This window comes from Aricia agestis, chromosome 10 (genome assembly GCF_905147365.1).
Source record: "Aricia agestis chromosome 10, ilAriAges1.1, whole genome shotgun sequence".
NCBI classification, from domain to species: domain Eukaryota; kingdom Metazoa; phylum Arthropoda; class Insecta; order Lepidoptera; family Lycaenidae; genus Aricia; species Aricia agestis.
Genome location: NC_056415.1, coordinates 15,408,757 through 15,662,463, shown reverse-complemented (window position 1 = coordinate 15,662,463; position 253,707 = coordinate 15,408,757). Strand labels below are relative to the sequence as shown.

Sequence of the window (253,707 nt, the reverse complement as noted above, 5' to 3'; positions counted from 1 at the left end):
ATATGGCGAGACGAATTCCAGAAATTTCCCGATTCACGTAAACAAGTAAACAACCGTGGGAAATTTCTAGGCGGCTCGGGCATGTACCACAATAAAACTGCCGTCCTTGCGATAAGTGCAGTAAGTTGAATTTAATTTAGACCTTATGGATTCAGTCATAAGGTCTAAATTCAAACACGCTAACAAATAAAGGGTAAACACGTAAACAAACATTGGACCTTTTTAGAAGGTTCGAGTATGTACTTGCGCACCACGTGTCCGTATACCATGTACCGTAACATTATTATAGAAGTTTATTCATGTATATTTTTGTAATAGCTAGGTAGTACTCTACCTACTGGGTGCCATGACAAAAGATTGACTAGTAAACTGTGCGCCACAGGCTGAAAAAGACTGGGAACCCCTGGTATAAAAGTTTGTACTGCTACCGCTATTGGCAACCTAATATGAAAGCACCCTAAAGAAGTATTAAGTTTGTTATTGTCCTTTCACTTGGCTTAACTTGTCTTGGTGGGGGCATTACTGTACCCATTTTCTAGGATGTCTTATTTTGTATTTAACTTTTTTAGTTACTTACTTACCAGTATGATATTAAAGTGTAAATAAGTACATAGGTAATGTAAATATTCATATGATACAGCTTATCAAAAAGAGTGTGGTACGGTCTATGATGGTGATAGCTAGAACTAAAGAATATTTTCTTTTATATTATTATTTATGTAAAATAAAGAGTAACTAATATTATGTAAAAAGTTTTTAATCTTAGAATTAAAGATAGCACAATCAAATACGTTTTTAGTTCCAGCTGTTACAGACTAACTACACCATATTGGTTTATTTACCAAAGTCTAATATTTGTCAAGCACTAAAACATTATTTTTCAATACTAGAAGCTGGAATACTTATCAAAGTAGCTTAAGAAGTAATATGGAATAATGTAAAGCAAAGTAATACAACTTATTATTGAGTTCAGGATAGTGAAGCACCACAGATTACCAGAGCAAGTTTTTGTACATGTAAATGTGGAGATTTAAAAATTTAATTGTACATGAAATGTACCCACTTTAAAACAATGTTAAAACAGGTAACACAAGCAATAAAATATTATACTCTAACGAGTAATACAATATTTTAATACTCACTCTTCGTCCACGTTTAAAAGTGAGTAACCATAGTCATAAGTCTTCTTCATCTTCAAATATTTGCTTCAATAACTTAAATACTGGATAACATATTTAAAATATGCTATTTTTAGGGTTTATTAACTTTCAAAATACAATTTTTAAATGTTTATTTACAATTCACAAAAACCGCGTTCGATTGACATTTTGACGAATACAAAATTTGACACTTGACAGTTAACAGTTGACAGAGCCACAAAAATGTTTTTTTTTCTTATGGCGCTCGGCTTTTTAACCATGACCAGTGTCAAGTAAAATAATTATGGCGGGGAAAAAAAATTCGTAAAAAGTTTACAAAAGTTAATGTCGTTTTACCAGATTATCGTCAAGTCGAAAGTCTTGTTAAAGTATAAAAAAGTAGTCAGTAAAGTCAACGAGTCAAGTCAGTTGTTTTAGTAAAGACGTGGTAGACCCTTTACTTAAACTTTCGATAGAGTTTTGGAGGTAACACAAAATGGCACGTTTCTTGAAGTTGTACGTCTTATCACTTGCCCACACTTGTGCACGACATCGAATATTTAATGGTTAATATTCTACCAACATTGAATTGACATATTCGACCAAATAACGTTGGCACGTTGGTCTGTCAATTGCATAGGAATCAACGTCCTCGATGGTACATTAAAAACCGAAATAACACAATTTTAGGAAAATTATTCTACGTGAAACAAAACTTTTGATTCATACAAAATATAAAAACAACATTATAGCTATTAGCTAGAGATGTGCCGACTAGTGCCGACTAGTCGGTAAAGCCGACTATGTTAAATTAGTTATAGTGACATTTGACATTTGTCCCTTTGTTGTATTAATACTCTATGTAGTGTCTGACGGAAGGTCTAATTTTGGCCGAAGCCGAAGCCGATTAATCGGCAATCGGCACAACCTTCGGCCGAAGCCGACGCCGAAGGTTTATAATCTTAATCTCGACTCTCAGTAATTAATTTTGTTCAAAATTTTCTATAAGCTACAATGAATATTAAAATTATTTCAAAACTTCAATATTGACAATATTGGTTTACTTACCTCCATCTTGACTGTTTCATATAGAAGTTGATTTGGAGATAGTAATAAAAGCTTGCGATTTTGTGATTTATTTATTAATTATTTGTAGTCGTTGAGTGCGTGAGCGGGAACCTAAGCGATTTCTACTGGAACTTATTCAGGGTGCTTAGGGACAAAACATACCAAAGGTCCTGACGTCTAGGAGGTGAGCCGGAGGGAAGGGAGGGTGACAAAAGTCTCAATTTTTAGTTTTTGGCTAATACCTTAAAAACGATGCGTTGTGGCAATAAAGTTCTATAACGAAATAAAAGCTTATTCAATTATCTATAACTATGATTCTATATAGTTTTTCCAAATTCTCATCCGTTTTTTTAACTACACGCGCTGGATGTTTCGGAATTGCTCTCAGGCATCTACATTAGCCGCTGCTACAATCCCTGGTACAGTGACAAAATATATTATTGTTTTAGTGAAGCCTCAGGCGCTGGTAAGTCGCCTATTGTCCTTGGCGTCAAGAAATTACCTACATTTTCCACCCCCACTCTTGAGGGGTCAGCCCATTCCCGAATGTTTTTTTATACATTTAACTAAGCAGGCTAACAATTAGTGTATGTTCCAACGGATGGAAGTTGGATACCGTAATGCCTTGCGTCGTCTACAACACCAGGGGTGCTACTGGTGCGTTGCCGCGTCAAGGGGTGTAATTTTTTTTAATGAAATAAGGGGGCAAACGAGCAAACTGGTCACTTGATGGAAAGCAACTTCCGTTGCCCATGGACACTCGCAGCAACAGAAGAGCTGCAAGTGCGGTGCCGGCCTTTTAAGAGGAATATGGTAGTAGGAGAGGGTGGGGATGGGAATGGAAGGGAATAGGGGAGTACAGGGAAGCGAATAGGGTAGGGGATTGGGCCTCCGGTAAACTCACTCACTCGGCGAAACACAGCGCAAGCACTGTTTCACGCCGGTTTTCTGTGAGAACGTGGTGTTTCTCCGGTCGAGCCGGCCCATTCGTGCCGAAGCATGGCACGATTGTATTTTCTTAAATAATTGTTCCTTAATAAAAAAGGAGTGAGCTTCTCTCAGCTTTCACTGGCAGCCATCAAAGTAGCTCTGCAGCTCTCAGGGAGAGGGTATTTAAATAACAGGTGTTATAAATTCCTAATAATATGTCTCACTAGTGACTGGATGTCCCGGTGAACTTCGTGTCACTTATAAACTATCCCTGGACTTCCAGGGATATTTTAAGACTAAAATTAGCCACATAGGTTGAACCGTTTAATCGAGTTATTACATTTTATATAGTCCATCAAGAAAGTGAAGAAATTAAAAAGTGGAAACATCGTAATGTCATCCCTTTTATCTTAGATTGATTTGAAAGGGATGACACTACGACTTCACATTCTTGACAGAGACAGACTATGACATATACAAAGATTATAATACTTTACATAGATTAGATTGTTTCTTGTAATGTCGTAAATTAAACACACTATAACTACATCATAATTATTTAAAATTTTCTTAACTACATAATTTAAAGAAACCATAATAATATTTACATGTTTTTTACACTGTACTTAATATAAAGTATCAAAATCTTTTATAGTGACTGGATACAGTGTGGCCATAAGAGGCCACACCGGAAACAAGTGGCGACTCTATTAATGTCGTGACTTTTTTGACGGGCTATACTCGCGAATCAGCAGTAAAAAAAAGCGTTACGGAAACTTCCGAAACCATGATCGGTTGGCCTCTATAAAAGTCAATGCGGTTGGCCGACTAATCGGCTAGTCGGCCAAAGTCATGATCGGCACATCTCTAATTATTATAGCATTAATAATATGTTACGCGCTGCGCTTTTGATAGGTAATTTAAAAACTATTATACTCGATCCTCGATACCATATTATACGAGATCCTCAATTCTCAAACAAATTAATATCATAGTATTGTAAGGCGCATTCAGAGTCATTTAATGACGAATTAACTGCCACATTAATCATTTATGCTTTTTGCACAATGTTGGTACTTGGTACATAGTTTAATCGGACTTAATGCCATTCTCTAAGTACCAGTGAACCTTTAGGTGTCCAGAAACAAAACAACAGATAAATATTATGTAGGTAGTACCTAGGTACAGTTTTACAGTTATGTAATTACCATTTATGTAGTGAGTGCGGCAGTTAGTATATAATGTGTTTTTAGTACAACGGAACGTAATATTATTTATTTTTAGTGCCAGCATTTAAAATTTTAATTATAGCAATAATTGCAAACCCAGTTTTGCTATATTTTTCATTTCGTGTTGTAAGAAATAATAACTTAATATTATCTCAGATACTGTACTACTTAAAATATTATAGCAATATCAAAGCCGTAGTGAGACATGACTGCAAATATACAATAATAAGTTAATTGAGGCAGCGTTCAACCTAGCTTTTTAGCCAAAGGCAAATATTATTTTCACCGCCTTTTACATACAGAAAACTTTATAAGTAATGACTACTTATAAAGTTTTCTGCTGGTTTTTTTAGGAGATGATGAGAGGATTGAGGAATATTTAAGTCAACTACTTTATATTAGAAATATTTGTCAATTTTGCCGCCCCTCCTTTTTGCCGCTCTGGGCAAATGTCCGGCTCGCCCTCCCTTGATCGGGCCCTGAATTAAGATATCTATATATTAATACGTGAAAGAAAAACTTTGTAACCCTTTTTACGAAAAATGGGGAAACGTAGGTGCATGAAATTTCGCGCAGTTATAGTTTATATGGTGAAGGAGTGCATCGAACTAATATTATTTTGAAATTATATTTTTATTATATATATTTTTAACAAATAAAACGTTACACACACTACGACACTACTACTAGGACAAAAGACAGATTTTTGAGTGACAAGCCTATACACACGAATTATACTCTTTTATTTATGGTTGAAGTCTGCTGATAACAAGTTGACAAATTGAAAATGGATTATTGTTTTTATTTTTTTAAATTTTAGATACAAGACAATGCTTAAACGGCTAGTCTGAGATCAGCTGAGTCCCAGAGACAAGAATTGAAAAAAACTATGATGAAGTCAATATTTTTTACAAAATATAGGTTTAATGTCATTGCAAGTAAAGTCGAATTTCGACCATTGGGCGATCTCTAGTTATTTTTATTATGCAGACGTGTCAGTTGTAAATTTTAATTTTCCGCAGATGACTATCACCTAAACTTGACAAGAATAGGCTCTTTGATTCCTCTTTCTATCCTTTCTAGGCAATCAGCCTGCCTAGCATACGCCAAAGAGATATCGCACTCTCGAGTCTCGAGATAATTAAAAACTATCTGTCTCGTCTCATAATGTCAAAATCTCGACATTATCTCGACAAAACTCTATAAAAATGTGTTATTTCGATGATAGATCTACGCGAGAAAGCACCTTCGCAGATTCTTCGACAAACATTTAGGCAGTTTGAATTAAAATGCGTCATGGTACACTTAACAGGCTCCCTCGGGCTCCCCTAATGTTGACCTCTGTATGACCCCTTTTTCCCCTCAGAGTGATTCAGACATAAAGATGAGAGGCCGCGGCCTAGTTGTCCAGCAGGACATAGAGGAGAGAGAGGCAGAAGGTGAACTGCAGATTAAGATTTATATGCGGCAGCGCGAGCGCGCGGTTTAGCGGGTACACGGTACACCGTGAGATGACAACTGTACTAGTCGTATATAAATGACCGTACCGCTATTGTCACAATAGACATAACTACCAGTAGTTCGACTGCAAAGAAACGGACAGGTTTCAATATCTGTCAAATTCGTCGGGTTTCACTAGGATTATGAACGGAATGTGCCTCGCGCTGGCTGATATAATTTATTTTTAAATATTTGAAATAAAGATTTCAAATTTGGATTCTGTCAATTTGAATCGCATGTGCCAAAACACAAACAACAATACGACCAAAGAGGAACACGTCCATCGAATATGTCATATTTTTAAATTCGTAGGTAACAAGTTAACAACCCTTGCGACGATTTTCGTCATAATGCGTCAAATTTAAAAATTTCAACATCAGTTCTAAGTCGGCATACTCTATCATTCTGTCTACTCTGCTATTGTCATCGTACATACATACGTCATTATAATTACATCGTTCGGGCAGGCGCTCGCTTCGCTAATTGCTTACCTATATATAATTCATCTCTTGCAATTTTTTAGACCTTTTAAACTTCCCCAGTTAGGACTTAGTTACTATTTTTGAAAACCTAAGTAACTAAGTACCTATATTTTTTGTCTAATGTCACGTTATATTGTGTGGGGATGCAACTTAGGAGAGTGTCGAGACGTCGAGTCTCACGATATGATTGAAGAAGGAATTTAAAACTACTGAATTATTTTATTTGCACTTTGGTATTTTAATAATCTTGTTTTGTCTCGTCAAAATGTGTGATAAAAACGTATTTGCGGGCAACATCCAGCAGCTCCATAAACCATTGAGAAATATACAGGGTGTAACAAAACTAATTACTTAGTGATAATACTTTAGGGTGTATATCTGGTAATCTATATAGAGTTCGCTGTGAAAGTAGCAGCTCTGAAACAGTTACTTTTTTTTCATCTTTGTATGGAAAAATTCATACCACGCGGCGCTTGCAAATACTTATCACAAAAAAAAAGCTCTTTCAGCGCTACCACAGAATAGAATATAATAGTACGCTACTACTTTCACAGTGAACTCTATTATAAGGAACACAACATGCACAACATGCACAACCTAAAGCGTTATCACTTAGTTTTGTTACACCTTGTATGTATACCTAATACCTTGCCTTTTGCCTTTGTTTATTCTGTGCCACATCTTAGTTACTGCTTGCAATAATTGACTCGCCGATTAGCAAGTGTATTCTAACTGTAGTAAAGTTGATCTTAAGAGTTAAGGCATATAATTAGGGTCCCAATTCTCATACCTCGAATGCTACTTCGATCATTCGTCGTGTATCTCTCGCACACATGCTGGCGAGTGAGATGTCTAGTGATCGAATCAACATTCGATTTGTAAGAATCGGACCGCTGTTTGTCATGGAAAGTTTATAGCAAATAAACTGGCAGATTAATTAGTGATAACAAAATCTCAGAGTTGTGGTTTTCATAGCTGAATGTTCTTGTGAGTTGTGCTGAATGGTAAAGGTATCTTATAAGCTAAGGGTTGGTTGCACTAGAGGCGTGGTTATAGTTACAGCTATGGTCAAAGTTATAGATACTAACTTTAACTTTAACCTTAACTTTGACCGGAGAAATTGACAGATGGCAGCTGGTCCAACAAGGTTATAAATGAACGTGGGCGGGGGCGCTGCTGGCGATGACAACGTTAGTTCCTTTTTTGCCACGTTTATTTAAAGCCTTGTCGAGCTCAAGGTTATCGTTAAAAATGGCGTCCGTTATTGTCTTTAACCAAAGATTTGACATTTTGCATTGTAGTTAAAGTTATAGTTAAAGTTACAGTTAAGTATACTTAAAATAAGTTGGTGCAACCCACCCTAAGTTTGCAGGGATTCATGCAAATGACAATTTGTCTTGAATTTTTTATTCCTTTACGTTTTAGAGCGTTTTAGCCATAGACTTAATGGCCCCAAACAACACCAAAGTGTGGCAATTTTACCATGATTTTGCTACGATATATTATCATGTCTTAATATCTTTATGGCTTCTTTCAAAGCGAAGATTAAATTAATATAGTTACTTAGTACTTAAAAAATTATTAAGTATCGTTTATTTGGTGTTTATTTATTTGAAAAAAATTCCAGCACTCTTTGGGTCTCTAGAAGCTTCTTGCAAGTTGCAATGTTTTCGTATGAGGTCAAAGAAATAGGTTAAATACTCCAACCATGGAAGTTTCCTGGCAATACTTTTTCATTTTCAGCTATATTGTCAACAGTAGGCTTAGAACTATAATAAGGATAAAGCCACATACAAGGCTTATGGCGTGCTTCCCGGAGTTTGCGTTTTACGCTGTTTTATTTACGGCAATTGTTTTATACTGCCCTGGAAGTTGACATAAACCAAAGGTCCTTAAACTTTTTTGATGGCGGAACCCTTTTAAGAACTAACATTTTGAAGGACCCCCAAAAAAGAATGTTTTGTCTTTGAATGAAGTGTCTCTATGCTGGTGTCTGATGAGTGTTGACATATTATTTTCTAAAAAGAATTGCACACTTTGGGAATGCCTGATATAAACAAACGTTTTTGGAAAGAGCTTGCAAGCTAACAAATGCTGTTAGCTCAAATAAAAAATCGGCCAAGTGCGAATCGGACTCGCGCACGATTCACGAAGGGTTCCGTACCGTTATGGAGCGAAAAAATAGTGTTTTTGTATGGGACTTACTTGTTTATTTTATTTTTATTAGTACGAATGCAATTAAGAATTTACGTTTCTTGTATGGGAGCCCCCTTAAATATTAATTTTATTTTGTTTTTAGGGTTCCGTAGTCAACAAGGAATCCTTATAGTTTCGGTCTGCCCGTTCTTCTGTCTGTCTGTCTGTCCGTCTGTTTGTCCGTCTGTCTGTCTGTCAGTCTGTCTGTCCGTGGTTGTGCTCAGAGCCTATAGGACCTACAAAGCTGTAATTACTAATTTGGCATGAATGCACAAAATATTAATGATGCCGACAAAATGGTACATGAAATCTTTAAAAAAAATATATGGTACCTGGTGGAATGAATTTTTTTTTCGCGTCTACACCATTGTGTGGGATGCCGTTGGATAGGTTTTTTTAAGATATTATGAGTATTCATAGATCATTTTCTGATTTAGGGATCCGTTTGTAAAATATTAAGTTTTAAAGTGGAAAAAATCGTTATAGTATTTTTTAATTTTACATTTTTCCTACTCCAGTGAATTTTTTCACATTTCCAGAAGCAACCGTTTAGCTGGTAGAAGGGGGGGACCCTTCTACCAGCTAAACGTTTGCTTCTGGAAATGTGAAAAAATTCACGGGAAATATGTTAAATTAAAAAAGAAAACTATCACGGCTAAGAAGATTTCATAAGTTATTGAGTAATAGTCGATCAACTAAAAAAATGTAATCGGCGAAATATAAAGGAAATTTTCGTTCAAATTCCTTTGAACGTAACTGAGATGTTGTTGTTAGTAGTGTGAAACACGTTATAAATGTACATTCATTGACCATACAAAAATTTAAAAAAACTAGCGGTACTACGGAACCCTATATTGCGCGTGGTCCGAGACGCACTTGGTCGGTTTTTTATATTATTTTTTAAAACAACTCTATCAAAATCGGTTAATCCTTTAGGGACCTACGTATAAATTATAATATATAATTATCTACCACTATACAGTCATAGTCACGTTTAACCTGACTCTCAGTTATGTTGGGATTATAATATAGTCGTTGTACAGCAAACAGAATATTGTAGTCAGTACTTAGAGCAAACGTAGGTAGTGGAGTGAATGAGCTGAAGTTCCTGGGTACTTAGTCGAATAGGTATGATGATTGATGACTATTTTTTTTGTTGACAAGTTACTTTTCCAATAGGCCAGACAGAGAAAGGCAGATCTTTAGTTATTCGTTGTATTTTTATAAAGGCAAAAATTTTTACTACATTACGCCTAAGTATAGAAAGGGGCTTAAAGCTAAATATTAACCCTCAAATAGATTATAGTCGAGGAGCCGAAAGATTGTAGTCCAGGAGCCGACAGATTCTAGTCGAGGAGCCGACAGCGGTTATTTGTAATTTAATCAGTATCTGACTTTTCCGTGCCGAGATTTATAAGGGTTGGTGTTGATAACCAATCGGTGGCGTTCTCTGACATAAATCCTTGTAAGTCTCTCCAAAAATCTGTGAATCGCCATTAGGTTTGAAATATAACCGTTTCCGCCATTTCGTTTTTTAGGACCGTTAAGCATGTGGAGCAAAGGAAGCTTGTGTAGGGACTAGATAACGGAAATACTAATATTTCATATTAATAATAATTTTTATTTTATGGACGCTTCACACCACGTCAGTCTGGCCCCGTGCTAAGTACCTAAAGGACTTGTGTTACGGGTACCAGACAACGGAAATATATTTAATACTTTTATACTATACATATTATATTTAAGATTTTTATTATATCATACACATATTTAATACACATCCAGACCCGGGAACATTGAAAACTTTTTGTTCCGTCGGCGGGATTCGAACCCGCGACCCCCGGCTTGAGCTACCAACGCGCTCACCACTGAGCCACAGAGGTCGTCTATATATTATTAACATTATAGCTTCAATAAGTTATAGGAAGGGAATTTATCACGTTTTTAGTTGACCAGTCCAAGTAGACAAGTGGCAAGCGATTATCGTAAACGCTAACAAAATGTATGCGATTTGATATAAGTCATCGCTTCGCTAGCGAATACTAATGTCAAATCCCATACATTTTGTGGCGTTGGCGACTAGCGTTTACGATAATCGCTTGCCGCTTGTCTAGGCCCTCTGAGGAACTCCGTATCACTTCCCTCTTTCGTGTTTTCTCATCGTATAACCTTCCCTGGTCTTCCACGAATATTTCAAGAGTACAATTAAAATTAAAGCAAAAATAAAACAACTTATACTTGAGTATATTCGTATGTGTACTAACTATTTTGCAAAATCCTCAAAATGAATTTTTATATGCTATTGATTGTACTGTCGGTTCTTGGTGGAAATTCATGTCGGAAACTGATAAAACTCAATAGTTTTTCCACTATATTAAGAAATTACAGTAATTCAGCCATGCTTGTCGATTTAAGGTAGGCGCACAGTTAGTGCCTTATCACACTGGCGATTAGCGAGCGATTTGAAAGCGACGCGACTGCGCAGCACATACGCCGCGATTGCGATGCGTGCACGTCGCGACAGCGCAGCGTCGTCGCGGCGTGCGTGGCGTGAACGCCATTTAGTGCACTCGTCTACACAGATTATTATTATACAGTGTGTAACAAAAATAAGTGACTGCTACTTTCACAGTGAACTCTCTACAAGGTATATGTTTACACCCTAAAGTATTATCACTTATTTTTGTTACACCCTGTATATAGTAGACTCGGCTAGGGAGTGACGTCAGAATCCATTTTGCTGCTGAGTGTCCAAAACGCCGAAGGCAAGCTGCGTGCACGCCGCGCAATCGCGGCGTCATCGCGGCGTGTGCGCTGCGCAGTCGCGTCGCTTTCAAATCGCTCGCGAATCGCCAGTGTGATAAGGCCCTTAAGGCAAGCGCGGCGGAAAATTATTGAATAAAGTATCCCCTAATTAGCGTTTAAGGCGTTTTTAATTTAAAAGTATATTTAATACATCAATCTTATGGTCTTGTGACGTCAGTATATTATTAATTTATACTGAATCTTGCGAGTCATGTAGTATTATTGATGATTATTTGGTTTTGATAAAATATGTCTTGTGAAACGAATGTTTATATTTAAAAGTTTGTTCTGACTTTAATTTAAAGGGGAAAATTCTACAACAAAGACCAGCTGGTATAAAATTATTAAAATTAATTACGCTTTAAAAACACTTTATCTTTTCAATTGAGTTCAGTCTATTAAAGTTTTAAATTATTAAAAGGTGTAGATAATCAAAATATTATATTATGTGTTTTCACATAAACACAGCGTCGATATGAAGATTGCGCGTGTAAGCTCACCTTTATCTGTTTATATCACCAACCTCTTGACTCTGCTAATAAATGTTTGGCAACACTAGATTCCTTCAAAGTCATCTCGTTTTGTAAACTCGAAATATCAACCGCCAAATATTTTCTTATCTGAAAATTAAGTATATTTTTGTGTTTAAATTCACTTAAAGTAGTGAATATAACTCAATTTCGAGTTTTAGTACACGTAGTGATATTATTCTCCTTGTTTTAGTCCTTCAATCGCGGATTTTTTGAGGTCTTTTGTTCTCGCGGGCCGCGGCCGCATGTGGCCGCTTCGGTTTTGAAGCGTTGGTGCAGTGTATTTAGTGTAGTGGCACAATAGACATTGCATTGTGCTGTAAGTTGTCAATCGAGCAACGTAGTCGCTGCGTAGCAGGTAGCTTCAGAATTCCTCTAGCTCTGAAATCTGAATCCTCGGATTTGGAGTCCGACTTCCAAACTAGATAGACTATACATAATACCTTTATTAATACTTTAATACATAGGCAGTTTAGTGACAGAAATATTAATTAAGTATTTCTTTGTAAGTAGTTTGTAAACGAACTTTTGGGCAATAACTTACTAATATATAGCTACCTATAGGTTATAGTTTACAAAATATTATAATGACGATTTTATCTATATACTTATAATAAAATCATAGAGGTAAAATTTTTGTACATTGAAAATAAACTTGAAAAAACGAGTCAGGGGCATAGTAGAAGAGTAATAGAACACATTTTAACTGTTTTTGTAATTTTTGTTTCTCTGTCTGTTTGTACAGGCTAATCTCTGAATCCGCTGGACCAATTTCAATGAAATTTGGCAGGAGGATACCTTACCTCCCTGGTCAACATCTTAGATACTTTTTTTTAAGCGACTTTCAAAAAAAGGAGGAGTTAATGTTCACTTTGCTGTTTGTGGTCAGAATTTCAAAATTCTTTTTTTGTTGTATAGATTGCCCGAATTTGATACCATATTTACAATAAAATCAGCCAAGTGCGAGTCGGACTCGCGCACGAAGGGTTCCGTACCGTTATAGAGAAAAAATAGGCCAAAAGTTGTGTTTTTGTATGGGAGCTCCCCTTAAATTTTATTTATATTCTAATTTTATTATTAATTATTAAAATAAACATATAATTAAGGATTCTGTGAAAATTTCAACTCCCTGCCTGTTGTCATTATTGATATCGAGCAAAAAGGGCCAAAAAAATCATGTTTGTTGTATGGGAGCCCCCTTAAATATTGATTTTATTTTGTTTTCAGTATTTGTTGTTATATCGGCAACAGATATACATAATCTGTAAAAAAATCTGAACTTTAGCTATAACGGTTCTTGAGATTTAGCCTGGAGACAGACAGACAGACAGACAACGAAGTCTTAGTAATAAGGTCCCGGTCGTTTTTACCCTTTGGGTACAGAACCCTAAAAACGGTGACTTGATAAGTAATGGAATTGTAGAAACTCCTCGAAATTGTGGTTTAATTGTAGATTATGAATCTGAGAATAAGAGGTAGGTTAAAGAGGGATAGATGCCTACATTAAATCCCGCCTTCTATAGTCTATCATCTTATCTCCGTCACATGTTCCTTTCCCCTGTCCTGTGGCTCCATCCCCTATCTACGCCAAGCGCTCTTCTAAGAAAGGATTTTTCAAAACGATAACTATCTGAGGTTCAAGTTCCCTGGGTATTTTTTCGTGTGTAATATATATCCAAATAAAATAGTCGTAGATTGGTGTTCAATTTTCTAAATCTCGATTTTAATAACATACATTCACGCGGACGAAGTTGCGGGCAACAGCTAGTAGATAATAGTACAAGTAATTATACATACGAAAGTGTGTCTGTCTGTCTGTTTGTCTGTTACCTCTTCACGCCCAAACCGCTGAACCGATTTTGCTGAAATTTGGCATGGAGATACTTTGAGACCCGGGAATGGACATACTTATTTAGGATACTTTTTGTCCCGGGAAAATGTACGGTTCCCGCACGATATACTCATTTTGGCGCAACGGAGTTGCGGGCGTCATCTGATTTATAATCACGGACATAATATTTTTTTTACGTCCGTGTTTATAATATTAGTGTGATAGCAGGTATTGTTTGAATACAGTACAAAAGAGACAATCTTGTATTATTATGTATCTATTTAAATATTATTTTACAATTCAGAACAAATAGGCACCAGAAGAACATACCGGTATAAAATTTGTACTTAATAAGTAAAGCAGCAGGCGAAAAAATATCATAGACATTTCGACGCAACGATTTGAGTATAAATTACTAAAGTGGGGGTAGTACGTGGGTAGAAACATAAACAGACGATGAAAGGGGACCATCCAATTCGGTATTTACTTTTTAACCGACGGTTGGGTCCTAATATTATTATGAATGATTGTGATTCGTAAAAAGTCACTGAGAGATTTTGTTGAACCAGTACAAAGTGGGATCATAGACCTAGTATAACTGATATGTGGTATATATATAATATATATATATATATATATTTATATATATATATATATATATATATATATATATATATATACATATATATATATATATATATATATATATATATATATATATATATATATATATATATATATATATATATATATATATATATATATATATATATATATATATATATATATATATATATATATATATATATATATTATATATATCTTATATATTTTGATTGAGAGCCTTATTGGTTGCGAGGTATGCTTGGGTAAGTGGTTATCATCTGAAATGAAACATTTATAAATACTAGAGATCGCCCGATGGTCGAAATTCGACCTTAGTTTCAGCGACATTAGGACTACTACCTATATATTTTTGTAAAAAATATTGAATTTATCATTGTCTCTGGGACTTTGCTGATCTCAGACTGGCCGTGTAAGCATTGTCTAATAGTATCTAAGATTCAATATAAAAAACTATAATCCATTTTCAATTTGTCACCTTGTCAACAGACTTCAACCATAAATAAAAGAGTATAATTCGTATGTATTGGCTTGTCACTCAAAAATATGTCATTTCTCATGTGTGTGTGTTGTAGTGTGTAATGTTTTATTTGTTAAAAAAATGTACGATAAAAGCATAATTTAAATAAACTATAACTGTGCAAAATTTCATGCACCTACGTTTCCCCATTTTTCGTAAAAAGGGTTACAAAGTTTTTCGTTCACGTATTAATATTATGATAACACTGATACCTATTTATAACCAACAAAATTTATTGTTTGAAATGTACGTTCGTTGCTCTCTATCGACTATCGAGCCATATTTTATAAAAGCATATTTTCACGATTTATTGCCAAATGTATTAGCTCTAACCAATAACCACTTTTATTTGGAGAAACTTTTAAGTCTGGCTGGGTACCAAAATGTGTCCAAATAGTATCGAACATTAGATGCAGTTGGTGAAGTGCCAATAATATTAATTCTCCCTTGTTTGATAACTATTAGACAATTATTTATATCGACAAACCATGTATAACCATGTATAGGCCTAGTTAGGAGACAAGTCACAACAATAAAAATTAAATTCTTATCTATACTAATATTATAAAGCGGAAGAGTTTGTTTGTTTGTTTGAACGCGCTAATCTCAGGAACAACTGGTCCGATTTGAAAAATTCTTTCAGAGTTAGATAGCCTATTTATCGAGGAAGGCTATAGGCTATATTTTATTACGCTAAGACTAATAGGAGCGAAGAAATAGAGGAAAGTGTGGAAAAAACGGGGAGAAATTATTTGAAAAGGCTTATTTGAACGCGCTATTCTCAGGAACTACTGGTCCGATTTGAAAAATTCTTTCAGATTTGATAAATTCCATTTATCGAAAAAGGCTATAGGCTATATTTTATTACGCTAAGACTAATAGGAGCGAAGAAATAGAGGAAAATGTGGAAGAAACGGGGGAAATTATATGAAATTGCTTATTATATCTTAAGAACTACTGAAGCAATTTTTATGTTATTTGGCAAACATGAAGAATAGACCACGTGAAGGGACATAGGCTATTTTTTTGTGGAAAAATATACGGTTGCGTGAAATTCCTAAATTACGCGGGCGAAGCCGCGCGGAACATCTAAATATAATAAAATCGTAGGAAGGTCAATTCTGTACATTGAATATTTTTGTACAATAATACTTGGAACGTGGTCTACTATGCTAACGCGGACGAAGTCGCGGGCAACAGCTAGTATTATATAAAATTCTCGTGTCGCGGTGTTTGTCGCCCATTTCCTCTTAAACGGCAAAACCTAACCAGTTTTGTTAAATTTTTGTGTGTCCTGCTCTCCAGCCGGTCTGAGAATTGGTCAACATAATTTTTTATACCATAATACGTTGAGACTTGAGGCAAACGGCATATTATCGAAGTTAGAGAATAGAGCTGCTGAAATGGATTTTTCTTATAATGTCTATAATTATAAATATATTTATAAATATATATATTATTTAAACCCTAGGAAGGTCAGGCCACCTTTGCACTTTAAAGATGCTTGGAGATCTAAATTAAAATACTTTAGAAATAGACACTACCAAAGGTCATTTTAACATCCCCTTATTCTTTTATTGGGGATTATGGTTAATTTAGTGGAATGATCAGTGAATTAGCGATTACGCTTGACTGATTCATTAATATCATTATTCATTAATGATTTAAATTATTTGTTACTAGACGTTAGTCGTTACTGTAACTCTGTTCCGCTTAAATTGGTTTATAGCGCGGAAACCGCACGTTTTCGGGAATAAAAAGTTTTCGATGTCCGTGTAAACGTGTTTTTCATCATTATTTGAAAATATCCATAGTTCCATAATATCCGTGCTAATATTATTACTGTCTGTCTGTCTGGTTGTTTGTTGTTTTTTTTTTAACATAAGGTAATCTGATCTTATTAAATGATAAAAATTTTGCTTTATTTTTATTTATATACTTAATTTAAATATAATACTACTAGTTGATGCCCGCAACTGCGTTGCGCCAGACATACAGTAATAATATTAGTACGTATAGTATGGAATTATGGATATTTTATAAATAATAATGATAAACACGATAAGCAGTGATTTAGTAAAAGAAAAAATATTTTGTAGTACGCGTGGTAATTTAAATATTATCTTCCATACCTATGGACGATTAATCAATCAAGAACAAATCAAGAAAAACGAATAGTATATCAGCCACAACACGAATTTCGGCTTATGGTCTTTTTGTGATTGCCAAAACGCGTCGTGGCCGTTTTCATTAGAGCCACAACGCGAATTTCGCGTCGTGGCTGTTTCACTGTGACCACAACGCGTTGTGAGCCATTTTTTCGCTCATTGAGCGATTTCGGTCTTTGAGCGTAACTTATATAAAATTCTCGTGTCACAATGTTAGGCCGTCTGTCTGTCTGTCTGTTACCTCTTCACGCTCGAACCGCTGAACTGATTTTGCTGAAATTTGGCATGGAGATACTTTGAGTCTCGAGAAAGGACATAGGATAGTTTTTATTCCGAAAAAATGTACGGTTCCCGCGAGATAAACAAATTTTGGCGCAACGGAGTTGCGGGTGTCATCTAGTTTCTAATAATAACGAGAATTATTACACATGAATTGGTTCTTCTTGAACGTTTTCCTAATACAATTTTATTTAAAACTAGCTGTCCCGGTGAACTTCGTGTCACTTAAAAACCTTCCCTGGACTTCTACGAATATTTTAAGACGATAATCAGCTCAATCCGTTCAGCCGTTCTCGAGTTTTGCGCTTAGCAACACATTCAGCGACTCATTTTTATATTATAGACATAGACATAAATATTTATAGATGTATCGTTCACAGAATATCTATATTCTGTGAACGATACATTATTTAAAACTTAAATTGTCTTTACCTACTGAGTCGGCTAACGCCTTACGAGTTACGCCTCAAGAGTCAAACCCCAAGCGGTCACCACTCACCACTCACCAGCGACCGCGATAACAATTGAATAGCATTGTGTCTGGTTTTCCCACGATCGAGATAATAAAGAAGAAGAAGGAGAAAGTTTTATTCTCAAGGGACATTTAGACCCACAACTCACAAGCGATGAAAGTTCGAAAAAATAATGAGAACTTTCAGGTTAAAAATATGAAAAAGACAAAAACTCGTATAGACCTGTTGTAAATGATGAACAGAATATTATGTTGATTGTTAAGAAATTATACGATACGGGCTACGGCTAATCCCTCATGGAACTTTCGAATCATGGTAGCGTTGTTTGTGAATCTGTGGGATACTAATGGCATGACTTTCAACTCTGACGTAGTACGTAAACATTATGTTTGTTACGTCACGACTCACGAACAACTAAGATAAAATTCGACGATTATTCGACGCTTCTCTTTAGCGTCTGCCCGAACGCGCGGTTTGGAGACTACACAGCGATCGGGCGGCCACATATTTAATATAAATCCAGGCTATACCTGAATGAATAAAAACAATATGCTAAAATCACTTCAACATTCCGTATGAAACCCTTCAGGGTCGTGCAGACCCCATGATACCAGTTATGCGTCTCAAAAATACATAGTATTATAAAAAAAAAGGTTGAAATTCACCAGTATAAATCATAACTTTTGCCTTAACACTACCAAATCCGCTTAAAATTTACCACAAGCTTTTAGCACGATGCAAAGCTAAGCCAGCTAAGTTTTAAGCCATGAACCTAGCCAGGTGACAGGTCATTTAGGTATGACCTAGGCATGTAGCGGATTAGTTTATTACTGCACCTAATGGGTCGCAAACAAAATAATTAGGATGAATGAATACAATAACTGTGGAGTATGTCTGGTAATGCATTTGACCTCTTAATTAACTTTACAATAAAAATGTCTGAGAAGGCGAGAAACACAGAATTACTGTTAAAATGAAAAACTTCAAATATAGAACGCGTAGGGCTTTTATCTTCTTATAAATAAGATATATGGTGTGGTAAGGTTAAAGTTAGGGTCAAAACAGACTGCAACGCGACGTTGGTAGATCCATTTTTTTGTACTGAATTGACAAATTTCAATTACCTGAGACGTCTTGCAAGTCTGTCAAATCCATACAGAAATGCATTTACGCGTCGCGTTGCGGTCTGAAGTGATCTTTAATCGTCAATCAAATATTATCATATTATTATCTGTTTTTCATATTTTTATAATAGAGGAATAATAATTCAGGCTGATTACTTATTGTCTTTTTTTTTTATGAAATAAGGGGGCAAACGAGCAAACGGGTCACCTGATGGAAAGCAACTTCCGTCGCCCATGGACAATCGCAGCATCAGAAGAGCTGCAAGTGCGTTGCCGGCCTTTTAAGAGGAAATAGGTTAATATAGTAAGGAAGGGAAGGGAATAGGGGAGGGAAGAGAGGGGAATAGGGTAGGGGATTGGGCCTCCGGTAAACTCACTCACTCGACGAAACACAGCGCAAGTGCTGTTTCACGCCGGTTTTCTGTGAGAACGTGGTATTTCTCCGGTCGAGCCGGCCCATTCGTGCCGAAGCATGGCTCTCCCACGTATTGTCTGACGGAAGAAGATCCATGCGTCGAATACACGACATGACTATTGGGCGCATGGATCATCATTCGAAACAAAAAACGATCCTGCACCTTCGCCAGTTGTGTCGGTCATCCGTCCCTTTGAATAAGAAAGTAAAGTAAAGAAAGAGACAGTGATCTTGTGTACTCAGTGCTCACACACTTGGACACTATAATTTATTAATTATACGTGCCCCGGTTTCAATGAAACCGGCCGCCGTCACCGAAACCTTTATGTGAGGTATGCCGTATAATCGCAATCCATACCAGTGTGCTAGTATTATAAATGCGAAAGTCTATCTGCCTGTCTGTCTGTTTGGCTTTCACGCCAAAACTACTAAACCGATTTTAATGACATTTTATAGGTTTTACGAAGCTTTGAAATTTGTCGTCAATTTTGTGTATTAGATGGATTTTGAGGAAACTTAGCAGTAATGTGGGCAAAATTTTATCCCGGCATTCCCAAGCAAAACGGTAACCTCCGCGCGCTGTAAGCTGAAGTCCACGCTGACGGAGTCGCGGGCAACGGCTAGTTGTTTAAGGCCATCCCCTGACCATACATTTGCCGCGTTGCGGAGATCACACCAAAATCCATTTTTTTACTTACTTGCCATAAAAAAATCAATCGGCGAATATGACTGTTAATGAAATTGTCGATCTATAATTGGCGTGTGTTTCAAATAAACGTAATTTGTTAATACTAGGGAGATAAACAAAAATAGGAAATGAATAACAGAAAAAATAATGTTCATATGCTGAAGATTATTGCTATATTTATATTATAATTTTGTAGCTTTCGATTTATGAATTAATAATAGGTACTCTAAAAACGGTAAATTGCGGCATCTCCGTAGAGGGAGCGTCCGTCCGCAATATCAAACGCATACAATATACGGACGCGACGGAACGCGACGGCATAGTGTGTCATCGCCTATCGTTAATATAAAAGACATTGTGGGCGTAATCTTGCGGAATTTACGCCGTGTAACTTCGGCCTAGTGTGTTTAGACACTTAAGGATCAAGAATACGCTAGTAATAGCGCAAACAGAATTTCCGAGTTCTCATTCTATTAATACCGCTACATTCGCAATACTGTATCAATTCATAAGATTAATGCACTCGAGTATTTACTAGGGTTGTCAACGTTTGGGTTTTTGGGAATATTGAAAAGATTTTAAAATATCTTACATAATATTCTATACTTAAGTCTTTCGATATTTATTTAAGTATATTATAAAACAATGTTAAAGTGTCCGTTTGTTAGTCTTTTAGCTTTTCACTCTCAAAATCTTACAATAATATTATATTATACCTAGGTCTTTTGATTTTTTTAATATTATAAAATAATGTTAAAGTGTCAGTCACTTTTTTATCCCGTCACTCTCAAACGATGAACCGATTCAGATGGAAATGCAGACAATTTAAGTTTAGGGATCGGGAAAAATATGTTATTTTCGTCACAGAGCACTTCTTTTTTGCTATGGTGTTGCTAGCACTATCTAGTTTAATCATTTTTAAAGGTCTCGACTTTTTGATCAATGAATAATTTAATATGCTGAAAAATAATAGGTGACAACCCTACAAATTGCAATGTTCCGTGCCCAGTGGCCACTTAACTTCGTCGGATTATATCCAATCGTTCATAAATGGGGCTTTTATTGTATTTTTAGTGCTACTATAGAGCCGTAAATCTATATAAAATGAGCCAGCTATGCCAGTTTTAGAAAATACATCCGCGAAGAAAGATTAAGAGCATAAGGCTGCGTTTCCACCAGAGCTGAGCGGAGCTGTGTTGCGAGGAATGTGTTTTTGAAAACCAATAGCATCGACGCGCTGAGCGATGTCACGGCAAAGTCATGATTCTATTGGTTTTCAAAAACACATTCCTCGCAACACAGCTCCGCTCAGCTCTGGTGGAAACGCAGCCTAAAGGACTCTGAGTACACTGAGACAGGCCGTGCCGGGGCTCAGCGTGCCGGGGCGCATCGCAAAAATCCCCCTCCATACAATTTGTATGGAAGCGGATGCGCGTATCGCACACTGTGCCGGGGCGGTGCAGACTTTTGCTCGACGGATTTCCGTCAATGCGACACGGCCCGACAAGTCCCGCTGCGCTCCGGCAACTGTGTGCTATAGCAAGCGGCCCGCGGATGTGATGCGATGCGGCCCGGCAAGCCTCAGCTCAAAATCCGTCAATGCATTGCGCACCGACCCGCCCCGGCACGCCCCGGCACGCGCCGACAAAGTGTGCGCGTACCTTAAGTCCTATGTTTCTGTGTGGTAACGATATTGTTTACAATAATATTGTAGAGGCAAAAATTTGGAAGTAAGAGGTACTCCTGTACAATGTATCAAGTAGACACATCATACTGGCCAGCGGGGCTAAAATAGTCACATATTTTAACAATTCCTCTCAAATCTCAATCAATTCAGCAAATGAATCGTCAAAAAAGTCAAACTGACGAATGTCAAATTAGTACTAATTAGTAATTACTACATGTCCTCATGGGTCGCAGTGACGTCAGGGCTACAGCGACCTGCCTTCTTTTAAAAAAAATATTACTACATGAATTGCAAGCAGAGTGACCATTTTGCAATTGTAACAAAACTAAGTGATAATACTTTAGGGTGTGTGTGTGTGCTCCTGACATAGAGTTTACTGTAGAAGTAGCAGCTCTGAAAGAGCAAACTTTTTCTGATTTGTATCATATGGGCAAGCGCCCCAGCGTCATGAATATTTCCATACAAAATGGAAAAAAAGTTACTCTTTCAGCGCCGCCACTTTCACAGTGAAATCAATGTCAGGAACATACACCCCCTAAAGTGCCACTTAGTTTTGTTACAACTTGTATAATAGTGGGTTACTCTTGAACTCCGATATCCAATGCATCTTGAGTCTTGACTAAGCGATTGCTGTCCTTTATAAATAGACCCTGTCCATTCCAGTCCGATGCATCTTATGTAAACATGTTTATCCGACACCTGATAGTACCTTGAACATTTCAGTAAGCGTTGTATAACAGTATTTACTCGAACACGACACATAATGTCAAGAATGTAAGGCCGAAGGACAAACAACGTATTACTTTCACTTTGCTGGGAATATTATGCACTTAAGATTATTACTCGATTCTATTTAATCTATTTACAATAATACACCTTTATTAAGGTTTAGTTGCAGTCGTCGATATTCGTCGTTAATAGTCATTACCACAACATTATGGTATTCCCATGGAATATCAGACCTGCAAAGTCAGACGCGTTTTGTTTAATCAAAACTACAAAAATCGGTCGTTTAAATTTGTTTGATTCCATCCATTAGATTCAGACTAGATCGAAGATAAGTCATTTTAGTGTAAACTGAACCTAAATCTTAAAATAATAAGATCCCAAAAAAACGTAATTCATGATACCGTTCATCGATAGTGATTCGCTAAGTAGATAGGATATTTCAATACGAAATACATGAAGGTGAGCTAGAGAACTATGTTTTTTTTTCTGGAACCCCACCACCCATCAATTTTTAGGAATGTTTTACAAACTCGCAGGCCGCGACTGCGAGCTTCTAAGGCCCATTACAAAAATATTTTTATTAACATCATAAAAATATAACATTGATATTTTTACGATGTAAGAAATATCACATAGGAAATTGAAGTCCCTAAATACTTTGCCCTTTCGTGACCTTGAGCTCGCACATAAATTTCACCAGCTGCTGCGGACGATAAAAACGTGATTCGTCCTAATGTTCGACCTGGGTTAAGGTCAGATCACATATTTTGCAATCATCATCATCGTGATCAAATCTTATTTAGAAAGCCTTATGGTGACTTTTCGATCTTTACCGCAAGCGACCGCGATCGACAAATATTCAAATTAAAATATGATTCTAAATAAAACTTTATGACCTAGGCAGGTAGGCTACCGACATTGGTCTAGCGTCCCATGCCGCCGCTGGTTTGGTAATGGCATTTTCTCTACATCGGTAGCTTATTTTGTACTACGCCACTACAGCAAGGAGCAAGGAATTAAGTTTCTTATTTTGTCATATATGTATTTCCATGCACCTAATGCAAGCTCCAGTCGCCAACTCGAGAAAAATTCATCTCTTCTTATCTCTTTTTACATCCGTACCAATTCAATATTTTTGTGCACGTGTGAAGAGGACCAAATTTCAATGACCAAATTGTTCTCTATCTGGTGACCAGACTTTATAGAGAACTTAAATATCATCCCAGTAATAGTCGGTCAAATAGTTTTAATCACAGACATAGATCAAGATAGATACCATTGTCGCTCCATTTGTATGAAAACGGGCGTGCCACTTTTTCATAGCTACTGTGTCGTACCGATGATAAGAAAAGTGCCCATTATCTAGGCCAACGTTTCTATTTTATATTTCTATAGCTCAATACGGCACTTTAGGCATTTAGGCATTTTTAAAATTCCGATTGACGTCCGATTCAGATAGCAGACTGCAGAACAGACTTTCGAATGACGAGCATTGCTCGTCGTTTGGGAGCGCGATATGGCACGCGAAGTACTACCAGAGAAGTTGATTCCTATGCAAATCGGGGAGCTAAGTAATTTGGTTGCGTTACGTCAAACCCAGCTGACAGATTACAGTTAAAATTGAATTGACATATTGGACCAAATAACGTTGGTCTGTCAATTGCATAGGAATCAACTTCCTCGATGGTACATACACATGCGGTATCTATCATGGTCTATGTCTGTGGTTTTAATATTGTCATGAGATAGCGGCTTTGAGGCATCCATTTTTCGGTTCAGAGTAATTACGTTACCGCTCAAGGACCTAAACCCAACGATATAAGGATCCCTTTGTACAAACTCCGAGTAAAGTAACTCTGAACGGAGTAAACGTGCTTGGACTGCAAGGAGATGTGAGTGCAAGCTATTTTTAGATGAATGCTGTAAATCAAGCTGAAGCTAATGCTTACAGCTTATAGCTGCAATGTGTTATGGCTACGCTGTAATGACGTGGGAAATTACAGAAAAGTCAGTTCCTCTCTCTCTTCATTGTCGCATTTTTTAACGAAAGAATAGAGTTCTTAGAGCGCTTACAGACGAACGGCACGTGTCGGCGGCACGCGTCGGCGGCAGTCGACGGCAGGCGACGGCAGGCGACGGCACGTGTAAGCGGCAGTCGACTGCATGACGTGTTCGCGGCAGTCGAAGGCAATGGACGGCAGCCGTCGATAGTGTACCACGCTTGCAGTTGTGACATACCGCGCAAAGGTAAGCGTACGCAACGGACGTCTCGCATCAAACTGATATTTTTTTCACAGTACGTCCACTGTATCGGCAACGTACGGATTACCGACTAGCCAGTATGTTTATCTCCTAATTAATTTAAACAAAGTTCCTAAGGATAAATTTCTGCTTTCGACTTTTCCATCCACACCCCCCTTTTGCTAGTCAGTAATCCGTACGCTGTCGATACAGTGGACGTTACAAGTACAAGAAGTAAATCGGTTTTTATCCGTAGAGCTCGACGGATAAAAACCGTGTACTTCTTTTAATTGAGAACTTACTTTATTAATAAAATAAATAAGAACTTCCCAGTTTCAACTTTTTAACTTCATCGCAAAAATGGAAAAGATGACGTTTAAATTAAACTTTTTCAAACTTCCATTGAAGCACTTAAGTTAAACTCGAGAACGGACAAGGTAATTTATATTTTTACAGCAAATTTTGCAGTTGGCAATACTTTTTTCTACAGCTCTTAAATTTTAGCAGTCTCATAAAGTTGACAATAGTTGTTAAAATAAGTTAATGTCCTATCTAATCTAATATATAAAAATAAGTCGGGTTTTCCTTCCAGACGCTATAACTCCAGAACGCACGAACCGATTTCCACGGTTTTGCATTAGTTGGAAAGGTCTCGGGCTCCGTGAGGTCTATAGAAAAATATCAGAAAAAACTTCAAGAGAAAAGCAGGCAAACAGGGAAAATCATTTTATGGCAAAACAACGTTTGCCGGGATAGCTAGTTCTTAATATTTACTTTCCAAATATAAAGTAGCTAAATTAGCTGCGGTTCAACTCCAAAGTTGCGGGCTTTTAAAACCGATCGTCTGCGTCGGACAGGTTATTATAAGTTCATTTTCTCGCCCCACAAAGTCGCAGGTAAGTAGCCGTTGTAATTACCACCTATGGAGTTCATCCATACTAATATTATAAATGCGAAAGTATCTCTGTCTGCCTGTCTGTCTGTCTCGCTTTCACGCCAAAACTACTGAACCGATTGCAATGAAATTTTGTACACAGTTATTCTAGAGTCTGAGAAAGGACATAGGCTATATTTTGATGTGGGAAAATATCTTATTTCCATGAAAATATCGATGAAAATGAATTCGCATTGCGCGTGGCCAGCGCTCATCCCGGGGGTCCTGGGTTCGAGTCCCGCAGGCGGAACAAAAAGTTTTCAATGTTCCTGGGTCTTGGAAATGTATTAAAATAAAATTTCAAAAATCTTAAATATATTTTATGTATAATATTATAAAAAATCCAGAAATATATCGATGCAATGAACATGATGGCGTTTTATTATATACTTCATTGTAACATAGAGCTAATCATACTTATTAGTTATTATGTTTTTGTTTATAGTTTTTAATACGTTAGAATATTATGTTTAATAATATTATCACTTGGTATAATAATAATCAATCTATCTTATCTTATAGAACTCCTACTGCATTTCTAATATACTTATGTGACAAGTTGACAACAGAAGGCGCTCTAAAATAAACAAGTGTACCGTGTTGGGCTATATTCCATCCAGAAAATATATCAATGCAATCAACATTTTAATTCTAATATATGAAAACAGATGGCGTTTTAATTTTTACTTAAATATATTTTATGTATAATATTATAAAAAATCCAGAAATATATCGATGCAATGAACATTTTAGTTCTAATACGATTCGACAGATGGCGTTTTATTTTATACTTCATTGTAACTTAGAACTAATCATACTTATTAGTTACTAGCTGTTGCCCGCGACTTCGTCCGCGTGGACTTCAGTTTATAAAGCGCGATGTCAACAAAATTGGTGTCAAAAGCTTTTATAAAAAAACCCTGGTACCCCTTAAATCAATACAGCTGTGCAGTGTGCACACAATAAGTATTTCATTTTTTTATATTAAACTTTATATTTTATGCCCAATTTTAAAGCTTGTTTAGCCCCCCAATTCCACAACTTTACCCATAAACTATTTATCATTGATAGGTTTGAGGTTACGTCACTGCACAGATAAAGTACTGAGTTATTTAATATCGTAGAATAGATATAACAATCGAAAAAAATCGAAACTTAAATGTAAGATGATACCACCTCTTATAGAAAGACTTTTGAGCAAGCGTCAGCGATGTAGAAGACGCACGGCGCCATCTATTATGAATTTTTGGAACTAACTTAATTTGAACAAATTTACGCATTTTCACCCCCTGACAACCCTTTTTTCCAGTAAAAAAGTAGCCTATGCCCTTTCTCAGGCTTTAGACTATCTGTATACAAAATTTCATTACAATCGTTCGGTAGTTTTGGCGTTTGGCGTGAAAGCGAGACTGACAGACAGACAGACAGACAGAGATACTTTCGCATTTATAATATTAGTATAGATTATGTGCACACTGCACAGCTGTTTTTGGGTATTTTGATTAATAAAGGGCCGCGCTACACCAGGGTTTTTAAAAGTTTTTAAATTTGACACAAATTTTGTTGACACCGCGCGCTATAAACTAAAGTCCACGCGGACGAAGTCGCGGGCAACAGCTAGTAATTTAAATAAAAGACAGCTACGAGCGGCCGGGCGGAGTGTATTGACAGGTATGAAATAATAAAGTAATAATTTTCTTTGTTTACATGATATACCTGTTTGGTCACTATTTAAATCGTTGACAGCTTTGAGGTTTTTCGGGATCATATTTTGATATTTTGGTTTTTACCTACTAGTTTTTATTATTCGTAGTACTTAACCAACTAAAGCGTTACCTTTCTTTGCAACCGATTTTTCTATCAAATATACGCAAAGAATATATATAAGTATCTATATATAAATACGTGAGCCAAAAACTTTGTACCCCTTTTGACGAAAAATGGGGAAACGTAGGTGAATGAAATTTTGCACAATGATAATTCATATGGCCAAGGAGTGCATCGAGCTAATATTACTTTGAAATTATTCTTTCATCATAATTTTTTTTAACAAATAAAACATTACACACACTATAACACACACTAGGAAAAATGACAGATTTTTGAGTGACAAGCCTATACAATATACATACATAGTACCTTCATAGTACGAATCATACTCTTTTATTTATGATTGAAGTCTGTTGACAAAGGTGACAAATTGAAAATGGATTACAGTTTTTTTTATTGAATCATAGATACTATTAGACAATGCTCACACGGCCAGTCTGAGATCAGCTGAGTCCCAGAGACAAGAGTTGAAAATAATATTATGAAAGTCAATATATTTTTTACAGAATATAGGTAGTAGTCCTAATGTCATTGAAACTAAGGTCGAATTTCGACCATTGGACGATCTCTAGTAAGTTTTAAAAGCTTAGAACGGATTTGCGAACTGGATTCATCCGTGCATTAATATTCGCGTTTACAATAATATTATATAGTAGAGGTGTTCTAGGAACTAGAAAATCAATACGAGTATTGCATCCTTTTGTAGAGGGCTTGCCGTGCTTGAATATTCAAGTCCAAAATTATATTTTCACTTGAATTAGTACATTAAATTTGTTATAGTATTGAACCCTATTTAAAAGAGTATAATAAATGTAAATTCATATTTCTGACCAAGTGGTATCAATTTTATAGTTTCCGGCCGAAAAAAGTAGCATAATAATATTATATGGGTGTCTCAAAAGTAAGTTCACATTTGCTTATCTTATTACGCGAAAGCAACTATTCTGAGGGGCGCGGGGGGTATGTCAGTCGGTAGTCTGGCTCTTGGGAATTTAGTCGCTATGGAGCGTTTCTCTGGTGCGGACCGTGCGTTGTGCGTACGTGAGTTTTACAAAAACGGTAATTCGGCGACTGTAGCGCGTAGAAAATTCTGCAGTATTCGACATATTCGTCACTTAAATGATGAGCCTAGCACTCGACTCATTGCAAAATGGGTTGAGAAGTTTGAAGAGACTGGGTCAACTCTGGAGAAACCAAAATCTGGGCGGCCAAGAACATCAAGAACAGCCGAAAACGTGGACAGTGTTACTCAGTCTATTCGAGATGATCCAAACCTCTCGATTCGGAAGCGTGCTGTTGCTTTAAATGTGCACAGATCTTCATTATGCCGCATTTTACACAAAGATTTAAAGCTGCACCCGTACAAAATTCAGTTAGTGCAAGAACTGAAGCCTCAAGATGCTGGTCAGAGGCTTGCCTTTGTAAATCAGATGATTGAGCGCTTTCCAACGTTCACCAACATCTTGTTTTCCGATGAAGCCCATTTTCACCTGAATGGGCATGTAAACAAGCAAAATTGTCGTTACTGGAGTGCAACCAACCCAAAACAAAAACATCAGAAACCGCTACATTCACCCAAAGTCACCGTATGGGCAGCGATGTCGGCGCGAGGAACCTGCCGAGCTGTCATAGGCAATTTTAGTGCCCGACTAAATGAATGCCGAGAGCGCAACGGTTTACATTTGGACGATGTTATTTTTAAAAAATAAATTCCCAAACAGTGTACTTCAATATAAAATAAACATTTTTTCAATAAAGCTAAGACTTTTCTTTTAAAAAAAGATTTAAATGTGAACTTTCTTTTGAGACACCTTGTACTTTTGGTCTAATCTTATCTATGTCTGTAAAAAAATGTGTAGGAAAAATGGTTAAGTCTAGTAATTTTATTTTTTGACGACCTCTATGACACAGTTGGTTAGCGGCAGAGGGCCGCGGGTTCGAATTCCGCTGAGGTGAAAAAAAGTTTTCAATCTTTCTGGGTCATGAATGTGTATAATAAAAAAAATATTGTATATGGAAAATATATAGATCTATATTTGTAATATATAGATTTATATTTGTAATGTATGTTGCTTGATACCCAAAATCTGGTAACACAAATTCATCGAGAACTTAGCACGGCGCCAGACTGACGTGGTGTGAAGATATTAGTATTGATTTAATTTTTGAAACAAACTAATCTTTTGTTTACAAAACTAGTAAAAATAAAATATTCAGCTTGAAACAAACCTTAAACCGTCATGAGTTTCAAATGTACCCAAAGGCGTGCGGTGTGTGACAGTTATGAGGCGGAATTAGATGTAGTTTTGATCTTGATGGATCGGACATGACTTAACTTACGTCTTGTCTCCAGAGGCCGTGGGACCATGAAACCAGAATAGTTTTCATGTTTTGTCTAGCCTATATAATATCATTTTTAGGGTTCCGTAGTCAACTTATAGTTTCGGTCTGTCCGTCCGTCTGTCTGTCTGTCTGTCCGTCTGTCTGTCCACTGTTTTTCTCAGAGACAACAGAGACAACATCTTAATGACGCCGACAAAATGGTATATAAAATCTTTTAAAAATATATTTTTATGGTACCTCACACGTACCTCCCATACACATCAAGTGGGGGTGATTTATTTTTTCCGCGTCCACCCCACCGTGTGGGGTGTCGTTGGATAGGTTTTTTAAGAATATTACGAGTATTCGAAGATCATTTTCCGATTCAGGCATCCGTTTGTGTATTATGAAGTTATAAAGTGGCCTTTTACCAGCTAAACGGTTGCTTCTGGAAATGTGAAAAAATTCACGGGGGTAGGACATATGCTGAATTTAAAAGGAAAACTATCACTGCTAATAAGACTTCATAAGTTTTTGAGTTATAGTCGATCAACTAAAAAAAATATTCGGTGAGGTTTATTAGACGTTTCTCAACTTCGTCCAGGAAAAAAATAAGTATTTTTTGCCTGAACGATTGTCGCGTGGAAATCGATGTTTTCCTATTTAATTTTCCGAGAGACATTTCGATCCAAATTGCATCAAAGTCCAATTAGTGGTTTAAACGCTAGGAAAGGATCCTATCACACGAACGGCAAGTCGACAAGACGTGCCGTTCGTCCGTGAGCGCTCTAACATACAATAATTTTTCTTGATATTTGCTTGGAAATAAATGAAACTTCGGAGAAAATGCAACGATTTATTTATTTATTATTATAGTGTATATCATGCTCCGCCTCGCCGTAGTCGCGCAAATACACATTGTTTATTCAAATTCTTTGAACTATATCGATGACAAACAGACATACATGACACACCATCTGTCGCCGCTCACCTCCGTCAACCCTCCCCTCCCTTCCTACCGCATGTCACCCTCTTTTCACCCCCTTTTATCCAATCTAGCATCTTCAACCTACCAGACCTTATCCTGACAAATTGTTCTATATTCAAATGTTTTGGTTTATGGTTTTCTTCATGTTGGAGTTGTTTACATTCGAACTCATGTAAGGGTCAGATTATACTGCAACACGAGACGTTGCAATGTTTCATTTAGCCATAAATATTTAGAACAGGTAGGCCACAGGTACAATAATATTTTAAAAAGATAAAACGGACTTTAAAATTGTACGTAATTGAGAATTAAAATTGCCTTATCTCAAAAACTACTGAACCGATTTTGATGAAACTCGTAGTGTTCCCTAAGTTGAACAACATCTAGTACAAAAAAAAGAATTACTGTAGTTCCGGAGACATGCGAACACAAACATAAGAACATACATACAACATACATACATACACTTTTGAAATTTGGTACATTTGTGAAAGACCGACATATACAAAAACTGGGCAGTTCTGGAAATATATATACGCGTGGAATTGATAACCTCTTTTTTTTGAAGTCGGTTAAAAATGCGTCGGAATAAGCCATTCCGACGCATTTTTAACCGACGTTGGAACGAGACGCTCGGAAGGCATTGACGCATGACGCATTTTTTTGTGGTTGTTTGTTTCATCTTTGGAACGTTGGGACTGTCCTAAACTGGAAAAAATTACCGGCAAATTCATTTCAAGCTTAAAAACTGACCAAGTGCGAGTCTGACTCTCCGAAGGGTTCCGTGATAAATGTTCGTTGTAGGGGAGGTAAAAAGTAGCAATAGAAATAATATTATGTACGTTGTATAATATCATCAGCTGTAATTTTAACTATCATGGGTCACGAGAAATGACCTGGATCAGGCAGTATGTAGAATAGAATGTGGGGAGTATTATTATAATACTCCCCACACCGGTTTCGGTGACGGTGACTAGTTTCATTGAAACCAGGCCAGCTACGCAAGAGTAGTTTTATAGTGCCCAAGTGTGTGCACAGTACACAAGAGCACTCTCTCTTCCTTTCACTCTCATAACCCAGTGGGACGGAAGACCGACATGACCGGCGAGAGATCAGGCGCAGGACCGACTTTTTACATGCCCATCCGACGCATGGATCATCTTACTTGTCAGACAATCAGGTGATCAGCCTACATTGTCCTAATCAAACTCGGAAATAACATGTTTCCAACGCGGGATTCAAACCCACGACCTCCGGAGTCGAGAGCAGCGCTCTAACCACTAGATAACGGAGGCGTTAAAAAAAAACGTATGTAGAATGATTACCTATCGTCGTCTAATTGTCAGAATGTCTGTCACCACTTCACCAGACAACGGGCAGTTTGGTCTTTAAAATAGTTTCCTTTACTCTTCGAGTAGGAAATTCAGAATCCCAAAACTATTTAAGCAAACACCACATTAGAGTAGTAAACCAACATTATTTAAAGTGAGTCGTTAATTTTGATTAGTAAAAACTGCACCCTTATAATATGTCATGTCGGAATAACGACTGGGGCCCAAGGGTGAATACGCCCCTGCAAGTAATGAGCTTTAACGCATTCACATTAGGAAGGGATCGAGGCATGAAGTCTACATTATAATAGAAAGGCATTATTATGAAATAGTTACTAGATGACGCCCGCAAATCGGATCGGAATCGGTTATCGCGCGGAAACCGTGCATTTTCCCGGGTTAAAAATATCCTATGTCCTATATGGGACTCAAAGTATCTCCATACCAAATTTCAGCAAAATCAGTTCTGCGGTTTGGGCGTGAAGTGTTAACAGACAGAAATAAATACTTTCGCATTTATAATATTGTTGTGAATGCGTCAAAATAGTGAATTAAATTAATGAAAAAATCAATAAAAAGTTCAGTTTTATATTATTGATAACTAGATGACCCGGTGAACTTCGTATCACTATCCTACCATGAATATTCCAAGACTAAAATTAGCCAAATCGGTTTAGCCGTTCTCGAGTTTTGCGAGACTAACAAAATTAAGAATTCATTTTTATTTAGGTATACAGACTACACAGTTAATTCCATGTTACGTGTAATTAGGATTATAAAGTTTCATTTTTAGCTCCTGCTTAATAATATGTACCCGATATAGTCATTACAATCAGCAAATATCTTATTGCTGATCATTCTTAAAGGCAAATAAATAACACGGCAACTAATATCTTTTTTAGGCGACTTTCTATTAAGTCACAAAAAACTAACTTTGCAGTGATTAAATATCTTAGCATCTATTAAACTATACAAGCAACAAAAGGCTAGGATCAAAAAAACTAAAAAACGGCTGCTACTGTAAGGTATCAAATATATCAAGCGGGATCAGTGTAAAACTGGTTAAGGTATTATAAAACCTAATGTGGCGACTAACTTTTCCGAGGGGATATCAAACATTCTTCACTGGCAACTATTGGCTTTCATTATAAAAATACACATTTGGCAGCGACTGTTAGGTAGCTTTAAAACTGAAAATGGGTATTATAATAATGTATTCGGATATTAGAATATTGTTTGCAGATTTGTAAATTCTTGAAAAAGGCGGCAAATGCGCTCGTGTGTCTGAGCAGTGCGAGGACTGCGGAGCGGGGGGTTGAGCGCGTTTCAAGCGGCGGACGAATGCAACGGAATGGACACGGAAGTGGGGGGCTCGGGGGGCGCAGCCCCCCTAAAAAACAACGACCGATACAAAGTAAAAGGGGGGCTCCAAAACAAACACAATCCAGAAAGTCCAAAATTTGGTTAGGTTAGAACTGTGACTGTGCTGCGGCAGCAGGCGGCGAACGTCACAAAACACGTTGTAGGTTGGGTTAAAGGCGTTAAAAAGTAAGTTACTTAAAGTAAGTAGGTTAATTTAATCCTAAGATTCCCAAGAGGTGCAAGTGCACCACCTGGCACCGCCCTGCCGACGCCTATGATTAATTCAAAACTAATTAAATTAATCGATTTTGATTGACATAGATTAGTTTTCCGTTTGATAGATAATTTTTTCACTCCCTTTTGTTACACTTAAGATAGTCAAGAAAAAATTAAATAGACCAAGAATAGTTTTTTTGCATGTCACAATTTGGTTTATATAGATCCCTAAAATTGTAGCCAAAATAAGTTTTTATGAGATCTTGTTTGTATTTATTTCAGACCTTGGTCAAGTTTATAGACAACCCCATTTTAGAATTTATGGAAGCCTATTTTAACTTTTTTATCCGCCAATAATTTGTCGCCTTAGAAGAAATTCAGTTGCCACAAAAGAAAATCACTGCCAGATAAAATTTAAATAAAACCTCAGAACTCATTAAAAAGCCGCCGCTTTCTAGTTCAAATGCTACCTCAAATTAGTCGCCAAAGTAGTTTATTTACTATCCATTTTCATGGATAGTAAATAAACTACTTTGGCCCGAGAAAAAGACCCGGAATGGTAACAATTTGTCGCCGCGTTAAATACATGCCATTCTTAAATTAACCCGTAGATCGTGGGAAAACGGGACACAATAGATATTCTATTGTGTTTCAACATATTTTTTACAAAATACTAACCATATTCGTAGCGCCTACCGTAGAAGTAACTAACAGCTTACGTAGCGCCTACCGTAGACGTTACTTACAGTTTACGTAGCGCCAACCGTAGATGGTACCTACAGCTTACGTAGTGCCTACCGTAGACTGTACTTACAGTTTACGTAGCGCCTACCGTAGACGTTACTTACAGCTTATGAAGCGCCTACCGTAGACGGTACTTACAGCTTACGTAGCGCCTACTGTATACGGTACTTACAACTTACAGAGCGCCTACCGTAGACGGTACTAATAGCCTACGTAGCGCATACAGTAGACGGTACTTACAGCTTACGTAGCGCCTACCGTAGACGGTACTTACAACTTACAGAGCGCCTACCGTAGACGGTACTAATAGCTTACGTGGCGCATACCGTAGACGGTACTTACAGCTTACGTAGCGCCTACCGTAGACGGTACTTACAACTTACAGAGCGCCTACCGTAGACGGTACTAATAGCTTACGTGGCGCATACCGTAGACGGTACTTACAGCTTACGTAGCGCCTACCGTAGACGGTACTTACAACTTACAGAGCGCCTACCGTAGATGATACTAATAGCTTACGTAGCGCATACCGTAGACGTTACTTACAGTTTATGAAGCGCCTACCGTAGAAGCGTAGCATTGGTTTTATAATTGTATTTGTTATTCCTTAACTCAGGATTCAAAGTACTTCACTACTTTAAATCCTATTTATGTCCTGAAACAATTTATATCATTAATAACGTCTAAAGTTATTATTTTATCAAATAAGGTTTAAAATGTGTGTTCAGGATAGCGAATTGCCTCATCTCTCTCAATATCGAGATTATAGTCCGTATAATATTCCAGTGAGTTTAAGCAAATTGCAGACTCAAGCGGATTTCGCATAGCTGAGTTAGTACGCGACGCGGACATGGAGTTAAGACTGAGCGTTAAAAAAGTATCAGGTAATTTAGAAACTAATATTTTCACCGAGATAGCCTGCGACACGTCCTATCATAGCACAAAACATGAGTGGCACGATCCCATCCTACTTTGAAATAACTTTACGGTACTTTCAGCAAAATTTGTTCGTTAACTCTAAATATAGGGCAAATATGGACGTTATTAATATTTTTATTAAAATAGGAGATTTTTATTAAATTAATCAAGATAGAGCAGACGGACTATTTGAGATCCGTAACATTAAAGAAATTGCGATTTACCGACGAACCCATTCGACGGTTTTAACGACGAACAAATGTTTGTGGGATACGTTCCGTTCTTAAAATTTCCACATTCCTATTTACTTTCGTAGCGTCAATTCTAAACAAAAATTGATCACTTTACTCTCTATATCCATGGCACAGCCCGGCGTATTCTTCAAGCAAATATCCATTGTGTTTTAATATAAAATACAATATATTCTGGTATCATTTCTGCAAGACGTTCTTAATCCTTACATAATATTCATTGTACATATTAAGTTGAAGAAGTAGATAGATAGATAGATAGATAGATTCTTTATTGCTCACATTAACTATTAGTAATAAAATGAAAACACTTTATTTTAATTATATAAAAAAACTTGAGAGGTGTCTTGGGACACCCGAATGGAACGAAGTTATTTCTTATGTTCAAAAAACCTCAAACCTCAAAAATATTTAAAAAACGCCATCTATTGACGCCCAGGAATACTAACAATGCGTCGCTGTTTATTTTAAATACTATCAACGCCCTCTGCCCCTAACATGCAGGTACTAATAAAAAAGTGTCGGGGTCAAATCAAGGTCAAATATCGGCCTGTCTAGCCTTCAGATTTACGCCGAACGCTCGATAAGGAACTTCATTCCAATATTATTATCTGGTCGCCGGATAAAGAGACATTTTGAGAAATGCCGTACAACTAACTACACACATAAACACCTAGCGCACCTTTATAAAATTTAACCGTGTTTTGTGACCTAATCGTTTTTACAAAACATTGTAATTCTGACTGGTTAGTTCCCTAACCGGTTAGGTAATTAGTTTATTAACTTTTCTAGGACTAACCTTTTTTAATTTGTATTAGGTGTTTTAGCAATCTTAAATAATAAATTATTAATTAAAGCTTCTATAAAATTATTTATGTCTATTTTCAATTGTTATTAAAATATATTAATATTGTCTATTTTATATTGTTATTTAAATATATTTTAATTTGTAAATTGTCTTTTTGTTTCTTAACTAATGTTAACAGTTAATTATTCTAAGAACTGTTAGTTTGTACTGCTTAGTATGCGCTTGCAAGATATTCTAACATTCGTGCCAAGGAGCTCTTGTTTCACTATAGTCCGTAAGTAGTTTCCGTGACATCGAAGTCAATGACCGCGATCCTCCACTAAGCGCATCGCATTTTTCCCATGTAAACAACGAGTATAGACATTAGACATCGTTACAATTTTGTTCGCTTATTTGGAAAGCACTCCGCGCGTAGACTGTTGTCTGGGCCTGTTACTTAGTTTCGCTCTTTGTATAGCGAGAGTATTAAGGAGTGAGCACACTGAGACGGGCCGTGCCGGGGCTCATCGCAAAAATCCGCCTCCATACAATTCGTATGGAAGCGGATGCGCGTATCGCACACTGTGTCGGGGCGAAGTGGATTTCCGTTTCCATACAAATTTTGTGGAGGCGGATTTTTGCGACGAGACCCGGCACGCTGAGCCCCGGCACGGCCCATCTCAGTGTGCTCACTCCTTTAATAGTATGTCCAAAACAATACTACCGACATAAACCTCGACCTCTCGACGACCCCTGTGGCTCAGTTGGTAGGTTGTTGGTAGCTCAAGCCGGGGGTCGCGGGCTCGAATCCCGCCGACGGAACAAAAAGTTTTCAAAGTGCAGGGGTCATGGCTGTGTATTAAATATCTTAAATAAAATTATGTATAGTAGGTAAAAGTATTAAATATATTCCCGTTGTCTGGTACCCGTAACACAAGTCCTTCAGGTACTTACCATGGGGCCAGACTGACGTGGAAAAAACAAACTATTCTCTAAGCCCAACTCTACTTGGGCGGTTGTTTTTAAGGGTGAATCACACCCAAAATAGACGAGACTTTTAAGCGTAATGATGCGACTAGTTTCGTTTCTGTCTGAGACCGATGACCCTAGTAATAGGACGTTAATTATTGTTGTGCAAATTTTGCAATCTCGTTAACAATCATGGTTAACTATCGTGATTGGCTCAACGTGGCCTTATAGTAACGGCGTAGTTCATAAAGTTATTATACCTAGCGGAATAGAGCAACAATCTCGAGCTGTCAAACGAAACCGAAATTGGTTTCATCTGTGTGTAAAAATATGTGTACGTATACACTTACACAAGCATGATTGAACATGATTTCTATGAGATTAAATCGTCAACGTGCGGCACGTGCCGACTGGACGTCAATGCTGCTGTCATGTCTCACACGTCTCTTTTTACCACGCAGTGTTACTGATAGTGACATCTCTCTTGCTCAGGCCTTTGTTTCTCTATTCCGCTAGGTGTATTAACTTTATTGCGTAGTTACATGTAATTGCATACGTCTGACGTAAATCCAGTCGATCAGACATAAGACCACTCGATTCGCTGAGCCAAATGATTGATCCTGAGCACGTTTTGAGGTAACTCCCCCCCCCATTTCCGGCGTGGGAGGCTCAACCGGATGTGGGCTACGCACGGGTACTTACTATATATTTTATTACTATTTTATATATTATTTTATTACTTACTGTTAAGCTGAGCCTGTAGCCGAGACGTTTTCTTTATCGCTTCTTTATAGAATCGCCAATCAACCAATCAAAATGTAGCAATAACGAAAAGGTCTTGGCTAAATACACTGATCGCATTTTTGTCAGCACCGCATAGTACACGAAACACGGCGCGTACGGTGCGGACGAATGTACGAGGTGTCACATCATTTCACACAACGTCTTCTGAAATGCGACGCGTTCGGCGCGTGCGTGCTGATAAATGTGCGATCACCTTTACCCGCAATTTGAATCGTTTATCGCTCAGGAGCTGTACGTTTTCCGGAATAAAAGCTATCCTAGTTGAAGTGTCCCCGGACTTTAAGTATTCTTCATACTTAGTTTTATCAAATCCGTCAATTTCGCATTTGTAATACCATGTATTATTATTATTATCAGCCTACAGTGTCCCACTGCTGGGCAAAGGCCTCCCCTCTTTCCTTCCAAAGTTCACGATCCTGTGATGTTGTTGGCCACTCTTTATCAAACGCATCTAGTTCGTCGCGCCACCTTTTCTTGGGTATGACTCTATTACGCTGACCGGTCGGTAGCCACTCCGAAACTAGACGCGCCCACCTGTCCGGGTGCATACGGGAGACCACGTCTTATTCGATAAAAAAGCTATCCTGTATTATGTCCATCCCCGGGCATAAAAGTATAGAGTCCATATCAACTTCAAAATTGGTTAAGCGTGGAGAGCTTTTACATATGATTTTACAATTTATTTTCTTGTTCTTTAGATCATAAAGAACAAGACTACATACATAATTCAACGAAAAAAAAACATTCTAGGTTGATACACTATATTAATTATTAATGTTTAACAGCGACCATTGATTGTAATAATTATTGCAGTAAACGTTTTAGTAAATAATAAAATATATTATTTAGCAATATACTTTAAATATATTACTTTCAGACTTATAAAATATCATTATTCGTTACTTTAAAATTTAAAATGTAAATTACAGGACTGGTACAAAATAAAACAGTCACGTCTTTCGATTATGATACAAATGAATTGCCTTAGGGGCTTCCATGAATTACGTCAGTCATTTAAGATGTCCAGCAGGATCGCAACAAACTAGTCTGCTATTAAAATATTAAACACTAATAAAACATTCACACACAATCATTTACGTGCAAATTTTTTCCATGCTATTTGATAATTTTTATCATTTTATTTTACTTTTGCAAAATTGATAAGAATTAGATACATAAAGTAGAAAAAGTGACAGTATTGAATCATGTCATTGTGCTTTTGACAATCATAACTTCATTAATATGACGGACGACGCGTACACGACGGTATTTTGAGAAATTCCGAAAATTTGAAAATTTGTTCGGAATCGGAAGGTCGGCCGCATACACACGTATTCGGTATGCGATTTCCAATTTTCCGTATTCGGAAAACCGAATGCATAGTATCAGTAGAAAATAGCTTAACTGCCACACACGTTCGTTTTTCTCCGTACGGAACGAATAATTCCACACGTACGTTTGCGCTAGTTTCGCGGAATTCTGAATATGGAAAAGTAATTCGGAAATCGAATACAGAAAACGCGCATATATGCGGCCAGCCTAAATGCGTGGCAGTGATTTTGTCAAAGACGCGTATCAGAAGTCATAAAATCTCGAAAAAGTCTTATGTAATTTATGGACACCCCCAAATTAAGCGTGGGCAATTATAGCGAAAATGGCCGAATTTCTCTGATAAGCATCTTAAATGTTTAAGCTGTGTACACTGAGTGACAAATGGGTTTACGTTTTGTATAAATTCACGATCACCAACAAGGTGACGTGCTTAATTTTCATCGGAATGTAAACAGTGCATTCAAAGTTGGGGGCATAGACATAATATTATATTATGTCTATGGTTGGGGGTATTTTCGCAGTGTGAGGATAAAGGTACAAGCTGGAAGCCGGCTAAATGAAGCGGCAGCAGACGACATGTCGTCGCGACACTGCTAACTAGTTTCTATGTATTTCTATGAATAAGACGTGTCGCTAGCTTCGTGTCGCTAACTGCAGTGGGAACACCCTCCGCAGCTGGTTTCAATGTATTTCTATGAAACATCATAGAAATACATTGAAACCTGCCCTCTTAGACAAAGTATCTTTCGTTAAAAACGATGACGAAATTCGTTATCAATGTATGCGGTTTGACATAAGTCATCGCTAAATGACATTTCGCTTTCGAAGACTAATGTCAAATACATTTTGATCATTAAAGGGATTGTGGCTACGGCCCAGTAGTGTCGCGACGACACGAGACACGTCGTCTGCAGTTGTCGCGTGTCGCTCGGTTCCAACTTGTACCTTTAGGGTGTACTCGTCTTTAACTAAGATGCTGTGTTAATTATTTTAGTAGTATTATTATATAATATGCGAAAACAATTAATACAAAAAACACATATTTTGCCTATTTTTGGTCTGAACCCTTGTGTGCTATTCCAACTAGAACTTAGCCGATTCTTTATTACTTATTTAAAAATTAAAAGAGATGTACGGTTTCAGGGATCCTTATTTGAGCGAGAAGACTGTAACATTATTATTAGGTAATTAATGAAGGGTTATAAAAAAACATTGTATTCAGAAAATAATAAAATTACGAAATTTTAAGAAAATAATGAAATTTCTACGAAGGTAATCTTGATTGCAATAATTTTCTCAGAATAATCCCAGACTTCATATTCGGCGTGTTTCTAGGAATTACATTCCTTTACAATATTATCAGGACAGTTGGATCATCATCATCACTTCGACTCCAACACCCGCGTGGGTTATAAAGCCCAGCATACAGTCAGATGCGAAAGTGTGTCTGTCTGTCTGTCACCTCTTCACGCTCAAACCGCTGAACCAATTTTGCTGAAATTTGCTATGTAAGTACTTTTGAGTTCCGGGACATAGGATAATTTTTATCCCAGAAAAATGTACGGTTCCCACGCGATAAATGAATTTTGGCGCAACGGAGTTGCAGGCGTCATCTATTAAGCTAAGTACTCACATACGGTTTTGCTCGATCGAGCCATAACGTCGAGCAAAACCCGCGGCTCGGGCTTTCGTCCACACATTCAGCACATTCAGCATTGCTCGATAGTTTTATTCTAAACTAGCTGTTGCCCGCGACTTCATCCGCGTTAACATAGTATAATAACAAAGATGGATAGTTTTCTCCTTTTTGTTTTTGTGGTTCCTTATACAAAGGGTAAAAACGGACCCTATTTTAGCAAACGTCAAACGCAAAAGTCAATAAATTTTCATGTTTCTAACTCAAGAAATGACGGACTTTCCCCAATTTCACCCCCTTGGGGTAGAATTACCAAAAACACTTAAATACGTATCCATTCATTTTTAATCAGTAGCACAAAAATAAAGTTTCATGTTTCTAACTCAAGAAATGACGGACTTTCATTCAAACTTTCAACTCCAATTTCACCCCATTGGGGGTAGAATTTCTAAAAACGCTTAAATACCTATCCATTCATTTTTAATCAGCAGTCCAAAAATAAACTTTCATGTTTCTAACTTAAGAAATGACGGACTTTTATTTAAACTTTCAACCCCTATTTCTCCCCCTTGGGGGTAGTATTTTCAGAAACGCTTAAACACGTATCCAATCATTTTTAATCAGTAACCCAAACATAAAATTTCATGTTTCTAACTCAAGAAATAACGGATTTTCATTCAAACTTTTAACCCCAATTTCATCCCCTTGGGGGTAGAATTTCCAAAAACGCTTAAATACGTATCCATTCATTTTTAATCAGTAACCCAAAAATAAAGTTTCATGTTTCTAACTCAAGAAATGACGGACTTTCATTAAAACTTTCAACCCTTATTTCACCCCCTTCGGGGTAAAATTTTCAAAATTCCTTCCTTAGTGGGTGTTTACTTAATAAAACAACCCTACTCACCAAATTTCGTGGCTGTAACTTTTACAGTTTTTGCTCAGCGATGATGAATCAGTCAGTCAGTCAGTCAGTCAGGACATATAATTTTATAAGTATAGAAGATCGACGACGATTTATTTCATTCCATCAAACCGGCTCGATGCGAGCCTTCGAGCTGTCAGTTTTGCGGTCCACACAGTAATTATTCTCGATTTGGAGTAAAACTATCGAGCAAAACCGCATGTCAGTACTTAGTATTAATAGTCTCCTATACAATTTTTGACCTTTTGACGATCTCTATGGCTCAGTGGTTATAAAATAGCCAGCGTGCCTAGCTTTTCAATTCAAATTATATTTCGTCGATGTCAAACGTTAAATATTTTCCGAGAAGATGATCTTAGAATATGCGCCAATTTGGTGACCTATACAGTAGTACACGTGTGTGAAGTTCCCAGTACAATCAATGTTAACGGTTATTTTGAGAGTTCCTGTTACATTGACATACCATTATCGTATATTTATTAACACTTTATAGTTTATACCAATCGTATTGGTTAACCGTGACAATCGTGTGTAATAATGAATTCTATACGAGTAGAGCTTTTACCCGTGGCTTGTCTGGTGTACCAATTTCTATTAAATAATTATACACTTTCCTTGCACTTATTCCACTTTATTTTAATAGATTTATTACAAAATTATTATATGCACGAGCGGTTTCGAAAAAATCATCATCGATGTACTTTTTTCGAAACCGGTCGTGTACATAATAATTTTGTAAGATGAAGCTTATTGAAGCCACCCGAGACCCCAAGAGCCGGGAGCTAACCTGGCACAGCGGATAGGAATTGCCATTCAACGTGGCAATGCTGTCAGCTTGCTAGGCAGTAGGCACTCTGCCAGGTGGGGACGACCTGGGAAAGTTTTTATAGCTTTATACTTTAAGTTTGTATATATTTGTATATTTTAGATTGTATTTTTTAGTGATTAGATGGTTCTGTATCTTTGTTTAGCTCAACTTTATTTGTTGCAAACTCATTTTGTAATAAATCTATTAAAATAAATTAATGGAATAAGTGCAAGGAAAGTGTATAATTATTTAATTGAACATGAATTTCCACCAAGAAGTGACAGTACCAATACATTGGTACATATTATGTTATTGATATCATATGTACCAAATTCTACAGTAATAAAATAAAATTTTGGACTATTCCAGAGCCTAGCTCACTTTACGCATAACTCTGTCCGCTTTCACCAATTTACACTCACACTGCCGCTGCCGCTCCCGCTCCCGCTCCCTCTCCCTCTCCCGCTCCCGCTCCCGCTCCCGCTCCCTCTCCCGCTCCCGCTCCCTCTCCCGCTCCCGCTCCCGCTCCCGCTCCCTCTCCCGCTCCCGCTCCCTCTCCCGCTCCCGCTCCCGCTCCCGCTCCCTCTCCCGCTCCCGCTCCCTCTCCCGCTCCCGCTCCCTCTCCCGCTCCCGCTCCCGTTGTCCGAATCTTACTTTCCTTTTCTTATAAACATGTTTCTTTTTTACATGACTCTATTTTACATGTTTTGGACCCAACCGTTTAATTATATAGAAGAAAGATTTGACATATTGTGCACTGTGCAGTGAATATTCACTCAAGATCAATGAGGATATTCTCCCTCACTATATGACTGACTTAGTTCATAGTTGAAACATCAAGTTAGTTAAAGCTATCATTATTATTATCATACATATTACATAGTTTCCATAGAGTAGGGGAAGGACATACAGATCGTTGTAAAATATCAACATCTAATAATAGTTCGCGAAAAATTCGCTACCACAGACATAGATCAAGATAGATACCGCATGTCCCTCCATTTGTATGAAAACGAGCGTGCCACTTTTTTCCTACTTTCTGTGACGTACTGATGATAAGAAACGTGTCCATTATCTAGACCAACGTTTCTATTCGAATTTCTACAGCTCAATACGGCACAATTAGGCATTTAGGCATTTTTAAAATTCCGATTGACGTCCGATTCCGATTGCAGACTAAGAGCGACCGCAGACTTACAATTTCAAGTTGACAAACTAAATCGTATAGTATACTGTTAACTATGGCGGCTTATGAGAGCTCACACATTGCATCCAACTAAAAGTTGTACAATTTAGGGCGGATTCGACCAAACTGGAGTAAAATTTTACTCGAGTATAATTACTGTCTCCTAATCTAAGAGTAAGCTGGTTTTGCGTTTTTCCAACTTCTAATCCAAGAATGAGGTAATTACACGGGAGTAAATATTTACACGGGCTATTTTGGTGGAGTAAATATTAAACTGAGAATAGTTGCACAACAGGGTTCAACTGTCACGGTCGGTGTCATTGTGAACTATAATTGACATTTTATTTCATACTCTTTGAGTAACTTGGTAAAATGCAAACGATAATACCCTAGAGTAAATTAAAGGAGTAAAATTATTCTCATGATAGTTATACTCGTGTAACTTCAAGTTTGGTCGAATCGGGCCTAAGTCGGTCAACTTATAATAATTGTAAGTCTGCGGGGTAAGTGCAACTGTAAGTCCCTTTAGAGGATTCCACACCGCCGTTTTTCCATACAAACGTTGTCCCCTGTTTCCTCCCTGGATAATGCCGGTAGAGTTATGATTTTTTTCCTGAATATCTATGGCCACTATTAGCATGTCCCTATGTTTTCCTTTTTTTCATAATTTTATTATTAAAAAAGATAAGAACGTCCAATAACACAAAAAAATGGCCAGATTTTCCTCTGTGTTCAAACACCCAGAAAATAAAACTGGCTAAAATATACAAAAAAAATAAAACATAGGAACACAGCTCAAGCCTTCCTTTAATTCTTAATGAAAAAAGTACTTAAATCGGTTAAGTTTTGGAGAAGGAATCAGCGGACAACGAATCGAAGATTTTCTGTTCTTTTATTAGAACTTTTGTCGTGTTGTCTCTATCGCGCTCTGCGGTGGGAGACTTGAGATTGGTGAGACAGCAATACATTTTCAAATACCTATTTTCAATTTCTCTCGCCCCTAGTGTATCCTCTTAAGAACAAACTTTCGAAAGACGAGCATTGCTCGTCGTTTGCGAACGCGATACGGCACGCGAAGTACATACACATGCGGTATCTATCTTGATTTATTACCTGTGTTCGCTACACATAAAAACAAGTGCTGACGGATCTGAAATGACGTACTATCATCTGAATGATGAACTGCAAGTTTTTCTGCAGAGTGAAAAGGTTTAAGCAGTTAGACTATTTTGGGAGCCATAATAATTGTAATGGTGTATTCACATGCTTTCCATTTGCAAGAAATATAACTTTTTTTGTATCTCTTTACGATTCAAATAATATTAAGATGACGCCTTAATAATTTGGCTGCAGCGATATCGATTTTTCTCAACAATGACTATACAAGCTAAGAAATTAAAGTTCATTATCATTATTCATCATGTCTTTATCTTTAAATTACACATAGCATAACACGATAAGTCAACTTTTATAACACAGAATAATTAATCAAAAATAACTCTATAAAAACAGGGATTCTAATTTTGCCAACAGAGGAGATTTAGCTTCCAAAATTTGTACATAGAAGTTCAAGCATACACTATAATTTTCCCATAGCTTATATGAAATATATTTATGGTTTTTAAATTATGCGACAAAAACCATTTCGTCGCTCCCTTTCCATTTCTTGTTTTTGAAAACAAGCGGTCTAAAACATAATATATCCAAAACAATTTTTTACTTCAACGCGGCGTCACCTTTACGCTACAATCGCTAAGGCGATTCAAATGAAACTTAGTAATTATAATATTGCTTTGAGTTATGCGAAAGTATTTATAATACAATATTGAATATACATAGCATTATACAATATACATAGCATATATAGTCAGGGATCCCGAGAACAATTTTTTTTCATTACTATCAACAATGAAGCTAATAAAATATCAAACTAGATTAATTTTGATAGTTACTCTTAAATTATAAAACAAAAATAATAATACTCTAGAATTACATAACTATTGACCTATCAATATACAAAATTCAGCTTGTTAGAGTTCCGTTTTAGGGTTCTGATCCCGGACTAATAGTATTTTTATCAACCAAAAAAATACTTTGCACAAACCAATTTATGCTCTTAGAATTTACGGAAAACATTGGCTATTATTAACTTTTGTATTTATTATATTCAATTAATTTAATTTAAAATTCAGTAGCATTATCCTATCTCGTATCGTAGTTAAAATCTTGAACACGTTAAAAATAGCTTTTATAATGAAATATACTATCTAGTAAGTATTAACTTTTGAAAAACCTCAACGAGTTTAAAAATAACATTTTACGAATTAAGATAATAATTAAGTGCTAAATGTAAATTTGTAAAATTATATTCTTGTTTACCGTCTGATGATTTGATTATCACATTATTACACGTATGTTTTATTTCTTTTCTTATTGAGTTCTTGTCTGCTTTTTAAGGGTCAGTTGACACGTTTGTATTTCAACAAGGATATCTATCTTGGACCTTGATGCAATGCTAATTCAATGACACAGCTGTCACATTAATATTTTATTATTATTCAGTACCTTATAGCTGCTTATCAAACTAACGCGTGCATTTAACTGTAATTGTGCTTTAACGGTTTAAATCAGCCTTTCCCAAAGTGGGCGATAACGCCCCGCTGTGGGCGCTGACGGCTGAAGGTCTAAAGGGGGGCGGTGTGGGACCCAGAAAAAAAATGAGGGCGTTGTGTAGAGCCTTGGGGGGGGGGGGGGGGTGATTTTTTCATCTGTTTGCATTTTAAATTGAAACAACGGGGGCGGTAAAACATAATTAAATTATTTTCTAAGTGGGCAGTAGACAAAATAAGTTTGGGAACCTCTGGTTTAAATATTTATTGGCTTAATGCTTTCACTCCTGTAACTTTAATAAAATATTTTGTGTCGTACGAACTATACTTTTCAGGGCAGATTATAAAAGCGGCCTATAAATAAATGCTAAAGTCAAAGGGTTAACAGAAAGTTAACCATGCATGCTTCCCAGTGAACTTTACTCGAAAGCAACAGGTGGTTTATACAGAGGCGTCGGTATGGATCTCACGTACGGTTCATATCTCATGTCTCACAGATATTGCACCGCTGTATGTACTTTTTCTTGAATGGAATACGTAATACCGGAAAACCCCCTTTTCATGTGGAAATGGCAATTCCCTTTGTTGTATAATTTTATAATTTGTAATGTTAATGTACTGTTGGAGATATTGATTCAAAGGCAGACGGAGGACCAACGTTATTTAGTCGTTTAAATGCCAAGGGGCCATCCATAAAGTATATCACTCCTAAAGGTCGACGAAGTGTGACATGGTGTGACAAGGAGAGGGGAGGGGTCATTAGTTTTGTGATATCACATTTGTAATATATTGAATAGCAAAATTTTTGAGTTGGTTTTAATTTTGAGAGCTAAAATTGTTTTGTGTCTGATAATAATTTAAAGCAGCCTATTTTATGTTACATCTTTCCATGATATTATTGATTCACTCTCAGACCTAGCAACGATATTCTCATAAAATGTCTCAACAACGTATCATAATATTATTATTGTTTGTTCAGCTATTTGATAGGAAATGAAGCTGCATTATTAATAAAAAAATAGTTGTGTCTTTCGTGATTCGTCCCATAAATGTTCGTCCTAGTGGGACGAATAGCACTTTTTATTCAACTTTTCGTTCCAACTTTCTATGACTTTTAACTTTTAAGTAAAAATCTGTAGGATGTCGGTACGGAAGGTTCATTATGAAAAATAAAAGATTATCATGGCTTACCTGAAATCCCCATTTCGTCAGTAGCAGTCTTTTATTATGTTTTTATATAGGGTTCCACTCTATTAGAATACCAATATGTATATTTATGCATGACCCAAAAAAATAGAATATTTTGTTGTTCTGTTAGAGCCACTGACTCGTAAACCATAATGTAATTTAATAATCATTTTTATGATGCGAAACTGTATACCTTCTGTTTATGTTAAACGATATTGTGGAAGATTTTTGCTAGTCAAATATTCTGTTTTTATTTTTGTATTTAAATGATCTAAACCTTTATATTTAATTATCTACTACATAAAAAGTTCTCTAACTCTAATATCATTGATTATATTTTGTTTTAACTACCTACTCTAACTACATCCAATGATGATTTATTTCGAAACTATTTTATAAATATTGTTATGTATTAAAATTCTTAATAGTTGAAAAAGTGCATGAAAAATTGTTTTACTAGTGTTTTAATATCATTATCTACATTCTACACTACATATTAAGAGCTAAAAAAAGTACTCGGCTTTGCCAAAAACATTATAATATATTATATAGGTACCTATATTTATTTCAACACAATAAGAGAGTTCTTTATTATTTTGTTGAGGCAAGAGTAGTTGGCAGTTGATGTTCATAATAGAAAATAATACCCACAGCCAAACATAGAAGCTCCTCCTTTTCTGGAAGTCGATTTATTAATCCCAATAAGATAAATAAAAGTTATACAGTGTTTTGTTCCTGTCACACAAGTGACATTTTTAATTGGATTGAAGAAGACCAAACACTGTATAACTATTCAAAGCTTATACAGCATTTATTAGTAAGGGGGCCAATCATTAAATTAAGGCACATAAATATATCATATCTATACATTATGTACAATAGATATAACTACTTTATTATGACGCCTGCAATTCCGTTGTTTCAAAATTCAAACTGAAACGTATATTTTTTCGGGACCAAAAGTATCCTTTTTATCCCGGAAACTGAAATCCAAGTATCTCCGTACCAAATTTCAGCATAATCGGTTCAGCGGTTTAGGAAGAGATCGTAAACCGAGTAAAAACAGCGGAAGAGGTAACAGACAGACAGATAGACACAATTTGGCATTTATAATATTATTTAATATTAGTATGGATAATATAGATATTGGGATTAATGAACCGACTGTTGGGAATGCTAGTATAATGGCGAGAAACACAATTTGGCACAAAAGAGAGCAAAAAGAAATAGGTTAATGGTCAAACCCGATCAGCCCGGGGGCAAATTCGTGACGATTTTTAAAAATAAATCGTTTAATTGACCGGATACGAGCTTGTCAGTGTTATCGATCATTTCGGATTTCTACAATTCCGTAATTGAGCCTGTTCCGACGATCTGTGACAGAAATGCTTAATTCGAAATAAGGCTTCAGTCTCCAAACAAGCGGGCAGTGGGGCGGGAGCGGCGCGGCGGTGGCGTATTCCAATGTAGTTATTAGTTATACATTATACAATATATTACATACAGTTTGACAAGGCTGTTTATGAACGATCATACAAAAACGTCATTTTTGACAGTTCCCCTTTACCAGCAGCGCCCATTGACACATTCATTTAGAGCCTTGGAATATTGTGCGTCATACATGTATAAAAGTTACATTGTGACGTGCCGCCACCGCTCCCGCCTCGCTGCCCGCTGATTTTGAGGCTGAAGCTGAAGCCTTACTTAGAGCGTTGTAGTAGCAGAATGTTGTAGAATTTTAGGAATATAATGTATTATGGTATTTATTTATATAATGTATTATTGTATTCTATTATTCTGTTATCTGTGACTATGTCGTAATAAATAAAATAATGGTAAAATCTGGAGACTCTACTAAAAACAAAAAATCTTGTAATTTTCGCCCCCATACCCTAAAATGGTGGGGGGGGGGGGGGGGGGGGGAAGTTGACCCTCAATGAATTGGTTTCCGATGTACCTTATTAAACATACAAAGTCTCAATTGAATAGCTCTAATACTTTAGATTTAATTGATATCCAAAAACGCCGAAATTTGGTTATACGCCGTAAAATCAAAGAATTCTATTTAATAAATAGAAGCTTTTGCGTAAAATAAGTTTAGTAGGGGAATGAGGTAATGGAAGTTTAAATGAGACTTTCACCAATTTTATGAATTAGGACATGTAAGTTTACACGGGATGGACATTAACTAAAAACCTCTTAATAAAAAAATAAAAAAAAATCGTTAAAAAGACTGCCTAGCAAGTAGCAACTTATAAAAAGGACTGAAATCCCACCAAAAACATATCATGTAAAATGTAACCTCGACGACCACAAAAGGTTTGCCCTGTGAAAAAGACATCAGATCTAATGTAGAGACAAGCTTCTAAATCTACGCGGCCAAACTCTATAAACCCTAACTCCAACAAATTTTACATATCAGTAAGTATGTATGGCTTGGCTGTTTTGTTACTTACTTCAGATCAGAAACTTAATATGCGCCTCACCTCCACGACGGTAGCGAAACAGCGAAGCCATACATACTTACTGATATGTAGAATTTGTTGGAGTTAGGGTTTATAGAGTTTGGCCGCGCGATACGTCCATACTATTTTCCGGCTTAAATCTCTTCCGAACAATTTTCAAATTCAAAATTGCAAACATTGACACATTTGACAGATACCTAAGTGAAACAAAAGATATGAAAAACCATTTACATAAAAGAGACATTTCTATTTTTAAACGTCGAATCGTATCGCTGTGTCTTTCTTCGCCTGAGCTATGACGAAAATTCGTTTTTTTCCAGATTGTTCGAAAAAAAAATTGAAAATGTAAATAATCGAGGTATTTATTGCAATCAAGACATGTGGTAAGAGATTCCATGTGTTTAATTTACTTTCGAGTCATAATTGGTACATTTTCGAAACACGCACGACGTCATTTTCAATTTATTTAGGTAAAACAAGATGCGACACGTTCGTGACTGCGCTCGATGCAGACTAAACAACAGACGGCCCAATTGGGCCGTATTTGAATCTTCACAACGCACGCGGTAGTAACATATCTGTTTTGAGTTTTTCATCATTGTCATAACATAATAATACATTATTGTTTTAAATACTTATTAAATTTTAGGGTATTCTGCAATTATTATTAATGTTTACCTAATAATAGAGCCCTAGAACTTTTTTTTTGTGATTACTAACAAGCAAATTTTTTGTGAGTAGCTACATTTTGATAAGACAAACAACATTTTTATTTTTGAAAAATCTCGAAAGTGGTAGCTAACTAGCTAACAGAGATAGAAAGGATTTCATACTTTGACTTGATGGTCCTAAAATATGGATTATTTTATTTGTAGGACAAGGTTAATTTTAAATTATACAGGGTGTAACAAAAATAAGTGATAATACTTTAGTATGTACTTATACTAAAGTATTATCACTTATTAATATATATAGTAATACTTCACTTATTTTTGTTACACCCTGTATAACTATTAACCTACCAATATACAAAAAATCAGCTAGTTAGGGTTCCGTTTTAGGGTTCTGTAATCAACAAAACTTGGTTGATTACAGAACCTTATAAAACCCTAATATGAAAAGCATATTGAAATTAGCCTAACAATTTTTTTGTTTAGCAATGAAATGAGTCCCAAACATCGCGAATTCTCGGGATGAACGGAAGTATTTCCGACAGAGCGCGGGAACGCGCCATTTGACAGCGGACGTCGAAGCGCGCGCCTGTCTGACAAAAACGCTCGTTCGAAATTCGAAAAGTTTGCGAGCGCGAAAAATGAATAATAGTGACGTGACTTAATTTAAATTCTGTGAGTGATAAGTGAAAAGGGGCCGAATTCAAGGAGATAAAAAGTTGTAAGTAATTTATATTATTATCTTTTAAAAATAATTATTGCGTATGTAGAACTCCTTGAATATGTAACTATTACGATTATCGTGTAGTGATCGTAATTATAACATGAGACATAATTGCATACTAAGGTTCTATTATACTTTACAGTTTACACTATGCTATTATGTTAATTGATAAGCGATTATAATTTATACTAAAACACCGACTAAAAACAACTTGTACCTATTATACATTTTATTTATTATAATGATTTTAAAATCCCTAACAAATAAAAATATCTACAGTGATTACTGATTACTCAGAAGCTTATTCTAAGCAGATATTAGTTCAAATTCTTCCTTTTAAAACTGATAAATAATTAAATACTGCCTCTATGTCAATTTAATTTAATATTCTTTTTTGTATATGTAGCTCATCTTATTTTTATACTACAAGTGGCAATATCATATTGTATCTGTTCGCTCCAGTGGGTTTTTTTAGTATTCTCCTTAATAACTAATAAGTAAATTATAATAATTAATCAACATTGTTATAGTCTACGTCGTCAGTAAATAATATAACTTTTGTAGTTGAATTTTTTATGGTCTTTACTTAATTGTGTTTTTAAGAAGTTAATTGGTTTAAAAAATATATTAAACTTTTATTTTTTGTTTTTAAATATTGTCGAGAAATTAGTCTAGACTATTACGACTCTTTTAAATATTTGATACTAAATACTTATAGTTGGGGAGGGGAAGAGGGGATTTCGGGAGTAGCTCCAGCGTGTCAAAGCTTGTATAGCTTGTATAGCTTCCGACATGACGTGTCTAGTTATCATGGTATAGAAATCAGATTTCTCATGTGGTGGGTTAATTATTTTTTTTACATTGAAATGTCATCGGATCTGTCAGATTAAGATACTGGATGTTTAGTAAACCCCAAAAAAGCTTCCATATAAAGCACTGACGATTCAAATGTTTGGCAAGCCTGTAGGTACATTTTAAAATATAATAAAGCTTCATAATATTTTCCTAACTAAGCTTCGCAGATATTTTATTTTGCACTTTGTCCTTGCTGTCTAAAATATATTTATAACTGACTTAAATAAGCAATTTTCTGAATTAAATTTTCTTTTTCAAAACTTTAAAATGGCTGCAGTTTCTGAACCCACCACTAAAATAAAAAACGCTCTTATTATTTTTTAATCAGTTTTATCTAATGTACAAAACTTACTAAGTCTTCATGACGCTCGAGTGACTACAAAAATAGCACCCTCCCCTCCTCTATCATTAACACAAAAAAAAAAAAATTGGGCCAAGTGCGTGTTGAGCGCAATATAGGGTTCCGTAGTAACTAGTACCGCGAGATTTCGATAATTTTTGTATCCTTAATGAACGTATTTTTATGAAGTGTTTTTCATCTCAGTTTCGTTTTGAACAAAACTGAGATGATGGTGTTAGTGGTGGTGGATTTGAACGAAAAGTATTAACTAAAAAATGTATTCGTCGAAGTATAAAGGATTATTATACTTCGACTATTACTCAATAACTTATAAAGTCTTCTTAGCCGTGATAGTTTTTCTTTTAAATTCATCATATTTCCTACTCCCGTGATTTTTTTCACATTTTCAGAAGCAACCGTTTAGCTGGTAGAAGGGGGACAATGGGCTCTACCGATTTTTTCCATTTCAAAACTTAATATTTCACAAAATATGGATAAGTACCTAAATTGGAAAATGATCTTTGAATACTCATAATATTTAAAAAAAAACCTATCCACCGACACCTAATACGATGGGGTGGACGCGAAAAAAAATCCCCGCTTGATGTGTAGGGGAGGTACCATAAAAAAATTAAAGATTTTATGTACCATTTTGTCGGCATCATTAATATATTGTGCATTCATGCCGAATTACATCATTACATTACTATAGTCACTGAGCAAAACCGCGGATAGACAGACGGACAGACAGACAGACAGACGGACAGATAGACGGACAGACGGACACACGGATGGACAGAGCCTGTAAGGGTTCCTTGTTGACTATGGAACTCTAAAAAGAACCCAAGTAAACACGTACATAAAATCTATTAATGTAGGATATAAGTTTACAAGATAATTTTTATTGTACCTAGCCTCTAGTCGGTATGATAAATGATAATATTATTATAATAGTTATTTTTTAATGACTTCTGTAATGGAACTTCCATAAATTGCATTTTTTTTATGAAATAAGGGGGCAAACGAGCAAACGGGTCATCTGATGGAAAGCAACTTCCGTCGCCCATGGACACTAGCAGCATCAGAAGAGCTGCAAGCGCGTTGCCGGCCTTTTAAGAGGGAATAGGGTAATAGGGAAGGGTAGGGAAGGGAAGGGAAGGGAATAGTTGAGGGTAGGAAAGGAAATAGGGTAGGGGTTAAGGGATTGGGCCCCCGGTAAACTCACTCACTCGGCGAAACACAGCGCAAGCGCTATTTCACGCCGTTTTTCTGTGAGAACGTGGTATTTATCCGGTCGAGCCGGCCCATTCGTGCCGAAGCATGGCTCTCCCACGTATCTGATGAATTTAAGACGATTTTTTAAATCTCACTTTGGAGAAACTCACGATATCTTCCCTTACCCAAAGTGAGCGATAACGCCCCCTTGTGGGCGCTGAAGGTCTAAAGTGTGGGAGTGTGGGTTCGGTATGTTCCTGAAGTGTTTGTCTTCCTACTACCATTGCAAATGGAAAGGCGATTTTAACGCAGAGGTAATAAACAGCTGTAAGCATAAGCATCTGCTGTATAACAGCAGATGCTTATACACAGAAAGATGGTACAAGTAATACTTTTACATTTACAATACGTGGGAGAGCCATGCTTCGGCACGAATGGGCCTGCTCGACCGGAGAAATACCACGTTCTCACAGAAAACCGGCGTGAAACAGCGCTTGCGCTGTGTTTCGCCGAGTGAGTGAGTTTACCGGAGGCCCAATCCCCTACCCTATTTCCTTCCCTACCCTCCCCTATTCCCTCCCCTTCCCATCCCTACCCTTCCCCTATTACCCTATTCCCTCTTAAAAGGCCGGCAACGCACCCGCAGCTCTTCTGATGCTGCGAGTGTCCATGGGCGACGGAAGTTGCTTTCCATCAGGTGACCCGTTTGCTCGTTTGCCCCCTTATTTCATAAAAAAAAATATATATAAATAGTTTATAGTATAGGTACAATTCAAAGGCGACATTTTACGTTATTGTCTAGACGTCTTATTTGACCTGCAGTTAATAAATTTTTATTACTTGTTGTCAATTAAAGTTCCAAATGAAAAGGTACGCTCGAAAAAATTACTACACTTTTTCTGACATGCATGCCTTCTTCTCCTCATTTGGTGAGATTTGTACTTCTACAAAAAGAAAGAAAATTGAAATCGCTAACTATAATAATACTTAATTAGAAGTCATAGGGTACTTTTTATCCCGGAAAAATGTACGGTTCTCGAACGATAACGAATTTTGGCGCAACGGAGTTGCGGGCGTCATCTAGTAATAACAATAATTATCTGTTTGTTGTAAAACATTAAATCTGACCTAGTACTGAGTACTGACTACTTAGTTAAGTGGTTTTGTATGTCTTATTGTCCTTAATCAAAGTGTTTGTGAACTTTAAAAGTTAAGGACTGTATTGTGTAAGGGACAAATACACCGGAAGTATTCTCCTTTTCCTTTTACAGATAGAACCACACAGAAGTTGAATCCGAAAGATTCAACTTCTGATTTTGAGGTATTTTTTTAAAGTGTTTCAGTCAGAAGTCCAATTACTTTTACAGATATTAAGAACCACATAGAAGTTGAATCTGAAAGATTCAACTTCTGATTTTGAGGTATTTTTTTGAAGTGTTTCAGTCAGAAGGTACATACATGGTGGCTATTCGATGATCCGTTAACTTTGTATCACTTAACTTCTAAATTTTCTCACTTCCACGAATATTCAAGACTTCAATTAGCAAAATCGGTTCAGCCGCTATCTGGCTTTTAGCGATATAACTATCAAAATTTAAGATTGTTTTTATTTAAATCTAATATACTTACTGTAATCGGCGAAACGAGGCGGTAGCGGTCATTGACCTGTTAAGTCTAGGCGCTAAATTAAAAATGCTCGCACTGTATTTAGAATATATTATAAGGAAAAAATTTACCTCTTATAACGACACAGATTATAACAGATTCATCGGAAAACCTCTTGGTAACTCATATTATGCTAAGAACTCACATACGGTTTTGCTCGATAGTTTTACTCTAAATCGAGCAATAACCACCGTGTGGACCACAAAACTGACAGCTCGAAGGCTCGCTTCGAGCCGGCTCGATGGAATTAAATATGTCAAATATGTCGTTTCCTTCGATTCGGAGTAAAACTATCGAGCAAAACCGTATGTGAGTACTTAGCTTTAGAATAATAATCTCCAACTTAATTTTATGACTTCGAAGTGATATGCTTCATAACTATTTAGTTTACATCGAATATGCAAAATACGATATCGCCCTTAGACTAGGAACATCTGACACTTCATTGTCATTCGCGATTTATATAGAAAATTACTACGAATAAAGGAAAAGTAACTCTGTCAAAAAACATGCTCCACAATACTTGTCAAAAAAGTGTACCTTAGGTACACATTTCAATACATTTGCAATATTTAGGTGACCTTGAGCGGTACTAGGCTGACGTTACATGACAGATCAAAAGGAACCAAATTTAAAACGGCAATAGTATGGGAGTTACGATTCCTTAGTTTTTATTATTCGTAGGAAAATTACAAGTTTTAATTTGACAGGGAGTCAATGACCGCGACTGTCTCGATTCCCCGAGTGCACCTTACATAATATTATTATACTAGCCGTCTCAGCAAATGTTGTTGAGCCGTTTAAGAAATACTATTTTATGCATTTATTAAATGCGTATAAGGACCCTATGCTGTCCCACTGCTGGGCAAAAGCCTCCCCCAAAGTCTTCCAGTTCTCTCGATCCATCGCAGCCGTAGGCTCCTAAAAAATGCGTATAATATACCTCTGTCTTGAATCCCAGCTCTACTTACCAAAAACGCAACAGGGGCCGTACCACGAAATCGTTTTGAGACTCAAACAATTGTAAGAGAATGCCGCGTCCTTCTCTAACAAACGAGAAATTACGTTGTTAGAGCGGGACGCGGCATTCTCAGCCTTGTTTGAGTCTCAAAACGGTTTCGTAGTAGGCCTATAGAGCTCCTAGAAAACACGCGCGTTTTCTTTATCGCTTCTTTGTAGAGTTGACGATCAAAAATGTATGGAATTGACTTCGTTAATATGAAGTCGACATTTCACTCATGTCATGTCAATTCCATACATTTTCATCGGCAATTCTCTAAAGAAGAAGAAAACTCGTTGGCTAGGGACAGAGTCTAAAAGGAGCAAGCTTTCTGGAGATATAAGCGTACCTATTAATTAGTACAGCAGGGCCAAAATGGTCGCTTTGAAGAATCATAAGAATCATAATATTATGATTCATTTTTTTTAAATCGCAAAACGGTCACGCTGCTTGCAATTCATATCTAGTAATTCGTACTAATTTTACTTTTTTTTTATGAAATAAGGGGGCAAACGAGGAAACGGGTCACCTGATGGAAAGCAACTTCCGTCGCCCATGGACACTCGCAGCATCAGAAGAGCTGTAAGTGCGTTGCCGGCCTTTTAAGAGGGAATAGGGTAATAGGGGAGGGTAGGGAAGGGAAGGGAAGGGAATAGTTGAGGGTAGGGAAGGGAATAGGGTAGGGGTTAGGGGATTGGGCCTCCGGTAAACTCACTCACTCGGCGAAACACAGCGCAAGCGCTGTTTCACGCCGGTTTTCTGTGAGAACGTGGTATTTATCCGGTCGAGCCGGCCCATTGGTGCCGAAGCATGGCTCTCCCACGTTTAAAACTTCATTTATTTTGATTCATTTGCTGAATTGATTGAGAGGAATTTCTAAATGTGACCATTTTAGCCCCGCAGTCCACAGACAGAGGGAAAAACTTTTTTATACCTACTATGTTGATTGTATGGAAGCGTGAAAAGGAATTTGAAGTGGATTTTTAGATTTTCTAACACAAAGAGAAAAACTTTAAACAAGCCACCTGCTCGACAAATAAACCCACGGAGTTGTGCGAAACTCGAAAAGATTTGTCATACTATTTTATTCGAAAATACTCTTTGTCGCATTTTTATAACAAGTGGAGTATTAACTGGAATCAAAAGTACTCCAATTTATGTTATTACTAAACGTTTCGCGCGGCGCATAAATTAGGAATTTTACGGAAACCGTACATTTTCCGCCAAAAATAGCCTACGTCCCTTCACTTGGTCTACTCTACATCTGTGCCAAGTAACTTAAAAATTCATCCAGTAGTTCGGCTTCAAATAATTTTCCCTGTTTTTCCTTCATTTTCCTCTGTATTTTTGCTTATTATATTGGTCTTAGAGTGATAATTTAGCCGATAGCCTTCCTCGATAAATGGACTATCTAACGCTGAAAGAATTTTTCAAATCAGACCAGTAGTTCCTGAGATTAGCGCGTTTATAATATAATCGGCCAAGTGCGAGTTGGACTCGCGCACCTAGGGTTCCGTAGCATTATAGAGCAAAATTAGGCCAAACATTGTGTTTTTTGTATGGGAGCCCCCCGTAATTTTTTATTTCATTTTAATATTATTATTAAATACACACTAGCTATATGACCGAGCTTTGCTCGGTATTCGATAAAACACGAATAAAATGATTCCTAGCTAGATCGATTTATCGCCCCCGAAACCCCCTATATACTAAATTTCATGAAAATCGTTGGAGCCGACTCCGAGATTCCAATTAAATATATACAAGAATTGCTCGTTTAAATATATCTCTATATATAAAAATGGATTTTCAATTTTGTTAGTAACGCTAAAACTCGAAAACCGCTGAACGGATTGGGGTAATTTTAAAGTCTTAAAATATTCGTAGAAGTCCAGGGAAGGTTTTAAAGTGACACGAAGTTCACCGGGACAGCTAGTAAGATATAATTAAGGACTATGAGAAAAATTCAAGTACCTACCTGTTCTGTGGCAAAAAAAAAATCACGTTTGTTGTATGGGAGCCCCCCTTAAATATTAATTTTATTTTGTTTTTAGTATTTGTTGTTATAGCGGCAACAGATATACACATTAGACAATCCATGAAATTTCATACCGTTCTTGAGTTACAGCCTGGAGACATACAGGCGGACAGATGGACAGACAACAAGTCTTAGTAATAGGGTCCCGTTTTTACCCTTTGGGTACGGAACCCTAATTATCTAGTATCTAAGATACTCGTATTATTTTCTCAGTAGTTTCGTTTCGACGAAAAATTGCTCGAGAGCCGTCAAATTTTTCCGGGATTTACATTAATCTACTTATTTTGCGAAGAGGAAATTATAAAAAATCTTATTAATTCTGTGTGTCTGAATTCTACAACGGCAATACAGACTTCACAAAACCACAGCAGAAAGGCGTAGGCAAAAAATACTGACAGAGTTTCTCTGTTAAATGTAACAAAATTCGTCTACCAGTGAGGTCGGTCTGCGATCAGTCCGAACGGTGCCAGTGAATGGAGGGCTTAAGCGTAATGTAGCAGGCAAAAATATCAACGACAAAAAGTACGTTAGCGCACAATTTAATTCGTATTACCGCGTTCCAAATTTGGCACTCGTACGCAACGGTCCAAAAAACGTGACAGGCTTTATCTCTATAGTATTTATTGTACTTTTCGTTTATAAAAATAAACGATAAGGCGTATTCACCTACATTACCTGCTGGCGTGATGAATATAGGTTACAGTTCCATATAAGGCGTACAATGGAAAGCGATATTTTAATTTTTGATTAAATGTCGTTTAAGGGCGGCCGTACGTTCATTTGCGATCGATACTGCGATCCATCACAATTCACGATTGACTGGTACAGTACCCCGATTCACCTATTTAAGGCGACGCCTTGATAATTTGGCTGTAGCGATATCGATTTTTCTCAGCAATGACTAAAGCTAATAAATTAAAGTTCATTGTCAGTATTTATCATGGCTTTGTCCTTGAATTACCCATAGAAAGTTTGGTCAACTTTTATAACACAGAATAATCAATCAAAAAGACCTTTGTAAAAAAAAAACGGATTCCTATTCTGCCAACAGAGGAGAGTGATTTAAGCTTCCAAAATTTGTATATCAATTGGTTCAAGCATACACTTGAATTAAAAATAAAAAGCTTAGATGAAACGTATTTATGGTTTTTAAATTACGCGACAAAAACCATTTTGTCGCTTACGCCCTTTCCATTTTTTGCTGTTCCATTGTTGTTCCATTTGTAGAATCTTCATATTTTAGAGTATTTCTGTGGTATTTGTACATAAAATAGGATATATTGGTACAATGTTTACACGCTACACTGTTCGGTGCACCACCAGCTAGCACAGACAGTAAACAAAAAGTTTTGTTCGATGTTTGAAAACGTTTCTGTCAATATTTTGATATACCAAAACGATCAAAACGCTCAAAATGCACGCATTTTGAGCGTTTTGATAGTTTTTAACGCTAAATGGAACGCGGGGAATAACAACTATGATAAATACACAACACTATTATTAGTTGTGTCGGTCTTCTGCTCGGTCATTTTCGTTTCAGGTCACGTTTTGTTTATATTATAAAAATTTCAGTTGTCAAATTGTATAATTTTATTTGAGTTTTTTTTATTGAAGATATGGGTGGATGAACCGGGCAACTAACATTTTACAATAATTTTACAATAATATAAGAGCAATAATTACTGATTTTCCCCTTATAATTTGAATAAACCTTGTAATTTACCTACTTCATCGCCTGGCTAGTATCTACCTAGCTAGATACTTACATAGAATGTGTTCAATTATAAATTATAATTATTGCAACTATGGGTAATGGGTATACGGTAGTCATTGTGTAATCTGCATTCACTAATATCTATAACCTTATGCCGCAAGTCTGATTTTAGTTATTCCAGACAATTTATTATAAAATATTCAAAATTGCTTTGTATACTTACTACAAATAGTACATAATTGGATGTAATTATATTTTTGTAGTTCTGTTGTTTATGAATGAATATGAAATTAATTATTATCTAATGACCTAAAATGGAGCTCTAGAAAATGTTAAAGACTAAAATGAAAACGTTACATTTTATTCTTTTCTAGAAGTTTTAGGATATAATATTTAATTCTAGACGATACCCGCAATCCCGTTCCGCCAAAAGTTTATCACGCGGGAACCGTACATTTTTCTAGGATAAAAAGTATCCAATGTCCTTTCCCGGGACTCATAATTCCATACATACCAAATTTCAGCAAAACCGGTTCAGCAGTTTGAGCGCAAAGAGGAGAACATACAGACAGACAGACACATTTTAGCATTTATGATTTTTTTTTATGAAATAAGGGGGAAAACGAGCAAACGAGTCACCTGATGGAAAGCAACTTCCGTTGCCCATGCACACTCGGCGCATCAGAAGAGCTGCAGGTGCGTTGCCGGCCTTTTAAGAGTGCAGAATAAGATAATAGGGTAGGGGAGGGTAGTGAAGAGAATAGGGGAGGGTAGGGAAGAGAATATTGTAGGGGATTGGGCCTCCCGCCTCCGGTAAGCTCTGAATGAGCTTACCGGAGGCGGGAGGCGAAACACAGCGCAGGCGCTGTTTCGCGCCAGTTTTCTGTGAGCCCGTGGCATTTCTCGGGTCGAGCCGGCCCATTTGTGCCGAAGCATGGCTCTTCCACGTTAATATTATAGTATGATATTGGTATAGTATAGTATCGACTTGGTATATGGACTAGAGTCCAGACGACCTGGTGAACTTCATAACACCTTCCCTGGACTAAAATGCCAGCAAAATTAGTTTAGCTGTTCTTAAGTTTAAGCGAGACCGACAACATTTTTTATTAAATTTATTTTTATTTTAAAATTAGACTTACCTATTCAAGAAATTTTGTTCTCCATCAAAGATGATCTCATTAATTTAATCAAAACCAATTTCATTGTTTTGTAATCCACGGTAATAATGAATAATTAATGTTTAGAATTGAATGATTATTATTGATAAATAATTTATAAGCATGTTGCCTTGACCGTGTATTACGGTCAACGACCGAATGGCGAATAAAAATCAAACAATCCTAATTTAATATTTTAATTGACGTCCTCTGTATCTCTGTGGCACAGTGGTCGCGGGCTTGAATCCCGCTACAGAACAATCATTTTCATGTGCCCGGGCAATGATATTCTATGTTACCTACTAACGTAACTAGATTGGAAGTTTACGGTAGCAACGCGTTGCCACTTCGAAGATGCCTGCAGGCATATCTCACATACATAATGACATAACGAATATATGACTTGACATTGTCTTTTGAACAAAAAAGTGGTTACGCATTTCTGAGAATCTTTTGTAAGACATTGCTACTCTAGTATTTTAGAAACTCATTGTGCCCGGGTCATGGATCTGTAAACAAAGTTTTGTTTGACGATTGACAACGTTTCTGTCATTTATTATTTATTTATTCTGATTTTCGGCTTTTGATCGGATATTACTGTACCTATGTGCTAGTAGCGCATCTGCCATAGTAAAGGGAGAGGAAGTAAGTTATCTTCATACAAGGGCACCGCGCGCGGCTTGTATGTGTGCGCCACAGTATCAATGCGTCGCCACGTACGGCACACAACAAAAAAGTATGAAATAAAATTAAATTAAGAAATTAAAAAAAAACCCCCGTTAAAACAACTTTAAAAAGTAATGTCCATAATTGTTGTTAAGGTGTGTCGGGGGACCGCCAAGTAAACTACAACCTACAACCGCCAAGTCGCTGGTTACCTATCTCGATTCAGAATGAATGATCGCGATGATGCTGTGAATTGATCCTTAAACTTGTTATGTGAAATCAAACATCTACATTAGCGGTCCCCCGACACACCTTAACATCAATTATGGACTAAAATATTACTTTACACAAGTTAGGAATTATTTGAACTTAAAGGCAGTAAATATTATTTCATTACTTTTTAAAGTTGTTTTGGCGGGGGTTTTTTTTAAATTTTTTAAATTTTATTTCATACTTTTTAAACTTGTGTTGGTTATAGTGCAGAATAATTCCTGTCAACAGAATCATATTCTCATGATTACCATCTATCAATGTCCTTTTCGATGAGGCCGTTAATATGAGCCCAAACATAAAACCTCCACTTTGGGTTCATACGAAGCTCGGTTCCTATAGAATCCAGGTGATGCTGCAGCAGCAACATGTAAATATTTACTGTTTATACTTTATCTACTTCTTACTGGTTGTCGCAATTAAAATGAGCCCAAACACGAAACCTCTGCTCTAAGTTGGCAAGGAATTGGATATCCTATTGATTACCAGGTGATGCTGCAGCACCAGGTCAAATTTCCATTATTATGTGTATACTTACTAGAATGAAATATAAAACCCATCACACGACTGCAAGTTGCTAACGGCCTTTCATGAACCAGATAAACCCTGATTGTCCAGCACTGAGGAGGCTGATGATGATGAATAATAGAACACTCTCGATCATGTCAGCTTTCAAACAAAAAAAACTAGATCAAAATCGGTCCACCTGTTTGGATGCTACGATGCCACGGACAGATACACACACAGACAAACAGACAGACAGACAGACACGTCAAACTTATAACACCCCTCTTTTTTGTCGGGGGTTAAAAATCTCGGCCAGTTTTACTAGGCTGGTACCGCCGAGATTTTGTTGTGTGCCGTACGTGGCGACGCATTGATACATACAAACCGCGCGCGGTGCCTTTGTATGAAGATAACTTACTTCCCCTCCTTTTACTATGCCTCTGCTCCGACCTTTGCGTAATATTCTCTCTGTTCGAACGCCTACGATTACTAAATAGCAACATGATAAATTTACAACCACCGGCACGCTAACATTTCTATCTACCGACAAGCTTATATTTCATCTATCTAACGAATTGTTAATATTTTCGTATTTGCTTCGTCATTTCGTCATTCACTTTTCCATTCTCTTTGTTCGCACAAGCAAGTTACAATAAACTATTTTTTGTCAAGTCTATCTTTAATTAACCAAACATACAACTCAGAACACTCTCTTATGAACGTGTAGAGGGCATATTATTCGTTTATCATATCCAAATAGCTATGTCCACACTGTGCACTTTCATCTTCAATATTCGTCATCTTCTTTCATTGAATTTTTGTTTTGGCGCATTCAATAATTGAATGCGTCAACGCGGAAAAATGTACGGTTTCCATGAAATTCCTTAATTACGCGGGCGAAGCCGCGTTGAACATCTAGTAATTTATATACAGGTTGTAACAAAAATAAGTGATAATACTTTAGGGTGTGTATGTGTTCCTTGTAGAGAGTTCACTGTGAAAGTAGCAGCGCTGAAAGACCAAACATTTTTTTCACTTTTGTATGGGCAAGGGCCCGAGCGTCACGAGTTTTCCCATACAAAAGTGAAAAAAAAATTTGGTCTTTTAGCGCTGCTACTTTCACAGTGAACTCTGTACAAGGAACACGTACACACCCTAAAGTTTATCACTTATTTTTGTTACACCCTGTATAAGCTATAACTCTAATTGTAATTAACTATTGTTCTTTGTTAGAGGTAACTGTACAATGTGTGTAACATTAAAGTCATCCCTTATAAGAAAAATACTATAGACATTAGTTACTCGTCCTAAAGTTGGGCTTATTAATTAAATTGACAATTTGACACAGTTATAGTGGACGCCAGTATCACTGGATTTTGTGGCGCTTAGGCCATTTGGGGGCTTTTTTTAAAGTTAATGTTTTCATTTAATAAATACGTGACTAGTAAAAAAGAAGTAGGTAAGCTCTAATCTTCTTCAATCAATACTTTTAAAATCAATACTTTTGTATGAAACAGCCTACCTAAATGGTTAAGGCACTGTGATGTTTTGCTGGCATTTCAAGCTTGCTGCAACGTTGTGTGAGAGTTGCTTCTTTTCATTTTTTTTTCAATGAAATAAGGGGCAAACGAGCAAACGGGTCACCTGATGGAAAGCAACTTCCGTCGCCCATGGGCACTCGCAGCATCAGAAGAGCTGCAGGTGCGTTGCCGGCCTTTTAAGAGGGAATAGGGTAATAGGGGAGGGTAGGGAAGGGAATAGTTGAGGGTAGGGAAGGGAATAGGGTAGGGGTTAGGGGATTGGGCCTCCGGTAAACTCACTCACTCGGCGAAACACAGCGCAAGCGGTGTTTTACGCCGGTTTTCTGTGAGAACGTGGTATTTATCCGGTCGAGCCGGCCCATTCGTGCCGAAGCATGGCTCTCCCACGTATAAATGAGTATAATTCACCCTGTATAGTAATAATATTGTTACGGATACGGACACACAGTGCCATCTAGCGTCAACCGGTGAAACCACTCGGGAAACACAGACAACATAAATCCTCTACTCGATGCTAGATAGCGTTAGGTGTACGATTACATGCGCATATTTTCTAGAAACGTTCAACCCATGTTTACGTGAGTCAGGTACTTTCTAGAAACGAACTCTCTTGAACATTCTGGGATTCCCCTCGGCACATATAAATAGTCGTAGGAAGACGGGCCAGTGAATCATGTTAGTTTGAGCTATCTTCGAGACGACTTCGGAGTGGTGAAAACAAGTGATCAAGAGTGATACCAGTGAAACCCACGACTTAGCTACGACCTAGGACAGTGATAGTGCTCAGTGTTTTAGACCTAGTGTGTTAGACCTAGTTCTAGTGATTAAAGTCTTCATAAGAGCCAGCAGGTCTCTCTCTCCAAATTCTTCGAACTCTATAAGCACGTAACAATATTGTATACAACGTAGCTACAAGCGCCAGCGACATAATATAATAGCGTCTCCAGTAATCATTACTGGAGACGCTATATATCTCAGGCTTGCATAATTATTATGCGAGCCTGAGATAAGGAAACTGAATTAAACCAGACGTAGTTTATAATATTACCATTTCGGCGCACTTGCGCTTGTCAAGATTATTATTTATAATATATCAAAATGTTATAATGTAGATCCCTTTCATATGGAGAATTAGAGACTTGTGTTATATCTCTAATTCTTTGTGTGAAAAGCAACAGGGCCGTTGTCACTTAGCCACTGTCTACTCCTGACGCTGCCAAAAATGTTTTCCTTAATACTTCTGCTGCAGTATAGACGCGACTGACACGAGTGACTGTTTACAATAACCACTCCACATACTTGCTGTATCGGGAAGCGGCAGCGGCATGGCGAATGGCAGCGCGAGTGACATATTTACATTCTCTCACTGCCCACTTCCCTGCCCGACAGAACTGAGTGTAAATGTCGTATAACAAGTGGATCTTTAGATAGTTTAAAAACACGCTTTTAAGATAACAAAAATATTAGACGGATGACCTGATAGCCGTCCATTGACGGTTTTATGTAGGGAATTAACACTACATAAAGGAGTTTATGTTGTGTTGTAAGATGCGTTTCTTGTCCTTAATTACATCTTCACTTACCTTACTCGGCGAAACACAAAATATAAGCTACAGCAGACGACGCTGTACTAGAAGACGCCGTTGCGTCTAAAATCGTTTATCGCATAGGAACCATACATTTTTCCGGGATAAAAATTATCCTTTGTCCTTCTCCGGGACTTAAATTATCTCCATACCTTTCAGCAAAACCGGTTCAGGTGTTTTAGCGCGAATAGGCAACAGACACACAGACAAACATCCTTTCGCATTTATACAGTGCGAAAGGATGTTTGTCTGTGTGTCTTGTTGATATGTCTTGGGATTTTTCAATAAATTTTTCTGCCAGTCCATAGTACTGATCCGGTCAAGTCGATTCATTTGTGCCGAGGCATATCTCTCTCGTATTTAATTGGTAAACCTAATCACTGGCATCATATAATTAAGCTCTATACTTCCTATCGATGTAATCGTCTCTTAATGGCCAACGTGGCTTTGGAACTTCTGTTATGGCTCTACGTGTATAGATGTATCAAAATAGTTATCATTCGATAGTGCCTTTGCACTAAATATGTGTCGCCTAGATTGAATTCATAAGTTTGTAAAAAACTGTTTGTTTGGTTAAACAAAATGTTAAAGCTGGTGCTAGGACATGTCTTCAGACACCATCATGAAGACAAGTCATTCAAACACACATTTTTAGGGTTCCGTACCTCAAAAGGAAAAAACGGAACCCTTATAGGATCACTTTGTTGTCCGTCTGTCCGTCCGTCCGTCTGTCAAGACCCTTTTTCTCAGGAACGCGTGGAGGTATGAAGCTGAAATTTATATCAATTACTCAGGTCTACTGTCCCTTGAAGCTGTGAAAAAATCAAACTTCTAAGCCAACGCAATCAAAAGATACAGCCGTTTATGCCGCAAATTTTCGACACTTGCAAGGGAATCAAAACCTACAGGGTGCTTCCCGTGAACTCAGAATCTTGAAATTTGGTACGAAGCAACGTCTTATAGCATAGATAAAGGAAAAATTACGAAAACCATAAATTTTTAGTTACATCACATAATATATTTTTTTTTAATAATTTTAAACTTACTACCCATTTCCTCATAAACGCGTAGAGGTATTAAATTGAAATTCATACCAAATACTCAGGTCTATAATACCTTTAAGCTGTAACAAAATCAATTTTCTATGTCAACGCAATCAAAAGAAACAGCAATTTAAGCTGCATATTTTGAAACTCGCAAGTACTCGCAAGGGAATCAAAACCTAAAGGGTACTTCCAGTCGACCTAGAATCTTGAAATTTGGCATGAAGCAACGTTTTATAGCACACATAAAGGAAAAATTCCGAAAACCTTAAATTTTTAGTTACATTACAAAATATATATTTTTAGGGTTCCGTACCTCAAAAGGAAAAAACGGAACCCTTATAGGATCACTTTGTTGTCCGTCTGTCCGTCTGTCAAGACCCTTTTTCTCGGGAACGCGTGGAGGTATGAAGCTGAAATTTATATCAATTACTCAAGTCTACTGTCCCTTGAAGCTGTGAAAAAATCAAACTTCTAAGCCAACGCAATCAAAAGATACAGCCGTTTATGCCGCAAATTTTCGACACTTGCAAGGGAATCAAAACCTACAGGGTGCTTCCCGTGAACTCAGAATCTTGAAATTTGGTACGAAGCAACGTCTTATAGCATAGATAAAGGAAAAATTACGAAAACCATAAATTTTTAGTTACATCACATAATATATATTTTTTTAATAATTTTAAACTTACTACCCATTTCCTCATAAACGCGTAGAGGTATTTGCAATAAAAATACCATAGTTATGACTCGATTGTCGTAATGAACGAACTTTGTAAACCTTGCAGGTTTGTACGGAACCCTCGGTGCGCGAGTCCGACTCGCACTTGGCCGGTTTTTTAATAAATATAAACTTATTACTTTTTTCCTCATGAACGCGTAGAGCTATCAAGTTGAAATATGAATTTCATTTTGCAATAAAAATACCATAGTTATGACTCGATTGTCGTAATGAACGAACTTTGTAAACCTTGCAGGTTTGTACGGAACCCTCGGTGCGCGAGTCCGACTCGCACTTGGCCGGTTTTTTTTGAGGGTCCGTCATAAATGGCACTCCTCAAAAGGGTTTGAGACCAAAACAGTTTGAGAGCCACTGATTTAGAGGCATGTATTATAGGGGCTTCTGGTTTCTCCGCAGTTGAGTTTTAAGTGACACCCACTTAGAATCAGTAATAATGACCAAATATGTAAAATAATTACCGTGTCATTACAGAAATGACGCGTCTTGTAATTACACACGTATCATGCGCAATAAACATTACTTTTTACTCCCGAAACGAGTTTTCGTGGAAGTTTGCAATTTATGGCCGTTAATGGCCTTAAAAGTATATTAAGCTTCGAGATAAAGCTCGAATAGACTGTCGAGAAAACTGTGCGGAGATATAGCGGTGCCCGGTGGGAATGTGTGGTGGGCCAAAGCCCGATAAAAAATTACTGTGGGGTGAGCCGCATGAGTTCTGCCGTCTGGACTCTGCACAATCCTAATGTTGTCCCCTAGAAGATCAGTTTTATTGTGCAATATCATTGAACAATATAATTGAACAATTTATTAGACAAATTAAGATTGAAACTCGGGCGTGTTCAATATTTACACTAGGGGGCCGCTAAGGGCTGGATGGGGATGGTTGTAGAATGACTTGGTTCTATATTCGCGGTTATACATATTCTTAGGGTTCCGTAGCCCTAAAAATATGTATAACTGAATATTAATTTACTTAATAAAACAATAATTTGAAATGTTTTATCTTTGAGTAAGATTCAAACCTTCAATTATTCAAATTAATTTATTTTTGAGACATGCGGTACTATTTTCTTGATAATGATACTTAATTATTCAACAAATTTTCCACAATTTAACCGTGATAATAATCATAAAATATATCATGTCACTGATGTAATGTAAAGAAGTGAATAATGCAATAAAACTTGTAAAATATTCAACGACAGAAAACGAAGATTTAAGTTTGTTTTTCCCTTTATCGTCACCATTTTATTTTGTTTTTATTACCTTCATGGCAAGTATTACGTAAACATATTATGTACTGAGTACCGACAAAAATATTAAAATTATTCGTGTTTTACGACTGAGTCTATTTCACATACTGTATGTACGACGTAGGTACGTACTGTATTATTATAACTTAAGAGGTACCTCAAGATTCTTCCTTGTTTTTTTTTTTATAAAATAAGAGGACAAACGAGCAAACGGGTCACCTGATGGAAATCAACTACCGTCGCCCATGGACACTCGCAACATCAGAAGAGCTGCAGGTGCGTTGCCAGCCTATTATTTGGCCGGTTGTTTAGCCGGATAACGTATATTTGGCTAGTGTTTCAGACGTTTTCGTGTCGGATATCTAGCAGATAATTAGTGTCAAAGTTGCTATAAAGAGACAATCAGGAATACCGGACACAAATAATATTATCTCTAGTAATTATGTACTAGAGATATGTGTCTCCTGTACTTCTGATTGTGAGAGACAGTCAGAAATACCGGACACAAATAATATTATCTCTAGTAATTATGTACTAGAGATATGTGTCTCCGGTACTTCGGATTGTGTCTATGCACACTACAAAAGAGTTACATCTACACCAGCTATCCCCGACCCGCGGATCCGCGGGTCGCATGCAGCCCCGAGCCCGCCGGGACTTTATTTGTGGCCCGCAGACAGTGTAGGCTCCTGCGTAACAGGACTGGATTCAATGAAACCGACCACCGTCACCGAAACCGGTGTAGGAGTTTCATGAAATTAGGTGCGGAGATAATTTGAGTTCTGGCAAAGGACACAGGATAGGTTTCATCCCGAAAAAACACCCTTTCCGCAATATTATGAATAAATGGTGTCAAAAGTTGCGCCTTGTAGATATTAATATATACTTACAAAAATAATAATTATTACATTACCTTTTTTCCTGTTTTTTTTGTCTATTTCCCTGTAGTCTGAAATATTCAACATACAATCATAAGACAAGGAAAAACAAAGTAGGTAAATCACTCAACGATAATAAATTATTATTAAAATTAATATTTCAAAGGGATTTTCTTGTACTTAAATTGTTTTTTTATCCACTTTATATTATTCCTCTTCATTTAACACAAAGGGTTTTGAAGGCTGGTCACAATTTTGCTTCCTGAAACAATATAAAAAATAGGGTCTTTGTCAAATCTTTGATGAGAAAAGTTGTGCTTAGAGGGAGAGACCTTTTGACCCTCTATTAAAGTAGCCCTTTAATAGAGGGTCAAAAGGTAAGGCTATTACTAGGAAGTCAAATTTTCAAAGTTTTACGGCCGTTCCCAATATTTGATCTATCTCTGGTTTTGCCCTACTAGAGATAGGAATAGCTCAGATTAGACATTAGAGACATATATTTTATGTCAATTGTGAGCTATTCCTATCTCTAGTAGGGCAAAACCAGGGATAGATCAAATATTGGGAATGGCCGTTAGAGGACCAATGTGTAACAGAAGTCAGGGCACACAACGACATTTTACTTGAAGAAGTAAAAATTAATCAGTCTCCTTATTATAAGTTGGAACCTATAATAAGGAGACTGATTAATTTTTACTTCTTTAATATAAGCAAGTCTAAAATAAGCCATTTTGATTTTTCCATAATTTTTAAAACAGTTAAGAAATACGGTAACATACTGTATTTCTTAAGGGGGCGACTTACCCTAAAGTGTCAATTTTATAATTCATTTTTATAGTTGAAAATAAGCCCCGAATTGTTTCATTTTCTAAAATTAGAATAGTATCTAATATAAGATATCTAAGTAGTATCAGTAAATCAGAAACAGTACTACTGTTTCTGATTTACTGATGTAATAATGAATATACATAACAGTCCTGGAGAACTAAAAAGCTCGACCCTTGAACTAGAATTCACGAAAAATATATAAACTTTCAAACGATTGTCCGGGTCAAAATTACTTCACACGAGTTCTTTTCTCATTACAAACAGTTCAATGTTTGCTGGGTCCAGTTAATGAAAAGTTGAATCAAGTTGCGACAGTCCTTGGCCGTCCAATGGAAACTCAGTTCAAACACTGAACATGTCATTGCAATATAATGTAACTCTTTTACTAATTAAAAATGTTTCAATCTAGAAAATGTTTGCTTGCCTGAGTCTGCTGCCTTGAAAAAGTTGTACAGCAGATAAAGATAACGAACATTGAATAGTTATACGTTGTATGATTTTATTTATGAAATAAGGGGGCAAACGAGCAAACGGGTCACCTGATGGAAAGCAACTTCCGTCGCCTATGGACACTCGCAGCATTAGAAAAGCTGCAGGTGCATTGCCGGCCTTTTAAGAGGGAATAGGGTAATAGGGGAGGGTAGGGATAGGTAGGGAAGGGAATAGGATAGAGGATTGGGCCTCCGGTAAACTCACTCACTCGGCGAAACACAGCGCAAGCGCTGTTTCACGCCGGTTTTCTGTGAGAACGTGGTATTACTCCGGTCGAGCCGGCCTATTCGTTCCCACGTCATGTTTCCCACGTCATGATGTATCCATGACTTGATAAATCAGCTCAGCAACACTTTCCCATGTATGATAATATTATAAGTAGATATGGATTATTCGCTTTGAAGCGTAACATAGTTGGTTACGAATTTACATTAGATCAATTAACGCTTTACATAATACTAGCTGTTGCCCGCGACTTCGTCCGCGTGGACTTCAGTTTATAGCGCGCGATGTCAACAATATTGGTGTCAAAAGCTTTTATTAAAAAAAACCCTGGTACCCCTTAAATCAAAACAGCTGTGCAGTGTGCACACAATAAGTATTTCATTTTTTTATATTAAACTTCATCTTTTATGCCAAATCTTAAAGCTTATTTAGCCCAGCAATAACTTTACCCATAAACTATTTATCGTTGATAGTAAAACGTAGTGATTATGTTCTCTTTGATTGATAGATTTAAGGTTACGTCACTGCATAGATAAAGTACTGAGTTTTAATAACGTAGAACAGATAGAACAATCGAAAAAAATCGAAACTTACATGTTAGATGATACCACCTCTTATAGAAAGACTTTTGAGCAAGCGTCAGCGCGATGTAGAAGACGCACGGTGCCATCTATTATGACTTTTGGAACTAACTTAATTTGAACAAATTTACGCATTTTCACCCCCTTACAACCCTTTTCTCCAGTAAAAAAGTAGCCTATGTCCTTTCTCAGGCTTTAGACTATCTGTATACAAAATTTCATTACAATGAGGTCGGTAGTTTTGGCGTTTGGCGTGAAAGCGAGACAAACAGACAGACAGAGATACTTTATTTTCATTAGTATAGATTAGGTGCATACTGCACCGCTGTTTTTGGGTATTTTGATTAATTAAGGGCCGCGCTCACGCCGCGCTACACCTGAATGGCAGCGGCGAAGCGAGCACTTTCAGCGCTGCCATTCCGGTGTAGCGCGGCCCTAGGGGTACCACTAACAAGGGTTTTAAAACGTTTTTAAATTTGATACAAATTTTGTTGACACCGCGCGCTATAAACTAAAGTCCACGTGGATGAAGTCGCGGGCAACAGGTAGTTATGAATAAAAACAATATAATAAAGTAGGTATGATTAGTTCTGTAATCTGTTACAATGAAGTAAAATATAAAACGCCATCTGTTTTTGTTCATTGCATTGATATATTTTCTGGACGGAATATAGGCCAACACGGTACACTCAAACTCCTTTATTTTAGAGCGCCTTCTGTTGTCAACTTGTCACATAATTAGAAATGCAGTAGGAATTCTATAAGATAAGATAGATTGATTATTATCATACCAAGTGATAATATTCTTAAACATAATATTCTAACGTATGAAAAACTATAAACAAAAACATAATAAGTATGATTAGTTCTATGTTACAATGAAGTAAAAAATAAAACGCCATCTTTGTCATATATTAGAACTAAAAATATGTCCATTGCATCGATATATTTCCGGATTTTTTACAACATTATACATAAAATAAATTTAAGATTTTTGAAATATTATTATGATATTTAATACACATCCAAGACCCAGAAACATTGAAAACTTTTTGTTCCGCCTGCGGGACTCGAACCCAGGACATCCCGGAAGAGCGCTGACCACGCGCTTAACCACATGAGCTACGGAGCCACGGAGCCATCGGCAATAAAAACGACATCTGCTGTCACATGTAAGAACTACAATGAGAATTAATTTTCATCGATATTTTCATGGAAATAAGATATTTTCCCACATCAAAATGTAGCCTATGTCCTTTCTCAGGCTCTAGAATAGCTGTGTACAAAATTTCATTGCAATCGGTTCAGTAGTTTTGGCGTGAAAGCGAGACATACAGACAGACAGACAGACGGAGATACTTTCGCATTTATAATATTAGTATAGATAGATAGTATAGATTAAGCAGATTATCTTGCTTAGTAATTATTATAATGTATCTCCTTGTAGATCGTAGGTTCTGTCTCGATCAGAAACAAACGTATAAAACACTAAAAAGTTAAAAGTAACAAAAGTTCGCATTATGCATGTACTTGCAATAGAATACATTATGGCAGCGCCAGCATAGGCAGTAAAAAAAAATTTAGTTTGACGTTTGATATTTACTGTATGGATAAGTCTGTATGTACTAGTAGCATCTTCTGCTCCGACTTTGCAAAATATTCCTTATTAAAAAGAAACGTCATAATAATATTTTATTCAAGAAACCAAAAATACTTGTCTTATAAGTACATTTTAGTAGCAATAAACTTCATATTATTATGAATTTAAGCATCTATGTTCAAAGTAAATGTAAAATAAAACACTTAAGAAGTAGTTTTGCTTGTTTTTATGCTATTAAAAAACACGAGTTTAATATTTTAATAGCCACGATTAGGCAAAATATTAATGAAAATCTTCATAATATTGTATCTTTAATTTTGTATTACAAAAACATGAGTTTAATATTTTAATGGCCACAATTAGGCAAAACAATTAAAAAGCTTCATAATATCACAATAGACATAACGACCAGTAGTTCGACTACAAAGAAACGGACAGGTTTCAATATCTGTCAAATTCGTCGGGTTTCACTAGGATTATGAACGGAATGTGCCTCGCGCTGGCTGATATGATTTATTTTTAAATATTTAAAATAAAGATTTCAAAATTGGATTCTGACAATTTTAATCGCATGTGCCAAAACACACAACAATACGACCAAAGAGGAACACGTCCATCGAATATGTCATATTTTTAAATTCGTAGGTAACAAGATAACAACCCTAGCGACGATTTTCGTCTTAATACGTCAAATTTAAAAATTTCAACATCAGTTCTAAGTCGGCATACTCTATCATTCTGTCTACTCTGATAATATTGTATCTTTAATTTCTATATTTGATAATATTATCTAGTACTTACGTATTTTAATAGAATTGCAACTATATATTTATTTAATTAAAATTGGTTGTTTTTTGAGTAAAGAGTTAACAGACATTCACATTGACTGCCGGGCTCAGAGAAGAATCTGCAATTGAATAAAGATTTGGCATAAGCGCCATATATTATCTGTCAAACTTTTCATTAAATTGAAGTTTAATCATAATCATCATTTTTGATTGCGGCCGGTAAACATTTGTCCAACATGAAACATCCAGTAGTTGGCACCAACAGCTACTGTAAACATGTCGCGCACTGTAACGGTGGCCATGCACCATCCTTCCTATCCCATGAGTCATGCCAATCCACTCCCACACACTGTCAGTTCTAACTGATCCAATCGGTAGCGTCATGCCGATTGGACGATAGAAAGGATGGTGTATGGCCACCATTAAACTCTGGAACGAACTGTCACCAGCAGGCAGCAGTATCTCCGGAGTCCGGACCTATACGATCTGCAAACCTTCAAGAAGAGAGAGTGTTCCCTCATAAAAGGCCGGCCACGCACCTGCAACTCTTCCGACGGTAGTTACTTTCTATCAGGTGACCCGTTTGCTCGTTTGCCCCCTTACTTAAAAAAAAAAACATTTGTCCTGTAGCTGGCGCTAGCAGCTACTGTAAACCAGATTTACGTCAGAGCCACGTTTTGATTGATGGTAAACAATTTTTCGCCGAAAAACGACGCAACATCACTAATTGAGATTGGGTTTCATTCGCGTCGTCATAGGACATGAACTTTTGCATTCAAGCCTCTCTCCACGTTGGCAGATGTTGAACAACCATGATTTCCTTCTTCGCTTTGATCGTAACTGTCTTATGAGTTACGAGCGCAAAATGATAATGATGAATGATGAATAATATGATTGAAATCAAACGAAACCGCTACCGGGAACTAGGGACTATTTTCTGGTGCGTTTCATGAAAGACATTTGCTCATAATTGCCACGCAAAGCACGCGCTTCACTAACCGTTGATGGTTTTACCGCCATCCTTCGGTTGACTAACTGCGCTTGATGTTAGATCTATCCCACACTAATTATTGTGAGATAGAATTACTATCGTCAGGCGGGCGGTGGGGTCGTCACATCTCTACGGCTATCATCATCATAATTAATATTAATACGCGAACGAAAAACTTTGTAACCCTTTTTACGAAAAATGGGGAAACGTAGGTGAATGAAATTTTGCACAGTTATAGTTTATATTATGGTGAAGGAGTGCATCAAGCTAATATTATTTTGAAATTATGCTTTTATCATACATTTTTTTAACAAATAAAACCAAACACACACTGCAACACACACACTTGAAAGATGACAGATTTTTGAGTGACAAGCCTATACATACGAATTGTACTCTTTTATTTCTGGTTGAAGTCTGTTGACAACAAGTTGACAACAAGTTGACAAATTGAAAATGGTTTATAGTTTTTTTATTGAATCTGAGATATTATTAGTGCTTAAACACGGCCAGTCTGAGATCAGCTGAGTCCCAGAGACAAGAGTTGAAAAAAATATGATAAAGTCAATTTTTTTTACAAAATATAGGTAGTAGTCCTAATGTCGTTGAAATTAAGGTCGAATTTTGACCATCGGGCGATCTCTAGTTGATTGAAAACTGTGTGTTAACTAATGTTATACAGCTGAAGAGTTTTTTTCAATGCGCTAATCTTAGACACTACTGGATCAAATTGATAAAATATTTTTGCGCTAGGACTACACGTAACTACCGGTTTATTAAGGAAGACCTTTATCAGTTTAGGAGTAACATCACGCTGCGATATTAGTCGCATAGGAGCGAAGAATCAGTGGGAGGAAGAAGAAATTATTCAATAATTATTATCATTGTTTATTATGTGTTTGCAAGGACGAAGTCGGGGCAAACAGTTAATATATAGGCAACTAATAAGAAATAATACTTTAAAATACCACCTATAATTAATAAAAATAATTTTAAATATAAAAAGTTTTTATTCTGGGGATTTATTTCATGCAAGCGAAGCCGCGGAATAAAGTTAGTTCTATGATTCCTTGGAGCTCGCACAGATAATGCAATAAGCTACCACTACTAATAAAATTATACTACGTATAGGGCATCAAGGGATTTATCAGGGCATCAGACCCTAACATTAGCATACGAAGCCCTAATTTGGGCTTTAAATAAAGTCCTATAAACCTGGGACAAAATTAAGCAAACGGTTATTTAAGGTAATGAAAAAGTCAGCTCAAAATTACTTTTGGAGGAAAGTATTCATTTACTGTGTATGTCTAGTAGAATAAGGCTATTTTGAACCCTCTTCTTTGAAAAAAAATATATCTGCGGGCATGGTTGTGCCCCAGCCAAGTATCTTGAGCAAAGGCACGGCCGCGCCGTACCGTTTATCTGAAAATTACATTACCATGTATATGTTAACATAGTATGATGGTTAAGTTTTTTGTGCATACTATAAAATTTTAATCATAAGCAAAAAAAATTCTAAAAGAGACCAAAAAAGGATATTGGCGAACAGTCCATAGTCGATCCATATCCCATTTTAAACAATATCAATAATAATTACCGCCTTGGAACACTGTCTTCAGTATTTAATATGCATATAACAATAATAACTGTATTTTGTTTGTACTTCAAAGCATAATATTATTTAAAATAGAAAACCATACATAAAAAATACTATGTTATATCTATTTAATTAGAATTATTATTATTTTAACGCCTCCATGGTCCAGTGGTTGAGGCCACACTCTCTAGGTCGGTTAGATTCCCAATTTGTTGTTTTGCAAAAATATGTTGTCTCCAGAGTCCAGTATGATCTAATAACATGTCAAGAGAAAAAATCCATGAATCGTTAAAAAGTCGATCTTGTGTCTGATATTCTTGTGAACTGCGCATACATTTCGGCACTTTAAAATCACTTACCACTAAATCATGTTAGTTTATTTCCTTTACACAAAATTTATGAAAACTTGGAAAATTCAACGTTTACTTACAAACGTATCCTAATATAAAATTCTAGAAAGTTCTTGAATAAATTATTAAGAAAGTAATAGTCTCAAGAGTGTATTTATAAAGCTCCAGCCATTTAATCAAAACAAAAACTTTATTTTACCACAAAAACCTTACGAAATCAACAGTTTGTTTTGCTGAAATGACTGAAACTTGTGAAAAACTTTTCGATTTTTTTATCCTCGGGCACAGAATACATATTAGTTTTTTTTTATGAAATAAGGGGGCAAAGTAGCAAACGGGTCACCTGATGGAAAGCAACTTCCGTCGCCCATGGACACTCGCAGCATCAGAAGAGCCTCAGGTGGGTTGCCGGCCTTTTAAGAGGGAATAGGCTAATAGGGGAGGATAGGGAAGGGAAGGGAAGGGAAGGGAATAGGGTAGTGGATTGGGCCTCCAGTAAACTCACTCACTCGGCGAAACACAGGGCAACCGCTGTTTCACACCGGTTTTCTGTGAGAACGTGGTATTTCTCCGGTCGAGCCGGCCCATTCGTGCCGAAGCATGGTTCTCCCACGTATAAAATTAGTACAAGTACCTCGGGTGAAAATTGGTGCTGAAAATCTAAAGTACCTTCTACCAGGCAGATAGGAATTTGGATATTCCAGAGTAGATCATCCACACAAATCCATACTAATATTATAAATGCGAAAGTGTGTCTGTCTGTACTCTGTTACCTCTTTAAGCCCAAACCGGCGTGAAGCAGCGCTTGCGCTGTGTTTCGCCGAGTGAGTGAGTTTACCGTAGACCCAATGCCCTACCCTTTTCCCTTCCCTACCCTCCCCTATTACCCTATTCCCTCTTTAAAGGCCGGCAACGCACCTGCAGCTCTACTGATGCTGCGGGTGTCCATGGGCGACTGAAGTTGCTTTCTATCAGGTGACCCGTTTGCTCGTTTGCCTCATATTTCATAAAAAAAAACCACTGAACTGATTTTGATGAAATTTGTTATGAAGATAATTTGATACCCGGGAAAGAACATAGGATACTTTTTATCTCGGAAAAATGAATGAAAACTTAACTCACGGGCGTCATCTAGTTTATATAAATCGTAGTAGAGGTAAGTAGATAATAATATTATATAATATTATGGTGCAGGTTTTATGATTGATTAATGTATGGTAAAATAATCATAAAAAATCTAAGAAATAAACTAATTTTGGGATAAAATAAAAGAAAATTTTTCCTTGCTCAATTTTTAAGGGTCCCACACATTAACAGTCCGCCTGCAGGCTCTGGTCGGCAGGCTGATAGTCATGGACCGTCGATACAAAATCGTCAGGGGATCACAGTTCCCCTGTCTGGTCTTGGGTCTTTTCGGATTAACTGCCAGGCGACGGCCTGCCGGCGAACTGTTAATGTGACCCTTTAGAATACTTCCTATGATTTCATTTCTGCCGTGGTATGACTATAATGCCGTTAACTACCAAAACCTACTTTTGAGTTATGAGCAAAAAACGCGGTAAAAATTTAAACCTATGTAACTCCTCAATGACAAAACCGATTTGAGATCGAAAAGCACCAGAACATACATAAAAGAGATACTTATTATCTATTAATATGTGATCTTCTAGAATTTCTTTATGAATAATAAAAAAAACCCGTTTTTCGTTTTAGTTCATCATTAATGTTTCTTTCTTTCATCTATAATTTGACTTAAATGCCGTTACGTATACCTTAACGGCATTTTAGTGTTTCTATTCCTAATAAAAACGTTGTCTATTAAAACACTACAAACATTTTCTCATAGGTTTAGTTAAAATGTCGTTATAGTACATAACCCTGATTTAGTTTAATATCAAGTAATACAGAACCAACTTATGTTAGTCTTTAGTGCTGTTATTGGTATTTTACCGCATTTAAGTCTAGTAAGCTACAATATGTATATGAATAACTCCACTCATTGTTCCGCTAAAACGCCGTTACACTATTTACTTTTTACGTTAACGGCGTTATAGCGATACAAAGCGAAAAATATTGCATTGTGATATTTAACTATACGGAGTTAAAGTATTAAATAGGGATCTTATTTTGTAATAAATTAAAACCCAAGTTAGTAAATCACAATATTTATTATGTACTTTATTGAGCATCTTAGATAGCTCTATAGTATATCTGGGAGCACAGCAGTGCTCCAGCCAAGCTTTTTAGCAAAGGCACGGCCGTACCATACTTTTCTCGAAGCGGTTCGCGGCTTTTTCACACCCTATTTATCTTCGATGTTTACAAAGCTAGGAATTTAGAATTTCGGTGACTAGGAGTAAGTATTAAAACTAGCATAACCTCAAAATTACATAACATTTCGATAAATAGTTTAATAGTTACGGATGATCAAAGTAACTACATTTTGTCACTCACTGACTGACAGATCATCAAAATTCTAAGGTACTTCTAGCAGACTTAGAACCTTGAAATTTGCCAACAAGGTAGGTCGTTATCCACAATGAAAGGAAATATTATGAAACTGGCCAAGTGCGAGTCGAACTGGCGTACATAGGGTTCCGTACCGTAAATTTGTATGGGAGCCCCCCTTAAATCACAAGTTTATGTACTTTTTATTACTTATTATTAAAGTGGAAATACAATTAAGTATTTTCTGAAATTTTCAAAAACCTCACTTTTACCATTATGGATATAGGGCAAAAAAGGGCAAAAAAACGTGTTTGTTGTATGAGACCCCCCATTAATCATTCATTTTATTTTAGTTGGACTATTAGCTTTTATAGCGACAGTAAAAGTACATAATATGTAAAAAAAATAAAATATCTAGCTATTGCGGTTCTCGAGATCTAGCCTCGTGACACACTGACGGACGACAGACAGACAGCGAAATCTAGACTCATTAGGAATAGGCTCCCGTTTTCATCCTTTGGGCAAGGAAGCCTAAAAACTGAAAAGTATAATATAACTTTATTAAATAAAAGAAAAGAATTTTATTGTTTGTGGCTTTGCAAGAACTTTAAAAATGAGTTTTGACTTCATAATAATTATTTTACGTACAAAAGGAAAAATAGTGAACAAAGTTAACAATGAAACTATGATAATTAAATTAGATTAAATCTTAAATCAGAACTGCGAATTACGATGTACACTCCATACTCGCTCGATAGATGGTGTAGCACTCCCTTTATATCGCGGTATCGCTTGTTTGCGGAGTATAATTATTATGGTTTGAAAAAAATCCGGAATAGGTCGTAATACTCAATCGAAAGTAACATCGATGCACGAATAACCTCTTGATAGTTCAAAAGTTATCCTGAAATTCTAGGCTATCGTCATAGAATTTGTACTTTGTAGAAGTACCTACCTGTTATTATCAATTAATTTTACGACATAGAATATATACCTAGAGATAGAGAATGTGTGCTAAGCTAAGTACAGAAACGTTTTAACGTGACCTGAAAAGAAAGGAAACCTTAAAAAAAGAAATAAAATCCCACCAAAACATTAAATGTTAAAAGGAGCCAAGCAAAATATTGCATAATATTGCATAGCCATGCAATATATCTATCGTAAAAAGTTTTCAGATCACATTCAAGCCAAGCCTTCAGCTTAATTAATTTATAATTCATATTGTGTATGTATTTTGGTGTGCAATAAAGAGTTTTATTATAATTATTATTTTGTAATTTAAATCAACATTCAGTGAATTTATATATATAGTTTTCTTTATTTTATAATTATTATAGTGGCTTGGCAATGAGCACTAGAGAAATAATCAGCGACTGATTGGGTATTTATTGGGTACAATCGTCGACATGCGTCATTACATACGGTACTAAAAAACACTTTACGCTTGCCGTTTGTGTAAATATGAACTACCCTAAATATGAAGTTTTATATTTGTTTTTCTTGTGCTCGTTGCCGAGCCACTATAATAATATATAAAATAAAGAAAACTATTGATAAATTCACTTAATGTTGATTTAAATTACAAAATAAGATGAAGGCTTGGCTTGAATGTGATCTGAAAACTTTTTACGATAGATATATTGCATGGCTATGCAATATTTTGCTTGGCTCCTTTTTACATTTAATGTTTTGGTGGGATTATACTTACAACTAATTTGTATGGACGCTTAGCTCTTTACTTAATACAAATATCACATTAATTGGGTGGCTAAGAGGCACGATAACATTTCTACATAATAATATTATAATTATAGCATGCTCTTAAGACGGCCGTTTTTAAGTCTTTCTGTCTCAAATAAAAACAACACAACTAAATAAAATAAAACTTACTGAAACTACAAAATACAAATCAAGTCAAAATTATCAATTCGACGTGTACATGTATGTAATATTTCCAGAACTGTTGTATAATATTATATCAATATATGACAGCTTCTGAACAAATGTGGCAAATTTCAAAAGTGTATGTATGTATATGTATGTATGTTTTGTGCACGCATATCTCCGGAACCACAAGTCCGATTTTAGTGATTATTTTTTATTGTAGTAGGTATTGTTCAACTTAGTTTATTATTATTATTAGGAATACTGCAAGTTTGTTTTTTGAGATAGGGAATTTTAATTCTTAATTACGTAAGCGCATTCGGTAAGCGCCTGCGACGCACTGAATACTCCTGACCTCTGACCGCGAAACTAGGATGTCACCGGGTGAGATTATTTAACGGCATTATAGCGTATTATTGTGAGATAGCGACATTTAAATCTAATATTTAATTTAAAATATGTTTTATTTCACTTTATAAATGCCGTTACTGGCTCGTAGCGTTCATTGAGTAAAAATATAAATGTACTAAATGCTAAGCTATAATGCCGTTAAGACTCGTTAGTCACATTTAAGTCTAATTTTTTCACTTTACGGCATTATTGTTTAGCAAACATAAAGTCCTGCATTAAAAAAGAGTTACAATAAAATAGTTAAAGTACTTTAATCACTTTACAGTGTACAAAATACCGTATAACGGCAATCTAGTGAAACAATCACAAGAAAAAAGTATAATAAAAATACAAGTTAATGAACATTAGCGGCTATATTGACTCCCAATATGACTTAACGTCATTTAAGCGTATTACATGCACAAAAAAGGGTAATATAACGGCATTTTCATTATTATTATTTCCGAAACTATTCAACTTATCAGAAAACCGCTTATATAGGTCGATAGAGAATTTTTTTCTTATTCATGTACAATCAAAACCTGAAAATCGACCAAATGTCACTTAACGGCATTTTTGTTATACCACGGCAGATTTGGTAGCTGGCTTTATTATAGTATGTACGATATAAGTTAAGAGGATTCCACACCGCCCTTTTTTCCATACAAACGTTGTCCCCTGTTTCCTCCCTGGATAATGCTAGTAGAGTTATAATTTTTTTCCTGAATATCTACGACCACTAATACAATGTCCCTATGTTTTCTTTTTTTTCATAATTGAATTATTAAATAAGATATGAACGTTCAAAAACCCAAAAACATGGCCAGATTTTCCACTGTGTTCAAACGTCCAGAAAACAGATTTGGCTAGATTATACAAAAAAAGCAAAACATAGGAACACAGCTCAAGCCTTTTTTTAATCTTTAATGAAAAAAATACTTAAATCGGTTAAGTTTTGGAGAAGGAATCAGGGGACAACGAATCGTTGATTTTCTGGATTTTCTGCAGTTGTCTCTATCGCGTTCTGCGGTATAGGCTTGAGGTAAGGGAGACAGCTATAGATATTACACGTACTTTTTTTTCATTTCTCAAGCCGCTGTTGTATCCTCTTAAATGACGCCCGAAGCTCCATTGCGCCAAAATTCGTTAATCACGCGGAAACCGTACATTTTTCCGAGATAAATAGTGTTATATGTCCTTTCCCGGGACTCAAAGTAACGCCATGTCAAATTTCACCAAAATCGGTTCAGCGGTTTGGCGTGAAAAGGTAACAAACAAACGGATTTTCCCCTTTATAATAGAATTAGTATGATGCTTTAGATAATAAAATTTTAAATTTTATTAAGTCTGCATTTTTTTTCAATTAACCATAGAGTTAAAATCACAAAATAAAACGTAAAATTAAAAAAAAAAGACATAATTTATTTTTATAATTTTATTGTAACAAATTTTTTTGACTTTTTTGTTGTAAATATAATTTATTATGAACGCGCTTTAAACCATAAGATTCTATTAATATAATATATTACACACATTTTAATATAGGTACACAAAAAACTAGGAAAGGTGTTATGATTATAACACCTTTCCAAGTTTTTCGTTCACGTATTAATATACTTATAGAAAAACTGAAGTTTCACTTACATAAAATTTCGTATGCCATGGATGGATTCAAAATAGAAAACGTTCATAATTATTACTAAAAGGTAGTTAAAAGGATAATTAATATTCAATTTAAATACATACTTAAATAATTAGCTGCAAAATAAACTTTTATGGAACTTGCTCTAACATTTTATGTCATAAAAAATGAGTTATAAACTACGAATAATAAATAGTTTTTATTATTCGTAGGTTGTAAATTACAAAATTATTAGCTTCCATAAAATTGTAATATTATAATCGCGATAAAATAGCAAAAATACCGCGTCAGGGGCATTTACATTTTTAATTTCTTAATTAGATGTAGAAAAAATATTTACCTATTAATATAATAAACTTGCTAACCCGGTAGGTGTTGTTTTACCATCTACGAAAATAAGATATTTTGCTTGAGTATTTAAAGTTAAGAATTAACTGGGATAATTTCGTTTTTGTTTTGACAAAGTGTTTTACTTAGAGAGCTCATCACTTCACACATGTGTCACACACATATACACAATATCTGTCAATTAAGATGATCCACGGATCATCTTACTCAAGATAGACTTACGGACTTACCGGACAGACTTTTTAGTCTAAAAAAAGTCTGTCCTGCGCCTGATCTCTCGTCAGTCGTGTCGGGTTTCGGTCCCACTGGGTAATGAGAGTAAAGGAATACAGAATTCTCTCGTGTACTGCGCACACACTTGGGCACTATAAAAATATTCCTGCATAACTGGCTTGGTCAATGATCAGAGTCACTCACTGGCAATGTAAGTACATAATAAAACACAACTATCCTTATCTATAAATATACAAAAAGTTATCAATGGACATAAATTGTGAATGTTATTTTTAGCACCCATGTTACGAAAACTAAAAATATTATATTTTATTGCGTTCCGGCTAACAAAATTCAGTTGAAAGTACCTTTAGTATAAGTGTTGTGTTCCGGAGAGTTTGGAAATATGGGAGCACGGCAGTGCTCTAGTTTTTTAGCAAAGGCACGGCCGTAGCATACTTTTCTCGAAGCGGTTCGCGGCTTTTTCACATCCCCTTTATCTTCGATGTTAACAAAGCTAGGGATTTAGAATTTCGGTGACTAGGAGCAAGTATTAAAACTAGCGTAACCTGCAAATTACATAACATTTCGATAAATAGTTAAATAGTTACGGATGATCAAAGTTACTACATTTTGTGACTCACTGACTGACAATTTGGAAACAAGGTAGGTCCACAATGATTCACTTAATGTTGATTTAAATTACAAAATAAGTTGAAGGCTTGGCTTGAATGTGATCTGAAAACTTTTTACGATAAATATATTGTATGGCTATGCAATATTTTGCTTGGCTCCTTTTTACATTTAATGTTTTGGTGGGATATTAATAAACACGAATTGTGCGTAGGTACAAAGGAATGTGAAATTAGTAAGTAGTTGAAAGGCGAGGACTAGAAAATATGCTTTATTTTTCAAAATACTGTTGAGAAGTATAAGCGTTAATGCACATTGTTGTAGTTTTCGTAAAAAAAAATTGGGTTTAATACAATAGCTGACAATAGGACAGAGTAACTGCAATGTTTTTACGCTATAGGCAGCAGTCAGCACCAATATAGACATTAGACCACAGACGTAGATCAGGATAGATACCGCATGTGTATGTACCGCGCGTTCCATATCGCGTTCCCAAACGACGAGCAATCTATCTTGTCCTACATATTGTCTGTACATTACATATTAAACAGAAAGTTTTGTTCAAAGTTTTACGTGTCTGTCTATGTTCTAATATTATGACGTGTGCAAAATGTCGGATTTACTGTATGTGTCAGTAGCGACCCCTGCCCATAAAGCTTACCTAGCGGAATAGAGCAACAATCTCGAGCTGTCAAACGAAACCGAAATTGGTTTTCATCTGTGTGTAAAAATTGTGTACGTATATACTATAAACTTACAAAAGCATGATTGAACACATAAAGTTAATATACCTAGCGGAATAGAGCAACAATCTCGAGCTGTCAAACGAAACCTAAATTGGTTTTCATCTATGTGAAAAATATGTGTACGTATACACTTACACAAGCATAATTGAACATGAATTCTATGAGACTAAATTGTCAACGTGCGGCCCGTGCCGACTGGACGTCAAAAAAAGAGTGCTGCTATCATGTATCACACGTCTCTTTTTACTACGTAGTGTTACTGATAGTAACATCCCTCTTGCTCAGGCCTTTATATTAAGTAATGGTACTTTAGGCTTGATTGTAAATTTATATTTAAGTATTTTTGTTGGCTGTGTGTTACCTAAATAAAATAAAATAAAATAAAAATAAAAAATAAAATGTAGCACACGTCTCTTTTTAACACGCAGGTTTACTTCGGGGCTAAAATGGTCACATTTAGCAATTCCTCTCAATCAATTCAGCTAATGAATTGTCATAACTGTCAAACTGACAAATGTCAAATTAGTACAAAGTAAGACATGAATTGCAAGCAAGACCATATTTTTAGCCCCGCTCGGGTCGCTGATAGTGACATCTCGCTTGCTCAGGCCTTTGTTTCTCTATTCCACTAGGTATATTAATTTTATTTATGCCCCTGCCACGACCTTTCGTAATATTCCCTATTTATAAAACAAACATTTACTTATAAGCCAAGGGCATAATGGGAATGGATTTTTTGATTAAATCGAATGTTCAATACCAAATATTTACTATTGGCAAAAATATGAAACTACTATATTTGTGTTTATTATTTAATATTGCTCGCGAAGGTCCATGTAATATTTTGTTTTTCTTTTGACCCTACGCATCGGACTGTCAGGGCTGCAGGGGTGGGATATGTTTGACAGTTGACGTGTTATTTAATTGAATTGACAGCCAATTCTGGCGGCAAAAAGGCTCTTTGGTCTTCAATAAGTATATATTTTGTTTTAACTTTGAAGATATTGTGAGACATAAGGTAAGTACGTGTAAGTACTTATTTTTTTTTATGAAATAAGGGGGCAAACGAGCAAACGGGTCACCTGATGGAAAGCAACTTTCGTCGCCCATGGACACTCGCAACATCAGAAGAGCTGCAGGTGCGTTGCCGGCCTTTTAAGAGGGAAAAGGGGAGGGTAAGGAAGGGAATAGGGAAGGGTACGGAAGGGAAGGGTAGGGGGTTGGGCCTCCGGTAAACTCACTCACTCAGCGAAACAGCGCAAGCGCTGTTTCACGCTGCTTTCTTTTTGAGCCCGTGGTATTTCTTCGGTCGAGCCGGCTCATTCGTGCCGAAGCATGGCTCAACCACTTGAAAATATATAGTAAGACATAAAATGCCGAAGTCTGGCAACGCCGCACCGACCACAGTGGCACACCGCCGCGCTGTGCCGATTGGAGTGGGGGTGCGTTAGGTTTTTTCGTTACGAAATTTCTTGAATCAGTCGCCGCGCTTAAGAGGATACACCAGGGGCTAGAGAAATGAAAAAAAGTACGTGTAATATCTATAGCTGTCTCCCTCACCTCAAGCCTATATCGCAGAACGCGATAGAGACAACTGCAGAAAATCAACGATTCGTCGTCCCCTGATTCCTTCTGCAAAACTTGCCCGATTTAAGTACTTTCTTCATTAAAGATTAAAGAAAGGCTTGAGCTGTGTCCCTATGTTTTATTTTTTTTTGTATCATCTAGCCAAATCTGTTTTCTGGATGTTTGAACACAGCGGAAAATCTGGCCATTTTTTGGGTTTTTGAACGTTCATATCTTATTTAATAATTAAATAAGAAAACATAGGGACATTGTATTAGTGGCCGTAGATATTCAGGAAAAAAATTATAACTCTACTAGCATCATACAGGGAGGAAACAGGGGATAATGTTTGTATGGAAAAAAGGGCGGTGTGGACTCCTCTTAAAACCCGCGATAAAAGCTATTGAATAACTTGCTGCTTGCCGCAACTGATTGCATAGTAGAAACGGCTCGCAGCGCAGTAAAAAAAAATACTAAATTACTTCTCAGTCTTTCAAGTTATTTTTTACAGAACTGATTTTTTATACTGTTACTCTACAAAAATTGTGTTCTATATAATCTAATAAATATATAAAACCCAAAGGTGACTGACTGATTGACATAGTGATCTATCAACGCACAACCCAAACCACTAGACGGATCGGGCTGAAATTTGGTATGCAGGCAGATGTTATGACGTAGGCATCCGCTAAGAAAGGATTTTGATAAATTCCAACCCCAAGGGGTTCAAATAGGGGATGAAAGTTTGTATATAATAATACTTCTTAACGCGAGCGAAGCCACGGGCAAAAGCTCGTAACAAATAAAGTTTCACTCGGTTGAAGCAGATTTCCTACTAATTTTCAAACTAGTATTATGTATTATTAATTCAACGAACCTAAGCGAACTATAGAAATAATATCCTGACTATTAATACCTATTTCGGAGTATGAATGTCTGCGGCATCTGACTGATGCCAGCTTGAAACAAACAGATTAGAGAAATGTTATTGTTCTGTATAATTGTTTCGGAATGAAGACATGACTGGATGAAGTGGGTAACTAACATTTTATAATATAAACGTGCTCAGAAAATTATAGATTCTTCTTTGAGCATTACATTACGCTGCGTTTCCATGCTTGCCAGGGCTGGGTAAGCATCTACAAGGCACAAGCGTCCACAAATCTCGCTTGGCATTTGGAAGCCGTTTACACGCTTGTGAAAGCGTCAGTGTATTACGTACATACAAGCATGGCGGACACCAAACTTGTGTCGGCCATTAGGTTTGGTTTGACCTTTCACAGCGGCTACTAAGCGGCCTAAGCGCGCGCCAACGTGTAAACGCGTCGCAAGCGCTTGCTGCAAGCGCCCTTTGATCTGTGTCCAAAAATCGACACTACACCGGATCCGATACAAGCGTCCACAAGCTCACAAAAGCCAAGCTAGATACTCTCTTCACACGCTTGTTCTTGTGGACGCTGGTCAAGCCTTGGCAAGCATGGAAACGCAGCATTACAATACTACCTCACTGACCGACGAGCATTCGCGTGTAATATAACATTATAGATTCGAATTTGAGCATTCTATAGCAAGTTGACTTCACTGTCACGTAGCAATGATGATACAAGTTGTATATCAAGATACTACATATTATCATTACAAGGTGCGCATTGTAATGCTCGGTTCTCCTCCCTAACTGATGTTAATGCTTGACTCTGTAACGTTACATTACAAGCGAATGCTCCCGGTGAGCACTTCATTTTTTCACTTGTAATTAGAACAAACCTCGTATGACTTGTACTTCATCATCTGGCTATACACAAAATCCACATTTTTTTAATTAAAAATATTTTTATGGTCCTAAAAGCTTTCATTTATGCAAAAATACAAAGATTTTCAAATTGTTAGTTACCCATTTAATTCGCTCACGTCTTCAACTGTTTTCAGGAATGTACAATATTTAGGGTGAATGTATTTAGCAATATGTTTAGTATTATAAGAATGACATAGTATAATAGGTATAAAGGTTATTAAAAATGAGTACTTAGATAACTTACATTAACCCATCAATGTTTTTTTTTTTTTTTTGTAGTGATCAGGATAGTAAGTGTAGTTTTTGTAGATAACCTTAAGTCATGGTGCAACAAGTTAATTCCCTTGACTCTTCATCTAATCTCATATCCTACAGCTACTTACTTTGACAATTGGGTGCTAAAACACAAAGTAAAAATTAGAATAAGACTCTAGTAAGACCCTCAATTAGAAAGAAGGTTTCTATAACATTATGTACTAACCGTATGTGTGTGCACCTGAGGAGTCAGGGTAGCGAAGTATTGCTGGATAAGACATCACAACTTGTAACACAGCATAATATTATAATTATAGACTGCTGTCTGTAAAGTGTAATTCCATGTTAAACGCCACGTGGCTGGTAGATGATATTGCAGATTTGATGAAAACCTTAAGTCATGGGCCATGGCGAACAAATTGAATTATTTGACACTATTTTGGTTGACACTCATATTAATATTATTTAACTAGTTTTTTTTCTCTGGATCAATTATTACTAATAATTATTGTGCGGCTTATCTTCTTTCAGGCAAATAATATAGAAAATTTATAATCACTGTAATAAGTAGGTATTATTGTATTAAATTTTGCATGCTTCTAAAGCAGAATGTTTGATACTGTATACGAGTAACATAACTAAGATCTTTGTAAACAACATTCTTTGCAAATAAATGATAATTATGATTATGTATATCCAATATACTCGATAGGGACGTAAAGCCCAGCGGCTAGCTTATTAGTTTTGAATATTATAATATTCCCTTGATGTGGGTAGACTTAGTATTTAACATACTTAGGGCTGTTAAATACTAAGTCTTTACTGCTTGTCTTAAGATTTTTTAACATGTTTTAACTTTTCTCCGTAGTTTTTAACACTATTCTTCCAATACAATGTGTTATTTTCTAGTTAAAGTAAGATTCTAAGGGACTGTTTCACCACTTCCTGATAAGTCCCGGATAAGTTATCCACAACTTATCTGAAAGAGTATACTCCATACTCTATCTGTCAGATAAATTGTGGATAGCCTATCCGGCACTTTTCAGGAAGTGGTGATACAGGTCCTTAGCATGTAAATAGTATTCTTAAATTTCATTGGTTGGCTGCAACTCGTTGCGCCGCGCCGCTATAGAATATAGTGTTTCGCTGAATATAGCGTTAAAAATTTATAGAAGAGACTCATTTTCCATAGTAAACGTCTACAGTCTACAGTTCTACACACTGATTATTAGACTCTACTTCACATTGTAGACAAACTGCGAAATACCGCTGTGTCTCTCTGTCTCTCGTTACAACAATTTAACATTACCAAAATATTTAATTCGCGCTAAATTTCAACCTTATAACTATGGCAACAACGCCCACAAGTGGCAGCACTTAGACTCCACATACTTTAAACATGATATATTTTGTAACCTTATACATTTTAGTGATAAAATTTTACTACTCCCAAAAAGAATTTATACCAGCATAAAAATGATAAGAAATATTATATTACAGATTTGAACCTACAAAGTCCTATGAGAGCGTTTATGTATTAACGAGTTTTTGCCCGCGGCTTCGCTCGCGTTAAAAAGTATTATTATATAAAAACTTTCATCCCCTATTTGAACCCCTTGGGGTTGGAATTTATCAAAATCCTTTCTTAGCGGATGCCTACATCATAACATCTACCTGCATGCTAAATTTCAGCCCGATCCATCCAGTGGTTTGGGCTGTGCGTTGATAGATCACTATGTCAATCAGTCAGTCACCTTTGAGTTTTATACATATACTAGATGTCCCGCGCGGCTTCGCCCGCGTAAATTAGAAATTTTACAGAATCCGTAGGTACATTTTCCCATAAAAATATTTCCCCCGTTTTTCCCACATTTTCCTGAGTTTCTTCTGTCGTATTAGTCTTAGAGTAATAATATAATATAACCTTCTCGATAAATGATGAGTCTTACTCGATAAATGATCTATCTAACACTGAGATAAGTTTTTAAATCGGACCTGTAGTTTCTGAGATTGACGCGTTCAAGCAAACATACTCTTCAGGTTTATAATATTAGGTAGATATAGATTTTTTTTAATTATCGCTTGACAAACTCGAGTCTCGATCTAAAAGACTATGAAATGGTATAATATGGTAGTGATGATGATGATGATGATGATGAAGAATGTAATTTGCATAGTAGCATATGCTTTCTGTTCTAAAACAACGCCGAAACTCCCAAACTTGTATCTATAAAGAATCAGGAATTCTCTCAGCACCTTCCGAACCACGGTATACCAGGTATATCTCGGTGCAAAATCTTACTTGTTGGTAGTATATGCTTAGAATACTTCTCACGAAACCGAAGTCACCATATGTTTCCCTATAAGTTTTGAGGAGTTCCCTCGATTACTTATGGATCCTTCATCAGATCACCACTTTTCTGAATATAATACCAAATTGGGATGATACCCTATATACCAAAAAGAAAAAATTTTGAAAATCGGTTAACAAACGGCGGGGTAATCGTTGAATATAAGAAAACGAACATAACACCTCCCCCATTTTGAAAGTCGGTTAAAATTGTAGCCTATGTGTTATTTATTTAATATTTTAATCAGCACATGAATTGAATAACAAAATTTTTTTCAAATTAATCGTAGCACCATCTGTCAGGACAAACTAAAATTGAAATAGAATAATATTGAATGCGATGATAGCGCCGTCCGCCGGATCTAATGTAAAACATTCCAAAATCAACAACTCCTAATAAATAAGAAATTAATTGAAAAAACATTTTCCAGTAGACCAAACTGTAAATCTAAACCATTCTCGAATCTCCACGAACACACACAAAAAATTTCATCAAAATTGGTCCAGTCGTTTAGGAGGAGTTCAGTCACATACACACGCACACAAGAAATATATATATTAAGATATAGATATTTTGGGTGCGAGTTTTGGCATTTATTTTTATCGTTGAAATAGTTGCGAGGGTTAAAGACATCCATATTATCTACTAATAATATAAAATGCTAAATAAATGTCGGTCTATCTGTCTGCTCACGCACAAAGTTCTAAACCAACTTTGCTTTGCAAGTACCTATGCAGCTTTGGAGATAGGTACTTTGAGCCCGGGAAAGGAAGAAGGATACTTTTTATCCCGAAAAAATGAACAGTTCCCGCGCGATATACGAATTTTGGCGCATTGGCGGGTTACGGGCGTCATATGCTTAGAAACTTCTTCATTGTAACTTTTTTTTTCGAAAATAAATCTTTGTAAAATGTTTGTAGACGAAGTTTATCAATTTGTTTGTCCACTTAAAAGTGTCTGTCTAAAGATGAATTTGGCATTGTAACGATATTCCCGAAATCCAGACATTATTGTCTTGTCAAATTTAAGTCGTTTATCATTGCTTGAAGACAAAATAAATTTGAATCCCACTCAAATTCGGACCCAGCTCAGAGTAATAATAATATCTATGGACGCTTCACACCTCGTCAGTCTGGCCCCGTGCTAAGTACCTGAAGGACTTGTGTTACAGGTACCAGACAACGGAAATATATTTAATACTTTTATACTATACATAATATATTTAAGATTTTTATTATATGATACACATATTTAATACACATCCATGACCCAGGAACTTTGAAAACTTTTTGTTCCGTCGGCGGGATTCGAACCCGCGACCCCCGGCTTGAGCTACCAACGCGCTCACCACTGAGCCACAGAGGTCGTCGAAAGAGTGAAAAATTAGTTCCAATTTCAGAAGACATCTTATTCACTTAGGTCTATAAAATTAAAGATAATATTAAGAAACCTCAATGTCCTCTTTGATATCTTTGTTTTAGCTTTTTGCAACGATTAGAAAAATATCATAACATAGAGCATCATACATATACACGTTATATCTAACGTGATTATTATTTTTTTTTGACAGAGCGGGACATCTGCAAAATACATCAAATAAAAAAGTCGGCCAAGTGTGAGTAGGACTCGCAAACGAAGGTTCCGTGTTTTTTGTAAGGAGAACCCCCCCCCCCCCCCCACCCTAAATTGTTATTAATTTTCATTTTCTTATTAATTCAATAATTTATATACAATATTTGAGTGTTTTGTGAATATTTCAAGTGCATATCTATTGATTTGTCATTATTGAATCGAGCAAAATATGGCAGACATACCACGTTTGTTGTGTGGGAGTGCGTGACTTCTAGACTCCAGTTCCAGGCATTTCGAATTAAAAAAAAAAATACTTTTTAAATATCGTTTGGTCTGTTTGCAAAAGTGGGACAATGTCGGCCTCGCGGACGACACCGGGACAGGCTGCCTGAAAGCGGGACGTATGGTCACGTTCGTTATATCCCACTGGAATCATGTTTTCTCCGCGATAAAAAGTAGCTTCTGCCTACCCTAATTTCCGGTGTTACTATGTAAGTTTCATTAAAATCAGTCAAGCCGTTACGCGTGATTCCTTGACCAATGGAATAAGGGTTTCATATTATTTTAATATTTTATATTAGAATTAAGAACTAAATAAAACATAACAAAAATATTAGAAGTAAGTAAAATAAAACAAAAATATGGGGTTCCTGTTATAATATCACTAATTATAATAATTATTGCTTTTCTTAACTTTCTACATGATATTAAAGTTAAGAACATTCTTTCACGAATTTAGGAATAGTCACGAATACCTACACGAAAGTTGACTTTAAATCTATAAATATACACTTTGGTATGATTTGGCAATGAAGTTACCCATACAATAATAAAAAAGAAACCTTTTCAGAGCTGTTATTTTACAGCGAACTCTATGAAAGGGAAATAATATTATAATATTATATGTCACACGTTGCATAGTCAATTTTCACACGATAACCCAAGAGGCCATCGATAGACAGATTTTCGTAATTTTATAAAAGCTGATAGTTTGCCTGGTATGCATGTATATGGCTCCGGGTATAAAAGTAAGAACGGAGCTTCGGTAGCGGTTACTTTAGGAGGTATCGGTATAAATAATATAATAAAGGTTGTTAGGGTGAACACCGTTATCCTTAAAACCATCAAATGAGTCCGTCAAAAAGAACAACTTTTTCTATGAGAACAAAACTAAAAAAAAAATGTCGTCTTCACACCCATACGGATGCCCGGATCGGCAATTTGTATGGGTATGACGACGGATTTTTTGAGTTCCCAGCATTGTTCTCATAGAAAAAGTTGTTTATTGGTAATAACCGTTCTTGAGATACAGCCTGGAGCCCGACAGACGGACAGAGTGAACATACGGACAGACGGCCAGACAATGAAGTCTTAGTAATAGGGTCCCGTTTTTACCCTTTGGGTACGGAACCCTAAAAATGGTATTGGTTTTAGCATGAGTAATCGCTGTAAGGCTGAAGGAAGAAGGTCGTAGTATGCGTGCGGCATGCAACAGGAAACTACAGTGTAAGCGTAGCCCTCAGCCTTGTTAACTTATATTGATGATGTAAAGGTGTTAAAATAATGATGAAATCATAAAGACTGCCTGCTTTTTATAATTTTGTTTTATCATTAGATATAAGATTTTTTTTTTAAACTTTTTGATTAAATGTAGGCTTGTAATAATAGTTGTATGGCGCTATGTAGCCGGTAGGTCTATCGTGTCAATTGTCGTGTCAAACAGCTGTCATATGTCACGAAATAGCTTCTACATATCACGATATAGCTGTCTTATATCTGTCTGATACGACTTTTGACACGATAGATCTGACGCCTACATAGCACCATACAACCTTCATTACAACATGCCCTGATCCATACTTCCATACTAATAATATAATAAATGCGAAAGTGTGTCTGTCTGCCTCTTCACGCTAAAACTGCTGAACAAATTTTGCTTGGCATTAAGAAACTTTGAGTCCCGGGAAAGGACATAATATGATACTTTTGTCCCGGAAAAATGTATGGTTTCTGCTCGATAAATGCATTTTGACACTACTGTCATCATTTGGTCATCAAGTGTTATATAAATTTCAATAAAGAGATTGAAAATAAAACTTTGCTTACCACAAAACATAATACGGTTAAATCAATGCACCTATATCCGGTTTGTAAAGTTCTTTGACTGAAGTTTATCTATTTAGCCCGCCAGCACATTGTCCGAAATTTCTGATACGAAACATTTGAACGTCGGCCGGACCGCCACGACACCGCATACTATCCGAAATTTTCTTCCGGCGAGTTCGAGCTCACTCGGCTCAGTACAAAATGTAAGAGAGAGCGCGATCCGTCAGAAACATTTGAACTGCCATCCGATAGACGGCATCTGACAACTCATCCGGACCGGACGTCAGACACAAAATATATGAGCAGAGTGCGTTCCGGCAGGCATCTGATATTATGTGTCAGCGTCGATCGGATGAGTACTCTGGTGTTTCGTCCCAAGGTTTTTAGGCCCAGTGGGCCCAATGACCAGATATGAATTTTTAACATTTTATTATCTGGAGATTGGTTCCACTTTTATGATTAATTGTTTTCTGGCAAGAAATTTTGAAGTAGGGTTGGCACAAAAATAATCAGTTATAACCATAATATTGTTTTGTAAATTTAAAAAATATCTAACATAATATTATAGGTCACGTATTGGATATACGAGTTTTCATTTTACTAATTATTGCAACACCTCATTAACAGGAAATATTTAATATTCAAAATAATAATAATTAATTACATAAATAATACCTTATTTCATATTTATTTAAGTCAGATATAATAATTGTTAGAAGAGACTATGCCGATTAAGCCCAGCCGCACATTGTCCGAAACTTCTGATCCGAAACATATCTAACACTAATAAAATATATCTAACACCTTAAAACTTATATTATTATTATTATTATTATTATTATTAATACCTAAACATACTGCGTCAAATCAAGTTTTTAAAAAATACCTGTTCTAATAGATACTGCGTGAAATTTTAATGGTTGTTTTCCCACAGTAAAATGATTCTTTCTTAGTTGTACGATAGACTTTTTTTTTTTAACGGGCAAAAGGCCCACCACACATTCCCACCACTGCAACTCCTGTATCGCCAGGATCAACAGTGGTAACCAACCACGAAAACCCTTTGATATGATCTCAGGGATGCCCGAGGGACAAGCTAAATCTGTCTTGGGACCCGCAACGAAATTAATCAGAAGAAATGTAGGAGGAGTAGGAGATACCAATTTCCCTCCCCAAGCAAAGCGGGAGACAGCCAAATTGTAATGACATTGATGTCCGAACAAAGGGGGAAGCACCACGGGAAAAAAATTTGGTTATACTTAATACAATATGCCTACTTCATAAAAAAAATAATTACATTTATTTATAATGGCAAACTTGTGTTCGGTTGTTTCCAATACACGATAGACTTGGGAAGTTTTTTTTTGTATTCAAATCATAAATAAAATTCAGCCGGGCTATAGCCGCTCGCGCCTATCGGCATAAAGTCGCCATAGCACCTACGTGATACAAAAAATTTTTCATTTTCAAATTCAAATGTATTTATTGCCAGAATGTTGTTGATATAAAGGTTTTATTAAATACTTATAGTTTTAACATTCTGCCACAACAATGGCGCGTAATTGAATTAAACTTACTTAAATATATAAAATTAATTAATTAAAATAATTAGTCGTTCTCTTACAAAAAAAATTATATACCTATAATTTACCAATTAAAGAAATAAATTTTAAACTGAAATAACTATACAATAATAATATAATTAGATTATTTAGAAAATAGGTATTTTTGTTATTATTTATGTCATAAGAGATTTTAATATAATATACACGTCCATTGTATTATTTTTCTTTAAATATCATATTATATTCATTCAGTGTGTAATAAATGCTTTCATACAAAGCAATTATTTTGTTTTTATTCAAATCTACAACTTTTTTGGTAGCCCCTACGGACATAAGCCCAAAAGTCTTAAAAAATAATTACTTAGGAAAAAGATGTAAAAAGATGTTAAAAATTCATATCTGGTGATTGGGGCCACTGGGCCCAAAAACCTTGGTTGGGACGAAACACCAGAGTACTCGATCGGATGGCAGTTCAGATGTTTCTGATTAGAAATTTCGGACAATTTGCGGCCGGCCTTAGTAGCGCGTTTGATTGGCTTACGTCAAAATAATATTAACTCGTAGATTAAGAGGGATCCACACCGCCGTTTTTCCATACAAACGTTGTCCGCTGGATAATACCGGTAGAGTTATAATTTTTTTCCTGAATATCTATGGCCACTAATACAATGTCCCTATGTTTTCTTTTTTTTTCATAATTTAATTATTAAAAAAGATATGAACGTTCAAAAAACCAAAAAAATGGCCAGATTTTTCTCTGTGTTCAAACACCCATAAAACAAAACTGGCTGGAATATACCAAAAAAGTAAAACATAGGAACACAGCTCAAGCCTTGCTTTCATTGTTAATGAAAAAAGTACTTAAATCGGTTAAGTTTTGGAGAAGGAATCAGAGGACAACGAATCGATGATTTTCTTTTATTTTATTAGAACTTTTGTCTTGTTGTCTCTATCGCGCTCTGCGGTGGGAGACTTGAGATTGGTGAGACAGCAATTCATTTTCAAAATACCTATTTCCAATGATATTCTATGTTACTAACGCCTATTTCGATTTTCTCTCGCTCCTGGTGTATCCTTTTAACTCTGACCGCTGTGGCTCAATAGTAAAGCGTGTGGCGGCTCAAGCCGGGGTACGCGGATTCGAATCCCGCTGACGGAACAAAAGTTTTCTATGTTCCTGGGTCAATTAAAAATATTAAATAATACATTATGTATAGTATTGAGGCGGTACCGCCAGAGTATAAAAGTTTTAAATATATTTCCGTTTTCTGATACCCAGAAATATATGATATAAGACCCACAAGTCCTTCGAGTACTTACTATGGGATCAGGCTGACGTGGTGTAAAACAACTTTAAGATTGAATGTATAAATCCCATGTGATAAGACCTCAGAAATACTAAACTGGCTCAAACGCGTTTAATATAAAATATCGTCGATTCCATAGATTCTATTATTCTTCTAAAATCTCGGTGCAATTTCTTTCGCTTGCTCTAGTGGTTGTAAGCTGCATTCGCACTTAACTGTTTGAATAAATAATTGGTTTCATGCTGGCTGGAATCTCAACGGAATTTTATTGAATATGGTACCCGTTTTCATACTGTGAATAGCATGGATGGTTTCCATAATTGAAATCAGGTATTCCTGATTATAGTTTTTGTGAAAGCTATTTTCTGATACTATGAATGTAGAGTCTGCCACGTAGTAGAAAAAGGAGAATATTACCTCCCCTTTTGCGCCGCCTCGGCGGTAAACTCTACCTCCATGTTAGGAATTTTTAATCATGTCCCGAGTTTAATATTTTTTACCCATTAAAAAGTACACAATACAAAAGAGTTGGTTGTAAAATTGTAATACGCTGCCCGACGCAGTCCGCCTAATGAATAATGGCTTAATATCCGAATGTTTTGTCTCTGTCGAACAGGATGATGTTAGAAGCGACAGAGCTTTTTCATTATTTATTATGCAATTGTAAAACTGACGTGGCGTGTCGTGACTTGACGTGACGTGTCGTAACGTGTCGTGTCGTAATTTGACGTGACGTGTCGTGTCGTATCGTGTCGTGTCGTGTCGTGTCGTATGGTGTCGTATCGTGTCATGTCATGTTCAGGCGCAATTAATAAAGAATTTGAAAATTATACATTTCACCGAGTAGGTACATAAAAAGGATGAAAATTGCTATGCAGAGATATGACTTGAGAAAGAAAATATGATAGTTTTTATCTCGAAAAAATGTACGGTTTTCGCGAGATACACACTTGAATGAATGAATCACGCTTAAACCGCTGAACCGATTTGGATTAAATTTTGTATGCAGAGTCGTTGAGTCCAGAGAAAGGTAAAATAGTAGTTTTATCTCGGAAAATGTACTGATCCCGAGCGATAAAAGAATTTCGACGCAGCGAAGTTGCAGGCGTCATTTAGTAAATAATATTTATGTTGTGTATCTCCATTCCATAAGTATAATTATTGTTACATAGCAATTATCTTTCTTAAGACTATCGTGTCAAGTGAGCGGTAGTCGCAAACGATTTTGCATACATTAGCAAAATGTTTAAGAATGTCCTATGAATGTTACAGTTTATTAGAATCGCCATAAAGTGGGCGATAAAAAGACAATTTTTTGATCCCCTCTGATGATCGTAGCGATTTATCGAGCGGAGTTATAGGGACCTCTATTAAATTTGACCTTCGCAAGATTTGGGCACAGGGCAAATGTAGGCGCGTTTTTACTAACTCTTCAGGATATTTAAGAATTTAATAATTATTATTAAGTCCTCGAATGCCTTCCTGTGATAAAAATAATTATTTCATACTAGATGTTGCCCTAACTTTGTTTCAAATTAATGCATGTCGCTTACAGTAAGAAACTATTTTTTATACTTGCCCGTGTCACAAAGTACCACACATACAAATCTGTTTCAGCGGTTTAAGAGTTCGTAGGTCACACAAACACATTTTCGCACATGACGCCCGCAACTCCGTTGCGCCAAAATTCGGTTATCGCCCGGGAACCGTTCATTTTCCCAGGATATAATATGTCCTTTCCCGGAAAATAAAGTTTCAATAGGCCAAATCGGTTTAGTGGTTTGGGCGTGAAGAGGTAACAGACAGACAGACACATTTTCGCATCTAGGATATGGATATTAGTAGGTATGCATGAATTATTACGATTTGACAGTACGATTATTCTATCCAACAAAGCCCGAAACCATAATTCTTCGAGTAAAAGGTTTTATAACCATGTGATTTAATTTGGAACGGAGTTACAAATATGATCCACCAGCACCAGCCATGATATTGGTGAATGTTACTTTTATTCATTTATGGAATCAAGTACTTAATAAAATCAGTACTTGGGATTCTATTTACGTCTCAGACTCATTAAAAAGGTAGAGATTTTGTGAACCACAGCCTGACTTCTAGCCAAAACTAAAGGACAGAACGCTAACACTGTTTTTTCATACAAATGTATTCCCCAATTTACTCCCTGGACAATGCGACTAAACGAATGATTTTTTTGTATAATATTGGGATCTGTTAAAGCTATATTGCCTCTACATTTGATTTTTTCTAAAACTAAGAAATAAAAAAAATATGACCCTTCAAAAATCTCAAAAAATGAATGCCCCGTACCCCACCAATCCACCGACCATAAAACAAATTTGAAAGATATTTAAGATAAAATAAAAACGTAGAAACATAAACTAACTCCTACTGAAGATATTTATATAAATAATAATTAGATAGGCTATATTTTAAAGGAGGAATCAGAGGAAAACCTTGATTTACTGTATCTGTCTCTATCACAATACACGTGACGGTGCAGCTCAGGGTAAAGCGTGATGGCAATAGTTTCTTCGTTTAAGAGCTCTCCTGACTCTAAAAATCAAACATCGTCCTTCTCTCTTTACACTCACGCCCGTCTTTCATATGCCAGGTGAAAAAGGACGGCGCGGAATCATCGCCGAGTTAGTTTTACTTGAATAAAAGACGAACTATAATGATGAAAAAAGTGTTTTGAGCAAATTTAGGTTTTATCAATACCTTTTTAGATATTAAAAATATTAAAGAAAACACATCAAACTTCGAAGATCCAAGCAAAAATGTGTCTAAAACAAGGTTTTTTGTAAAAAAGAAACCAGTGAGCATTTTTTGAGTAAGCGTTTCGTCTTGAGCATTTCATATTTATGAACTGAAGTTACTTGTGTCAAAAAATCAGTTTTCTAGACCTTACAGATTTTGAGATCTAGGTTAAAGTATGTAGTCGAGTTAGGGTCATATGTGCTCTTAAATTCTAAACTGTACCCGGGTTCCCTCTTAACATTTACCATTGGATAAAAATGCGATGACTTTTAGCCTCATACTGTGGTTCACATTAAGCCTGTCTGTAGTTTTTTTATAGCTTAGAGCTACATAACATAGAGTATAAAATTATTTTAGGTACATTTTGTTTTATAATATTACGTTAAAAGCCATGAAAATTTGAATTTATCTTGAATCACGAAGACAAATTACCAAATTGTTTCCAAACTTGGTTCACTGATACGCTATCAATAATGATTATATAACGCCTCTCCTAAAGTGTACAAAGTTTCAACGAGCGGTGAATTCAACTGATCAAAGTCGCTCGGGCCTCGTAACAGAGTAATGTCGGGCTGGGAGTCCTTACCCTCGAGATAAAATGGCTGTTCACTTTATGTAGATAAACCGAATAACATATTATTTTTAAAAGCTTTTATTTAACTTGCTCTGTATGTATGTAAGTATGTATGTTCGGGTGAAATTTTGGAACTCAATTTTGAAGTAGATATATTTTACCCATCGAGCTGACATACATCTAGGGTATGTTATTCGAATATTCGAATATTCATTTTATTCGAATATTCGACGATTTTATTATTCGAATATTCGCCAAATTATTTTTCGAATAATTCGAATACTAAAAATATTTTTTATTTTTGTTGAAAATGCTATTAAACATAAAATTTATATGGAATAAGAACATAGTTAAGTTTATTTTAGAAAAATAATATTACGAATATTCTACATCTTTAATGATATATACAAATCTGTTTTTAGTCTAACAAATGAGTATACGACCATTCATCATCGCCGTTGACCATGTTTTAGACGTTATTTTACCTAAAGACATGCAAATGAAGATTGATATAAACTCCTTTCAGTCATAATATCATTCAGTATTACGCCATAAGGGTGTATATAAAACAAACTCGTTTTATAAGAAGGTAATAGATGTAAGTGCATTGCAATGTTGAGAGTTTTAAAATATGTAGTTAAATAAAAACTTCTGGCTTAAAGCTCACGATATGTGATCTATGATTCGACAAGTTGATAAAAATTTGCTATTCAATAGCTTTAATGCAGCAGTCCTCGACTGATAATTGAAACAGTTAGTACAGTATCAAAAAATGTCGATGGCTCCTTAATGAGTGATTCTCCGAGGCCCCTCAAAATGTGGTCACACGCTCTTTACTACTACCCTAATAAACAAGCCTTAGGACCAAACACACGTTATTCCTCATTTATTTAAGTATCTGATTTCAATAAAAAACATCTATAATTATTTATAGTTTTTGTTTAATGGTTAATTCAATGTCGGAATCGGGGGCAAAATCGGTGTTCTCCGCGTGTCACACTCTGTTCGCGCTTACGGAAAGCTTTAATAACTTTTGTATTCTATTCATTAGCATAGAGTATGATACATCAAAATAATGTAGATTAACTGGGCTACCTAATTCCTAAAATAAAATAATGTTATACCTTAAGTTAAAAAAAGTTAATAGGCATAACGTCTGTGTCACACGATTTTGCTAGTTTCACGAGCGCGACGCCGTTCCGACGTTCCAAACGCGACGATTTGTGGTTACACGTTTTAGCTGCACCAACGTTCAGTGTCTTTCCAGCATCAGTACAGGGGACTCAAACCCTCGTTGCTTCAAAACAAAGAGAATATAAGATAAGATATTCCTTAAAAATTATGTGGTCGCTGTAGTCACGTAACTTTTGCGAGCATGTTTTGAATAATAATAATTTATAATTATGACACTCATATCAAATTAAGGAATAAAGTATATGATCGAGATTATTTCCTAGTACTTTGTTTGTTTATTTACCTATTACTTTAATCATGGCACAATTTTCGTGGATTTTCACCAATGAAAGTTACCTAGTGACCTACGAAAGCTACGTAGGCTGTTTTGTACACCATTTACCTATGTGAATTGGCTATAGTATAGTATTTCCAGCTATGGTTTTGGTACCCAGAACGAATTTTTCACTCTAAAAGCTTTTTTTGAAAAACAAAACATATGTGGCTTTATACATCAATCTACCTTCTGATATTTTCCCCAAATATCGAATCTGCTTCTAATCTAGTGGATTTACCTGAATATCAGTATTTTACATGACCAACTGATATTACATCCTCAATCCGAATGCAATGCGATACGATACTCAGAAAAAGATTTCAATCCATATTTTGTTCCTAGAAAATTCAATCGTAACTTTCGTGGAGTTTGTCGCAACTTTCGTGGGGACCGAAATTTCAAATTTGATTATCTCAGTAGTTTATGGACCGATTAACATGCCTTTAAGATCGTATTTATTACCTTTAGAGCACCTTAAAGGTATTTGCATTTATTTAAAGATAACTCGAAAATAAAAAAATCCCACGAAAGTGACGCGGAGAATCATTTTTGAAGAATCACTCTAATATTATCATGTTATTAGTGTTACCAAACTTCAAGTTACTAAAGTCACCAGCTTTAGGATTGTTTCACCCTCCCCCAGGGCTTCGTTGCAATTTTTTTCTTGGTTGTGGTGTTTGTTTTCTAGCGGCCCTTTTTTATAATTTCGAACCACGTTGACACAAATGAAGCCAACTAGGTGAACGTAGATCGAAAATATAAAAAGAGACGGGTGAGCTGGCTTAGTGTTAAGGAATAGATATCATAACGTCGAATATAATATTATTATTAAATCTCAACTGCTTAAGAGTTAAGAGTTAAGGCTAAACATAATCACATGAGAAAAGTAAAAAGCGCTACGATCGAAAACGATTTACACTTTACAGCCTTTCTTTTATTGCCCAGCTGTAACCTTAAAATATACATTTTTAAAGTGTTTAACAATAAAAACTAACTATGTAAGTTTTTTACACAGATTTATGTTGATAAAAGTAAAAATAAGAATTGCTCACTTCATAGTATTAACAAAATAGGTTGTACATGGTTGTAGGAAGCTTCTTGTTACTTTTCGAAGGAGTTTTCAGCATTTTTCAAAATTTTTGAATTATTCGAATAATATTCGAATTATTCGAAAACTTTTGTAAAATATTCGAATTATTCGAATAGTAAATTTGTCGAATAATAACATTCCCTACATACATCCAATATGGCGGCTGATCTAAGATAGAGGTATAGTTATTTTTAATGCACTTCTGCAATATGGGTATCAAATAAAAGGGCTCATTGAGAGTAACTCGGAAACGAACGTAATGTCATTCTACATCCAATATGGCGTCTCATTCAAGTTAGGGGAATATAGTTATTTTTAATGCACTTCTGCAATATGGGTATCAAATGAAAGGGCTCATTGAGAGTAACTCGTGGAATTTAATGTCGTGTCATGTCGTGTCATGTCGTGTCATGTCGTGTCATGTCGTGTCGTGTCGTGTCGTGTCATGTCGTGTCATGTCGTGTCGTGTCGTGTCGTGTCGTGTCGTGTCGTGTCGTGTCGTGTCGTGTCGTGTCGTGTCGTGTCGTGTCGTGTCGTGTCGTGTCGTGTCGTGTCGTGTCGTGTCGTGTCGTGTCGTGTCGTGTCGTGTCGTGTCGTGTCGTGTCGTGTCGTGTCGTGTCGTGTCGTGTCGTGTCGTGTCGTGTCGTGTCGTGTCGTGTCGTGTCGTGTCGTGTCGTGTCGTGTCGTGTCGTGTCGTGTCGTGTCGTGTCGTGTCGCGTCGCGTCGCGTCGCGTGGCGTGGCGTCGCGTCGCGTCGCGTCGTGTCGTGTCGTGTCGTGCCGTGCCGTGCCGTGCCATGTCGTGTCATGTCGTGTCGTGTCTTGTTATGTCAAGTGAAAACCATTTTTAGGATTCCGTAGCCAAATGGCAAAAAACGGAACCCTTATAGATTCGTCATGTCTGTCTGTCCGTCCGTATGTCACAGCTACTTTTCTCCGAAACTATAAGAGCTATACTATTGAAACTTGGTAAGTAGATGTAGTCTGTAAACCGCTTTAAGATTTTGATACAAAATTGGAAAAATTATTGAAATTTAGTTTGTTATTAAGTATTTTTAGCAATATTCCGCGAAATTGCTAAAAATAATAACAAACTAAATTTAAGCTATGGATTTCCGCAAAGTAACGCCTGATTCCATTAACTATGGAATTTTTTTTGAAATCATATTAAGGTTTCTCATATCATTTTTTTATAACTTGAATAGTTTGCGAGAGACACTCTTCCAAAGTGGAAAAATGTGTGCGCCCCCCCCCCCCTCTAACTTCTAAAGTAGGGGCGTGATTAGTCTAAAAAATATATATGATGTACATTACTATAAAAACTACCAACGATAATTGGTTCGAACGAGATCTAGCCAGTAGTTTTTTTATACGTCATAAATGGTAAACCTTAATTTAACTTTCATTAAATCAACTGAAATATGAAAATAAATCAAAAATCTCTTAATTTCATAAAAATAAACCTTATTGCTGCTGCGGAACCCTTCATGGGCGAGTGCATCTCGCACTTGGCCGGTTTTTTAGTCGTAAAATTAAGTACGATTTCTTGAAGACTTAAATTAAGTTAATCAGATTTTAACAAATTCTACAAACAAAAGCAAACTTTCAATCAAGCAGACTTAAGAGATTTAGTCAGACATTTAACTAAAAAACAAAAAATAAATTATAAGCAAAAAACTTTTTGAAAAAAAGCTTTTATTTAAATACTCTAAAAAGAAAAAAATATATTTCCCCTTAAAATTCTAACTATTAAGTTATAACCTTAATCTAACTATTAAGTTATAATATTATACAATTTGCATGATAATAAAAGCTAATCGCGTGATTTGTTAATAATAAACTAGTAAGTGCCAATTTTACTGAGTAATATTGGTATACACATACCACTAACACTATTAAAATATTATGAGAAATAGAAAAATAATTTAGCAGCTTTTAGCAGTCTATAGTGGGTAATTGTCATACTCGTAATATACACACAAATTGGACATCTAATTTTGTGCGCTATTAGAAAACAAGACATAGATCTGAAAGACTAACTAATGAATATCGAATTTTATATAGCGTGTAAACTAAATAACTAATAGCAGCTAATAGCACAGTGGAAAAATTTATGTTCTAATGACAATTTAATTTTGATAACAATTTGTCGCGAAGTTGTCGTGTTAATGGATTTGAGAACACCTGATTACTATCTGGGTCACTGCCATGTTGAATAAAAATAAAAAGCGGCCTCGCGTCACGACTAGACGAAACGTCAAATGACGAATGGGTATTTTGACGTAGCGTAGTAGTGGTATTTTGCTAAGGTTTACTCGGCGTAACTGGGCGGTAGCGGTCATTGACTCCCTGCCAAAAACTTGTCATTTTCTATACACAGTTAATGCCGAGTGAACCTTAGTAGTAGTTCGTCTCGCCTCATCATGTTGCGATCTGAATTGACCCTTAGCAGAAAAGATTATAGCTACGTTTATTCGTTATATCATTGTAAATGTATTAAAAATATGATAGTGCCTACATTATTTGAAAAAAAACGACTAATTACGAATCCGTAGCTGTAAATTGCTAAGCTGCTGCTGCTAAGCCCACTGTGAGACAATAGTTACGATTCCCGAAAGTTACTTGTTGAAAATTGGGACTACGTCATGTAGCGACGTTAGAAGGGGGTTGGGCGACCGCCCAGGGCACCGCATAAAAAGGGGCGTCGGAGGTAAACCAAAATGGGCGCAGCAGGCACCCCCTTTTAGCACTACCAGCACCCTGGTCGCCGAAGAAATCTCGCCCGTGCTAAAACCGGCACTGGCAACATGTACACTCTTTACAGCATACTACAGTATGCTGTAAAGAGCTAAGCTTTTAAATTATATAGCAATCACTGTTTACAATATTTTCAGAATACTGTTACGACTAAAAAAATATTTCCTAACCTAAAAACACAATCAAAAGAAATCCCTTGTTTATAGAATCACTTCAGTTTTGTAAAAATAGAAATAGACTTGGCGTTGAATAAGCTCGTGATGAAATCTCTAACGTGAAAGTTTTGTATTGTAATTTATTATTGTTGATTTATTTATAGGGAAGAGCGAGTATTATGAGATTTCTTTAATATTCTATCTCCAAAATCGTGAAAACTTATTATTCATTTCAGAAGTAATTAAAGGCATGAGTGGATGAAGTGGGTATAGGTCTACCAGGATCTGATGGCAAATTTTGATGGCAGATTTTAAAAAAATATCCTTGATCATTGGATAAATTTTTATATTTGCACGTTTCACACACAGAATCAGCCGCTATAAGGAAAAAAAGGATCAAAATATTTTATTCCAATTACCTCAAAAATTCATACGTGGGAGAGCCATGCTTCGGCAGAAATGGGCCGGCTCGACCGGAGAAATACCACGTTCTCACAGAAAACCGGCGTGAAACAGCGCTTGCGCTGTGTTTCGCCGAGTGAGTGAGTTTACCGGAGGCCCAATCCCCTACCCTATTCCTTTCCCTATTCCCTTCCCTTCCCTTCCTTACCCTCCCCTATTCCCTCTTAAAAGGCCGGCAACGCACCTGCAGCTCTTGTGATGCTGCGAATGTCCATGGGCGACGGAAGTTGCTTTCCATCAGGTGACCCGTTTGCTCGTTTGCCCCCTTATTTCATAAAAAAAAAACTACCTACCCTGGTATTGCTAGAGTCAATTTATTTTCTCACTTTTTGCCATCAGATTCTGGTAGACCTATAGTTTACAACATTAAAGCAATCACTCATCCTTCCCTTATAATTTGCACAAACCTTGCAAGTTACAAGGTTTGTTTTAATTGATAAACTAATATCATAATGAAACTACTATCATATGGATAGATTCCATCTAAGGCGTAACTACTAGGCGAGTACAGCTTGGCCCCGGCCCACTCCAAAATAGTCTTGACCAATCCCAATTTTCCAGAATCAGAATCTTTTATTTTAAGTGTCTAAACCACAAAGTTAATATACCTAGCGGAATAGAGCAACAATCTCGAGCTGTCAAACGAAACCAAAATTGGTTTTCATCTGTGTGAAAAATATGTGTACATAAACACTTACACAAGCATGATTGAACATGAATTCTATGATATTAAATTGTCAACGTGCGGCACTTGTCGACTGGACGTCAAAAAAAGAGTGCTGCTGTCATGTATCACACGTCTCTTTTTACCACGCAGTGTTACTGATATGATAGTGACATCTCTCTTGCTCAGGCCTTTGTTTCTCTATTCCGCTAGGTATGTTAACTTTATGGTCTAAACACACTGCCGCGGCGGAAATTCCGTATGATTACGTCAGAAATGCAAACGCATACAATATAACGCAACGGAATTTCGGCATGGTATGTCATCGGTAATTTAAAATACATTGCAGGCGGAATCAAGCCGAACTTCCGGCGCGGAAATTCGGCATAGTGTGTTTAGACACTAACGGCCGTTCCCAATATTTGATCTATCTCTGGTTTTGCCCTACTAGAGATAGGAATAGCTCACAATTGACATAAAATATTATGTCTAATGTGAGCTATTCCTATCTTTAGTAGGGCAAAACCAGAGATAGATCAAATATTGGGAATGGCCGTAAGAAATTGGTACATAACGTAAGCTAGGTTCCAGAAATTAAACACACTAAAAACATTTCATGTTAAATGTTGCCAAGACGACCGCGCATAAGGTTTGCCATGTGAAAAGATAATATCAGATCTCATGTAGTACCAAGCTTCTGAATCTATACGGCCTAAATCTACCGACCCCACCTTCAACAAATTTTACATATCAGTAAATATGTATGTCTTGGCTGTTTTATTACGCCGTGTACCGGCTCTGCATGAGATCTAATATCTTTTTCACAGTGCAAACCCTTTGTGGCCGCCTTGGCAACATTTTACATGAAATGTTTTTGGTGGGATTTCAGTTCTTTTTGTAAGTTGGTTCTTGTAAGTTTGTACGTCTTAACAGATAATAAACTTGATTAGGGCGTTCTCACAATAAACTTATTAAATACTTAAATAATTAAATACTTACATTACACACAAGTACAACATTAAATACAGTCCTCCGCTAGAAGATAAACCTAGCTACGCCCCTGCATCGAACCCCGAAAGTTGTTATTGAATAAAGACCTTGATTCACGAGATATTCACAGAACATTTTCGTTTCAGGTACAACGGAGCGCGCCGTACCAGGTAAGTCATTCATACCTGATTCATATTTTCATACCTGTGAAGGATAATTTGGCGACAGACCTTGAGTCACTTGGAGCGTAAGCGAGCGTCGATCGCGGTTATATCTTTTGTCATTTTTTACCGAAGAATACACCAACAAAACATCACGTTTTTCAAGATTTTGAGATGAGAAACACAACACAAGAGAAGCTATGGGCAAATTAAAGTGTATGCTTGAACCAATCTTTATACAAAATCACTTTCCTCTGTTGGCAAAATTAGAATCCCTTTTTTACAGAGGTCTTTTTAGTTGATTATTCTGTGTTATAAAAATTGACCAACTTGACATGATGAATACTGATTACCTACTGACAATGAACTTAAATTTCTTAGCTTTAGTCATTGCTGAGAAAAATCGCTATCGCTACCAGCCAAATTATCAAGGCGTCGCCTTAATTTATGTGTTTTTCTTTAATATGCCCTAAGTTTAAGTGGATTTGGATTTGAGAGCATTAGATTCATCTTGGTCATAAAAATAACACTAGATACGTTGCAATTGTTGCAACAATTTTTAGGTTTTTACGGCTACTTAAATAACATTTAAAGACGTGTCGATTTTCTCCGTGCAGCAAGTAGGCAGGTTGCTTGTCCTTTTGATCTAGCAAATTTTGTGGCTACACCAAATAGTGTATAATATACAGAATAGCATACTCAAACTCAAACTCAAAATTTTTTATTCAGAATAAATTTTATCTAATATTCTCTGAACGTCGGGGCTACACAGGTTCGGGCTACCACCGGTTCGGGAACTAACCCGGCGAGAAGAACCGGCGTAAGAAACTCGCACGGGGCCATCTTTTTCTAAAAAGATGGAAAATTACAAAAAATATATTATAAAATAACAGTGTGACTAAATAAAATACAACGAGTGTACAATTATTATACATAATATTATATAGAAACAGCTTTGCAGGGGGCGACCTTATTCCCATGGTGTACTATCATTCATGAAATCAGTAACTTTATAGTACGCTTTGGTACACAAACGTTCTTTAACAACTTTTTTAACAACTTTCATAGTAATTCTAATTACTTATATGATATTAAATTACATTTAGCTGCATTATCCTATACATTTTCAGGGTACAGCCTAAGGCTGCGTCCCCATCAGACACGACACGGCGCCGCCACCGTGTTACGGCACGACGCCGCCACCGTGATACGGTACGGCGCCGCACCGTGACACGGTGCCGTGTACGGTGCACCGCGCGCCCCTATTCTGGTGAAACTTCCGAACAAAATTTGTGTCCAAACTTAAACGAGGCATAATATGAAAATACATATCAAAGTCGCGTAATGCAAATATTGTCATGTATACCGAGGAAATTTTATCTATAATAAATAATAGATAAAATTTCCTTGGTTTCTTTTTAAACGACTTCAAAAAATATTTAATGATTCTTTTTCAATCTTCGTCTTAGTAACAACAAGAGAATAATTTTTTCGCGATCTATATCCATTATCCAGACAAGCACTCTCGTTCGAGCGCAAATATCGACTGAATAGGGACGCACCGTACGCGGCACCGTGACACGGTGCGGCGCCGTACCGTATCACGGTGGCGGCGTCGTGCCGTATCACGGTGGCGGCGTCGTGCCGTAACACGGTGCCGGCGCCGCGCCGTGTCTAATGGGGACAGAGCCTTATTCAAGACATATTCTTAAGGTAGGTTAGATCCTCCTATAAGTAAAATATGAAGCATTTAGTGATGAATTATTTACAATCTAATTATTTCCAACCTAAGTAACTTAATAACTAATTATGAAGGCCTTAAATATCAAGATGGATTTATTTTCAATACAGTTTTGAAGTATTTTAATAAAACAACAAGGTTCTGATAACGTAATAAATCCAGTTTGAACTAGTTAAAACTGCATATTACCAAAGTTTCACCATCACAATAAAATATGGGTGCGAGGAAGCCAAAACAATGTAAACGTTACTCTTGTTAGCCGCTAATGTTCAACAGTTATTCGCTTATAAAATGTAAAGGGTATGGCACACGTGCTAGTAAAATATGTGTTTTAAGGAGCGAGTTTATGTATAGCACTGTAGCGGATAGTAATAACGATGGTTTCGAGAATAGAGGTGATCGAGTGCTACTGTAAATTAAGAATGTTTATAGTTTGCAAAAACAGTTTCTCAAAGTGCAAATATGTTGAAAAAATATAGAGCTTAATCTTGTTTAGATACGAAATAAATAGATCGATACAAGTCCTAGAATTAAGTACAAAATTCCATATTATATATAATAAATAACTATAATAGATACTCCATTCACAATCGTACCCGTAGTACAAATAAAGTGTTAAAATGGCTAGCTCAAATCGCTTAATTTTAAGACTATAAATAACATATAAATGTTTTTTTTTTATGAAATAAGGGGGCAAACGAGCAAACTTGTCACCTGATGGAAAGCAACTTCCGTCGCCCATGGACACTCGCAGCATCAGAAGAGCTGCAGGTGCGTTGCCGGCCTTTTAAGAGGGAATAGGGCAACAGGGGAGGGTAGGGATGGGAAGGGAAGGAGGGGAATAGGGGAGGGTAGGGAAGGCAATAGGGTAGGGGATTGGGCCTCCGGCAAACTCACTCACTCGGCGAAACACAGCGCAAGCGCTGTTTCACGCCGGTTTTTTGTGAAAACGTGGTATTTCTCCGGTCGAGCCGGCCCATTCGTGCCGAAGCATGGCTCTCCCACTTATATTGTTATTCAATATGATTAGTATAATTTGTTGTTTCATGGAATATTCACTGGAATATGATTTTCTTTAATATGAGGCTCCGTGAAAAATCTTAATTAGTTTCTTGGCTACATAACTAATTTATAATTCATTAACGTGTAGAGAGATTTGTTTTTAAATGCTAATGATTGGCGTTGATTGTACAAATTGTGAATAACTGCACAATCGTGGTTGCAATCATTGTTATGGACCAACGTGAATTGGTCATCATATTTTCACTCTCCTGTGTATACGCGCCTTTCAGGTCTCTGAACTATTTCCATACTTATAATGGGGTAAGTGTTACGCCATTAACATAAGAGTTCCCTGCAATGGCCACACTGAGTGTAGTGCGTTTGCTCATAATCAGGGAAACATTTTCACTTTGTGTGCAGTACTTAATACTTGGCAATAGACATTTGCCAGTAAAGTACGCGTTATTTCATACCGGTTTTCTGTTACAGTATGGCATTCATTCGGGAAATGTAGGCTAAAGCTCGCCAAAGACAGCTTCCTTTGTTTAAAGATTAATGTTAACCTTTTAATATACGTTTTGAAAATAAACAATGAACATTATTATGTTATTTACTAGTAGTTTTGTTGAATATTATAAATAAGGTTGTGTTAGTAACGCTATAACTCGATAACGGCTGAACCGATTATGCTAATTTTAGTCTTAAAATAATCCTTGAAGTCCAGGAAAGGTTTTAAAGTGACACGAAGTTCGCGGAGACAACTAGTTTCCAAATAAATAAAAATGGGTTATACATATTATATGAAGTTCCTGCGAGACCTAGGGAAACGCAATATTTTTCGGGATGAAAACCTTATTCATATCAAAGTCTTTACTACAAGTTTCTATAAATATTGTTATGTAATAAGGGGCAAACGAGCTAACGGGTCACCTGATGGAAAGCAACTTCCGTCGCCCATGGACATACGCAACATCAGAAGAGCTGCAGGTGGCGGCCTTTTAAGAGGGAATAGGATTACAGGGTAGGGGAGGTAAGGAAGGGAATAGGGACTCACACGGCGAAACACAGCGCAAGCGCTGTTTAACGCCGGTTTTCTGTGAGCCCGTGGTATTTCTCCGGTCGAGCCGGCCATTCGTGCCGAAGCATGACTCTATTGGCTGTGAAAGTGCGGCAGAGAGACAGATTTACTTTAAGATTTAAATTTAAATATTAGTGTGGATGTAGGGATAACAAATAATATTTCAAATTAGCATAATTATTATAATGTTATGTATATCAAAATTATATTGTGTTAATGCTAATCATCAGGAGGCTGTATGGTAATTAAATCAGTTTCAAATTATATTCGCGTGTAACAGGTAAATGAGAATTGCAGAGGGGGAAGTAAATAATTAACCAATCCTTAGACCCGCGCAGACCAGACACAAGATCACAGGCTACCGTGATTATACTGTTATTACATAAAATATTATCCTTAAATTTATAATTTTTAAAGTAATAAACTGAAAATAATTAATAAATTACACCTCTAACCGTGCTTTAAGGAAAACAATATTAAAATATATTATTATAATAATTTTATTTTATTGAAAATATTTCTGATAACACTTAAAAAAAATAGTTGCCTTTTAAAAAGTCCTGTTCTTAGATGAATGATTGGTCTCGCGCGCGCGCTACGACCGCGCGCGCGAGACCAATCATTCATCTAAGGTCCTGTTCATATATTATCATTAGTATAATTATCAAGTAACTAATTAATACATTACTCCCTTGTTATTGATAAAATTTACATTCTGACCTCTGTGGCTCAATTGGTTGAGTGTGTAGCAGCTCAAGCCGAGGGTCGCGGGTTCGAATCCCGCCGATGGAACAAAAAGTTTTCAATGTTCTGGATGTGTATTAAATATGTGTATGATATAATAAAAATCTTAAATATATGTATAGTATAAAAGTATTAAATATATTTCCGTTGTCTAGTACCCGTAACACAAGTCCTTCAGGTACTTAGCACGGGGCCAGACTGACGTGGTGTGAAGCGTCCATAGATATTATTATTATTCTGTGTATACAGACATAGACATAATTACAGTTAGGTCATGTTATAGTTACGCAATGCTTGTCTCATATAAGTATTAATAGAAAAGACACTTGATAGGCGTACAATGCTGTTCTTTTAACTAGTAAGGGAGTTTATTTGCCTTTAACGTGTAAGATGTGGCGACTCAAAATAATAAAAAAATTGTCGCGGTCGTGGTTACATGTAGCTCGTTTGCCTTAACCTAACCCGCCTCGGAGATAACTTTATTAACTTGTAAGGCGAAATGTTTAGATAAGTAATTTACATACGGCAATGGAGGCCACCGTAATAAGAGGCGGCGCGGCGTTTGAAATTGCGATGTACGAAGTTACAGCCTCGCTATTAGTTTACTGGTATCGTTTACCATACGTCTGTCATGTTTAAAGGAAAATTATGTTAGACAAGGATTAACTGTATGGTTTGAAGACAGGAAATATATTAGAGCAATTAACAAAATACTCGGAATGCCAATAATAGGAGTATTACTAGTATGAGCTCCTGCCAATAACAATAGGGATGATGACAAGGTCAAAGATTAGCGAATTTTGTGAATAAAATAAAGAAATTACGGTAAAAAATAAGTGTTCCCAAAATTTCAGCTTGATAGCATTTGTATTTTTTTTTCAAGTCGATTTTTTTTTCATTTAAATTTCATAATATTTGTATACAAATTGATAACTTATGCAATTAAAAGCAACTTTTGTTATGAAACCACTTTCATAAACGCAATATTTAATATACCTGTCGAACAAAGTTGTCTCCCAATGCGTACAAACTACGAAAGACTGACGTCAGTCTTTCGTAGCACTTTGTATGAAGCGTTGCGGGCAGGTCTTTTTTATGAGATATTTGAATTGTCATATCTTGGTGAATTTTTAAGCTATCAGAGTCATTCTTTCAACGATGTTTCTATTTTTTAAGTGTCCTTCAATTACCGATAAGAAAAAAAAATAGTCATCATGCCTATTATTATGGGGTGTTTAACTTTGTATGCTCCTAAGATATAATTTTATTATGACTGGAGATCGCCCAATGGTCGAAATTCGATAGTTTCAACGACATTAGGACTACCCGCCAATGAATATCATAGCTACTACCTATATTTTGTAAAAAAATATGGACTTTATCCTAACTTTATCATATTTTTTTCAACTCTTGTCTCTGGGACTCAGCTGAGCTGAGACTTGCCGTGTAAGCATTGTCTAATAGTATCTAAGATTCAATAAAAAAAACTATAATCCATTTCAATTTGTCAACTTGTTGTCAACAGACCTCAACCATAAATAAAAGAGTATAATTCGTATGTATAAGGTTGTCACTCAAAAATCTGTCATTTTTCCTAGTGTGTGTGTGTTGTAGTGTGTGTAATGTTTTTTTGTTAAAAAATTTATGATAAAAGCATAATTTCAAAATAATATTAGCTCGATGCACTCCTTTGCCATATAAATTATCATTGTGCAAAATTTCATTCTCCTACGTTTCCCCATTTTTCGTCAAAAGGGATACAAAGTTTTTGCCTCACGTATTAATATATAGACGTCGTACGTCAACGAATAATATTTATTGAAAAATGTGGTTTCTGAGAAAGACGAAACTATGAAAAGTAATAAAAATGATGAAAATGAATGATAATATTCAGCGTTTTTCAGATGTAACAAATTTGTTGAAATTCATCTTAACTAAAGTTTTAGTTACTTATTTAGTTTTCTATCTACCTGGACTATTTGTCTTAAAGTCTACCTCTATTTCTTAAAGTCTATCTTAAAAAAGTGCCCATAAAAATCGGTCGAATTTCAGAGCCCATTTGATGTAAAAGCATTCCTCTTTATAATATCAGTATTACTATGTAAGTCGCGATCCCTTGGTACCCGATAACGCGTGAACCACGTTCAGATTGGGGAATTTGCATGCCCCATAAAATTTTATTGGCTGTGGGAGATTCCATGGCGATTTCCTCAATAATTCATGAACCGATTTCAATATCTCCAGTTAAATTATGAGGTACATTGTAAATGAATTGAAAAATATGGGGAAAATTATCAAAAACAGTGAAAAATTAAACACTGACCTTGTTTGCTCTGTATATATCAGGCATAGACATTTAAAACAGACATGACAAAAGACTAAAGAGTAGTCAAATGACCCCTGCTTCGGGACTGTTTAGGTTCATTTTGTCATTTAAGGTCTATCTATTATTGATGTATATTGCGTTTGTTGTATATTATGATTGTAATTCCACAATGTTTCTTGCAGGTATTTCTGACTCTTTAATGTAAGCCATACACGCTACGGTCTATCGGAGAGGTCCACCGGTGCAGGTATGCCTGCGCAGGTAGACCGGAATGAGTGTGGGAATAGACCTGTGCAGTTTTTTGGACCTGCGCAGACGACCGGAGCAAAATCTATATATCTTATACTCATATAATAAGTTTAGGAATCTTTGACAGCAGACCTAAAATGGCCACACATTTTAAGAAAATCAGTTAGGTTAACTCTCTATAAAGGTTTCATTGACTGGCTGTTCTAGAGCTGAAGATCAATTACGACTGTGACTGAGAGGTTCAGCGCTTTCTAGAGTTTAGTCGGTTTGTTCATCCCACTGGGATAAGAAAGAAGGAGAGCTATGGTGCATATATTCGGACAATATAAATTATAAAATTACACTTCTACGTAGCTTATCTTATAAGCCTATCCACCGCTGAAGTAGGATCCTCCTCCCCATATGAGCGTCAACCACCCCGATCTTTCATGTAACCTATCTAGTTTCTTTAAAACATTCACCGTCACTAAAACCATTGTAGATATATACAAGAATTCTTCTTTGGAACCGGACACGGAAACATTTATAAAGGATGACTTTGAATAAGCATGAAGAGAATATGAATATTATGCACCAAGTACTTGCATTAATGAATCAAAAGGAATTTAAGTCTTACGTCGTACAATTAAAGTATATTTTTCCTTTTTATACCATCCAGTAGTGACCGACCGAACTTTCGGTTTCGGTTTCGGCCAGTTTCGGCCATAGTTTCGGTTTCGGCCAAAATATAGCCGAAACCGAAACTCATGCATCGTTCGGTAAACTTCGCAGTTAACTCGAGCTTGTTTGCCAGCGAGGCCCTGGCTCAGTTCGCCACCATCTATTTAATCATGTTTTCAGATTATGTATTCCAGATTAGTCCCAAATCAAAAATTAGCACTTCGTTTTATTTTCATTCAATTGTCTTAACTTATTTTTATCGAAATTATATTATTGAATTTTATTTCTACGATAAAAGCAGGCTTATTTAATATATATAACTGTTGGCAAATTACGTGCCATTTTAACAATGTTTCCCAAACAAACGATTTAGTGAATGCTATGATAAATTGATTATATTGTGTGTGAACTTTATTTACTTAAGTTTGACTGTGAGATTATAAGATATCTTTTGATATATCTTGTGAGATTTATCTAGTAAATCATCTCGCCTCACTCTGTTTTTTTTGGACACGAAATTTCTTAGGACTTAGACCGTTCCTACCCTGCTAGAATCTTATCTAACCCACTTCCCCGTAAGCTTCACTCTTGCAGCCCTCAGTATATTTTTCAGGTTTGGTGGCAAAACGCCTTCTGGAGAAAAAAAATGTAACGTCAACTGCAAGTTTGCTTAGTCATTTCATTTTCAACTTCGACTGCGGTTGTGTCCATGTCTCCCATAATAATAATATACTTCTAAGGGAGGATTTCACCAATCGCACAACTTCGTTTAACAAAACTTAGTTCTCATTAAACGCGTTCCTACGGGGATCAATAAAAAAGCAAGAAACGATATATTAACTACCCAAACGCATAATTTTTTTCGTCTATGATTATCGATTCGCCATGACACTACACTAGGGCAGGACTTTAACGGCTTTAATGAAGTTTAACCGTGAAGCATTGGGCGTTCTGAGGATAAAACTCGGATTTGTTGTGAACTTTATGTTAGTGAAATGCAATTTGGTGCTATAAACGCGTTTATACGTGTAGAACCAATTTAGTGTACACTAAGCGTGTTCTATTTCTTAGATGAATCGCACCTAAATAAAATGACTTCAAATAACTTCTGATCTTGTTTCTTAGGGTAATCCTCCGTTATAATACATTAAGGGGAATTTCACCAATCACACTTAAACGTTTTATTAAATTAAGTTCTCATTGAACAATGAACGCGTTTATATGGCGACGTGAATCTCGTTTTGTTTCAAATAGATTTTACATTCTTCATTTAATCACGATTAATGATAGATTCATTTTACGTTATACGTTTGATTGATGATTTTTATACGTTTTTATCATCTTTGAGTCACGTTGTTTTAGTAACAAATAGCAAGAAACGATAAATAAGCTAACCAAACGCATATCTGTGAAAACTGTCAACTTAAAAATTTTTTCGCCTATGTTTTTCGATCTGTCATACACTACACCGACAGGACATGTGTTTTATGAAGTTAGAACTCGAATATTGGGCGTTCAGAAGATAAAAATCGGATAAGCTGTGAATGAGACGAAACGCATCTACTTGGAGTCGTATAAAAAAACGGAATATAGTACAAAAAGTTATTCGAGTCTAAGAATAATAATATTTATGGTAAGAAATGTCGCAAACAGCAAAAATTCAATATGGTACTTTTTATTTAGTTTCAAAAATTGTAATTTATGTTAAAAATCAATAAATTTCAGTAAATAATCGCAATTTTTAATGTTTGACCAAGTTTCGGTTTCGGTTTCGGCCGAAACTAAGAGTAAGGCCGAAAGTTCGGTTTCGGTTTTGGTTTCGGCTGAAAAATCAGTTTCGGTCGGACACTACCAACCAGACAGTTGCAAAAGTACGACCTTTTTAAACAGCCAAAAAAACTGACAAAAATGCTTAATTACCTTATACATATTCATTAGTTAAGGATTAGCTTACATACGAATATGTTTTCACAGAGTTAGTTGTGATATTTCGCTTTTCTTTTTTAGAATAAGGTTTATTATATCATCACGTTATTGCTCTTATTAATTATAACGAAACCTTCACTGCGGTCTACTGAGTATTTTGATAAGCGTTGATGTAGTGGCTCAAGAGTCAGTGACAGCCAGATTTTCATCATTTTGTAGAAACTGAATTTTTGAACCTATTTATATATTATATAGAGGTGAGAACGACCAGTAACAATGGAGTTTCCATAGCGGTTACTTTTGGAGGTATCCAGTTCCGAAGGTCTACCTGTCCTTGCTGAAAAATACAGCTCAATTTTTATATTTGAGATAACTGTACGAATCTCGTCTCTTACTGCCAGGTAAACTTAAAAAAATTGTGAAATGACGAAATTTTGGCTTTCATTCTATAAATTATCAATATTAGACTATTACCTAATTATTATTGTTGTTGTTGACATTCCTATGGGAATGCGCAAAACGAGTCCACGGCCGCGTTCAGCCCGAACTCCGAGTCCGAACGAATCAATCTACCGTTGATAAATATGCATTTTCCTGCATCGCGCTTTAACATTTTCTGGCAGCGGCAGTACGAGTATATTATATTGACAGCTGAAATAATTCTGGGTTCCATCCGAGCATACCACCTCGCTCGGTTGGAAGGTCTTTTTTTGAAGCCGCTACATCACTCGCCCTCTGAAAACCGCAGGTTTCGTATCATTTTCATATTTTTTTTTTCCTCAAGACGGCCATAAGCAGCTAATATCCATACATATTCATCGCTGAGTTGTGACATTAGTGTAACGAGCTATGTGGGATCCTAACGATGTTTTTATGTACATCGCGACTGTACTAATGCTCTAAAAACTTAATAACGTATTTACATGATGTAGGTATTATAACCTCCAGATTATGTTTAAGATTAATCTTTTAAAGAGGCCGAATGATTAAGAAAAGTAGGAATAAAATTGTCTGTCTTGCAAGACGTGCGAAAAATAACGTAATTAGGTAATGTGCGCTTTTATAATTTTGGACGTGGCGGTAATATCGTGGACGTCCGCGGTAAAACAATAACATAGGGAAGTAAAATGTATGGAAATATGTTATGAAGACGCTTTTAAATTTCCGTCGACGATAACTTTTTAACGTGCACGTTAGAGGACATCACGACGTCTACACTTCTGAGGGGTTAGTGCGAGTTTTATTCGATCATACGCATCGAGCGCGTAAACGCGAATTTATATGGGATCAAAGCAGTATCCACGTTAGCCAGTAGATGGCGCTGCTCTCGCACTAACCCCTCTGAACCGCACAAAACGTCCGCGGTGCGTAAAATCAAAAGGACATTTAACGTACCCAACGTTTTATCGTGGAAGTCGGCGTCCACTATAACGTGACGCCCAGAATTATAAAAGCGCACAATGTATACTATTCTTAATATTTGTATTAAGTATACACTACACAAAAAAAAACTCTAAAAAATCAATAATCATAATATTAAATATTTTTTTTCATGATTTATAAGCTATCAATCTTAATCTATAATCTAAAATCAAAATCATTTATTTCACAACACATTACTTTCGAACCTACATAATATTATTATTAAGCACAGTCTGTCTTGATTTCTACTGCAAAATAAGTTTGGGGACCAGCCCAAACTTATTTTGCATTAAAAACCAATTTAACTTAATTATATTATTATGCTACTATAATAACTTATTTATCTGGCTGTAATTCAATTATTATATTTAAATATATTATTTTTAATAGATTGACGTAAAATTATGAAATACAAATTCGAAATTATGCGGACTAGACAACTGAAAATTAGGTTTAAATATTTAAATAATAAAAAAATACAATATCTATAAAAAACCACATGACGCCCGCAACTTCGTTGTTCCAAAATACATTGATCGCGCGGCAACCGTACCTTTTTCTAGGATTTAAAATATCCTTTCCTGGGACTTAAAGTATCTCCATTTCAAATTTCTGCAAAATCGGTTCAGTGGTTTGGAGGTGAAGAGGTAACAGTAACGGTAAAAAGATATTAAAATGCGTAAGTGTCTAAGTATTTTTACCATTTTCCTCCTGAACATTATTAATAGGTTACTTTTTTCTTCAACACAACTTTAGTACTTCACAGTGGTAAATTTCTTACAGCTTCATTTTGAGTGGCTAATTATTTCTCAGCTGATCACTAATCAGACACAGTAACTTTTATATTAGCAGAAACCTTAGTAACACTAAATAAGTATTGTTTATCGGACGAAATTAAGTATACGCGGGATTCGTTGATTCATTTCTGTTGAAAGGAAAGTTTTTGCCTAATAAACAAAATAAGCCACAACAGGAGGCAACAATAAGGAACCTTTTTATTAACCCAAATAAACATACTATATTTTGTGTTATATTATTGTACAAATCATAATTTGTACTTAGGAAAATTAATACAAAAAGGGCCATCAACGCGTGATGTTTTAAATTCCTTGTATTTTGTAATTATCTAAACATGGTTCTGTTTTATTTACAAAGGCAATTTTACAAAAGTTTGTATTCCTCATGTCCCATTCTAGGAAAGGTATCTGTATCTTTGTTTGAAAATGAAGTTTTATACTTTAATTCTTTCCCCCTGGGCCTGGGTAAAATATATAATGTAATATTAAGCGCCTATTTCACCACTTTCTGATAAAGTGCCTAATAGGCTATTCACAACTTTTTTGACAGATTCTTCATACTTGATTTGTCAAGTTAATTGGTGGATAGCCTTATCAGGTGAAACAGGTCCTAAGTATACTTAATACTCGATATTGAAGGTCTAGCTACAGAAAAGAAAAATAAGAAGTCGTAACATTTTAAAAATGAAATATATGAAACACCTTTTACATTACACGATTCGATATCTGAAGCTATATATCGGATCGTGTGAGGCTCCGTCAAGGGTTCCTGTTAAATTATGACATGGTATTATATTAACAAGTGTTTATGTCAAACATGTCAAGCCATGAATAATGTAGCCTGTAGGGTTTTGAGGTAAACATCGTGAGGGATATCCTTCCTTGAGCCTAATCTTCGTACCCTTGAGGAGTTGTGATAAATAATTTCGCCAATAAATTACTATCCATCTTTGTAGCTTGATAAATCCAGTTATTGCTGTATATTATAATTTTGGAGGGTGAAATACTGGTTTTATCGAGATTGCTTTGATGGACCCAGTTTTTCTTTAATTCATACAAAAAAAAAAGTAATTGGTCGTGATGTGCACGTCCCTCCCTCTGCAGCGTAATTACGACTGTGTGATCTATTAGCTTTGTCCACACTTGCCTTTTTCTATTCGTCAAGGACATGCGTTACAGCGCAGTCAACAGCGAACGTGAGGTATGCCCGCGACGCATGCCCTCTGACCGTATCCAACTTCAAAAATGACATTATTGGCGTTGCGTTCCTTGACGCATTCAATTATTGAATGCGCCAATATGAAAGTTGATGACGAAAACTGAAGATGAAAGTGCACAGTGTGGACATAGCTATTGAGTTACGGTGCGTCATATCTTTTATAGTGATGATTTGTGCCGCATACAAGTACGTTGCGGCGTCGGATGCGGATTAACTTAACGACGCAACGACGTACGGACGCATCGTATCGCATGTTAACACTGTCTTGTATCGTGTTGATGTTTAAATAGAAGTCTTTGGTTGACGTGCGTTATTGCAACGCACCTAAGCGTTTTTCCGCATGAACAACGCATCACGGAACGCACTGGAGACCTTGCTCTAATACGAATCAAACGACACCTAAACCTAGTCCCAAGCTCAAATGCGGTGAGCCATGTCCTAAGAGCTTGTCGAAAAAAATTACCCCTGCGGCGCAGTCCTGTAAGACATAATTATCATAATTTAATCGGTATTTTGATACAAAATATAGATATATTCGTATGTCAATATAATACTATTCCTAATTTAATTAATAACTTGCAAAATGTGTTGATCCATTTCCTGCAATTTTTGACATTTTCTATTTTGCTTAGTTTTTTAGGAAAGCAGAAAGCATTTACCGTTAAACTTGTCTTCGCTCTTGATAGCTCCGATAAACTCTAACTTAAAAATATTAGCTCAATTCAGAGTCAGTTCATAAATTTTTAAACCTTTTAAAAGCATACCTCAAGTTAACTGATATGTAAAAAATTGAATTAAGAAATTTAAAAAAACCCCCGCTAACAACTTTAAAAAGTAATGAAATAATATATTTTACTGACTTTAAGTTGCAATAATTCCTAAGTGTAAAGTGATATTTTAGTCCATAATTGTTGTCACGGTGTGTCGGGGGACCGCCAACAGTGTATTTTGCATTTTGTATCGCCATGTCACTGATTGTCTCGATTCAGTTCGCTGTGAACTGACCCTTAAACTATAATGTTATGTGAAATCAAACATCTACAATAGCGGTCCCCCGACACACCTTGACAACAATTATGGACTAAAATATCACTTTACACTTAGGAATTATTTAAACTTAAAGTCAGTAAAATATATTATTTCATTACTTTTTAAAGTTGTTTGGCAGGGGTTTTTTTTTAATTTCTTAATTTAATTTTATTTCATGCTTTTTAAACAAGTGTTGGTTATAGTGCAGAATAATTCCTATCAACAGGATCATATTATATCCCAATGAATACTATTTACGAATGTCCTTTTGGATGAGGCCGTCAATATGAGTCCAAACATGAAACCTCCACTTTGGGTTCATATGGAGCTCGGCTCCTATAGAATCCAGGTGATGCTGCAGCAGCAGCATGCAAAAATTTATTGGTTATCTACGTCTTACTAGTTGTCGCAATTCAAATGAGCCCAAACACGAAACCGTTGCTCTAAGTTGGTGAGGAGTTGGGTATCCTATTGATCACCAGGTGATGCTGCAGCACCAGGTCAACTTTCCATTAATGTGTAAATATTCATAAATGTCACGAACTAGAATGCAATAAAGCCCACCAAACGACTGCAAGTTGCTAATCGGCCCTTCACGAACCAGATGAACCGCGATTTTTCAGCACGGAGCAGGCTGATGATGATGAATATATAGCTAAGAACACTCTCAATAAAGTCAGCTTTCAAACAAAAAAAACTAGATCAAAATCGGTCCACCCGTTTGGATGCTACGATGCCACAGACAGACAGACAGACAGACAGACAGACAGACACGTCAAACTTATAACACCCCTCTTTTTTGTCGGGGGTTAAAAATACGAAAACTCAACAGCTAGTGAGGTAGAAAGATATAAAACCTAAGTTTAGTGCCTGATTCGATACCTGAGTCTGTACTCTAGGGGCTAGACTGAACCTTTAGGTTTATTAAGGGCATGTACTAATGGAAAATTCCAGACTTGATTGGAATTTTTCTGAGCGTGAAGTACAGAACCTTTTTCGTTTGAATATGGTTATTGTTTAGTAAAATTAAACTTGGCGAGCAAGAATTGTACAAAGTATTTGATAAAAAATAACCTCTATAAAAACGAAGAAAATGACATATTCAAGGTCAGCTGTCTTTATCTATCATAATATTAAGTGACTTACAATGTATCAACCATAAAGTTAATATCTTATATTAACTTTAAGTAGATGACGCCCGCAACTCTGTTGCGCCAAAACTCGTTTATCGCGCGGGAACCGTGCATTTTTGTTGGACAAAAAGTATCCTATGTCCTTCCCCGGGACTCAAAGTATCTTCATGCAAAATTTCAGCAAAATCGGTTTAGCGGTTTGGGCGTGAAGAGGTAACAGACAGACAGACACACTTTCGCATTTATAATATAAATATGGATGGTATCAACACCACTGATCTCCAATAATGGAGGTCAGTGTATCAACACGGACAAGCAAACCTTCTAAGGCTGGCCGCATACACACGTTTTCCGTATACGATTTCCGAATTTGATTTCCGTATTTGGGAAATCTGATTGCATGGAATTAGTAAAAAATACATTAAAACTGCGCACACGTTCGCTTTTCTCTGTACGGAACGAATTCCGCAGTGTACGTTTCAAGTGCAAGCCGGCGCGTTCGCGCGTGAAAAAAACGATCGTTTGCGCTAGTTTTACGAAATTCCAAATCGTAATTCATCATTAGGAAATCGTATACGGAAAACGTGTGTATGCGGAGCCTTAAATTATTCACTTTGTAGATATTTATAAATGGCATGAGCAAAATAGTAAATTAAGCAAAGTGAATTAAAAAAACGCGAATAAAGCATGGAAGGCGAAACTTTTATAGGAGATAGCAAAAAGTGCTGAAAGTTTATTGCGAACGTGATGTTAATAAAAACTAAACTGTTTATTAGAAAATTTAATTCTTCTAGCCGGAGTTAGGGCTGGGACACATAAATACGATATGTCGTTTCGTACTACGATGCGGCGTCGTTTCACAATGCGACGTCGCGTCGTGGGAGTCTACGACGAGCATCAACACGACGTCGTATCATAATGACATAATATTATACTACTTTTTATCCCGGAAAATGTACGGTACCCACGCGATAAATGAATTTTGGCAAGCGTCATCTAGTAATAAGGCAAAACAAATATTTCCCGGGTCAACTAGTTCAATACAATGTAGATAATTAACTATCAATAATAATATTATAAAATAGCAACGATTAATGGCTAATGTGCTACGGGCGCTACGGCGTTATTCGAGGTCTACGACGTAGAGGCACTACGCCGTAGGGCCTGCTACGAATGATCCGTAGGCTTCGACATAGCCGCTGGTTAGTCGCTCGTAGAACTTATAGATCGCCGGTGATTCATAGTATGTTTGTTTGTTTGCCTGTCTCGGGAAAGCAGATAACATGATTGATATTGTCTCGGAAGAAAATTAATTAATTAATTTCTAAGTGCACAAAGTGGACAACATAATATCCATACTTAACTTATATTAAAAATGCAAAAGTGTGTTTGGCTGCTAGTCTGTACATCTTTACGCCCTAACTGCCGAATAGATTTTTATGGTATTTGGTATAAAATATATATTTTGAGTTCCGGGAATGGACATAGGAAAATTTTCATCTCGGAAAAATAGAATTCCCTCGTGATAAACTAATTTTGGCGTAACGGAATTGTGAGCGCCATCTAGTTACATAATGATTTCTCAATTTTTTCGTAAAAAATTAAAAATCCCCTCATCTTATATGAACCTGTCTGGCCGATATATTAAAACCTGAAGTACGCTCGTGAGTGGCTTTAGTGAAGTTGAATTATCTATAAAAGTAATCTAACTTTATCATTTCACGAGGTATATGAATCGTGAAGATTTGAAGACATGAGCGGAAGAAGTGGGTAACTAACAATTTGAAAACTGTTGTTTTTTCCAAAAGTTTTTTCAAAAAGTGTTTCCAAACGAAGCTTTAGGTCCAGGAAAATTATTTTAAATCAAAAAGTGTTAGTTCTATGTAACTATGTAAGATGTATTAGCTAGATGAAGAAGTAGAAACGTTACAAGGTTTGTTCCAAAGTATAAGTGTTTTGCTTAAGCTATTATTGTTATTATCCACTTTTTGGCTAAAAGGTGGCCCGTGCGAGTTTCTTAGGCCGGTTCTTCTCGCTGGGTTAGTTCCCGAACCGGTGGTAGGCACCATGTAGACTTTCTGAGAACATTTGTTTCAAATTTATGCATAAATAAAACAATTTTTATTTTATTTTATTATTTTATAAGGGAAAAATTAGTAATTGCTCTTATGTTGTAAAATCAGGGCTCGGAACCGGTATTTTTTTAACCAGGTTAAAACGCTCTTTTACCAGGTTTTTGGATAAGTGTTCGTTCGGAGCGAAATAGAGATGTGAGCGGTATTGCTTCTGAAATTAACTTGGTTCTGGAAAGTAACTAGTGCAGTGATATCTTCTATCCCTTTATAGTGCACTATCTAATAGCCAATAGGCCATAACTTGTTAATGTGTGGACAATGGGTGATTGTCGTGGTGTGTGTGAGTGGGCGGGGCGAACATAACCGCGAACGGTTCTAACCGGTATTTTGAGTGTGTGGGCAATTTCATTTCGGTCTTAGAACAAAACCAGAAATAATTTTGGTCCGATCAGAGCGGAATTGAAATGAAAACGCTCTTTTGGAAATGTATGGCGTTTCTAACGAACAAGATCGCAAAGATTAACCAGGTTTCCGAGCCCTGTGCAAAATGTTAGTTACCTACTTCATCTTCTGATGTCTTCATTTCATTAAATCTCTTTAAAGTTCTAACCCCGAGGTTGGTGTGTTGAATCGAGCGGAGATTTTTATATATCTCGATGGAAAACTTCATTTGTATCGTTAAAGTTTATCTATTTACACAGCTGTTGTCTCGTGGTCTTATTGGAAATCCATACTTATATTATAAAGAAAGTGTCTGTCTGTTTGTTACCTCTCACGCCCAAACCGCTAAACCGGTGTTGCTAAAATTGAGTATGAAGATACTTTGAGACCCTGTAAAGGTCATATTTATTAAGATACTTTTTACCCCGAAAATTTTTATCGGTTCAGTGGTTTGGGCGTGAAAACGTTTTTACCATACAGACAGACACATTTTCACATTTATAATACATCATGGATTATGACTGGTTTTCTTTCTATCTGTTACCTCTTTGCGCTTATTATTTTCGTCAATGAAGATGGATGATGGAGATATTATATTGATACCTATATAATAAATAATAATACTAAGGGCCTATTTCACCACTTCCTGATAAGTGCTGGATAGGCTATCCACAACTTAACTTTTAACTTTTAAACTTAACTCGACAGACTTGACAGAGTATGGAGCATCGGTCAAATAAGTTGTGGATAGTCTATCCGGCACTCTATCAGGAAGTGGTGAAATAGGCCCTGAATCTCAGAAAAGATATCAGATAGTTACAGAGAAGTTAACACACATGATAAATAAATACGAGCGAATTTTACTACTATAAATGCCAAATAAATCCAGTAATATAACTAGGATTTTGTCATTTAAACGCTTTCAAAACCGTTGCCGTAACTTTTAATTTGTTACAAGTGCTATAGCGACGATTTATTTACTCTCGCTCAGAAGCGTAGCGTGCCTTGGCGGGACCCCGTATACAATTTTTAGAGGCCCTTAGGAAAGTTACAACTTAAAAGTTATTACAAAACAGAAAAAATGCAGAGGAGGCCGACTTATGAACTCACGCTTCACGCGGGTAACAAAGGAATTGCTTTTTTTTTCGTCATTTAAGAATTAAAAAAAATAATATAAGAATTATTTTAAATATTTTTGCTCGTTAAAATCAATTCTACAGGGCCATGTGGCTTCAGGGCCCTGTAAAATTGATACGGCAGATAGCGTAGCTACGCCCCTGCTCTCACTCGACATAATCCAGAGATTTACACGCGAATTCTCCACTAAATTTCCACTCAAATGTGGTGAAAATATCATATTTTAGCGGCGGATTTTTCGAGCAGTGTGCAACATAAAAATGTTTTTTAAGTCGTTAGAGTATCCAACTGGAATACTTTTTGCCGACTTCCAAAAAGGAGGAGGTTATACTTTCGGCTGTATGTTTATTTTTCAACGATAACTCAGCCGTTTGTGATCCGATTTTCAAAATTCTTTTTGTGTTGTATAAGGTTTAACTCGAATTACCATGTTCACAAAAGTGGTGATGTGATGATGGGATCCTGGAGGAATCGAGGGGACTCCTTGAAATTTGTATGGAAACATATAGTGATTTCAATTTTTTCTGAAGCATTTGAGGTAATTGCTACAAAAAGTAAGATTTCGCACCAGGTTATATCCTGGATCCGAAGGTACCCAACAGAACTTTTGAATCCTTATAGATACAGGTTCGGGAATTTCGGCGTTGTTTAAACAACTGAAAGCATAAGCCAACACCTCAATTTATTTGATCATCATCATCAAAATCATAATTATGCCATGAGTCATCACATTATGATCCAATTATTGATGCTTCTCGTGATATTTTGCATCGAAGCAGATGTTTTTGATGATTATTTCGCTGTTTGTGGACGGATTTTCAAAATTCTTATGTTGTTGTATAGGGTATAATCTTGGTTTTGTATAATAATTACGAAAGTGGTGAGTTGATAATGGGGTCTATGAGCAATCGAGGGAAATCCTTGAAATTTATCAAAAGACTCATAGTGGTTAAAATGTTGTTTCTAGTAACTTAAACATATGTTACGAATAAGAAAAAGTTCATACGTAGGTGTCTATTGGTCCAAAGGCACTGAACAGAACTCCTGAACCTTTAAAGATAAAAGTTTTTAAATTGCAGCATCGCTTAGATAACTGTAAGCATTTACCATAATTTCCCTTACAGTAACATAATGTGAATAGTTCACATTCGTAGTGGTTATTTACGCATAAAGCCTTTTCTTATATATCTATAAGAAAAGGCTTTATGCGTAAATAACCCGTACTTTTATTGTGGTACATGCTCGAGCCTCCTAGAAAGTTCCCACGGTTGTTTACTTGTTTACGTGAATCGGGAACTTTCTGGAATTCGTCTCGCCATATAAAAAGCCGCAGGCAGGCCCGGCAATTCAGTTCAGTTTGAACGATCGTAAAGGCGATTTCGGAGTGAAGACAAGTGAACAATAGTGAGTGAACCAGTGAAACCTACGACTTGGCTACGACCTAGGACAGTGATAGTGCTTAGTGTTTTGGACTTAGTACTAAGTGTTGTGATCTAGTGTGTGATTGTGTGACCTGGACTTAGTGAATAAAGTCTTCAAGAGAGTCAGCAGGTCTTTCTCTCCAAATCCTCGAACCCTTGCACGTAACAATATGAACTAAAAAGTATTAAATAACTCTTTCTCTATAATAGTGCCTTTTTCAGAATTCGTCTAAATCTCAACTATTTCTGTACATACTACAGTCTTCATTAATTTGAAGTCGGTATCAGTCCCAAAAGCTTCAGATATTCTGACATTGACTGAACTCACGATAAAATTAGCTGGTTCCGACTTCAAATTTAATGAAGACAGTGCCGCGTTAAAGTGAAAAAAACCGTGTTGTATATATATATATATATACATATGTATATATATATATATATATATATATATATATATATATATATATATATATATATATATATATATATATATATATATATATATATATATATATATATATATATATATATATATATATATATATATATAGACATATATATATATATATATATATATATACATATATATGTATATATATATTTTTTTGTTCTACTTTAATTACACACACAAATTATATTTTTATGTATATATTATAATGCTTATATTATTATTTACAGTCAATGTTATCTATTTTATTTATGTTTATAATATTTATTAACTATCTTACACACAACCCATACATTTACTACACATAATATTATAATTATTTATTGTGTGCCTCAAGAGTCAAGACGTAGTCTGTCCAACGCCGACAAAATGGGTCCACAGAATATCAGGGACTGTGGAGCCCACAGTCATGAACCTGAGTGGATTCCACTTCAATAGTTTGGGCATTACACCACCAACCAATTCGTATCTGTAATGCATTATTATGTTTTGTTTTATGGTTATTATTATTTATTTATTTTTTTTCTCTTGCATTGTTGTTGTTGTTTTTTTTTTTTTTTTTTTTTTTTTTTCTGATTACTATCAAGCTACTTGTATTGTGTGGTGTTTTTAAATTTAAATGTACAGAACTTTGTGTAATGTCCAGATTACTGAATAAACGTTTATTTATTTATTTATTTATTATTTAAACAGCACACAACAGAAACGTCCAAGCGTGTTAGAAAATTAATGGCCGTCATGAGGAACTTACGAGTTGTGGTCGATGGTCAGACCCTCAAAACTATCTACTTCGCTCTATGCCAATCGGTTATCAATTATTGCATTCTGGCTTGGGGAGGCTGTCCATCTTCCACTCTTCTTCCACTGGAAAGAGCGCAGAGAGGGGTACTGAAAGTAGCACTGGAGAAGCCCTTAAGATATCCTACTAAAAGCCTATACGATGATACCAATACAATTTTTTTTTTTAAGAATAAGGATTTGTTGTTAAGGATGTTATTTTGTTTGTTTTCTTTATGTTTCTGTTGTTCTAGCCGCAATACTTACTGTACTCAATTTAACTCCCCCATAGGACAGGCCTCGCCTAGTTTGGGGGACCGTTATTTATTAAAATGTTTGTAAAATTATCATGGTGAATAAAGACTTTTGTATTTGTATTTGTATTTTAGATTGCTTGTTTTCTATGAGAGGCCAGCCCGGCTGCTCATAGAAAACAAGCAATGGAACAGCAAAAATGGAAAGGGCGTAAGCGACAAAATGGTTTTTGTCGCGTAATTTAAAAACCATAAATTCATTTCATATAAGCTATGGGCAAATTAAAGTGTATGCTTGAACCAATTTATGTATAAATTTTGGAAGCTTATATTACTCTCCTCTGTTGGCAAAATAGGAATATCTTTTTTTACAAAGGTCTTTTTGGTTGATTATTCTGTGTTATAAAAGTTGACCAATCGTGTTATGCTGTGGGTAATTCAAAGACAAATACATGATGAATATTGACAATGAACTTTAATTTCTTAGCTTTAGTCATTGCTGAGAAAAATCGATATCACTACAGCCAAATTATAAAGCCGTCGCCTTAAGCATTTGTGTATCAGCCCACAAAAAATGACTTATTGAGTTATAAATGCAGTTATAATTCTTCAAGTTTAGAACAAGACTGCATTCATTGTTAGTACACAAATGCTTAACAGTAACCAAATATAAATGGAATATAAATTTATTATGCTCACTTGCTATTCAGGTTTTAAAGGCTTAAAATGATCTTAACTAATATTTAAAATGCGACAGTGAGTCTAAAATCGCTGAATGAATTTAGATGAAATAAGGCACGTGGAACTCCCGGTACGACATAGGATAGTTTATCAGAAAAAAATTTGGTTCCCTCTCTTTCAACATAAGTGTTATTATTGTTTATATCGTACTTTTGATATCAAAATTATCAAGGCGAGCGAAAAGAGCCCTAGTATATCCCACAACCTGAGCACTTTTGTGGTACACTTAACGGAAAAAATATCATGCCTATTGATTTGTGCTTTAACATAGTAATTTTTATTTATATGTGGATGTGTTGTAATCGGTCAGTCAAGCTGGTTTGGTAACTATTAAAATATATTTTAAAAAACTGCCTTAAAAATTATTACCACAGAAAAACGACGCGAGCCCTCACAGAGCTTGGCTTTTAGCTAGTATTAGTATATAGTAGAACCGTATAACGTCCTTATTTCAAGCAAGCACAGAAAATATTTAAGTATTTCTACCAGCGAGCTATGAAATTAAGTTCCATTGACATTCACGCTTCACTTTGATAAATGAATGAACAAGCGAATGTGTGAATGAATAATTTAGACTGCACAGCGGCATTTAATTTGACTTTGAGGCCACACTTGTTTTGCGAAGTTATTATTCAGTTGGCGTGCTGTAGTGTTTATTGTGTTATTGAAGTCAATTTAGCGGCGTTGGGTAAAAAGTTGGGTGGAAAATTCCTTTTCTTTCGTGCTGAAGTGTGATGTTTCTATAATGGTATTGAAGTGAATTGAGATGGGTAAAAACTTGGATGTTTTTTTTTATGAAATAAGGGGGCAAACGAGCAAACGGGTCACCTGATGGAAAGCAACTTCCGTCGCCCATGGACACTCGCAGCATCAGAAGAGCTGCAGGTGCGTTGCCGGCCTTTTCAGAGGGAATTGGATAATAGGGGAGGGTAGGGATGGAAAGGGAAGGGAAAAGGGGAGGATAGGGAAGGGAATTGGGCCTCCGGTAAACTCACTCACTCGGCGAAATACAGCGCAAGCGCTGTTTCACGCCGGTTTTCTGTGAGAACGTGGTATTTCTCCGGTCTAGCCGGCCCATTCGTGCCGGAGCATGGCTCTCCCACGTGGTGAGTGCCAGCGTAGCGTATAGTCTGTCAAGAAAGTCATGACAGGCGGGAAAATTGTTAAATGAACTAAAAAATAAGAGAACTTTATTAATTCGAGATAAAAATGTGCAAGGTGACAATATTTAAAATATATTACGCGTTCTCTGTAAATATACAAACAAAAAAATACACCCAAGCGTGATTACGTTTAGAAAATTTTCCCGCCTGTCATGACTTTCTTGACGCACTATAGAAGAGAAGGTAAGGCTGGCTTCTCACGGCGTGTGATATCACAAGCCGCGCCGCGCCGAGCCAGCTATTACGAGCGAGCACGAGCCACAGGCGAGCACGAGCCACCCCTTCTCACGACGCGTTATATCACAAGCCGCGCCGCGCCGAGCCAGCTATTACGAGCGAGCACGAGTCACAGGCGAGCACGAGCCACCCCTTCTCACGGCGCGTTATATCACAAGCCGCGCCGCGCCGAGCCAGCTATTACGAGCGAGCACGAGTCACAGGCGAGCACGAGCCACCCCTTCTCACGGCGCGTTATATCACAAGCCGCGCCGCGCCGAGCCAGCTATTACGAGCGAGCACGAGCCACAGGCAGAGTAGACAGCGAGCACGGGCCACCCCTTCTCACGGCGCGTTATATCACAAGCCGCGCCGCGCCGAGCCAGCTATTACGAGCGAGCACGAGCCACAGGCGAGCACGAGCCAGCCCTTCTCACTTTCTTCTCACTTCACACAAAATTAAACTTTATTAACACGACAATAGACATAATTTTGCTCTAAGTCACTACGTTAAATAAATAAATTTTAATGAAATGCAATTTTAATTTTAACTTTATTCACTAGGCAACTAGGTTGCATTTCAATCTATGCCGCTAATTTTATTATATTAAGTTTAATTCCGTTATTTTGATAACAGACGCCGCTGCTTGGCAGCTACAGCACGAAGATATTTGTTATAGGTATAAGGTGATTTACTAGTATGTAAATATTTTCATTCACACTCACTCTTGGTGTAGTAGATTTATCATGCCAGAGCGAATTTAGTCCCATGGTAGCCGTACAGACGGATTTCGTGATGTTGTGTTGATGTTGTGCTCGAACAGAAGCGTCATTCTTCCACCTGCACCAGTACAAGTGGAAACATAATAATAATTATTATTGTGAGTTATAAAAGTAGCGGGGAACTGGGAAGGTTTTATTATTATTGTTCGGAATCGTACATCCTGCAAGCTTTCGTCATCATTCCACGCGAAAAACATACCATCATCAATCCGCATCACCTTGGTGAGTGGCAGACTTCCACCGTGCATTTTTTGCGTAACATCCTGCCATGCACTGTAAAACTCAGGAATGAACTGCCACCAGTATTTGAGGACCAATACACGCCATAGGAATTTAGTCCCAGCCCCGAGGGTATCCCACCCTGGGACTTAAATCCCTCTGGCGTGATAATATAAATGACAACACCAAGAATGAGTGTAAGTGAAAATTAAGCACCTATAATAAAAATCTTCGTGCTAGCTATAGCGTGATGTAGCCGCCAAGCAGCGGCATCTGTTATCAAATAAATGAATTACACTTAATTTAATAAAATTTGTGTCATAGATTGAAATGCAACCTAGTTACCTAAAGAATAAAGTTGCATATCATTAAAATTTACTTATTTAATGAAGTGACTTAGAGCAAAATTATATCTATTATCGTGTTATTAAAGTTTCATTTTACTTGAATTTTTGTCGGCGTGGCGAGGCTTGTGATATGGGCCGTGAGAAGGGGTGGCTCGTGCTTGCCTGTTTGCTCAAGCCGCGCCTTTGAAGTTACCGACTTTAATCGGATCGGGACGCGCCTGCACGAGCCGCGCCGCGCCACCCCTTCACACGGCCCGTGGCTCGAGCGGGCGCGGCGCGGCTTGTGGTAGCACGTGCCGTGAGAACGCAACCACGCTACCACTTTCTTCGGGCGCGTGGCTCGAGCTGGCGCGTGATATAATTGTGGCTCTTCACGATGGGCCATCGTAGTGGGCCATCACGATGGCCCAGCGTGTGGAGGACGTAGTGGCGTAGGATGGTTGATGGCGCCAGCGCTGGCCGTGGAATGACGGCGGTGTCGGTTTTTCGGCCGCACATCAAAGGATGATGGCCCAGCGATGGCGGTACGCCTCTACACGTTGGCGATACGACAGTCGGTGCCTGACCGCGGTCGAGTGAGGACGTCGTAATTCGTATTACAATTTACGAATTTTATTCAAAATGACGAGTACGTGGTCTCATAATGAATGAAGCTATAATAATAATAATATTATGATAAAGGCGAAAGTTTGTATGGATTTTTGTTACTCTTTTACTCAAAGACTACTGAACGGATATTAATGAAACTTTACAATAATAATTATAGCTTTTACATTATATACATGGAATAGGGAAATATGAGAGGGTAGGGAAGGGAAGGGAATAGGGGAGGGTATGGGAGGGAATAGGGTAGGGGATTGGGCCTCCGGTAAACTCACTCACTCGGCGAAACACAGCGCAAGCGCTGTTTCACGCCGGTTTTCTGTGAGGACGTGGTATTTCTCCGGTCGAGCCGGCCCATTCGTGCCGAAGCATGGCTCTCCCACGTACAAAGAATTCAAGAGAAGGTTCATATTAGGAGGGAGGTGATACTAAGTTCACCGGGTCATCTGGTGAAGTCATAAATTATTAAAAATGCACGTTTTGCATTGCCGCAATGGCTAATGCTTACACGTCCATCTTGAACGACGTTTAGATCACAACTGAACACGGCCATCATGTAGAGGCGTTACGACCATTGCATAGCCATCGCATGCGCCATTCGATCGCCCAGCGCTGGCCCATCTTGAAGAGGGCCCATTAAACGCGCCTGCTCGAGCCAGCCCGAGCCACCCCTTCACACGGCACGTGGCTTGAGCAGGCGCGGCGCGGCTTGCGGTAATACGCGCCGTGAGAAGGCACCATTATATTCATCTTTATTTCCTACTGAAGTGTTAGCCCGGCCGCACATTGTCCGAAATTTCTGATCAGAAACAGTTGAATGTCCGCGCTGTCTCTTACATTTTGTACTGAGCCGAGTGAGCTCGAACTCGCCGGAAGGATATTTCGGATAGTGTGCGGGGTGGCGGTCCGGCGAAATTCAACTGTTTCTGATCAGAATTCGGACAATGTGCGGCCGGGCTTAAGTGTATATTGTATTATTGTAGTAAATTTAGTACCGATGCGCATTTTTTGGTAAGGTTAAAGTGAGAAGAGACCGCTGGCGCTGCGTAGGAGAAGAAGTAACAATCCCCTCTCTGTCAGGCAACCATTATAGACCTAAACATTTTAGTAGTCGCTTGTCAATACAAGAACCATTATATGCCTTGAAAAAGCCGCATAAGGGTCAATTCAAACCGCAACGCGACGCGTAGATGCATTTCTAAATTTGTACTGAATTGAAAGATTTCATTTGCTTGAGACCTCATGCAAATCTGTCAAATCCATACAAATTTAGAAATGCATCTATGCGTCGCGTTGCCGTCTGAATTGACCCTAAAACGTCGGTGCGTCGATGCTGTGGCATGGGCACCGCAACGTAGCAATGTGACTTCACCCTTACAGTAAGTCAATTGACCCCTAGAGACCGAGTACGGGATATTGTTACAAAACAGCCAATAGCGAGATGGATGAGTTCTACGCGATATTTATTAGCTTTTTCGCGTTATTTATCTGCGCTATGTCGAATCTATGGCCAATTCCACCTTTATTGTTACGATGTGCGTGCTATTAAAATAAATATTATATATGTTTCCTCATAGACCTAGACTGATTGAGATAATATTTTTTTTATAACGCGAAAATGTTTGTCGCTTCAACCAAGAATTTTAGTTAAACAAAAAGATAAACTATTTTTTTAACTTCTGCCGATATTAAGCCGTCGATCGTAGGAAAACGAGACACAATAGACATTCTATTGTGTCTCGTTCACCGGTGAGCGTATCTTGATGAATTACACTTTAACTAAGGGCATTTTCACCACTTCCTAATAAGTGCCGAATAGGCTATCCACCAATTAACTTACAGATGAAGTATGGAGAATCTGTCAAAAAGTTGTGAATAGCCTATCCAGCACTTTATCAGAAAGTGGTGAAACAGGCCCTAAAAGTTTTTAATATTATCAGAAACTGAGCATCGCTATTTATTTTTATTAACTTTTTCAGATATGCAACTATTAACTATTCCTCTCAACAATTTCGGATACATGATGAAGAAGGTCTCATCGCCTAACTGTCATACGTGTGGGGTTAAAGAGGACGTGTATCATGTCCTATCAGAGTGTGCACGGAACGAAGTTGCAAGAAAACATTATTTTAATTCGCGTCTTAATGATGTGGGCTATTGTAACACAATTCTGGCTTCGCCAAATACAGAAGTAGCTAATGATCTCTTAAAAGTTGTCAAAATTATTTTGAAGGACCGAGGACATAATAATTATTGTTAATTATTATTTCTTTGTTTGTTGTTTTCTGATTTTGTAATTAGTCTTAAGAAATTGTTACTGAGTGGCATGTTCATTATTGAATAAGCTCATTAAATAAACATTAAGAAAAAAATAAAAACTATTAAGTATGTGCTACACTACTGCTATCGTCGCCCCACGCAACTTAAGCCCCTTATAGAATAACATAAAGAGGCTTTTCCTGTTCAAGAACCGTTACATGGGATCTAAGGGCTGGTTTACACGTATTAAGTAGATGATAGAAGTAGATGCCTGCCGGAAATGTGTCAAGTGACAAGCCCCGCCTGCCAACCTTACAGAAAATAGTCAAAATTCTAATTTCCTTGTTTAGTACTTAACTAAATTTTAACTCACTACTTGCTACAAAATTTTGTGTTTACATGCAATAAATAACTTAAAATTTAGTTAAATACTTGTCTACTTAATACGTGTAAACCAGCCATAAGGCCGGTATAAATAATCAGTACCTACTTAAGATGCGACCCGGTCTCAAGACGCGGTTCGGCTCTGTGATTGGTCCAAATTTTGACAGCCAACCAATCACAGAGCCTGAACCGTGTCTTGAGACCGAGATGCATCTTGAGTACTGACTATTTATACCGGCCTTAGAATAATTAGGAGTGAGAGACTTATACTATACCTACAAATTACTCAATACGATAGTGTAGTTACTAGTTAGTAATTTCGTACCGAAAATATTATTTCAAAGTTCGAACACACGAAAAACATATTTGAGCTTTTCCTGAAAATTTTATTATTCTTTATGGTATTTCGACCGCAAAAACAGTAGATGTTGAACATGACTTGAAGTTCATAATAATATACTCGTGTATAATTTAACTTTTGTTGAGTAAACATAAGCTTGAGGAAACGTTTTAGCTTAATTGAGCGAGCAATTTCTGTAAAAGCTTAAATGTGGTTAAATATTGTGGATTCCGGGCCGTTATATAACATTATGAAGACGAAGATTTCTTAATCTAAGGAAGGAAGGAAGACAGTGATTTATGCTATTAACACACATAATTGTAGTGGCTTAGTTTTTATTATTCGTAGTAGTCGCTATTAAACTACAGCGTTGCCTTTTTAAGCTAAACTAGCCACCTGACAGCAAAATTGGTACTCTACCATAATTTAGTATCTATCGCGCACTGTAAAACTCTGGAACGAATTGTCACCAGCAGTATTTCCGGACCTATACGATCTGCAAACCTTTAAGAAGAGAGCGCATTCCCTCTTAAAAGACCGGCAACGCACCTGCAGCTCTCCTGATGTTGCGAGATACCCTACCAACTGAGCCAAAGAGGTCGTCGAAAAATGATTGAGAAGTTGTATTATTTATTAATGCCCAATATCTGGAGTTCTTTGATCCATTGACGATGATAGTTGCTTTCCATCTGGTGACCCGTTTGCTCGTTTGCCCCATTATTTCATACAAAAAAATACCAATATTTTAAATGCGAAAGTCTGTCTGTCTCTCCTTTTCATGCCTAAACCGCTGAACCGATTTTGCTGGCTCAAAGTAAGTATCTATATCTACCAAAATTCAAAAATCGATTCAGCTGTTTGGGCGCGAAAAGTTAGCAAATAAACGGACGGATGTTTTTGTATTTTGAATTCATTCGAAAACTATGGGTCTTATATATTTTTCTTTTGTTTTTCTTTTGTTGTTTTTTTATTACACACTTTAGAAACTTTTTAACCATTTTTTACCGATGTAAAAACACAATATTTATACGTGGGAGAGCCATGCTTCGGCACGAATGGACCGGCTCGACCGGAGAAATACCACGTTCTCACAGAAAACCGGCGTGAAACAGCGCTTGCGCTGTGTTTCGCCGAGTGAGTGAGTTTACCGGAGGCCCAATCCCCTACCCTATTCCCTTCCCTACCCTCCCCTATTCCCTTTCCATCCCTACCCTCCCCTACTACCCTATTCCCTCTTAAAAGGCCGGCAACGCACCTGTAGCTCTTCTGATGCTGCGAGTGTCCATGGGTGACGGAAGTTGCTTTCCATCAGGTGACTCGTTTGCTCGTTGCCCTTATCACATAAAAAAAAAAACATCAACATTCAACAGTCATCGGTCGATTGCAGGAAGGGCATAATATTTAAAATACTTCAAAATTATTTGTTATTAGATTAGGAAACCTTTTTTTATATTGAAAGGTTTCTGATTCCGAGAAGGATCAACAAAGCGAAGGTTTGACTCAGCATTTCAAATATGGCGTAGGCGTGGGCGTAGGAAGATCAAAAATAACTTTTGTATTTTTTTTTTCAATATTATCGCCACAGTGAATTAATTACAGATCTCCAATTTACAAAGGGGACAGTGAGAAAATATTAGAAAGATGTAAAATAAATATTACGGAAGCGTAAAAAGTATTTCCTTTCAAAGAATGTGAAAGACAATATTGACAGATTTTTTGTTGTAGGTTTACTTAATGCGATTTTTTTTAATACTTTGTCAATATTTCGTGACATTTTATCATATTTTGCATAAAAGCGAACAAAACATACTCTCCTGGTACTGGTACACACACTTTGAAGAACGTAAAGTATTTTTGCGGCAAATATTTTGGGCCCATGTACTTGTGATTGATTATATTATGTGTTCGAGAGCCTCAACAGCCAAAATAGTATGCTCCGTCTAGCTCAGTGTAGTCATTTCAGACGTTGTCGTGTCGATGTTAGAAACTTCAATATCGCAGTTCAGAATTGTGCGCTGTTTGGTCCAAGATTGTCGTGATCCATAATATCTATGCTCAATTTCTATGAAATCGGGAACTATCCCGATTTCAAAGCTCAATTTCTTTGAAATGAAGAATCATTGCGATTTCAAAGAAATTGAGCATAATAAAGATATTAATCTATTATTCCTGTTGTTGAATACTGGCTAAAAACGTCAACATACATAATATGCGAGATGTAGATTACCATAAAAAAGAAAAAAAACTTGTCTATGCATTTACCGAATTTCTCAAAAACACAAGTCATGGTACGGTATTCTTGTTGCGCTCTTGTTGGTAAAACCGCTCGTGGACACAACAAATTCCAACCTTCAGGAGTTGAAACAGTAAAATGAATGTAATACGTGAATAGACGGCCGTAAATTCACGTAATTGGCTCATCCGTAATACTAATTGATGGCATTTATCCCGAATATAAATAAGTGTTATTAATAAACAAGCTGCTGAAAAGCTAATGATGCACAATGTAGGGAAGAATTCTGGAAATTACTGTCCTCAAATTCTGAATGAATTATAACGTATGCAGCATAAGAACTCCCACTTGACATAGAACATTTCACCAAACAGCACAGCAATTAAATCTTCTTGAGATCTGAAAACTATCTGTGAAATGTACCATCAAGGAAATTGATTCCTAGGCAGTTGACAGACCTACGTCGTTTGGTCGGATAATATGTCAATTTAATTTTAGCTGTGATCGATCGGCCAAATGAGTTTGACTTAAGAGGGCGACTAACCCAAAAAATCAAACGTCGTCCTCTCTTCACACTCACGCCCGTCTTTCATACGCCAGGTGAAAAAGGACGACGCGGATTCATCGCCAAATTAGCTTTTTCTTAATAACTCGATATGAAATATTTAAAAAAAGCCGCTAGGTCGGATTCTCAATGATAGAATTTTATACAATATGTTAAAATATTAACTTAGTTCAATGCACGGTTATCGCAATAAATGAAAAATTCGTGAAATTAGATGCATCTTGTATTGTTTTATATCGAGAAAACTTTAAGATATCGTATCGTTTTTCTGCTCAGATCGGATTCTCGGACATATTATAATGCAGTATCTAATTTTAGAAAATGGAACAATTCGGGGCTTATTTTCAGGTATAAAAATGAATTTTACAAAATCGTAAATTTTGGGTTAGTCGCCCCCCTAACGCGGTCAAATTACTTAGGTCCGCCATCTGCCTAGGAATCAACTTCTCTGATAGTACATGCCATCACCTATGTACCTGCGTAACTTCCGTGGCGATTTTCGTTCGTAAATGCGAATTTAAGGTCTATAATAGATCGTCTTTTCCCAATACACATAGTACGATAAATAAAAGAGATAAGTGATAACTGATAAGGATATTTAATTCAAGATTACACTGACGCAAGCGGTACAAGTTTCAAAGGCATCTGATTTTGTGATTCTGTACAGTCCTTTGTAACTTCAGGAAGGAAGGAACCTTCGATCTTTGTGAATTGTCGACACAATTGATATAAAAAACTTCAAAGATAATATTTGACCGTTAAAAAGTAATTCTACAGAAATATCTAACTGAAATAGCGATTTTCGTTTTGATTTACCTGATGTTTCGCTATAATAGAAGGAAGACTTGTAGTTGGGGTTCCGTACCCAAAGGGTAAAAACGGAACTCGATTACTATGACTTCGATGTCTGTATGTCCGTCTGTCTGTCCGTGTGTCTGTCTGTCCGTCTATCTGTCTCCAGGCTGTATCTCAAGAACAGCTATAACTAGATTTCTGAAATTTTCACAGTTTGTGTATATCTGTTGCCGCTATAACAACAAATACGCTATAAAAACAAACTAAATTAAATATTTATCAAGGAAGGTTTCAAATTTTTAACTGAAACAGCAACTGTCGAGGTAGCTAGAAGCTAGAATTGTACAGAGAGTTTGAACCAAAAACAGCTCGAAGACAGCCTGAACTTATAGTCCATACTTATACTATACTAGTATTATAAATGCGAAAGTGTTCCTATCTGTCTGTCTGTCTATCTGTCTGTCTGTCTGTTACCTCTTCACGCCCAAACCGCTGAACCGATTTTGCTGAAATTTGGCATGGAGATACTTTCGAGTCCCGGGAAAAAGACATTGGATACTTTTTATCCCCGAATAATGTACGTTTCCCGCGATTAACTAATTTTGGCGCAACGGAGTCTTGTTTTATATAAACACTAGCTGTTTGACCGAGCTTTGCTCGGTATTCAATAAAACACGAATAAAATTACATTTTCTAAAAATTATTCCTAGCTAGATCGATTTATCGCCTCCGAAACCCCCTCTATACTAAATTTCATGAAAATCGTTGGAGCCGATTCCGAGATTCCAATTATATATAATATATAATATATATATATATATATATTTATATATATAATTATATATATATATATATATATATATATATATATATATATATATATATATATATATATACGAGCAATTCTTGTATATATATTTATATATATATATATATATATATATATATATATATATATATATATATATATATATATATATATATATATATATATATATATATATATATATATATATAAATATATATACAAGAATTGCTCGTTTAAAGATATAAGACTAGACGATGCCCGCCACTCCGTAGCTCCAAAACTCGTTTATCGCGCGGGAACCGTACATTTTTTTCGGGATAAAAAGTATCCTTCCTTTCCCAGGACTCAAAGTATCTCCGTTCCACACAGCAAGATCGGTTACGAGGTTTGCGCGTGAATAGGTAACAGACCGACAGACACTTTTTCACATTTATAACATTAGTATAGATGTGTTTATGTATATATATAAAACTCAAAGGTGACTGACTGACATGGTGATCTATCAACGCACAGCCCAAACCGCTGGACGGATCGGGCTGAAATTTGGCATGCAGATTGCAGGTAGGTGTTATGACAAAGGCATCCGTTAAGAGAGGATAGGAAGAAAGGAGTTAAAATAGGGGATGAAAGTTTGTGTATAATAATACTTCTTAACGCGAGCGAAGCCGCGGACAAAAGCTCGTTTATAAATAAATTTGAAGGTGCTAGTTCAATGTGATACCATAGGATACATATTTATACGTGGGAGAGCCATGCTTCGGCAAGAATGGGCCGGCTCGACCGGAGAAATACCACGCTCTCACAGAAAACCGGCGTGAGTGTTTATGGTCCACAGAAGTTGCTTTCCATCAGGTGACCCGTTTGCTCGTTTGCCCCCTTCTTTCATAAAAAAAAGGAACTAATGACAAATAACACCCTGTATACTTGCCAGATTACTCAAATTAAGTGTTCGTTTAGTGTGTTAATATCGTTAGCGGGGACTCAGTGGACTAATGAGGCTGTATCGTTTATTATTGCTCGCCCATAAACAAAATTGCAAAGGGAAATGAGAGAGGTCAGGGGAGGTCAACTTTGAAATAGGGTCAAAGGACAAGAAATCTGCTTTAGGAGTTACAAATTAAATTTGAACTAATATTCTTGCTGACTAACATAATTATACGCTAGCGAATGTTAAAATAAGTACTTATTATTATTAATTAGGCATCAAAGTCTTAGCCCGATAAGTTTAAAATTGACAAAGTTTTAAACAAACTTTCATCCCCTATTTTATCCCCTTGGCAGTAGAATTGATCGAAATCCTTTCTTAGCGTACGTCATAAAATCTACCTGCATACTAAATTTCAGCCCGATCCGTCTAGTGGTTTGGGCTGCGCGTTGATAGATCACTATGTCAGTCAGTCACCTTTGAGTAATTTTTTTAATGAAATAAGGGGACAAACGAGCTAACGGGTCACCTGATGGAAAGCAACTTCCGTCGCCCATGGACACTAGCAGCATCAAAAGAGCTGCAGGTGCGTTGCTGGCCTTTTAAGAGGGAATAGGGAGGGTAGGGCCTCCCCTACCTTCCCCTTCCCTACTTCCCTACTATTCCCTTGAATAGGGGAGGGTAGGGAAGGAAATAGGAGAGGGTAGGGAAGGGAAAAGGGTAGAGGATTGGGCCTCCGGTAAACTCACTCACTCGGGAAAACACAGCGCAAACGCTGTTTCACGCCGGTTTTCTGTAAGCCCGTGGTATTTCTCCAATCAAGTCGGCCCATTCATGCCGAAGCATGGCTCTCCCACGTCACAAATATATATTTAGATAAGGCATAGAAAGGAAAAAAAAACAACTTCAGATAATATTATTTTGGGTACATCTTACGTACTCAAAATAGAAAATCCACCTTATGAACGTGTGACTTTCTGCTCAATGCCAGCCCGCCCATATACCTAAAGGAGGATTTTTCGAGAGTGACAAAATTTTTGTACCTGAGTATATTGTAAGTTGAAGATCATATCATTAACTAGCTGTCCCGGTGAACTTCGTGTCACTTAAAAACCTTCCCTGGACTTCTACGAATATTTTAAGACTAAAATTAGCCCAATCCGTTCAGCCGTTGTCGAGTTTTGCGCTTAGCAACACATTCAGCGACTCATTTTTATATTATAGATATACACAAAATGTCTGTATTTTTTTTTACAACTTATAATATACAGTATATGTCTCTTTCGGATATATTGAGGTAATCTTATTAAACGTTTTTTGGTCCCGCACACGATTTTGCAGAACAATTTCTCGTCCCCATTCCCATTCGCTTAATAAATTTTCCTCGACAGTTCTCTTTCATTCTATCCTTCTGGTACGGGAACCGTCGAAGCATTTTCGCAATATTTTTTAATATTACTAAAGGTCTCTATCTATGATTTTTAAAGAAAATCGATTATAAAAATGTGTACCTATGCATGACTTGATCGAAAAGGAGCGCCTTTTTAAGCTCGATTTAATATATGCAGCGGCGCGAACGCGCGGTTTGGCGGTAAGGGTCAATTCAGACCGCAACGCGACGCGTAGATCATGCATTTCTAAATGTGTATGGATTTGACAGATTTCCAATACGTCTCACGAAATCTGTCGATTCAGTACAATGGGGTATGAAGATTTTGGCCGACCTCTCTGTTCGCTTTTGTGTTTTTTCGCGTTCACTAATATTTTTTTCAAACATGGATAGCTAACATCAATAAAAACAAAAAAATAATTATGGAAAAAAACCACGTAAAGTGTCACATTTCGAAGATATGAGCTGCCGAAGTTTTAACAATTTAAGATATTGCAACTTTGGCAGCTCAAATCTTCGAAATGTGACACTTTACGCGGTTTTGTCCAATATTATTTTTTGTTTGTATTGATGTCAGCTAGCCATTGTTGAAAAAAATATTCGTGAACACGGAAAAACACAATGGCGGACAGTAGGTCGGCCAGGCTCCATATAAAAATCTTCGTACCCCTTTAGAAATGCATCATAACACGTCACGTTGCAGTCTGAATTGAACCTTATACTGCGAGATGACAAGCGAATGTATGTAGACAGCGCGACCGCGCCGCTATTAAGAGGATTCCACACCGCCCTTTTTTCCATACAAACGTTGTCCCCTGTTTCCTCCCTGGATAATGCTAGTAGAGTTATAATTTTTTTCCTGAATATCTACGGCCACTAATACAATGTCCCTATGTTTTCTTTTTTTTCATAATTTAATTATTAAATAAGATATGAACGTTCAAAAACCCAAAAAAATGGCCAGATTTTCCGCTGTGTTCAAACGTCCAGAAAACAGATTTGGCTAGATTATACAAAAAAGCAAAACATAGGAACACAGCTCAAGCCTTTTTTTAATCTTTAATGAAAAAAGTACTTAAATCGGTTAAGTTTTGGAGAAGGAATCAGGGGACAACGAATCGTTGATTTTCTGGATTTTCTGCAGTTGTCTCTATCGCGTTCGGCGGTATAGGCTTGAGGTAAGGGAGACAGCTATAGATATTACACGTACTTTTTTTTCATTTCTCTAGCCCCTGTTGTATCCTCTTAAAATAAATTGTTACATACACTTGCTTGTTATCTCGCGGTGTAGCGGCTAATCCGCGCGTTCATGCGGACTAAAAGACGAAATTATAGTCGAAAAAAACACTACGGTTTTACTTTTACAACCATTTAGGCTTCCAATCACGGGTGTTAAAAAACAAAAACGTTCAATTAAAAGTTAAAACCAAATAATCTTTTAACAAGTTGGCGCCATATTTTTACAGATAAAAAGTTTTTCTCAAATCAACGGTAAAAACTTTACCGTGTTACTAAGAGGTAACAAAGCGCGGGAAAGTTTTTTCATGGCTTCGATAAATAAGTTAGCTAATTTATGGGACTATGAATGCCAACTTTGTACCCTAGATACCAGATAAAAAGTATAATGGGTAATGTTATTACTATTAGCCCAGAATAACGATATCATTTAGTAAGGGCCTGTTTCACCACTTTCTGATAAAGTGCCTAATAGTCTATTCACAACTTTTTTGACAGATTTTCCATAATTAATCTGTCAAGTTAATTGGTGGATAGCCTTATCAGGAAGTGGTGAAACAAGCCCTAAGTGTTTTATAAAACGGTGAAGATAATTTGACGCATCAAATTGATTGATAGCAAATAGCGAATTTACGTAACCTTAGGGGGTTGTGTTAGATTAGGTTCTGGTAGAGCTTGGCTCAGCCGTAATCCGACCAAACTACGGATATAAGCTATCAATTTCTACCAAAGTACTATGACACTTAATTAGTTAAGCCAATTTTCGCCCAAGCAGTGCAATTGAAACCCTTTTTTGCTTGTTTCAATATGGGGAAATGCTTTGCGGATTGGGCACATCGGCCGGGGTATGTGGGACTCCCCAGTACCCCATGGTGCTCCAGTCGTCGCTTAGGCATGGTTCCGGACACGATCAACAAGCCGCAACTTTACCAGAGGTTGTCCGCGTCAAACTTATCGCAATAGGTCGGCCACCCCGCCATATTAAAAGGAGGGGAAGTAAGTTATCTTCATACAAAGGCACCGCGCGCGGCTTGTATGTGTGCGCCATAGTATCAGTGCGTCGCTACGTACGGCACACAACAAAATCTCAGCGGTACCAGCCTAGTAAAACTGGCCGAGATTTTGTTGTGTGCCGTACGTGGCGACGCATTGATACTATGGCGCACACATACAAGCCGCGCGCGGTGCTTTTGTATGAAAATAACTTACTTCCCCTCCTTTTACTATGACCCCGCGGTGTGGCCTAGAAAAGCTCAGGCAGTTGACAGACCAACGTCATTTGGTCGGATCATGTCAATTTGTTTTTTGTGATCTGTCGCCTAGGTTTGACGTAACGCGACCAAACTACCAGAGTAGACAGAATAAACTACGTAGGCCCTTCAGATGGTGGATTCCTAGGCAGATGCCTAGGAATTAACTTCTCTGATAGTACAAATGCAACCTAGGTAAAAGACACGCTTGGCTTTTTATGAAAACGGATTATTTTCCATCGTCATAACAGTTCAATCATTCACCGTTCATAATGCCTGAGTCAGAATTATATCTTTCAATTTACAGACTCCCATAACAATTATCCGCCTACTCCTGTAAAAAATAAATTGTGTTCTTAAGGTCGCGACGTCAGGTGGAGCAATAAGCAGCAATAAGTGTGATTTTATACGACATTTTATGGGCTACCTATAAATCCCATAAGGGCCGTGTCAAGGGCAGCCGTAGAGCAGTAAAGATCGGGACTGAAAACGATAAAGTTTATTAAAAATCACTCATTCTCTCTCAAATCACTCATCAAAATCATCCCGGCTTGAGCTGCACTTGAGCACACACTCAACCAATTGAGCCACAGAGGTCGTCAAGTTGACGGACCTAAGTAATTTGGTCGCGTTACGTCATACCCAACCCGCCGATTACAGCTAAAATTGAATTGAGATAAGCCGGCCAAATGACGGAGAACCATCAACTGCCTAGGAATCAATTTCTTCGATGGTACCATTCTTGTGAAAATTGTACTTCATATTTCTTCTTTTGATGTTTAAAAGTGTATGTAGCGGATAACAATATACAGGGTGTAACAAAAATAAGTGATAATACCTTAGGATGTGTATGTGTTCCTTGTAGAGAGTTAACTGTGAAAGTAGCAGCTCTGAAAGACGAAAAAAAATTTTCACTTTTGTATGGGCAAGGGCCCGAGCGTCACGAGTTTCCCCATACAAAAGTGAAAAAATTTTTTGGTCTTTCAGCGCTGCAACACACACACATTCATTCACAGTGAACTCTCTACAAGGAACACGTACACACCCTAAAGTATTATCACTTATTTTTGTTACACCCTGTATTTAGGTTTAAAGAGCTGTATACAGTTAGAATTATTGGACTGCAGATTGATGTTAGATATAGTGTTTAAAAATATTCTATGTTATTTATAGTCTGTAGCCTGTTACGGTATTTGATAAATAAAATAAAATATTTTCGCGCTCAGAGATGATATTGCTTAACTTTATTTAACCCGGCGTCATGGGGGCAGAAAAGTGTTACACGGACGTTGGAGTGGGTCTCACATACCCGTGTGTTAGATATCAAAATTAGTCCAACCTTTTATAATCATCAATTTATTTTATATGTTTATATTAAATTCAATGTGTATTTATATGACTTAATGAAACATAAATATATTATATAATTTTTAACCATATTTAATAGAGATTTAAAAAAAGAACGACAAAAGTCAACAAAATATATCTCCTCTAATTAAATGTTAGTCTATTACTAATTAACAATCAGTTTTAATTTTTTAATGGCACTTATTTAAAGAATACTAAAATATTTTTATAAAAAATTAACAAATAATCACATCTAATCATTATCTTTGGTGCAATCAGCACAGAAAGGTACAACATGTTCTAAGCAAATGTGTTTGGTGCAAGTTGCAACTTTCGCAAATTAAATAATTCGTTTTACGGTCTTTTTTGGCTGAACAGTCTTGGCATCTTTTGCGAATATTCGGCTTCTTTTCCGGAGGTTCCCCTGAAGATTCACCAAGAAATTTTTCAATAGGCGTCTTGTACCAAATTGTACCGTCTTTGCCACGAACTAGCCGATTCAGATACAGTACAATGCTCTTCCGACAATCGATTTCTATCTGCACGCAAAGACAGTGGAATGTCATCATCGCCAGAGATATCTTGTTCTGCGTCACTAGGATTACTACGTTTACTCAAGAGATCTTCTTCTTTGCATATTTCCTGGTCTGACGAGGTAGAATCAGAGTCCGAGTTCCGACTCTTGTAAAATTGAAAGAATGGATTGTCGTTCTTCCTCTTCTCAATCCATTTTGAGATCCATAAGATTACCGGTGATCGCGACAACAATAGAATAATAATAGATTTCCAAGAATCCACGATCGAAAGATTAAAGTACTTCATGTACTTACCTACAAAAAATGCAAAGTAATTAAGTAAGTACCTACAAAAAATAAAATACATTTTACTATAAATCATCTAATTTTATTGTAAAGCACAACAAAAATACAAAAAGAAATGTTAAAAACACTGATAATCATTAAAATTATGTCTGTGTAAGATGTCCCGAAATTGTAACACTGACTGCGGGGATGGGTCTCACATACCTTATGCAACTTTGGGCCCCTGTTACTACCGCTGCGGCCGTCGCAGGACTAACGCGTTACCTGTGACTCATAGACCAACTCAACATATCCAGCTATTGAGAAATTTGGCAACGCTGAACGCATGGTAACTGAATTACAAATGAAATAAAAAGTGATGGGTCTCACAGACCCAACCCCCATGACGCCGGGTTAATGTTTGAGAGGGAATACTTTGTGTCAAAATCTTTATTAATTTAAAGCTAAGTAATAAAGTTTTTTTTTTATGTATTTATTCAACTATTTTACAAACTTGTTTCCTTATTCTAAAAACCGCCAAACTGCATATCAGTTTGTTGGCGATATTTGCAATACATATTTTATATAATGTATCTTATTAAAGAATATAACACATGTTATTAACAATATTAATAAATTAAAAATTAAATAATAATAATAATATTAATAATATCTATGGACGCTTCACACCACGTCAGTCTGGCCCCGTGCTAAGTACCTAAAGGACTTGTGTTACAGGTACCAGACAACGGAAATATATTTAATACTTTTATACTATACATATATTTAAGATTTTTATTATATCATACACATATTTAATATACATCCAGACCCGGGAACATTGAAAAATTTTTTGTTCCGTCGGCGGGATTCGAACCCGCGACCTCCGGCTTGAGCTACCGACGCGCTCACCACTGAGCCACAGAGGTCGTCAATAACAAAATATTTTTCTTCTTTCATTTAAAACAAAACAAAATCTTATAATGTAACATAATATAAGCTTAAAATTAATAATAACAAACAATGAATAATCAAGTGCTCTTATAAAATAAAATTTATTACTATTTAAGTATACAGCCTTTTTCCAAAAAATAACTTTTTAATTTTTGCTTTAATTTAGTTTTACTTAGTTTGTTACTGTCACCCCTGATAAAATCAATTTTGTTGTATATACTAGGAGTCAAATATCTCGTAGTTCTTTTGCCATAGTAGTTTTTCATTGCCGGTATTATATATTTGCCCTGTGTAATATTTCTAGTGTTATGTTGGTGATGATCTATTAATTTCTTATATGTATCTTTGTCGTATTGTTCTAATGCTATTAAATATTCTACTTTTGCGTGAAATGGTAAAATTTCGTATTTATTGAATAATTTGTCATAATTATCTTTACACGTTAATTTAACTCTTTTACGAGTACTTGCAAAATATTTAATTAGTCTAAGTTGTAGTAGTTTAATTTTGTCTAGATGAGTTTTAAATGTTAGTCCATAGCTGCTAATACCGTAGCTGATGAGTGAATCTGCAAGTGCGTAATAGACTACATACAATAATTTCCTACTTAAAAACTTGCTCAGGTGAAAAAACTTGATTGATTGTGTAATCTATTACTCACTTAATTCACTTGTCCTTTCCAACTAAGATTGGTGTCTACTATTAATCCTACGCAAATCGAAATAGTATTTATTTACTATTTCGATTTGCGTACATTGACAATTATATTTAGTTAAGGGCGAATATGCACTTTTGTCACCTTGTGCGTTGCGGGGATAAGCGATAATAATTGTTTTTCATCAGGTAATCCGTTAGCTCGTTTGTTAAATATTTTTAGTTACTATAATATTATAAGTCTCACTGACAATTTACCAGCCTTTACTCACAATTCTCAGGTATTTTAAATTCTGTGAAACTAATTAAGAAGGCTTATAAGTTTATTATTCTCAGCTTGTACGTATGAAATACGTTTAAAACATCTAATTAAGAAACAAAAATATTGTACAGCCCAAATATAAAATGCGAGAATAAAAGCCTTTTACTAAATAAGGCCTATATTATAGCTTAATATTTTAAATATTCGCGACGTTTTGAGTCATTGGGCACTTAATTATAGTTTTAATGACGTCCTGCCTTGTTTCCATAAAAGTAGATGGATGGACAAGATGTCGGAAAGCAAGCGTAAGTTGATATATTTTAGTCGGTTCCGTAGAAAAATTTTGAGCTTAAAAACCATGCACGGCAAAGCATTTCGAATCCAGTCGAACTGATCTAAGCTGACTGGACGTTTTGTTCATTCCAAAAGATTCTACTATCGAATGTCAACATATTTTGATGATGAATTTTTGGTGATATGGTATCAAAATACCGTTTCAACCACTTACATAATATTTTATACTCAAAAATGACTTAAAAAATTTGGGAATTGTAAAATATTTTAAACAATAGACTACACCTGTCTAAAACATAGACAATTAGTAACATAATACTAACATTTTCATTAAAAAAAAGACAAGTATATGGATCCCCAAATTATGAAGTGTTAATAGCCAATCAAACATTGGTTTTTGTCTCATAAATTGTTATAATTAAGATTTAATAGCGCCAATAAAAAATATCTTGACATCTGGTTTTCGCGCTTCGGAATCTGGTTTTTACAAAATGTAGGTCATGCCGTGGCGGCTCTGACATAAATTATAAACCGCCGCCCACACCGGTTTCATTGAAACCAGGCCAGTTTTTTTTTAACGGGCAAATATTGGCCCACCGTACACCAGTCTCCCCTGCAACTCCTGTGTCGCCAGGATCAACAGTGGCATGGTTACCATTGTTGCCCTGTGGCTGGTGCCACGAAAACCCTTTGATATGATCGCAGACGTGCCCGAGGGACAAGCAAAAATATTTGTCTTTGGACCCGCAACGAAATTAATCAGAAGAAAGGTAGGAGGAGTAGGAGATTGAAACCAGGCCAGCTACGCAGCAATATTTTTTGGTGCCACAGCCCACAGTACACAAAAGATCCCCCTCTTCCTTTATTCTCATAGCCCATTGGGACCGATCCCATGACTGACACGACTGGTGAAAGATCTGGCGCAGGACCAACTTAACATGCCCATCTGATGTATAGATATTTCTTGTCTGACAATCGAGTGACCAGCCTGCATTGCCAAACTTAGTAACGACATTTCAACGCAGGAATCGATTCGACGATCCTCGACTCAACAACCAGCGTTCTGAACCACTGGACCACGAAGGCATTACAAATGTAGGCCGTAGACAGCGGCAGCTTCGTAAATTATAAACGTTATCACTTATGATATAATTTAGTGGCGAAATAATTGTTATTGAGCATTTTTATCGCAATAAATGTCATACCCAATTTCGGTAAGAAGATATAAAACATAAATTATTGTGACCGAGCTACATGTCAGGGTAGCAAGATGAGCTGCATTTTGATTATTTGTTATTTTATAATTTTACTGTCCCAAAATTATTTATAATATGGACTTCTTTGTCTGAAAATAAATTATTTTTATTCTATTTTTATTATTTTTTATTTTTATTGTGCAATACTTAAAATCAGTAGCAATTATTAAGATTTACCTCGCTAAAATTTTTACACTTTTAAATGGAAAATTTAAGTTAGCGTTCTTTTACTAGTTCCAGCATACCTACTGGCCAGTGCATCTGACGTCACAGTAGCGAATAAATCTTATAAAGTCACACTGGTTAAACAACAGTGAATATTAAAGAGCGCGCCCTTTACTTACGGAGATATTGGATCTGAGATGCCTAAAAGTTTTATCTAGAGTAAGAGCCAGCGATAGTCATCTTATCATTTTATAAAATGGTCATCATGGTGTTGCTCAGTCCCTCGATCAGTGGCCTAAGAAAACTGCTAGGCAAGTGTCAAGCGTATGCCGAGGCCCAAGGACTCAGGTATAAGTCTAAGAAAAGTGAACTTCTTATTTTTCAACCCCGTGAACACAAAGTTAGCACAATACCACACGTGTTTCTTAATGAAGTTCCACTTGCTAGAGTCAATAAATTCAAATACCTGGGTCATTGGGTAACTGATTCGCTTGCCGACGATGTGGACATTGAGAGGGAGCGAAGGGCATTGGCCGTACGTGGGAAAATGTTAGCTCGTAGATTTGCAAGATGCTCCACAGAGGTGAAAGTGACTTTATTTAAAGCTTACTGCCAGTCCTTTTACACATGCAATCTATGGGCGAGCTACACCCAGCGTGCGATAAATGCTCTTCGTGTTCAGTACAATAATATCTTTAGAATGCTGTTAGGACTACCGAGGTACTGTAGTGCCTCAGGAATGTTTGCCGAAATGCGCACTGATTGATGGCTTTAACGCCATAGTAAGAAAACGAGTGGCGTCATTGATGCAGCGTGTCAGAAGTAGTCATAACAGCATTCTAAGGATAATAACTGACAATTTTGATGGTTTTTTTTTTATGAAATAAGGGGGCAAACGAGCAAACGGGTCACCTGATGGAAAGCAACTTCCGTCGCCCATGGACACTCGCAGCTACAGAAGAGCTGCAAGTGCGTTGCCGGCCTTTTAAGAGGGAATAGGGTAATAGGGGAGGGTAGGGAAGGGAATAGGGTAGGGGTTAGGGGATTGGGCCTCCGGTAAACTCACTCACTCGGCGAAACACAGCGCAAGCGCTGTTTCACGCTGGTTTTCTGTGAGAACGTGGTATTTATCCGGTCGAGCCGGCCCATTCGTGCCGAAGCATGGCTCTCCCACGTATGGTTTGATAAGGCATTGGATAGAGGTGCATGTTAGATAGAGAGTGGCTCATTATTATTTTCAATGTCTTACCATTCCTAATAAATATTTTTTTACTATAAGAATTAGAATGTAATGTACTAACATAATTTAAATTTTAATTGTATATTTTCTACTAACACTATGGATTCTTTGTGACCTGAAATAAATATTATTATTATATTATTATTATTATAAAAGATGAAAGTGTGAGATACCTCCCCAAATAACGGCGACCGAAACTCAATAGTTCTGTTGTGGTTTTTTAGTTCATTCTTATTTCTTACCTGTCATCAATCAAGTTGCTGGTCATTCTTACCTCTAGGAGTTATTTTATATTTGTAAGTATTTTACATTGTATAAAAGCAGAAAAACTTTCAGCTTTTATACAATGACGAAAGTCTGGCTGCTGCTGGCTCTTGGATCATAAACAAAATTAATTCTCTGAAAATACATCAGTTTATTTTATGATCGCTTTCTGTTATTAGTTTCGAAAATATTTCCATTCGAATATAAGTACAAATATTTATTACAGTTTGAAATATCTACCGGAATTCCAGAGGGAAAAATTGAAGCTTTATCAATAGTGACAAAATTAATAATCAATAGTGACAAAATTAATATTATATTATAAAGCTAGCCAGTGAAAGAACACCCAGAAATTCATCATTAACATGTCTGTAATATTTTTTACGCGCCCCTAATAATAGCTACTCCTTTTCTACAGTCTGCGAAAAAGTCGCGGCATCAAGGAAAATATTTATTAATTTTAGTATTCAACGTCTAGTTAGCGTATATAACTTAAATGGGTTTATGTACTACACGAGCGTCATTAACAAATTGAGACGTTTGCACGAATGAATCACAGCAAACTTAACCTGAATAAAAGTGCCGTATGTCCCACGCCGCACAAAATTTTTCATCCCAAAGTTAAAAATTTGGTTCTTTTTGTGGATCAGCCGAGCGAAATTAGCAGATAAGTATTCGATATACAAATTAATATTGACGACGAAAAGTATAATAAATAAAAAAAGTAAATAATAAGTTGCTCGGAGAAAAAAACGTGGGAGCGCCATGCTTCGGCACGAATGGGCCGGCTCGACCGGAGAAATACCACGTTCTGACAGAAAACCGGCGTGAAACAGCGCTTGCGCTGTGTTTCGCCGAGTGAGTGAGTTACTAGAGCTACCCTATTCCCTTCCCTACCCTCCCCTACCCTCCCCTATTCCCTTCCCTTCCTTAAGCTTCCCTATTACCCTATTCCCTCTTAAAAGGCCGGCAACGCACCTGCACCTCTTCTGATGCTGCGAGGGTCCTTGGGCGACGGAAGTTGCTTTCCATCAGGTGACCCGTTTGCTCGTTTGCCCCCTTATATCATTAAAAATTTATATTTATATACTTGTAAGTGACAACTAATATAATATATTCTGTCTGTGCTTAGGGTAAGAGAATTCATAAGATTTCAAACATGAGCCTCTTTTGAATTAAAATCTAATAATATCTCATGATGATCTTAATATTATATACCGCTCAAAGATTTTAAAATTTACCACGGGACTTTATTACTAAGAATTCGTTGTCAGTCCGTCTGTCTGTCTTCAGGCTCATCGCAAGAACCGTTTTAGCTAGACTTCTGAAATGTTTTTGCTTGTCATCCCGCGGTGTGCCGCCAAACCTCGCGTTTGCATAAAAATACAACTTCAAATAACTATAGCTAAACAATCTATCAATAGTAATAGTTAGCAGGCGACCGTAGTTCAATCGGTAATTGAGTTTACTCACTTCGATCAACTCAACTATTATAAATTCCTGGACTTAATATACTTTAGCAGCAAATTAAATGATTCAATAGTATAATAATATTATAGACTAGTCGCGTTTATACAGTAGGAATTCAATTAACCAGATTAATTGTTATCGTTAGGATTTCGGACTAGCGTCAACTATGCTGATAAACTTGTTTAAAAAAACATAAAATATAAATTAAACGATGAATTATAATTTAAAATCTTGTATTGTGATTTGTGACTCATAACTGGTCGGAAGTATACAAGTAATTAAATAATTTATAAGTGAGTAATTAAATAATTATGTTTAATAATAATAATTGGGAGGGCAGATTTATTTCTTTACACATAATATAAAAAGAATATCTATACACATTGAAATCAGTTAAGCGGGTTAAGACTTAAGCCGGAGTTCTGGCCGATGGATGTAGTCTATCGGAGGTTCCGGGGGAGACTCCGGAACGAAGCGAGTCACGTCGCCGCCAAAACGTGACAGTGTTAGTTTTTAAGAATATATATCTTATATCTTTAAACGAGCAATTCTTGTATATATATATATAATTGGAATCTCGGAATCCGCTCCAACGATTTTCATGAAATTTAGTATATAGGGGGTTTCGGGGGCGATCATAGACATAATATAATGCTAGGGGCGATAAATCGATCTAGCTAGGAATCATTTTCACAAAATGTCTTTTTAAATAAATGATTTGAATTTGAATTAAGCGTGAAGAAGTAACAGACAGACTGATCTACCGATTTATATAATTGTTAGAATTCATGCCACGAAGGCCACAGGTTTCGTATCACGAAAAAATATGCGGTTTCTATTTTCACGCCATTTTTATTAAGTTACGCGTAGTACAGAAAATAAAAGGAATAGGAGCCCATACATCTTGATAAACGAATACTACACCCTGGCGCGGCAGCTTCACGGAACAGATTGCATTTTGTACCTCGGAAGATATTGCATTCTTTACCACGTGTTATGAGATTCTCAGATGCTGTGTGGGTGTAGGCATAAATTTATATCAAGGTAATATTTAAAATATCTTATATCTTTAAACGAGCAATTCTTGTATATATATATACAAGAATCAAAGAATCAAGGGGCGATAAATTGATCTAGCTAGGAATCATTTTCAGAAAATGTGTTTTTATTTGTGCACGCACGTTTTTTTCAATAATCGATAAACTGAAAAATATGACTCTTCCTGACATTTATTGGCGAATAATAATACTATTTTGTTGGTAACTAATTGTTTTAACGACCTGTAGATGGCGTTATTAAGTAACACGAAGTCAATGAGTGTTTGATATACCGAGCAAAGCTCGGTCACCCTGGTACTATTCTTTAAAAAGGAATACAGTACCACCATTACATTATTTCAATGTATCATTTTGTTCCTTGGTTGATCTATTCAATTTACTATCAAACTGCAAAATTGTATTTTTATGAGGTAATGTCAGACCAATGCAACTGACTGAGAGCAAATGACTGCTTTTGACTAGTTGGTTTTGTTTGCCTAAACCTTGGAAGCAGTAACTTCAAAATATTATTTGAGACTACAATTTCATTGACAAATAGAAGTTAGAACTAATGCCTTGTTCAAGTGTTTGCAAAAACAACACATGCTCAAAACTAGTATGCTTATTAGCATGCTGCTCGAACTCGATACAGCATGCTTGTTATAAGAGAAAAACTGATCGATACTACCACAAACCTATCAACAGGTGCCTAAATCACACCCCCCGCCACCCGCACCGCAGGTAGATTTTTGAGCATGCTCTTTTTTTTTTTAATGAAATAAGGGGGCAAACGAGCAAACGGGTCACCTGATGGAAAGCAACTTCCGTTGCCCATGGACACTCGCAGCAACAGAAGAGCGGCCTTTTAAGAGGGAATAGGGGAGGGTAGGAAAGAGAATAGGGTAGGGGATTGGGCCTCCAGTAAACTCACTCACTCGGCGAAGCACAGCGCAAGCGCTGTTTCACGCCTGTTTTCTGTGAGAACGTGGTATTTCACCGGTTGAGCCGGCTCATTCGTGCCGAAGCATGGCTCTTCCACGTTAAAAATGCTCGAAATAATCGTGCCTATTTTGAGCAATGCTTGGACACACATGCGTGTATTCAGCATTTGATCGGTTGAAGCATGCTGCGTGCTTGAAATAAGCAAGTATAACTGTGCCTTTAGAATTAAGACATTTCTCTAGGGTTTGGGCGCGTCCAAAAATTACGTGAGGTGTTTTTTTTTTATTTTCTGACCCTCCCTCTCCCCCTTGTGAGATTTCGTGAGATTTTATTCAACCCCCTCCCCCACCCCCTAATCTCACGTGAGATTTTTTAAATGTAACCCACATATACGTAAACGCGTTGGATTGTTTGACAGTCAGTAGGTAGATGTATAACGTCAAAGTATGAATGAAATTATTTTCTTTCGAACGAATTAGAGAATGATCTAAATCGCTCGTATATGCGATTAATTAATATTAAGCAAACTATGATGAAATGGACCAAAATAGTATTTTTTTTTGTAACAATGAGAAAAAAATTACGTGAAATATTGCCGAGACCCCCACTCCCTCCAATGTAAGATTAGATGAGATTTGACTTGACCCCCTCTCCCCCTTAAACACCTCACGTAATTTGTGGGTCCGCCCCTTTCAAAACAAATCCTGATAATATTTGAATAAATGTAAACGTAATATACCACTTCTGTTGTATGTTAGCTCTAATAGTGCTCTATTAGAGCTAACAAAGTACATCTGCTATCAATTCATCCAATTTCAGATCCAATACAGCTGTTCGGATATTCGGGCTGTGTTTAAACGATGTGCGCTTGTATAATGTTCGAATTCTGCAGATGTCTTGTACGTATGTCTTGTTTGAAACTTTAGTTATAGCGTTGCAAATAAGATAACATGCAAATAGTATATTTGTATTGGTAATAAACGTTTGCACTTAGAAAATTGCATAATATTATAAACTTAAAAAACTAATGACTACTAAAAATCTAACGGTCTTACTGCAAAAGATTTAAACACCTGTTGAACAGTTGGCTAGAAAAAAAATCAGTCCAAAATGGTCTCAAAATAACGGTCTTACCAGAAAAGATTTAAACATTTATTATGTTTAAATCTTTTGTGGTAAGACCGTATGTATTTCTATAAACACTCTGGGGTATACCTACAGTAAATACGAACCTAACGACACCTCTCAAGCTAAACTCTATCAATCTTGACTGCTGAGCGTGCTAAACTGTAGTGTATTTTCTGTGTGTTAACTTTACTCTCGAAAAATGTAACCTTCTTTTGGCGCTGTTAGGTAAATATTATATCATCGTTAAATTATAAAAAATTAGACTTTTTTCCCGGTAAAATGGACAGAGCCCAGATTTTTGTGATGGACATTTAAGTAGTAAGAAAATCGGTCATTAAACGTCAATAATTAATGAATTTAAAAATTAGCTTTAAACAAAATCAGTTATCGCCTTTCTAAACACAGTTCTTTGAGATTTTGTTTGTACGTAACATACAAACTTACTGAAACTTACTAAAATGTAATAATACTAAAATAGAGTTGCTGGCTACTTGGTCCGCGTAAAAGTGATTTAATCCTTGGGGAGCCGAACATTTTTCCGAGATGAAAATGTTCTTTCCCGGGACTCTATAACTGGTAACATGATATTATTATAGTTTACTTTTAATCTACTACGGTTTCTGGTGCGGTATTATTGTTATTTCTATCGGCTACTTTCTATGGTTAGCGATCGATTTACGGCTGGAAAGTTATAACCGAAATCCGTAAGAGCGAATAAACAGGGGGCCTATTATGAGATCTTAAATCCATTCACTTTATACAGTCAGTATAAGGACGTAAAATGAATGGATTTAAGAGCTCATAATAGGCCCCCTGAACTATGAACAATATCGCAAAAACATAACAAATTAATTTCTCAACACTCATTCAATTCAGTAGCATAAGACTGAATAGGTAACATACATATTTTCACATTTGTAAACATACTAATATTATAAAGGCGAAAGTAAAGAAAGAAGAAAGTTAAACTGAATAGAACATTTAAACAATTAAACAAGAGTTAAATAACTAATCTTACAATATTTTTAATAAGTTTTTTTTTTTTTATGAAATAAGGGGGCAAACGAGCAAACGGGTCACCTGATGGAAAGCAACTTCCGTCGCCCATGGACACTCGCAGCATCAGAAGAGCTGCAAGTGCGTTGCCGGCCTTTTAAGAGGGAATAGGGTAATAGGGGAGGGTAGGGAAGGGAAGGGAAGGGAATAGTTGAGGGTAGGGAAGGGAATAGGGTAGGGGTAAGGGGATTGGGCCTCCGGTAAACTCACTCACTCGGCGAAACACAGCGCAAGCGCTGTTTCACGCCGGTTTTCTGTGAGAACGTGGTATTTATCCGGTCGAGCCAGCTCATTCGTGCCGAAGCATGGCTCTCCCACGTATATCAATTAATCATGGTTTACTGTTTAGCGATAAAATTATTTAAAATTATTATGGCTAAAAACAAATATACTTACAAGCGGTAAATATGAGTACCTATTGCAGTAGAAAAGCACCTACTAACATAAGAAACACAAGTTGAGACTCGGCTAGCACCCTTGATGGTGATGGAATATGAACACAGTATATAAATTATTAATTTTTAAAAGTTTGTAGCATGTTTGTTACTTCCTTACGGTTAATCCGTCCATCGCAGACACTATAGATATTCAATTCTTATACTGGCAGCCGGCTGCCGCTTGGGGCTTGATAGGTTTAATAAAATTTGGCATGGAGTGATACCCCTGATTTACACATAGGCTACATATTACTGCGGAAAAACATCTATTTAACTCTACTACCTACTACTACTAAAATCTATTCAACTATTTATTTTCCTTCTTTTACCACGGGTAACACCACAGGCAGAGCTCGTATAGCATACACAAAGTACTTAGCAACACACATAAAGGGCAAGTCTCTAAATAAAAGAAAAATGTACCCGAATTTTTGTTTGATATTGCCTAAATTTAATAAACTCCGACCCTATCGGCGGCGCTCGTACAATCACACAGACATTGCCAAGACTCCTCGAGAATGTTCCTTGTGTATCTGTGATAAATTGCGACTTTTAATGCATATTAAAAGTGGAAGTTTGTCTGTCTATAAGGCTTTAGGCTGACCGATTTGGATGTGATTTTACTATATAACATATTATATTTTAGCCTATTCTTGTACTGAAACCGTACTCGGATATACATAATAAAGGTGTTACAATATTATGGGTTTACAATTTTTATACATGGATCCAACATTCTGCCTTGTCAGTGGCGTGCAATTTGCAAAATAATTTCAAGATTCAAAAGTCAAATGAAAAAAAAAAAACAAAGAAACAATATATATATATATATATATATTAGTATATAGGGGGTTTCGGGGGCGATAAATCGATCTAGCTAGGAATCATTTTTAGAAAATTTCTTTTTATTCGTGTTTTATCGATAATCGATAAACTGAAAAATATGACTCTTCCTGACATCTATTGGCGAATAATAATACTATTTCATGAGCAACTAATTGCTTTAACGACACAACAACAGCTAAAGCTATTCCAGCAGATGGCGTTGTTAAGTAACACGAAGGCAATGAGTAATTGCTATACCGAGCAAAGCTCGGTCATCCAGGTACTTATCCTATTATCTGTCAAAAAACAAATAAAATATCAACTTCGTCACCAAAACTTGTTTTTCCTTGTTGTCATGAACCTGTGTTTCTCAATGTAAAAGCAAGTTCCTCTTCACCATATTTCCCGGTTAAGAAGCCATTTAATTTATTGTTATCGTTGTTTACCTTATGCAGGCTAATCTCGGAAGAATTGGGCTATCTGGGGCAATGAACATTTGTTTCGTTTAATCTTTATGACAAGTTTCGCTGGAATCTGTTCTTCTTTTGATTTCACACTCATGTTTATTCGCGTCATAAGGGCCGTGACTTAAGCATACACGCGTAATCAAATTATCCAAACTAATATTATAAACACAATTGTATAATGTATGACCGTCTGTTACCTCCTCACGCGATTAACGCTGGACCGATTTCAAAGAATTTTGATATTATGCACGTACTTTGAGTCCCGGGAGAGAAATATACTTTATTTTTATCGAAATAAATGTTTGATTCCTCACGATAAAGAAATTGTTTGAATTTGCTCAGAGGTGTGACCGAACTGATGATGATGCTGTTCGGACTCCTCCAACTATAACTTTAATATTTTTGTGTAGAAAGTTTTATAGGATTGTGAAAAAGGGTTCGCCTGTAGGGAAATTAATTTGGTACGTGCCGTTCCCCGCATTCGAGTTTAATAACTAACGAGAGTTTGGCCAAGATTTTCCACACTTATTTTTGGAACTTTTACAAGTCTGGTCCTAAAATCTTCAAGGTCTTACTTGATTAAAGTTGAAAAGGAAACTAGCTACCTATGCATTTACTACATTGAATAATATTTAAGTATACGGTGTACCTGAATATTTAAATAAAACATTTCCTATTTTATTTAAGTAAGTAATCAAAATATTACGTACACTTTAGTAAGTTAATGGCAAGTGGCAACAAAAACAAACGAGATCATCAGTCTGATTCTAAGCAATTACCGTGACAGTACAACTTTAAACGTGAAAAGTTCGGCTCTAGTTTTGCTTAACTATATAGGTATATTTTTTATTTTCGTAAACACAACATTTCTTCAAGAGCAAGAAAAAAATTAACAATTTGAAAATGTAATGATAAAGAGTATAACAAAAAGTTGGATGAGAATAAATCGCTGAAATCTGCACCAAGTTAAAATAACTAGGAACTTCATTCGCTGATTCCCTATTCATAGTTAATGGGAAAAGTTATGGAGTTTTTTTCAACTTCTCGGTTTATTTTTAGAAATTCGCTGTTTGATATTTAGCTTGTTTAACATTATATTAAATTGTAATATAGTATTAAACTTGTTTAACATAATATTTAGCTTGTTTGTTTACGCAAAAGGTTAGGGTATGGCCCGGTACACATTGAGCGTTTTCAAGCGCGTGCTTCAAAACGCCCACTGTGTACCAGCTCAATACGAGCAATCAGACCACCTGATAAAAAGCAATTGTCCGCAACATCGAAGATTTAATAGCAGCCTTGCAAAATTAAATTACTTAGCTGATTTCTAGTACGTTTTTTGATTTTGTGATATCGTGCCTTTATTCTGGCACCTACAAAACAAATAATTTGATATCCTTACAAGTAAAAAGGTTTAATTAGAACGCGTAGGTAGGAAGTTATTTTTGTGCGGAAACTTGAGCATTATAATATTATGATTATCTACCCACGTCAGAATATACGGTGGATCAAATTATATTAGAGGATTATTAATACTGTCCTACGGGAACACAGCACTTTTTTTAGATAAAATGCAGTTATCCATATTCCATAGCTTTTATAATTACTACCATGACAATAGTAATTCAAAATCCGTATTTTTGCGTAAAAAATATCTAGCAACAGTCCTGTTTTTTATTTTTATATGAGGTTAAAGTTTCTGTAGCAGCGCTATGCAACTTTTGATAGAACTTTGAGTACATATCAGATGTTTTTTGTTACAGAAACATGGACGCCGAAGCGGATTTCCTGTTGGAGGAAAGAGAGAGAGTGACAGTCGCCTCTTTCACCACCTTCAACAACCAGACCGTCTGGAACAACGAGACGACGGCGGAAAACCTCAATGTTTATTATTTTTACGATGTAAGTATCATCATCATAATATTAATACGCGAACGAAAAACTTTGTAACCCTTTTTAACGAAATATGGGGAAACGTAGGTGCATGAAATTTTGCACAGTTATAGTTTTTAATTATAGTTCGATATGGTGAAGGAGTGCATCGAAATAAAAATATTTTTAAATTATGCTTTTATCATACATTTTTTTCACAAATAAAACATTACACACACATGAGAAACGACAGAGTTTTGAGTGACAAGCTTATACATATGAATTATACTTTTTTATTTATAGTTGAAGTCTGTTGACAACAAGTTGACAAATTGAAAATGGATTATAGTTTCTTTTATTGAATCTAAGATACTACGAGACAATGCTTACACGGCCAGTCTGAGATCAGCTATGTCCCAGAAACAAGAGTTGAAAAAAAAAGATAAATTCAAATTTTTTACAAAATGTAGGTAAGTACCTAGTACGTCCTAATGTCGTTGAAACTAAGGTCGAATTTCGACCATTGGGCGATCTCTAGTCTAATTAAATATCCATACTTTAATACTAATATTATAAATGTGTGTGAAAGACGAAAGTGTGTCTTTTTTTAGGGTTCCGTACCTCAAAAGGAAAAAACGGAACCCTTATAGGATCACTTTGTTGTCCGTCTGTCCGTCCGTCCGTCTGTCAAGACCCTTTTTCTCAGGAACGCGTGGAGGTATGAAGCTGAAATTTATATCAATTACTCAGGTCTACTGTCCCTTGAAGCTGTGAAAAAATCAAACTTCTAAGCCAACGCAATCAAAAGATACAGCCGTTTATGCCGCAAGTTTTCGACACTTGCAAGGGAATCAAAACCTACAGGATGCTTCCCGTGAACTCAGAATCTTGAAATTTGGTACGAAGCAACGTCTTATAGCATAGATAAAGGAAAAATTACGAAAACCATAAATTTTTAGTTACATCACATAATATATTTTTTTTTAATAATTTTAAACTTACTACCCATTTCCTCATAAACGCGTAGAGGTATTAAATTGAAATTCATACCAAATACTCAGGTCTATAATACCTTTAAGCTGTCGGAACCCTCGGTGCGCGAGTCCGACTCGCACTTGGCCGGTTTTTTTTAATGAAAATAAGGGGGCGAACAAGCAAACGGGTCACCTGATGGAAAGCAACTTCCGTCGCCCATGGACACTCGCAGCATCAGAAGAGCTGCAGGTGCGTTGCCGGTCTTTTAAGAGGGAATAGGGTAATAGGGGAGGGTAGGGAAGAGAAGCGAAGGGAATAGGGGAGGGAATTGGGCCTCCGGTAAACTCACTCACTCGGCGAAACACAGCGGAAGCGCTGTTTCACGTCGGTTTTCTGTGAGGACGTGGTATTTCTCCGGTCGAGCCGGCCCATTCGTGCCGAAGCATGGCTCTCCCACGTCAAAATTTTACTGAAATTTGACATGGTGAAACTATGAGTCCCGGGAAAGGACATAGAATACTTTTTGTCCCGGAAAATGTACGGTTACCGCGCGATAAACGAGTTTGCGGGCGTCATCTAGTCATAGTATAAAGGTAAAGTAGTTTGTGAGGTAAAGTTTGTGAGTTTGTATAATTATCCTGAGTACCTACTGGTTGAAATACAAATGACTTTTACCAATAAGGTTCTCCTAGGAGTTTGCTACTGTCCTTCATCTCAAATGGACTTCAGCTTTTGAGCACATACTAGAGACTCACACACCGAATTACCAGCACTCAATTATCATGGGAGATTTTAATACTTGCATGGCAAGGGGTGATTTAAGATCTAGGAAACTCGCCTCAGTTTTGGATAGTTGCAACCTACACATGCTCCCTCTAAATCCTACCCATACCTCCCCTGGTTGTACACCATCCTTATTAGATCTCATGCTTGTACAGACCCCGGATCTAGTGGTGAAACATGGGCAGCTTTCTGCGGACTTATTTTCATACCACGATCTGATTTATCTTTCATATAAGATGCGTCCCCCTAAGGTAAAAAGAAAGGTGCTAATGCGACGCAATTTCTCAAACTTGAATATGGAAAACTTAAAACAAGATGCAAGTAATATGGATTGGTCTTCGGTCCACAGCGCTGATAATGTTGACGATAAGTTGTGCATTTTCAGCTCTCTGCTTACCGATCTCTATGACAGGCATGCTCCCATCAAACCCGTCAGAATAAAGCATCTTCCGGCTCCTTGGCTCACAGACGATCTTAAAAATTTAATAAAACAAAAGCACGCGGCGAAGACTAAATACAAGATTTCAAATTGTGCAGAGCATCGGGAAAATTACGTTAAGCTAAGAAATCGCTGTAACAAATTATGTAGGGATGCTCAACGTCGTTTCATCCATTCTTCTGTGGAGAATAGCGATCCCAGTCGCGTCTGGAAATTTCTGAAGACGCTGGGAGTCGGCAAAAATTCTGATGGTTTCCAAAATTCCTGTATAGACACTGACACACTAAACCGACATTTTGCATCACCACCTAATAACTACGACCTATGCCAAAAATCGCTTACGTTGAACCACCTTTCCCACTTACCCACCCCTGATTCTCCGCCATTCCAACTTAACCCATTTACTGGGGATGACGTTAAAAGGCATATTGCGTCCATCTCCTCGAATGCCGTCGGTGACGACGGGATCAGTCGTAAAATGATAATTCCTGTTTTGGACATCATTACACCGGTGCTTGTCGATATCTTCAACCATGCTGTTAATACTTCCGTATTTCCTAATACCTGGAAAAATGCCACCATAGTCCCACTGCCAAAATCTGCTCGACCTAAAGTTGTATCAGACTTTCGCCCAATTTCAATATTGCCATTTCTCTCCAAAGTTTTTGAAAAACTTATAGGTCAGCAGCTCACGAATTATGTTGTGCAGAATAACCTACTCAGCACCTTCCAGTCAGGATTTCGACGTGGGCACAGTACGACTACGGCTCTTATTAAGGTCACCGATGACATTAGACGTGGCATGGATGATAAGCAAATTACTCTATTAGCACTGCTAGATTTTAGCAACGCTTTTAATGCTGTCGACCACGACGTGTTAATTGGTATGATGAGAGTTTATAACTTCTCACCTCAAGTAATTGCCCTATTTCGCAGCTACCTTGTGGGGCGTCGACAAAGAGTTAAGGTAGCTGATGCTTCTTCCGATTGGTCCATGATTCTTACCGGTGTCCCTCAGGGTGGTGTGCTATCTCCTTTGCTTTTTGCTCTCTTTATAAACAGCATCACCCAATCACTATCCTCATCTTATCACCTTTATGCTGACGACTTCCAAGTTTATTGTCAGTCATCCCCACATAACATACATGCCACTATTCACCAACTCAACAATGACCTTAACATAATCTGTAGTTGGAGTAAACGACATGGTTTCCTTATTAACCCAACTAAGACGCAATTAATACTCATTGGTAGTCCTGGGCTAATATCCAGGGTTGAGTTTGATCGCTTACCTCAGGTGGTCGTGAATGGCGTTGTAGTTCCCTTTACTAATGTGGTTAAAAATTTAGGAGTTTACCTTGACGAAACTTTATCATGGTCACAACACATTAAAGAGATCAGTAGAAAAATACACGCAACCTGGCACTCTCTATCTCGCCTGCGTTACCTACTTCCCATCCCCACAAAAATTAAGATTGCTGAATCACTGTTCCTATCTACGCTTGATTATGCGGACGCTTGTTTTGTTGATCTGACGGAGGACCAGCTTAGCAAGCTCGAGCGACTGCAAAATCTTGCTATAAGATTCATATTCGGCCTTCGAAAATACGACCACGTCTCCGAATTCCGTGCAAAGCTGAGATGGCTGCCTATACGTCTTCGACGGGATGCTCGCGTACTATCTCTTGTATATTCCATTATACACGACCCGTATTTACCTTCTTATTTGAAAAATGTTTTTCTATTTCGACGGGCAGATGTCAAGGACTTACGGTCAGTGTCTAACTTGCTCTTAGATATGCCTGTACATAACACCAAATTCTATGGTTCCTCCTTCACTATTACTGGAATCAAACTCTGGAATGCTTTACCTAGAGACATAAAAATGACGAAAACGTTGAGTCGCTTTAAGATCTTGGTCAAGCAACACTTACTTGCTATCGCTAATAATGATAATAGCTCAACTTAAATTTCCTTACGACTATAGATACAATTATAATAACTTTTTTTTTTTTTTTCTATCGCTAAAATATTACAATTACATAAAAAATAATGTTCCATACTTTGTTATAAATTATGTATGTCCGTATGTATGTAAGTATTTTAGATTAATTATGTATGTATGTATTTATGTATGTATGTATGTAGCTGTGTATTTATTTTATAATTATATATCTATATTTTTATTATATTTATTTTGAAGCATCATGTTACGTTGATATATTATGTAATACGTTTTTGTTAATGGCACATTTACCATACTTATATCTTAAAATTATGTTTCCTCTACCTGTGGTTGCCTGGAAGAAATTACTAATTATAATTAGTAATAAGGCCGCCATTGTGTGTTACCTGTGTTTTAAAAATGTATTTTATTTTAAATTGTTATAATATGTATGCACAATAAAGAATATATTTTATCTTATCTTATATATTTAAACGAGCAATTCTTGTATATAAATATATAATTGGAATCTCGGAATCGGCTCCAACGATTTTCATGAAATTTCGTATATAGGGGGTTTCGGGGGCGATAAATCGATCTAGCTAGGAATCATTTTTAGAAAATGTCATTTTATTCGTGTTTTATCGAATACCGAGCAAAGCTCGGTCAGATAACGTGGTTTAATTAGAGGAAGATTTTTTTTAAATTACAACAGTACCTACCTACATCGATTTATCGCCCCCGAAACCCCCTATATAAAAAAAAAATTGAATGAAAATCGTTGGAGTCTATATATATATATATATATATATATATATATATATATATATATATATATATATATATATATATATATATATATATATATATTTTATATAGGGGGTTTCGGGGGCGATAAATCGATGTAGGTAGGTACTGTTGTAATTTAAAAAAAATCTTCCTCTAATTAAACCACGTTATCTGTGACTAAACTGTAGACTAAAAAAATTATAAATAAAAAAATGTATTTTTCAAAATTTCCAAATTTTGGGATTTAGTTGCATATAAATTGCGATCTATTATGTATGACCTTATTTGCTGTTTATGAATTATTTCAATCGTCTCTGGGTATTTATTGGGCATACTCCTTTATAATTTTAGGTTGGATTGCACCAGAGGCGTAGTTAAAGTTAAAGTTAAGGTCAAAGTTATGGTTATAGTCAAGGCTAATTTAACTTTAACCTTAACTTTGACGACAGAATTTGACAGAAGGCGTTGCTGGTCCGACAAGGCTTTAAGAACGTGGGCGGGGGGCGCTGCTGGTAAAGGAGAACTGTCATAAAAGGCGTTTTTGTATGATAACAGCGTTAATTCCTTTTTTCGCCACGTGCATTTAAAGCCTTGTCGAGCTCTATGGTTATGCTTAAATATGGCGTCTTGATGGCGTCCGTTTTTAACTTTAACCAAAGATTTGACATTTTGCATTGTAGTTAAAGTTACAGTTAGGTGTAGTTAAAGTAAGTTGGTGCAACCTACCCTTAATCTTCTAAAGTATGATAGCAGTGGAATCGAGCACTGCAAATAGCGCCGAATGAAAAGCTTGTAATCCCAATTCCGAATTCGGAATAAACTTATACTTTGCAGCTGTTGAAAACTGAAAACAAACACATTTTGAAGTGCTATTTAGTTATGCGACTGCTGCAGCGCTATTTGGATTTTAACCAATAAAATTTTATTGATTTGCTTCGTTATTATAGTTTTATGCATCGCAATCGCATCGCAGGAACTACTGTTACTGTATACACCCTGTATATAGAACACCTTACACTTATTAATAAAACTAAGTGTAAGGTGTTCCAACTTCTAATGAATACTTTAGGGCAGTGGTTCTTAACCTTTTCGTCATGACAAACACATTACCCGGCTTGACAAACATTTTACCAATTATTAATGTTTGTCTAGCCGGAGACCACCCGGTGGGTTGCCTAAACTAAGGGTTTTTTGATAAAAAAAACAAGGACAACTTTATAATTTGCTAATTATTCTTATATTTTTTTTTATTTGGCAAAAATCTAAAAGTAACAGATTGTAATTAAATGTGATTTTTGTGACTGCATAGTCCATACTCTTTACTAACTGCTGAATTCTCACATAATTTATTATTAGAATGGCTTCGCGGACCACTTGGAATGCCTCCCGGTACCACCAGTGGTCCGCGGACCGCCGGTTAAGAACCACTGCTTTAGGGTGTGCAATGTGCATGAGTCCCCTGTTCGTCCCCTCGAACTGTTCGGTGAATACTGAACGGCGAGCTTACTCGATAGAGTAATGCTGAATGTGTGGACGAAAGCCCAAGCCGCGGGTTTTGCTCGACGTGATTGCTCGATCGAGTAAAACCGTATGTAAGTAATTAGCATTATACACACCCTAAAGTATTATCAGTTATCACTTTATTACGTGCGAGAGCTATGCTTCGGCACGAATGGGCCGGCTCGACCGGATAAATACCACGTTCTCACAGAAAACCGGCGTGAAACAGCGCTTGCGCTGTGTTTCGCCGAGTGAGTGAGTTTACCGGAGGCCCAATCCCCTAACCCCTACCCTATTCCCTTCCCTACCCTTGAGGGTAGGGAAGAAAAGTTGACTATTCCCTTCCATTCCCTTCCCTACCCTCCCCTATTACCCTATTCCCTCTTAAAAGGCCGGCAACGCACTTGCAGCTCTTCTGATGCTGCGAGTGTCCATGGGCGACGGAAGTTGCTTTCCATCAGGTGACCCGTTTGCTCGTTTGCCCCCTTATTTCATAAAAAAAAAAAAACACCCAGTATTATGCCGATAAAAGTAGTCGATTTTCAAGGTGTCTGGACCGGGAATTATTTAGGTCAGTGAAACACGTCGGCTAAACCTTTAGGGTAATGTTGTAGAAAAAAGCAATTTAAGAAAGTTTGACACTTTTTAGCTACGCAATACTTGTAGAACAGTGATATCTCGGTTCAAACAATTGGTACCTACCTACCTACAATAAAAGTAGCAACTTTAACAGTTTGATGATCCTTTCATTTTTATTAACTACTTTGGACTAAAATATATGACTTAAAAACTCAGGTTATTAATTTAAATGGCATGACTAACCTATGTTCTTTCCCGGAACTCAAAGCATCTCTATAGCAAATTTCAGCAAAATCGGTTGAGCGATTCGGGAGTGAAGAGGTAACAGACCGCAAGACGGACAGACACACTTTCGCATTTATAATATTAACATGAGTTAGGTGCAGAAATACTTTGAGATATGAGAATCGATAAAGAATAGTTTTTGTTAAAGGAAATAAATAATATTTTTTCCGCGCGATACACGAATTTCGGTGCGGCGTATTTGCGGCCGACCTCTCATTACAAAATATGGAAGGTAAAGAGATGTTGTCTGAATAGTTTTGGTATTGTGAAATGATAACAGAATAGCTGCTGATTTAACCGGAATGCTAATTGGGCCAAAACAACCCGGTTATTTTAGGCGGCATAATAATGTTCTAGTTAATTGATGGCAATTGTTGAGATCGCCATGAGCTGTTGCCTGTTGGTTTTGTACGCAGATGTAGATGTCTGGATGCGCTGCAAGTTGACTATAATTGTCTATTGAAATACATTTAGGTATAGAATACACCATGGACTAATTAATTGAAAAACATGTAGAACTTAATATCAGTTATCGTATTTTTGGGCGCACAAAAATATTTTAAATATAAGATCCATGATAAAAGAGGGGTGTAATAAGTTTGACGTGTCTTTCTGACGCTGTGTGTCGTGGAATTATTGTAGCATCCAAGCGGGTGGACTTATTTTCTCCTAGTTTTCACTTTTCTCTAGTCGCGTAGTTTAATTAAATTAAATCAAATCAAATCATTTATTTGAGTTGTTTAAATACAATAACTATCTAAAGTCGAAAAGAAGACAAACTAAGTAACACAGTCGTTTTAGATAAGATGGACGTGAAAGGCTCGTTCGAAAAAAAATAATTTTATAAATAAAATTCATTAGTTTTAATTTTTAATATAACCTAAAACCTTATAAGTTCTATAAATTCTTTCCCTGGCCAAAAGAAGTATCATGTTTCTCGTTGGATAACAATAATATTATATTATCCAAAAATACTTCAAGTAGTCTAAGAGACGATAGCCGCATTCTTCGTTTCAGATATCCACGATCCTGACCTACTTTGATAAACATGACTTTGGGATAAAATAACACCAGCAGAGATAAATCGACAGTCGCGTCGGAACGGTTAATGTTTACCGAAGGGTTAAATTTATTGAACCCGCTTAAGCTTAAGGTATAACTTAGTAATTAGGTACATTTTGGAGGGGGTTAATACGTTAGCCAAAAATAGATTATTGCCTACAACAGTAAAACTAACTTACGTTTAGTAAGTTAACTTTATTGTAAAGTGAGTCGTTCGTTGAGATATTATTATGCTTCAATAGTTATTATTATAATTCAACGTTTGTAACTTAGTTGATATAAAAAAGGCCAAAGTGCGAGTCGAACTCGCTCACGAAGGGTTCCGTACCATTACAGAGCAAAAGTAGGCCAAAAATTGTGGTTTTTGGATGGGATCCCCGATCCGCTTTCAGAGCGAAGTAACCACTCCTCAAATACTGTAGTGCCTGGGACAAGATTTTTAAATGTCCGTATGGTTGCCCAAGCGCATACGGCATTCTCGCATCATAGTCGGCCTAGTCCAGAGGAAAGAACTAGTCAATACGTCTGGGACCAACTATGTGCGGGTTTTCCTTCACCGTAGAGTTGTTATAGCGGCAACAGTAATACACATCTGTAAAATTTTCAGAAGTCTAGCTAGTTCTTGAGAATTGAGATGCTGCCTGCATTCAGACAGACAGCGAAGTATTAGTAACAAATCATCGTTTATAGCAATATTGATGTTATTAGTGTTAAACGTATTTTAATTTAATTTAATACCTCGTATATTTTTAAAAAGTATTTTAATTTTGTTGCTATTATTAGTTTCGGAGAAGGACCTCATTTAACATAGTATTGTCCTGTAAACTCTAGGTCTACTACGAAACCGTTTTGAGACTCAAACAATCGGACGAGAATGAGCGTCCCGCTCTAACAACGTCATTTCCCGTTTGTTAAAGAAGGACGCGGCATTTTCGTACGATTGTTTGAGTCTCAAAACGGTTTCGTGGTACGGCCCCTGCATACCGACTAGTTAGTTGATAGTAAACAGAACACAATTCAGGTGTAAACTGCACTACTGTAACTATACAGATATTGGGCATTGGGATCGTAGCCAAATCAGCTTTCTATTGATGATGCACTCGAAATATAATAATATTATTATAACAATATTATTGAGATACTAGACGTTATCTGCAACTTACTTTTATCATAATAATTTTTTATCAAAGTTGTGGTTTATACTCTTTTTGAGTGTATTCAAAATGGACATTCAAAGTGAAGGCTACAGGGAAATGTACGTTTTGTCTATTAATATTGTTGGATATTATTATGTACTTTATATTATTATCTGTCATTAAAATTGATCCAGTACTTTCATAGCTTATGTAAGTACATACTTTATATTCTGTTTTTGTTTTAAGAGGCACCGTACCCTAATTACATGAAACCTTTTGTAAAACTTCTCTGTGTCCGGCTGTAACATAAATAAGTTAGTCCATCTAATAAAAAATTCATTTGGCCTGTCCATAGTCTGTTCGTTGACGTAGAATAAAATACCGGACTAGATTTCGGGTATGGAATAAAGTTTCATGAGGCCTAAAAATGTAGATTGAATATCTCAGCGTTTTATCTTTTTGGGACTATTAAACCAACCCCATCTAAATATAATTGCTAGCGACTTTATTTAAAAGGGAAATTAGTGCCTTATCATGACACTACGATTAGCGAGCGATTTGAAAGCGACGAGACTGCGCGGCGTGCACGTCGCGACAGCGCAGCGACGTCGCGGCGTGGCGTGGACGCCATTTTTTTTTATGAAATAAGGGGGCAAACGAGCAAACGGGTCACCTGATCGAAAGCAACTTCCGTCGCCCATGGACACTCGCAGCATCAGAAGAGCTGCAAGTGCGTTGCTGGCCTTTTAAGGGGGAATAGGGTAATAGGGGAGGGTAGGAATGGGAAGGGAATAGGGGAGGGTAAGGAAGGGAATAGGATAGGGGATTGGGCCTCCGGTAAACTCACTCACTCGGCGAAACACAGCGCAAACGCTGTTTCACGCCGGTTTTCTGTGAGAACGTGGTATTTCTCCGGTCGAGCCGGCCCATTCGTGCCGAAGCATGGCTCTCCCACGTGTTCACTCGTCTACACAGATTATTATTATATATAGTAGACTCGTCTAGGGAGTGACGTCAGAATCCATTTTGCTGCTGAGTGTCCGAAACGCCGAAGGCAAGCGCAATCGCGATGTCATCGCGGCGTGAGCGCTGCGCAATCGCGTCGCTTTCAAATCGCTCGCTAATCGCCAGTGTGATAAGGCGCTTACTCCTTAGTAAAGTACATTTTTTGTGATAAAAATGTACCAAAATATGTATTTTATCGCGATTACAAACGTAATGTACTATCGGAGAAGTTGATTCATAGGCAGATGGCGGGCCTACGTAATTTGGTTGCGTTATGTCAAATCTAGCCAGCAGTTCGAATGACATTGACATTATTCAACCAAAAGCCACGTCTGTCTACTGCCTATGAATTTCTTCGATGGTACCTTTACTAACCGTACCGCCTTCAATAGTGCGAAGGAATCGTTGAATTTTAGGAGAATTCTGAAAAAGGCCCTATTTAAATAATAACAATTATATTTTAATATCTTTTAGTGAGTCGATTCTATCGAGTCGATTTACATGTGTGTGTGTGTGTGTGTGTGTGTGTGTAAAAAAAATTATATTATTATGTTCCTTTATTGTTTCAGAGTATCCAGTTCACAGTGATGTGGGTACTGTTCGTGCTGATCGTGGTGTTGAACGCGTCTGTGATCGCGGCGCTGCTCTGTACCAACGCCAGGAAGAGTCGGATGAACTTTTTCATCGTGCAGCTGGCTATAGCAGGTATGTGGATAGCTTAATTCAGTGGCGTACCTTGCGAGGTCCCTGCAAGAGCGAGCTCTTCGCCACCCCCTGGGGCCGCCACTGGCTTAATTGCAAGTATGTTCTTAACTAATAGCAGGCATGTGCAGTTGGGTTTAGCAGGTGCACCCGAGCATATTATGTACATGAACTTGAATGACATGTACTGAAAATGAAATGAAAATGAAAATATTTATTTCTAAGTTTTTTTTTTGTGTTCTAAAAGTGTTTACTTTGTTCCAAAGTTAACACTTTTAGAATGTCGCGACTACATGAGGTCTACCACCAGTACTTACTGCTACTGGTGAGCTTAGTAAAGTACATAATAATATTGCTGCTGCTCATACATAATAACATTTACATAATATGCGTGCATAACTAAACTGCTTCAGCTTAGTTATGCACGTATATTATGTAAATGTTAAGCAGGTATGTGCAGCGAGGTAGTTAAATGAACTTTAGAGGAAGTTAGAATTCAGCGTATATCTTTTGTGATATATTAACTGCAAATTAAGTAGGTATGTTATTGAAAAAGTTTTTTGCTCAATTTTCCAAAATCTCTGACATAATGTGATTAGGAAGTGACTTATGCTTGTATATATACTTGATATATTATATCGATCATAAGATCATAAGACCGCAAATAAGGATAACTGTTAATGATCCAAGTGACCTATCACTAAAAAATAAAAAATAAACGGTCTTACCACAAAAGATTAAACATCTATAATTTAACAGTTGTTTTGACACCATTTTCTAATCAACTTTTCAACAGGTGTTTAAATCTTTTGCAGTAAGACCGTAATTGGTCTCTTATTGACAAGGAAAAATTAAACAATGAATTCAAGTTGTATTATAATCTAACCTTGTTAGGTTTCGTTTAGGTAATCTGGAAAACTACTCAATGTTGGCCTTTTTAACGTCAGTCTTACATAAATGATTAATTACTAGATTACCAATATTGATTTTAGGGTTCCGTACACCAGATAACAATGAAACTATTAAAGCCTATTATTTGTTTAGTGTACAGCCCGAGGCTCAATTAGGTAAATTAACCGTTATATCTATGGTCTAAAGTGGTGGTGGTGGTGGTGGTATGGTCTAAACGACGAAAAGAGTCTTCAAAATTGAATGTCTTTTGAATTACATTTTCTGACTAGCTTCGGCTTAAACTATAATATAAATATTTGTAGAATTGACGCATAACCGTGGCTGATTTATCAATTATTGCGAAGATTTCGAATGGTGTAAGATTAAAATCAAAAGCCTGAAAGAGCTGTGCGTCTCACAAAACGTAGGCATAAGCGGCATATTAAAAGAACTCTTTATACTTTCGTCGACGTATCTAACACCGAAGCTATTCTAAATTTCTAACACAAAAACTTGAGAGGTGTCAGGGGACACCCGGATGGAACGAAGTTTTAAATAAATGCCCACAACGCCAAATCAATGCCCTCTGCCTCTACTTCGCAGGTACTAAAATGAGTGTCAGTCAAAAAGTATCGTTACAACTTTTTCGCGATAAGGAACTTCGTTCACAAAGTATTATTAAATACATTTTAAAATCTTATTCAAATATGACTGTAAGTATCAGCGTGAAATTTCTCGTTAACTACGGAATCCTTCTGCCATTCCGACTCACACTTGGTCCCTTTTTAATTACCTTTTAGTGGGCGAAAACGCTTTATTTTCTTTTAATTAAATCCGCAAAGTAACAGTTTTCCTCCAACAATGAACCAAAAAGGTCAAATATAATAGTGGCCATTAGTTTACGCAAGGTAAAAGGTATGAAACATCAAAAGCTGAGTTTGTTTTATGTAGGCCATTTTCTGTGCGACAAACTTTGAAACACACATAACTTATTGTATCACACACAGTTCATAATTCAGTACTTTATAATATTACCTATTTCATATTAAAAAAATATAATAGTAATCATTTATTAAATACTTTACTTTATCACTTTACATATTTATGACAAACCACGTAAAACGATATAATATTTGAATTTTGAAAACTGTTCATACCTTTTCATTAAAGGAGTGAGCACACTGAGACGGGCCGTGCCGGGGCTCAGCGTGCCGGGGCTCATCGCAAAAATCCGCCGCCATACAATTTGTATGGAAGCGGAAATCCGCTGCACCCCGACACAGTGTGCGATACGCGCATCCGCTTCCATACAAAGCCCCGGCACGCTGAGCCCCGGCACGGCCCGTCGCAGTGTGCTCACTCCTTAAAAGTGCACAAATATTTACAACAAGGCAGCGTATTAAAAACAGATATCATGATTTATAATGAACATTCAAAATACTTGTTTATTCAGGTAATGGATTAATGCACTTCGCATGTCATGCATCAGATTGTTCACAGTTATATTACCTTTGGCATAACCTTTATGCCCACAAAATAAGGTGCACTTTTGTATACACTTCGAGGTAAAGTTGCTTTGTTTGTAATTACTGTATTTGCAGTTATTTAAAGAAGGTTAACTTTCGAAATGTATACTCAAAGTGTATATGCTTCTTTGTTGATGAAATGTCCAAGGTTAAGGGCTTGTTTCACCACTTCCTGATAAGTGCCGGATAGGCTATCGACAACTTAACTTGACAGATAGAATATGGAGCAACTGTCGAATAAGTTGTGGATAGCCTATCTGGCACCTTATCAGGAAGTGGTGGAACAGGTCCTCTTAATTTTAAATCTTACCGTCGTACCTATATATACGTCTTAAACCGTACATTTTTCATGTTTTTTTTTATGAAATAAGGGGGCAAACGAGCAAACGGGTCACCTGATGGAAAGCAACTTCCGTCGCCCATGGACACTCGCAGCATCAGAAGAGCTGCAGGTGCGTTGCCAGCCTTTTAAGAGGGAATAGGGTAATAGAGGAGGGTAGGGATGGGAAGGGAAGGGAATAGGGGAGGGTAGGGAAGGGAATAGGGTAGGGGATTGGGCCTCCGGTAAACTCACTCACTCGGCGAAACACAGCGCAAGCGCTGTTTCACGCCGGTTTTTTGTGAGAACGTGGTATTTCTCCGGTCGAGCCGGCCCATTCGTGCCGAAGCATGGCTCTCCCATGTATAAAACTATTGTAACGATGAGAACTATTGTACGTTTTTAACCATATTTTAGCCTCAAAGTATCTCTAGCCTCACACAAAATTTAATCGAAATCTGTTCAGTCTTCAGAAGCTTATGCGTGACAATTAATAATATTAGTTTGACTAGCGTGAATATTAAATCCAAGTACGTGATAAATTAATTTAACTAGATGACGCCCGCAACTCCGTTGCGCCAAAATGAGTTTATCGCGCGGTAACTGTAAATTTTTCCGGCATAAAAAGTATCCTTTTTACTTTTCCGGAACTGAAAGTATCTCCATACCAAATAGTAAAATCGGTTCAACGGTTTGGGCGTGAAGAGGTTACAGACAGACAAGCACACTTTCGCATTTATAATATTAGTAGGTATATGGATTAAGAGGATACACCAGAGGCTAGAGAAATGAAAAAAAAGTACGTGTAATATCTATAGCTGTCTCCCTTACCTCAAGCCTATACCGCAGAACGCGATAGAGACAACTGCAGAAAATCCAGAAAATCAACGATTCGTTGTCCCCTGATTCCTTCTCCAAAACTTAACCGATTTAAGTACTTTTTTCATAAAAGATTAAAAAAAGGCTTGAGCTGTGTTCCTATGTTTTGCTTTTTTTGTATAATCTAGCCAAATCTGTTTTCTGGACGTTTGAACACAGCGGAAAATATGGCCATTTTTTTAGGTTTTTGAACGTTCATATCTTATTTAATAATTAAATTATGAAAAAAAAAACATAGGGACATTGTATTAGTGGCCGTAGATATTCAGGAAAAAAATTATAACTCTACTAGCATTATCCAGGGAGGAAACAGGGGACAACATTTGTATGGAAAAAATGGCGGTGTGGAATCCTCTTAAAAACTCATATTATTTTCCTGTTTCTGCATTGCTGCAATTTCTATTTAAAACTTAGCTGATGTGGGTGCAAAATCGAAAAGTTCTTGCATTCTCTGTACGCTCAGCTGGGCGTAAGCAGCACATACGTTTAAGGTGACGCCACGTTAAAGTAAAAAACCGGGTTGGATATGTTTTAGATTGCTTGTTTTCAAACAAGCAATGGAACAGCAAAAAATGAAAAGGGCGTAGGCGACAAAATGGATTTTTGTCGCGTAATTTAAAAACCATACATACATTCCATATAAGCTAAGGGCAAATTAAAGTGTATGCTTGAACCAATCTATGTACAATAAACAATTTTTGAAAGCTTAAATCACTCTCCCCTGTTGGCAAAATCAGAATCCCTTTTTTTACCGAGGTCTTTTGATTGATTATTCTGTGTTATAAAAGTTGACCAATCGTATTATGCTATGGGTAATTCAAAGACAAATACATTATGAATACTCACAATGAACTTTAATTTCTTAGCTTTAGTCATTGCTGAGAAAAATCGCTCAAGGCGTCGCCTTAACTCCTTTTTGCTTGCACGATTAAAATATTTTTAAAATATAGTTTTATGATGCTAATTAGTCACTTCCAAAAATATAATTGGATGGTGATAATTAGCACATAAATAGCAGCAGCAGAAATATAATTTACAGACGAAAATAATTATGATAAATAATTATTATAAGTTCAAGAATCAAGATAGTCCTAATAAAATATTATTTTATGACTGTAATGCAGTCATAAAATAAATTATTTATTTTATGACTAATTAAAGTTTATATTTTATCGTACACTTTTGCTTTTATTAGATGCATATTTTTCGTTTAATTGCCATTAATTTTTCCATGATACAAACTGTAATACGTATTACTTTTCCTAGAGCTCAAAGTAGCTCATTTCTTCTTCGTTTAGCGGTTAAAGTGAAGAAGTTAAACGCACAAACAGATAGGCAGATAGATAAACACATATTTTATTAAATTAATATGGTCGTGCATATCAGCTAAAAGGACTTACTCCTCTTAGCTGTATAATTTGTGTAAATATTACCGTCATATTTAGGTTTAAATTAATTAACAGGTAAAAAAAACAGGTAGTAAATTAATTACTAAGATAACGACTAGCTAGTGTCTTGTAGTTAACATACGAGACTCTTCGGTTTAGAACCGTTTACAGTCCACTCAGAGCGGTATATATTTTGGTTATCTAATATCCTATACTATATAGAATATTCAGCATTTTGACATGGAATATTCGATATGGGGAGACAAATTTAAACAAAATGTCGTGAACGAATTCAGTGCTGAGAACGTAAGGATCATTGTTTTCTTCCAAATTTCCGATCTACGTCGATCAACACAGAAGAAAAGGGATCCCCGAAAAATTTAAATTTTCAAGCTATAATTGACATGCGCGAAATCACTTAAAGAAATAATCTACGTAAGGTCATAAGAGGATCAATCGCGTGGAAATCAGCAGGTAAGCCTTCATTTTCCTAATATTCGGAACGTTTTTCCAACGCGGAATTCGAACCGACTAGCTACTTCTCGAGCCTACTCTAAACCACTAAACCACGGAGGCGTTTCATGTTAACCTGTCACCGAACTATTCAGCCTAAGTCCATTAATCAGTCTCTTGCTCCATTTGTGAGATCCGTTTACTGTAATTTGATCAAAGTGGAACTGGAATCTGAGAAATTGTGACTGCAGGCATTCTAGTGTGGCGTCTCTGTCGCACCTGCGAGCTTAATTTTAATTAATATTAATGATCGTTATTTAAATCTGATGGTTTTAGTTTGTAGTCTATGACACTATTGCTTATATTATATTTTAAGGCTGGAGAGGAAAAAAATGTACGGAAGACAGTTGGTTGACAAATTGTTAAAAAATTATTATGGCTAGCGACAAGCTAGATGTTGATTTTGTGAACACGCATTTTTTAAATATTATATTTCAGTGAGCTTTGAAGATCTGGTAGTTTCATTTATAGAAATATCTGCCTATCATTTCAATGATCTCCAAACTAGTTTCTATCTACTAATATTAACGTTAATATTCGTAGAATGCCTGCAGTCGCCAGTCACAATTATTTACATGTATGTGGATGGATGGTTGCGCGAAAACTAGTAAACGGAATTTGATGAAAGATTTTAGCTAGCGTAATCTGTACAAATAGGTTAATTTTTTGGGAACTTGGGTTATTGCAATACTTTAAGATATGGATTGAAAAATATGTTTTGACGGTATTTTTTATTTGGAAAACTAAGGATGAAAAATTTAAGCTCTAAATAAAACAAATAGGCTACTTTTTCTTTGGGAAACTTTGAATACGGCAGTTTAAGTAATAAGTAGTAATAGTGCATGTTCCGCTATTACATTTACGAAGCGAAGCTGTGAGAAAACCCTGTTATGGTAATATAATATTAGCTTAGCAGCTTTTTAACAAAATTCTTTAAGGAAAATCTTCATATTTTTCGTAAAATTTATATTTAATGGGAAAAGTCCTTTACCGGCATTTTGCAATATTATATGAGATAGCTTAAATATTATGGGTCGCTACTCGCTCCAGAACACGTGACCTGATCAAAAATTTGTAAAACAGAGGAGTAGACCGCTGACATAATATGAGAGGATACTGTATCCTCTAGGAGAGGAGGTTACTACCAGTATCCTCCTCTCTTATATTATATACATACTTTCACAATATCATACACATACATTTTTGTCGCACGGTAGGTATACTATAAGTACCGGTGAAATTAAATTATGCCAAAGATATAAGATTCATTTCATTTTTACTTCTGTCTGCACTTCCGGGGAGCAAGTTGCACATTTTTTTTGTCCTACACTTCAACATACTATGTCTAAAAGTTTGCGTTATTAATTCGTCGAAAACAGCGTTTCCACTCGCTGTTTCTTGACGCATTCAATTATTGAATGCGCCAAAACGAAACTTGAATGAAAGAAGATGACGATAATTGAAGATGAAAGCGCATAGTATGGACATAGCTATTAAGAATTTGGAGAATTTCAAACCGATCCTGACAGAACATTTAACCACTCGATCTATAAATCAAACGGGAATTTGTAAATGATTTTTATTGCGGACCCTCTTATCTGTAGCTGACACGGAGTTGTTTATATCGATGATATTTTCGACGGTATCATGGCCGATGCTCGATGGGAAAATTTATGGGCGAGAATTCGCGGTATTCGGAAATGTGTTGGGAATCTGTCCTCGCATTTATCGGAATAGGAACAAAAGATAGAAATAGCGAGTGGAAACGCTGTTTTCGACGAATTAATAACGCAAACTTTTGGACGTAGTATGTTTAAGTGTAGGACAAAAAAGATGTGCATCTTGCTCTCCGAACGCAACGCCAACATTGTCATTTTTGTTTTTTCGATATGGTCAGAGGGCATGCGTTGCGGGCATGCTTCACATTCGCTGTTGACTGCGATATAACGCATGCCCTTGACGAACAGAAAAAGGCACAGTGTGGACAAAGCTAATCGACTTTTTTCGTTACTAATACTATTATTTTTTTCGTACTTTAGTACAATCTTTAGATTGAACGTGTAGAATAGTTATTGTTTAATATAATTTAGATGCAATTGGAGTAAATGATGTTAATCCGGCACTTGCAGAACCAAGTTATTATTATGAACTGACATACATAATATCTATGCCGATTAATTTTCCTTAAATAGTAGAAAGTCTAGTAATTAAAAGAAACCAATATTTTGTTCTCGACAATTTTCGTTTTTCTGTACACCACAGAAACAAAAAACCTTTAGAACCACTGAACGATATGCTCTTTATGAAATGAACGTACATGAGAGTTCTCATTAATAAACCAAATGTAATAAGAAATGAAATACTCTGTACCAAGACTGTACCTATGCAAAGCAGAACAATTTGTATTCCCAGACTTAACCCGGGTTTCCTATTCAACTTTTACGAACCAACCTTATTTTTTTATGTAGTTAAAAGTAATGATTCATATCTAAAAGTATCTTCGTGCTTCGAAATGAGGAACACATTTAAAAAGGTTCTCTAATGTCTTATTGTTATTAATATAGCCTAACGATATTTTAATAAAAACCGGCCAAGTGCGTGTCGGGCCACACGCGATATAGGGTTCCGTAGTACCGCTAGTTTTTGATAATTTTTGTATGGTCAACGAATGTACATTTATAACGTGTTTTACACTACTAACAACATCATCTCAGTCACGTTCAAAGGAATTTGAACCAAAAGTTCCGTTGTACTTCGCCGAATATTTTTTTTTAGTTGATCGACTATTACACAATAACTTATGGAGACTGCTTAACCGTGATAATTTTCCTTTTAAATTCAGCATAATATTTCCTACTCCTGTGATTTTTTTCACATTTTCAGAGGCAACGGTTTTGCTGGTAGAAGGGGGGGACACTGGACTCTAACGATTTTTTCAGCTTTGAAACTTCATATTTCACAAATGGATCCTTAAATCGGAAAATGATCTATGAACACTCATAATATTTTTAAAAAACCTATACAACGACATCCCATACGGTGGGGTGGACGCGAAAAAAAATTTTATCCCCGCTTGATGTGTAGGGGTGGTACTTACTATAAAAAAAAATATTTTTTTAAGATTTTGTATACCATTTTGTTGGCATCATTAATATCTGCATTCATGCTGAATTACAGCTTTGTAGGTCCTATAGTCTCTGAGTAAAACCACGGACAGACAGCCGGACAGACGGACGGACAGACCGAAACTATAAGGGTTCCTTGTTGACTACGGAACCCTAAAAATGTCTCTTTATGTAAAATTATTATCCATAAAAGTTTCCGTGGAACGTTTCGCTAAGGCCACCAAGGTTAGAAGCACTCGCTCGAAGGATCCTTATTCACGTAGGACTTGTTATAATAATGTAATGCTGTTATTATAATGAGATCTTACGGAGTCCCACGTTACAGAAATCTGTTATTTTATTATTATGTTTCTATTAAATGGTAAAAGTACTTAAAGGTTGTTTACATTGCAACGTCTGCGTCCCGCGGAAAATCATCTAACCGATCTGCTATCTTAAGCCCGCTGTACACATTGGGCCAACGCATTCAGCTAGCGCATTGGGCCAACAGAGGCCTACTTCATATTTGGCGATAAGTTGGGAGCGACATTCCGTACTCTACATGTTGGGCTTGTTGGCCCAATGCGCTGGCTTTACACGTCAAACAAATACAATGACTGTGTTATTACTTATTCCACATTTATCACTCTTATATTTGCACATCTTCGCGTCAAGTCAGTGTATAAATTTAAATAGCCTCAGATTAAAATTTTATGTATACTATGAATATAATTTCAAAAGTTTTGGCTACACTACATGTTACTCAGGTTTTCGTGAGTGTAATTAAAGTTTTTGCGGGTTCCTTACATAATACATTCTGCCTTGATGAAGTGTTGATAAAGTCGTTTGATAAAGTTAGAACTAGTCAAGTATGAGGAAAGATTTGGAATTTTGAAGAAGTGAAATACGCGGGTAGGTGAACAATTTTAGGTATAAGTCGCATGGAAGTTTTACTAGTAGTGCTATACTATATAATCTTGTTTCAGATCTGTTCGTTGGACTAATCTATGTGTTTGTGGATATAATTCAGAAGATAACTATTGCGTGGCTGGCGGGAGAGATTATGTGCAAACTAGTCAAGTTTCTACAGGTAAAGATTTTTACATTATTATTAGGTGATGAATAAAATCTCTAATGCCGATAAATGTGTGTAGTAGAATATTCGTCTGTTGTGCCTAAGATTGATAATATGATTAAAGCTACACAGTTTCGCAATCATAATTATCCATCATGGCCCAACATGTATAGGGGCCTTTACGTTTTTACCTCCAAAAAGTCGTAACATTTTAATCCGATAGTACTTATTTATTTTGCAGCGCTTTCAAACAAAAGTTCAGTGTCTATGGGGATTTAAAAGTTAAAACATTATCGGGCTTTCAATATTTTAATAACATTAAAGGTCAGTAAAATATATCGAAAGCCTTTTAAGCTGCGCTTAAAATTATATTTGAAAACTAACAACAGACTTAAAATATTTTGTGATAGGATTATTTCCTAAAAATAGTTCAGGTATAGATCGGTTGCAGGCTTTTGACAACACAAAACAAAAGTTACAATAGAACTCGCGCACGAAGGGTGCCGTACTACAATAGAGCAAAAATAGGCTGAAAATTGTGTTTTTTTTTATGGGAGCCCCGCTTAATTATTTCATTTTTATAAATAAATTATTAATATACAAATAAAACTGAGTAGTTCGTGAAGATTTCATGTGTATTATAATATGTATAATTGCCATTATTAATATCGAGCAAAAATAGCAAAAAAAAAATAACGTTTGTTGTAATATGGAAGCCCCCCTAAATATTTAATTTATTTTGTTTTAGTATTTGTTGTTATAGCGGCAACAGATATACTCAATCTGTGAAAATTTCAAAAGACTTTTGAACTTTATGTAACTTTTTTGTCTGTCTGTCTGTCTGTATGTTGCCAGGCTGTATCTCAAGAACTGCTACAGCTAGACTTCTGAAATTTTCACAGATTGTGTAATGTGTATATCGGTTGCCGCTTTATCAGCAAATACTAAAAACAAAATAATATTAATATTTAAGGATCCCATCCCAACGTGATTTTTTTGGCCTTTTTTGCTCAATATCAATACTGGCAACAGGTAGGCACTTGAAATTTTCACAAAGGCCTTAAATATATGTGTACTTTAACAATTAATAATAATATTTAAATAAAATAGAAATTTTGGGGGGGCTCCCTTACAAAAACACAATTTTTGGCCTATTTTTGCTCTATAACGGTACGGAACCCTTCGTGCACGAGTCCGACTCGCACATGGCCGATTATTTATATAATTTAGTCTTTCTTTTTTTTGCTGTCCCTTTGTTTAATATTTTAGTAATTATTCATAATATTATTCATAATAACTTTATAATTTTGTCTAATATTAGTTGTAACGATATTCTATAAATATGTGGGATTATGTGCATGGCGGCCAAAGGAAGATCTTCCGACCGAGCGAGGTGTTATGCTCGATCAGGCCGAAGCCCGCGTGATACATCTCAGCTGTCGTATATATACCGACGCGCTCAGAAAACTTCGATAGCGCGATGCAGGAATGTTAGGCGAATTGTGGGTACCGCCACATCACTCCCCCCCGAAGACCGGAGGTCGAATCTTGACGTCTTGCCGCTTGAATCGCCAGTGCCAGTGAGTTCCCGTGAGTCGGAACTGTTGCAGTGAGTCCCAGTGAGTCGGAACTGTAAGCTGCTGCACAGGATCCAGTGAGTCGGATAAGCTGCCGTGCGGGGCCGATGCTACGTGCTGACCAGGAGAGATGTGCTCTGCTTGCTGGGTCGACGTCGGGGTCACCAATGTGGGATTATGTGCATGGCGGCCAAAGGAAGATCTTCCGACCGAGCGAGGTGTTATGCTCGATCAGGCCGAAGCCCGCGTGATACATCTCAGCTGTCGTATATATACCGACGCGCTCAGAAAACTTCGATAGCGCGATGCAGGAATGTTAGGCGAATTGTGGGTACCGCCACAAATATTATAATATTATTTATTAAGTTTTTGCGATAAGTGTGAGAGATTGAAAAGTGCCATTAAAAACTTGAATCGGTATGAAAAAAAGTATAAAAAATGCAAACGAGCAAACGGCCATGGACACTCGCAATATCAGAAGAGCTGCTGGTGCGTGGTACTTTTAAGAGATTACGCTCTCTTCTTGAAGGTTTACAGGTCGTATTCGTCCGGAAATACTGCTGGTGACAGTTCATTCCTGAGTTGTTTGATTTGATTTGATGTTGAAATTGGTGGTGTTCCAGGCGGTGGTGATGTACGCGTCAACGTATGTGCTGGTGGCGCTGAGCATCGACCGCTGCGACGCCATCACCAACCCCATGAACTTCTCGGGCAGCTGTGAGTATGACGTGTTCTAGGTATAACACTAATAAAACACAAATTTTCGTGCACCTTTTCCAATATATTTTAGTGGAAAATATAATATAGTGGAAAAAGTTCATGAGAAATTGTGTTTTATTAGGCGACGCGTTGTTACGCGATATTGTTCACTATTAGCTGCAGTGTAAAGCACATTTCCCAGGAGCACGATTCATGGAATCATTGTATCACGATTGGAGTTGTGTGTAGGCGGGGCTAGCGTTTTAACTTGACAGTAGGCGCTTAATAATAATACGGCTTCAACCCTTTCGGTTCTCATACTGTCTGAAATGCCAATCGCCAGTGTTTGATGAGATTTATAATTGAATTAAAAGTTAAAGGTAAAATCACAGCTGTTCCGAATTGTTGAATTCTTCAAATTAAACCGGAATCTGGAGTTATTTTGTCGTGAACAATTTTCTATTCGTAATTATAGACCCACGCTTTAAAGTCCCACGTTTTATTAAGAAAATAGTTGACCTTTGCGTCATGTTTCGTCCTATAAATGATTCATGAAATATTTTATACCTTTTTGTAATACAAGGTTCTACTCGTGGATTACAGCTGGCTTCAAAACAATGTGAGGTACATAATACTTTTTGGAAAAAAAATAGCCAAGCTAACTCATAGTTAATGCCGAATAATTCAACTATAAGGGCTTGTTTCACCACTTTCTGATAAAGTGCCTAATAGGCTATTCACAACTTTTTTGACAGATTCTCCATACTTGATCTGTCAAGTTAATTGGTGGATATACTTATCAGGAAGTGGTGAAACAGGCCACTAAGGGCCTGTAAATAACCTGCTTCACCACATCCTGGTAAGTACCGAATAGGCTATCTACCACTTAACTTGACAGATGAAGTATGGAGAATCTGTCGAAAAAGCTGTGAATAGCCTATTCGGCACTTTATCACAAAGTGGTGAAACAAGCCCTTAATGTGTCAAATTTTATCAGTTGTTTTGGGAAATATTTCAGGTTCTTAAAGGTACACTAGCTGACCCGGCGTTGTTTCGCCATATAAATTATATCTAGTATCAATATCAAAAGTAGATAAAAATCTATACTTAGGCTTAACGAATGCACATACAAATTTTCATTAAAATCGGTTGAGCCGTTTTGGAGGAGTTCGCACACAAACACTGTGACACGAGAATTTTATATATTAGACAAGGCTCTGACACACAAATTTTAAATTTTTCCATCATATTTCAGGGATTCGAGCAAGAGGTCTGATAGTGTCAGCTTGGCTGATCAGTGTCATATTCTCCATCCCACTTCTGATTCTGTACGAAGTAAAAGAAGTACAAGGTAAGAAATCGACGTTTAAGTAGTTGACCCGGCAAACGTTGTTATTTCGGGTATAAAATAGATGTTAGTCGATTAATTATTATTAGATCTGACTGATAAGTAATAAACAGACAAAACTTCTAAATTGGTCCAGCCACTTCATAGGAGATTGGCAACAAACGCTTCGTAGATATATGTATCTGTGCATAAAAAATTCAAAATCAAAATTGTTTTATTTCTGAATAAATTTAAAATAAATATTTTTAGAAAGTCTACATGGTGCCTACCGTACCGTAGGTACACCTAATTGGTGTTGATGAGAATTTAAGATGATTATGGAATTTAATAAAATGAAATTTTATGTGATCTTCAAGTCATCTTCAAGATATAATGATAGCAATAAGGATTAATGAATATTACTTTGAGGAATTTAATACCTTGCTAATTGGTTTATACTGTTCATGTTTGTTGCTAAACTTGAAGTATGCTTTTAAAAGAATAAGATGAATAATATTTATAATAATGGTGCACTTGAAAGATATAATTAATTTTAGGGTAGCCTTTTCCAAAGCTTTGTCCCGTCAAATCGTAGTATTTAATCCTTCTTTGAGGCAGAAGTTTGATATTTTTTCGTAGTGAATTCCTCCCGTCCATATCATTACGTGTGCAAAATTAGAAGTTTCTAGCACCGGGGATTTGACCACTAAAGGTTTGCCACCAGTGCGTTGATCATACAAACTGCGACAAAGGCAAAGCGTAATTTTAATAAATCTTTATTTATTTATAGGCCTAGTCTATTCATAGCCGGATATCACTTTTCCATGCTGGTTTGATCAAGAATATTAATATATTTTTGTACAAAAATGTCCAACGACCCTAAGGCTTAACCTTTCTTAATTAACGTAAGGGTCATCTGGCTAAGGTTAGGTTGGAACTTCGTTTTATAAAACTTAGTTTCATGCTGCGGTGTAAATCTCGTTTTGTTTCGAATGGATTTCACAAACTTATTTTGATCGCCATTATTAAATCTAAGTTTTCATGACGTCACGCGATTATTTTACATGTTTTCATCATATTAAAGCCTTTTCACGTTAATTTAATTACAAAATAGCAAGAAACAATACATAAAATAACCAAACGTATGTGTCAAAACTGTCATCTTGACATTTTTTTTGTCTATGTTTTTCGTTCCGCCATGACAGGGCTTGAACGGGTTTTATCATTTATGACGTTAAACTTCGGACTTCGGGCGTTCAGAAGATAAAACTCGGATTTGCTGTAAACGCGTTCAGTTTATGTTGGTGAAATTCAATTCTATGTTATAATCGCGTTTATACGTTTAGAACCGGTTCAGCGTGCATTGAACGCGTTCCATTTACCAACGGAATATTATGTAACTTCTGGTGTAGTAAAAAAAGTTCAATCTCTATCATTCCAGGACAGCTGCAATGCTGGATAGAGCTGGGATCCCCTCAGAAGTGGCAGGTGTGGATGACGTTAGTGTCAGTAATGATCTTCGTGCTGCCAGCAGTCGCGATTGCGGCGTGCTACGTCGTCATAGTCTGGACTATATGGACGAAGAGCAAAGCGGTGGTCATGAGTCCGCCTATCAATAAATCTACTAAGAAACGGAAAAGTGAGTACCTATTTAATATAGCAAGTTTTTCGTACACAACTTCCACGAAGAAGCGACAACTTCTGATATGCATGTTTAACAATAATGTAAAGTGTTTTTTTCTATAATATTTATGTAATCTTGATGATCTATTAAGCAGCTTTTAGCATTATCCTCTTAATACAAGTCGTTGGAAGCTCTGTCTTTTTGTCGTTTTGATCATTAAATAATAATCATCAAAATTTTTGTGCATAAACCACTGAACCGATTTAGAATTCAGATTTCTAATTCGGTGTTAAAATTATTTTGAGTCCCGATAAAAGACAATATTATAAGCAGCTGGTGATCATTGAGAAATGTACGCTCTCGCACATACTCGCTTTTTACAATACTGTATGTCTTGAATGTAATGTTATGTTGTTGCTGAAAAGTCAGTCATCAGTACCCCTATAACGGTGACCAGTGGAAATGCGAAAGTATAGACAAACTGTGGAGATATGGTGGAGATAAACTTAAGGTGTCGTTCCAAACTTTTTTCGTTCCGAAAAAAATCAATTAAAATGCCACTTTATGACAGAATACAGTCCTAAATATTCAAATAACATCCTACTTTATGACATATACTATAGTCTGTCATAAAGTGGCATTTTAATTGAATTTTTGTCGGTCGCGATTAGCCGTGGTAAAGATCGGAACGGCACCTTAAGTTTATGTCCACAGTGTGTCTATATTTTCGCATTTCTACTTTTCGCCGTGCTAGCACTACTGGTAAGAAACAAATCCCGTGTTCCAGGTGACGTGGAGTGTGACCCGGAGTCGCGTCGCGCGAGCTCCCGCGGCCTGATACCGCGCGCCAAGATCAAGAGCGTCAAGATGACCTTCGTCATCGTCTTCGGTGAGTTCGAATCGTCACGTCCGAGTTGCAAAGACTAATCATAATCGTTTAAACTCATCAATACTCAATTAAATAAAGTAATGGTTTTACGCGTTCCTACCACAACTAAAATTAAATTATTTTTAGAACGGATAACGAGTCCGTGGGTCGCGCTCTCTCCTCAGCTCGGGATCATCTGCCCGTAGCACGTCCACCCCTAACATTAAAAACAATAGGACTCTTGTTAGCCGACCCGCGGCCACGTTCGGCAACACCAAAGGAGTGACGTCACCTCCGTTCACAGAATCGATGGCGGCGATGGCGGTACACCTTTGCGTCAGGATGACATAAACAAATTCTCAATTATATTAAGAGTAATAAGCCGCCTACTAGGAATTAGCGGCGCTTTTACCTTCGCGACGATATATATATATATATATATATACGTGGGAGAGCCATGTTTCGGCACGAATGGGCCGGCTCGACCGGATAAATACCACGTTCTCACAGAAAACCGGCGTGAAACAGTGAGTGAGTTTACCGGAGGCCCAATCCCTACCCTATTCCCTTCCCTACTCTCCCCTATTCCCTTCCCTTCCCATCCCTACCCTCCCCTATTACCCTATTCCCTCTTAAAAGGCCGGCAACGCACCTGCAGCTCTTCTGATGCTGCGGGTGTCCATGGGCGACGGAAGTTGATTTCCATCAGGTGACCTGTTTGCTCGTTTGCCCCCTTATTTCATAAAAAAAAAACAATTTTATTTTATCAAATCACTGAATGAACGAAGATACGCTCTATTTACTTTTGAATATTCTTGGAATCTCCGATATCTCAAGGATAAAAACGCTGTGAATCGACATTGATTACTTATTGGTCTTTAATGTTTCGCCAATCAACCGCGTTCGACGAAAATTCTCCGTGTACGTCGAAAATCCACAAATTTCGTCGTATTTCTGTCTGCGACGAAGCAACGAAGGATTCGTTTATCAGTGCCGATGACATTTCTTTTAACTTTTTATATCCATTTAAGGGGAGGTTATTCCTAAATTAGCAGGCCGATGTCTGTCAGTGCGAATATCGACGTAAGAGACATTAAAATAACATTCATATCAGCGCGCCTTGTACAGTGGCGGTTACGACGATCGCCGCGTCCATGATAGGGCGAAATAGGAGAAAAAACCTTTTTACTTAGATAAAAAATAGTATAACTAAACATGTATCCGTACATTTCCCTGTAAAATTTTAATAGTAATCGAACTATCCAAATTATTTTTTGATTGAGTCCCTGTAAGTCCTATAAAACTGAAAATGTTTTTAAAATCGAGGTTGTTTCGGAATTTTTTTTTATCGAGTAAAATTATCTGTATCGTGTCTCTAACCGTAAAAGTCACTAGTTAAAAGATGTATCTATACATGTATATATTTTTCAGTTTTTTTTAATGACGCTTTCTTTAAAAATTACTCATTCTAGAAACGTGAATTTGGAATAACCTAGCCTTAAGGATAAGTATTGACTTCGAAATTCAGAGAAAAAATTCTCGGAACACTTCTTTAATGTGGTATTTAAACGAATAGCTCCAGGCAGTACAAGACGAAAGAGCTTTTCGGAATGAATAAACTGAGTTTGTTTACGTCATAATTATAATCTGAACAAGGATATGCCAAGACAGAAATTAGATAAGGAAATTGGTTTAATCAAATTTCTTCGAGGTGTCTGTTATTATTATTAAAATATTCTATCTCTTCTAGTTTAGAGATGTCAGGAGTTTTTACTTAGAGTTCCTCTGCTTGAAAATGTTTTACCTTATAACAATGTATGAATCCAATGGACCCTTTCGTGTACAATATTTGCAGACGAGAGGATAAAGTTATTTTACTAGGTGACTAACCTATTTTTCATGTGTATAATTTTATTTAATATTAATAATTTATATTAAACTTTGTTAATCGAATGTTTTTAACGTAATAGTATGATAGTTTCGCATAATATTACAATCACAGTTTATTCATAGTAATATTATGCGATACTAATAATGGGCATTGTCCAAAAAAAAAATCACATGTACTTTTTATATTTTTTTCGTTAAAATAGAGTATTTTAAGAATATGAATTAAATAATTTTGAAATTCATTGGCTAATTTTTTCTCAATAAATTTTTAAAGTTTCGCTCTGACGTCATCATCGGCGGCCAATCGACCTCTGCATATGTTTTAAATTTCCTTTGAATCTTATTTATAATGGCTGGTTCGTCAAATGCAAATTCTCATTATGTGAAAGCTGATACGAGAAGCTCACCAAAAGTTCGAAACGTAACGTCGGTCGAATTTATTGCTAATTTAACGCCATTGAAGGTCAAACAAAGGTTAAACGTATTTGTTCAAAAATATAAGTAACTAATGGGTATTTTTACGTTTATATACAGAAAAACGATCACTGACCTTATTCCTCGAAATGTTTTTGTAATGAGCAAAATTAAAAAAAATAGACAATCCCCATTGTCAGTGGCTGAGCTATTAAATCTCATAGAAATTATGTTCAATCATGCTTGTGCTAGTGTATACGTACACATATTTTTACACACAGATGAAACCAATTTCGGTTTCGTTTGACAGCTCGAGATTATATAATATATTAACCACGATATTAACTTTATGATTCAGACCGGAACGCGACGCGTAAATGCTTTTCTAAATTTATATGGATTTGACAGATTTGCAAGACGTCTCACGCAATTGAAAACTGTCAAATCCATAGCTGTTTTAGAAATGCATATCTATTGCGGTTTGAATCAACCCATCTGTGTCATTCTGATACTGCCATACCTTTGTTTTTTTTATGTGCACTTTGAAATAAATCTAAATCTGATTGATTATTATAAACACCAATACTTTTTTAATCCACCCTCTATCTCTTCCAGTGTTCGTGCTATGCTGGTCGCCGTACATCGTGTTCGACCTGCTGCAGGTGTACAAGCAGATCCCCATCACGCAGACCAACCTGGCCATAGCCACGCTCATACAGAGCCTCGCCCCGCTCAACTCCGCCGCCAACCCGCTCATATGCTGCATGTTCTCGCCGCATATTTATATCAGTCTGAGGTATGGTGCCGTGTTAAGGATAGGTTAGGGTACACAGTGCGAGCGGTGAACTAGCCGCACCTCAGTTATTACTGACTAGACCAGCTCGCATGTCAGCTCGCACCGTGTAACCCAGGCTTTAGGATAATTAATAAATGAAGACATGAGATACAAGATATTGAATAGCTGAGGAATAATGTGGAAAGAGATACAGCGAGAAAAAAATGAAAAGCGAGATCAGGCTTAGTATCTTAATCTTGCTTGAATAGGCCGAACAACAACAAATTGTATGTCCTCAACACCAGACGTGGTGTTAAATTCCTATTTCTTTGGTGTTGCGCACTTAAGTTCTCGTTTTCTACGTTTTCTCTTGTGTTTTCGTATTTGTCGGATTGAGGAGAAAAGTGTGGCAGTTATGTCTTAGCTCAGCACTTTGACTTCACCTTGAAGATGAACAAGTTGAGTTTTACATCGTTTTTTAAGTACCTATTTGAAGTAAAAATATTGTGTCTAATATTCCAGGCGCGTCCCACCGTACAGCTGGCTGTGGTGCCTGCGGCGGCGGCGCGCGCGCGGCACGGTGCGCTCCCGCTCCGACAGCACCGCGCACTCCGACCTGCTCAGCTCCACGCACACGCGCCGCTCGCAGTCTGTCGCTACGGTGAGACAGTCCTAGCACGCTCCAGCAGTAACGACACAGACGCGTGCCACCGTACAGCTGGATATGTTGCTTCAAAAAACAATTCAAAACAATAACTAGGTAATCAACCAAGAGGTGAAAGAGGAATGCAAGAGGATGCTCGAGTAACGCCTATGTGGAAGACGCTTATGTGCTTGAGTAACCATACGGACATTTAAGCTGTCCCAGGCACTACAGTACACTTTGATGAGTTACTTCGCTCTTAGCTAATATGATTAATCACCCAATAAAAGCAAATCAATGACACCCCTAATTCTTTCAGGTCCTCAACCGGACTCGCAGCAGCAGCATCCCGAAGGTGGAGCGGCGCACGCAGCTGCTGGTGCTCATCCCCAACCGCGACTGACACACCCTCCCCGTCAACGATGTCATGCTGTAATCATCATTATCCTCTAAAGCACTGGTTCCCAATCAGTGGTCCGCGGACCGTCCAAGTCCGCCCAAACAAAAATATGGTTCGTCGTTCGTTATTGTGCATTTTAATTTTATGATTCCTTTATAGTGTTCCCTGAGTCCTGACCAAGGAAAGGTTGGGAACCTCTGCTCTAAGTCTAACATATGCCTATGATGGATGTTATTTTAGGAAGATGTTGGATTGATGGTACAAGTTGCTAGATTGGATGTCACGTAATAATAATAATCAAACCTATGCTTACGATGAACCATTGATGTTTTAGCAAGATTTTGACAATATAATATGTACTTATGAACAATTAATGTTATTTTAGGAAGATTTTGACATGAAACAAGTCGTTCGTTTGCAAGGGAACCATTGATGGAAAAACAAAATTTTTGCATAGTGATTCAAGTTGCTTGTAAGGTATGGGCGTAGCCACGCTGGGGCAAGCTGGGGCGCTTGCCCCACCCTGACTCTGACCTATAAGGTGCCTAACTAAATATAAAAATATTTTTTTCAACTAACTACAATCATAATGGCGACAAAATATCAATACAATGTGGGGAAAAAAGGGGAACTAACGCTGCCATCATACAAAAACGTAATTTTTCACAGTTCTCCTTTACCAGCAGCGCTCCCGCCGCTTTGGTAGGTTGACTGCTCCCCCACCCTGAGCCCAAGCATGGCTACGCCCATGTTCTAAGGTCAAATACGCTTTACGACTTTTAGTAGCAGTGAGCTGCAGTGTTAGAAAATCTTTAGCTTATCTTAGCAGACACAAAAACGACGTGAGATATACAATCTTCTTGCTCGGGTAATAGAATCCTCTTCGAGCGATTTTGACTTTAAAGCATAATAATAATTATTGACAATTGTTTGGTTGCTCCACTGACCTCTATAATACACTGGACAGGCGATCGCTATCAATAAAATGTTCCTATTTGAAAGTCGCCATATTGGCGCTGATTGCTATGTGAAAGCAGTAGTGAGTGTACTTGGAACTACTATTTTGCAAATGGCGGTTGTAATTCTCTATGTAATTAGTTCACAGTACGCTCACCGCGGCGCACAAAAATAGCTGTCATTTTGTACTGCATAGCCTGTCGAGTGTAATAAAGGTCAGTGGGTTGCTCAGACTGTTTCCATCAATGATATTCTATGTTACTAACGTAACTAGATTGGAAGTTTACGGTAGCAACGCGTTGCCACTTCGAAGATGCCTGCAGGCATATCTCACATACATAATGACATAACGAATATATGACTTGACATTGTCTTTTGAACAAAAAAGTGGTTACGCATTTCTGAGAATATTTTGTAAGACATTGCTACTCTAGTATTTTAGAAACTCATTGGTTTCCATTTAAAATAAGTATGTATTTGTAATATCTAGCTAGTCTTAACTCTGCTAAGCTGAAATATAACTGTATACATTACTTTGATATCCTTGACGATTGCGCGTCCTCTTTCTTGACTTGTGGCGTACTTTAGGCACAAAGTTAATATACCTAGCGGAATAGAGAAACAAAGGCCTGAGCAAGAGTGATGTCACTATCAGTAACACTGCGTGGTAAAAAGAGACGTGTGATATATGACAGCAGCACTCTTTTTTTGACGTCCAGTCTGCACGTGCCGCACACCACACATTTAATCTCATAGAAATCATGTTCAATCATGCTTGCGTAAGTGTATACGTACACATATTTTTACACACAGATGAAACCAATTTCGGTTTCGTTTGACAGCTCGAGATTGTTGCTCTATTCCGCTAGGTATATTAACTTTATGACTTTAGGGAAAAATGAATGTTCCAACCATTACTTAGAAGATACGATTATGTCAGTATTGATTGTTGTATTTTGTAATAATAAACACTTTGTAAGATATCGTTACTACTGTACCTACTTCAGAATTCGAACAAATATTTTGTAATTTTTTTCAGATTTTTTCAGAAGTCGTTTGAAATTATGTGAAACCTCGCACATTCGTCCGCACCGTACGCGCCGCATTCCGTGTACTATGCGGTGCCGATCGACGCGTACGGCGTGTACGGTGTTGACAAAATATTATGTGCGATCAGCTTTAATTGACAAAAAATTGTTTGTGTATCACTTAAGAGGATACACCAGGGGCTAGAGAAATGACAAAAAAGTACGTATAATATCTATAGCTGTCTCACTTACCTCAAGCCTATACCGCAGAACGAGATAGAGACAACTCCAGAAAATCAACGATTCGTTGTCCCCTGATTCCTTCTCCAAAACTTAACCGATTTAAGTACTTTTTTCATTAAAGATTAAAGAAAGGCATAATATCTGTTTTCTGGATCTTTGAACACAGCGGAAAATCTGGCATTTTTTTGGGGTTTTTGAACGTTCATATCTTATTTAATTATTAAATTATGAAAAAAAAGAAAACATAGTGGCCATAGATATTCAGGCAAAAATAATAATTCTACTAGCATTATCCAGGGAGGAAACAGGGGACAACGTTTGTATGGAAAAAAGGGCGGTGTGGACTCCTCTTAAATTTAAAAGAGATATACAATAATTATTTACTTTTTCTACTAACATAATTATTATTATATTAATTATTCCCTGGTCATTGAATACGTAGGAATTCGGTACTAGACCTATCAATTCTTGTAATTACCTCAAGGTATTTCATGCACGAAAATTTTGCTATGTCATATTTTTGTGCGAACAAAGAGGCCATAGTAGCGATAGCCTTCGCTAAGATTCATTTCTACGTAATCCGTGACCCGACTAAAGAAAGGATTTAAAACATAAAAATGTTCCTGAGCTTATTTGCCAAATAATATTATCTCATTTTGAAATTTAGGTTTTTAAATACTGAGCTCTAGTACCTACTGAGTACTGCTGAAACTTGCTTATTATCTTAAGGTGACGCCGCGTTATTCGGAAAACTTACAGCATACTAACAATAACATTAATTATTTAAATAAGAATTTTGAATGCCAATTACAAGTGTCCACTTATGAATAGTAATTTAAAGAAGCTAGATGTGAAACAGCAATTACAATAATACAATATACCTACCTATTTCTATAATTATTATTATAACAATACCAAAAATATTAGATGTTGAAAATTTCAATTTAGTCATAAAGTAGAAAGTAATATTAAATAATATGCCACCGCAAATACAAACCCACTCTGTAATATGAAACTGAATTAAAAATTAAATACGAATTAAAGATTTAATAACAGATGATAGAATTACCTATGATCCGATCCATGATTTGTATATTTAATATTCTATAACATTTTCTATTTAGAGGTGAAATATGCTTTAGTTAGAATATTTCGTATTTTCTTAGGCTTTAATGATAATACATCCTCATGTTGATTTTCACTTAAAAATTTATTGAATTGAATGCTTGATCTACATATAAACGAGTTACGACGATGGTATGTATTGTAGGGTTGCACATGAAATGGTACATGGTTACGGAGGAATCTAGAAGGAACGTTAAAGTCATATTTACTCAGTAGCTCAGGGATATCTACAGTAATATTAAATACCTAATAATCGGACTCAAGCATGTACCACAATAAAAGTAAACAACTAAACACGTAAACAAAATGTTGGACTTTTCTAGAAGGTTCGAGTATTGAGTAGGGGATTTATGTTGCCTGTGCTCCCTCGGTAAGTTTCGCTGGTTTGTCGTGAGATGGCACCACGTGTCCGTATACCATGTACCGTAACAATATATTTCATATAAGCTATGGGCAAATTATAGTGTATGCTTGAGCTAATCTATGTACTAATTTTGGAAGCTTAAATCACTCTCCTCTGTTGGCAAAATTGGAATCCCTGTTTTATAGAGGTATTTTTGATTAATTATATTCTGTGCTATAAAAGTTGACCAATCGTGTTGTGCTATGGGTAATTCAAAGATAAATAAAGGCACGAAGAATACTGACAATGAACTTTAATTTCTTAGCTTTAGTGATTGTTGAGAAAAATCGATATCGCGTCAGCCAAATTATCGAGGCGTCACCTTAACAAACGCATATTTTGTAGATAAGTATTTTGTAAATATTTCGTATTGATGTAACTAGTTCCTAAATTATTGTGTTTAAATGTTAGAAATTTTGTTAAAATTTACCAACATTTTCTTAAAAAAAAAACTCTGTGATGGAAATTGATTAGCGATCATCAAGCGCGCTTGATTAAGCGGTCGCGCCTTTGTTTGTATACAATTGACAAAAATTGCTTGTAATCTCGTAGTGTACAAAACTGCTCGTCCTCGCAGATGCATATAAATCGATGCTGTATATAGACGAAATTTCTATAATTTAAGAAGTTTCATCTCACATATTTTCATGGTTTGGAATAAAACAAAAGAATGAATCCTCGTTGCTCCGTTCTTTATTTTTTTGTTTATTTAATAAGTAAACAAATTAAGCCAAATTTTAAACATTAAGAACCTAATATGAATTAAGATTAAAAATTACAATAAGGTTGTAATAATAATTATAATCGTGTATCTACTTAACTTGCTAAAGGTATTATTTTTTTACTGTAAGTAAAACAAAGTATTGTAAAATGTAATTTATATTCATAAAAAATTTAATTAAAATTTTAAACTTTAATGATTTTTTTATACTTATTATAAAACCCTCGAAGATAAATTGTAAAATACTTAGGTACTTATATTTAATAATATAATTAATATCAATGGACGCTTCACACCACGTCATGCAGTCTGGCCCCGTGGCTGGTATTTGGTAAGTACCTGAAGGACTTGTGTTACGGGCACGGAGCTAATATTACAAGCTCCGTGGTTACGGGTACCATACAACGGAATATATTTTATGACTAGCTGTTTCCCGGGACTTCGTCTGCGTCAGTAGGTATATAATAGCAGACATAGATAATTTTCCCCATTACATTAGACCATTTTTCATTAATCCTTTCACCGATTCATCGCAGTGTGATATTGCATTATGGCCTAGAGCCATTATTGACATAAATTGTCTATGCAGAGTTCCTGAGATTAGCGCGTTAAAAAAATGTACAAAAATCTCATTTCCAAGCATTAACTCCTTGACTAAATACTTTTTTGACTAAATGAGAATAAATCCTACTGCAAAACGTGCTACACAATTTTAGAATTATGAAACAAACTCACTGGTAAACCTTTATTTCATTTCAACCAAAAGGGGTACGAAGATTTTGGCCGACCTACTGTAGGTCGCTCTTGTGTTTTTTCGCGTTCACGAATATTTTTTTAAGTTTTAGTAATTGTTTAAGGGGGGCTCCCATACAAAATACAAATTGTCTACTTTTGCTAAGATAAAAAAATATATAAGCAATGAAATTTTTTAAAAATCTCTTTTACCTAGACATTTTTTTTAAATATTATTTTTCATGGGTCGAAAGTACCCAAATTTGAGATTTTTCGAACCTTTAAAAATTCATATCTTTAAAAATCTTAAGTTTATCGTGAAAGTCATACGACCTTTTTAACCGACTTTCAAAAAACGAGGAGGTTATAATATATTCGGCTGTGGTTTTTTTTTTAATTTTTTTTTATTTTTGTATGTTCGACCACTACTCCGCCGTTTGTGAACCGATTTTCAAAATTTTTGTTTTGTTATATTAGGTTTCACTCCAATTTGGTCCCATTTTCACAAAAATGGTGATCTGATGATGGGATCCATGAGTCATCGAGGGAACTCCTCAAAATTTATATGGAAACATATGGTGATTTTGGTTTTATGAGAAGCATCCTAAGCATATGCTACCAATTCGCAAGATTTTGCACCAATGTATACTATGGTTTCGAAGATACTAAGAGAACTACGGATTCCTTATAGATACAAGTTTGGGGGTTTAGGCGTTGTTTTAAGATGTGAAAGCATATGTTGCTATGCAAATTACATTCATCATCATCATCATCATCATCATTATCATCATCATCATCATCATCATCATCATCATCATCATCATCATCATCACTACCATGTCAGGGTCACCAATGTCACAACTCACATGGTTGTATATGAATACAATATACACACAACACCATAAAATATCATCAGTCATCACTTTATGTCCATATCCTAAAATACGTGGGAGAGCCATGCTTCGGCACGAATGGGCCGGCTCGACCGGAGAAATACCACGTTCTCACAGAAAGCCGGCGTGAAACAGCGCTTGCGCTGTGTTTCGTCGAGTGAGTGAGTTTATCGGAGGCCCGATCCCCTACCCTATTCCTTTCCCTACCCTTCCCTATTCTCTCTCTATCAGATATAGAGAATCAGTACGCTGAAGTGGAACTGGGCTGTTCACGTAGGTCGAAGAACAGACGATCGCTGGAGTAAACTTACTCTGGAATGGAGACCAAGGCTGAGAAATCGGGGTGTAGGTCGACCTCCAACTAGGTGGGACGACGATCTCCAACTAGGTGGGACGACGATCTCCGCTTAGTTGCAGGCCCATGTTGGATGCGAGTGGCAGGAGATCGGTCATCTTGGCGTTCATTGAGAGAGGCCTATGTCCAGCAGTGGACGACTATAGGCTGATATGATGATGATGATATGATGACCCTCCCCTATTCCCTTCCCTTCCCTACCCTCCCCTACTACCCTATTCCCTATTAAAAGGCCGGCAACGCACTTGCAGCTCTTCTGATGCTGCGAGTGTCCATGGGCGACCATCAGGTGACCCGTTTGCTCGTTTGTCCCCTTATTTCATTAAAAAAAAATCTATTTGGTACATTTCAAAGCGATTTTAATACAAAAAAAATATGCTTAATGTTGTTTCAAAATACATAATATTTCAAGTACCACAAAATTGAACATAAGTAACAAATTCAATCTTTACTCCAGAGCGTAAGGCACACATTTGGGTTGGACTGAAGGAAACGGGGCACTATGGAAAAAAAGACATAAATATAAATTTTTCGTCAAAATGTTAACCTCTTATAACCACCCTTTTTGAATATACCAATCGATAGAGGGCGCCAAGGGGAGCAAAAAAACAGATGATCTTATCTGAAGATTACCAAAATCTCAAATGCGAATTTCTTCTAAACGGAGAGTTTACTGGCGGTGGAAACGGTAAGTAGGAGTTTTTCTCACCCAAAACAACCCTCCTTAACCCATGTCACCAACATTTAATTGACGTAGGTTCCTAAACCTTAGCTAAATTTTTCTAAGTATTTTCGCCATACTAACGAGGTTCGTATATCGGCCTGTATCTGGCCGGGGTTTGATTTTTGAGAAAAGTTTATTTGAGCTTTCTTACTCCCCTTGGCGCCCCCTATCGATAAGTATATTAGAAAAGGGTGGTTATAAGAGGTTAAAATTTTGACGCAAAATTTTTCTAAGTATTTTTTCCATAGTGCCCCGTTTCCTTCAGTCCAACCCAAATGTGTGCCTTACTATCTGGAGTAAAGGTTGAATTTGTTACTTATGTTCAATTTTGTGGTACTTGAAATATTATGTATTTTAAAACAACATTATGAAACAACATTAAGTATATATTTTTTTATGGTGTTGTGTGTTTATTGTATCCATATACATCCATATTGTATTCATGTGAGTTGTGACATTGGTGACCCTGACATCGTAGTGATGATGATGATGATGATGAATGTAATTTGCATAGTAGCATATGCTTTCAGTTCTTAAAACAACACCTAAACTTGTATCTATAAGGAATCAGGAGTTCTCTTAGTATCTTCGGAACCATAGTATACATCGGTGCAAAATCTTGCGAATTGGTAGCATATGCTTAGGATGCTTCTTATAAAACCAAAATCAGCATATGTTTCCATATACATTTTGAGGAGTTCCCTCGATTACTCATGGTTCCCATCATCAGATCACCACTTCTGTGAAAATGGGACTAAATTGGAGTGAAACCTAATATAACAATACAAAAATTTTGAAAATCGGTTCACAAACGGCGGAGTAGTGGTCGAACATACAATAAAAAAAAATCCACAGCCGAATATATAACCTCCTCGTTTTTTGGAAGTCGGTTAAAAATATTGAAGAATGCACCTGAATCCTGATCACCCTTTAAAATGTAGATAGGTAGGTAATAATAACATTATTATTTGAGTTGTCATTAGCACTAATATTATACAGTGTGTAACAAAAAAAAGTGATAATACTTTAGGGTGTGTACACGTTCCTTGTAAAGAGTTCACTGTGAAAGTAGCAGCGCTGAAAAATGAAAAAATTTTTTCACTTTTGTATGGGCAACGGCCCGAGCGTCACAAGTTTCCCCATACAAAAGTGAAAAAAAAATTTGGTCTTTCAGCGCTGCTACTTTCACAGTGAACTCTCTACAAGGAACACGTACAGACCCTAAAGTATTATCACTTGTTTTTGTTACACCCTGTATAATATTTTTATTAGTCTAGAAACTCAAAGCGAATGGATTATTCTGAAACTATGTATGTATGTATCTATGTAGTAATCATAATTTATACACGCAAATGTATAAATTATGATTACTAGGTATTTTACGTGGGAGAGCCATGCTTCGGCACGAATGGGCCGGCTCGACCGGAGAAATACCACGTTCTCACAGAAAACCGGCGTGAAACAGTTTCGCCGAGTGAGTGAGTTTACCGGAGGCCCAATCCCCTACCCTACCCTTTTCCCTTCCCTACCCTCCGCTATTTCCTTCCCTACCCTCCCCTATTTCCTTCCCTACCCTCCCCTATTTCCTTCCCTACCCTCCCCTATTTCCTTCCCTACCCTCCCCTATTCCCTTGTAAAAGGCCGGCAACGCACCTGCAGCTCTTCTGATGTTGCGAGTGTCCATGGGCGACGGAAGTTGCTTTCCATCAGGTGACCCGTTTGCTCGTTTGCCCCCTTATTTCATAAAAAAAAAAATTGTTCTCATTTTAATTGAAGGGCAAACAAACATGTATTGAACAATATTTAATGGCCGCCATAACACTTCGTAATTTTAAAATTACAACTTTGCAGTATATTCGCGTCGGTATGGCGGACTGACACTCCGAAGCGCTCGATTAACGCTCACGCGTTTGGGCCGCCAGTGCGAGCGCTATGACCATCATTTTCCTTTTTTTTTTGTCTTTACGTAATTATACCCCTGTAGAACCGCCAGCCTGGTACAAATGACCAAGAATTTTGTGTCACCATCTCCCGGTCTATTATATTTGGCCATTTAGTCAAGATAAGATATTCTTATAATAAGTTGCAAGTATCAATATTTTAGCCAGAGCCCCCTTAAAATATATAAACATAATAATTATTATACTGTATATAAACATAATAGTTATAATTAATGTACTGAGGTTTTTTGGCCATACTGTACTATTATCTATTCTGTGGCCATACCGTAGATCTTCAGAGATCCGAAATCTTTCGTCCTTGAAATAAAGAGTTCGTTGTCCTTAACTCAGCTTGAGTTTGTAAAACCATTTATTATTGAGTCAAAAACTTCGTGACAGATTTAATTAAAACAGTCTAATGAGTAACGACGCGAAACAAGGACTTTTAAAATCTATTTTATAATATTATAATATCCATGGTTTTTTAGTTAAGTACATTAAAAATGGCGCGGTTCGATCCTAGGCTGATCCTAGGTATGCCTACTGTACTCGGCGAAACATGGCCCTTTCTAGCGGTCGTTGACTTCCTGTCAAAAAAACTTGTCATTTTCTATATTAACCGCGATTGACAACATCTGACACTTCATTGTCAATTGCGGTTTATATAGAAAATGAAATGACAAGTTTTTGAAAGGGAATCAATGACCGCTACCGCCATGTTTCTCCGAGTACAGTAGGTGTACCAATACAACATTTCAGTGATGGTCGATGGAAAACTAGAACAATGTAGGTTAGTTTGAATTGTCCAATCGGCAGCGACGTTCAATTGAAGCCATGGCATCACCGCGGTGACAGACGACGATGTTTTAGCCGTTTTGGGCGTTTTACTCTTAAAAATGAAACAAAAAAAGAAAGGATTCGGGTTGTATTTTGCAACACCTTGTCACGACGTCCACCTCCGACAAAAATCTTGACCAGCCTGAACTGACGATCGCAGGCCGCCATACACGGTCCAATCGGCATGATCCAATCGCCATGATCAAGCCAAAAGAATCGAAATTCGATTGTTCCGTCAAGTATAACTGTCATGCCAATCCACTGTCACACACCGTCAGTTCTAACTGATCCAATCGGTAGCGTCATGCCGATTGGACGATAGGAAGCATGGTGTATGGCCGCCATTAGTCGCTTTCTTTAACATGTTACGAGAAAATTTTAAGGAAATGTCATTGAGAACTCGATACCAAACATATTTTATACAGGGTGTAACAAAAATAAGTGATAATACTTTAGGGTGTGTACGTGTTCCTTGTAGAGAGTTCACTGTGAAAGTAGCAGCGCTGAAAGACCGAACATTTTTTTCACTTTTGTATGGGGAAACTCGTGACGCTCGGACCCTTGCCCATACAAAAGTGAAAAAACATTTTCGTCTTTCAGAGCTGCTACTTTCACAGTGAACTCTTTACAAGGAACACGTACACACCCTAAAGTATTATCACTATTTTTGTTACACACTGTATAAAAGTTTTCGTTACCTTCGCATAAAAACTGTATCGATTTCATATTAGGGGAAAATGAGGAAATCGCATTGGAAACCATGATAAAATCGGTAACATGGCTCATAGCTTAAATGCGTATAATTTAACGCACCCTAATCATTAAATCAATAAGTTATACAGGACTTTATACGTGATACCAGCGACATTGAAAATTATGAAAATTACCTTAAGTACCTAATAAACAAAAATTACCCTACTATTATACGAAAGGTCACAAGTAATAAATTTGATTATGATATTATTACCACATACAGACTTTTTGGTTATTGTGTACTTTAGGTTCTGGGGGCACGGAAGTGCCCCCGCCGAGATGAGCCAAGCGAAGCGCGCAAGGGTTAATAACCCTTACAAAATGATTATAATTATTGTTTCTAAACTCTGACTTAGCCTTAGACACACGTTACGACGATGCTTAGAGCCATTAGCAAAGTGGTTAATGTTTATGCCTACGAATAATAAAAACTAAGGAAAAGTAACTCCGTCAAAAAACATGCTCCACAATACTTGTCAAAAAAGTGTACCTTAGGTACACATTTCAATACATTTGCAATATTTAGGTGACCTTGAGCGGTACTAGGCTGACGTTACATGACAGATCAAAAGGAACCTTTAAAACCGTAATTTAGTATGGGAGTTACGATTCCTTAGTTTTTATTATTCGTAGGTTTATGCTTTAATTAAGTGGTATTTGTTACTAACTAAATCTTCAAATAGATATTTTTTTGTGTTTTGTAAGTTGGAATATTTCAAAATTCAAGGTCTCACCGTACGCGATGAGAGTAACAAGTGAAGAACTCTGCTGCGCGTGGAGCTGCTCGGAATCGGTTCAATGGCATAAGCATGAAACGGACACAGAATTGACTTGAACTGAGAACAGCGAGGCCTAAATGGTCGCTTTGGAGAGTCATATAATTAATCATAATATGATTAATTTTTAAACTCCACTTTGCATGCAATTCATATAGTGATTCACTTAGATTAATGATTGGTCCCGCGAGCGGTGCTCGCGCACGGGACCAATCATTAATCGAAGCGAATCACTTTTAAACTCCACTTTGCGTGCAATTCATATAGTGATTCGCCTGGTATTTCGCGCGCCGCTCAATCATTAATCAAAGCGAATCACTATATGAATTGCACGCAAAGTGGAGTTTAAAATTGAATCATATTATGATTCAATATATGATTCTCCAAAGCGACCATTTTAGCCCCGCTGACTGTCAAATACATTTCATAATCGGAAATTCATATTCCTACAGATCGATCTATGAAAATAAGTTGAAAAAATCAGAATGTGTGTGGAGCGTACTGATATTGTATGGCATGTCTTCCAGAATTAATAATATGAATTTCTGATTATGGAATTCCGGCTGTGTGAGGCCAGCCATATAGTATTAGTAAGGATAACCTCCAAGTACTTCCCGTCGCGGTGTGAACTGACCCTGAGTTCAGGAAGTTCCTGACAGGCCGCCATCGGTCCTCGTTAGCCGCTGTAACACGATAAATCATCTTAACCAACTTGTAAGCTGTTAACAAATATGTTTAAACAACTTCTTTACAGGGATTCGGTTACTGAAGCTCGCTACAGATTGTTTTAATCCAATGGATTCGTGCCTGTAAAATATTTACTAAAACATAATGAAAATTTTCGCTACATTATTATGATGGCTTAACCCTTAATCAGGCATAGTACGATTTATCGACCACCTAGGTAATAGGAGTTTTATAGTGATCTTTATATTTTTGTAAATTCATAAAATCTTTTTTTGATTACCAATATTTGTATCTTTCGTGTAAAGCTAAAATTTTTTTACTAAGCAATTCATTTTGGGAGAAACCGTTATTCAAAGTGGTAATTATAATATTTTGCCCTATGCCCGTCTGGCGGTAGTATGTTATGGACACTGTTTCTATTATAGATACAAGAGTTGATTTTGAAAGAAAAATATAATTGTAAATTATTAGGTTTATTTTTAACAATAATACGTGGGAGAGCCATGCTTCGGCACGAATGGGCCGGCTCGACCAGATAAATACCACGTTCTCACAGAAAACCAACGTGAAACAGCGCTTGCGCTGTGTTTCGCCGAGTGAGTGAGTTTACCGGAGGCCCAATCCCTTACCCCTACCCTATTCCCTTCCCTACCCTCAACTATTCCCTTCCCTTCCCTACCCTCCCCTATTACCCTATTCCCTCTTAAAAGGCCGGCAACGCACTTGCAGCTCTTCTGATGCTGCGAGTGTCCATGGGCGACGGAAGTTGCTTTCCATCAGGTGACCCGTTTGCTCGTTTGCCCCCTTATTTCATAAAAAAAAAACATTCATCCCAAGTCCAATCCTTCCCAAAGTGGGCGATAACGCCCCCTTGTCCTGAAAGTCTAAAGGGGGACTGTGGGACCCAGAAAAAAGGGGGCGTTGTGGCTGATTTATTTCTTCTGGATACATAACATATTTTTTTCTCAAAGTGGGTAGTGGACAAAATAAGTTTGGGAACCCCTGTTCTAGTCGATAATACATGTGGTAATTACAAGCTTACAAAATAATAATCTTAGGCAAGTATTCAAAGTTCTTCAATTTGAATCCTAATTTGAATTCTTTGCCTAAGATTACAAAGAGAAAGAGTTCAAAATATGCAGCTCCTAATAAAAAATTGGGACAATGGAAACAAATTATAAAATGCCAGACAGCTCCTTAACAGGGTTTCGGCATACCGAATGGGGTATTTAATAGCTCTTATGGTTTCGGAGAAAAGTGGCTGTGACATACGGACGGACAGACAGACAGACATGATGAATCTATAAAGGTTCCGTTTTTTGCCATTTGACTACCGAACCCTAAAAATTCATAACAAAATTATATAGAAATAAACTGCGTAACCCTTCATCTGCGAGTCCAACTCGCACTTGGCCGGTTTTTTTATGTTCCAACGCAAGTACTGCGCAAAGTAACGTAAGATCTACTGGACCACGGATGCGTAAATCACAATATTATTTTTTACATGATTTTCCCAATACTAAGTGCTATTTAACCCTTCAAATTATGATCATATACAAAATGTATCCTTCGGCAAGGTGTTGTAAAACGAATTTTGTAAAGGATTATAGGGGCCTCAGTGTTATGGCGATTACGGTTTAGAACCCTTGTAAAATATTGTGTACAAATAAATTATACGTCACTTTAATGTTATATGTCGTTACTCATATCATTTGGTAGCTTTTATAATATTATGTTCATACAACTTCCGGTATACATTGAAAAAATCAACTGCAAAATATATTTTGTATAAACATAATATTATTATATGGATGGTCTAACTGAGTGACTTAGTTTGTAGGAATTAAGAACTTAAACTCCTGAAATCAAAGACCTGAAATAAAGATTAATATAAAACGTCAAAAAAATATAATTTTCAAGATGGCTACTTTATGAATTTTGCTGCATTAGAACCTCATACTTATTAGATCAATAAAAATGTATTTACTCATAAACAACATATGTACTTACTTAAAAGAAAAATCGACAGTTAACGCATAATTTTTTATAGTTATGGCCTCATGTGGAAGTGCTTAAGAGCTACCATAATGTTGCTCTCACTAAATAGATTTCTATGGTGATAACTTGATAAGGCACTTAAGGATTTTCAAGGAAACTCCTGTCGAAAGATGACAGAAACACTATGTAGAGATTGCTTGTTAGCTATTAATTTTATCTACTGTTACAGTGTAAAAGATGAAAGATACAGGCTATATATTATATGATATATGTCGCAGTCATCTGGTTGAATCTGCTATTTCATTGAATGACTAGCGTATACATTAAATGAAACCATTTAATTGAATGACTATATAGCAACTCTTCAACGTTTGCAACGTTTAACGTCAAAATTAAAAACTCAAGTCTTACACACTGTAAATTAAATGGTCTCATTCTATGAATACGCTAGTCATTCAATAAAATGGCTGATTCAACCAGATGACTGCGACCACAGATTTTAAGACTGCGTCATAAACATAACATTTACAGTTTCCGAGAGATTAGCATGCACGACGTCGCGGGCAGCTTCTAGTGGTTTAATACAATAAAATATTCAAGATGTCGTCGCATCGTAAACGAACCTTAAATGATTTATTACTTTACATCCAATAATGTTAAAACTTTTCATATATTTTATAAACGAAATTTGTCTGAGTGAACGTTTAAGAAATTTCAAAGATTTAAATGGCTATAAAATACAGAAATCTGAACAAAAGTCACCAGCAAGGTATACCTAGGTTTGGAGTTCAGCCCCCCGATGGTTGCACGCCTTGTCGTGGCGGTGGGGCTCTAGTAACCGCGGCTTGGACAACCGCGGTGAAGCGAAGAGGCAACCAGGGCCGGCCGGTGTCGCCGCCTGGCCCGAGGAGGGCGCTCCCAGCGGACTGGAGGAGTCCGCTGCGGATGCGCACCGAGGTGGGGCCGCAGAGGAAGAGGCAAGTAGGTATTACGGTGCGCCGCTTGCCCTATCCTCTGCGGCCGAGGACGGATCGCGAGGGGGAGAGGCATTGTGGTAGGTTGCCGCTTTCCCTACCCCCCCTGCGAGCTGGCGGGGCCGTTCCGTTTGAACGGCATTGGTGGGGCCGCAGAGGAAGAGGCAAGTAGGTATTACGGTGCGCCGCTTGCCCTATCTTCTGCGGCCGAGGTGTGGTCGGTGGCAGAGCCACAGACCTGATCTGCCACATGGCCTCCAAGTAGCAGACTCGGGGGGTGTCTGCTACAGCCTTGGTGGGGGCCGAGGAGGGCGCATGTGTTGTGCGCCCATCATGGAGTCTTCGGGCCGCTGGCGGGGTGGCAGATGTGTGTATCGTTCCTGGGGCCCCGTCAATATGCGGCGTGGCGGAAGATGGGGGGGGGGTTTTAGTGGGTATACCGTGGTCTCATTAGCTACGGGAGTCCCACATAACCACTCGGGTCGCCCCCTGCGCCTGGGTGGTATGCGTAATGCATTTCCCCCTCCGGAAAAAAAAAAAAAAAAAAGTTTGGAGTTCAAAATTTGCGGCCGAAGATACGGGGCCGAAGTTCGGCAAGATTACGCCTGCAATGTATTTTAAATTACCGATGACACACCATACCGAAATTACGTCGCGTTACATTATATGCGTAGCGCATTGCTGACGTAATCATGCCGAACTTCAGCCGCGTAACTTCGGTGTGGCGTGTTTAGACACATTCTTCTATTCGACAATATACTATCAGAGAAATTCATTCAAGCAGACCCATCGTCTGCCATATCGCGGACGGGCGCGGGACAGCTTGGACCAGCACGAGCCACGACGGCATGAGGAGGACTCGTCCGTATATCCGTCCCACAGCTCTCACTCCCCTCTTTCACTTATATGCACTTTCACTTAGCATTTTGAATTGAAACTATCGAGAGCTACACCAGCCTTACGCAACGTCACCGGTTCTGCTTGATGATCCGTACAATTATGCACAGTGGGGAGCCTATAAACATTTGGCAGACCAAGACAATATTTTAGTCGAGTTACGTGAGAACGGCCTGCGATCAGTCCGAACAGATTCAATCTTTCTCCTAGTATTATGATATGGGGGCCTTCATAAAAAATATGAAACCAGTTGTAATCTTTACGCTTCAAGTACATACTATATTTCTTGAATCTACATAATATTAGGTTATGTGGTGTTGTCGGTGTTTGTGACGTTGATTGAGTAGGGTCGATTAAACTCTCGGCTCCTTGATGTCAGCACTCAGTTTGAGAGCTAAAATTAGGGCCTAGGTTTCGCTAGACCAGGTTAGTAAGTAATTAAAATACCTTATATTGGCTGAAGGTAATGATCAAATTATCATCATATCGATTTGCGTAACGTAACTTTCATTAGTTATTGAGAAACTCAAAATAAGTTTTATCTTTGAAGAATCGATGGATGAATCGAAATGTTTACCGCACCATTCTTCTTCGGGAATCGCATTTTAGCTAGAGTTTATTTATCGAATCTTACGTCCTTTGAACGATTCGAAGTATAGAGATACTATACAGACATAGATATATTATAAGCTGTTAAGGAGATGACATCTTAAACCGTTTAGCGGTTTATTCGTGTAGAGGCACAGAATATAATATTATATTAGTAGTATCAAATTAAGTAGAGGCAACAGGCAGGCAGATGAACTGTTTACTGTTTACTTTTGTATTCATAAGAATAGCTAGCTGTGCCAGCCGGCATTACCTGTGATTTATTAGGGAAAGAACGTAGCCTATGTGTTAATCCAGGATATCAGCTAACTCCATGCTAAATTATATAAAATCACACCTTCCTCTTCTCTAGCCCTTTAGAAGTGAAAAATTAACAGACATACATTATAGTAGGGTACATACTCATAAACTTTCGGCCTTATAATATTAAAGTGTAATATTATATAGTATTTATAAGTAAGAACGTGACCAAAACAAAACACTCTCACTATCATATAGTTCCAACGGATCTAAAACAGTCACCGAAACAAAATAAAGTCGCAACAAACTACAGTCGAGACATTCAACCGTCAATATGTTTGTTTGCTTAAAAGTTAACTGTACGGTTAAGTGATTTATTAGTTACCCGAACCGCCGGCGAGACCTATTGATGTCAAATTGAACTAGAAGTTTTGGGAATCGGCCAAAGTAAGAGATTCGCAGGACACATTATAGACAATGTATTGGAATTGAATAGAGACGGCATCTCTCTGCAACCTCTATTGGTTGTATCATGGATGCTCCCATGAAATAGGGATTGTTCGGAATCATACCTCCTGCAAGTTTTCGTCACGCGAAAAATATCCTACTCATCTTGATGAGTGACATTCTTGCTCGCAGTGCGATTTACCCGTCACATTCCACCGCGTTTACCGTGCGCGGCAGAATGTTTCGGGGAATTAAACAAACTAAACTAGTAACTTGTTTTGTTAATTTGCTTAGTAGTTAAAACAAAAAAAAAACTATTTTTAATTATGTCATGTCAATTGTCATCATATTTTAATGTAACAGGGATAGTCAACCTACTACAAAAATTTGCCTCTAATATAACCAAAGTATCTTGTGTATCTAATATCTATACATATATATAAAAATGGATTTCGAATTGTGTTAGTAACGCTAAAACTCGAAAACGGATTGGGCTGATTTTAGTCTTAAAATATTCGTAGAAGTCCAGGGAAGGTTTTAAAGTGACACAAAGTTCACCGGGGCAGCTAGTATACTATAAAACAAACGATATTTATAATATTTAGATGTTAACTAATCTAATTTAAATTTTATTATTTTAATGCACCAGTAATGTAATGCTTTTGCTTAATAAGGTTATCAGGACTTTTAATTTTTATTTAATTTTTGCCACTCTGAAATAGCACCATTAATACTTTTTTTTGTCAACTTTTTATCACCATTTTGATCAGGCTATAGTCTGCTACGGTGCTTACGCGGAAACGCGGTGGCAGGACGCAATTCTATTGAAAACTTGTCAGCCTTTTTATTAGATTACTAGTTATAGGAGAAACTATTTTTGGTCATCGTATACTTTTAGAAAAAATTGGGTCGTTGAATCGCCTAATTTTAGGATTTCTATCAAAACAATAATTAATGCCTGTTTTCTGAGGATTTCTTACGATATACGTGGGAGAGCCATGCTTCGGCACGAATGGGCCGGCTCGACCGGAGAAATACCACATTCTCACAGAAAACCGGCGTGAAACAGCGCTTGCGCTGAGTTTCGCCGAGTGAGCGAGTTTACCGGAGGCCCAATCCCCTACCCTATTCCCTTCCCTACCCTACCCTATTCCCTTCCCTTCCCTACCCTCCCCTATTACCCTATTCCCTTTTGAAAGGCTGGTAACGCACTTGCAGCTCTTCTGATGCTGCGAGTGTCCATGTCCATGAGCATTTCCATCAGGTGACCCGTTTGCTCGTTTGCCCCCTTATTTCATAAAAAAAAGATACAATACGATAGAGATTATTATATATTATGTAGGTACCTACAATGTTGCATCCTCTAGTACGTTTCACCTTCTAGTACCTACGTTATATAAAGTCGCATAACGGTCAAGGATAAAATATTCTATCCCTGATGATATGATATCCCTGTGAACTTCCTATCACTTTCCTTTTAATGTAACAAACCTTCCTTGGATTTCCAAGAATATTTTAAGACAAAAATTTGCCAAATCGGTTCAGCCGTTCTCGTGTTTTAGAGAGACTTATAAAATTCAAAATTCAGTTTTATTTATATAGATTAAACTTCAATTATTATTTTATATACTTACTTAATATTGTAAGTCGAACTTATTTTTATAGTAAGGGTATATTATCTTTTAATTTTGGGCCTCAGCTGATTTTCTGGTCAAGTGGTTATGATAGTAATATCACGGTAGAAGGAACAGCAGTTATTAAAGTAGGGAATAACATAAGAGCTCGTTACTAGGAGGCATTATGAGGGATTAAGTTTTGATGCCTTTGTCTGTTAAATATTCTTTATTCATTTATTTTAAACTAGATGACGAACGCAACTCCGTTGCGCCAAAATTCGTTTATCGCGGGAACCGTACATTTTTCCGGGATAAAAAGTATCCTATGTCCTTTCCCAAGACTCAATGTATCTCGATACCAAATTTTAGCAAAATCGGTTCAGCGGTTTAGGCGTGAAGAGGTAACAGACAGACAGACAAATTCTTGCAATATCGTATTGTTTTCTAAGGTGTTTATATGTTATTGTATTATATTATTTTCAGCTCCTCATTTTACATTTACTTACTTAGGTACACGCAGTCCACAGCCCACTTAATCTGTGACTTATTTGCGATAGCTTTATGTATCATAATCACTGGCTCAATTTGAGGTCATAATATTAAGCTCTCTCCATCCCCTAATTAGTAAAAGAGCGAGACAAAAATTTTATAGGCGCGTAAAATTTCGCCGAGTTTTCCCGGAGTTTCCGCGAATGAGGTCAACGAACTCTTTTTATGACCTTGGCCTTATAATGAGTTGTTGTTGGAAGTTGACGAGTACTTTTATATCGCCCTTTTTATGATCAAACGAGCTGACAGATCACCTGATATCTGCTGTTTCATAAGGAGGAGTTGCAAGTGGAAATTGAACGTGTACCTCGAGTCTTATTCTTTAATTTGAACCAGCAACCTTTCAGGACAATTATTGCACTTAGTATCTTACATAATAAACAAAATTATAACGACTGGTTTTTTGGAGTTTCAATAAATCTGAACGCGTTCAACGTTGCATTGGTAAGTATAACAATATACGATTTCATAGGAAGTACCAAGGGCGAGGCTGCACCGAAACTCAATCGGAGAATTGAAATCGTTCTCCAAGTTCGCCCACGATGGACGAAAAGCCGATCATGAAAGTAGAGCTTCATATTCGTTTGTAATTGCCTAAGATCGACGTTGATTGCACAATGCACATACTGGAGACAGCTGCCACGGTCCTGGTTATTCATCATAGCTCAACGTGAAAAGAGAGCATTATTAATTACTCTTAAGAAGGTATTATAGACATTAATACTCCCCACACCGGTTTCGGTGACGGTGGCCGGTTTCATTGAAACCAGGCCAGGTACGCAGGAGTAATTTTATAGTTCCCAAGTGTGTGCGCAGTACACAAGAGCACTCTCTATTCCTGTTACTCTCATAACCCAGTGGGACGGAAGACCGACACGACTGGCGAGAGTTCAGGCGCAGAACCGACTTTTTTACATGCCCATCCGACGCATCATCATCATCTTACTTGTCAGACAATCAGGTGATCAGCCTGCATTGATAATGAGACTTATAATATTAAGTCTCATTATAGACATTACCATTATTATAGTCGAAGAGCAAACGCGGCGATATATTCTTGTAAATTATGTGACAAATTGGAACCACCTCTATCAATTGTACTATCAAGCACACACGAGTAATTTATAGCTTAGCTTGGCTCGATATATCTAAGTGAAATATATTTGTACTGTGCATCATCTTGTTTTATGCGACTATGATCATAATGTCCATACTAATAGTTACAATTGTTATATAATTCGTGCAATGCTGGAGAGGATGAATAAAAAACGATTGCTTACTAATCTATATATATAAAAATCAATTGCTGTTCGTTAGTCTCGCTAAAACTCGAGAACGGCTGAACGGATTTATCTTATCTTGGTCTTGAATTATTCGTGGAGGTCTAGGGAAGGTTTAAAAGGTGAGAAAAATTCGAATAATTGCCGGGAAAATCCTCAAAACAGCATTTTTCTATTTCCCATACAAACGTTTTCTAAATAAAATGGAGAGTCAATTTGTAATTTATTACCGCTGCATAAAGTTCAAATTCGCGTGCGCGTTGGAGGACCTAATATCGCGTTCTGAAACTCAACAAAAGTGAAAGTGAATCGCGAACGCGACAAAATTGCATAGTCTCAAAATTCATAGTACATAAATAAACACAATTTTAGCTAACTTCAGTTGTTACTCTGTCCGATTATTTTTTTATTTTAGCTAACTTAAGTTGTTACTCTGTCCGATTATTTTTTTAATAAGACTATATAGAAATCGAAAGATAAATCTATATATTATATAAAAATCAATTGCTGTTCGTTAGTCTCGCTAAAACTCGAGAACGGCTGAACGGATTTATCTTATCTTGGCCAATTTTGATGAAATTTTTTGTGTGTGTTCGTGGAGATTCGAGAATGGTTTAGATTTACAGTTTGGTCTAGGTACTGGAAAATGTTTTTTCAATTAATTTCTTATTTATAAGGAGTTGTTGATTTTGGAATGTTTTACATTAGATCCGGCGGACGGCGCTATCATCGCATTCAATATTATTCTATTTCAATTTTAGTTTGTCCTGACAGATGGTGCTACGATTAATTTGAAAAAAATTTTGTTATTCAATTCATGTGCTGATTAAAATATTAAATAAATAACACATAGGCTACAATTTTAACCGACTTTCAAAATGGGGGAGGTGTTATGTTCGTTTTCTTATATTCAACGATTACTCCGCCGTTGGTTAACCGATTTTCAAAATTTTTCTTTTGGTATATAGGGTATCATCCCAATTTGGTATTATATTCAGAAAAGTGATGATCTGATGAAGGATCCATAAGTAATCGAGGGAACTCCTCAAAACTTATAGGGAAACATATGGTGACTTCGGTTTCGTGAGAAGTATTCTAAGCATATGCTACCAACAAGTAAGATTTTGCACCGAGATATACCTGGTATACTGTGGTTCGGAAGGTGCTGAGAGAATTCCTGATTCTTTATAGATACAAGTTTGGGAGTTTCGGCGTTGTTTTAAGAACAGAAAGCATATGCTACTATGCAAATTACATTCTTCATCATCATCATCATCATCATCACTACTATATCATAGTCTTTTAGATCGAGACTCGAGTTTGTCAAGCGATAATTAAAAAAAATCTATATCTACCTAATATTATAAACCTGAAGAGTATGTTTGCTTGAACGCGTCAATCTCAGAAACTACAGGTCCGATTTAAAAACTTATCTCAGTGTTAGATAGATCATTTATCGAGTAAGACTCATCATTTATCGAGAAGGTTATATTATATTATTACTCTAAGACTAATACGACAGAAGAAACTCAGGAAAATGTGGGAAAAACGGGGGAAATATTTTTTATGGGAAAATGTACCTACGGATTCTGTAAAATTTCTAATTTACGCGGGCGAAGCCGCGCGGGACATCTAGTCTATATATATAAAAATCAATTGCTGTTCGTTAGTCTCGCTAAAACTCGAGAACGGCTGAACGGATTTATCTTATCTTGGTCTTGAATTATTCGTGGAGGTCTAGGGAAGGTTTAAAAGGTGAGAAAAATTCGAATAATTGCCGGGAAAATCCTCAAAACAGCATTTTTCTATTTCCCATACAAACGTTTTCTAAATAAAATGGAGAGTCAATTTGTAATTTATTACCGCTGCATAAAGTTCAAATTCGCGTGCGCGTTGGAGGACCTAATATCGCGTTCTGAAACTCAACAAAAGTGAAAGTGAATCGCGAACGCGACAAAATTGCATAGTCTCAAAATACATAGTACATAAATAAACACAATTTTAGCTAACTTCAGTTGTTACTCTGTCCGATTATTTTTTTATTTTAGCTAACTTAAGTTGTTACTCTGTCCGATTATTTTTTTAATAAGACTATACAGGGTGTCAAAAGACCGCTTCCGATAACTTCGTGGGGTTATTATAGGGCATGAGATATATCCATTGGTGCAAGAAATTTTCATGTAATCGCCAGTTTTTAAAATAGTCAAAATTTTCAACACGCAATGTATAATGCGTACAGTTAATGCGCGATAATATCGCCCGCCGCCGATGAATGAAACCCCGGGCCGAGCCGGCCCCCCCGCGCCGCCCGCGCCGAATACCGCGCGCGCGGCTCTGCGCTAGTCATGAGTTAAGACAAAACAGCTGATCGTGGTGTGCCCTATACCCTAGCCCGTAGGTAGTGAATAAACCACCAATATTGTAATGATAAATTACAATAGTTTACACGATTTAACAAAATGTTACAATTTATTAATTACCGTTTCTCAGGTTTTTACTCAAAAATACTCAGTTTTTACTTCCGGCCAAAAAGGAAAAGAAATCATAATTCACATCCGATCATCATCCGATTTACACATCTGTAAAAATACATACACAGTTACCTACTGCACCTATCAATACCTATCAATGGAAAACATACGTGATAACATGTTCACTGACCTGTGATCAGCTGTCTGCTTTTATGAAATGCAGTTCGAACTGTGCTCCATGATCCATCTAACTCGATGTAGATTGCAGAGTTATTCAACACTTAACAAAAGTAATTACAGGAGACATTCCAATTCTTTAAACACTTTTTATTCCACTGTTTAAACCGCACTATCGTCTATCGACGACGATGTTCACCTGTTCCTTAAAGCATCGCACATTCATCGGACGTATCTTGTCACGGCCCGTTATTAATTACAAACATAAAAAAAAATAGTTAACAATACACAAAACAAGCAATAATATGACAGCATCTAAACGTAAAATTACAAAACTTAAACAAAAACGTCACAGTACCTACACCAGCACGGCGCGTGTTAGACAGCCGACTGAACAAAATTGAAGAAAAAACTTTGTAAAATAATAGGGATGTATCCCTGTGCAATGTGAATATTTTGAGTAATCGATAATTTTTTTATCGAAAAATCGTATTAATTGTTTTACATACGAGTACGTATTGATTACTGTCAAACTAAAAATAAACAAATACCTACTCAATATTAAGAAAAGCGACAATAATTAAAAGTTATTTAATTAATTAGGTATTAAAGTATTTTAGACGCGCATAACGCGTACCACGGTATAACAATCACTTTATCACGGTAATGTAGGTATCGAATTTAAAAAAATGAGATGAGATCTACTAAATAATAGTTATAATTTTTATTATTTAATGGTAATTTAAATATCGACTAAATAGTATTGAATTTATAGGGTACAACACTTAGATTGTCCTTGAAATGGATTAGCGACACGTGCGTCGGGCACCTGCACAGCGGCGCGCTTTGTCGGCGCCGCGATCAAAGCAAGCCGCCGCGCTGTTCGGTGTCCTTTGACTACTTCCGAAAGTCGATACACGACGAACATTATTTCAAAAATTAAAATAGATTTTTTAATTTAGTAGCCATTTGAGCATTGAGGTAATAGGTTGTTAGAGTTGTTAGGAGATAAGTTTGATTTTTTAACAATTACTTCAAGTATCAAAACGTGGTAGTAGGTATTGTGTAAAGTGTTAATAATTGATTATTATTTCAGTTGTAATAAAATACTTTGTGGTGTGATACATTTCGTTAACGAGAAGTTTTTTTGACGTTCTTGGTGGTGACTGGTCTTATTGCTTGGTGTTAAGGACTATTTTCAAAATGCATAAAGAAGTAAGAACACTTGAACTCAACATTTTTCACGTAAGTTAATTGCCAGTTTTATGTATGAGGTTTTTTCGTGTATCATCTGTTATTTCGATTGATAAGTGACGATTGCGGATAAACAGTTCATCCGCATAGGTTTCGTTACTTACGATGAACTTTTTAACTAGTCTAATAATCTTAGAAGTTTGCCATACTGTCGTAAGTTGTTACACATGCACAGACAGTTACTTACAGTTTTCTACATGAGCTACCATTAAACTCTTAACACTGCAAGTAGCTTAGATGAGAGGTCAGAGGTCAGAGTTCTAAGTTCCACGTCATGGTGACCTTCATGGGTTTGAAATTGAAAAGACATACATTAGGGTTTCTGTGTGTTCTGTCGTAAGTCGTAACTCGTAGTGTATCGTCATTCGTCGCATACGACCTTTCGACTTAGCGTGCGTAGGGCGGAGCTAACAGCTGATTAACGCGGTCAACGTTCTCGGGTATGTACTCGGAACACGAGAACGTTGACCGCGCGCTTGCAAATGCTTATGGGGGTAAAAATAATAAAATTTAAAAAAATATTTTAAAATATTTTTCTATGTGGTTTATTATCATGTTTAAAGGGTTTTAATTATAAAAAAATAAAGAATAAAAAATTAAAAAAAATTAAAAAAAAATAAAAAAAAAATACATATTCGTAATCAGAAAATGTAGTATAATCATACCCCAAAGTTATCGGAAGTGGTCTTATTACACCCTGTATAGAAATCGAAAGATAAATCAATAATAATAAAGACAAATTAAATTATAAATAGTACCTAATATTTTTCAATACACAATTCTGATACAATATAATATCGTATGGTAGGATAACTCAACTGTGTACTTGAAAGAAACTTAACACAGAGACACGTTTTAACTGTATAGTTCTGCTATTGTAATACTATAAATTTAGCTAAAATCACGATTATTTGCGCGTGTACCTGATTCGGGTGGTCTCTGATGAAATTTAATTACCACAGTGCCAGATTTATATCTATATTAATACGCGAGCGAAAAACTTTGGATCCCATTTGACGAAAAATGCGGAAACGTAGGTGATTGAAATTTTGCACAGTTAGGCGCAGCACAGACGACAGACTATCCGTGACGCACTTTTTAGTCCGTGCAAATAGAACCTATGCAATTATATTATGCAGCTGTAACGCACACGACGCGCAGCGCAGACGTGTGCGTTACTGCATAATATAATCCATACTAATATTATAAATGCGAAAGTATCTCTGTCTGTCTGTCTGTCTGTCTGTCTGTCTGTCTTGCTTTCACGCCAAAACTACTGAACCGATTGCAATGAAATTTTGTATACAGTTATTCTAGAGTCTGAGAAAGGACATAGGCTACATTTTGATGTGGGAAAATATCTTATTTCCATGAAAATTTCGATGAAAATGAATTCGCATTGCGCGTGGCCAGCGCTCATCCCGGGGGTCCTGGGTTCGAGTCCCGCAGGCGGAACAAAAAGTTTTCAATTTTCCTGGGTCTTGGATGTGTATTAAAATAAAATTTCAAAAATCTTAAACATATTTTATGTATAATATTATAAAAAATCCAGAAATATATCGATGGAATGAACATTTTAGTTCTAATACGATTCAACAGATGGCGTTTTATTTTTTACTTTATTGCAACATAGAACTAATCATACTTATTAGTTAGTATGTTTTTGTTTATAGTTTTTAATACGTTAGAATATTATCTATACTAATATTATAAATGCGAAAGTATCTCTGTCTGTCTGTCTCGCTTTCACGCCAAAACTACTGAACCGGTAGTAATGAAATTTTGTACACAGATAGTCTAAAGCCTGAGAAAGGACATAGGCTACTTTTTAACTGGAAAAAGGGGTTGTAAGGGGGTGAAAATGCGTAAATTTGGTCATATTAACTTAGTTCCAAAAACTTAAAACAGATGGCGCCAAGAGTCCCCTAGATCGCGCTATTGCTTGCTCATACGTATTTCTATAAGAGGTGGTACCACATTGAGCTAGATTTTTCGATTCTTTCGATTGTTATACACGTTATTAACTAATAACTCACCTACCAACTTAGACATCAAATTCAAAAACAACAGCGCCAAAACTACTGAACCGATTGTAATGAAATTTTGTACACAGATAGTCTAAAGCTTGAGAAAGGACATAGGCTACTTTTTAACTGGAAAAAGGGGTTGTAAGGGGGTGAAAATGCGTAAATTTGGTTAAATTAACTTAGTTCCAAAAAACTCAAAACAGATGGCGCCAAGAGTCCCCTAGATCGCGCTATTGCTTGCTCATGCGTATTTCTATAAGAGGTGGTACCATGTTGAGGTAGGTTTTACGATTCTTTCGATTGTTATACACGTTAATATTAACTAACTAGCTGTTGCCCGCGACTTCGTCCGCGTGGACTTTAGTTTATAGCGCGCGGTGTCAACAAAATTTGTGTCAAATTTAAAAACTTTTTAAAACCCTGGTAAGTGGTACCCCTCTTAGGGCCGCGTTACACCGGAATGGCAGCGCTGAAAGTGCTCGCCTCGCCGCTGCCATTCCGGTGTAGCGCGGCCCTTAATTAATCAAAATACCCAAAAAGAGCTGTGCAGTGTGCACATAATCTATACTAATATTATAAATGCGAAAGTATCTTTGTCTGTCTGTCTGTCTGTCAGTCTCGCTTTCACGCCAAACGCCAAAAGTATCTCTGTCTGTCTGTCTGTCTGTCAGTCTCGCTTTCACGCCAAACGCCAAAACTACCGAACCGATGGTAATGAAATTTTGTATACAGATAGTCTAAAGCCTGAGAAAGGACATAGGCTACTTTTTTTACTGGAAAAAAGGGTTGTAAGGGGGTGAAAATGCGTAAATTTGTTCAAATTAAGTTAGTTCCAACAATTCATAATAGATGGCGCCGTGCGTCTTCTACATCGCGCTGACGCTTGCTCAAAAGTCTTCCTATAAGACGTGGTATCATCTTACATTTAAGTTTCGATTGTTATATCTATTCTACGGTATTAAATAACTCAGTACTTTATCTGTGCAGTGACGTAACCTTAAATCTATCAATGATAAATAGTTTATGGGTAAAGTTGTGTAATCGGAGGGCTAAATAAGCTTTAAAATTTGGCATAAAATATAAAGTTTAATATAAAAAAATGAAATACTTATTGTGTGCACACTGCACAGCTGTATTGATTTAAGGGGTACCAGGGTTTTTTTATAAAAGCTTTTGACACCAATTTTGTTGACATCGCGCGCTATAAAGTACTATAAACTGAAGTCCACGCGGACGAAGTCGCGGGCAACAGCTAGTTATATATAATAAATACCTATATAAGAAATATCACAATATAAAAAAAAAACTAAAAGGCTACCACCTACCGCGATAGCCCTATCCATGATATTATTATCATTCATGTGTAACAATTTGTTGTTATCGCCCATCGACTTTAGTTCACGATTTTGAGTCCTACAGCAGACCGTCGGCAGCCGTATTTCGGGGGACAAACTTGACAATAATAATACGAATCCCAATAATTATACAATAATTAGTGTGAAAAGAAACCAAATACAAAAAAAAAAAAAAGAACATAATTATACGGTCGAATTGAGTAACCTTTTTGGAAGTCGGTTAAAAAGGTATGAGAATTTTTTCCAATATCGTATTTTGATGACTGTTATATTTAAATTCTGAAACAGTTCTTAGTGTTGTATCTTAAATAATAGAGCTGAGACTGGCGGAAAATAGGTTCTGCAGCTCGCATACAAATCCTACCAACGATATGCAAATCTTAATTCCTTTTGGCAAGATTTACCTAACTTCCTTGAAAATGTTTTGTTTTGAATCTTGGAATTGTTAAAACATAAATAAGTACCTATGTACCTAGTTCCTATGTTGCTTGGGGATTGGGGAGGTTCCGGGGGAGACTCCGGAACGAAGCGAGTCACATCGCCTGCAAAACGTGACAGTGTTAGTTTTTAAGGATATATATATAATATATATATATTATATATATATATATATATATATAATATGTATGTAAGTTTTAAGGTATTTATTATATAATTGATATGTATGTTAGATTTAAGGTATTTGTTATATGGGCCACTGATGCCCGAAATAAATGATTTGAATTTCAATTATTAAAGTTACAGACAAGGAGGTGATTAGTTTTAGAATGCTGAAATACTATTTTGTAAATAGTTCGCAACTTTTTTCAAAATAGACGAAGCGAAATAGAAAAATTTTACTCGTTATGAATTGTAAGGCTGATGGTACTGTGGCTAGTAGGTAGTATGTTATGTAAGTAGCTGAGTAAGCACTAGTGGTTATAAGAGAATCAAGATAGGTGTCGATACACATAATACCTCGATATCAAGTACTTTTCAAAGCAGATGATGAACTTTTTAAGACTTTCCCATCACTCGACCGCAAACACAATTTTTTTGAGAAATTTTGGAAAAATGCAGTGGAATTTGCACACATTATATTTTGATGGTCCCTTATTTTTCGTATATCAAAATATTTGTACTGTCGTGATAATATATCCTTAATATTCTCAGGAAGTATCCCGGTTGGCGAACTGCCAGAGAGACAATGAGCTGGAATTTATAGCAGCATAATAGAATAGGTTAATTTCTGTAATTTATTGACATACGGAGAGTGGATATCGAATTGACTAATAGTTGCACAAACTTCGGAGTGACTTAATATTACTGTGCTAACTGAAAGGTTAACGACTTGACCAATGTTTTAACTACGTAGTTCTTGGACTAGAGTAAAGCGCTTTTAAAGTGTTTGTTACATACAAAAGTGATACATACCTATTTAGTTTGTATTCACAGCTTTTGCCTAAGGCAGTGGTTCTCAAACTTTTTTTGTGGCAGAATCTTTTTAAGTGACATTTTTGACGGACCCTCCAAACATAATGGTTTGCCTTTAAATTTGATAATTGTCTCTTTTTCTGTAAGTAGCTGGTTTCTGATGTCATTTTTAAAAACAATTTCTGTATTGCTTGCAGAGCTATAATGCATTTGTGGAGCCTTAGGGTTCCGCTGAGCTTTGAGAATGTCTAAGAGTCTAAGATACCGTAGAACCGTACGTTAAGTTCGGTTCCCACTTTAGAATCTTGTTGTTTCCAAGTTTTTTTTATGAAATAAGGGGGCAAATGAGCAAACGGGTCACCTGATGGTAAGCAACTTCCGTCGCCGATGGACACTCGCAGCATAAGAAGAGCTGCAGGTGCGTTGCCGGCCTTTTAAGAGGGAATAGGGTAATAGGGGAGGGTAGGGAAGGGAATTATTAAGGTAGGGGATTGGGCCTCCGGTAAACTCACTCACTCGGCGAAACACAGCGCAAGCGCTGTTTCACGTCGGTTTTCTGTGAGAACGTGGTATTTCTCCGGTCGAGCCGGCCTATTCGTGCCGAAGCATGGCTCTCCCACGTATAAAACACAGTTAAGTACACAACAGGATTACGGCACCAGATTATGTTACATATAAAATTCTCGATTCACAATGTTAGTTACCGTACTCCTCCGAAACGGCTTTACTGATTTTTACCAAGCCAAGCCGTCCCCACCAAAATCTGTATGGTAATAATATTTAAATGCACCATCATTAGCATTTTTTCGTCCGTAGAAGGCATTTTAGGCACACAAACATGATCTAAAATTTATTTTCGACTAACAAGTTCTATGGTGAAATCATCTTGCGACCTCGTGAAGATCCGTAGCTTGGTCTTGATTTCGGGCAGCGGTCCGGCCGCCGGTTTGCCGACTATCCTGTACCTCCTCAGAATCGTCGATAGTACAACCTTCATTGATATCTGCCCGTATTTGTAACCTGAAAAAAATATAATATTCTGTTATTAATTTCTAGTAGTTAAACTGTGTTTTATACATGAGCACATAAAATTGATGACTGCAGCAATATCTTTGCATAACAAGTAGGAAGGAAATAAAGCTTTGCAGGGAATTCAAAGAAAGAAAAACATACAACAATTATTACACGCACCGGCACCGTTTTTTTTTTTAAACTCCCATTATGCTAATGTACATAAAAATTGCAGCCGTTGGCGGAAACTAGTTATATCATAAAATATAATACTGTCTTAAAGTAAAAGATTTCTGCCAAAATTATCACGTAAGGAACAATGAAATACTCACCAATACAATTCCTTGGTCCAAAACTGAAGGGCATATACGCCTGTGGGGGAACTCCTTCGAACCGTTCCGTGGAGAATCTATCCGGATCGAAACATTCTGCATCAGCACCCCAGTACTTCTGGTTCTTGTGGATACCCATTATGGCCGCGCATACTCCCGTACCAGCTGGTATGGTCCTTCCTGAAGCTATAAACAATATTGTTCGTTTATTTGCTTGCTCCTTGGATTTTGAGCTATTGCTACTATACGTAACGAAAAACACCTAACATTATGTAATTTCAGTTCGGCAGACTTCGACTCGATGTGGTGCGTTGCCGCATCTCTGTGCCGGTCGGTGCGACGTTGCCATACTTCGGTACGGTGTTTGTGTGCGTGTGACTAGACTTATGCGAATTATGATTGCTAAGTTGATAAAAAATGCTATGCAATATATTTACCGCGGCAGCCCTCGAGTAGCACACGTATTTTTTATATATTATAATATTATATTGATAAAGACTCTTATGCATAGTACGGTTGTGCTCGATAGTTTTAAAACTCACAGCTCAAAGGCTCGCATCGAGCCGGCTCGATGTTTTCTTCGAACTTACTCGACGCGAGCCGTCGAGTTTTACTCAAGCGTGTGAAAGTGACTTCGAGTGGCGCGAGTCGACCTTAGTTGAAGCCTTTTGGCTCGAACTGTTCGGTGAATACTGAACGGCGAGCTTACTCGATAGAGTAATGCTGAATGTGTGGACGAAAGCCCAAGCCGCGGGTTTTGCTCGACGTGATTGCTCGATCGAGTAAAACCGTATGTGAGTACTTAGCGTACACACACTCGGATTTTGCACAAAACGTGTCTGGTAAGATCAACCCTAAATTCAGTCCAACCATATCAATCGGCCTTCCAGTATATGAGGGTCCTTGGAAGCCTTCAGCTATATGGGGGCATTAACAATCAGGCATACTAGATATCGACATAGGTGGAATTTACGCGTTTTGTTGCACCTAAAGTTGCAGAAAAGTTATGGACCAAGACGTAGTGTCAATAATTGTTGTTGCTGTTCTGTTGCTGTTCTAAAGATAATATGCCATTTTTCCTCATTTTTTATGAAATAAGGGGGCAAACGAGCAAACGGATCACCTGATGGAAAGCAACTTCCGTCGGCCATGGACACTCGCTCAGAAGAGCTGCAGGTGCGTTGTTGGCCTTTTAAGAGGGAATAGGGAGGGTAAGGAGAAGGGAAGGGAATGGGGTAAACACAGCGCAAGCGCTGTTTCACACCGGTTTTCTGTGAGCCCGTGGTATTTCTCCGGTCGAGCCGGCCCATTCGTAGCAGCATGGCTCTGCCACGTAACAAAACAATCAATATAACACTTACGTAGTGCAACGTCCTTGAGAACTTTTCTTGCAATAACCGGTACTGGTGGGTAAAGTCTCAAGCTCTCCTTGATGACCATATCCACATACGTCAGCTTCGCGAGGTCTTCCTTTGTTACAGGTCTGTCACTGCCACCAAAGATGTCTTGTAATCTGAAATAAATATAAAAGTGTGTTATCTATTTATAGTAAAAGACAAAACATTAATAGATCAATGCACTGGCCAACATTTACCTACGTACTGAAATTTAACTTATGAAATATTTTTTTCAAAAAAAAGTTCTTTCCGATAGAATTTTTTGAATTCCGAACAAAGCGAGTCACCGGCAACACGTGACATTAGTTTATATGTATATAAAAAAGATGTAATGAGTATGTTTGTTTTAAGATGTCCGTAATAAAAATGATTTGATTCTATTAAAGAAGTTTTAAAACTTACTCTCTATAAACCCTATTCTGTACTTCCGGGTACATGCCAAGTAGCATCATCGTGAAGCCCAGGCTCAAGCCCACGAGATCAGTGCCAACAATAAGCACTATTATCTCTTCCCTCTTCGCCTCTTCATCCAAATTGGAGTTGATTATGGCATCAAATATTCCTTCTTTTAGACGTTGGTCTGCTTCTGTGAAAAATTGGTTAACACTATCGTTGACTTCATACTTTCAGCATGTCGCTTTTAGACTGAAGAGTTTTTGTAATTATTGGCTATTATAGCCCAGTCATTATAGGGGGTGACCTCGGAAAATCGACATACCCAGTATATTATTACCACGTAACTTGTATTTTGGCATCCTAAAAAATTTGCCATGATAGGTTCCAGGAATCCGTTTTTGATCGAGACGACCAGTTGACCTCAGATAATTCACTGACTGCGCGCTCTACGCTCACTATCTCGAAAACAGTTCAAGGTATAAAAAAATGTTAAATAGAAAATTTGTAGATAATTTAATTATCTACCATACATATTGATATTAAATACAAATTATAGCGTAAAACCCATACAAAACGAAATATCCAATCCAATTATTATGTGAATTTTGAGAACTGTTTTAGGATGCCAAAATACAAGTTTTTGTGTGATGATATTATACTGGGCATGTCAATTTTCCGAGGTATGCACCTTTTGGCCTAAAATTACTGAACTATTACTAAAAAACTGTAGATTATGGTACTGATTTCATAGGTATAGATATGCTCAATATTAGAGGGGAGGGTGCTATTTTTGTAGTCACTTGAGCGTTATGGAGACCTAGTAGGTTTTGTACATTAGGTAAAGCTGATAAAAAATAATAAGAGTGTTTTTTTTTTATTTTAGTGGTGGGTTCAGAAACTGCAGCCATTTTAAAGTTTTGAAAAAGAAAATATATTAAGAAAATTGCTTATTTAGGGTAATTATAAAAATATTTTAGACAAGGACTAAATCATTTAATTTAGAGCAAAATAAAATATCTGAAAGTTAAGAAAATATGAAGCTTTATTTTTTTTATGTTATTTTAAAATGTCCCTACAGGCTTAAATAACCTTTGAATCGTCAGTGTTTTATATGGAAGCTTCTTTGGGGTATACTAAACATCCCCTATCTTAATCTGACAGATCCGACGACATTTCAATATAAAAAAAAAATATTTTTACTATCATGGTGAGAAATCTGATTTCTATACCATGATAACTAGACACATGTCGGAAGCCTATGCAAGCTTAATCTGACACGCTCGAGCTACGCTCCCCAACTACAAGGCTGGTCCTTTGTCATTAAAAAATTTACAGGTAATTTGGTACCTTTTATTCCAAGCCGACTGTGCCTTTTGATTTCTTCCAATCTTAGATGCAAAATCTAGAACAAATAATATCAAATTATTACTAACTAGCTGTTGCCCGCGACTTCGTCCGCGTGGACTTCAGATTATAGCGCGCGATGTCAATAAAATTGGTGTCAAAAGCTTTTATAAAAAACCCTGGTACCCCTTAAATCAATACAGCTGTGCAGTGTGCACACAATAAGTATTTCATTTTTTTATATTAAACTTTATATTTTATGCCAAATTTTAAAATTTATTTAGCCCTCCAATTACACAACTTTACCCATAAACTATATATCATTGATAGATTTAAGGTTACGTCACTGCACAGATAAAGTACTGAGTTATTTAATACCGTAGAATAGATATAACAATCGAAAAAAATCGAAACTTAAATGTAAGATGATACCACGTCTTATAGGAAGACTTTTGAGCAAGTGTCAGCGCGATGTAGAAGACGCACGGCGCCATCTATTATGAATTGTTGGAACTAACTTAATTTGAACAAATTTACGCATTTTCAACCCCTTACAACCCTTTTTTCCAGTAAAAAAGTAGCCTATGTCCTTTCTCAGGCTTTAGACTATTTGTATACAAAATTTCATTACAATCGGTTCGGTAGTTTTGGCGTTTGGCGTGAAAGCGAGACTGACAGACAGACAGACAGACAGAGATACTTTTGGCGTATGGCGTGAAAGCGAGACTGACAGACAGACAGACAGAAAGAGATACTTTCGCATTTATAATATTAGTATAGATTATGTGCACACTGCACAGCTGTTTTTGGATATTTTGATTAATTAAGGGCCGCGCTACACCGGAATGGCAGCGGCGAGGCGAGCACTTTCAGCGCTGCCATTCCGGTGTAGCGCGGCCCTAAGAGGGGTACCACTTACCAGGGTTTTAGAAAGTTTTTAAATTTGACACAAATTTTGTTGACACCGCGCGCTATAAACTAAAGTCCACGCGGACGAAGTAGCGGGCAACAGCCAGTAACATGTATAACAATCGAAATATTAATTCAACATGGTACCACCTCTTATAGAAATACATATGAGCAAGCGATAGCGCAATCTAGGCGACTCTTGGCGCCATCTGTTCCAGTTTTTGGAACTAACTTAATTTGAACAAATTTACGCATAAACACCCCCTTACAACTCCTTTTTCCAGTAAGCAGTAGACTATGTCCTTTCTCAGGCTTTAGACTATCTGTGTACAAAATTTCATTACATTTTACAATCGGTACAAAAAGTAGTTTTGGCGCTGTTGTTTTTGAATTTGATATCTAAGTTGGTAGGTGAGTTATTACTTATTAGTTATTAACGTGTACATATAACAATCTAAAGAATCGAAAACCAAACTTAACATAGTACCACCTCTTATAGAAATACGCATGAGCAAGCAATAGCGCGATCTAGGGGACTCTTTGCGTCATCTGTTTTGAGTTTTTTGGAATTAAGTTAATTTAACCAAATTTACGCATTTTCACCCCCTTACAACCCCTTTTTTCCAGTTAAAAAGTAGCCTATGTCCTTTCTCAAGCTTTAGACTATCTGTGTACAAAATTTCATTACAATCGGTTCAGTAGTTTTGGCGCTGTTGTTTTTGAATTTGATGTCTAAGTTGTAAGGTGAGTTATTAGTTAATAACGTGTATAACAATCGAAAGAATCGAAAAATTTAGCTAAATATGGTACCACCTCTTATAGAAATACGCATGAGCAAGCAATAGCGCGATCTAGGGGACTCTTGGCGCCATCTGTTTTAAGTTTTTGGAACTAAGTTAATTTGACCAAATTTACGCATTTTCACCCCTTTACAACCCCTTTTTCCAGTTAAAAAGTAGCCTATGTCCTTTTTCAGGCTTAAGACTATCTGTGACAAAATTTCATTACTATCGGTTCAGTAGTTTTGGCGTGAAAGCGAGACAGACAGACAGAGATACTTTCCCATTTATAATATTAGTATAGATAATATTCTAACGTATTAAAAACTATAAACAAAAACATACTAACTAATAAGTATGATTAGTTCTATGTTACAATAAAGTAAAAAATAAAACGCCATCTGTTGAATCGTATTAGAACTAAAATGTTCATTGCATCGATATATTTCTGGATTTTTTATAATAAAGCTTTAGACTATCTGTGTACAAAATTTCATTACAATCGGTTCAGTAGTTTTGGCGCTGTTGTTTTTGAATTTGATGTCTAAGTTGGTAGGTGAGTTATTAGTTAATAACGTGTATAACAATCGAAAGAATCGAAAAATTTAGCTAAATATGGTACCACCTCTTATAGAAATACGCATGAGCAAGCAATAGCGCGATCTAGGGGACTCTTGGCGCCATCTGTTTTAAGTTTTTGGAACTAAGTTAATTTGACCAAATTTACGCATTTTCACCCCTTTACAACCCCTTTTTCCAGTTAAAAAGTAGCCTATGTCCTTTTTCAGGCTTAAGACTATCTGTGACAAAATTTCATTACTATCGGTTCAGTAGTTTTGGCGTGAAAGCGAGACAGACAGACAGACAGACAGAGATACTTTCCCATTTATAATATTAGTATAGATAATATTCTAACGTATTAAAAACTATAAACAAAAACATACTAACTAATAAGTATGATTAGTTCTATGTTACAATAAAGTAAAAAATAAAACGCCATCTGTTGAATCGTATTAGAACTAAAATGTTCATTGCATCGATATATTTCTGGATTTTTTATAATATTATACATAAAATATGTTTAAGATTTTTGAAATTTTATTTTAATACACATCCAAGACCCAGGAACATTGAAAACTTTTTGTTCCGCCTGCGGGACTCGAACCCAGGACCCCCGGGATGAGCGCTGGCCACGCGCAATGCGAATTCATTTTCATCGATATTTTCATGGAAATAAGATATTTTCCCACATCAAAATGTAGCCTATGTCCTTTCTCAGACTCTAGAATAACTGTATACAAAATTTCATTGCAATCGGTTCAGTAGTTTTGGCGTGAAAGCAAGACAGACAGACAGACAGACAGACAGACAGACAGACAGACAGACAGACAATTATAATATTAGTATGGATTAGTACTTTTCGAACTGTACAATTTCTCCTTTAAAGCCGGCAATGCACTACACTCCTCACTGCCTGAGTCCGAAAATAAAATATACTAAATCTGATAATAATAATTGTTTACAATGTACTTAAAAAAACTTCAACTTCAATATACTTATCATCAGTATTCAGTACGTACCAGAAATAAAAAAAATACTTATAAGTTAACTTGATGACGCCCGCAACTCCGTTGCGTCAAAAATCGTTTTTCTCGCGGGAACCGTACATTTTTCCGGGACAAAAAGTATCCTATGTCCTTTCCCGGGACACAAAGTATATTCATACTAAATTTCAGCAAAATCGGTTCAGCCGTTTGAGCGTGAAGAGGTAACAGACAGACAGACACACTTTCGCATTTATAATATTAGTATGGATAACTCACCTTATGGGCATAGTGGTGCAAGGTTTCCACAACTTTTCTGCTTTCCTCATATAGCGAGCTATATTTGTATAGGAAGTCTGGGTGCTTCCATACGGACACCATTCGCTCCTTAGCAATTCCCTCCCACCTGGTAAGGGCCTTGTAAAACTCATCACTGTATACTTTGGAAAGCGTTATATTCCCTGCCCCTGTAATGTAAAAATATTGTGTTATATCTAGGTATATAAGACTAGTATTTATTATTCTCATAAAAAACTGCCGAAATCGATTATGTTTTTGCTTGAATGTTTTCATTTTTGTTCATGCTTATTGATAAGAAGAAAGAAGGAATTGAGTTCCTGTATCTATACTTTAATATTATAATTGGGAAAAGTTTGTTTGTTTGTTTGTTTGAACGCGCCAATCTCAGGAACTACTAGTCCGATTTAAAAAATTCTTTCAGTGTTAGATAGCCCATTTATCGAGGAAGGTTATAAGCTATATTTTATCAAGCTAATACTAATAGGAGCGAAGAAATAGAGCAAAGTGTGCAAAAAACGGGGGGAAATTATTTGAAAGGGCTTATTTGAACGCACTAATCTCAGGAACTACTGGTTCAATTTGAAAAATTCTTCCACTGTTAGATAGCCTATTTATCAAGGAAGGCTATAGCCTCTATTTTATCATGCTAGGACTAAGAGGAGTGAAAAATAGAGGAAAGTGTGGAACAACGGGAGAAATTATTTGAAATGGCTTATTTGAACGCGCTTATCTCAGGAAGTACTGGTCCCATTTAAACAAGTATCTCAGTGTTAGATAGCCCATTTATTGAGAAAGGTTATAAGCTATATCTGAATACGCTAAGACTAACAGGAACGAAGAAATAGAGGAAAGTGTGGAAAAAACGGGGGGAAATTATTTGAAAGGGCTTATTTGAACGCACTAATCTCAGGAACTACTGGTTCGATTTGAAAAATTATTTCAGTGTTAGATAGCCTATTTATCAAGGAAGGCTATAGCCTCTATTTTATCATGCTAGGACTAAGAGGAGTGAAAATAGAGGGAAGTATGGAAACAACGGGAGAAATTATTTGAAATGGCTTATTTGAACGCGCCTATCTCAGGAAGTACTGGTCCGATTTAAAAATTATCTCAGTGTTAGATAGTCCATTTATCGCTTAGACTAATAGTAGCCAAGAAATAGAGGAAAATGTGGAAAAAAACGGGGGAAATTATTTGAAAGGGCTTATCTCACGAACTACTGGAGCAATTTTTCTGTTATTTGGCACAGATAAGAAGTAGACCACGTGAAGGAGCATAGGCTATTTTTTTGTGGACTAATTTTTCTGTGAAATATCTAATTTACGCGGGCGAAGCTGCGCGGAACGTTATATTTCGCGTGGTCACGACATCATGCGTAAACGGCTGGACCCATTTTGCTAAAATTTGGTATAATGATACTTTGAGTCCCAAAAAAGGACAAGGAATACTAATTTTGTCCCGAAAAATGTACGGTTCCCGCATAATAAACTTTTATGATTATCGCCTAAACTATTCAATCTATTTTGATGAAATTTGGTATGGCAATACTTTCAGTCTCGGGAAAGGACAAGGGATACTTTTTATCCCGGAAAATATACGGCTCCCGCACAATAAACTTTTTATGATTAAAAAAAACTTAAGTCCACGGGGACGAAGTCGCGGGCAACAGCTAGTTATGTATACAATGTGTCCCGACACCAGTGTCAGAGCCTTTAATGTCATGATGACGTATGTTTGATGTGTGTTTTTTCTCCCTCTCAAGTCTCAACATTGTTAAATGGCAGCCATTTTAGTTTTTACGGGCTCTAATACTACGAGTAATCTGACAAATACTTCTCATGTAAATATCCTATGAACGGAAACTGGTGTTGGGTCACATTGTATTTAAACTATATTGTGACTTCAAAAGAAAAAACATGATATTTTCTGTATAAAAAGGTACACCAAAACAACATCAAAGTACATACTAAGAATAGTTCCAATGTTGTATTTGTACAGGTATTTCTCGACTGAAAAAGGTCCTTTTCCATCGTGGGCAGCTAAGCTGTCAGCTAAACTGCGACTTTCCTCCCAAAATACGTCGACGAAACTAAAAAGCGTCCTGGGATGAAAGGAAGGTACCAAGACTGCTCTGCGTTCCTTTGCAATGGGACCTGGAATGCGCAGAAAAACATTTTGGTAAACTCTATTCTACTCTAGTCTATCTTAATTTTAAAGTAAAAAATTTTGTGGCGTTTTCTTTTTTGAAATGGGTAAAAAATGGCGCAATTCGACACGGATTCTTAAGCTTCATCGCTTGATATCCCATAAACGCACCAGACCAATGATCGCATATTGTAAAGTTTTCGAATCGAGTTGACCGGAGATTTCCGTTTTCACGATTGTGAATCAGCCGCCGCACTGATCGAAAATTCAAGGTGTTAGGCTCAAAACACAATGGAATGGCAGAGGTGAGGCGAGCAGTTTCAATGTCATATGATTTTAAACTTTATCTTCATTATTATATTACATAGTTTCGTTTGGGAAATCGCCGCCGCCGGCGGCCGCCAGAGGCCACGAGCGGCCACGAGCGGCCACGAGCGGCCACGAGCGGCCACGAGCGTCGACGGGCGGCCGTAGATTTCTCAAGCGATACTACGTATTACAAATTATTGTAATCTTTATCTTCATTAGAAGATAAAGTTTAAAATCATATTATGACACTGAAACTGCTCGCCTCGCCTCTGCCATTCCGGTGTAGATCGGCCCTTAGGGTAGCTCAGTGTATGAGAGCAAGTAAAATCAGTCTTTCTACTAGTATGTTTGGGTGGTGTTTCATTTTCAATTTTGCACTCTTGGAGTGTAAACCATTTTTTTAGATACCTATGTCAATATTAAAAAAGAAGGATATTAAGAAGTGATGATTACCAGAAGCCAAGAAAAGTTCGTGGTTGCAATGTAAAAATTTGGGATCGAGGATCGCTGCTTGCAAAAAAGGCTATGAAAACTTTTTGATAGCAAAGTTTTTCTATTTACGGAAGTAATGAGAATAAATGATAGCTTTAACAACCCTTTTACGGGGTAATCGCGGCGTGTCACGGTACGCATTTTTTACCGCTACGGTACGGCAGAGTAGACAGAACGATAGAGTCGACTTAGAACTAGTGATGGGTAATTTTCCGAAAAATTTCAAAGCTCGGAAATTTTTTAATTTATTTTTCTGAAAAATTGAAAAATTGGAAAAATAATGGAAAAATATTTATTTACTGAAATTATTAGTTTAAATGAAATAGTAAATAGTAATAATTGGCCAAGTGCGAGTTGGACTCGCGCACGAAGGGTTCCGTACCATAATAGATCAAAAATAGTAAAAAATTGTTTTTTGTATGGGAGCCCCTCTTAATTATTTAATTTATTAAAATGTTATTATTAATTATTAAAGTATAAATACAGCTGAGTATTTTGTGCATATTTCAAGTGCCTACCTGTTGTCATCATTGATACCGAGCAAAAAATGTTTGAAAAATCACGTTTGTTGTATGGGAGCCCTCCTTAAATATTTAATTTATTTTGTTTTTAGTATGTGTTGTTATAGCGGCAACAGAAATACATAATCTGTAAAAATTTCAGAACTCTAGCTGTAACAAACCTAAAAACGGTGACTTGATAAGTAATGGAATTGAAGAAACTCCTCGAAATTGTGGTTCCATTGTAGATTATGAATCTAGCTATTACCGTTCTTGAGTTACAGCCTGGAGACTAGGGAATGCAAATCTCGCGAGATTGGGGCTCAAGCGAGATCCCGCGAGTTTATGAATACAATATCGCGAGATCTCGCCAATTTCGAGATCTCGCGAGATTAGCAGTTTTGTGGGTTTTTTTTTGCAAATAATCACAATATTTGAATAAATTACGAAAAAAGTAATAAATATTATAAGTATTTTATTATTTTATTTTATTTTATTTTATTTGGAAAACAAACAGTGATTTATTACTAATTTACATAATAATAGTAGGTATCAGAGCACCATTTATATGTTTTCACATACAGATAACTATATAAGAAATAGAAACAAATAACTTGCAACTTAATACTAAAAAATACATAGCAAATTATTGAATGATAATAAATTTATTGTTGGTACAGGAGAAAAAGAAAGTAAAACTAAGCAGAGAATCAGAGAATCGCATCGAACCAGTGCTGTGTCAACTTTTGTTTCAAGGCAGAAGGTGAAGTTATAAATAAATCAAAATCAAGTTCTGGAGTATCATTTAAGCTGTTAATAAATTTTGAAGATCTAATGATAAAGGAGTTTCTTCGGTAATTAGTATTAGAGGATGGGACATACAGGGGAGTCTGGACTCGAGCTGACCTTGATGGTACTTTTAGAGAAATTTTAGAAAGGAGTAATGGGGTGTCGTGTGTGGTACTTTTAGAGAAATTTTAGAAAGGAGTAATGGGGTGGGGTGTTTTGAATAGTTTTGATTAGGAAAATGATATCAGAGATACGGCGTCTTTCGAAAAGAGGGAGAAGGTGAAATCTTTTGGATCTCAACTCATAAGAAGGATCGTATGTATTGCATTTAAATTGTAAGTGTTTTAAAAATCTTTTTTGAATCGATTCTAGCCTATTTATATGAACAGTGTATTGGGGATTCCAGATTTCAGAGCAATATTCGAGGGAACTGCGTACATAAGAACAGAAGAGAATTTTTAATATCTTTATATTTTTAAATTGTGAACTCATTCTGAGAATAAATCCTTGTGACTTATTAGCTTTATTTATGATGTGGTCTAGGTGTTTATTGTAAGATAATTATGTGTCGTGTATGATACCAAGATCACGAATCTCTGTCACACTTTTTAACTCTAGTCCCTTTAGTTTGTAGGGGAAAGATGTTACTTTAGACGAGCGGCTAAAATTCATAGAGGAACATTTAGACACATTGAGATCCAAATTATTTACACAACAATACTTCTCAAGTCTGTATATATCCTCTTGCAACAGTTGACAGTCTGATATGTTATAGATAGATCTATACACTTTCATATCATCTGCATACAAAAGAAATTGAGAATGCTGAAAACACGCCTTAATGTCGTTTATAAAGATGTTAAATAGGAGGGGCCCTAGAAGAGACCCCTGAGGTACACCCGAAGGTACATTACTCCATGCTGAAGAAAAAAAAAAAGTATTATAAGATTAACATTCATTTTTACGAATTTTTTCAATTGAATTTTATGCATCTAACATTGTTTGACGTATCTGTCTATAATTTTTAAGTTTGACATAAGTACGTATCTACTATCTATCAAATAACAAATGAAAGAAACAACCAGTCTTCTCTTCTAATGTGCGCTTTTATAATTTTGGACTTGCCGTGCCGTGGACGTCCGCGGTAAAACGATAACATAGGGAAGTACAATGTATGGAAATATATGAAGACGTTTTTAAATTTCCGTCGACGATAATTTTTAAACGTGCACGTTAGAGGACATCACGACGTCTACACTTCTGAACCGCACAAAACATCCGCGGTGCGTAAAATCAGAAGGCCTTATTTTAACGTACCCAACGTTTTATCATGGATGCCGACGTCCACGATAATGTGACGTCCAGAATTATAAAAGCGTACACTATCAAACACATATCTTTTAGTAATAAAACAGTTCTTATGTAACTAACTTGTCAAAAGTCCGCGCTTCGAATAAGATATTTTTATGCTCAAGTGCAATCTCGTCAAACTCGCGAGATCTCGCCTTTTTTTCGTCCGAGATCAATCTCGCTAAAAAAGGCCGAGATCTCGCGAGATCTCGTTCTCGCGAGATCTCGGCCTTTTTTAGCGAGATTGCATTCCCTACTGGAGACAGACGGACAGACATCGAAGTCTCGGTAATAGGGTCCCGTTTTTACCCTTTGGGTACGGAATTGTTGGATACATAATCTTGGTTGACATTTCAATTTGGAAAAATATTTGAAAAATTGGAAAAATATATTGGAAATTTTTCATTTTTCTTTTCTTTCGGAAATTTTTCCATTACCCATCTGTACTTAGAACTGGTGCCTTACTCCCGAAACTGATGTCGATTTTGATTTGCGATTTCAACGGTTTTTTGACACTTTAGCCATCTAAAATATGTCTAAAAACCGTTGAAATCGAAAATCGAAATCGATATCAGTTTCGGGAGTAAGGCCCCTGACAGAGTAGACAGAATTACAGAGTATACCGACTTAGAACTGATGTTGAAATTTTTAAATTTGACGTATTATGACGAAAATCGTCGCTAGGGTTGTTAAATTCAACCTACGAATTTAAAACTATGACATATTCGCTGGACGTGTTCCTCTTTGGTCGTATTGTTGTTTGTGTTTTGGCACATGCGATTAAAATTGTCAGAATCCAATTTTGAAATCTTTATTTTAAATATTTCAAAATAAATTATATCAGCCAGCGCGAGGCACAATCCGTTCATAATCCTAGTGAAACCCGACGAATTTGACAGGAATTGAAACCTGTCCGGTTCTTTGCAGTCGAACTACTGGTAGTCATGTCTATTGTGGTAAAGGCTACGGTATAGGAAACGTGCAGGAACTACAAGTTGCAGCACAATATTATGTCAAGTAAATTATAGCGTACAAGTTTGGGATTGGCGACACCTTCACTCCGTAACATGGGCGTATATAAGGGGGGTGTCCTGGGTGTCCGGACCCCCCCCCCATCACTTTCCATCTTACTTGCCCAATTTCGACAATAATATACTACCTTGCCGATTAAAATCGATGCGTCATGCGGTACATGTATAATTTTTTTTTGCTTACCTAAACACGTTGCCTATTTGCTGCTGCGGAACCCTTCATGGGCGATTCCAACTCCTCCCCCCCCCCCACCTTATCAAAGCTATATATACGCCCGTGCTCCGTAATAAAACTTGTAACTTATTGAGTAGTAAATAATGTTAAGTAAAAAAGAAAACATTACATAGTTTTCTTATTTTGCGCGTAAAGACGAGAAGTTTAGTCAAAACAAATAAGCCGTGTATAGACAGCCTAAAGTTTATGTGAAAGATAGTCGTCAAAGTTAATTTAATGTATTTACTGGTATTTTACTCCTGCTAAAGGCGTAATCTTAAGGTCCATTCTCGTACAAAATATTACGGTCTAATACTCACCAGAAACAAAGGCGCTTCCATTGCCACTAAAGGTCCTGAGGAACTTGTACAAGTAGTCCTTCTCTAAACTGCTCCTGAGGACGACTGCTGCGTCTCTCGCGTCACATATCACTGGAATTAAAAATGTATACTATGGCTTATAAACGATTTATTGACTTTATATGCAAACAAGTGGTCTATTAAAAGATAAGCTAAGTGCCTTGTGCAGGCGTTGGCTTAAAAATTAAGTAACTAAAATATGAAATTACTAGATGGCGCCCGCAATTCCGTTGCGCCTTTGTCGATCGCGAGGAACCGTGCATTTTTCCAGGATAATAAGTATTTTATGTCCTTTTCCGGGACTCAAAATACATTCAGAATACTAAATTTCAGCAAAATATTTTCAGTGGTTTGAGCATGAAGAGACAAGGGAGATCGCAGACGACACACTTTTTGTGTGATCGAGTCTGCGGCGCCCATACAGTCGGCATGGCGCGGTCATGCCCTCTGATCTCCCTAATGGCCGATTTATACGGAGTAAGTAACTGACGCCAGTGCCGAGACAGTGTTGACGCCAAAAACTGTCGCCTACCGTTTACACGCGGTCAGTAGTCGAGAATATGAAAAATATGCGCTGTCCGACAGTACTGCACTGTCTCGAAAATCGTTTACACGATGGCAGTGTGCGGTCAGCGCTGGCTTGTCTGTGCACTGACGCCAGTTACTTACTCCGTATAAATCGGCCATTACAGGCAGACAGACTCACTTTCGCATTAATATTATTATCACTATGGATCTTCGACCAAATATCTATTGGTCTAAGGAATGGATTGTTTTCTTCGGCTCAATAATCGACATTCGACAACTAAAATTGAGAACCTTAATGTCTAATCACAAACCTATGTAGTATAAAGTGAATAAATAAATCCTGGCACTGCCGCCGACCTTTGTAGCCAAGTTGATGTAGTGAGTTACTGCCGCCATCAGCTCTGTTAAAAAATAGGAAGGATTTTAAGAGGGCGACTAACTCAAAAAATCAAACATCGTCCTTCTCTCTTCACACTCGGCGTCTTTTATAATATGCCAGGTGAAAAAGGACGACGCGGATTCATCGCCAAGTTAGTTTTCTATGAATAAAAGACGAACTATATGGGCAAGCGCCCGAACGTCACGAGTTTTCCCATACAAAAGTGAAAAAAAAATTTGGTCTTTCAGCGCTGCTACTTTCACAGTGTACTCTCTATAAGTAACACATACACACCCTAAAGTATTATCACTTATTTTTGTTACACCTTGTAAATATATATATAAATAATTTTTGTGAGTAGCTTTATTTTCATAAGACGAACAACTTTTTTATTTTGAACAAATCTCGAAAGTAGTAGCTAACAGAGATTTTGTAAATTGATAGACTAATAGTCATATAATTTAAGAGTAATATTGTCTCTACAAATATAACGATCCATATTTTAGGACTGTTACGGTACATGGTATACGGACACGTGGTGCGCAAGTACATACTTGAACCTTCTAAAAAGGTCCAATGTTTGTTTACGTGTTTATGACTGAGTCCATAAGGTCTAAATTAAATTCAACTTACTGCACTTATCGCAAGGACGGCAGTTTTATTGTGGTACATGCCCGAGCCGCCTAGAAATTTCCCACGGTTGTTTTCTTGTTTACGTGAATCGGGAAATTTCTGGAATTCGTCTCGCCATATAAAAAGAGCCGCAGGCAGGCCCGGCAAGTCAGTTCAATCTAAGCGATCATCAAGGCGATTTCGGAGTGATCAATAGTGAGTGAACCAGTGAAACCTGCGACTTGGCTACGACCTAGGACAGTGATAGTGCTTAGTGATTGGACCTAGTGATTTGTGTTTGGACGTAGTGCTAAGTGTTGTGACCTAGTGTTTAGTGCAGTGTTAATAAAGTCTTCAAGAGAGTCACCAGGTCTTTCTCTCCAAATCCTCGAACCCTAGCACGTAACAACTGGTGTCGGAAGTGAGATTTGGAGATGCCATTGACTCCGAGAGAGGACTTCAAGGGGAGTGTCAGGACAAGGGCGCAGCGAGCTGCTGCCATTGACTCCGAGAGAGGAGTTGCGGAGGCCACACCCACTGGGGACCAAGCTCCGCCCACTGAGGGACAGGCCCCACCTACTGGCCCCGCCCACCAGGCTCCGCCCACTTTGGGCGAAGCCCCGCCCACTGGCTCCGCCCACCAGGCCACGCCCACTCTGGCCACACCCACTGGCTCCGCCCACCAGGCCACGCCCACTCAGACCACGCCCACTGGCCCCGCCCACCAGGCTCCACCTACTCAAGTCCTGCCTGCTCAGGCCCCGTCGACCAGCTCCATCCATCCAGCCACACCCGTTGTTTCTACGGCCCCTCAAATGGCTCCTCAATTAGAAAGCATAATTGAGTTAATTCACGCTTTGCAAGATTCTCAAAGGGCAATGATGGAGTCACAAGACCGCAAGCTCGGCGCTTTGCAAGAATTTCAGAAGGCTGAAATCAGAGCGATTCGAGAATCACAAGAGCAGCAAAAAGACCTCCAAGAAAAAGCACTTGGAGCTATAAAGGATGTTAGTGACACGGTGACTAAGCTTCGTAAAGATGTCGACGTAATGAAAGAACGAGTTACTGGGTTAGAGACGGTTGTGGAAAATTTGAAAACCGGATTCACAGAACTACAGAAGAGAGTAGTGCGCCTAGAAACTACGGGAGTTGCGGTGTCTAGTGGAGTCACTGGTGTGGCGCAAGGACCAAGAGTAAAGGTGCCACCGTACGACGGCACTACTTCTTGGAACGCTTATCGTCGGCAATTTCAGACTGTTGCTACCGCAAACGGATGGACGGAGGAGCAATGCTTGACCGCTCTCACTGTTGCACTCAGAGGGCAAGCTGTGTCGGTTCTGGAGGCACTGCCACATACGGGAAATGGTTTCCAAGACCTGATGGAGGCACTGGAATCCAGATACGGGGAGCGACACCTGGAGCACGTGTTCCGTGCCCAACTGCGTGACAGAGTCCAACGTTCAGGAGAAGAACTTCAACAATGGGCGTTGGAAATTGAAAAACTCGTCAGGAAGGCATATCCAGGAGCCGACACCAAGATGGTCGACACAAATATTGTTCAAGGATTTGTCGACGGAATCAAAGACTTGGAGGTCAGGGCTGCAGTAAGACTTGGTCACCATACCTCGCTAAAGGAAGCATTAGCGTATGCTTTGGAAGTCGAGGCTGTGCGCCATGACATACGGCAGACCCATAAGATCCACAAGGTCTCTGAAGAAGTCAAGGAAGTTAAGGCTTCTACGAGGAAAAGACTTGAAGCCATGTGCTATAAGTGTGGTGAGAGGGGCCATCTTCAGCTAAACTGTCCGCAGAAGAAGACCCAGATGGCAAGGATAAAAAGGATCGAGGAACAAATGGAGGAGTTGAAGAAGCAAGCGGTTTCGTCCCCTACCCGGAGTCATGGGGAACGAATAGAATCCAGAACTAAGGGGCGAGTACTGGATGACGCAGAGAAAGCCCCGGTAACTGTTACCTCCCAGGCACGGAGCGGAACAAAGAGAACAAGTAATTTGGGGCACATGGAGAATGAAGTTATGAGAAAGGCTCAAGAAAAAGATGACGACCTTCGGCACATCATCACATGGAAGAAACGGGGTGACATAAAACCAATCTGGAGTGAGGTTGCACCCACTGGCGCTGTCACTAAGGCGTACTGGGAGCAATGGGACAGTCTGATACTTCAGGACGGACTACTCTACCGGAAATGGCAGAAGGCTAACGGCAGAGAGTTCTATTTTCAGATAATTGTCCCAAGGGCAAGAGTACCAGATGTTCTCCGCGAGATACATGAGGGCGTATCAGGGAGTCATCTAGGCGTCAAGAGGATGCTAAGGAAAGTGCGAGAACGATTCTTCTGGTTGCATTGGAGAGATGATGTGCAGGATTGGTGCCACAGATGTATTACTTGCGCTGCTGTAAAGGGACCACAGACCAGGAGTAGTCGTAGGAACCGTCTGGCGCGTTACCATGGCAGTAACAATGATGCTCGGGACGAGCATCTCTAAGAGGGGAGTAGTGTTACGGTACATGGTATACGGACACGTGGTGCGCAAGTACATACTTGAACCTTCTAAAAAGGTCCAATGTTTGTTTACGTGTTTACCCTTTATTTGTTAGAGTGTTTGAATTTAGACCTTATGACTGAGTCCATAAGGTCTAAATTAAATTCAACTTACTGCACTTATCGCAAGGACGGCAGTTTTATTGTGGTACATGCCCGAGCCGCCTAGAAATTTCCCACGGTTGTTTTCTTGTTTACGTGAATCGGGAAATTTCTGGAATTCGTCTCGCCATATAAAAAGAGCCGCAGGCAGGCCCGACAAGTCAGTTCAATCTAAGCGATCATCAAGGCGATTTCGGAGTGATCAATAGTGAGTGAACCAGTGAAACCTGCGACTTGGCTACGACCTAGGACAGTGATAGTGCTTAGTGATTGGACCTAGTGATTTGTGTTTGGACGTAGTGCTAAGTGTTGTGACCTAGTGTTTAGTGCAGTGTTAATAAAGTCTTCAAGAGAGTCACCAGGTCTTTCTCTCCAAATCCTCGAACCCTAGCACGTAACAGGACCATCAAGTCAAAGTATGAAATCCTTTTTATCTCTGTTAGCAACCACTTTCAAGATTATTCGAAAATAAAAATGTTGTTCGTCTTATCAATGAAGCTACTCACAAAAAAATTTCTTGTTAATAATAAAAAAAACGTGTTCTTGGGCTCCCGTACTACTAAATTATTTTAGATTTTATTATTATTTTGTTTTAAAAGTTTGGACAAAATAGATTTTATCTTAATTATAGAGTTCGTGTAGTTACTCTATAAAAGATAAAGTAAGTTTTACTTTAAGTTGTAAGATAAAACATTTGCTATCTTTTGTATACTTACCTAAATATTAAGCATTCATCAATGCTATCACATAAACTAGAATTTCTTTTATGACATTATAGTAGAGGAGGGGAGGGTGCTATTTTTGTAGTCACTCGAGCGTCATGGAGACCTAGTAGGTTTTGTACATTAGGTAAAGCTGATAAAAAAAAATGGGAGCGTTTTTTTTTATTTTAGCGGTGGGTTCAGAAACTGCAGCCATTTTAAAGTTTTAAAAAAGAAAATATATTCAGAAAATTGCTTATTTAGATAAATTACAAATATATTATTTTAGACAACAAGGACTAAATCATTTAGTTTAGAGCAAAATAAAATACCTTCGAAGCTTAGTTAAGAAAATATGAAGCTTTATTTTTTTATATTTTAAAATGTACATAACCTTTGAATCGTCAGTGCTTTATATGGAAGCTTCTTTGAGGTATACTAAACATCCCCTATCTTAATCTGACAGATCCCATGACATTTCAATATTTAAAAAAAATGTTTACCCACCACGTGAGAAATCTTATTTCTATACCATGATGACACATGTCAGGAATGCAAATTGGAAATCCCTTAAACTAAGTTTAAGAGACCCCAAAAAACGCAGTGTATATCAAGTATGTAATTTAAATATAAGTATGTATTTAATAATGTATATTAAAAAAATATATATAAAAAAAAAAAACACTTGTCATATACAGGGTGTAACAAAAACAAGTGATAATACTTTAGGGTGTGTATGTGTTCCTTATAGAGAATTCACTGTGAGAGTAGCAGCGCTGAACGACCAAAAATTTTTTTCACTTTTGTATGGGCAAGCGCCCGAACGTCACGAGTTTCCTCATACTTATATGATATTATAAATTTAAAGACAATATGTATAGTGAAATAAGCTATCGTAATAATTATGTGTATTAGTAGTATATTATTATACAAAGAAATGTAAATGCCATGTTACTGCTATTGATCATATTTTACGCAACAAAGTGATGCTTCGCACTCAATTGTACGGAATTATTTAGTAGATAAATAATTTAGCAATACACAAATCGCACCGAATACTCCGCGCTATACGTAATTGTATTTTGGAAAAGTCTGAGATAAATATAGTAATATTAAATTGTATTAATGTTAAGAATAAACAGTAAGAAAAAATGTATAAATTAATTGTAATAAAATTATGTATTGAAATTCTAAAATATTATGACATGTAAGCAGTAAAAACAACCAATTTAAAAGAATTGTAATAATTTAAAATGTGAAAAGAAATGGAATATTATAATATTAAGATTAAAAAGATATGTGATAGACATGGAAAATAAAGAAAATAAATGTAAAAGATACTAGTAGAAAACAATTATGTAAAATAGAATCATTAACATAAACTGTAAAAAACCTTTTTTGTAATAAAACGTAAAAACTGTTTAGATGTAACGAAGCATGTAAAGAATTGTCTCTTCCCTTCGGAAGGGGGAACAAGAGGTCCCATAGTAGGGGCCGCAAAAAAAAAAAGAAAAAAAAAACTAGACACATGTCGGAAGCCTATGCAAGCTTAATCTGACACGCTCGAGCTACTCCCGAAATCCCCTCTTCCCCTCCCCAACTATTAATATTAATTAGAAAACACTTACGCTCCGGTCCACCGACGAATTTCCACAGTGCACCTATTAAAGGCACTTCCGTCGTTACAGGCGGAAATGCCTTTATCAACTTATAATAACGGCTACTCTTAAACCGATAGTTGATGTAGACATAGTATATAAGCACTAATATAAGTATTAATATGTACATTTTAATGTACACGTGCGCACATGTGCACAATTTAGGTATTAATAAGATCGTTTATATAGAGATTTCATGCGAGCAAAAAACGATTCGTATTTTATGTGTTCTTTGTTTCAATCTGTTAAGAAGGCGACTAAAGCAAAGATATCTTAAAGTTATTATTTCTTGATAGAAAAAAAAACACAAATGCATGATTTTTACGAATTCTTAATAATATGTATTGCCAAAACCGTGCATTAAACTGAGTTAATATTTTAACACATTGTATAAAATTCTATCACCGAGAGACTGACGTGGCGGATTTTTTAAATGTTGATAATAATAATATCTATGGACGCTTCACACCACGTCAGTCTGGCCCCGTGGTAAGTACATGAAGGACTTGTGTTACGGGTACCTGACAACGGAAATATATTTAATACTTAAATACTATACATATGTTTAAGATTTTTATTATATGATACACATCCATGACCCAGGAACTTTGAAAACTTTTTGTTCCGTCGGTGGGATTCGATCCCGCGACCCCCGCTTGACGCCGACCCGCGGCTTGAGCTACCGACAGCCTACCCACTGAGCCACAGAGCCACAGAGGTAGTTGGTTTTCAAAATGTTGTATATTATATTATTTTATCGAGTTATTAAGAAAAAACTAAATTTGCAATGATTACGCGTCGTCCTTTTTCACCTGGCATATGAAAGACGCGCGTGAGTGTGATGAGAGAAGGACGATGTGTGATTTTTTGCTTCGCCCTCTTAAATAAAATTTTAATCTTAATAATTATTACTTTAACCATAAAGTAAAGTGTTCGAGTACTACGTGTGTTGGATATTTGTATTCAATATAGCTATAAATAATATAAGAAAAGTGTCGTCTGCTTTACAAAATGTTCAATGTTTGCGAAAAATGTCTCAAGTGTGTGTGTGTATGTCTTAATTGATTTGTGCATTTAGACAAGCATTAACGGATAGTATATCCTCCATTATGAAACGAGGCGTGACCAGGTGATGCATAAAGCAATATAAAATTGAAATAGCGTTACATCGTCGCGTTTCGTCTCGTCTTGTCTCGCTTCAGTGTGCTCAGATCTATTACTTACTATATTTTAAAAGCGGAAGAGTTTGTTTGTTTCTTTGTTTGAACGCGCTAATCTCAGGAACTACTGGTCCGAATTGAAAAATTATTTCAGTGTTAGATAGTCCATTTATCGAGGAAGGCTAAAGTCTATATTTTATCACGCTAAGAATAATAGGAACGAAGAAATAGAGGAAAATGTGTTTATTTCTGTGACGTGGACATAGGTTATTCTTTTGCGGAAAAATGTATGGTTTAGCCGCGCGGAACATCTAGTTTTAAATATAGTGGAATTTGGTATTAAGATCAATAAACTTTCGCATTTCACGTAACAATGCATTGATCATAAAAATATATTTTGTTCAATCTTGTGATCGTACAAATTCATTTTATAAGTTGACAGTGAAATTGCATGAGTTGCATGAAAAATGAAGGAAAATCAAAAAAATGAAAAAAAACCATCTCGGTAATTGAATTGTAAGCGTTATCGCTGTGGAAATAAATGTGTTATTTTACAGTGTGAGCGCGGTAATCGACTTACCTCATATCTTTTAATATTGTTCCTTTATAAAAATAATTCTCAATAAACTGCCACAGTGACCCATATAATGAGTGATTTGGCAAAATCACGTCACGTCTCTTATTTGGACGTACGTTGTACAGTTCGTCTTAATTTCCATTTTTGTTGGGAAATGTTGAGATATAAGCCGATATAAGAGTTATTGGTATCGAAAGCTAATAATTATTGAGATAATTATTAGCTTTTGATACCAATAACTCTTATATTGGTGCGTTATTTTTGTACCGTGGCTGTATGGAAAGTTATGGTGAGAGAATGGAGACAGGAATGTTTTTAGTGTCTTCGCCAAGTAAACTTTTATGAATTAAAATGATTAATTCTGCATCACTGTATCACAATTATTACTCTTTTTCTTTGTAGTTTACGGCATTATTTAGTCAAGCAAGTACATGCAATGGACTGCACAGACTGAGCTGACGAATTTTTATCGCATACTTAAGGCCCAGTAGTTCCTAAAATAAGCAGGTCGATGTCTGTCAGTACGCATATCGACGTAAAGGACATTAAAATAACATTCATATCGCGCGCCTTGCACAGTGGCGGTTACGCGCTCGCCGCGTGCCTTCATAATAGGAAATAGGAGAGAAAACCTTTGGTTTTTAGTATAACACAAGTCACATATTATATCAAATCGTTTAGGTTAGATTACGACAATTAATGTACCTACTACATTTTTGTTTTTACTAGAAAGTGTGTAATTTAGCCATAAAATGATTTAATTATGAAAAACAGCGTTATAACAGTCATCTTTGAGATTTTTTTTTTCTATAGAGCAGAATTTTTCAAATTGTGTACTGATATACCATTGAGTATAGGAAATTTTCTCAATTTTAAAACGGTACTTTTTTATACTTAAATAATGACATTTTCTTTACAAAACATTATTTAAAAAAACTTATTTTACGTAGGTAGTCGCGACAACCACAGCGCCTTAAATAACTTTTAAAAGACTAACTGTACTTTTATGAAATTTCATTGTATACAGGCTTAATGGACGATATAATCGGCAATCTCTTGGCACATGTGCGTCGGGATTGTTTAATATTTTTATTCTTTATTTATTGATGCATTAATTGATATTTATAAATACTTTTATCGGCACGAAACAAGAATACAATGCATTTTGAGCTGATTCAATCGAATTTTTAATTTAATATTGTTTGTTCAGATGACACCCGCCGCTCGCGGCTTTATCTGCTTGAACAGCCCATGGGAATATTGCATTTTTTAGGTAAGTATATATATGAGTAGTCCAAGTCCTAAGTATACAATTTTTACTTAGTTTTCGTATTACAAAAGAATTCCAAAAAAATTAATAGCTTATTTTGTTATAACTATGGTACTAACAACGATTTATAGATAAAGATCATTATGGTTTAAGTAGATTTCATTTCCTTTTTTTGTCGTTACCGTTGTGGTGTATATTGACCCTAATAGGACGATTAGATCCGAAAGCCACCTTAAGAGGATATACCAGGGGCTAGAGAAATGAAAAAAAAGTACGTGTAATATCTATAGCTGTCTCCCTTACCTCAAGCATATAACGCAGAACGCGATAGAGACAACTGCAGAAAATCAACGATTCGTTGTCCCCTGATTCCTTCTCCAAAACTTAACCGATTTAAGTAGTTTTTTCATTAAAGATTAAAAAAAGGATTGAGCTGTGTTCCTATGTTTTGCTTTTTTTTGTATAATCTAGCCAAATCTGTTTTCTGGACGTTTGAACACAGCGGAAAATCTGGCCATTTTTTTGGGTTTTTGAACGTTCATATCTTATTTAATAATTAAATTATGAAAAAAAAGAAAACATAGGGACATTGCATTAGTGGAGATATTCAGAAAAAAAATTATAACTCTACTAGCATTATCCAGGGAGGAAACAGGGGACAACGTTTGTATGGAAAAAAGGGCGGTGTGGACTCCTCTTAATACGAGATTTATACTCGCGTCTCGTGGCTCGGCTCGCGGCGCGTCTCGCAGCTCGCGTCGAAGCGCGAGTGTAAACACAAAGCTCGCTTCCCCCTCGAGCTCCTTTGGAAATCGCTCCCGACGCGAGCCCTGAGTGCCGCGAGCTGCGCCGCGAGACGAGCCGCGAGCTCGTGTTTACACTCAGGGCTCGCGGCGCGTCTCGCGGCTCGCCTCGTGGCTCGCGCACCTATGTGAAGTTAGCAACCGAGTTCAAGGTAAATGATTTTTATATATGTCATTCGATTGTACCCGGAGTGTACCCGATTGTACCGCAATTAAAATCGTTTGTACCTCAATAGGGTAGAAATGGGGGGGGTGGTAAAATTTGCTTAGCAACCGACATAAAGATACCGGAATTTTAATGATGCCATCTGGAAGAGTATCGTTTGTACCGGATTGTACCCGTTTTTAAAGTTAATTTTTTTTTGATTTTACGAAAAAAAAAAGCAAAAAAAATTTTTTCCTTAAAAATAAGGCTTTTTATGGAGTAGAAGGAAAGAAAGTATATAAAGCAGTTCAAATGTGTAAAAGAAGTTATTTTTTGAGGTAGATTCGTTCGGTCTTGACGAATTTTCCAATATCTTACTATAAAAGTCGGAGTTATATTTTGCAGTTTTTTGTCGTTTGTACCTCGCCAAAACAGAAAGATTATAAAAGAAGATACTATTCACTTCATATTTACACAAAAAAATTTGAGGTACAAACGATTTTTCATACAGTAACAATGTCAGAGATTCAATCGGTCTTGACGTATTTTCGAATATCTTACTATAAAACTCGGAGTCATATTTTGCAACTTTTATCGTTTGTACCTCGCCAAAACCGAAAGATTATAAAAGAAGATACTATTCACTTCATATTTAAACAAAAAAATTTGAGGTACAAACGATTTTTCATATAGTAACAACGTCAGAGATTCGATCGGTCTTGAAGAATTTTCGAATATCTTACTATAAAACTCGGAGTCAAATTTTGCAACTTTTATCGTTTGTACCTCGCCAAAACCAAAAGATTATAAAAGAAGATACTATTCACTTCATATTTACATAAAAAAATTAGAGGTACAAACGATTTTTCATATAGTAACAACGTCAGAGATTCGATCGGTCTTGACGAATTTTCGAATATCTTACTATAAAACTCGGAGTCAAATTTTGCAAATTTTATCGTTTGTACCTCGCCAAAACCGAAAGATTATAAAAGAATATTCTATTCACTTCATATTTACACAAAAAAATTTGAGGTACAAACGATTTTTCATATAGTAACAATGTCAGAGGTTCGATCGGTCTTGACGTATTTTCGAATATCTTACTATAAAACTCGGAGTCATATTTTGCAAGTTTTATCGTTTGTACCTCGCCAAAACCAAAAGATTATAAAAGAAGATACTATTCACTTCATATTTACATAAAAAAATTAGAGGTACAAACGATTTTTCATATAGTAACAACGTCAGAGATTCGATCGGTCTTGACGAATTTTCGAATATCTTACTATAAAACTCGGAGTCAAATTTTGCAAATTTTATCGTTTGTACCTCGCCAAAACCGAAAGATTATAAAAGAATATTCTATTCACTTCATATTTACACAAAAAAATTTGAGGTACAAACGATTTTTCATATAGTAACAATGTCAGAGGTTCGATCGGTCTTGACGTATTTTCGAATATCTTACTATAAAACTCGGAGTCATATTTTGCAACTTTTATCGTTTGTACCTCGCCAAAACCGAAAGATTATAAAAGAAGATACTATTCACTTCATATTTAAACAAAAAAATTTGAGGTACAAACGATTTTTCATATAGTAACAACGTCAGAGATTCGATCGGTCTTGAAGAATTTTCGAATATCTTACTATAAAACTCGGAGTCAAATTTTGCAACTTTTATCGTTTGTACCTCGCCAAAACCAAAAGATTATAAAAGAAGATACTATTCACTTCATATTTACACAAAAAAATTAGAGGTACAAACGATTTTTCATATAGTAACAACGTCAGAGATTCGATCGGTCTTGAAGAATTTTCGAATATCTTACTATAAAACTCGGAGTCAAATTTTGCAACTTTTATAGTTTGTACCTCGCCAAAACCAAAAGATTATAAAAGAAGATACTATTCACTTCATATTTACATAAAAAAATTAGAGGTACAAACGATTTTTCATATAGTAACAACGTCAAAGATTCGATCGGTCGTGACGAATTTTCGAATATCTTACTATAAAACTCGGAGTCAAATTTTGCAACTTTTATCGTTTGTACCTCGCCAAAACCGAAAGGTTATAAAAGAAGATATTATTCACTTCATACGTATATAAAAAATTTTGAGGTGCAAACGATTTTACATATAGTAACAACGTCAGAGATTCGATCGGTCTTGACGAATTTTCGAATATCTTACTATAAAACTCGGAGTCAAATTTTGCAAATTTTATCGTTTGTACCTCGCCAAAACCGAAAGATTATAAAAGAATATTCTATTCACTTCATATTTACACAAAAAATTTGAGGTACAAACGATTTTTCATAAAGTAACAACGTCAGAGATTCGATCGGTCGTGACGAATTTTCGAATATCTTACTATAAAACTAAGAGTTAAATTTTGTAACTTCTATAGTTTGTACCTCGCGAAAATCGAAAGATTATAAAAGAATATTCTATTCACTTCATATTTACACAAAAAAATTTGAGGTACAAATGATTTTTCATATAGTAACAACGTCAGAGATTCGATCGGTCGTGACGAATTTTCGAATATCTTACTATAAAACTCGGAGTCATATTTTGCAACTTTTATCGTTTGTACCTCGCCAAAACCGAAAGATTATAAAAGAAGATACTATTCACTTCATATTTACACAAAAAAATTAGAGGTACAAACGATTTTTCATATAGTAACAACGTCAGAGATTCGATCGGTCTTGACGAATTTTTGAATATCTTACTATAAAACTCGGAGTCATATTTTGCAACTTTTATCGTTTGTACCTCGCCAAAGCTGAAAGATTATAAAAGAAGATACTATTCAATTCATATTTACACAAAAAAATTTGAGGTACAAACGATTTTCATATAGTAACAACGTCGGAGATTCGATCGGTCTTGACGAATTTTCGAATATCTTACTATAAAACTCGGAGTCATATTTTGCAACTTTTGTCGTTTGTACCTCGCCAAAACCGAAAGATTATAAAAGAATATACTATTCACTTCGTATTTAAACAAAAAAATTTGTCGTACAAACGATTTTTCATATAGTAACAACGTCAGAGATTCGATCGGTCTTGACGAATTTTCCAATATCTTACTATAAAACTAAGAGCTAACTTTTGGTTTTGGCGAGGTACAAACGACAAAAGTTGCAAAATTTAACTCTTAGTTTTATAGTAAGATATTGGAAAATTCGTCAAGACCGATCGAATCTCTGACGTTGTTACTATATGAAAAATCGTTTGTACCTCAAATTTTTTTGTTTA

General features: G+C 36.7%; 2 protein-coding genes across 2 annotated transcripts; one reads left to right on the top strand and one right to left on the bottom strand.

The window, feature by feature from the left end:
- Window positions 1–51,521: 51,521 nt before the first annotated feature.
- On the top strand, window positions 51,522–195,327 carry LOC121731245 (cardioacceleratory peptide receptor-like). Its single transcript, XM_042120601.1, has 12 exons — window positions 51,522–51,655; window positions 109,523–109,546; window positions 164,035–164,173; window positions 175,211–175,346; window positions 184,950–185,053; window positions 187,239–187,332; window positions 188,570–188,665; window positions 190,083–190,280; window positions 191,053–191,154; window positions 194,053–194,233; window positions 194,735–194,873; window positions 195,175–195,327. The coding sequence occupies exons 3-12, from the start codon at window positions 164,039–164,041 to the stop codon at window positions 195,256–195,258; spliced, it is 1,269 nt and encodes a 422-aa protein (XP_041976535.1). The 5' UTR covers window positions 51,522–51,655; window positions 109,523–109,546; window positions 164,035–164,038; the 3' UTR covers window positions 195,259–195,327.
- A 30,244-nt stretch (window positions 195,328–225,571) lies between these two features.
- On the bottom strand, window positions 225,572–246,636 carry LOC121731288 (cytochrome P450 4c21-like). The gene is made up of 10 exons (XM_042120658.1): window positions 246,448–246,636; window positions 240,777–240,866; window positions 239,899–240,009; window positions 234,716–234,901; window positions 232,728–232,915; window positions 229,220–229,274; window positions 227,879–228,062; window positions 227,441–227,592; window positions 226,080–226,265; window positions 225,572–225,756 (listed from the first exon to the last, which is right to left on the bottom strand). Exons 1-10 carry the CDS (start codon window positions 246,605–246,607, stop codon window positions 225,587–225,589), a joined length of 1,482 nt encoding a protein of 493 aa, XP_041976592.1. The 5' UTR covers window positions 246,608–246,636; the 3' UTR covers window positions 225,572–225,586.
- Window positions 246,637–253,707: the final 7,071 nt, after the last annotated feature.

Bases quoted from the DNA above. Each gene is read 5' to 3' on its own strand.
- LOC121731245 (XM_042120601.1), top strand. From the start codon at position 164,039: ATGGACGCCGAAGCGGATTTCCTGTTGGAGGAAAGAGAGAGAGTGACA. The intron at 185,054-187,238 runs GTAAAGATTTTT...GTGGTGTTCCAG, and splicing joins AACTAGTCAAGTTTCTACAG to GCGGTGGTGATGTACGCGTC. The intron at 187,333-188,569 runs GTGAGTATGACG...ATCATATTTCAG, and splicing joins CATGAACTTCTCGGGCAGCT to GGATTCGAGCAAGAGGTCTG.
- LOC121731288 (XM_042120658.1), bottom strand. From the start codon at position 246,607: ATGTACATATTAATACTTATATTAGTGCTTATATACTATGTCTACATC. The intron at 240,867-246,447 runs GTAAGTGTTTTC...ATTTTTTAACAG, and splicing joins ATTCGTCGGTGGACCGGAGC to AGCTGATGGCGGCAGTAACT. The intron at 225,757-226,079 runs GTGAGTATTTCA...TATTTTTTTCAG, and splicing joins TGGACCAAGGAATTGTATTG to GTTACAAATACGGGCAGATA.